At 44.0% G+C, this 288,358-nt stretch overlaps 1 protein-coding gene across 1 annotated transcript; it reads right to left on the bottom strand.

Moving 5' to 3' along the window:
• Positions 1-63,509: 63,509 nt before the first annotated feature.
• LOC115472163 (cholesterol 7-desaturase-like) lies at positions 63,510-237,135 on the bottom strand. The gene is made up of 7 exons (XM_030206313.1): positions 236,718-237,135; positions 179,138-179,326; positions 120,231-120,409; positions 119,909-120,034; positions 107,334-107,453; positions 100,659-100,835; positions 63,510-63,754 (listed from the first exon to the last, which is right to left on the bottom strand). The coding sequence occupies exons 1-7, from the start codon at positions 237,133-237,135 to the stop codon at positions 63,593-63,595; spliced, it is 1,371 nt and encodes a 456-aa protein (XP_030062173.1). The 3' UTR covers positions 63,510-63,592.
• Between the last annotated feature and the right edge of the window lie 51,223 nt (positions 237,136-288,358).

The following is a 288,358-nucleotide window of genomic DNA, read 5'->3' on the forward strand; positions in this document are numbered from 1 at the left end:
TGTTGATGTGCCCATGCAAATTATATTGGTCAAACGTCTCGCTCTCTGAAGACACGCCTCATAGAACACAGACATTGCATACAAGCCCAAAAAACACATGAACCTTTGGTGTCTTATTTTCTTGAGAAACAACATAAATTCTCAGAATTGTGATGCATTTTACTGGAGGAAATAAAAACTACAGAACGGAGAGGAGATATACAAAGATTACTCAGACATAGAGTGCAAAGATGGATATTTACACTTCAAACAGTAATGCCAGATGGATTGAATATTGCTATAGAATATTGCTTTTTGTGAATTTGCATAATTGTCACGTTAGATGTCCAGACGTAAGTTTGTGAATGTGGGGGTTTAAATCTTGGCGTCTTTGAAAAGCTAATCGCCACTTTGTTTAAGAGCCAGTAGAGATATTTGTTGACAGCTGTATTTTTCTTGTTCTTGGATGAACTATATTTAAAAAACATTTTCCACGAAAGCAGCCTGGTTAAGGTGAAACAGGAAACCCCTGTTGGGATGTCTGAGGATAACTTATTTGATAGATATGAAGAATATTGAAACATGATTTATCATCCAAGATAAGTACTGTGTGCTTGTGAACAGCATTTTCATGGTCTCCAGTCAATTTGGTATCTTGAAAAAGGCTATCTTGTTTTTGTTATATGATTATTGTTGATACTAGTGGAGTTTTTTTCAGACCAATGATTAAAAGGAGCCCTCTATGTTTATGAAAGTTTCGTTCAAACTGAGGTGTTCTCCGAGAGATACTGAGGCCTTTTTTTCTCCACTATTTTTCATTAAATGATACAAGATATACCTTGAGATACTTAAAACAGAATTGTAGAAGTAACCTTGTACACTTTGATATTAAGTTCTACAGATTCCAACAATTGTAGTGATTTCAATTACCCCAGTATTACTGGGTAAATGTTACATACATAAGAGGGCACTACGGTGAAATTCCTAGACCTAATAAATGACTGCTTCTTAGAACAACTGGTCCAATAACTGACAAGAGGGGGGGAGCTCTTTTAGATCTAGTCCTTAGTGGAATGCAGGGCATAGTATGAGAGGTAACAGTGTTGGGTCCACTGAGAAATAGTGAGCATAACATGATCAAATTTGAGCCGATATCTGGAGTAAAGTCACTAAGGAAATCTACTGCAGCAGCATTTAATTTTTGAAAGGGCAACTACAATAAAATGAGGAAAATGTGCCTGGCCATGCGGTCAAGAGCTGTGCATTAAGCACAGTTCTTGAGTGCAAACCCAGACACATTTCCTGTCAAACCTGGAGGTCTGGTGGACCCCCAGACTCTTCCCCCTATCCCCCCAAACACTAAACCCTGGTGGTCCAATGGGGCCCTAGAACTCCACCTCCTGAAGATGTGAGGGCCTGGTGGTACGGTAGACCCCAGGCTCTCCACCTACCCCGGTAAAATAAATAACACCCTGGGCAGGACCCCGACCCCCTCCACACCCAAGGGCTAGCCTGGTGGTCAAGAGGTGCCCCCCCCAACCCCGCTGTTACCTTCGAAGGAGGCGGCTGGAATAGGACTACCTCCTCTTGCTGGGTGCCTCCTCAAAATGGTGGTGCCCTGCTCAGTGCATCCTGGGATGCACTGGACCGGGCTTTACTATATAAGGGAGGAATACCTTAGGAAACTAAATGGCAGATGAAATTTAATGTGGACAAATGCAAAGTGATGCACTTTGTGAAGAATAATCCAAATCATAGTTATCTGATTTATTACTTCAATATATAGAAAACCTACTGATAAGAACAAATTCCTACATTTTGATAGCTGTCATAGTCATGCCTTAAAGTGTAATCTTCCTTACAGCCAATTCTTAAGATTAAAAAAATTTATGTTCAGAGGATCGTGATTGTAAAGGGCAAATAGGAGAAATGGCTTATAGATTTAAGCAAAGAGCCTATCCTGTAAAATATATTGAAAAAGGTATAGTAAGAGCAAAACAGGTACAAAGAAAAGACCTTTTGCAGAATAAGGAAAAGAAAAATAATGACCAAAATGTTATTTGCACTTTATATTATGACTATCTTCTGATATCATTAAAATATTAAGATCTCATTGGCCGTTGATCCAGAACATTCCATCTTTTGCAAATAAAGAATTGTTGATAGCATACAAAAGAAATAAGAATTAGAAGGATTTTTTTATCACCATCAGCATTACCAGTCCCACCTTGTAAGGATAGAGTTAAGGGGTCATTACCCATGCTTAAATTGTTCCCTTTGTCCGGTCAATCTGAAAACAAAATGTTTTGAACACCCTGTTACAGGAGAAAACTATCAGTTAAAACATTACTCAAATTGTAAGACTTCACAAGTACTATATGCAGCAATTTGTCCATGTGGGCTTATCTACATTGGTAAAACTATAAGAGCATTTAATAAGCGCATATTAGAACATAAAAGCGCAATAAAAAGAGCGATATTAGATAAACCTTTATTAGCACACATGTGTGAATTTAAACATGATTTTAACCAGTTAAGATTTTTAGTTCTTTTAAGAATATATTCAAATTGGAGAGGTGGAGATGTGAACAAATTGCTATTGCAAGCTGAACAACATTTGATTTATAGATTTAAGACTGTTAAACCTTTTGGGTTGAATCAAGAAACTGATCTCTCAGTGTTTTTATAGTACTACCAGCAGATTGTCAATATGGGCTGCTCAATTCAATGTTTGTTAAAATCAGCCCCCTGGTGGTCAGTATATGTCACTGCATGTATCCAATGCTTGTTCTACATCGTTTGCCTGGAAATGTCATATGACAGAATTCTTTTTATAAAATTATCCCTGCATTTTAAGGTTTTCACTTTTATTTTCACTCATCTGTTTTTGAGATGCACATAGAGAAAAACTGCATTGGCTCCCAATCAAAGAACGTATTACTTTCAAAATCTGCACCCTGGTCCACAAGATTATCTATGGTGATGCCTCAAGTTATATGCTGATCTCATAGACCTACCAACCAGAAACACAATTAGAACATCACGAACATACCTAAATCTTCACTACCCTAGCTGCAAGGGACTCAAGTACAAATCAGTTTTCGGATCCAGCTTCTCCTATATAAGCACGCAACTATGGAACGCATTACCGAAAGCCATAAAGACAATGCAGGGTCACCTGAATTTCCGGAAATCACTAAAGACTGATCTGTTCGAAAAGGCATATACTACTGATCCAACTTAAGTAACTGAACTCAGCAACACAACGAAGCCATAACTTGCAATGAACAATATATCACTCTTCTTCTCTTGATTCTCTAATGTTCTATAACAACATCACTCTGTATTTGTTTCATCACCGGAGGTGGCTAACACCTCACGGTACTATGTAAGCCACATTGAGCCTGCAAAGAGGTGGGAAAATGTGGGGTATAAATGCAACAAATAAATAATAAATAAATTTAATATACACTTTTGTTTGCCATAAACACAGCTCGCTCCTATCTCCAACTACATTACCCATCTTGTAGGGGTGTCAAATACAAGCTTCTTTTTGCCTCGTCTTTCCACTACTCTAGCCCGAAGAATTGGAATGCTTTACCCTTGTTCTTAAAATCGCAAGCTGATCACTATCTCTTCAAGAAGTTGCTGAAAACATTCCTTTTAGAAAAAACTTACTCCATCAATAACTCTGCTGTTTAGTCATTGTTGTTGTGGTTCGCATTACCTCAGTCTTCTTCTGTAATCATCCATGTATTATGTTCTTCTTTTATAATTCATGTAAGCCACATTGAGCCTACATTTGTGGGAAAATGTGGGGTAGAAATTAACCATAAATAAATTAGTGGGTTCCTGTTTTGGAGTTCTGTTTGACCTTTGAACTCTCAAAGGGGATATTTAAAGGACCAATCAGACCGCCTGTTATAATGCTGCCAGTCAACATAGCATTGTGCAGTCTGCTGAGTAAGCTTGGGATATTGCTTCAGACTTAAGAAGCACTTATGTAAGGTAGTTTACAAGATACTCCATATGGAATTTAGACTGTGGTGTGTACTGTTTAAACAGCTTGGCTTGCTTTAAATATATGTTTTATCAGTGCAATTTCTAAGTCAGTTACTTTTTCTAAGCCAGTTGCTCTATGCTCCATGTCTGTTTGATTGAAATTTGTGTAATCTGATCAGCCTAATGTTCTTAGCTTTAATATTTAAAGGGGGTTTAGTATGTTGCAACAGTTATGATTGAAATAGATGATTGTATATCTACCTATTCAAGTATCAGTAAAGAGCACTGGATTACATGTCAGTTGTGCTGAGTGTTTCTCAACTGGGATTGCTAAGTTCTTTCTAATGATACAATCATCAGGGTATATGTGGTTGCAACAGTAATGATTTAAATAGATGTATGTATATCCACCCATTCAAATAGCAGCATAGAGCGCTGGATTGCCTGTGAGTTTTGCTGAGTACTTCTGAATCAGCGTTGCTACATCCACCGCAAAGTTTTTTCTAATGACATAATCATCAGGGCAGTGGCGTTCCTAGGTTGGCTGCCACTCTACACCTCCCCCAGGTGCAGCGGCGTCCGTCCCCCCAGGGTGCAGCACGGCACACCTCCCTGGTGCAATGACACCCCCTCCCTGGCGCATCAAGCCCCCCCGGGTGCATTCTTGGCTGCTGGAGGGGGCAGAAAGCAGCCGCGCAACTGTCGGCTCCACTGGCTCCCTGCTCCCTCTGCCTCGGAAGTAACCTGTTCCGGGGCAGAGGGAGCAGGGAACCAGCGGAGCCGACAGGCGCGCGGCTGCTCTCTGCACCCTCCAGCAGCATGCACTCGGGGCGAACCGCCCCCACCGCCCCGCCCTTGCTACGCCACTGCATCAGGGTAAATGTGTTTGTTACAGAACAGTAAGCACGTTTGGTATGTTGCAACAGTAACAATTGCAATTGATGTTTGTATATCCACCCATTTATCACTTTGTAGTCCTTTTTAATTATATCATCATCAGGGTAAATGTGATTGTCATAGAACAGTATGATGTTTTTAGGTAGTGTTCACGCTAAAGTTCATTTCTATTAATTTCTATTGATTTGAGTTGCTATCTATCATTAGAACATGGAAACCTTCAGTAAAATTACAAGCTCACTTATATTTAATCATTACAAAAAGCCTTATAGAAGGAACAGTTCCAATGCCACTTAAGGAAGCACTGGTAAAACCTATCCTGAAAAAACCTTCTTTAGACACATCTCTTCCTGGGAATTATCGTCCGGTTTCCAATCTTCCGTTTCTGTCTAAGGTATTGGAAACAGTTGTATTTAATCAACTTCAATCTTATGTAGAATCCAAAAACATATTACACCCTAGACAATTGGGATTTCGGAAAGGACATAGTACTGAAACAGTTATAATCTCTTTTTTAAGTGAAATACAGGCTAGGCTAGAGCAGGGTTATGTTGCTCTAATTATTTCACTGGACTTATCAGCTGCATTTGATCTCATAGATCATGATCTCTTATTAAATCGGCTAAAAGAAATTGGTATTACAGGTACTATCCATGACTGGTTTGCCTCTTTTCTTGCAAATCGGTCATTCAAAGTAGTACAAAACTGTTCCTCCTCAAAAATGTATCCTATTTCTTGTGGGGTCCCGCAAGGATCGGTTCTATCACCATTGCTGTTTAACATATATGTCAGTCCTCTTGCTCTACTTATTCAATCATTGGGTATCAGTTTCTATTCATATGCCGATGACTTTCTTCTGATTCACTATGTTAAATCGCTAGATCCTGGCCTTACACAAATTCAGAATGGCCTTAAAGAAGTAGCTAGCTGGCTTAAAAGACATCTCTTAGTCTTGAACCCAGACAAGACCGTTATATCGTGGATTACAGGACGTGATACTATCCCTGTTGTTATACCTACTTTATTTAATAAACTAATACCAACAGTGCAATCCTTTAAGTCATTATTGACTCAGCACTATCCTTTAATGAACAAATATCTATGGTAGTCAGAAATTCGTTTTATCATCTTCGAAGACTACGTTCAGTTAGAAATTCAATTGATAAAGCTTCACTATGTACGCTAACACACACATATATCACAACACGTCTGGATTATTGTAACATCATCTATGCAAGGTTAACTAAGACAAACATAAAACGTTTACAGATGATACAGAATACTGCAGCGTGTGTCATCTTCAGGGCTTCAAAATACGATAGAATTATGCCGCTTTTGTTTCAACTTCACTGGCTTCCAGTCGAAGCCAGAATAAAATTTAAAATTCTCACATTGACTCATAAAGCTTTATATTTACAAATTCCATCGTATCTATCAAATCTTATTTTGCCTTATTCACCTAGGTGAACACTTTGTTCACTTACAGATAATAGATTGATTATCCCATCGCCACAGAAGGCTAGATGGGAGTCTACTAGAAATTCAGCTTTCTTTTTTTTGGCCCCCTCTCTCTGGAACTGTCTTCCAAAACACCTTAGACTGGAGGAGTCCTACATTCAATTTCGAAAATCTTTGAAAACATACTTATTTCAGGATATGTTTGAAGATAATCTGTGATAAAAGGCATTATTTGATAGGTTGTATTAAATATGCAGAACAATTATATGTCATTTATGTATTTTGTTATGACTGGCTGTTTAGTAAGAATTGTTTTTTATCTTTTAAGAATGGTTGTTTTAGCTTTGCTTTCCTATCTATTCGATGGAGTTCTTTATGTTTGTTTTATTATTCTATTTTAACATGTAAACCGTTTTTGTTTTGTAACCACAATTTAAAATGGTATAGTAAAATGAATAAACGATAAACAACAACGATAATAGGTATTTTTTACTGATTCTTACTTTTAACAAAAGTGAATATTTCAATGTTTTTAGATCATTGAATGTGCATAAGAGACGGCGATTGAGACCAAGCATTGTGATATTTTATTTATTTTTATTTCTTTTATTTTGTATTTTTTAGGTTTTTGTAGGACTATTTTTAGGGGTTCACTTTGCTTTTTACCCCTATTAGGTAGGTGATATTTAGTATGTACGGTCATTCAGTTATTTTAGTGTTGTATATCTCCACCTATCTGTCTTATGCAGTTCTGTTGATATATATTTTGTGTTGATATTAATTTTTGTTGATATCTTATGTCTTGTATTAAAATTATTATTTTATTGCATGCATATTTAATCTGAACGTTTTTAACTGATATTGATTTGATATTATATTTTATTGTATTATGCTTTTAGATATGATCTGTTTTTATCTTATATGATTTGTGTTTTTAGATATCTTTTATTATAAAATATATTATGTGATGTTTGTTTTATTCATTATGTATTTTTATTTTGTAGTTTTTTTGTACCCCTGATGCAGCCTGAGGGCGAAACATGGCCACGTTGGGTAACCTTGTAATAAACCACTTCTGTTACCCTCCTGTTCCATTTTTTTGTCTTTTTTGATCTGCTTTTTTTCTTTTGGTTTGCTACACGTTATTCCCTGCACTAAAGGGGATTCCCGGATGAGTATGGTTAAGGGCTCCATGGAAAGCGCAAATAAAAGTGGTGAAAGTGCACAGCCTTTCCATGTGTCTCGGAGCAATTCAAAAGGTGAGGTATTGATGTTATAAATTTTTAATTGAGCTAATGGCTGCCTGTATAGTGCTTGAACCCATTGCATAAAGTGCCCCACGAATCCCAGCTTCTCCATAAGTATGAAAAGATATGTGCAGAGGACTCTATCGAAGGCCTTCTCTGCATCCAGAGATAGGAAGATCGCAGGCCCACCAAGGTCCTGCACTCAATTAAATGGAGTGCTCGTCTAGTGTTGTCAAAAGTCTGTCTGTTTTGAATGAATCCTGCTTGGTCAGCGTGTATTAAGCGTGGTAGTACCCTCTGTAGTCGAGTGGCCAAGATTGTTGTGAAGATCTTGTAGTCAGTCCCCAGTAAGGAGATCGGGTGGTATGATCCACAACTTTGTGGATCCTTGTGTGGTTTAAGAAGTAAAGTAATATTTGCCAGTCTCCAAGATAGGGGAAGAATGGTATTAGTGGAAATCCAATTGAAAACTTTAAGGAATAGTGGGGCCAGTATAGACCTAGAACATTTATAGAAGCGATTACTGTATCCATCTAAACCTGGGGCTTTCCCATTCAGCAAACCCTTAATTGCCACTAAAATTTCCTCAAGCTAAATAGGGGCTGACGGTATTTCCTGCTCCACCCCAGTTAACATAGGGATATTTTCCCTCTCCAAGAATGACTGAATAGCTTCCAGTGACAAGAGGCTTTCTGGTTTGTACAGATGTTTATGTTTCAACATTTTTATTGATGACAATTCCAATGAAATACATCCAACAATATAAATACACAAAGCTTCAGAAACAAACATGTCCATCTTAGAACTCTGTAATACAGTCCTTCATCAAACTTTTAACATTTTCACCCCACCCCTCCCCTCTACTTGTACTCTAGCGGTTTTATTTCCCAACAATTTGTATTAGTGATTCAGCATGTTATACATCAACTTAACACAGTCAACTTCCCAGGTAAATTAACCATTGCCTCCCCTATCACCTAGATGACCTCTCCTCTTCTCCCAACCCCCATAACAATTGGCGTTTGCCCCATGAATCAACTAGCGTGCCATAACCACATTCTAAGCCATCTCTATTTCCTATAACAAATTACATTCTCTCCTCCACCTAGTCACATGAGGTCTGGACTCTGATGATCCCCATGTCACTGGCAAAGCATATAAGACAGCATAACACTACTGATGGCAAACAAAAACCACCATTTCAACAGAATAGGGAATACCCCAGCAGTATTATCCAGAATAAAATTTACCCAACCCATACCCTCCTCCCCTCCCCTATTCCTCCTCCCACCCCCTCCTTCTTCCCTCCTATCCCCCCTCCTACCCCTTGGTAACACTGTGTAATCTGCAAGTTGCAATTATTATGTGATGCCTCAATCAATCAAGCTTATTAAGTACAAGACTTCTACCACAAGGTGTGAGTGTAGCTATAAAGGGCCCCCAAATCTTAAGAAAACGAGCTTTCCTTTTGTAGGAGCCTTTGGCTTCCTGCACTTCCCACATCAGTAGTTGGTGTACCTGATTACACCAGTGCCAATATTCAGGGGGCTCTGAAGAAGTCCATGACTGCAATATACCTTTTTGTGCTATCAAACAAAGTTTATGACATAATAATATTTCATCTGCTTTTAGCCCCCCAAGAGGCTCATTTTCAAAGCACTTAGAGGCTCATTTTCAAAGCACTTTGGGAGGCTAAGTTCCATATGTTTCTATGGAACTTTGGGAGGCTAAGTGCTTTGAAAATAAGCCTCTTAGCCTCCCAAAGTTCCATAGAAACCTATGGAACTTAGCCTCCCAAAGTGCTTTGAAAATATGCCTCTAAATGATCTAGGACAATCCAAGACCAACTGGGTAACCATTCCTTGAAATCTACCCATCATCAGAAGGGACAAAAAAGCCTTCACTCTTCTCAAAAACCACTGTATCATTGTGCAGTCCCAAAAGGCATGATAAAATGTGTTGTTTGAGCTATTGCATTTCAAGCAAATAGGTGTATCAATTCCTCCCACTCGAAACAATTGAGCTTGTGTGAGATAGGCCCTATGTATTACTCGAAATGCGCATTCGCGATATCCCGCCCCACTAACCAGTCTAGGTATTCCTTTTATATGAGCCACAATATCGCAACTAGCAAGATTCCTCCCCAGATCTGCTTCCCATCTTTGCCAAAGTTGGGCCAGCTCTACACCAGGCAGCAAAGACCATAGTTTCCCTTGAATACTGGAAATAGAAGAAGCCTCCTCAGAGAGCGCCACAAAAAATTCCTGAATTTTCTTTCCCAAACCAGCTTTCAGCGCTTCTGTATCCAAGGTCCGAATATAATGTTTTACCTGACAGTGAGCAAACGTATCTCCCCATCGTATATCATCAGGCAGGAGTAATTGATCCAATGCTGTAATCGCTCCTCCTTGTTCCACTAATTTCCCCACATAGTCGATCCCCAAATGTTCCCATCTCATAAAAGCTGGATTCTCCATCCCGGATAGGAATCCTGGGTTCCCTTTAATAGTCAAAAGTTTGGTGGTACTGGCATCCCCTCCTAAACATTTTCCTAAAAATTTCCATGCCTTCTGCAGAGGCCCCCAGAAGCACAGAACGCTTAATGGGCAGTGGCAAATAAGTGTTATCTGCATGTAATAGAGAAATCAATGTGTATGGACTAAAGAAAGTCTGTTCTATCTCAAGAGGTGTATAATAACTAGAAGAGAAGACCCAGTCTCAAACATGTCGCAATAGACATGCCATATTATAGTATTTAAGGTGAGGTATTCCCAAACCACCCTGAGTCCAGCCTCCCCACAAGCTTGTTAGTCTAACTTTAGCCTTTTTGTGTGCCCAGCACAATCTCATAATTAAACAGTAAAAAACTCTAATGTCTTTCTGTAGTAGACATAGAGGCATATTTTCAAAGCACTTAGCCTTCCAAAGTTCCATAGGTTTCTTTGGAACTTTGGAAGGCTAAGTGCTTTGAAAATATGCATGATAGTGGTAGAGTTTGTAACATATACAACCATCTAGGGAGAATTACCATTCGGATGAGACATATACGTCCTGACAAGGATATAGCTAATTGTTTCCAAGTCTCCAATTGATGCACAGTTTTCTCCACCTCTCTCTGAACATTTATTCTGAATAATGTCTTTGCGTAGTGAGGACCCCCAAATATTGAAATGAGTCCACCTCCCATCGCAGAGGGAATTTTGTCCGGCCACAATCGCCGAGTAGTAGCCGGGATCGCCAATGCTTCTGACTTGTCAACATTTAATTTGAATCCTGAGTATGCTCCAAATTCTTGGAAAATTTCTAAGAGTGCTTCTAATGATTCCCAGGGCTCCGTGAGGATGACTAGTAGGTCATCCGCAAATGCAGCCACCCTAAATTCCTGAGGCCCGATCTGCACCCCATGAATAGCCGGACATGAGCATAGATCGCGAATCAAGGGATCCAGATACAGGGCAAAAAGCAAGAGCGACAAGGGACATCCCTGCCTGGTTCCTCGTCTAATCTCAAATTCCCCTGAACACGCCCCATTTACCATTACTCTAGCCCTCGGGTAGAAATACAATGTCCTTAGTGCCTACATAAACCATCCTTGAAATCCATAGGTATCTAAAACTGTAAACAGGAAGGGCCATTCCACGTGATCAAACGCCTTTTCAGCGTCAAAGCTAATCATAATTGAGGCCTCGCAGGTCGCTTCTAATCGCTCTAAGGAAGCTAATATCCGCCGTATGTTCGGTGCGACCGATCTGCCCTGCACAAACCCTACCTGCACCCTGTGAACAATATCGGGAAGCACTCTTCTCAGTCTATTGGCAAGTATTTTAGCTAACAATTTTACCTCCTGATTAAGAAGCGAGATGGGTCTATAAGATGTCACCAATGTAGGATCTCTTTGCGGTTTGGGCAAAACTATAATCTGAGCTAAATTTAGATGATCCGGTAGTCGGCTTTGTTCCACCCAAGCATTAAACGCATTAGTTAACAAGGGCACTATAGGGTCTCCCATCATTTTCTAAAACTCTGCTTTAAGCCCGTCCGGGCAGGGAGCTTTCCCTAGTTTACTGTTAGCAATTGCCCAGCTAACCTCGTCTTTATCTATAGGAGCATTCAATAATCTATCATCTGCTTGAGTTATAGTGGGTGTCATAATGTTTTCTAGGTACATGTCTCCTCTTAACCCTTCTTCTTCCGTATCATATAATCGTTGGAAACATTTTTTAAATACTTCTCTAATTTCTCCATCAGTGTGACGGAGCTGGCCCTCATGTCTAATTGTTAAAATTTGCTTCGGGGTCTGCTTTGGAGCTGCTAACCGTGCCAGCATCCTCCCTCCTTTACTCCCATGTTTATAAAGCTGATATTTATACTACGTCTGAGATTTGACCGCTCGCTCGTGTAGTAAAGAATTTAGGGTATTTTGGACTGCTAGAATATCCTGACGAACCCCTAATGTTGATTTTGCCCCAAAACATCTCTTCAGCTGCACTAACTGCCTCTCCAGTCACAAAATCTCTCGGTCCTTGGCCTTCTTGTGGTGGCTAACGTGTACAGATGTTTATAAAACTGTAAAAAAATTCTTTGGATATCAGCTAGCTGGTCACAGACTTGCCCTGTTTCGTCCCTTACTGTACCGATAGCATTTCAGTAGGATATTTGTTTTAGTTTATATGCCAGAAGCTTAGTAGCTTTATTATTAAATTCATAGTATTTTTGTTGTGTGCACTGTAGCTGTTCCTGTATAGTATTAAGTTCTAGGGCAGAGAGCTGTATCCTATCTTTGTGTAGCTCTTCCTGCTGAGCAGGGGTGGCCCAATGTTGTTTAGCGAGGGTGTGTAAATGGTGTATATTCTGCCTAAGATCCCGTTCCTGCTGCCTAACAGATTTATGTAAATGTGCTTGTATCAAAATCAATTTTCCCCTCATCACGACCTTCAGGCTCTCCCAGAGATTCTCTGGCATAATTTCAGATGTTTTTTTTTTTTTTTTGTTACATTTGTACCCCGCGCTTTCCCACTCATGGCAGGCTCTATGCGGCAGGCAATGGAGGGTTAAGTGACTTGCCCAGAGTCACAAGGAGCTGCCTGTGCCGGGAATCAAACTCAGTTCCTCAGTTCCCCAGGACCAAAGTCCACCACCCTAACCACTAGGCCACTCCTCCGCTCAGTATCATTATACTGAATAAATTCCCTGATTTCTCCTTCTATTTGCTTTACATACTTAGGATCATCCAGAAGAGCATCCGGGAACCTCCAGCTACCCGAGCCAGGGGGTAACCCTTGTCCTCTAAACTCAATAATAATTGAAGCATGGTCCAACCACGTTCGTGTGTGAATAGTGGTAGATTGCATACTTAGGGAGACACCTGCACTGCCCAGCCATATGTCTATCCAGGAGTGTGAGTCATGCAGGGCCGAATAACAAGTATAGTCTCGTTCTTGACCAATGCATCACCCTCCAGATATCAACCAATCCTCAGTGATTAATACATCTCAGTAATTTGTCTCTCTGTTGTAACATACATGGCTATACTAGTAAAGTTATCTAGAGTGGTTATAGCTTCTTGTTGATCTTCCACCCTATTGTCCACATCCTCCAGGCGGTGGCCCAGTTCCAAGATGTCACCTCGAAGTCCGTTGCCAGCGCCGAGAGATCCTCACGTACCCCTTTAATATTGGTTCTGATCTCTTCCAACAGGGCACGAAAATCGCAGATATTAAATTCGCCAGCCTCCATTACTCCCTCCTGCATTAGTTCGTCCGCCCCGTCCACAGCAGTGATTATAGGCCCCGCAACCGCCGCCATCTTGTTTGCAGGGGCTTGTGGTCGATAAGCAAACTCTTTTAACAATTTGGTTAACGGAATTTGTCCTTTCCCGGCCATAGAGCTGATCAATAAATCATTTACAATCAGATAGGCTAATTTAACCGGGGATGTTGCTCGTTTGGCTGGCTATAGGCAAGATTTTTCCCCGCGGGGCATGCGGAGCTACTCGATCATGCCTCCATTGCTGGACGTGACATCACCGCTCCCCCTTGGAGTTGCTATTTAAACCCATTCCAACCCATTCTGATCTGTCTTATCATATACGGGACACATACCATAGATGTCCACTCAACACTGGCTTCACTTCTCCACTGCCAGAGCTACCATCACTCTTGTACATAAATGAATATAAATGTTGATGTGTTAAGTTTTGTTTGGATACTATGCTCTTTCTATTTAGGGAGCCTATCAGGCTCATTTTCGAAAGAGAAGGATGCCCATCTTTCGACACAAATCGCAAGATGGGCATCCTTCTCCCAGGGGCAACCAAATCAGTATAATCAAAAGCCGATTTTGGATGTCCCCAACTGCTTTCCATCGCAGGGATGGCCAAAGTTCAAGGGGGCGTATCGGAGGCGTAGTGAAGGCGGGACTTGGGCATGCCTAACACATGGATGTCCTCGACCCATAATGGAAACAAAAGGGCGTCCCTGACAAGCACTTCGACAACTTTACCTGGTCATGTTTTTCTTACGACCAAGGCACAAAAAGGTGCCCGAAATGACCAGATGACCACCGAAGAGAATCGGGGATGACCTCCCCTTACTCTACTACTACTACTACTACTATTTAGCATTTCTATAGCGCTACAAGGCATACGCAGCGCTGCACAAACATAGAAGAAAGACAGTCCCTGCTCAAAGAGCTTACAATCTAATAGACAAAAAATAAATAAAGTAAGCAAATCAAATCAATTAATGTGAACGGGAAGGAAGAGAGGAGGGTAGGTGGAGGCGAGTGGTTACAAGTGGTTACGAGTCAAAAGCAATGTTAAAGAGGTGGGCTTTCAGTCTAGATTTAAAGGTGGCCAAGGATGGGGCAAGACGTAGGGGCTCAGGAAGTTTATTCCAGGCGTAGGGTGCAGCGAGACAGAAGGCGCGAAGTCTGGAGTTGGCAGTAGTGGAGAAGGGAACAGATAAGAAGGATTTATCCATGGAGCGGAGTGCATGGGAAGGGGTGTAGGGAAGGACGAGTGTGGAGAGATACTGGGGAGCAGCAGAGTGAGTACATTTATAGGTTAGTAGAAGAAGTTTGAACAGGATGCGAAAACGGATAGGGAGCCAGTGAAGGGGTCTTGAGGAGAGGGGTAGTATGAGTAAAGTGACCCTGGCGGAAGATGAGACGGGCAGCAGAGTTTTGAACCGACTGGAGAGGGGAGAGGTGACTAAATGGGAGGCCAGCAAAAAGCAGATGCAGTAGTCTAAACGAGAGGTGACAAGGGTGTGGATGAGGGTTTTGGTAGAGTGCTCGGAAAGAAAGGGGCGGATTTTACGGATGTTGTAAAGAAAGAAACGACAGGTCTTGGCAATCTGCTGGATATGAGCAGAGAAGGAGAGAGAAGAGTCAAAGATGACCCCAAGGTTTCGAGCTGAGGAGACAGGGAGAATGAGAGAGCCATCAACAGAAATAGAAAACGGGGGGAGCGGGGAGGTGGGTTTGGGGGGGAAAATGAGAAGCTTGGTTTTGGTCATATTTAATTTCAGGTGGCGTTGAGACATCCAGACAGCAATGTCAGACAAGCACGCTGAAACTTTGGTTTGGATGCAAGGTGAGATATCAGGGGTAGAAAGGTAGATTTGGGAGTCATCAGCATAGAGATGGTAGGAAAAGCCATGGGATGAGATTAATGAACCAAGGGAAGAAGTGTAGATAGAAAAGAGGAGGGGACCGAGAACAGAACCCTGAGGTACGCCGACAGGCAGAGGGATAGAAGTAGAAGAGGATCCACCAGAGTGAATACTAAAGGTGCGGAGGGAGAGGTAGGAAGAGAACCAGGAAAGGACAGAGCCCTGGAATCCAAGTGAGGACAGGGTATCGAGAAGTATGCTGTGATCGACAGTGTCAAAAGCAGCGGAAAGATCAAGAAGAATGAGTATGGAATATTGACCTCTGGATTTAGCCAGTAATAGGTCATTGGAGACTTTAGTAAGCGCAGTTTCGGTTGAGTGGAGAGGGCGAAAACCAGATTGTAGTGGGTCAAGAATAGCATGTGAGGAGAGAAAATCAAGGCAGCGGTGGTGAACAGCACGCTCAAGTAATTTGGAGAGAAAAGGAAGGAGGGAGATGGGTCGGTAATTAGAGGGACAAGTAGGGTCGAGTGAAGGCTTCTTAAGGAGAGGTGTGACCACAGCATGTTTAAAGGCAGCAGGGACAGTTGCAGTGGAAAGTGAGAGGTTGAGAATGTGACAGATAAAAGGAATAAGAGCAGGAGAGATGGCATTAAGAAGGTGGGTGGGAATGGGATCAGAGGAACAGGTGGTACATTTTGAGGAAGAAAGGAGAAGTGTAGTTTCCTCAATAGTAACTTCAGGAAAGGGGGAAAGGGAATGAGGGGAAGGAGAGAGAGGGGAATGGACTAGTGGAGGGAGAGGTGGTGAGGTAGAGAAAGCAAGGTTTATCTTTTGAACCTTGTTGTGAAAGAATTCAGCAAGGGTCTGAGGAGATAATGAAGGGGGAGTTGGGGGAGGGGGCACCTTGAGGAGAGAGTTCAATGTGGTGAAGAGAAGTCGAGGATTAGAGCCAAGAGAGCTGGTCAGTTGGATATAATAATCCTGTTTGGCACGTAAAAGAGCAGATTGGAAGGAGGTCAGCATGAACTTAAAGTGTAAGAAATCAGCAAGGGCCCGAGATTTCTGCCAGAGGCATTTGGCGGAGCGGGTACAGGAACGTAGGTAGCAGATATTAGAAGTCAGCCAAGGTTGGGGTTTTGTACGCCTTACAGGGCGGGTCATCAAAGGTGCAAGAGTGTCTAAGGCAGAGGATAGAGTATTGTTGTAAGAAGAAACAGCCTCGTTGACAGACGTGGGTGGTGCCACAGTAGAGAGAAGGTTTGAAACATGGGAGGATAGAGATGAAGGGTCAATATCGTGAAGATTCCTAGATAAATTAGATAAGATAGGACGGGACTGGGAGGGAGGAGATTTAAGTGTGAAAGTTATAAGATGGTGATCAGAGGAGGGAAGATCAGAGGCAAGGAAACTAGAGGGTGAACAGTTGGAGGAGAAGATGAGATCAAGACAGTGACCATTTTGATGAGTGGGGGAGGTGGAGCATAGTTGGAGATTAAAGGAGGACGTTAAAGCGAGTAACTTGGCAATATAAGAGTTGGAAGGATCATTAGCAGGAATATTAAAGTCACCAAGGATGAGAGAGGGGGAGGAATGATCATGGAAGAAGGCAAGCCAGGCATCAAAGTCACTGAGAAAGGATGAAAGGGACTTATCAGGGGGACGATAAATGACCGCTATTCGAAGAGGCAGAGGAGAGAAAAGGCGGATAGAGTGGACTTCAAAGGAGGAAAAACAGTGAGATTGAGGTGGAAGAAGGGGTTGAAATCTGGAGGAGGGAGAGAGAAGTAGTCCAACACTGCCCCCACGGCCAGCAGGGCGAGGAGTATGTGAAAATAGATAACCGCCATGGCACAGGGCTGCGACTGAAGCAGAGTCATCAGGGCAGAGCCAGGTTTCTGTTATGGCGAGCAGATGGAGGTGACGCGAGATAAAGAGGTCATGGATATAGGCGAGTTTGTTACAGATAGAGCGGGCATTCCATAGGGCGCAAGAGAAGGGCAGAGAAGAGGAGGGGAGTAGAGAAATAGAGATGAGGTTAGAGAGGTCGCGGTGAGATCTGTAGAGTTGGGATAATAGTTGGTGAGGGGGGCCAGGATTGGGATTGATGTCACCGGCTGAGAGTAAGAGAAGGAGTAAAAGAGAGTGGAGGAGAGTAGGAGAGGTGTGGCCACGAAGGCGTCGAAGGCGAGAGGTATTTAGGTGGAATGGGGAAGGCAAAATGGACGGAAGAAAGAGGCGGAGATTTAAAGCCAAGAGAGAGGAAGAGGGTAGGAGAGAAGGTGAGGTGATGAAGTCGATGGATGGGCAGTGAGTTCCTGTAGCGGAGAGAGGTAGGGGGTGAGGGAAAAGATTAGGAAGGGACAGGGCTAGGAAGAGAATATGAATAGGGGCCATAAATGACTGAGGTACTTTAGCAAGATTAGATGTAAAGAGAAAAATGCCCCGCGTGCCGTTAGGCGCGCAGCACCTAGAGCGGAGGCCCTGAGTGGATCGGAGTGGACCTGGGTGTCACCCCGGAGAAGGCTGTTAGGATATGCAGATGAGCTACAAGTCCTCCACAGCACCTGAAAGGCAGCCGGTGGTAGAGCTGGGCACCTCTCAGCTGAGGAAAGGCTTACCAGGGGTTAGACCAAAGCCAGCATTCCTCCCCCTGAGGGTCGCCTGATCCTAGCCAAAAAGCACCTGGAAACTCTGTGCACTTGGAGCGAAGGCCCTGGGAAGGTCGGGGTGGAACTAGAGTCACCCCGGATACAGCTGTGAGGAAATGCAGAAGGGCTGCAAGTCCTCCACAGCACCTGGTGGGAGCGCTGGGCACCTAGAGCGGAGGCCCTGAGTGGATCAGAGTGGACCTGGGTGTCACCCCGGAGAAGGCTGTAAGGATATGCAGATGAGCTACAAGTCCTCCACAGCACCTGAAAGACAGCCGGTGGTAGAGCTGGGCACCCCCAATGGTCACTAACCCCCTCCCACCCTCAAAAAATATCTTTAAAAATATTTTTTGCCAGCCTCTATGCCAGCCTCAGATGTCATACTCCAGTCCATGACAGCAGTATGCAGGTGCATGGAGCAGTTTTAGTGGGTGCAGTGCACTTCAGGCAGGCGGACCCAGGCCCATCCCCCCTAACTGTTACACTTGTGGTGGTAAATGTGAGCCCTCCAAAGCCCACCACAAACCCACTGTACCCACATCTAGGTGCCCCCCTTCACCCATAAGGGCTATGGTAGTGGTGTACAGTTGAGGGTAGTGGGTTTTGGGGGGGCTCAGCACACAAGGTAAGGGAGCTAAGTACCTGGGAGCAATTTCTGAAGTCCACTGCAGTGCCCCCTAGGGTACCCGGTTGGTGTCCTGGCATGTCAGGGTGACCAGTGCACTACGAATGTTGTCTCCTCCCACGACCAAAGAGCTTGCATTTGGTCGTTTCTGAGATGGGCGTCCTTGGTTTCCATTATCGCTGAAAATCAGAAATGACCAAGTCTAGGGACAACCATCTCTAAGGATGACCTAAATTTCAAGATTTGGGCGTCCCTGACCGTATTATTGAAACGAACGATGGACGTCCATCTTGTTTCGATAATACGGGTTTCCCCGCCCCTCCATTGGGACGTTTTGCGAGGACGTCCTCAGCAAAACTTGGGCGTCCCTTTCGATTATGCCCCTCCACGTGTCTATCCCACATATTTTTGAATTCCATCACTGTTTTTGTCTCCACCACCTCCCATCAGGGGGAGAGGCAGCCTGACACCATCTCCACAGCCATGGCATATAAGATATATTGTGACAAGGCTACATCCCCGATGTATAGAGTGAAGCAGCAAAACCATGAACTACATATCCCAGAATGCATTTCCAGTCCTAGCAGTGAGAGCCAGAGGATAGGCAAGCTGGCCATATACTGTCTCTGACCACAAGAGGGAGGGTGAATGAAGGAGCCAGTTCCCTTGGACCCGCAATCAGTACATAAGTACATAAGTACATAAGTAGTGCCATACTGGGAAAGACCAAAGGTCCATCTAGCCCAGCATCCTGTCACCGACAGTGGCCAATCCAGGTCAAGGGCACCTGGCACGCTCCCCAAACGTAAAAACATTCCAGACAAGTTATACCTAAAAATGAGGAATTTTTCCAAGTCCATTTAATAGCGGTCTATGGACTTGTCCTTTAGGAATCTATCTAACCCCTTTTTAAACTCCGTCAAGCTAACCGCCCGTACCACGTTCTCCGGCAATGAATTCCAGAGTCTAATTACACGTTGGGTGAAGAAAAATTTTCTCCGATTCGTTTAAATTTACCACACTGTAGCTTCAACTCATGCCCTCTAGTCCTAGTATTTTTGGATAGCGTGAACAGTCGCTTCACATCCACCCGATCCATTCCACTCATTATTTTATACACTTCTATCATATCTCCCCTCAGCCGTCTCTTCTCCAAGCTGAAAAGCCCTAGCCTTCTCAGCCTCTCTTCATAGGAAAGTCGTCCCATCCCCACTATCATTTTCGTCGCCCTTCGCTGTACCTTTTCCAATTCTACTATATCTTTTTGAGATACGGAGACCAGTACTGAACACAATACTCCAGGTGCGGTCGCACCATGGAGCGATACAACGGCATTATAACATCCGCACACCTGGACTCCATACCCTTCTTAATAACACCCAACATTCTATTCGCTTTCCTAGCCGCAGCAGCACACTGAGCAGAAGGTTTCAGCGTATCATCGACGACGACACCCAGATCCCTTTCTTGATCCGTAACTCCTAACGCGGAACCTTGCAAGACGTAGCTATAATTCGGGTTCCTCTTACCCACATGCATCACTTTGCACTTGTCAACATTGAACTTCATCTGCCACTTGCACGCCCATTCTCCCAGTCTCGCAAGGTCCTCCTGTAATCGTTCACATTCCTCCTGCGACTTGACGACCCTGAATAATTTTTGTGTCATCGGCGAATTTAATTACCTCACTAGTTATTCCCATCTCTAGGTCATTTATAAATACATTAAAAAGCAACGGACCCAGCACAGACCCCTGCGGGACCCCACTAACTACCCTCCTCCACTGAGAATACTGGCCACGCAATCCTACTCTCTGCTTCCTATCTTTCAACCAGTTCTTAATCCATAATAATACCCTACCTCCGATTCCATGACTCTGCAATTTCTTCAGGAGTCTTTCGTGCGGCACTTTGTCAAACGCCTTCTGAAAATCCAGATATACAATATCAACCGGCTCCCCATTGTCCACATGTTTGCTTACCCCCTCAAAAAAATGCATTAGATTGGTGAGGCAAGACTTCCCTTCACTAAATCCGTGCTGACTTTGTCTCATCAGTCCATGTTTTTGTATATGCTCTGCAATTTTATTCTTAATAATAGCCTCCACCATCTTGCCCGGCACCGACGTCAGACTCACCGGTCTATAATTTCCCGGATCTCCTCTGGAACCTTTCTTAAAAATCGGAGTAACATTGGCTACCCTCCAGTCTTCCGGTATTACACTCGATTTTAGGGACAGATTGCATATTTCTAACAGTAGCTCCGCAAGTTCATTTTTTAGTTCTATTAATACTCTGGGATGAATACCATCAGGTCCCGGTGATTTACTACTCTTCAGCTTGCTGAACTGACCCATTACATCCTCCAAGGTTACAGAGAATTTGTTTAGTTTCTCCGACTCCCCCGCTTCAAATATTCTTTCCGGCACCGGTGTCCCCCCCAAATCCTCCTCGGTGAAGACCGAAGCAAAGAATTCATTTAATTTCTCCGCTACGGCTTTGTCCTCCTTGATCGCCCCTTTAACACCATTTTCGTCCAGCGGCCCAACCGACTCTTTGGCCGGTTTCCTGCTTTTAATGTATCTAAAAAAGTTTTTACTATGTATTTTTGCTTCCAACGCTAATTTCTTCTCAAAGTCCTTTTTTGCCCTCCTTATCTCTGCTTTGCATTTGGCTTGGCATTCCTTATGATCTATCCTGTTACTTTCAGTTGGTTCTCTTCTCCACTTTCTGAAGGATTGTTTTTTGGCTCTAATGATTTCCTTTATCTTACTGTTTAGCCACGCCGGCTGACGTTTAGTCTTTTTTCCCTTTTTTCTAATACGTGGAATATATTTGTCCTGAACCTCCAGGATGGTGTTTTTAAACAGCATCCACGCCTGATGCAAGTTTTTTTACTCTGCGAGCTGCTCCTTTCAGTCTTTTTTTCACCATTTTTCTCATTTTGTCGTAATCACCTTTCTATAGTTAAACGCTAGCGTACTTGATTTCCTAGTTTCACTTCCTTCAATGCCAATATCAAAACCGATCATATTATGATCACTGTTATCAAGCGGCCCTCGTATCGTTACCCCCTGCACTAGATCATGAGCACCACTAAGGACTAAGTCTAGTATTTTTCCTTCTCTTGTCGGCTCCTGAACTAGCTGTTCCATGAAGCTGTCCTTGATTTCATCAAGAAATCTTATGTCCCTTGCGTGTACAGATGTTACATTACCCCAGTCTATATGCGGGTAATTGAAATCCCCCATTATTATTGTGTTGCCCAGTTTGTTCGCGTCCCTGATTTCCTTTAACATTTCCGCATCCGTCTGTTCGTCCTGGCCAGGCGGACGGTAGTACACTCCTATCACTATCCTTTTCCCCTTTGCACATGGAATTTCAATCCACAGTGATTCCAAGGAGTGTTTTGCTTCCTGCAGAATTTTCAATCTATTTGATTCAAGGCTCTCGTTAATATACAATGCTACCCCTCCACCAATCCGATTCACCCTATCACTACGATATAATTTGTACCCCGGTATGACAGTGTCCCACTGGTTATCCTCCTTCCACCAGGTCTCAGAGATGCCTATTATATCTAATTTTTCATTTAGTGCAATATATTCTAACTCCCCCATCTTATTTCTTAGGCTCCTGGCATTCGCATATAGACATTTCAAACTATGTTTGTTGTTCCTAAGTACATCATGCTTAGTACTTGACAGTATTAATTGGCAATCTTTTGTCTGATTTTTATTGTTATTTAAAGATACCCGATCTACTACAATCTCTTTTGCAACCTCACTATCAGGATACTCTATCTTCCCTGTTATGGTGATATCTTTGAAAGATATCATGCTGCCCACCTGTAATAGGGAGGGGTGGGCTGAGAAGCAGGAGGAGGATTGGATGGAAGAGGGAATTAATCAGCCTGAGCAGGGGAAGAAAGCAGAATGGAATGGGAGTTTGAGAGCTGAGGAAGGCAGCCCCTGAAGGTTTGGAAACCTACATGGATTTGGAATTTATTTTGGTTTAAAGCCTGTTTTTCTTTTGGGAGACTTGTTTGCTTTGGGGAAACCATGAATGGTGGGGGAATTACTAACCTGTTTTGAAACCTGATTATTTTGAGAACCTCTGAAGTTGGAAGGCTTGTTTATGAAGGAGGGCTGCCTGGGGGGAAGAGGGGTTCAGTTCAGGAGGAGAGAAGCAGTTGCAGGCTGAAAATCCTTGGGCAAGAGAGGTCCCTAAAGTACTGTTCAGTTCAGGAGGAGAGGAGCAGTGCAGGCTGAAAATCCTTGGGCAAGACAGGTCCCTAAAGTACTGAAGCAGGCTGAAATACCTTGGATGGGAGGAAGGCCCAAAAGTATTGAACCTCCTGAAAGTAAAGGCTACTGGGTGATTAAGTGTTTGTCTTGAGGGGAAATCCTGCTTGTGGGACAAGTACTATTTGTTTGCTACTGACTGGGACAAAAAAGCAGGGATTTCCAAAGGACTATTGCATTCCCCTCAGGGAAGGGGGCAAAGTCTTTGTGTAATTGGCTGATGTACTAAGCAAGGCAGAACAGCCCTGCCTGAGAAGCAAGTCTCTACTCTGGAGTGAAGTTTTGTTTATGAATCTGGAAAATAAAGGAATGTTTTGAAGTATTTCCTGGTGGCAGTTTTGTGAAGTTCTGGCTATTCATGGGAGGCAGCTTCCTCCCCCATACTGGAGCAGCGGGCCCGTTTACAATATGGGGAGGTAAGCTCCATGACAGAAGGCAGCAACTAAAGCAGATTATTTGGGGAAAAAGAACACGTCACTGTTAAGAGCAAGAAGATGCAGAGTATGAGAAATAGTTTTGAACATAGGCAAACTTGGTGATAGAGACAGAGTGGACATTCCACAGGGTACAAAGCGAGAGAAGAGGGAGGAAGGAGAGGAATAGGAATAAAATTGGAGAAGATGTGGCTTGACATGCTTAGGTGGGTGTCAGTTGATTTGGAGGACCAAGATTGGGAGTGATAGCCCCAGTGGAGAGGAGGAGGAGAATACAAACAAGAGTAGTGGAAGCATGATAGTGACAAAGATGAGATATGCTCAGACAGAATGGAGATGGCTCAATGAAAGGAAAAAGCATTGAAGCTCGAGATCTGAGAAGGTAAAAGGAAAACATCTGGTGAGGTATTACAAGCGCAGTGTAGTCTTGAGGTTTGTAGTGGTTTGAGATGAGGAATAAGATAGATATCAGGCAGAAAAAGTGTAGTGGAGCCATAGAAAACTGAAGGAAAACCTGTGGAGATAAAATATGACACACACGACATGGCAGTCAAACTGAAGCAATGAAATAAAAGTGGGAGGATGACCAAGGATTCCAAAGACTGAGGATATATAATAATAAAGATGTTTATTGAGGTATAAAGACTCGACACAACGTTGTGTTTCGGCCGATAGGCCTGCATCAGGAGTCTTAATGCCGAATGCTTTTGAGAACTTATTGCAGCATTCTATACAAGCGTTGTGTCAGAGGAGACAACGAAGCACGCTTACCTTCACAACGGTCTTTCTAAAGACCTCCCTTTGTTGAGGATTTGCCTTCATCAAATAGTTCTCAAAAGCATTCGGCATTAAGACTCCTGATGCAGGCCTAACGGCCGAAACACGACGTTGTGTCGAGTCTTTATACCTCAATAAACATCTTTATTATTATATATCCTTTCAGTCTTTGGAATCCTTGGTCGTCCTCCCACTTTTATTTCATTTCTTGTTGTTGTCCGTGGGGCGTCTAGAGTTCTCCGCCTTCTGGCGGATATTTTTTCTCTAGTCAAACTGAAGCAGCATGGGGTAGCAGGACTAGAGGCCCAAGAGGTTCAGAGTGAACCTGGGAGTCACCCCAAAGGATGCTGGGAGGAATATGCAGATGGTCTCAGGAGGATAGTTCAGAGATAAGAGTGTTGGGAAGAGACTGCTACTGGTACTAATCACACTGACCACCCTTCAACATCTTCTGTCCTTCTGTGACTGTTCTCTTGTGCTTGACTGCTTAAATATTTTAAATTTAAATGCTTTACTTTTTGTCTATTAGATTGTAAGCTCTTTGAGCAGGGACTGTCTTTCTTCTGTGTTTGTACAGCGCTGCGTACACTTTGTAGCGCTCTAGAAATGTTAAATAGTAGTAGTAGTAGTAGTACTGGTCAGTTTCCCTGTAATAAAGTACTGTTTCCATTTTTCAGGAGAGATTTTCAGGGCCACAGCTGTAGAGAGCCAAGATGATTAACTTGGGGGGTTACTTGGGAAACTTTGGCTATATTTTTGGACAGATATGTCTAATTTCTAAGCAAAATCAAACCACCTTGGAGTGATCAAAGCACAAGAGGAGGAGATATGAAGCTTCTAGAAATCACTCTTATCAAGCAGACTACAGAAAAATCATGTTTGTTTCCTAGTCTAAGAATACCCGAGTTCAAAATAAGGTTAAGGCTTTGAAGAAAGTGATCAGGCAAGGGAATAGTTCCCTTATTTTCCAAAGTTTAAATCAGGGAGTTCTCAACCCAGGCCTCAGGATATCTACAATCAATATGCATGAGAAATTTATATGCATTGCTTTCACTGTATGCCAAATCTCTTTAATGCATAGTCATTGTGGGTATCTAGAAAACCCAAGGACTGGATTGAGAATCCCTGTTCTAAAGTAATACCTCTTATTCATATACTTAAATAAAAAATTGCAATACACTTAAAAAAATACCTGAGGTCCTCCCCATTTGATAAGCAACTGTAGCTTGTGCTTCAGTCATTATTCAAGTTCAGTCATTCATGGAAGTTTCTAATCTTACTGATTTACTACAGTCTAGTGAAGAAAATTGCATTTCTGCTACTGTGTTTACTTGGTGCTCAACTGTGACCATGATATTTTGCTAATATTCTTTTGCCACACTGATAAGTTGTTCTTTGGTTTAACGTCCCTATATTTCTTAACTAAAGCAGATGACACACCTAGCCAGTCAGGTTTTCAGGATATTCACAATGAAAGTTGTGCAAGCAAATTTTTCTCATGCATATTCATTGTGGGTATCCTGAAAACTTGACTGGCTAGGTGTGTCCCAAAGACTGGGTTGAGAACCCCTCAACTAAAGGTACTCAGTCTAGGACCAGGGTTCTTAACCCAGTCCTCAGGACACGCCTAGCCAGTCAGGTTTTCAGGATACCCACAATCAATATGCATGACATCAGGGGCGTAGCCAGACCTTACGGTGGGTGGGGGCCATTTTGAGTGCCGCTCCGCCCCCCCCCCCCACCGCCACACCTCGCTTTGCTTTGCCTCACCTCCCTCCCCACCGCCTCGCGCCTCCTTGCACCACCCCTCACCTCGCAAACAAATACCTTTGCTGGCGGGAGTCCCCAACTCCTGCCAGCCAAAGCCTACTTCAGCGCCGGTCTCTGGTGAAGCCGCGTTCCTGCCCTGCGCTTCTTTCTTCTTGCTCCTCCTGTCCTGTGCACGCTGACACTCCTTCTCAGTTTCACATAAAGGAGCGTCAGCATGCACAGGAGGAGCAAGAAGAAAGAAGCGCCTGCATGACATAGATTTGCATGCCCTACCTCCATGATATGCAAATTTATCTCATACATATGCATTGTGAGTATCCTGAAAACTTGACTGGCTAGGTGTGTCCCAAAGACAGTGTTGAGAATCCAGATCTAGGAGGAAAAGATTTTCTATATACCACCGAGGGATGCTGGGTACCCTTTCATTGTTTCTCTTATAAATGTGTGAAAAAATATAATGTGAGTTTTATGAGCCTGCCTAGCTTACTCAATTGCTCTCTGACACTACTACCCTGTTACTACAGGTTTCTTTAACCCCCAATATTGCCAGATTTTGGCCTCTGTTGCAGTCCACTGGAAATTAATATGACTGTAGTCAACTGCCAACTGTTTTATGATAATTGATTGAAATTTTGTGCTTGCTCCTTCCACCTATGGATGGGCTTGATGACAGATGTGTTTTGTTTATGGTTTTCAAGAAAGATGCTTGCTTCTTGCATTACTTTAACCAGTAGCAAAAGCAATAGGAGAGAAAATGACTTGCCCATAGGCCCAAGAAGCGACAGTAGCATGATATGAACCTGCTTCCCTGAGTCTCACCCATTATTTTAGCCATTAGGTCACTTCCTCCTCCTGAATAGGTAGTACAGCAGGCTAGGTGACATTCTAAAGTAGCAGGGGTTGGTGAACAAATTATAGTATCCTATCCTGTACCCTCTTTTATCCTAGTCATATATTATCTAGCTCAACTTATCATACACTACTAAGCCCAACTTTACATTGTTTTACTACTGTTTTATTAAAATTCTATTAACTTTGTATTTCAAATTACTATGTAAGCCGCATTGAGCCTGCATTATGTGGGAAAGCGTGGGGTACAAATGTAATAATAATAATAGATAACATAGGAACAATCTGGACTAATGATCAGGTGGCACTGTGGTATACTGAAGTAACCCATGCACTAGCAGCTATTGCTCAAGCTAGGCAGCATTGCATAGGAGAATGGATGGTGTGGTATGCTAGGGCTGTGGTTCTCAACCCTGTACTTGGGACCCTTAGCCATTCTGGCTCTTCAGGATAGCCACACTGAATAGGTACTACCTCCACTGTATGACACTTTTAAAATTGTTTATGAAAAATTTTAATTACACAATCAAAAGCAAACAACTTGCTACAGAAAAAATATTTAGAATAAAGAAAGTCTCAAGAAATCCACAAATAAAGCAATATTTTCTAAAAAAATTCCAACTAGTTCACCACCTAGAGGGAATCCAGTTTACACTACACAGGGAATAAAATTTCAACATACTAATCATAGCAAAAAATAAAAATAAAAAATAAAAAAAAATCCAAATCCAACAACAAATCAAAATATCATGCCCCAACACCAATCAGGACAGAAGCAATCATCGACCATTTGTACAAATGGTGTCACTGGGGCAAGAGACCATGAATTACTGCAGAAGGTTAATAAAAGGGGTTGGGGGGGGGGGGGAGATTACCCCCCCCCCCCAGCTGGCCCTTTAGAAGATAATAGGACTCAAAGCTGGGCCTGTAATTTTTGTATTGCTGTAGCCAGAATTGGCTGTAGGTGGGTTATATCATTGCATATTAACTCTGATAGAGGGTTTTTTTTAAAAGGAAAAAGTCCAAAAATATATTACTCATATTATGCCCCATGGAGTTGGATATGATAGTAGTGGCATAGAGTATCAAGTTATGCAGCAGCTTTTCAGTTATGAAATTATATGCAAAGTCCAAATTACATGGTACCTAGGTAGGAAGTCCAAGTTGATGCCTATTGTGGAATTATTTCATAAAAACATAGGTACTTTGTGTGTCTTTATAAAACACCTCCCCAAAACCCACAATTGTGGGTTAAATGCACCAAGCGTTGTAATGTAATGCTGTTGGTGTTCTGGTACCTTAATAAAAATTATTTATAAAAAAAAAAATGCACCAGTGCTCATTTATGCCTTGTTAGAAGTTGGTGTAAAGCAACCTTTTTGATTTTTTGTATTATTTAGGTGATCAATGAAACCCTTGCACCCCCTTCCTAAACCATATGTCCACTGACTGATAGTTACATCTGTTGATGGTTAGCAGCCAACATGTCATTAAAATCATAGTAATAGTTATACCACCAATAACTGTCCTAATAATTGCCTTCTTTCCAGCTAGAAAGTGTCAGTAAATTGCCTCAGATTTCCAACGTTTCTGCATCCTATTTGTCCACTTCCTGTGCCCCTAATTTAAATGTACAAATGTATTTTTAACATTTGCAGCTCCACCCATGTTCTGCCAAGACACTTCCCTGACCAAGTCTATCCTCCAGTCACAAAAGTAGGCACTGAAATATTCATGCCCATTTCATATAAGCAAAACCTTTGAACTATTTTACAAAAACCCTTTTCTGTGGTAAAATGGCATTTACTTCACTTTTTTCTCTAATCTGTACATTTATTTATTTATTTTTTACTGCCACATAGCAAAGGCAGCAAGGCCAGCAGCAGCAAAACAACCTAAGTAAAGCCTTTGCAGGGCCGCAGTCTGCTAGTCTCATGTGCATGGCTTCTGATCCCACCCCCTGCCATCACCCTCCTGTTCTGGGGCAGAGCCCTGCAAGTGCTTTATGCTGTTTTGCCACTGCCGTCTGAAGAAGCAGCAGTGCAGTGGCATACCTAGGGTAGTTGACACCCGGGGCCGATCATTTTTTAACCCCCCCCCCCCCAAACCAGTACTAGGCATACCGAGAATATAAAACATTCAGGACCTATAGAGTGATTCTACCATAAAATAAGCAGTAATTTGTACGAGTCACACAAGGAAAAGGAAAGCATCTTAAACACTACAGTGAGCACTAGAACATCAATTCACCTATTGTAAAACGAAAACAGACAGATTAGTACAGATCGTCGATCCTGCAGTCAATGCCAACCGAAAGCCATGTCATTTTCACAAACACAGATACACCCTAATCCACTATAGAATAAGTAATCTATTTAGACAAAAATTAAACTGAACCCCCGATGCCAGACTCTGCATACAATGCAACACCACAGAAACAGAAACTGTCCCCTAGTACTGTGCAAAATATAAAGACAGCAGATGTAAATTTGAAAAAACTAAACACCAATCACCACTTTACAAATTAACAAATAGAAATAAAACAAATACAGAAAATAAAATAATACCATTTTATTGGACTAATACATTTAGCTTCCAGAGGCCAAAATCTCCTTCCTCAGGTCAATACAGTATAGTGCTGTTACATTATCCTATCCTGACCTGAGGAAGGGGGTTTTGTTCTCTGAAAGTTAAGTCAAAATGTATTAAAATTAGTCCAATAAAAAGATTACCTTATTTACATGTTCTATTTATAAATGTTTATTAACACAGCTACAATACTATATCCTAAAGCAAAATAAAATATATATTTACAGTTGTTTCTGCTTTCCTCATCTTCTTTTCACTGTCTTCCTTCCATCCAGCATCTGTCTTCGCTCTCTCTCTGCCATCCAGTGTCTGCCCTCTCTCTGCCCCTTCCATCCACTGTCTGTCCTCTCTTTCCCTTCCATCCACATCTGCCCTCTATTTCTGCCCCTTCCATCCACCATCTGCCCCAGTCTGCCCTCTTTCTCTCTCCCCCTGCCACCCACCATCTGCCCTTTCTCTCTGCCCCTTCAATCCGTCTGCCCTCCCTCTCCCATCCATCCAAGGTCTGGCCCCTCTCTCTCTGCCCCCTCTTTTCAGCCCCCTCATTCCACCTGCCCCTAGTTCCAGCCCCAGCCCACATCTCCCACCTGCCCCCCCTTTTCTCCCATCAGTCCCGAGCTTCAGCCCCAGCCAGTTCTCCCTGTCCCCTTTAAAGCCCCCAGTTTCAGCCCCTGCCCCGTTTCAGCCCCCAGTTCCAGTACTAGCCCCCTTATCCCAAATACCCTCCTTTTCAGCCCCCAGTTCCAGCCCCCTTCATCCACCACATGCCTTGCATCCCCCCTTTTCAGCCCCAGACCCATTCTCCCACCAGCCCCAGGCATGGACCCATTTTCCCTCTTGCCCCTTGTCAAACCCCAGTTCCAGCTTCAGACCCCTTCTCCCATCTGAGCGCTCCCCCACCCTCACTAATCCCCTTCTCCCCTATGACCACCCCCACCCTCCCCAATCCCCTTCTTCCCTCTGAGCACCCTCACCCTCCCCAATCCCCTTCTCCCCTCTGAGAGCCCTGAGCCCTCTTCACTCTAAAGCCACCACCCTGCTTTTTTTTTTTAATCCATGCAGCGAGGAAATAGGAAGTTACCTCAAAAGAGGGCGGGACAACAAGCGAGGGAAGGCCCGACGCCAGCGAAGCGATTTTCTCTTTTCAGTTCATGCAGGGCAGACGCAAGGCGCTGCCTGCATCGGCGATCGCTGCACGGATTTAAAAAAAAAAATAAGGAAGTGGAATAGGGGAACTTGGGCGAGGGAAAGATGGAAAGCTTTAGGCAGACAGTAAAAAAAGGAATTTTGTAGACTAGATACTAAAAATGAACAAATATGGACAGAGGTAGAAAATGTTTAAAAAACTGAAAAGAAAAGGAAGAGAGAAAAGTGACAAATGGACATGAAATCCTGGCAAGAATTAAAAGATAGATGACAGCAGAAACTAGAGACTTGGACCAACACAATTAGAAAAGTAAACAGCCAGAGAAAGGTAGAAAAAAATATTTTTAGTTTAAGATAAAATAGTGCAGTAGCCCCATTAATAAAACTAGTCCAATAAAAATCACCTTAATATATTTTTGACCAAACCAAAGCCGCTGCCTTCATATCACGACAGGATACCGTAACAGCAGCTTACTGTTCTGACCTGAGGAAGGTGGTTTTGGCCTCTGAAAGCTAATTGAAAAAAATGTATTAAGATATTTCATTAATTTATCTTACTTTTTTTGTTTTATTTGTATTTCTTAATTTGTAATGTAGTTATTGGAATGTCACTTTTTGAAATTTACATCTGCAATTTTTATTTTGTACACTACAAGTGGACATATTGCATCACTGTTTCTCTGGTGTTCACTGTATGCAGAGTCTGCCGTCTTGGGGGTTGAGTTTAATTTTTGTCTACATATTTATTCTATATTGGGCAAGGGTCTATATATATACTGTGCATAAGTGAAAGACATGGTCTAGCATTAATTGTCTGGCTTGTTTAGTTTTCCAGTAGGTTCAAATCCCACTGCTAAGTCAATGGGTGGTGGTCTCAAGTGTTAACTGGGCAGTAATGGTCTATGCACGTAGAATGATGATTACAGCCTGGTTTTGCTGCACGACAGAAAAGAAAATTATTTTCTGGTGCACGTAGTGGATGCATGTAAAAATTGAAATTACCACCCGGGCCACGCGATAGCCGGAAGGTAACGCCAAATTGACGCACACTGGGCGTGCATAGGCGCCTACGTGGCTTAATAAAAGGGCCCCTAAGTGACCTGTCCAACATCTTAAGGGGCAGCAGTGGGATTTGAACCCCAGCTTCCCTGGTTCTTAGCCTGCTTAAGCTGTAAGCCACTCCTCTGCTCTAACCCTAAGATACAGATAATAGTAAACTAAAAGCCAACAGAACTGAAACCTGGTGGCCATTTAGCAACTTATCCAACGTTGCTAGGTAAATCATTTTTTGGTTGCCAGTAACATCAGGATATCTATTACAGTGCTGTTGAATATCACTGTTCACATGGCTAGCAGGAAGATGCTGGACTGTAGAGCTAGGGCTAACTAGGAGACCTGTTAAGAGTACCTACATATGTGTGACCATCTTTGTGAATAGGTGAATGAATAAAGTAGCAAATCCAAAATGTTGAGAATGCTTATGGACCCATGGCATGGAAAAAGCAGAGAGTCTTCAGAAGTCTCAAGCCCAAGAGCCTGTCTGGAGGGCACCCACTAAGTGAAGGATGGGGCCCTCCATACCGGCAATGGCTAGATCGAGGCTAGGAGGTGAGGTAGAGGTTGGAACAATGAGGGGGGAGAGAGGGAGGGCTAGGTAGAGGCAGGATGTGGTGGGTGCCCTACCCTTGGGAGGCATCTTAATAAATATTCCCCCCTTCCCATCTGGCTGCCTCGCCAATCAGTTCTGCCTCCTGTCTGGCTTACTTTTAAAATTGCCCGATAGCAAGCCAGACCAGAGGCACATCTGCTTGATGAGGCAGCCAGATGGGGAGGGGGGAATGTTTATTAAGATACCTCCGGGTACAGGGCTTTTCCTGTTCCTTGGAGGTGGCTTTTGCATACTGGAGTGGGTATCCTACCTGACTTGCTGCTGTGTGCGATGGATCCCAAGGTGAAGATGTGGTGGGTGAGGAGGTGTCTATGTGTGGGGGACTCCTTTGATGGATTTATTCTGGAGCATGTAAGTACTGCATTCCTTCTACAAATGGGTTCTCTGGTGCCCCCGGCCATAAATCTAAAGCTGAGGTCATGACATCCAGTGGGGGGAAATGGAGCAGGAAGAGTGTGGCAGCTGGAGGAGGAGGAAAGGGAAACAGAGGTGGAGTAGGTGTGTGGCTCGGTGGGATGGAGAGCAGGCAGAGGTCGATGCCACCAGAGGATGCAGGAGCTCAGGAGGGGATGTATCATGAGGCTGGTATGGCGTCTGCAGCCCAGCCAGCAGGGGCAGGTGTTTCCACTATGCTGGTTACACTTTTAGGATGCACTGCTGTTTGGGTGAGGAGAATCTTCTGTGCACCGGCTGCGTCAGAGGGGACCAGGCACCACCAGGTGGACCTAGGGTGGCTAGTGGTGGAGCAGACAGGGAGTGGTTGCCTGGACAGGGTGTGCCTGATGACTGGATCTGGCCTCAGACTTATCTAATGGGATGGGTGCCTCAAGGGCTGTGCAGGGGCTGGGCATTCTGGTTGGCAGGCTCCGTTTATGGCCCCAGCTTTTAGACCCCACACATCTGGACAAGATGGCCCCCCTTTGCACCAGTATTAGGGTTTCCAGGTGGTAGTTTTCTGCTGCGCCTGGGGATTAAGTGCACCATGTGGTGTGGAACATTGGTGGGTGTTAGTGGGCACTCTCATTCAGGTAGCAGGGTGGGTTCTTTCCTGGCGAGCAAGCTTCTGCTAGTCCTGTTTTGTTTCCACATAACTCAAGTACGGTGCTCAAGGGTAGGAATGCTCCATCTACAGCAACAGACGGGACGCAATTGCTTCGTCAGTCTAGGGCAGACTGGAGGCAGCCAGGTTGGCTTTACTTTAGGTAGTGTCCCAGTAGGGTCTGCTGCACCCGCTTCTCAGGCCAGTCAACACAGAGCATCAGAGGAGGGCTCTGCTGCCATGTCTAGAGCATTGGAGGTGGATGCTGGACCATCTGGTATGGGTAAAAGGCCTGCTAAGGCCGGTTCTTCTCTGTTGGATTATTTGTAGTAAATAATTAGCAGATTTTAGTACACACAGCTTCAGCTTTAGAAATGTTAATTTCTTTCTTCATCTCTCTCTCATTCACCCCTGAATAATTCACTGCTGAGTCACTTTAAAGTTGAAGTAACAAAACATCTGTTTACTCACAGTTTGTAGTTAGATTATAATCAGACAGGCTTATATATACATATTACTATACATTTGTATTATCAGCTCCTTCCATGTGCTTAGATGGTAATGGATGCTCACACCATAGTAGATCCTCTCAGGTTAGGAGAGAACATGAGCTCCATGTGCTCCATGTGCTGCATGTGCTGTGTCTGCTGTGTCTAACCCCCACAGGAAGTTACATAGCTGTGTGACCTCTCTAAGTAATTCACATCAGAGGTCACAGAGTAATCACAGAGAAATAATAGGTGACAGGCAATGCATGTAAAATACAATTACATTCCAACAAACCCCTTCTCATGCATAACTGTCATGCAATTATTTATTCATACAAAGTCCAAGCTTTATACGCAGATTCACAAAATGTTCTCTGGGTAACGGTTTGGTCATGATGTCAGCTGTCATCTCACTGGTGTGACAATAGTGTAGACTGATGACCCCTTCTTTCGCCAACTCTCGCACGTTGTGGTATTTCGTTGCGATGTGCTTGGTGCGTGACTGAACCTTGTCATTCTGTGACAGTCGGATGCAGCTCTGATTATCTTCCATTATCTGGATTGGTCTCTTTTCAGCTATTCCGAAATCCAGCAAAAGTTTTTCAATCCACATCAGTTCTCTGCACGCTTCCGATACAGCCACATATTCAGCTTCTGTAGAAGACAAACTCACAATACTTTGTTTATGACTGGCCCATGAAATTTGTACATTTCCATACATAAACACATATCCACTTGTGGATTTATAATCAGAATGATCCCCTGCCCAATCTGAATCACAGTAACATATTAGTTTTGGATTACTATTGGCTGAAATCTTTAATTTACAATCAATGGTACCCTTTAAATACCTTACCATCCTTTTAACTGCAGTCCAATCTGATTTGGTAGGTGAGCTGACCCTTCTGCTCAAAATTCCTACTGCATTTGCTATATCAGCCCTGTATGTGGTAGCTAGATATAAAAGCTTACCTATGGCTGATCTATATTGGATGTTATCTGGTAAAGGTTCTCTTACTGTTTCATCCTTCAGAAAATCAGTGATCATGGGAGTGCTTACAACTTGGGCATCTTGCATACCTAAACTTTCAATAAGCTCATTTATTTTCTGCTTCTGGCTTAGAAGATAAGAACCATCATTTTGTTTCTCAATTTCTATACCAAGATAGTATGACACATTACCCAGTTCTTTTATCTCAACATTGTGGTTTAAACACTTTACAATGTCCTTGTACTCTTGCTCACTTTTGCTTGCAATGAGCAGATCATCAACAAAAGCTAAAATGTATGCATATTGTCCATTTGTGCACCTAGTGTACAAACATTTATCTGCTTCACCTTGCTTAAATCCTAAATTTGTCAATATTTCATGCAATTTTTCATTCCAACATTTTGCACTTTGCTTTAATCCATAAAGACCTTTGTTTAATTTACACACTAGCTGTCTTTGTTTTGTATTTATGAAACCTGTTGGCTGTTCCATGTACAAGTCTTCAGTTATATCTCCGTGAAGAAACGCTGTTTTCACATCAATGTGGTTGACTTGCATGCCTTTTGAGACTGCAATGCTCAGAAGTGTTCTTATTGTCGTGTGTTTCACTACAGGTGCAAACACTTCATCAAAATCTTCTCCATAATTTTGAAGATATCCCTTTGCGACTAATCTGGCTTTATACCTTTCCACTTTTCCTTGTGCATTCCTTTTTAACTTGAATACCCATTTGCATCCTATAGCTTTCTTGCCAGGAGGTAATTTTGTAAGAATCCAAGTATTATTTTTATCCAATGCATCAATTTCTTCTTGTGCAGCTTTATGCCATTCAGCAGCTTCTTCTGCTGGCATTTTCTCAATCTCATCCCATGTTAAGGGCTCTTGAGCTTCTGCTGACTTTGTTAGGTAAGACAGTCTTGGGGGTGGAACACCTTTGTTTTCCCTGGATGAGCGTCTGACAACAGGTTGGTCTGACCTTTCCGCATCCTCTAAATCTGAGAGTTCTTCTCCAATTGATTCCCCTTCTCCAACTGTACTGTCTTCTTCAATGATCCTTTCTGTGTCTGCTTCCTCTGCCTGTTCCTCGTTAGATACAGGTGAGTTGCTTTCAGACATCTGCCTTGGTATGGCATTTATATACACTGGCATGTCTATTATGGTTCTAGTTTCATATTCTGGATGATAAGGCTCATCTGGGATAATCCAGCCTTTATCAACCCTCTTGTTTTCATCAAAATATGTAACATGTCTTATGCCAACAATGCCAGTTTTCAGATTCAAAATTCTATATCCTTTGTGTCCTGGAGCATAGCCAACTAAAATGCCCCTTTCTGTTGTGGAATCCAGCTTATGCCTTCTTTGCTTTGGTACATGAGCATATGCTGTACTTCCAAATGTTCTTATGTGTGACAGGTTTGGCTTCCTACCATGCCATGTCTCATGTGGTGTGCGCTCAGCGCCTTTAGTTGGCATTCTGTTTTGTAGGTACACTGCTGTGAGAATGGCTTCCCCCCATAGTCTTTTAGGGAGATTGCTATCTGACAGCATACACCTGGTCATTTCCACAAGTGACCTAAATTTTCTCTCTGCAACAGAATTTTGCTCTGGTGTATAAGCTACTGTTGTGATATGTTGAATGCCTTCTTGTTCTAGAAATGTGCGCATGCTTTGTGAAGTGAACTCACCACCATTGTCGGTCTGAAGAACCTTTGGTTTTCTTTCAAATTTATTGCTCACCATGGCTACGTATTTCTTCAGCATGTCTGTGACTTGACTTTTCTCTTTCAGCAAATAGGCCACACAATATCTAGAGAAATCATCCAAGAATATTAGCACAAATCTGTTATTTCCCAATGATGGGATATTAAACGGTCCACATAAGTCACTGTGTATTAAGTCCAGCACTTTATTACTCCTATTTCCTGTGTATGCAGGAAATGAGGGTCTCACACCTTTTTGAGTAACACAGTCTATGCATTTCTCCATTTTACCAGCATCTGCACTTATCTGAATGCCGGTGGCCAGTTGCTTACTGTAAAGATCCTGGATCACCTTAGAATCACGATGTCCCAGGCGGCGGTGCCAGATTTCCAGACTACATTTACCATCATTCTTCCTTACTTGCGCCATATGTGAGGCTTCACCTGAAATGTTCAGCTTATAAACATCATTATGCATAAAAGCTTCAGCATACACTTCATCATTTTTAGAGATTGTGCACTTACTATTTTCAAAATGAATCACAAATCCCTTCTTATCTAATGTAGATACACTAAGCATATTGCAAACTGCTTGGGGAATATACAAGACATCACTTACAGGAATTTCTGTAACTTCATTAGACACTTTGCATTTTAAGAATCCAATACCTTTTGCTTGGATCTTAGCAGTCCCTGCGTTTGCAGTTTTAAGAATACCTTCCTCTGGACACATTTCCTGAAAGAAATCCTTACAATTGGTTAAATGGCATGTGCTCCCCGAATCCAAAATCCAAGTACTTTCATTTGAATTATTATTTACCATAGTCAAAGATTTTTCTGCCATTAGAAAGCCCTTGTGTTTATCTTTGTCCTTCATACATTTCCTGGTTTGAGAATTCTTTAGTTCCATTGGCTTAGGTGAGCTAGAGGGAGTGTTTTGTGTTTCCTTACACCATTTAGATACATGTCCCTCCTTTCCACATGAGTAGCAAATCAGCTTGCCCTTGGGTGGAGTTTTCCCATAGCTCCGCCTTCCTCTGTTCTTTGCCAAGAAATTTGTTTCATTTCTCTCTGACTGACTTTGAGAACACATCTCCTCAGAATCATTTATTATGCATTCCTGCCTTAGTTTTGATGTTGCCTGTTCAAAAGATTGCCCTTCAATGGCCTCATTTACAGACCTAAAAACATCAAACTTCTTTGATAGTGAGGTAAAAAGAAATGCTCTTTTCAATGCATCACACATGGGAATTCCAGAAAGTTCTAGCTTTTGAAATGAAGACATAAGATACATAATGTGATCATTACATTTACTTTTATCCCTTAATTTGGTTTCATTCAACTCTGCCAGCCAAATTGGTTGCTGCTTTGCATATGTAGTTGCATACATAGTTCTCAGTTTATATAAAATGTCCTTTGGTGTATCTTTTCCCTCCACTAATATGGCTTGTTTCTCTGAGAGAGCTTCCAAAAGCATGCACTTCACATAATAGTTTGCATTGTCCCATTCAGCCATATTTTCAGCTGTTCTGTCTTGGTCTAAGCATATATTTAATCCTTTTGCTCGAAGGAGACATATGAATCTTAATTCCCACTGCCGATAATTAAACTCAGTTAATTTAGGCACCTTGAGAGAATAGAACAATGGTGAATTTCTTCCCTCAGCCATTTTCCTTAGCCTTCTGTCTGCTGTGTGGGGGAGAGAGAGACAGACTGAATCTTTCCTTTAAAACTTAAGAGAAAAATGTGGCCTTTTTTTCTGCCTGGTAATATTTCTCTTCTTTTTCAATTCCTGGCCCTGGGCCCATAACCCTTTTGTTGGATTATTTGTAGTAAATAATTAGCAGATTTTAGTACACACAGCTTCAGCTTTAGAAATGTTAATTTCTTTCTTCATCTCTCTCTCATTCACCCCTGAATAATTCACTGCTGAGTCACTTTAAAGTTGAAGTAACAAAACATCTGTTTACTCACAGTTTGTAGTTAGATTATAATCAGACAGGCTTATATATACATATTACTATACATTTGTATTATCAGCTCCTTCCATGTGCTTAGATGGTAATGGATGCTCACACCATAGTAGATCCTCTCAGGTTAGGAGAGAACATGAGCTCCATGTGCTCCATGTGCTGCATGTGCTGTGTCTGCTGTGTCTAACCCCCACAGGAAGTTACATAGCTGTGTGACCTCTCTAAGTAATTCACATCAGAGGTCACAGAGTAATCACAGAGAAATAATAGGTGACAGGCAATGCATGTAAAATACAATTACATTCCAACATTCTCGACATGGGCAGAGGGACAGGAGGAAGAGGAGAAGGAGGCAGGACCGGTCTTAGCAAGTGCGGGGCCCTGTGCAGACCAATTTGGTGGGGCCCTATCCTAGCCCCGCCCCGCCCCACCCTAGCTCCACCCCATTGAAAAGATTATTCCATTTTTAGAAAATTTTAAGTGTGACTGATGAAGTGACAGGGGGAATCCCTAGTAAATTATTTATATTGGGTAACTAGGTTGTTTGTGAGACCACCTGCTGTATAATAGCCAATTTCTTTGCAAACTTCTATTTGCTCTCTAATGCTCTACCTCTACTAAGTGCTTCAAGAAGTAATTTACAGTAACATATAAAAGCAAATTGTATGCCATCAAACAGAAGACTGTGAAGCATCAAAACACAGATAAAATTGTATATAACCCTTTCTAGACTCCAAGAAATGGAGCACTTGTCACATTAAGCTAAAAAACCGTCATGCACAAGCTTTGATCTTCTGTAATAGATTCCTTACAACTGATTATATTAACCTGAAAATTAAAATGGCTTACTGGGAAAAGCACGGCAGCATAGTTCTGTTACAGAAAGGTTAATCGTTTGTTCTACCTGAGTGATGAAGTTGCCGTCACAAGCATAAATCATAAGTTGCTTTTTTAAGTCGCACTGGCACCAGGCGATGGCTCACCTCCGACCACGCTGCAGCTCCTTTTCCCTTCCCGCTCAATGACTCCTGCCTGCCCTTGCGGAAACAGGAAATACCTCATCAGAAGGAGGCGGGACATTGAGCGGGAAGGCGGAAGGGAAAAGCTGGGGTGAGCCGTCGTGCTTGCAACTGTCTGTTGGGGCCGTGCCGTCGCTGCAACAGTCGTTGTCCTGGGACTGGGAGGCGGGAGCTGACGGCGGGCTCAGACGGGGGGGTGGGGGTGGGCACCGGTGGTGGGAGCGGAGCGATCATGATGATGCGGTCCGGAGCGAGCGCGAGATCATGATGATGCGGTCCGAGCGAGCGGGGCTCAAAGAGGCAGAGTTGAGGCGCGCCGTGAGGGGCCCCCTTAAGCGCGGGGCCCTATGTGGCTGCCTTGGTCGCCTCTGCCTAAGACCGGCCCTGGAAGGAGGGGTGGCAAGCACAGCTCTTCCTAGACTTACAGTTCCTTTTCTATGTCTTCTACTTCTTCCAGTGTTGTTCCTGGTTCTCCTAACAAAACACAAGGGGAATTTGGAAGGGAGGTCAAGGATCGAGGGGTGCCTACTTTGGTTGCTCTTTGGGAGCTATAGGAGCAGGTCCCCTCGGCCTTGAGGAGGAAACTTAGGAAGAGACATTGCATAGATAGGCTTATGGAGGGCAGGGGTAAAAACATGGGCAGGATAAGGTTAAGAAAGTTTCCCACAATGTTGTTAACTGGGTGCGATCATTTTTCATTATGGCGAGTGTGTGGTGTCACAGCAATCCCCATAGTATGGTCTCTTGTTGGCATATTGGGATTTGGTCTTGGATGCTTACCAGTGTTGGTGGTTGGGCCTGCCTCAACTAAAACAAAGCATTCTGAGACAAAATGGTAGAGAATCTCCATATGGGTTGGGGGACACAAGACATTAATCTGTGGTTCACTCGCATGTTACCCAGACCAGCTGGTAGCAGCGCTACGAGTGTTGGTTGGCAGGCGGTAGTGGTCCCGAGCACGATGCAGCCTTTTCAGGCAGGTGGGCAAGGAGTGGGGACCGGAAGGTCTGGCCCTGCAATAGATGTTTTCTGGCATTTTAACAAATCAGTCTGCCCATTCCAGGATTGTAAATTCAAGCATGGCGCTATACAGATTTTTCCGAGAAGTACGTCTGCGCCTTTTTTTTGGTAGCCCAATAGATGGAGATGATATGTCCATGATTTTACCCCGTATGGGTTACAAATCTAGGTGGGTTCCCCCTGGGGTTATAGATCCTTCTATTATGGCATTTCAGAGACTGGTTCTAGCGGACCTATCCTCTATTGAGCAGCACGGAGGTAAGGTGGGTAGTAATAGTTCATATCAACAGCGTCAGGTTATTCAGAGATTGGCCAACAATAGAGACATTACTATACGTAGGGCGGATAAGGGGGGATCTACCGTGATTATGGATGCCGTTAAATATGTTAAAGAAGGTCTTGACCATTTAAATCAGGACCAATTTTATCAACCTATTGAAAGGGACCCCACTATGAATCTTAAACAGCGGATTCAGGAATATGTTGATGAGGCGGTATTAGATGGTGTGTTAACTGTAAAGGAACAAAGATTTTTATGCCATCAGCATCCCAAAATTCCGTATATCTATTTTGTTCCGAAAATCCATAAATCGCTGTGGACCCCCCCTGTCCGCCTTATCGTATCAACTAGGGATTTGGTGCTGGAACCTATATCTAAATATATGGATAAATTATTGAAGTCATGTGTGATTCGAGCTGAGTCCTATGTGAGGGACTCATAATATTTTATCCAACTATTGGAAGGGCTAAAGTTGGACACGATTTAGGAAGGGGAGTTCTTTATGACTGGGTTGGATGTTGTTGCTCTTTATACCAATCTGCCTCAGAAGGAACTGATACAGGTGGCTTGTCAGTGTTTATCTCAAAGTGGTATCTCAACGTCTAAGGTTGAGGTATTATGTCAGTTACTCACATTGGTAGTCTGTCAGAATTACTTTCGATTTCAAGATCCATTTTTATATGCAGCGGGGCGGGGTGGCGATGAGGGCTACGGTAGCCCTGTCCCTCGCTTGCCTGTACATGACGCAATTTTAAGATAAATTTGTATATACCTCTCCATGGTGGGACAAGGTCCTGCTGTGGAAGAGGTATATAGATGATGTGTTTGGGGAGGTACTAAGGAGGAGGCTTCTCAGTTTATAGCGTACCTGAATGGGGGTGGACCCTCATATTCAATTCACCTTCCGTATGAATAGTGAGCAAATTGAGTTTTTGGAGATACAGGTCAATAGAACAATGCAAAACTCCTTCTGTACTATGATTCATAGAAAGGAAACTGATCGTAATACTCTTCACTACACCAGTTTCCACCATGCTGCTCTTAGAAGGGGAGTCCCAGTGAGCCAGTTTCTGAGGCTGTGTAGGTTGTGTTCTACTTTCCCGGAATTTCGAGTCCAGGCTAGGAAAATGACCCAGAGATTTCTACAGAGGGGGTACCCTAATGCAGTAATTAAAAGGGCCTATAAGAGGGCACTGTATGTCCATAGACCGTGGTTGCTGCTGCCCACCCGCAAAGCTCATACCCATCCTTTATCCTGTGTTCTTCCATACTCTGTGTGGGCTTCGAAAATTGGTTATTCTAGTCATAAACATTGGCACGTTTTGGCAGTGCACTCTGAGCTTGCTGAGCATCCAAAGGTGGCATATTCTCGAAGGGAAAATCTGGGTGAATTGCTTCAAAGACCTACTAGAGGGAGGGGTGCACATGGTTGTCACTCTCCGTGTGGGAAGTGCGTTTATTGCAGATTTGCGCTATTCACACAATGGGTTTGGATCCCTAGAACCACCAAAAAATATTTTTTACAGAATACTACTACTACTACTTAACATTTCTAGAGCGCTACTAGGGTTACGCAGCGCTGTACAAATTAACAATTAAGGACGGTCCCTGCTCAGAAGAGCTTACAATCTAAAGGACGAAATGTCAAGTTGGGGTAGTTAAGATTTCCTGAGAAGAGGTGTAGTGATTAGGTGCCGAAGGCGACATTGAAGAGGTGGGCTTTGAGCATTGATTTGAAGATGGGTAGGGAGGGGGCACGGCGTATGGGCTCAGGGAGTTTGTTCCAGGCATGGGGTGAGGCGAGACAGAAAGAGCGGAGCCTGGAGTTGGAGGTGGTGGAGAAGGGTACTGAAAGGAGGGATTTGTCTTGAGAGCGGAGGTTACGGGTAGGGACGTAAGGGGAGATGAGGGTAGAGAGGTAAGGAGGGGCCGCAGATCGAGTGCATTTGTAGGTGAGTAAGAGAAGCTTGAACTGTATGTGGTATCTGATTGGGAGCCAGTGGAGTGACTTGAGGAGAGGGGTGATATGAGTATATAAGTACATAAGTAATGCCATACTGGGAAAAGACCAAGGGTCCATTGAGCCCAGCATCCTGTCCACGACAGCGGCCAATCCAGGCCAAGGGCACCTGGCAAGCTTCCCAAACGTACAAACATTCTATACATGTTATTCCTGGAATTTTGGAGTTTTCCAAGTCCGTTTAGTAGCGGTTTATGGACTTGACCTTTAGGAAACCGTCCAACCCCTTTTTAAACTCTGCTAAGCTAACCGCCTTCACCACTTTCTCCGGCAACGAATTCCAGAGTTTAATTACACGTTGGGTGAAGAAACATTTTCTCCGATTTGTTTTAAATTTACTACACTGTAGTTTCATCGCATGCCCCCTAGTCCTAGTATTTTTGGAAAGCGTGAACAGACGCTTCACATCCACCTGTTCCACTCCACTCATTATTTTATATACCTCTATCATGTCTCCCCTCAGCCGTCTCTTCTTCAAGCTGTATAGCCCTAGCCTCCTTAGTCTTTCTTCATAGGGAAGTCGTCCCATCCCCGCTATCATTTTAGTCGCCCTTCGCTGCACCTTTTCCAATTCTACTATATCTTTCTTGAGATGCGGCGACCAGAATTGAACACAATACTCAAGGTGCGGTCGCACCATGGAGCGATACAACGGCATTATAACATCCTCACACCTGTTTTCCATACCTTTCCTGATAATACCCAACATTCTATTCGCTTTCTTAGCCGCAGCAGCACACTGAGCAGAAGGTTTCAGTGTGTTATCGACGACGACGCCCAGATCCCTTTCTTGGTCCGTAACTCCTAACGTGGAACCTTGCATGACGTAGCTATAATTCGGGTTCTTTTTTCCCACATGCATCACTTTGCACTTGCTCACATTAAACATCATCTGCGATTTAGCCGCCCAGTCTCCCAGTCTCGTAAGGTCCTCTTGTAATTTTTCACAATCCTGTCGCGAGTTAATGACTTTGAATAACTTTGTGTCATCAGCAAATTTAATTACCTCGCTAGTTACTCCCATCTCTAAATCATTTATAAATATATTAAAAAGCAGCGGTCCTAGCACGGACCCCTGAGGAACCCCACTAACTACCCTTCTCCATTGTGAATACTGCCCATTTAACCCCACTCTCTGTTTCCTATCCTTCAACCAGTTTTTAATCCACAATAGGACATTTCCTCCTATCCCATGACCCTCCAATTTCCTCTGTAGCCTTTCATGAGGTACCTTGTCAAACGCCTTTTGAAAATCCAGATACACAATATCAACCGACTCCCCTTTGTCCACATGTTTGTTCACTCCTTCAAAGGATTGAAGTAAATTGGTCAGGCAAGATTTCCCCACACAAAAGCCATGCTGACTTGGTCTCAGTAATCCATGTCCTCGGATGTGCTCTGTAATTTTGTTTTTGATAATAGCCTCTACCATTTTCCCCGGCACCGACGTCAGACTCACCGGTCTATAATTTCCCGGATCTCCCCTGGAGCCTTTTTTAAAAATGGGCGTTACATTTGCCACCCTCCAATCTTCCGGTACCACGCTCGATTTTAAGGATAAGTTGCATATCACTAGCAGTAGCTCCACAAGCTCGTTTTTCAGTTCTATCAGTACTCTAGGATGAATACCATCCGGTCCAGGAGATTTGCTACTCTTCAGTTTGCCGAACTGCCCCATTACGTCCTCCAGGTTTACCGTGAAGTCAGTAAGTTTCTCCGACTCGTCCGCTTGAAATACCATTTCCGACACCGGTATCCCACCCAAATCTTCCTCGGTGAAGACCGAAGCAAAGAATTCATTCAGTCTCTCCGCTACGTCTTTGTCTTCCTTGATCGCCCCTTTTACCCCTCGGTCATCCAGCGGCCCAACCGATTCTTTTGCCGGCTTCCTGCTTTTAATATACCGAAAAAATTTTTTACTATTTTTTTTGCCTCTAATGCTATCTTTTTTTCATACTCCCTCTTGGCCTTCTTAATCTGCGCCTTGCATTTGCTTTGACACTCCTTATGCTGTTTCTTGTTATTTTCAGACGGTTCCTTCTTCCATTTTCTGAAGGCGTTTCTTTTAGCCCTAATAGCTTCCTTCACCTCACTTTTCAACCAGGCCGGGTGTCTTTTGGACTTCCGTCTTTCTTTTCTAATTCGCGGAATATGTATGGCCTGGGCCTCCAGGATGGTATTTTTGAACAGCGTCCACGCCTGTTGTACAGTTTTTACTCTCTCAGTTGCCCCCCTAAGTTTTTTTTTTTTTACCGTTCTCCTCATTTTATCATAGTCTCCTTTTTTAAAGTTAAACGCTAACGTATTTGACTTTCTGTGTACAGTTACTTCAAGGTTGATGTCAAAACTGATCATATTATGGTCACTGTTATCAAGCGGCCCCAGTACCATAACGTCCCTCACCAGATCATGCGCTCCACTAAGGACCAAGTCTAGAATTTTTCCTTCTCTCGTCGGCTCCTGCACCAGTTGCTCCATAAAGCTGTCCTTGATTTCATCAAGGAATTGTATCTCTGTAGCGTGTCCCGATGTTACATTTACCCAGTCTATATTTGGATAATTGAAGTCACCCATTTTTATCACATTGCCCATTTTGTTCGCGTCTCTGATTTCTTTTATCATTTCTGCGTCTACCTGCTCATCCTGGCGAGGCGGACGGTAGTAAACTCCTATCACCATTTTTTTCCCTTTTATACATGGAATTTCAACCCACAGTGATTCAAAGGTGTGATTTGTGTCCTGCTGAATTTGTAATCTGTCTGAGTCAAGGCTCTCTTTAATATACAATGCTACCCCTCCACCAGTCCGGTCTACCCTATCATTACGATATACTTTGTACCCCGGTATGACAGTGTCCCACTGGTTATCCTCCTTCCACCAGGTCTCATTTAGTGCAATATATTCCAACTGTCCCATCTTATTTCTTAGACTCCTAGCATTTGCATATAGACATTTCAGAGTATGTTTGTTGTTCTTATTTGCATGATGCTTAGTACCTGACACTATTGATTTGACATCTTTTGTCTGATCTTTAGTTGTATTTAAGGGCACCTGGCCTACCAAGGTCTGTTGTGCAACCTCACTATCCAGAAACCCTATCTTCCCTGTTTGTGAGGTATCTTTGCAAGATACCTTTTCCCGAACCATGCGCTTTTGAGCGACTGTCGGCCTTCCCCCCATTTCTAGTTTAAAAGCTGCTCTATCTCCTTTTTAAATGCCGACGCCAGCAGCCTGGTCCCACCCTGGTTAAGGTGGAGCCCATCCTTTCGGAATAGGCTCCCCCTTCCCCAGAATGTTGCCCAGTTCCTAACAAATCTAAAACCCTCCTCCCTGCACCATCGTCTCATCCACGCATTGAGACTCTGGAGCTCTGCCTGTCTCTTGGGCCCTGCACGTGGAACAGGTAGCATTTCAGAAAATGCTACCCTAGAGGATCTGGATTTGAGCTTTCTACCTAAGAGCCTAAATTTGGCTTCCAGAACCTCTCTCCCACATTTTCCTATGTCATTGGTACCCACATGTACCAAGACAGCGGACTCCTCCCCAGCACTATCTAAAATCCTATCTAGGTGACACGTGAGGTCCGCCACCTTCGTTCCAGGCAGGCAAGTCACCAGGCGATCCTCACGTCCACCAGCCATCCAGCTATCTATATGCCTAATGATCGAATCACCAACTGCAACAGCTGTCCTAACCTTTCCCTCCCGGGCAGCACTTGGAGACATATCCTCAGTGCGAGAGGATAGTACATCCCCTGGTGGGCAGGTCCTGGCTAAAGGAGTACTTCCTACTTCACCAGGTTGATGCTCTCCTTCTAGGAGACCTCCCTCCTCCAAGGTAGCACAAGGGCTACTAGACTGGAGGTGGGACCTCTCTATAACATCCCTGTAGGTCTCCTCTATGTACCTCTCTGTTTCCCTCAGCTCCACCAAGTCTGCTACTCTAGCCTCAAGAGAACGGACATGTTCTCTAAGAGCTAGGAGCTCTTTGCATCGGGCGCAAACATATGACATCTCACCAACTGGGAGATAATCATACATGTGACACTCAATGCAAAAGACTGGATAGCACCCCTCTCGCTGCTGGACTGCTGACTCCATCTTAGTGTTTTTGAGTTTTCCAATATTTTAAAACTTGCTACAGTATTAAGGATATTAGCCTAATATAAAAGTGTCTTTTACTTTATATAGTGTATTGTATGATTTTAGTATTTCCTTCTTAGATGGTAATGAAATGTATTTAAAACTCTATAAGAGCACTCCTTGCTTGTTACCCTAATTACAATAACTGACTATAAATGAGGAGTTGTCCTAGGGGTGGGTGGGTGTTGGGGAGGGTGGGTGGGAATACTAAATTAGATCCTGCAGTAGCTGTTAGATTCTATCTGTTAATGCTGTGGTACAAGGCTTTTAAAACTAAGTGGAAAAGACTATGGAGATTAGCTGTTTTCTGTTAGCTGTTGAAATTTGCTTTTTAAGTTTGCCTAACACTAACCTACAATTCCTCCTTTGTTTAAGTTCCCAAAGCACAAGCAAAGTAGTGTTCACTTACCAGAGAAATGTCCTCTTCTCCCAGAACTTCTCAGTATATCGGTTAAGGAGGAAGATAAGACATGCGGCAGAGTTCTGGATGGACTGAAGGGGGGGTAGATGGCTATGTGGGAGGCCGGTCAGGAGTAGGTTGCAGTAGTCAAGGCGAGAGGTAATGAGAGAGTGGATGAGAGTACGGGTGGTGTGCTCAGAGAGGAAAGGGCGAATTTTGCTGATGTTATAAAGAAACAACAGGTCTTGGCTGTCTGCTGGATATGCGCAGAGGAGAGGGAGGAGTCGAAGATGACTCCAAGGTTGCGGGCAGATGAGACGGGGAGGATGAGGGTGTTATCGACTGAAATAGAGAGTGGAGGGAGAGGAGAAGTGGGTTTGAGTGGAAAGACAATGAGTTCGGTTTTGGCCATGCTCAGTTTCAGGTGGCGGTTGGACATCCAGGCAATGTCGGATAAGCAGGCTGAGACTTTGACCTGGGTATCCGCAGTGATTTCTGGTGTGGAGAGATGAAGCTGGGTGTTGTCAGCATAAAGATGATAGTGGAAACCATGAGAAGAGGTCAGGGAGCCTAAGGAAGAGGTGTAGATTGAAAAAAGAAGGGGCCCAAGGACAGATCCCTGAGGAACTCCAACAGAGAGCGGGATAGGGGAGGAGGACGAACCATGAGAGTGTACTCTGAAGGTACGATGGGAGAGATAAGAGGAGAACCAGGAGAGGACAGAGCCCTGGAACCCAAGGGAGGACAGTGTGTCAAGAAGTAGGTTGTGATTGACAGTGTGAAAAGCGGCGGAGAGGTCGAGGAGGATGAGGATGGAGTAGTGACCTTTGGATTTGGCGAGGAATAGGTCATTGCAGACTTTAGATAGTGCCGTTTCTGTCGAGTGTAGGGGGCGAAAGCCAGATTGAAGTGGATCGAGGATGGCATGAGAGGAGAGAAAACCAATGCAGCGGCTGTGAATGGCGCGTTCAAGTATCTTGGAGAGGAAGGGTAGGAGGGAAATGGGGCGGTAGCTGGAGGGACAGGTAGGGTCAAGTGATGGTTTTTTGAGGAGTGGAGTGACCACAGCATGCTTGAAGGTGTCCGGGACAGTTGCAGTGGAGAGAGAGAGAGGTTGAGGATATGATGGTGGGGGTGATGGTAGGAGTGATGGTGTTAAGTAGGTTAATGGGGATGAGGTCAGAGGAACAGGTGGTGGCTTTCGAGGAGGAGAGGAGATGGGCGGTTTCCTCTTCGGTGATAGCAGGAAAGGAGGAGAAGGAGGCCTGGGTAGGTTGGATGAGAGAGTGGGATATAGGCTGAAGAGGAGGAGAAGGATTAGTGATGAATTCGAGGTTGATATTCTGGACCTTGTCACAGAAGTAGTGGGCCAGAGATTGAGGAGAGAGTGAAGGGGGGGGTGGGAGCAGAGGGCACTTTGAGGAGGGAGTTGAGGGTGGCGAAGAGACGACGAGGGTTAGAGCTGAGGGAATTAGTCAATTGGATGTAATAGTCCTGCTTAGCGAGGAATAGGACCAATTGCAAAAGCGAGGGGGTAGTATATTGTATTATGTGCCCCTGTCGCCTATATTATATTGGCCATACTAAACGCCAGCTTAAGATGAGACTGGCAGAGCATGTCAGCAATATAAGAATAGGAAAAGAGAGGCGCCCCTGGTAGAGCATTGGAGCATACATCGCCATAGCATTGAGGATTTAAAATGTGTGGTGTTACAACAAATTGCCACACATCGGGGAGGAGGTGATGTGACAGCGAAATTATTGGCCATGGAACAAAGACTTATTTTTAGTTGGGATACGGTGACTCCTAGGGGTCTAAATCTAGAGGTACAGTGGATTTGATTTAGTAGCCCCTCCCCCTTGTAGATAAAGTGGAATATTCTAAGGGGTATAAATAAAGGTGGGAGTCGCAATTTAATTACGTATATCCTGAGGTGTTGAACAGGAGGGTTTGGTGGGACCATAGGTGGTCGGTGGATCAACTGTTTGGGGAGGCTAAAGGGGGCGGGGTTAGGGGTGGGGCTATGGGTGGAGCTTAAATCCATAATTGTCTGATAACACACTGAAAAAATAAATAAATGTCACAATTAATACCTTTTATTAAATTTATATATTAGATGTGTATCTTATGCCAAAGAATAAAGTGGTTGCTCAAAGCATATACTAACCACAATCGCTCAACTGCAAAACTTATGCACAACTTTGTGCAAAACCACACTCAGAACCTTACTGTACCATAAATATTACACTGGGCAGAACCTAATACACCAATATACCACCCACACGAAAAATGCAGACCGTCAACAATATGAAACAAGGGATCATAATATCATAATTCTCATGTAGAGCCACAAAACACCCTAATTCATGTTTAATGTGGGATAAAATGCCATAAGTAAGTAAATAAATATATATAAACTTTTAATGTTGAGCACCTGATTCTCAAAGTGGACATATTCCAAACACTATAATGAAAATAAAATGATCTTTTCTACCTTTGTTGTCTGGTGACTTTGTTTTTCTGATCATGCTGGCCCAGTATCCGATTCTGCTGCTATCTGTCCTCTTAACTCCGTTTCCAGGGCTTCCTTTCCATTTATTTCTTTACTTTCCGCCTTTCTTCTTCATTTCTTGTCCTACATCTGTAAGTAAAAGCTGGGTCCTCCGCAGACTTGACTGTCCAGTGGATCCAGCTTCTGCCTATTTTCTTCATCCATGTGCAGTTTTTCTACTCTCTTCCTTTTCCTTCATCTCATCTGCTTCCTCACTCCTCCCTCCCCCTCCATCCATGCCCAGCATTTCTTCACTCTCCCTTCCCTCTCCTACATCCATGTCCAGCAACCTTCCTCTCCATCCACCCACCCACCCATGTCCAGCAACCCTTCTCTCCCCTGCCCTCCCCTCCATACTACTACTACTTAACATTTCTAAAGCGCTACTAGGGTTACGCAGCACTGTACAGTTTAACAAAGAAGGACAGTCCCTGCTCAAAGCAGCTTACAATCTAATGGACAAAATGTGCATCCATCTACCCAGCAACCCTCCCCTCCATCCAATCATGTCCAGCAACCCTCCTCTCCCCCCTGCCCTCCCCCTCCATCCACCCATGTCCAGCAACCCTCCTCTCCCCTCCATCCACCCATATCCAGCAACTCTCCTCTCCCCTCCCTCCATCCATCCCCAGCGATTCTCTCCCCTGCCCCCCTCCATCCAACCATGTCCAGCAACCCTCCTCTCCCCTGCTCTCCCCTCCATCCACCCATGTTCAGCAGCCCTCCCCTCCCCCCTGCCCTCCTATCCATCCACCCACAGCAGCCCTCCTCTCCTCCTGCCCACCAGCGACTCTCCTCTCCCCTCCCCCAGCCAGCCATCCATCCGCCTGTAGCTTTCGCTCCCCCCCTCGGGGGTCCTGTCTCTTCCGTTCCGCCCGCTCTCACCCATCCGCTCATTTTTAAAGCCTGAGGCTTCTCCCTCCGACGCCATGGATTCACATAGGCAGCCTGCCTTAATCTGCCTGCGTTGGAGCCTCTCCCTCAGATGCGTCCCACCTCTGTGTAACACAGGAAGTTGTATTAGAGGAGGTGGGACGCGTCTGAGGGAGAGGCTCCGACGCAGGCAGATTAAGGCAGGCTGCCTATGTGAATCCACGGCGCAGCGTCAGAGGGAGAAAGCAGATGGGTAAGAGCGGGGGGGGGGAGGGGGGAGGAGGCAGACACCGCCGGTCAGCATTTGGCACTTAGGCGCCATGATGCCATCTCTTTTAAAGATCTTTGGGGGAGCAACTGCTCCCACTGCGCCCCACCTGGCTGGGGAGGCTTAGCCTCCCCAAGCCTCTTATATGGGGGTGCCTACGGGTGGGACGGTTTGTTTCCCCGAAGGTAGGCTGCCATATAAATTATTTCAATAGCAGTATAAAGAACTAATTGATTGTAAATGAGAAAGGGAATGAGGTATAGCAGAATAGTATGAAAATGTTTTATTGTTATAGGTGCGGGGTATTGTTCCTCCTGAGGAAGGAGTTTCACGAAATGCGGTCTCGCATCGAGGAGCAAAAGGTTGGAGAGGAGTTATAATGTCAGCAGGATTTAGCTGAAAGGAAGCCCTCTTCACGCCGCGCGGAACCACTTAGCTAACAGCGGATAACATCAAGGACATCAAAGAAGCTCTTATTGAGTGAATGTTTGATGTCTTCAGAGTAACTTATTTGTGACGGAGTGCTGGAATAAGCAATAAGATTAGCAACGACATCTGACAGTTTGGGACAGCTTGAACTTAAACAGTCTTTATAAGTGATATAATATTAGGAGTACAGCTGGTGTTTTGGAAGCTGAGAAGTGGAGTTATGTAAAAGACTGATTTGTATTATGTTTAAAACATGGAAAAGATACTGTTGCAAATAAGAATGAATGTTTAAAACATAAAGGTGGTATGAGTGAAAAATCAAACGGCTCTGTGGCGAGGTGAAAGGTGTGAAAGAGGGAGTTCCTTAGTAGGAATTATGGGTTTAAGTGTGAATGAATGATAGGGATATGTACTATTAAATAAAAGAATTGGAAATATTGAACAAGAGTACATTACTGATGTATGATACAAGATAGTACTCTAAGATATTGTAGTTTTCCCCTTTAGTAAATAGTACAGTACATAGTGTAGAGAGAGCCATGCCACCTCCAAACGTCTCAAGAAAGGTGCAGGGTCTCCTCCCCCAAACTCCAAATGAGAGACTATTTAGGAGGGCGCCTACCCTGGTACAACTGGAGGCGATGCGCTCATGGTTACTGCTCTAGGGGGATAGGGATGCAGCATTGCGCTTGGAATCAGGCCTCACAGAGGGTTTTTGCATTGGAGGCAAAAACACATAGTAAAAATTTTTTTTAGGTATACTAAAAGCAAGAATCCGGCAAAAGAATCAGTTGGACCGTTAGATGACCAAGGGGTAAAAGGGGCAATCAGGAAAGATGAAGCCATAGCAGAGAGATTAAATGAATTCTTTGCTTCAGTCTTCACCGAGGAAGATTTGGGGAGTGGAGGAGTGGCCTAGTGGTTAGGGTGGTGGACTTTGGTCCTGAGGAACTGAGTTCAATTCCCACTTCAGGCACAGGCAGCTCCTTGTCACTCTGGGCAAGTCACTTAATCCTCCATTGCCCCAGGTACAAATAAGTACCTGTATATAATATGTAAGCCACATTGAGCCTGCCATGAGTGGGAAAGCGTGGGGTACAAATGTAACAAAAATAAAATAAAATACTGGTGCAAGAAATGGTATTCAAAGCTGACGAGTCGGAGAAACTGAATGAAATCTCTATAAACCTGGAGGATGTAATGGCACAATTTGACAAATTAAAGAGTAGCAAATATCCTGGACTAGATGGTATTCATCCCCGAGTACTGATAGAATTGAAAAATGAACTTGTGGAACTATTGTTAGTAATATGTAATTTATATTTAAAATCAAGCGTGGTTCCGGAAGATTGGAGGGTGGCCAATGTAACGTTGATTTTTTTAAAAAAGGTTCCAGAGGGGATCTGGGAAATTATAGACCGGTGAGCCTGACGTCGGTGCCATGCAAAATGGTAGACACAATTATAAAGAACAAAATTACAGAGCATATTCAAAAGCATGGATTAATGAGACAAAGCCAACATGGATTTAGTGAAGAGAAATCTTACCTCACCAATCTATTACGTTTCTTTGAAGGAGTGAACAAACATGTGAATAAAGGTGAGCCAGTCGATATTGTGTATCTGGATTTTCAAAAGGCATTTGACAAACTACCTCATGAAAGATTCCAGAGGAAATTGGGGACCCGTGGGATAGGAGGTAGTGTCCTATTGTGGATTAAAAACTGGTTAAAAGATAAAAAACAGAGTAGGGTTAAATGGTCAATATTCTCAATGGAGAACAGTAGATAGTGGGGTTTCCCAGGGGTCTGTGCTGGGAGCACTGCTTAAATTTGCTGACGACAAAGTTATTCAAAGTTGTTAAATCACAAGAGGATTGTGAAAAATTACAAGACCTTGGGAGACTGGGCATCTAAATGGCAGATGATTTTTAATGTGAACAAGCACAAAGTGATGCATGTGGGAAAGAAGAAACTGAATTATAGTTATATGATGCAAGGTTCCACATTAGGAGTCACCGACCGGGAAAGGGATCTAAGCATCATCGTTGATGATACGTTGAAACCCTCTGCTCAGTGTGCGATGGCTGCTAAGAAAGCAAATAAGTATTATTAGGAAAGGAATGTAAAACAAAAATGAGGACGTTATAATGCCTTTGTATCGCTCCATGGTACGACCGCACCTCGAATATTGTGTTAAGTTCTGGTCACCACATCTCAAAAAAAAGAGTGGAGGAGTAGCCTAGTGGTTAGGGTGGTGAACTTTGGTCCTGGGGAACTGAGGAACTGAGTTCGGTTCCCTGCACAGGCAGCTCCTTGTGACTCTGGGCAAGTCACTTAACCCTCCATTGCCCGCCGCATAGAGCCTGCCATGAGTGGGAAAGCGCGGGGTACAAATGTAACAAAAAAAAAAGATATAGTGGAATTCGAAAAGGTATAGAGAAGGGCGATGAAAATGATAAAGGGGATGGGATGACTTCCCTATGAGGAAAGGCTGAAGTGGCTAGGGCTCTTCAGCTTGGAGAAAAGAAGATTGAGCGGAAATATGATAGAGGTCTATAAAATAATGAGTGGAGTGGAACGGGTAGATGTGAATTGCTTGTTTACTCTTTCCAAAAACACTAGGACTAGGGGGCATGCAATGAAGCTACAAAGTAGTAAATTTATTTATTGCACTTGTATCCCACATTTTCCCACCTCTTTGCAGGCTCAATGTGGAGTCCAGGTGTGCGGATGTTATAATGCCGTTGTATCGCTCCATGGTGCGACCGCACCTGGAGTATTGTGTTCAGTACTGGTCTCCGTATCTCAAAAAAGATATAGTAGAATTGGAAAAGGTACAGCGAAGGGCGACGAAAATGATAGTGGGGATGGGACGACTTTCCTATGAAGAGAGGCTGAGAAGGCTAGGGCTTTTCAGCTTGGAGAAGAGACGGCTGAGGGGAGATATGATAGAAGTGTATAAAATAATGAGTGGAATGGATCGGGTGGATGTGAAGCGACTGTTCACGCTATCCAAAAATACTAGGACTAGAGGGCATGAGTTGAAGCTACAGTGTGGTAAATTTAAAACGAATCGGAGAAAATTTTTCTTCACCCAACGTGTAATTAGACTCTGGAATTCGTTGCCGGAGAATGTGGTACGGGCGGTTAGCTTGACGGAGTTTAAAAAGGGGTTAGATAGATTCCTAAAGGACAAGTCCATAGACCGCTATTAAATGGACTTGGAAAAATTCCACATTTTTAGGTATAACTTGTCTGGAATGTTTTTACGTTTGGGGAGCGTGCCAGGTGCCCTTGACCTGGATTGGCCACTGTCGGTGACAGGATGCTGGGCTAGATGGACCTTTGGTCTTTCCCAGTATGGCACTACTTATGTACTTATGTACTTACAATACATCATGAATGGTGGAAATATATAAGAAAATAGGCATTTAGTATTACAGAAGGATCTTGGGTAACATTATAATGATAAAACATGATAGTAGTATAACAAGAAGAAATTATAAGACAATTCTGGATGTATGTGGAGGAGTTCACATTTGTTGATCTTTGTTGTATACCTTGTTAAAGAGATGGGTCTTCAGTAGTTTGCGGAAGTTAGTTAATTCATAAATCATTTTTAAGTTGCATGGCAGCACGTTCCAGAATTGTGTACTCATGTATGAAAAGGTTGATGCATGTGTTAGTTTGTATTTTAGACCTTTACAGTTGGGGAAGTGAAGATTAAAACGAATTGGAGAAAATATGTCTTCATTCAATGTGTAATTAAACTATGGAATTTGTTGCCAGAGAATGTAGTAAAAGCGGTTAGCTTAGCAGGGTTTTAAAAAGGTTTGGGTGGCTTCCTAAAGAAAAAGTCCATAGACCATTATTAAAATGGACTTGGGGAAAATCCACTGCTTATTTCTAGAATAAGCAGCATAAAATGTATTGTACTGTTTTGGGATCTTGCCAGGTACTTGTGACCTGGATTGGCCACTGTTCGAAACAGGATGCTGGGCTTGATGGATCTTCGTTCTGTCCCAGTATGGCCATACTTATGTACTTCAACTCTCACAGATACAGGAAGAGCATTCCAGAGTAATACTGTAATATTGAAGATTCTTTTTCAAATGTACTCAAGCTTTTATCTGCCTGAAAATAGGGATATCAAGAAGATGCTGTTGACTAGAACAAAGAGATCGTCGTGGAGAATAAGGCCGCAACAACTGAACTAGCAAAGAGGATGAGTATGCAGGACCTTGTGGACTAGAAGCAGAATTTTTAAAGACATTCAGAACAAAAGGCGCAACCAATGTGTCTCTTGCAGCAGTGGTGTTACATGGTCATGTTTTCATGCATTCCTATTAAGTCTGATCACTGCATTTTGTATAATTTGAAAATGATGAATATTTGTAGTCTTTAAGCTGTGATAGAAAGCATTACAATAGTCCAAGTTAGTAATGACAGAAGCATGGACAAGTGTTTCCAGTACTTAATATTCCCTTATCTCTTGTTTGTCCTGTTTGTCTGTCCTAATTAGATTGCAAGCTCTGTCGAGCAGGGACTGTCTCTTCATGTTCAAGTGTACAGCGCCGCGTACGTCTAGTAGCACTATAGAAATGATAAGTAGTAGTACTGCTGGTTGAAATAAGTGTCTCACAGATCTAATCTGATGCAATCCATAGAAACAGCTATGTATAACAGATGTAATTTGCTCCAGGAAAGTAATTTGATCATCTAGGAGAACACCTAGTATTTTCAGTGTAGGAAGTGGGAAGCATAAGGTAAGATGGCCACAGCGCAAGATCATGAGAGATTTACCTTTGTGAGGATTCAGGGTCATTTTATTGGCAGTTAGCTAAAGCTGCTGAATTAGGCAAGGAGGCGATTAAGCATGTTGGCAGGTGGACCTCTGGGGCTTTCCACAGTTGTATTAGGAAAGCATTGGTAGCGGAGTGACATACTTTGTGGTGTGTATAGGCTTGTCCTGCCTGTCCCCTTGTAGTATTGGGGTGGGGTGGAATTTTCAGTTGGAGTTGCAGGACTGGTTATGGTTGGTGGCTGTCAAGGCCTTTCAGTTCATGTTCAGTTCAGTTCAAACTAACACGGAGTGGAGGAGTGGCCTAGTGGTTAGGGTGGTGGACTTTGGTCCTGGGGAACTGAGTTCAATTCCCACTTCAGGCACAGGCAGCTCCTTGTGACGCTGGGCAAGTCACCTAACCCTTCATTGCCCTAGGTACAAATAAGTACCTGTATACAATATACAATATGTAAGCCGCATTGAGCCTGCCATGAGTGGGAAAACGCGGGGTACAAATGTAACAAAAATAAAAAATAAATAAATAAATGCTGGAGCATGCATTGGTGACGGTTTGACTGTTCTTCTCCCTCCTCGAGCCTGCTGTTCATTCCCAGTTACATGGCATGCAGTTAGTTCACTGTTACAGCCAGATAGCTACGATCTGTTTATGAATAGCTTCTTTCCTTTCTAGTTTCAGTTCCTCATTCACACCTGGTGTTGATCATTGACCATTCGCTTGTGTACTGTGCAAGTCATCGAGCAGTGTACAAGGCTGGGAGGCCTTCATTTTGGATTGGTGTCTAGAGGGGTACGGATCTTCTGGTTAAGGGAAAGGAATGCATTGGTGTTAGCTTCTCCCTCTTCTTTATGGTCTGAAATCAAACCCTTGCCATCCAGATATTCTTCTTATACACCTTGGGGGCAATGATGTGGATGGCTGGGGGCCACTGTTCAGGATGATCTTAGGCTAGTCCTTACCTAATTTCTGTGCACAAGGCTTGTCTGGTCGGACATTGTGGCCAGGCCACATCGTGGTGAGGTCTGCAAGTGGTCTTGCTAAGATGAATCACCAGTTGACAGCCAGGAGTGACTCCCAGCTGTTACACTCATGGGTTGATCTTGAGCATTCGGGGCTGTATAGTAGGGATAAGGTACACTTATATGAAACTGGGCTTGACTTACTCGTTAAAAGTATGGAGGACCATGCTAACATCAAAGCCCCACCTCTGCCAAGCAAGGGCCTATGTACAGTGGTGGAAATAAGTATTTGATCCCTTGCTGATTTTGTAAGTTTGCCCACTGACAAAGACATGAGCAGCCCATAATTGAAGGGTAGGTTATTGGTAACAGTGAGAGATAGCACATCACAAATTAAATCTGGAAAATCACATTGTGGAAAGTATATGAATTTATTTGCATTCTGCAGAGGGAAATAAGTATTTAATCCCTCTGGCAAACAAGACCTAATACTTGGTGGCAAAACCCTTGTTGGCAAGCACAGCGGTCAGACGTCTTCTGTAGTTGATGATGAGGTTTGCACACATGTCAGGAGGAATTTTGGTCCACTCCTCTTTGCAGATCATCTCTAAATCATTAAGAGTTCTGGGCTGTCGCTTGGCAACTCGCAGCTTCAGCTCCCTCCATAAGTTTTCAATGGGATTAAGGTCTGGTGACTGGCTAGGCCACTCCATGACCCTAATGTGCTTCTTCCTGAGCCACTCCTTTGTTGCCTTGGCTGTATGTTTTGGGTCATTGTTGTGCTGGAAGACCCAGCCACGACCCATTTTTAAGGCCCTGGCGGAGGGAAGGAGGTTGTCACTCAGAATTGTACGGTACATGGCCCCATCCATTCTCCCATTGATGCGGTGAAGTAGTCCTGTGCCCTTAGCAGAGAAACACCCCCAAAACATAACATTTCCACCTCCATGCTTGACAGTGGGGACGGTGTTCTTTGGGTCATAGGCAGCATTTCTCTTCCTCCAAACACGGCGAGTTGAGTTCATGCCAAAGAGCTCAATTTTTGTCTCATCTGACCACAGCACCTTCTCCCAATCACTCTCGGCATCATCCAGGTGTTCACTGGCAAACTTCAGACGGGCCGTCACATGTGCCTTCCGGAGCAGGGGGACCTTGCGGGCACTGCAGGATTGCAATCCGTTATGTCGTAATGTGTTACCAATGGTTTTCGTGGTGACAGTGGTCCCAGCTGCCTTGAGATCATTGACAAGTTCCCCCCTTGTAGTTGTAGGCTGATTTCTAACCTTCCTCATGATCAAGGATACCCCACGAGGTGAGATTTTGCGTGGAGCCCCAGATCTTTGTCGATTGACAGTCATTTTGTACTTCTTCCATTTTCTTACTATGGCACCAACAGTTGTCTCCTTCTCGCCCAGCGTCTTACTGATGGTTTTGTAGCCCATTCCAGCCTTGTGCAGGTGTATGATCTTGTCCCTGACATCCTTAGACAGCTCCTTGCTCTTGGCCATTTTGTAGAGGTTAGAGTCTGACTGATTCACTGAGTCTGTGGACAGGTGTCTTTCATACAGGTGACCATTGCCGACAGCTGTCTGTCATGCAGGTAACGAGTTGATTTGGAGCATCTACCTGGTCTGTAGGGGCCAGATCTCTTACTGGTTGGTGGGGGATCAAATACTTATTTCCCTCTGCAGAATGCAAATAAATTCATATACTTTCCACAATGTGATTTTCCGGATTTAATTTGTGATGTGCTATCTCTCACTGTTACCAATAACCTACCCTTCAATTATGGGCTGCTCATGTCTTTGTCAGTGGGCAAACTTACAAAATCAGCAAGGGATCAAATACTTATTTCCACCACTGTAAATCACACCCACTTTGCTGAAGGGGCGAGCGGGTGGGGGTGTCAAATTTGCCTAGTGAATGTAGTTTATGTACCTCAGGGTTATGTGAGCTACACTTAAAGTTATTTATAAAGAAGCTGCAGCCTTTGGTTAATCCACATAATTGTCTCATTCTTTATTTGAAGGAAAAGGGTTAGGGGTAGATTTGGTGTAAATAGAAGGCGGGATCCTATTTCTGAAATTGGTTACGTTTTTTAACTTATGTAACTTTGTAATACAACAGTCCTAACCCCATCCTTATGTGAAAAACAACATTAAAAACTGTTTGCTCTTAACTGAGTTCATTAAAACCACTTTTTTCTTTCTGGTGACTTTAGTTACTTTTTCCCAGAGATAGGGTCAGATGCACAAAGCTTACCGTGCTGTTAATGTTTGCTTTAGACTGATTCTAGCCAGTCTAAAGTAAACGTTTATGTAGCTAGTAATGCACAAAGGGGGTTTCCGTGGCTCTGTGTGCTGTTAACAGCCACCAAGACCCCTATGTAAATGTATTACAATAAGCTCATTTGTATTCTAACAAGCTCATTCATAGTCTACTTTGTATTCCATGGGATGCACAGCTCCAGAGCAGCGCTAATTTAACAAGCAAATTTTACGGCTGCTTTGGAGCTGTCGGTGAGGCGAGAAGCACAAGCCCCCTCCCCCGAATTAAAAAAAATGTTTCCCTGGTGGTCCAATGGACCACAACACCCCTCTGTATCTTGTATTCTTTAGTTACCTGGTGGTCAAGTGGACCACAAGCCCCCCACCCTGTGACCCCGGAATCTTAAAAAAAATTTTTCCCTGGTGGTCCAGTGGACCAAACCCCTTCCCCTGTGCAGGTACACACCCCTCCCTCCCACACCCCACCCCGCTCTGCACCTTTACAACAAGGTGGAGGCAGGAGGGCAGCAACAACGGCTCCTCCCTCCTGCCCACCTGGAACAAAATGGCGGTACCCAAGCCTTGCCTAGTGCATTCTGGGATGCACTGGGCAGGGCTAAATACCATATAAGGGGAAAAAAATTCTTATATGGTGTTTAGCCTTGCCCAGTGCATTCCAGAATGCACAGGGTAGGGTCTGGGCACCGCCATTTTGTTCCAGGCGGGTCCAAGGCAGGAGGGAGGAGCCGTAGTTCCTGCCCTTGTGCCTCCATCTTGTTGTAAAGGTACAGGGGGGGGGGGTGGTGCACGCACAGGGGAAGAGGTTCTGTCCACTGTGACACCATGGAAAAAAAAAGTTTGTGGGGTCATGGAGGGTTGCAGGTGGAGGTTGTGGTCCACTGGAAAAAAAGATTGGTCCACTGGACCACCAGGGTAAATTTTAAAAAATGTGGGGTCGGGGAGGTCCAGTGCATCAGAGCTGTCAAATGGATTTGACACCAATGCCAAATCCATTTGACAGATCAAACTCGCAAACAGCAAGGATGCAGAAAGGGGGATCTGTGCAGCTCATTTGCATGCAATCCCCTTTATGCATCGCTGGCTGTTAGCAATTCGCTAAATTTCTAGCGAGGCAGCTGTATTTTACGGCTGTCTTTGTGCATCGGGGCCATAGTCACATATGTCCAGAATACTGTAAATACTATTCTGTTCAATGTGTTCTATTTTGGCATGTATTTCAATTTTTTGGTATGTAATTCTGTGGTGTGTATACAGTGTGCATAATGCTGTCAGTAACAGAGTTACTGAGGAAGGCAACTAGTAGACTGAGAAGGAGTCCTTCCCTGCTGTGTTTAAAAGTGCCCCACCTTTAAGTAGTTCTCAACAACTGGGAGTAATGTTCCCTCTAAGCTACTTTAAGCAGGCAGTGGCTGAGTAAAATTCAGAGTAGCTATAAATCAGGGGTGTCCAACCTCAGCAAGTCAGGATTTCCTTAATGAATATGCATAAGATCTATTTGTATACAGTGGAGACAGTGCATGCAAATAGATCTCATGCAAATTCATTGGAGAAATCCTGAAAACTCGACTGGATTGTGGCCCTCTAGGACCGAAGTTGGACAGTCCTGCTGTCCAAGTAGGGAGGAGCATGCAGAGAGCATGGCTCATTGAATTCTTTTCAGCCTCCTTGTGAGTGTTTATATATGTACGTCTTTATCTGTAGGAATTGCTCACAGGGTAACGGAACATTTTTGCTCATGTCAAGTCAATCCTTTGGGAGAACATTTATGGGTAAATCATGTTTATAAAATTACCGCTATATTCAGGCAGGCAGAATTTTCTTCATCCTATTTCCTTTGATTCAAGTTTGTAATAGCACACTTAATTGCTAGTGCATGGTATTACAAAATAAAATAGCAAAATGCATATCCATACAAATTACTCAGCTGCATGCTTTTCATTTTACAAGCTTGCCTTCCAAATTACAAGGAAACCAGTATACTCTATTAAAGTTTTATTTGTACAGTTAAAAAAAAGCAATTATATTACATTCATTAATCAAAAATATCCAGAAATCGTTATGAAACCAATATATAACCAGGAGACAAATCTCTCCCCCACATAATATAAATAATTCTTTCTTCCTTTAATTAGAATATTAATCATTTGCCTTTGCTTGTCTAGTCTGCTTCCTGCCCTAAAGCATACACTTTCAAACAAAAGCACAGTAAGAAAATATGGAATTGGGGTAATACCAGTAGGTAAGTCAATTTAACCAGTAATATATTGTAAAATATGGTTTCACAGGAAGCAAAGTGATTCCAGCAGATGTTTTGTAAGGCAAACAAGCTGTAGTGCTTTCAGTGGTGCTCAAACTGGTCATTGGGATTCCACCTAAATTGGGTTTTCCTACATTAACACCTGAGATTTGGACACAGCCTCCAGTGTATGCCAGTATGTTGTATACACATTCATTGGGGCTATTCTAAAAACCTGAATGACTTGAGGAGTGGGGGGACCCCTGTTCTACAGCATGACTGCACTTCACTGGGTTATTTTTAAATCAGTGCCACAGACCATGAATAAAGTCTAAAATTTTGAAGCAGGAAAGCATTGTACTGTATTAGGGCTAGATGCATCAACCAAACGTTAAAAAATCTAAATCGTAAAAGTGCTTAACGAATTTGAAACAACGAAGAATGCACAAAAAAAAACAGCTCAGAAATGTTCGGTGCGGTATTGAAAAGTACAATGTATCATACTTTCGTAATCCCCGTCGTTAATTTGCCCCTTAAGCATGCGCAGAGCAGCCAAGCGTTATGCTGGCTGTTCTGAGCATGCCACAAACGTATTAAACCTACGTAGGTTGCTTACGTCAGACTGGGGCGTGCGAGGGGGGGATCGAGACCTGCAAGCCTTTTAGCTCTCTGATCTAGCAGAAGAGTGCAGTTGAAGATAGCTCTAAAAAGAACGACCTTCGTAAACCCCCTTTTGTAACAAAAGACCTCTTTGCAGCTTGTTTACAGTACTGGGAAAATTGGCTTCAGGGGATAGCAGAGAGTGTTAATTTTCAAAGCTGTGGGAGAAGGAGAGAGAAACAGGATATTTAAGCTGCAGGGAGAAGCAGAGAGCCACCTGTTTGTGTTTGTATCTCACTTTTCTTTTTAAACATGCCGGCTTGGATTTTTATGGTGCAGGGGGCAGCGGGGAGATGACAGCTCAGGCCTTAACGACAGATCTGAGCTCACGTAAAATTTCTGACGGTAAATGATTCGTTGCAATCATCGGTATGGTTAGTGCATTCCGAATTGTCCACATTTCAATGGTAGTTTCTCGTTTGCATTCCGTTTTCATTAGCTGCTAGCATCGTTGGAAAATGGCCTTTGATGCATGCTACGGTTGAACATTTCTTCGTTAAGGGTCATTAAAAGGGTCATTAAGGTTTAGTGCATCTGGGCCTTAATGTATTACAAAAATTTTCTACATTGAACCAAATGCATTCACTATGTATGTATGTAAAGAATTATGTGCTGCTCTTGTAATGAACACAATTACAGCATAGAGATACAAGCCAAAAAGATGGAGACGATGGTTAAACATCGTAATTCAAAACACTGATAGCTGCAGTATTTTAACAAGCTCCTGAGTCATGTAGCAAGGATAAATAGGTATGACATCGTTAATGATGATTCCTGGAGTGAACTATCTGCCCCAAGCAAAAATAGTCACTCACACAGAGTTCTAACAACCCTAATTGCATAATTGGCAATTTCTTTAGTCATACTGCTTTCACCCAGCTTCATTGAGTATTTAAAAACAAGCCTTCTGCAGCATTTTGCCAGGCCCTCTCATATATAGGGCATTTGTCCCACAGCTTTTCCTTGGTATGCTATCCATATTTTAAGACAAGTTACAGGCATTAGCAAAGCCCTCCTATCTTGATCCAAATTATCTTGCACATTAATGAACTGCAAGGCAAATCATTCCAACTTCATACTACAGTCAGAGTACTTTCTACCATCCATAAATCCATTAAATCAAAAAAGCAGAATACAGAGTGAAGAAGAAAAAAAAGAGATCTTTATACCTACTTTTCCCAAATATGGCTATAATAATCAAAAAAGAAAAAAAAAGTTTCTACCCTCTTCAAAGGTTATCAATAGAAATCAAACAAAATAAAACATGGAAAAGAAAATAAGATGATACCTTTTTTATTGGACATAACTTAATACATTTCTTGATTAGCTTTCGAAGGTTGCCCTTCTTCCTCAGATCGGAAATAAGCAAATATGCTAGCTGACAGTGTCTGCTGAAAAGTACACAGATCAGACAAAAAAAGATTTTCCCCATTTAGATTAGTTTCACCAGTCCAGTCCTTGCTGCTGAAATACAAGTCTGGGACTATTCTCACTGTAGAACTGGGAATACCAACGGCGGTGCCTTTGAACAGCTGATTCTTCTTTTATCAGCAGTGGTTTGGAAATGTACTTCTTGTTATTCCAGATCATTACATCACGCTCAAACTGAAAAGAGAGGTAATGCACATTAATTCTCCTTGAAGCTATCATTCTTTATTTTACAAATTAAGGGTGAAAACCTTCATCCTTAAAGCACTTACATCATTGACAATTTCATACCATTAACATCCTGCTCGTTATAAGACATGGGCCCTATCAAACCCACATCCCTCCGGTACCAGTATTGTAGAGACCTATCCACACAGCACCAGAAACTAATGCCATGCTTTAATATTCAATGCACTTTGTTAATGTAGTTCAGTATTTTCTATACTACCTCATACATAAAGCAGTTTTACTATGTCTGACAAAGTTTATCAGTTAATATGGAAATAATGGCCCATCAAACCCCAATAGCTCAGTACTGCTCTTAAAATTCTCAAGGTGGCGGAATAACATATTTCTCAAATTATAAGACTGAGAATTGCTCTTATTCATTCAAATGATAAAGTGTACTGTGCTGCTAAGTCTCCACAACCTTGTAAATTTTCATATTCTGCTGTGAAATATAATTTATACTGTATTAAAGTAGGTGCTTGCTTCACTGATCTACACATACCCCACACTCTCAATATGGAAGTTATAAAGTTCTAGTAAATTCAAAGCAGCTGAACACCACTGAGGCACTCCCCTCTGTAAAATGGAGGTTGAAGACAATGTGGGACCCTGCACAACTTTGCTCAAAGGAAGAGCCATAGCACAGGGATGGGCAACCATGGCCCTCAAGGGCATATTGTAGAAGTCTTGAAAACCTGACTGGGTTGTGATATTCAAGGACCATGGTTGCCCACCCTTATCACAGCAGATGTACCCATGGAGGCTAGGGTGTTGAGAGAGAAAGGGAAGGCAAGAGAAAGCACCTGATCAAGTTAGGTTGGGAAGTGGGCACACGCCGAGGTCCTGAAAATATTTTGCAGGTGTCTGCCAAATTTTTTAAAAATTCTCGATCTGTGTTAAGCCTCCATACCCCTTTGTGGCAGCAGCCATACATAGTTTAGAATAAGTATCAATTTTGCACAACATATTGGTTCAGTTTTTGATTATCCCATCCTTCTTGGCAGAATAGCTCATGCTCTTTCAAATTTGGCTGTGGGCTGTTTATGGACTGCAGTCTTCGAGCCTTGCCAGATTTTCCATTGATTTGAGATCTAGTCTTGCCTAATTATACTCTCACCTATCCACCCTTAATTATTTGTTTGTCCTTGAGACAGTCTAAATCTCTGGTTACTTACTGCACATGTAGTAATTTGCTTCTTGAATTTATTGTTATATTCTGTACATTATTATGTTTTATTCACTTTACTGTTTTGTTTGTAAGCCACATTGAAGTTGAATGTATTTCGGGCTAATGTGGGGTATAAATGTCATAAATGAATAAATAAATAAATTTTAGTACTGACTATCAGGCTTATTTTCGAAAGGGATCGCCGGCGATCTTCCGACACAAATCGGGAGATGGCTGGCGATCTCTCAAAAGTGGCCAAATCGGTATAATCGAGACCCCCTTTTTTGACACCATCGCCGCTTTCCCGTCGCTGAGCCGGCAAAAGTTCAAGGGGGCGTGTCAGCGGCGTAGCGAAGGCGGGACATGGGCAGGCATGGGCGTGGCTAACAGACGGCCGGCTTCAGCGCATAATGGAAAAAACAAAAGCGGCGTTAATGTATTTCGCCGGTTTTACTTGGTCCTTTTATTTTCACGACCAAGCCTCAAAAAGGTGCCCCAACTGACCAGATGACCACCGGAGGGAATGGGGGATGACCTCCTCGTACTCCCCCAGTGGTCACCAACCCCCTCCCACACTAAAACAATAAAAATAAAAACCTTTTTTGCCAGCCTGTATGCCAGCCTCAAATGTCATACCCAGCTCCCTGACAGCAGTATGCAGGTCCCTGGAACAGTTTTTGTTGGTTGCAGTGGACTTCAGGCAGGCGGACCCAGGCCCACCCCCCTACCTGTTTCACTTGTGGTGGTAAGTGTTGAGCCCTTCAAACCCCCCCAAAACCCACTGTACCCACAATAGGTGCCCCCCTTCACCCATAAGGGCTATGGTAATGGTGTAGAGTTGTGGGGACTGAGTTTTGGGGGGATTTGGGGGGCTCAGCACCCAAGGTAAGGGAGCTATGCACCTGGGAGCTATTTGTATAATTTTTTTTAATTTTTAGAAGTGCCCCCTAGGGTGCCCGGTTGGTGTCCTGGCATGTCAGGGGGACCAGTGCACTACAAATGCTGGCTTCTCCCATGACCAAATGCCTTGGATTTAGCCGGGGTTGAGATAGCTGCTTTTAGTTTCCATTATCGCTGAAAAACAAAAGCGGCCATCTCAAACCCGATGAACTCTGGCATTTGGCCAGTCCAAACCGTATTATCGAAAGAAAAGATGGCTGGCCATCTTTTTCGATAATACGGTTCCGGCCAGCTGTTTGCGGTGCCGCCAAAATAGATCGCCGGCAATCTATTTCGCCAGTGCCGTTTGATTATTCCCCTCTATGTCACTCTAGGACTTACTTTTATGGGCCATTCTATAGGTTTGCTTTGTGCTTAGGACCACTGTCCTGCTGAAAGGTGAATCTTAGCCTCTAAGCCTCTGCAAAGCATCCTCACCATGCTGCTACCACCATGCTTTACAATAGGGATCACACTAGGGGTGGGAGGATGAATGGATGTACTTTGGTCAATTTATACTACACATCACTTAGTATCGAGACCAAAAATGTTTGCTTGATCTCAGAACATAAAACCTTCTCTCATGTATGCACATATGGCTTTTCCTCAGCCATGGCTTCTATCTTGCCACGCTCTCAAACAGGTCAATACCACAAAAATATGAGACAACAAGAACTTTCCTTCTCTAAAGGAAACAGTCACAGCAAAAATCCTCCAGGGTAAAAACACTTCACATTATCCTGCTTATAATCGATAGAGAAAAACACCTATATTGCGACCCAAATTGGGAGATGGGCGTCTTTCTCCCGTGGGTGCCCAAATCGGTATAATCGAAAACTGATTTTGGGCGTTTCCAACTGCAATCCGTCGCAGAAACGGGTAAAGTTGACGGGGGCGTGTCGGAGGCGTGGTGAAGGTGGAACTGGGGCGTGGTTATCGACCGAGGAGAGATGGGCGTCTTTAGCTGATAATCGAAAAAAAAGACATTTTTACCATGATTTTGGGTTACATTTTTTGGACCCTTTTTTTTCACGAACAAGTCCCAAAAAAGTGCCCCAACTGACCAGATGACCACTGGATGGAATCGGGGATGGCCTCCCCGGACTCCCCCAGTGGTCACTAACCCCCTCCCACCAAAAAAACCCCACTTTACAAACTTTTTTTCCAGCCTGCAAGCCAGCCTCAAATGCCGTACCCACCTCCATGACAGCAGAATGTGTTCTATCCTCTGACAGCCTTTCCCTGGTTCTGATGTGGCTCTCGGGTGAGTGTGACACCTTTTCTGTTAAGGGCACTGCAGAGTCACATCAGCAATGCATTGTGGTGGGTGTAGGGTATTGGGCTCCGTGATTCCACTAGCTTGTGCCACATGCTCACGATGTTGGTAGTTGGTAGGCTCTACTCCCATGGTGTTTTTCCCTCTGCTGGGTCAGAGTGTGCCCTGTTTTGTTTCCGGTAGTCCATGAGGTAGTGGCCATTTTTGTAAGCCAGTTTTAGATCCCTTTCATGTGTTAGCCACGTTAGAGAACTTAGTTCTTACCTTGAATGTGGCTGAAAGAGGGAATTGTACAGCATTCTGCCAGCTCTGACCTACTGCTAATCTCAGTACCAGGGAGACTCGTTGCCAGTGGGGCACAACCTCTGATCTGCAGTTAACTGTGAGTATGCATGCTTATTCCAATAAAGGACGTTTTCGGAGAGATTAGTCTTCAGGTGTCAACTGGTGTGCCAATGTTATATAGCAGCAACAAGTCCTAGAGGCCTGCGTGTATGCAGGTCCCTGGAGCACTTTTAGTGGGTACTGCAGTGCAACTCAGCCAGGTGGACCCAGGCCCATCCCCCCCTACCTGTAACACTTGTGCTGGTAAATGGGAGGCCTCCAAAACCCACTGTACCCACATGTAGGTGCCCCCTTCATCTCTAAGAGCTATGGTAGTGTTGTACATTTGTGGGTAGTGGGTTTTGGGGGAGGGGGTTGGGTACTCAGCACCCTGTGGTAAGGGAGCTATGCATGTGGGAGCGTTGTCTGAAGTCCACAGCACTGACCTCTAGGGTGCCCAGTTGGTGTCCTGGCATGTCAGGGGGGGCGAGTGTACTACGAATCTTGGCCCCTCTCTGACCAAATGGCTCAGATTAGGACGTTTTTGAGCTGGGCGTTTTTAGTTTCCATTATCGCTAAAAAAAAACAAACGCTCAACTGAAAAACATCCATTTTTTCGAAAATACGGTCTGTCCCGCCTCTTCATGTACCTGTTTTCGGACATAGATGCCCATGGAGATAGGCGTTCGCGTTTGATTATGCCCATCCACGTGTCTTAAATTTCTAATCAGTACACACTTCTTTCAATTTTTAATGCTAGTGTCCAAATTTTCAAATGTATATAAATCTTCAAACTTTTAGTTTATTTATCTTAAAAAAAAAAAAGTTTTCTGGGTCCTGACATGGACCATGTTTAGAATGCTAGCTGTTTCCAAGGCACATCTCCCTCTGTGTTGGTCACTGTAAGCAAAACATGATAATGTCACAAAATATCCAACACCTTTCAAATCATCATTTAATCTTCAACTCAGTTTATAAAACTTTTCTTGACAGGATTAATAAAAGTTAAGATACAGCTCCATACCTTACTTTCTTCCATTTCAATGTGTGAGAGATACAGAGACTTACCCGGAACAAAGGGCTGCCCTTTAAAAAACAATTCAAATGAAAGGGCTCGTGAATTGAAAGTTTGAAGATTTATATACATTTGAAAAATCATTGCAAACTCTTGCTATTGACCAGTCTCCAATTTATGTTATTTTTCTAAAATTTTGGAGAGCATAGTTTCTCAATTATCTCAGTTCTCAGAAAAATCAATGGCTCTTCATCTGAAACAATCTGGTTTTAGGTCTCACCACAGTACTGAGACTGCCCTCACTGTGGTGCTGAATGAAGTCTATTCTCAGTTGGATAACCACAGGATAGTTCTTGATATTTCCATAGATCTTTCTGCAGCATTTGATTTGGTTGATCACTCTTGATTAACCGTCTCTCAACCTTAGCAATTTCTGGCAGTTCTTTTGGTTCTCTTCTTCCCTTGAAAATAAATCCATTACAGCTGTCACTACTTCTTCCATGGCACCAAGTCGCTCCCTAAACTGTGGTGTTCCTCAGGGTTCTGTTCTTTCCCCTCACCTCTAATTTATTTTTGAGTCCCCTTGCCACCCTTATGCAGTCCACTGGGGTGTCTTTTCACTTCTACATGGTTGATGTTATTCTTCTTTATCCCACTAACCCTTTTAATCCTATTTTTGGTCTGTTAAATGTCTAAATCTTATTTCCAGTTGGTTGATTGATCACAGACTAGTCCTTAATATTTTTTTTTTTTATTTTATTTCCCAGCACATGATTTCTTTATTTATTTGTTGCATTTGTATCCCACATTTTCCCACCTATTTGCAGGCTCAATGTGGTTTACATTATGCCGTAATGGCTATCACCATTTCCGGAACTGAGAAATACAAAGTGGTATTGTAGTAAAATTCATGAGTGATAGAGTAGATTACAAAGTGGTACTGCATTAAAGTTCATAGAAGTTAGGGTAAAGTGTAAAGTGAGTTAGACAGTCAAATATAGAAAGTTAATTTCCGGCATGGGAAATGGAGTGGTAGTGCATAATGCGTAACGCGTGTTCGAGTAGATGAGGTAGTCAGGTGTAGGGAGTTCGGCTTCGTTTAGTTTTATTAGAGTTTCGTTGTTTAGTATTTAGGATGAATCATTGTGGTATGCCTTATTTATTTATTTATTTATAGCATTTATACCCCGCTCTTTCCCGCTCAATAGCAGGTTCAGTGCGGCTTACAAGGTATGGGTACAAAGTATCACAGAAATAACACAATGTATGGGTACAAAGTATCAAAGAGATAATGCAATGTATGGATAAAAGTATCACAAAGATAGTACAATTGTATAGAGAAGGACAAGAGGAAGAGATGTGGGGGAAGGGTTAAGGCATGTTTAATGTTAGTGGTGTTGGTTAGGATCGTAAGTTAAGTTGGGTCATTTGGATAGGCTTGTTTGAAGAGGTATGTTTTCAGCAGCTTTCGGAAGCGTAGATGCTCGTTTGTTGTTCGGATGAATCTTGGTATGGCATTCCAAAGTTGGCTGCCTATAACGGAGAAGTTGGATGCATAGTAAGTTTTGTATTTGAGACCTTTTCGAACAAGTTGGTTTTCAGTAATTTTCGGAAGGTTGTTTGGTCACATATTGTTTTTATGACCCTTGGTAGTGCGTTCCATAGTTGCGTGCTTATGTAGGAGAAGCTTGATGCATAAGTTGATTTATATTTGAGTCATTTGCACCTGGGGTAATGGAGATTCAAGAATATGCGTGCTGACCTTTTTGTGTTCCTGGTTGGTAGATCTAGGAGGTCTAACATGTAGATCGGGGCTTCACCGTGAACGATTTTGTGGACCAGGGTGCAGACTTTGAACGCAATATGTTCTTTTAGTGGGAGCCAGTGTAGTTTTTCTCTTAGGGGTTTGGCGCTTTCGTATTTTTTTTTCCAAATATGAGTCTGGCTGCTGTGTTTTGGACAGTTTGGAGTTTCTTAATGATTTGTTCTTTGCATCCGGCGAAGATGGCATTGTAATAGTCTAGGTGGATTAGAACCATTGACTGTACTAGACTGCGGAATATTTCCTGTGGGAAGAAAGGTTTTACTCTTTTGAGTTTCCACATTGAGTGGAACATTTTCTTTGTTGTATTTTTCACATGGCTTTCTAGTGTGAGATTTCGGTCAATTGTAACTCCAAGAATTTTCAGACTGTCTGAGATAGGAAGGGTGTAGTCTGGGGTGTTTATAGTGGTGGATTTGTTCATGTTATATTGTGAAGAGAGGATTAGACATTCTGTTTTTTTCTGTGTTGAGCTTTAGTTGGAATGCATCTGCCCATGAATTCATTATTTGAAGGCTGTGATTGATTTCAGTTGTGATTTCTGTTAGATTATGTTTGAACGGGATGTAGATCGTGCCATCGTCCGCATAGATATAAGGATTGAGGCCTTGATTGGATAGCGATTTGGCTAGGGGTGTCATCATTAGGTTAAAGAGGGTTTGTGAGAGCTGTGATCCTTGGGGTACTCTGCATTCAGGTTTCCATGGTGATGATGTATTCGAATTTGATATCACTTGGTATGTTCTTTCAGTTAGGAAGCCGTTGATCCATCTAAGTACATTTCCTCCAATATCGAAGTAATCTAGGATGTTCAATAGTATTTTGTGGCTGACCATGTCAAACGCGCTGGACATGTGTCACGATTGTGGTCGTGACCACTGTCAGACTCACCTTATTTCCGGCGGTCAGCTTCTGAGCTGGCTTCTGTCTGTTCTTCCTGAGTTAGTTCTGTCTCTGTCTCTGTGTGCTGGCTGCTTCCAGCATGGCTCTGATTACTCCAATATACTGCACCTGTGTGTGTTAAGCCTCTCTGTGCTTCAGTATGCTTTCTGCCTGTGTTTTGGTTTGTGTTCCTCTTGCCCTCTGGTGGCCAGACCTGGTGGTGGCATTGGATTGTCTGTGTGCTGTTTCCCGTTCCAGACTTCAGCCCAGTCCAGTCTGGATCTTCCGGCCTGCCAGACTTGCTTGTCTTGTTTGAGCCTGCACAGCACCCCTAGCTGCCTGGTGATTGCTGCAGCTGAATCTCAGCTGCTGCTGGGCTTATTAGCCATTTGGAAACTCTCTGCTTTGTCTTTGCATTGCCTAAGGCCCTGGTATGTTGGGGTGCTTGTGCACTTCTGCCTAGTCCAGTTTATAGTCTGTAATTCTTGCCTGATTCTAGTTTAGTCTTTGTGTAGCTTCTTGTACTGTATTGCTTGTTTCCCAGTCTTGTTTCTTGTTTGTATGTCTTTGTCTAGTTCTTGGTTGCTTGTGTTCCCTGTTTCAGTGGCTGCTTGCAGCTTTCAGTTCTGTCTCTTGTCTGTCTGAGAGTCCTAGTCTAGTATTCTGTCTAGCCTCCCTGTGTATTCTAGTCCCTGTGTGTATCCTGCTGGTGGGATGGATGCTACCGGGTGGTAGTTGGTAATGTCATTTGCTTTTTTCTTTGAGTCTTTAGGTATTGGGGTGAGTAATATATTTCCTTTATCCTTAGGGAGGAATCCCTGTTGTAACATGTAATTTACATGTGATGTGAGGTCTGTTATGAAGCGTTGAGGGGCAGATTTTATTAGGTTATTGGGACATATGTCCAGTTTGCAGTGGGATTTGTCGAATCTGTTGATTGCTTAGGCGATGGTTTCATCGGTTAGTAGATCGAAGTTTGTCCAGATTCTGTCTGATGGGTATTCATCGGGGATTGGGTCCAGACAGTCAATGAATTTTTCGTGGTCGGTGGTATTAAGTGGTAGTATTAGTCGTAGTTTTATGATTTTTTCATTGAAATATTTAGCAAGGTTGTCTGCTGATGTTATTGGTTGTAGTAACCGATGTGGTGTCTAATAGTTTGTTCACAAGTTGGAAACGTTTGTGTGTGTCTTTGTAGTCTGGCCCTATTTTGGTTTTGTAGTATGACCTTTTGGTTTGTCTTATTGTGTATTTGTATTTTCTTTCCATTTATTTCCATGCATTAAGTGTGTATTCATCTTTCATTTTTTACCATGCTTGTTCGAGTCTCCTAATTTGTGTTTAGAGTTTTTTCAGTTCTTCGTTAAACCATGGTATCGAGACGTGTCTTTGTGAGGTTCTTGTTTGTAATGGTGCAATTTTGTCTATTATGCTCCTGCATCTGTTGTCCCAGTTTAGGAGGTAGTGTTTGGAGTCTGTTTGAGCTGTCCATTTGTTCTTGTAGATCTGTTGCCAGAATGTTACAGGGCCAATTTGGCCTCTTGTGGTGTAAGTTGTGCATTCTTGCTTGTGGTGTGAGCCTTTTTTTCACCATTGTAGGGCTAGGTTTAATTTGTGGTGGTCTGACCATGGTATGTCTATCCATTTTGTATCTATTAGTATTAGGTTTAACTCTGAGGACAGTTTGTGTGTGATGAGGTTAAGTGTGTGTCCTTTAACATGGGTTGCTTGCATATTAGGCCAGTTGAGGTCCCATAGTTGGAGGAAGTCCTTGCATTCACGTGTATTAGTTGCGTTAGGGTCTTCTAGATGTAGGGTTATGTCCCCTATTATAAGTAGATTGGAGTTGGATACACAGGTATTCGATATGAAATCCATGGTGTGGTTGGCATTCTTGTCAGTTACCTGGTGGTCTAGAAAACAGGACAACATTTAGGTGGTCAAGCAGGGTGGTACGGTGGATTCTAACTGAGGCGATTTCAAGTTTTGGTGTTATAGACTCGGCTGTTGTTGTTACAGTGAAGTGGGATCTATAGATTATTGCTATGCCTCCTCCTCTTTTTTCTTTTCTTGTCGAGTAATTTTGTAGCCTGGGGGCAAAGTTCTAGAATTATGGGGTCCTTAGGATCGTAGATCCAGGTTTCGCTGATGAATAGTAGATCGAGGTTGTCTGTTGTGATCCAGTCTGTTATTACAGTTGTTTTGTTGACTACTGATCTAGCGTCTATATATCCCATTTAAATTGTTTGGTAGGGGTCAGTTGGGTTCGTGGTTGTGTTAATTTTCGTTAGTTGTCTATTCTCCTGTAGTGTGGGTTTGTTGTGTCCTTTATTTCCTTTGTAATGAGTTTGTCCGCGTGTGGTAATTCTTCCTTTGTTTTGGTTGTTGTTGTTCTGGTGAGGTGTATTGTATTTGGGTATTCTGTTAAGCTTCTGTATTGTGGGTATGTTGTTGATGTCTGTGAGGGGGGTAGTTAGTGTGTGGTGAATTAGGGATAGTGAGTAGATTATTAGGAGTAATTTGGTGGTGTTCATTTTGGTGTTATTTCCCTTTGGGCTGTTAGTTGATCGGGTAATCTAGTGGATCTACTTCAAGGTGTCCTGCAAGGTGTCCTCATGGTGACTATGCGGTTTACAATGTAAAAATAACTAGGGTACAGACACAGGAGGGAACAAACAGTTATGCAGAGGTACCAAAACATTCTTGAAACAGATGTGTTTTGATTAAAACCTTAAATTTGGGATAAGATGTTTCAGAACTGATGTGAAATGGTAAAGAGTTCCAGAGAGACAGTCCCAGAAAGCTGAAACTTGGTCTCACGAGATATTGAGAGACGAAAGGTAGGTAGACAGTGAAAACGGTTAGTTGCTGGTTTATTGAAGGACTGCAAATCCCCACAGCTCCTTTGAACCTCTTTGGGTCATCTATCTAACCAGTGGATTCTTTCCATTACCTAAGGATAATACTCAATTCTCATCTTACATTTACTCCTCAAACTTCCAATGTTTGTAAAATGAGGTTTTTCATTCTTCAGCAACTTCGTTTAATTCCTAGCTGTTTCACTACCAATATTTTTAATTTCCGCATTCTCACGCTACTGACCTCAAGATTGGATTACTGTAATATTGTATATCTGGGTTACACCTGTTCCAAGATAAAAAGTCCTCAAACCCTGTAAAATATGTCCACTAGATTACTCTGCGATGCTCAACTTAGGGACCATGTTTCTCCACTATTTCAGAAGTTTCACTGGCTACCTACTCATCAATGGACAATTTTCAAACTACTGACCCTTACTTTTAAAGCACACAGGGTAGGGCTTCCTCTTTACCTGAATACACTTATCATTCCTTATTCTCCTGCTCGTCTGCTCCATTCTTATTTATTTATTGCATTTGTATCCCACATTTTCTCACCTGTTTGCAGGCTCAATGTGGCTTACAAAGACCTGTCATGGCATCACCATTTCAGGGTACAGAGATACAATTGGTGTTACAGGATAACAATAATAACAAGGCTAACAGTAGGTCTAATCAAGCAATTACAGAAAGAGGCGATCATAGTAGGGAGGGTTAGTAATGTGTGTTGGTTATGGATTCTCGTGGTAGGCTTTGGTGAAGAGATAAGTTTTCAACGATTTCTCTCAATGATCACTGACTTGTTTTACCTGGCCCTAAGTTTGCTCAACTAGAATCCACCAGAAATTGCGTTTTACTGCTCCCTCTTCTTAGAAGTCACTCCCCCTTCATATCCATGCAGAATCTTCCTTTAAGGCTTTTAAGCCTGCATTAAACGCTTGGCTTTTTGCAGAAGCCTTTAAAACTAGTGTGTTCCCTTGAGAATGGACTCAGTGGCTGCTTGTTATTGCTTTTAGATATCTTTTGATTTTGTTTGCTTTTTACTTCCTCCTGTTCTATACTTAAGTAGTAAGTTTGACTTTTGCTAGGATATGTTATCTTTCCTAGCCAAATTTAGTTCTTTTCTCTTTCATTTTCTTTATTGTAAACCGGCGATACCTGCTAGTTAGCTTTAGCGGTATAGCAAATTTTAAATAAACTATAAGTTGAATTATTGTAAGCCATTGAGATCTGCTGGTGACACAGCCAATCTAATAAATTATAACTGGTTGGGGTGTCAGTGCCCTAGGGAAGTGGGGGTATGGAAAAAATAAAACAAAAAAACCACACACACAACCCTCATAGAGGGGGAGGTTGTAGTGTCAGTTCCCTGGCGAAGTGCGGGTATGAAAAATAACACACACACCACTCATGGAGGGGAGAGGGAAGGAAGGAAAATTCTGGGGATCCAAGGCACCTGTGGATTCCCCCCCCCCCCCCCCCCATTCCCACGCCTGTTTTCATCCAAAATTTAAAAACTGACAAACAGATTCTTCATCCAGGAGTATCTGAATCTGCTCAACTGTGGTTAGACTCAGGCGAGTTCCATTTAACTTATGGGCCTTAAGCAGTGGTGTGCTGGAGCCGGCTTGCATTCCTCAGGGGGAGGAATGCTGGCTTCGGCCTAACCCCTGGTAAGCCTTTCCTCAGCTGAGAGGTGCCCAGCTCTACCACCGGCTGCCTTTCAGGTGCTGTGGAGGACTTGCAGCTCATCTGCATATCCTTACAGCCTTCTCCGGGGTGACACCCAGGTCCACTCCGATCCACTCAGGGCCTCCGCTCTAGGTGCCCAGCGCTCCCACCAGGTGCTGTGGAGGACTTGCAGCCCTTCTGCATTTCCTCACAGCTGTATCTGGGGTGACTCCAGTTCCACCCCGATCTTCCCAGGGCTCTCGCTCCAAGTGCACAGAGTTTCCAGGTGCTTTTTGGCTAGGATCAGGCGACCCTCAGGGGGAGGAATGCTGGCTTCGGCCTAACCCCTGGTAAGCCTTTCCTCAGCTGAGAGGTGCCCAGCTCTACCACCGGCTGCCTTTCAGGTGCTGTGGAGGACTTGCAGCTCATCTGCATATCCTTACAGCCTTCTCCGGGGTGACACCCAGGTCCACTCCGATCCACTCAGGGCCTCTGCTCTAGGTGCCGCGTGCCGGGGCATTTTTCTCTTTACATCTAATCTTCTTCCCAGTTGCTAAAGTACCTCAGTCATTTATGGCCACTATTCACATTCTCTTCCTAGCCCTGTCCTTTCCTAATCTTTTCCCTCACCCCCTAACTCTCTCCGCTACAGGAACTCACTGCCCATCCATCGACTTCATCACCTCACCTTCTCTCCTACCCTCTTCCTCCCTCTTGGCTTTTAATCTCCGTCTCTTTCTTCCGTCCATTTTGCCTTTCCCATTCCACCTAAATACCTCTCGCCTTCGTGGCCACACCTCTCCTACTCTCCTCTGCTCTCTTTTACTCCTTCTCTTACTCTCAGCCAGTGACATCAATCCCAATCCTGGCCCCCTCACCAACTATTATCCCAACTCTACAGATCTCACCGCGACCTCTCTAACCTCATCTCTATTTCTCTACTCCTCTTCTCTGCCCTTCTCTTGCGCCCTATGGAATGCCCTCTCTATCTGTAACAAACTCGCCTATATCCAGGACCTCTTTATCTCGCATCACCTCCATCTGCTCGCCATAACAGAAACCTGGCTCTGCCCTGATGACTCTGCTTCAGTCGCAGCCCTGTGCCATGGCAGTTATCTATTTTCACATACTCCTCGCCCTGCTGGCCGTGGGGGCGGTGTTGGACTACTTCTCTCTCCCTCCTCCAGATTTCAACCCCTTCTTCCACCTCAATCTCACTGTTTTTCCTCCTTTGAAGTCCACTCTATCCGCCTTTTCTCTCCTCTGCCTCTTCGAATAGCGGTCATTTATCGTCCCCCTGATAAGTCCCTTTCATCCTTTCTCTGTGACTTAGACGCCTGGCTTGCCTTCTTCCATGATCATTCCTTCCCCTCTCTCATCCTTGGTGACTTTAATATTCCTGCTAATGATCCTTCCAACTCTTATATTTCCAAGTTACTCGCTTTAACGTCCTCCTTTAATCTCCAACTATGCTCCACCTCCCCCACTCATCAAAATGGTCACTGTCTTGATCTCATCTTCTCCTCCAACTGTTCACCCTCTAGTTTCCTTGCCTCTGATCTTCCCTCCTCTGATCACCATCTTATAACTTTCACACTTAAATCTCCTCCCTCCCAGTCCCGTCCTATCTTATCTAATTTATCTAGGAATCTTCACGATATTGACCCTTCATCTCTATCCTCCCATGTTTCAAACCTCCTCTCTACTGTGGCACCATCCACGTCTGTCAATGAGGCTGTTTCTTCTTACAACAATACTCTATCCTCTGCCTTAGACACTCTTGCACCTTTGATGACCCGCCCTGTAAGGAGTACAAAACCCTAACCTTGGCTGACTTCTAATATCCGCTACCTACGTTCCTGTACCCACTCTGCCGAACGCCTCTGGCGGAAATCTCGGGCCCTTGCTGATTTCTTACACTTTAAGTTCATGCTGACCTCCTTCCAATCTGTTCTTTTACGTGCCAAACAGGATTATTATATCCAACTGACCAACTCTCTTGGCTCTAATCCTAGACTTCTCTTCACCACATTGAACTCTCTCCTCAAGGTGCCCCCTCCCCCAAAACCCCCTTCATTATCTCCTCAGACCCTTGCTGAATTCTTTCACAACAAGGTTCAAAAGATAAACCTTGCTTTCTCTACCTCACCACCTCTCCCTCCACTAGTCCATTCCCCTCTTTCTCCTTCCCCTCATTCCCTTTCCTCCTTTCCTGAAGTTACTATTGAGGAAACTACACTTCTCCTTTCTTCCTCAAAATGTACCACCTGTTCCTCTGATCCCATTCCCACCCACCTTCTTAATGCCATCTCTCCTGCTCTTATTCCTTTTATCTGTCACATTCTCAACCTCTCACTTTCCACTGCGACTGTCCCTGCTGCCTTTAAACATGCTGTGGTCACACCTCTCCTTAAGAAGCCTTCACTCGACCCTACTTGTTCCTCTAATTACCGACCCATCTCCCTCCTTCCTTTTCTCTCCAAATTACTTGAGCGTGCTGTTCACCGCCGCTGCCTTGATTTTCTCTCCTCACATGCTATTCTTGATCCACTACAATCTGGTTTTCGCCCTCTCCACTCAACCAAAACTGCGCTTACTAAAGTCTCCAATGACCTATTACTGGCTAAATCCAGAGGTCAATATTCCATCCTCATTCTTCTTGATCTTTCCGCTGCTTTTGATACTGTCGATCACAGCATACTTCTCGATACCCTGTCCTCACTTGGATTCCAGGGCTCTGTCCTTTCCTGGTTCTCTTCCTACCTCTCCCTCCGCACCTTTAGTGTTCTCTCTGGTGGATCCTCTTCTACTTCTATCCCTCTGCCTGTCGGCGTACCTCAGGGTTCTGTTCTTGGTCCCCTCCTTTTTTCTATCTACACTTCTTCCCTTGGTTCATTAATCTCATCCCATGGCTTTTCCTACCATCTCTATGCTGATTACTCCCAAATCTACCTTTCTACCCCTGATATCTCACCTTGTATCCAAACCAAAGTTTCAGCATGCTTGTCTGACATTGCTGTCTGGATGTCTCAACGCCACCTGAAATTAATTATGACCAAAACCAAGCTTCTCATTTCCCCCCCCAAACCCACCTCCCCGCTCCCCCCCGTTTTCTATTTCTGTTGATGGCTCTCTCATTCTCCCTGTCTCCTCAGCTCGAAACCTTGGGGTCATCTTTGACTCTTCTCTCTCCTTCTCTGCTCATATCCAGCAGATTGCCAAGACCTGTCATTTCTTTCTTTACAACATCCGTAAAATCCGCCCCTTTCTACCAAAACCCTCATCCACACCCTTGTCACCTCTCGTTTAGACTACTGCAATCTGCTTCTTGCTGGCCTCCCACTTAGTCACCTCTCTCCTCTCCAGTCGGTTCAAAATTCTGCTGCCCGTCTCATCTTCCGCCAGGGTCGCCTTACTCATACTACCCCTCTCCTCAAGACCCTTCACTGGCTCCCTATCCGTTTTCGCATCCTGTTCAAACTTCTTCTACTAATCTATAAATGTACTCACTCTGCTGCTCCCCAGTATCTCTCCACACTCGTCCTTCCCTACACCCCTTCCCGTGCACTCCGCTCCATGGATAAATCCTTCTTATCTGTTCCCTTCTCCACTACTGCCAACTCCAGACTTCGCGCCTTCTGTCTCGCTGCACCCTACGCCTGGAATAAACTTCCTGAGCCCCTACGTCTTGCCCCATCCTTGGCCACCTTTAAATCTAGACTGAAAGCCCACCTCTTTAACATTGCTTTTGACTCGTAACCACTTGTAACCACTCGGCTTCACCTACCCTCCTCTCCTCCTTCCCGTTCACATTAATTGATTTGATTTGCTTACTTTATTTATTTTTTGTCTATTAGATTGTAAGCTCTTTGAGCAGGGACTGTCTTTCTTCTATGTTTGTGCAGCGCTGCGTACGCCTTGTAGCGCTATAGAAATGCTAAATAGTAGTAGTAGTAGTAGTAGTAGTAAGTGCGAGCTGGCTTGCCTCTCCTCTCCCCACCCCGCAAGCTGCAGGGTCACAGACTCCCAGCGCCGGCTCATCTGTCCACCCTCAGCTCCCTGATAGCCTTCCTTTCCTTCCTGCCGCCGCCCTGCCTTTAAATATTTTATTTTACCTCAAGTCGCGGCGGCGGCACTGAAAGCAGCAGGCTTAGCTCGCCTCCAGCCTTCCCTTCCCTCTCAGTGTCCTGCCTTCTTCTGATGTATTTCCTGTTTCCGCGAGGGCGGGACACAGAGGGATGGGAAGGCTGGAGGTGAGCCGAGCCTGCTGCTTTCAGTGGCGGTGCCATGACTTGAGGTAAAATAAAATATTTAAAGGCAGGGTGGTGGCAGGAAGGAAAGGAGAACTATCGGGGAGCTGAGGGTGGGCAGGTGAGCCAGAGCTGGGGTTGGAACTGGAACTCGGGGGGCTGAAAAGGGGGGGCAGGTGGAGGCTGGGGCGAGTCACAGCACATGGATGGGAGAGAAGGATAGGGGGCAAAGGAGAATTGCTGGATGGGAGAAGAGGGCAGGGGAAAGAGGAGAATTGCTGGACATGGATGGGAGGGGAGGATAGGGGCAGAGGAGAATCGATGGACATGGATTGGAGGGGAGGAGAGAGGAGAGTTGTTGGACATGGATGGAGGGTAGGGCAGGAGAAATGCTGGACCTGGATGGAGGAGAGGAAGACAGGAAGGAGATGCACATGGATGGAGGGGAAGGGAGAGAGAAAAAAATGTAGTAGAGGGAAGGGGAGAGGACGAAATGTTGGAGGGAAGGAAAGAGAGAGGAAGGAGATGCACACAGATGGAGGGGAAGGAAGAGAGGAGAAATGCTGGACATGAATGGAGGGGAGGGGAGAGAGTTGAAATGCTAGACATGGATGAAGGGGAGGAAAGAGAGGAAGTGAGATGAAAATGGCTGGAGGGAAGGGGAGGAGAGAGGAGAAATGCTGGACATGGATCATGGAGGGGGGGAGAGGAATAAAGCTGGACATGGATGGATGAGAGGGAAGAGAGAGGAAGGAGATGCATATGGATGGAGGGGAGGAGAGAAAGAGGAAGGAGATGTCTTGCGAGGCCGCCCTTGTAAGTCTCAGCAGCCATTTTAAAGAAGATGTAGAAGGAGGAGGGTCAGCGCCGGCAGCGGGGCAGGAAAGATGGGGGATTTTTCTTGCCCCGAAGAATCCACCAGAGCACCAGGTATGTGCTGGGAGTGGAACCCTTCGGCTTGGGGGAGCGGGGAGGAGGTCTGTAATAGGTAGGTGGGGTGTGGAGGATACTGTTAAAAAAAAAAAGTTAAATTCTTAAAAATGCCGCTGTCTTGTGCATAGGGATGTACACAGAAGTATAATAAGGGAATAACTTTTCATAGGTAGAGTAGTAATTTGTTATAAATTGTAATCAGTGTGTCATTTGGAGGGGCTGGTTATAGGGACACCTAACCCTGTTATTGGTGCAGAGATTTTTTTTCTCCTGGTAAAGGGCTTCTAAAATAGACATCATGCTATGGGAATTAGGTGCTCAATGTTCAGAGTTTTTATGTATTTATTTACTTATTTATGGCATTTTATCCCACATTAAACATAATGTGAGCATTTAAAAAATTTATTTTCCTGGAGATTATCAATAGAAATCAAACAAAATAAAACATGGAAAAGGAAGGGATCTTTCACTTGCTCATCTTCCAATGTGGTATATATCATTCAGTGTAAAAAATGTAACGAAGGATGCTATATTGGAGAAACAGGCCAGATGCTTAAGACAAGATTCAATTTACATAGACATCACATGAACAATACAGCCAGTAGGGCCCCCACCCCGGTGGGACAGCACTTCACAGAACCAGGACACTGTACCAGTGATTTCACAGTAAGAATACTGAAAGGTAACTTTAAAACCATACAAGAACGTAAGACCTTTGAAATCAGAATGATTGAATATTTTAACACCCAACAGAAAGGACTTAACAAGGATCTGGGGTTCCTAGCGCATTATAAATCATAAAGCTGTATGTCTCTGTTGATCACCCCACCCGTCACCTATCCACACCCATCCTGTTAGAATATCAATACATAGTAACATAGTAACATAGTAGATGACGGCAGAAAAAGACCTGCGCGGTCCATCCAGTCTGCCCAACAAGATAAACTCACATGTGCTACTTTTTGTGTATACCTTACCTTGATTTGTACCTGTCCTTTTCCAGGCACAGACCGTATAAGTCTGCCCAGCACTATCCCCGCCTCCAAGCCACCAGTCCCGCCTCCCACCATCGGCTCTGGCACAGACCGTATAAGTCTGCCCAGCACCATCTCCCGCCACCGGCTTTGCCACCCAATCTCGTCTAAGCTCCTTAGGATCCATTCCTTCTGAGCAGGATTCCTTTATGTTTATCCCACGCATGTTTGAATTCCGTTACCGTTTTTGTTTCCACCACCTCCCGCGGGAGGGCATTCCAAGCATCCACTACTCTATATCAAGAGGTACTTGAAATAAACATTCTGTCCACGATAATACATGCAATGCCTTCATTTTCAATAACAGGAGGCCTGCGAATAAGACAGCAAGAAAAAAGGTACAGAAAATAACAAATGCAAACGATCAACTACAACATATAGGTATACGAATGATCTTATGGACAAGTGGCGTAACCCACTTGGTTGTTGGCCCAGTTGTCCGTGTGACCGATGACAGCCTGTTAAATCACGTGCAAAAATCTGCAAAACTCATCGGTTTTTTAGCTCTGTCGACTTGTCCATAGGTAAAGCGAAGATACTTACCTGTAGCGGGTATTCTCCAAGGACAGCAGGTTTGGGGAGCGTGCCAGGTGCCCTTGACCTGGATTGGCCACTGTCGGTGACAGGATGCTGGGCTAGATGGACCTTTGGTCTTTCCCAGTATGGCACTACTTATGTACTTATGTACTTATATTCTTACAATTGGGTAACATGATCCTGCGTTCCCTGGTCTGGAGCTTTTAACAAGCTTAGCAGAGCTTTGTGGAGTGCGAGTGCCTTCCCGCCAGCCACGAGAGCAGTTATTGCAGTTAAATACTACAGTATAAAAAGAGAAAATAAAAAAATAAAAGAGAAGACAACTCCAAGGGGAGGCAGGAGGGTTTGTAAAAATATAAGGCCTGCTGTCCTCAGAGAATACCTCCTACAAGCAGGCCAGTAATTCTCACAAGTGGGGTATCCCTAGCATCCAGGGTCAACTGGGCCTTGCAACAGCGAGGACATAACTCAGATTAACCTGAACTATATACAAACTGAGTGAGCATGCAGCCTGGAACAGAATAAAATGGGCCTAGGGGGGGTAGAGTTGGATTCTAGACCACAGATTCTGCAAAACGCTGTCTGCCCAAACTGACTGTCAAGTCAGGTATCCTACTCAAGGCAGTAATGAAATGTCACAGCCTTGCAAATTTCTTCAATGGAGGCTGACCACAAGAGGGCTACAGACGCGGCCATGGCTCTGACATAGTGAGCCTTGACATGACCCTACAGGGTCCACCAAGCCCGGGCATAAGTAAAGGAAATGCAACCTGCCATCCAAATGCTTTGATGTCCCCATGCATACCTCCGACCCACCCCCATCCTCCCACCCTGTCAGACTGTCATAGTAATGCTTGAATGTTTTCACTTATATACACTGTCAGCTAGCACATTTGCTTATTTCTGATCTGACGAAGAAGGGCAACCTTCGAAAGCTAATCAAGAAATGTATTAAGTTATGTCCAATAAAAAAGGTATCATCTTATTTTCTTTTCCATGTTTTATTTTGTTTGATTTCTATTGATAACCTTAAGAGTGGACTAACACGGCTACCACACTCTCCTACACTTTTCCTGGAGAGTAATGCATTGCCCCACCTCCCCACCCCAGGCTCTCTCCCTGGGTATAGCCAGCTCTGCAATTTGGGGGTGGGGGGGGGGGGTGCAGAGGTGCACCGGGGAGAGAGACTGTTGTTAAAAAGTTACAAGCACATCACTGGCCTTAAGTCAATTTTTCTGACCAGTGAAGTATTACTACCACCGCCACTTGAATACTTATCACCAGAGATATTACAAAAGGTGTGAAGACTTATTCAAAAATTAAGAAACCAAAGTCTCAATTGCATTTCTATAATTGTTTTTTTTTTTTTTTTTTACATTTCACCAATGTAAGCAACACACCCTACACCTTCAAACTCCTACTTAAAAGCATTTGAATTGTATTTTGTAGACAGCAGAATGTGAAGAAAGCGCAAGGATGTCAAAACATTTGCAAGATACTGTTTGTACAATAGCAGTAAAAAAACAAAATTCACAAAGTAAATGCAAAATATAGTTGCTACTATGCTGGCTCATTTCAAAGGTATTATATTAGTTATTTTATAGCCTTTGGAATTCTGTTTTATCCAGCTGTCAAATCTAGGGCCATGCGACAGATCTTTTAGAACCACTAAAAGCAGACATAAGTAAAGAAACTTTAATCTGGCAAAGAACAAATGGGCAGGTGCCTGATATAACCTACCAGGGATAGTAGAAGCCAATACTGTGAGAGAATTAAATTCTGTTTGGCTATAGTTAATAGGATTATATAGCACTACTGTATTTGATAGTTTTGATTATTGTAAATTACTTGGATGTTTGCTAAAAAAAGAGATTGATAAATTGAAATAATGCTTGAGACAGACATAAGATAGTGGTAGAAACAGGATTGGGAGGTTGCAGTATCAAAATTGCACCTTTTGGTACCAAGAGCAGAGACAAGAGTCAGCAAGAAAAGGCTGTTTCCTCCATCACAAGCCAAGGGGGTTTCCGGATTGAAACAGGCTATTACCCACAAAATTCATGAGCTCAGTGCTGAGTACTTTGTGGTGACTGGATACAACCCAAGACAGCCATGAGAACTTAAAGGCCCAAATGTTCAGGTATTGTACAACTTCTTGGATAATCTCTTCATAAATGCTTCAATAGTTTTGATAATCATTTATATTACAAGGTTTTGAAGAAAGATGTGGGGGAGGAGTGCATGGCAGCAGTGCTAAATGCTAAAGTACCACCAGAACCAAGGAAGAAAAACAGATTTAATATTATACGAGTACTCATGTTTATGGCTGATATGAATCCTTGCAGTGTGGACAGGAATAATTGGATGAACAGAATTGGTTTTTGTCTGCCACCACCTATATTACGAAGTACTGTCATGCCAAATACCATTTCCAGGCTCAGTGTCTACTCTCCAGGCTAACCAGAGAAACAGAGGCAGAGTTCATAGTTCTCTGAGAAAGGTGACTACCACCACTGAACAGGGGCATCTAGCGGCTAAACTCAGGACCCACATACAAAAGGCTCTGGACTGAGTATTGGTTCACAGTCTTGGCTGAGGATTACCAATGCAATGACTAGGCTAAGGATAGGAATCAGACTGTCAGGTAATTGGTAATGAATCCTCATGGTGCTGTGGATGAAGAGGCCAGTTACAAGCTGGAAACAGCAGGAGATTGCTGGGCTAAGAAAAAGCACCCTTTCTCACCTATAAGTCTTGTTTGCTGGAGAGTTTTTATTGTTTTATTATTTCACTGGTAAAAAAGGCCCGTTTCTATTTTAAAGGAAACGGGCGCTAGCAAGGTTTTCCTCGGAGTGTGTATGTTTGAGAGAGTGTGTGTGAGAGTGAATGTACGAGTGTGTGTGTGTTTGTGACAGAGAGAGAGTGAGACTGGGTGCGAGTGTGTGTGTGAGAATGAGAGTATGTGCCAGGGTTCCCCCTCCCTCCCAGTTGCAGGGTCGTCATCCCCCCCTCCCTTTTTCCCAGTTGCGGGGTCTGTCTGCCTCCCCCCTCCTTTTGTCCTTCACGTTTTAAGGCACTGTCTATCCAGTTGAAACAGCTTTAGATGGAACAACAATTTAAAAACGACAATGTGAAGCAGCAGCTCCTAGGTTTGCTTGTTTTTGAGTGTATACCAATGACAGCTGCGTAGGGGAGTGGAAACAGAGATTAACCAATGGGCTTCCTTGCTTACCGTAGACTTGCTTTGCTCACTTCCACTTCTGTCTATTAAATGTCCTGCAGCATCTCATAGGTTTGCTTGCTTTGTTTTGAGTGAACGGGGATGACGGGTGCGCTGGAGTCGGACCCGCTGCTCTTTCCCTCCCCCCTCTTCCGAGTCGCCATTGGACCCCGACCCCCGCCCTGAGCCCTCACCCGCTTCCTCCACATTGGACACTCGCCGCAGCCACTCGCTCGCTGTCTCGCCGCCCTCCCTCTTTGTCCTCTCCGACAGTCCGAATCCGGACTTGGAGAGGAGAGGGAGGGTGGCGGCGGTTTTTTGAGGGCGGTTAGTGTGCGCGGGTGGGTTGGGAGGTTGGCAGCCAGTCTCAAGCGATTCCTAGGCAGGGGGAGGAGTAGGGAAACAAGTTTACTCCTCCCCCTGCCTGGGTCGCTGTTTGCTGCTGGCTGGGTCGCAGTTTGTTGCTGGGCGTTGGGCTGGTGACTTCACCCGAGGCGCAGCCAATCAGTGGCACGTCATTGGATTCGATGAGCTGTGTGGGATTCATGACGTCAGTTTGATCTACCGCACCTAGCAGACCACCTCCGAGGGAGCCAGGGTTCCAGGCAGCCTGAGAACGTTGGAGGTGAGAATTATTATATAGGATGTTTTCATTATAATTGTGTATGTTGGTTGAAAGCTAGGCTGATCTTTGGAAAATATGGGATATATGTCCTTTTAAATAAATAGTTTTCCAAAGTAGACAGCCAGATACAGCATTGTTTGATCAGGCACTCAAATTGGTAACATCTTGATGGCACCGCAACAGAATAGGTCTTCCATAGCTCTGTAGTGTAAAGTTCTGCACATCAGAATTTGTTATAATATAAAATTTTAAACTTAAGCACAAATTAACTAAAATTTTTATCTTTTTAATGAAACAGTGAACAAGCATAGAAATCCTGATACATACCTAATAAGCTCCTGAAGGAGAGGAAGAACAATTTCTAAGTGGTTAGGATCAATGCCCAAGTATGCCATGCTTAAACTGATCCTTGTACAAGAAAATCATATACAAAGAGAGTTGAACAGACCATTGAATTCCAAGCATAGACTATTCAATTTCATTTCAAGACCATATTTCCAACAAAAAATATGTATGAATGAAACTGAACAGGAACGCAGAGCCTCTCATTGAGGCTCCTAATAGAGTTAGTCTCCAAAAATGGCCCCTTTGAAAATAGGTTTCTAAACTTATGATCCTACAAGGTGGGGTACTTTGGGGGCACATTTAAGGTAGGGAAGAAGTTGGGTGGTTGAGTACTGAAAATGACTAGGCTAAATCAGAATCCTAAATTCAAAATGTACATTCAGCTAAGAATCAGAGGCGAGGGGAGGGGGCTCATTTTTGAAAGAGAAAAACTTCTAAAAAGAGGCATAAAGCAGCATTTGTACGTTTTTCTTACCAAAATGTCCAAATCGTTATTTTCGAAACCCACTTTCCAGATTTTTCTAAGCTGTTCGTCAGCAGTGTGTCCAAATCTCCAGGGGGTGTGATAAGGGTGGGATTTGAGCATTCCTAAGACCTGGATGTTTTTCAGTCATAATGTAACAAAATGAAAATGTCCAGGTCTAAAACTAAGACATTTAGAGCTAGACCTGTTTTAATAACAACTAAGCCACAAAAAGTGCCCTAAATGACCAGATGAACACTGGAGGAATAAAGGAATGACCTCCCCTTACTCCCCCAGTGGTCACTGACCCCACCCCACCCCACCCCACAAGATGTAAAAGAAACAGTATATACCAGTCTATATGACAGCCTCAGATGTTATAGCCTGTCCTATTAGTGCAGCAAACAGGTCCCTAGAGTAGCCTAGTGGTCAGTGCAGTGCACTGTAGAGAAGGGGACCCAGACCAATAAACCACTCTTACACTTGTGGTGGAATGTGTCAGCCCTCCAAAACCCAAAAACCTCCTGTACCTACTTTATTAGGTGACACCTGCAGCCATAAGGGCTATTGTAGTGGTGTATAGTTGGTTAGAGTGGGCTCACACTACAATATAAGGAAGCAACGGTGAGATGTGTACCTAGGAGCTTTTGTGTGAAGTCCACTGCAGTACCTCCTATGGTGCTCCACTTCTCTGCTGGGATGTTTGTGTGGCCAATCTATTAAGACTGCTGGCTCCTCCTACATCCCAATGGCTTGATTTTGTGCATCCTACATCCCAATGGCTTGATTTTGTGTATTTTTCACTTGGACATTTTTTTTTTTTCTAAAAATGGACCAAAAAGAAACGCACAGAGCACAAAACATCTAGGAAGTGGCCATTTTCTAAGAACCCCCCCCCCCCCCACACACACACACATTTTGCTGTTTCAAAAATCACTATATTTGCTATTCGGATTCTGGACATTTTGAGCAAAATGTCCAAAGTCGATCTTAAACGTCATATCGAAAATGCCCCTCCACGGCTAAAAATAGGTCACTAAATATCAGTCTCAGTGATGTTAGCTGAATAATAAATGAGATCTTCATATCTGTGAATGTTGTGTCTTACAGGAGATCAAAAGGAAAACACAGTCCAAAACAGTAGGGTGAAAAATGCTTTTATTCAAAGAAGTCCAATGCCGCCATATTTTGGCTTATGCCTGCATCAATGCCATAAATTTTCTAAACACAATAAAAAAAAAAACCCAATAACATCAATAACAGATACAAACCACATATAAAAAATACCATACTGCACCTGAACCAAATTAATGTGCTGCTTAAATATGTCAAGATGAATAAAAATACTGTATGACAGCTGCATACCCAGCAATTAGTAAAGTATATGATTATGTAAATTAAAATATAGTACATTCATAGCCTATAAGTGCAATTATATAAAAAAAATTCACATATCCTGTACCCTTATGCAATTTGTCTCCAAGTAGTGAAATATACATGTTCCAATAATAATCGTAATATTTAATTAAACATCTGACCATTTATAAAACACTAGTAAAAAAGGCCCGTTTCTGGCACAAATGAAACGGGCACTAGCAAGGTTTTCCTCGAAGTGTATGTTTAAGAAAGAGTGTGTATGTGAGAGAGAGTGTGTGTGTGAGAGAGAGAATGAGAGAGAGATGGAGTGTGTGTGTTTGTGTGAGAGAGAGAGTGTGGGAGAGACAGAGAGATAGAGACTGTGTGTATGTGACAGAGAGATAGAGTGTGTCAGAGAGAGTGTATGTGAGAGACAGTGAGTGAGTGCCCCCACCCCCCTCTCTCAGGGCCCCCCTTTATGGTCTGAGGACCCCCTTCCAACCCCACCTCTCTGGTCTCTGGAGCCCCTCCCCCCCTATCAGGTCCCTGGACCCCCTCCCATGCCCAGCGACCCTCCTCTCACCCTTTTTACAGATGGACCACGCATAGAGACAGTCCGTTATTTGTAACAACTTTTTGCTATTGTTTTGGGTGAAGGAGAATGGCTGCAACGCTGGCAAGCTCCAACTACTAGCTTCAACCCTTACAATGGGCTAGATAGGCTCACGCAAGGAGGGTTAATAAACCTGGGCTCACCCCATCCCCTGCTGTTCTCAATCTAACCCTCCTTATTGCTTACCCCAGAGTTGCAGCCCACGTCCAGTGCAAGCAGTGGCAGGGCTCGCAGACAACTTGATGTTGGTGCAGGGAAAAGGCTTCGGAGCAGCGCACGTGGAAACTAAAAATCCTGTCTTCATGATTCGGCCTCTTTTCTTGGCACAGTAGAGGCTGGTGTTGAAGGAAGAAAGCAGCGGGAGCGCGGTTGTTGTTATAATAGTATCCGCAGCTGGCTGGCTGTTTTTTCTTTACATTTCTCTTTTTCTGTTCCTCCTCCCCGCCGACGTTTTCCTGTGCATCCATTGGTTGCGTGTCATAATGGGTCCAGTGACGTCAGCGATCTACGGAGCCTAGCAGACCACCGAAGGAGCCACGGTCTGAGGCAGCAAGATTAGAACGTTGGAGGTGAGAATTATTATATAGGACAATGCAATAAAGCAAAACAACTGTGTCCAAAAGTGGACAAGCTCAAACTGAATCTCAAAATATACTGCCGATCAATTTCTTCACATCTTTCAATATCCTCTCTGAATCTCACTTATCCATTATCATTCAAGGAATGAAACTTACAACATGACTCCATTAATGGTCTCTTTGTGAGCCCAGCCTGTTCATTCTGCATATGGAGGCGTATTTTCAAAGCACTTATACTTAAAAAGTTGCATAATAACCTATGGAACTTTGTAAGTCTAAGTGCTTTGAAAATGAGCCCCAGGTTCTCTTCTACACTTTCATCTAGTTGTCCTTAACACCTGGAAACTTGGTACCAAAAGACCAAAGCTGAAAAACTCCACTATCAGGTGAATTTTCGAAAGAGGAAGCCAATCTTCCGCCACAAATCGGGAGATGGGCGTCCTTCTTGCAAGGTCGCCCAAATCAGCATAATCGAAAGCCGATTTTGGGCGCCCTCAACTGCTTTCCGTCACAGGGATGACCAAAGTTCACGGGGACGTGTCGGCAGTGTAGCGAAGGCGGGACTGGGGCGTGCTTAGGAGATGGGCGTTCTCAGCCGATAATGGAACAAAGAAGGGTGTCCCTGACGAGCACTTGGACGACTTTACTTGGTCCATTTTTTTTCACGCCCAAGCATCAAAAAGTACATAAGTAACGCCACACTGGGAAAAGACCAAGGGTCCATCGAGCCCAGCATCCTGTCCGCGACAGCGGCCAATCAAGGCCAAGGGAACCTGGCAAGCTTTCCAAACGTACAAACATTCTATACATGTTATTCCTGGAATTGTGGATTTTTCCCATTTAGTAGCGGTTTATGGACTTGTCCTTTAGGAAATCGTCCAACCCCTTTTTAAACTCTACCAAGCTAACCGCCTTCACCACGTTCTCTGGCAACGAATTCCAGAGTTTAATTATGCGTTGGGTGAAGAAAAATGTTCTCTGATTTGTTTTAAATTTACTACACTGTAGTTTCATCGCATGCCCCCTAGTCCTAGTATTTTTGGAAAGCGTGATCAGACGCTTCACATCCACCTGTTCCACTCCACTCATTATTTTACAGTATATACCTCTATCATGTCTCCCCTCAGCCGTCTCTTCTCCAAGCTGAAAAGCCCTAGCCTCCTTAGTCTATCTTCATAAGGAAGTCGTCCCATCCCCACTATCATTTTAGTCGCCCTTCGCTGCACCTTTTCCAATTCCACTATATCTTTCTTGAGATGCAGCGACCAGAATTGAACACAATACTCAAGGTGCGGTCGCACCATGGAGCAATATAATGGCATTATAACATCCTCACACCTGTTTTCCATACCTTTCCTAATAATACCGAACATTCTATTTGCTTTCCGAGCCGCAGCAGCACACTGAGCAGAAGGTTTCAGTGTATTATTGACGACGACACCCAGATCCCTTTCTTGGTCCTTAACTCCTAATGTGGAACCTTGCATGACATAGCTATAATTCGGGTTCTTTTTTCCCACATGCATCACCTTGCACTTGCTCACATTAACGTCATCTGCCATTTAGCCGCCCAGTCTCCCAGTCTCGTAAGGTCCTTCTGTAATTTTTCACAATCCTGTCGCGAGTTAACGACTTTGAATAATTTTGTGTCATTAGCAAATTTAATTACCTTGCTAGTTACTCCCATCTCTAAATAATTTATAAATATATTAAAAAGCAGTGGTCCTAGCACAGACCCCTGAGGAACCCCACTAACTACCCTTCTCCATTGTGAATACTGCCCATTTAACCCCACTCTCTGTTTCCTATCCTTCAACCAGTTTTTAATCCACAATAGGACTTTACCTCCTATCTCATGATCCTCCAATTTCCTCTGTAGCCTTTCATGAGGTACCTTGTCAAACGCCTTTTGAAAATCCAGATATACAATATCAATCGGCTCCCCTTTGTCCACATGTTTGTTTATTCCTTCAAAGAATTGAAGTAAATTGGTCAGGCAAGATTTCCCCACACAAAAGCCGTGCTGACTCGGTCTCAGTAATCCATGTCCTCGGCTGTGCTCTGTAATTTTGTTTTTAATAGCCTCTACCATTTTCCCCGGCACTGACGTCAGACTCACCGGTCTATAATTTCCCGGATCTCCCCTGGAACCTTTTTTATAAATGGGCGTTACATTGGCCACCCTCCAATCTTCCGGTACCACGCTCGATTTTAAGGATAAATTGCATATTACTAGCAGTAGCTCCGCAAGCTCATTTTTCAGTTCTTACTCTAGGATGAATACCAATCGGACCAGGAGATTTGCTACTCTTCAGTTTGCCAAACTGCCCCATTACGTCCTCCAGGTTTACCGTGAAGTCAGTAAGTTTCTCCGACTCGTCCACTTGAAATATCATTTCCGACACCGGTATCCCACCCAAATCTTCCTCGGTGAAGACCGAAGGAAAGAATTCATTCAATCTCTCCGCTACGTCTTTGTCATCCTTGATCGCCCCTTTTACCCCTCGGTCATCCAGCGGCCCAACCGATTCTTTTGCCGGCTTCCTGCTTTTAATATACTGAAAAAATTTTTTTAGTATGGTTTTTTGCCTCTAATGCTATCTTTTTTTAGTAATCCCTCTTGGCCTTCTTTATCTGCGCCTTGCATTTGCTTTGACACTCCTTATGCTGCTTCTTGTTATTTTCAGATGGTTCCTTCTTCCATTTTCTGAAGGCATTTCTTTTAGCCCTAATAGCTTTCTTCACCTCACTTTTCAACCAGTCCGGCTGTCTTTTGGACTTCCATCTTTCTTTTCTAATTAGGGGAATATGTTTGGCCTGGGCCTCCAGGATGGTATTTTTGAACAGCGTCCATGCCTGTTGTACAGTTTTTACCCTCTCAGTTGTCTCCCTAAGTTTTTTTTCCACCGTTCTTCTCATTTTATCATAGTCTCCTTTTTTAAAGTTAAACGCTAACGTATTTGACTTCCTGTGTATAGTTACTTCAAGGTTGATATCAAAACTGATCATATTATGATCACTGTTATCAAGTGGCCCCAGTACCATAACGTCCCTCACCAGATCATGCGCTCCACTAAGGACCAAGTCTATAATTTTTCCTTCTCTCGTCGGCTCCTGCACCAGCTGCTCCATAAAGCTGTCCTTGATTTCATCAAGGAATTGTACCTCTCTAGCGTGTCCCGATGTTACATTTATCCAGTCTATATTTGGATAATTGAAGTCACCCATTATTATCACATTGCCCATTTTGTTTGCGTCTCTGATTTCTTTTATCATTTCTGCGTCTACCTGCTCATCCTGGCGAGGCGGACGGTAGTACACTCCTATCACCATCCTTTTCCCTTTTCTACATGGAATTTCAACCCACAATGATTCAAAGGTGTGATTTGTGTCCTGCTGAATTTGTAATCTATCTGAGTCAAGGCTCTCGTTAATATACAATGCTACCCCTCCACCAGTCCGGTCCACCCTATCACTACGATATACTTTGTACCCCGGTATGACAGTGTCCCACTGGTTATCCTCCTTCCACCAGGTCTCAGTAATGCCTATTATATCCAATTTTTCATTTAGTGCAATATATTCCAACTCTCCCATCTTATTTCTTAGACTCCTAGCATTTACATATAGACATTTCCGAGGTGCCCAAATTGACCAGATGACCACAGATCACATTCCCTTACTCCTCCAGTGGTCACTAACCCCCTCCCACCATAAAAAACGTTTAAAAATACTTTTTGCCAGCCTCAAATGCCATACTCAGGTCCATCGAAGCTGTATGCAGGTACCTGGAGAAGTTGTAGTGGGTGCAGTGTACTTCAGGCAGGCGGACCCAGGCCCACCCCCCCCCCCCCACCTGTTACACTTGTGGTGGTAAATGTGAGCCCTCCAAAACCCACCCGAAACCCACTATACTCACATGTAGGTGCCCCCCTTTACCCCTTAGGGCTATGGTAGTGATGTACAGTTGTGGGGAGTGGGTTTTGGGGAGTGGGTTTGGGGGGGTTGGGGGGCTCAGCACCCAAGGTAAGGGAGCTATGCACCTGGGAGCAGTTTTTGAAATCCACTGCAGTGCCCCCTAGGGTGCCCGGTTGGTGTCCTGGCACGTGAGGGGGACCAGTGCACTACAAATGCTGCCTCCTCCCACTACCAAATGGCTTGGATTTGTTCGTTTTTGAGATGGGCGTTGGTTTCCATATCGCCGAAAACTGGGGACGACCATCTCAAAAACAACCTATGGACGACCATCTCTAAGGTCGACCTAAACTTCATGATTTGGGCGTCCCCGACCGTATTATCGAAACGAAAGATGGACGCCCATCTTGTTTTGATAATACGGGTTGCTCCGCCCCTTTACAGGGCCGTCCTGCGAGGTCGCCCTCATGAAAACTTAGGTGCCCCGTTCAATTATGCCCCTCCACGTCTCCTTCAGACTGCAGCAACTATCGCCCATTGCTAACCTCCCGTTTCTTATCAAGATAGTTGAGACGGTCATCAGCTCACAGCTTCAAGATTTTCTTACAAAATCACAATACACTCTAATAAAATAGGATTCTGGCCATATTATAGCAAAGAGACTGCCATCGTCATCTAGACCAAAACAGTTCAATGGTTTTACTTTCAATCTCTTTGCTGCCTTCGACTTAGTGAACCATACAATGCTGCTAAATAGACTATACCAGATAGGATTACGAGACTTAGTTCTTGCATTGTTCAAATCTTATCTTTCCAAGCATACTTATGTAGTTCACTTCCAAAACAGTATGTTGACGCTAATCTCACTTACTTCTGGAGTCCCAAAAGGTTCAATCTTGTCCCCCATGCTTTTCAACATCTTCCTTACACCCCTCCTTACCCAATCCCTAGTTTTAACAGCATTTGTTTATGTGGATGATATTCAACTGCTACACATCTTAGACCTTAAAGATGCGAATATGATCCATATTATTAATCACAATCTGGCAATTAACCAACTGGCTTCAAAACAATAAAATTAGTTCTCAATCCTTAATAAGTCAAGATGCGTGCTTTTTTCAAACACCCAACACTAACCTCTCTCTGCCCCTCTGTTCTGTCCCCATTCCTCAACACCCAAATGCAAGGATCCTAGGTGCTATCTGGGACGAAACCTTTTTGGTCACAAATCTCTACCTTTGTTAAGAAATGCTTCTTTCAGTTTAGGCAGATCTGATCAAATCAAATCTTTGATACACCTACCAGCTCTGAATATATTAGTCCACTCTTTTGTCATTAGCTAACTAGATTACTGCAACACTCTCTACAATGGTCTCAAGTAAAGTGACATCCAATGTTTACAAATTATACAGAACACAAGTTTGACCACTGTACATCTCTCTTGAAAGCAGCACACTGGCAACCGTTATCTCATCACATTGTTTATAAAACCATAATTTTGGTATATAAAAACCATATAAAACTGGTGAATTCCCATACCTCTCTCACCTACTGACTCCCTATTCTGCCCAGAGAACTTTAAGGTCATTATCCCAAAACCACTGTCATTCAGGAGAAATATTTCACGAGCACACTAGGAAAGTGATTTTCTGAATTCAAGGCCCAAAAAACCAAAGCAAATTACCTCAGTCCCTACGGCAAAAGACATCACTCTGGAATGTCAGATCTGATCCTTCCTTTTTACAGACATATATACTTAACTAGTAAAAAAGGCCTGGGCCGTTTCTGTCAGAAATGAAACGGGCACTAGCAAGGTTTTCCTCGGAGTGTATGTTTGAGAGAGAGTGTGTGTGAGAGATGTAGAGTGTGATAGACAGAGAGTGTGTCAGAGACAGTGTATGTGATAGACAGAGAGTGAGTGTGCACCCCTCCCCCTCCCTTTATGGTCTGAGGCCCCCTTCCACCCCCACCTTTCTGGTCTTAGGACCCCCCCCCCACCTTTCTGGTCTTAGGACCCCCCTCACCCCCCCCTGCAGCCACCCATGTCCAGCGACCCTCCCCTTCCCCCTGCCCCCCCCTGCAGCCACCCATGTCCAGCGACCCTCCTCTCCCCTGCCCCCCCTCCAGCCACCCATGTCCTGCGACCCTCCTCCCCCCTGCCCCCTTGCAGCCATCCATGTCCAGCGACCCTGCTCTCTCACCTGCCCCTCCTTCATCCACCCATGTCCAGCGACCCTGCTCTCTCACCTGCCCCTCCTTCATCCACTCAGGTTGTGTTTAACAAAATCTTTGGGGCAGGCAGGAAAGATCCACGTCCCTGCGTGCCTGCTGCTGGCGCTCCCCTGATGCCGGATCGCTGTTGAAAATGGCCGCCGAGACTTCCAATGGTGGTCGCGCAAGAGTTCTGTTGAAGTCTTGGAGGCCGCCCTTGTAAGTATCGGTGGCCATTTTGAACAGCGATCTGGCATCGGGGGAGCGTCAGCAGCGGGCAGGCAGGAACGTGGATCTTTCCTGCCTGCCCCGAAGATTTCGTTAACACACAACTTGGGTGGATGAAGGAGGGGCAGGTGAGAGAGCAGGGTCGCTGGACATGGGTGGCTGCAAGGGGGCAGGGGGAGAGGAGGGTCTTAGGACATGGGTGGCTGGAGGGGAGGAGGGGAGAGGAGGGTCGCTGGACATGGGTGGCTGCAGGGGGGGGCAGGGGGAGATGTGCTTCAGGTGGGGGGAGGGGGTGTTTGATGTGATGGGGGGGGGGGGCTTGGGTGATGCGCCGAGGGGGGGTTCTTTGTTTCCATGCTTGTAGTTTTTTGATGTGCCGCTCCCTGCCACTTGCTCCGAAGTGGCAGGGAGCGGCGCACTGACAGATGATTCCCAGGCAGGGGAAGGAGTAGGTACTCCTCCCCTTGCCTTGGAATCAGCTGTGAGTGTCGTCATCCTGACTACGAAGCCTTGCTCAGCAACTCTAGGAGCCACGGACACAGGCAGTCCAACATTAGAACGTTGGTGGTGAGAATTATTATATAGGATGATTTCTTCCCAGAAGTTAGCCTAGACAACTTCACCTCCTCCTTCTGTGCCTCCCTTCAATGTCCTATCACCATTCTACCCTATTACCCCTTGATTTGTGTCTTGTCTTTCTCCCTCCTTCTCTTTTTGTATTTCTACATTGTAAACTGCCTGGACGTTTTAATATGATGAGTGGGATAGCATGTCCTGATTAAACTTGAAGCAGTTACTATGAATATCACATTCCTAAAATCATGTTACAAAAAACAAAAATATGCTAATATAAATGGCTATACACAATATCATTTCTACGATCACATATACATTACAGCTTGGACTGGAAAAAATAAAGACACTGCCTTTCACTGCAAATTAATGTTGCAAATCTAAATGTAGGCAATTCCTACCTGCAAAACTGATATATTACTCTATAATATATAATATATAACTCTATAACTATGGAAACTTAAAAGAATCAAATCTTTCTTCCCAAGAGAAATATTCCGCAGCCTAGTACAATCAATGGTGCTAAGTCATCTAGACTACTGCAATGTCATTTACGCCGGATGCAAAGAACAACTCATTAAGACGCTTCAGACCACTCAAAATACAGCAGCCAGACTTATATTTGGGAAAGCGAAATACGAAAGCGCCAAACCCCTAAGAGAAAAACTACACTGGCTCCCACTAAAAGAATGAATTGTGTTCAAAGTTTGCACCCTGGTCCACAAAATCATCTATGGGGAAGCCCCGACCTACATGTCGAACCTTATAGATTGCCTACTAGGAATGCAAAAATATCATCACACACATTCCTCAATCTCCACTATCCTAACTGCAAAGGGCTAAAATACTAATCCACATACGTGACTAGCTTCTCATACATCTGCACGCAGTTATGGAACGCACTACCGAAGGCCATAAAGACAACGAAAGACCTATCCATTTTCCGAAGGCTATTGAAAACAGAACTATTCAAGAAGGCATACAATAAACATCCATCTTAAACACTAAATAACAACATTATACACGACCTGTTCAAAACCGAACTTTTTATCGCATGACTGATTAACCTCTTCGCTCTCAATGATCAAGCACTACCACTCTAAACCTTATGTTGAATAAGATCTCTTTATAGTCAATGATCTAATATATGTTACAATCCAATTTATTACTCAGGAACCTTTATACAGTACCAGAATGTATTCTTCCTCGCCATGTATGTATACACATGGTATATATATATACCATGCTCTGTTCTATATATATCATATTCCATGTATGTTATTATGTATATATCCACCTTAACGTAAGACCATTTGTAAATCTGTTACCCGGAAATGACAACCACCATTACGGCAAATGTAAGCCACATTGAGTCTGCAAATTGGTGGGAAAATGTGGGATACAAATGTTACAAATAAATAAACAAACAATTAAAATAATTGGTAACAGTGGGTTAACAGTATTAAATGAGCTATTAAAGCAAAAAAGGGTATAAACACTCCACATACAGTGCAATGATTTAAAATGCAATTCAGCAAAGCTGCCTTTCATAGCATATAAAATAAATAAATAACATTGCTAACAACTCTAAAAGTATAGATTTTTTTAAAGTTCAATTAGGGCTTCTTTTACAAAGCAGTGCTAGCGATTCCCATGCGGCAAATGAGAGGAAGCCTGTAGGAATTGGAAGGGCTTCCTCTCATTTGCTGCACCAAGAATCGGTAGCGCAGCTTTGTAAAGGAGGCCCTTAATGTGGATGGTGATATAGCAAGAAGCCACTATTGGCAATATTAGAGGGACTATAAAAACAAAAGCAATAATGACTCACTCTAGTAGCAAGTGCATTACGTTACACAGAAATGCAGCCAAGTACACCTAACTCTCCCACATATAGGAAAAGATCTCTAATTTAAAAAAAATGGTTTAACATAATATTAAGATCTAAACAAAATGAAACTAACTTAGTGCAGCTGCTTGCTAAGCTCAATATGAATCAGTGTCACACCACAAGCGTTGCAACCCAAAAGAGTGCTAAACAAAACAAAAAAAAAAAAACACTGAGGGTGTCTCATGACTTGAAAAAGCAAACTCAAGCCATAGAATATTGAAACTCCTTGCTACTGAAACCTAACACACATGGCCACTAGACTAATAACTCCATTTAAAAGCTGAATTCCTGCCCTTAGAGTGACTGACAGATGAGGTAGTTACCTGGCTTTAGACGGCTAATCTTAGAGAGAGTCGGGGGCTCATTTTCAAAGCACTTAGACTTACAAAGTTACATAGTAACTATGGAACTTTAAGTCTATGTAACTTTGTAAGCCTAAGTGTTATGAAAATACGTCTCTATACCCTATGTGCACAACAATATTAATATAAACAGAACATAAAACAAATTTAAAACATTTAAAAGTTACATAAGTATGGCCATACTGGGACAGACTGAAGGTCCATCAAGCCCAGCATCCTGTTTCCAACAGTGGCCAATTCAGGTCACAAGTATCTGACAAGATCCCAAAGCAGTACAATATATTTTATGCTGCTTATTCTAGAAATAAGCAGTGGATTTTTCCCAAGTCCAATTTAATAATGGTCTATGGACTTTTCCTGTAGGAAGCCAGCCAAACCTTTTTTAAACTCCGCTAAGCTAACCACTTTGAATTCCAGAGTTTAATTACATGTTGAGTGAAGAAATATTTTCTCCGATTAGTTTTAAATTTACTACTTTGTAGCTTCATTGAATGCCCCTTAGTCTTAGTATTTTTGGAAAGAGTAAACAAGCGATTCACGTCTACCAGTTCCACTCCACTCATTATTTTATAGACCTACATAACTAGCTAAAACAACCACCACTTGAAGAAATTTTTACTAAGGCGTGTAGGTATTTGGAACTACCGCCCAGCTACCATTTTTTGTTTTCTACCACAAGGTGCTAACCGGGCAGTAATCGGCAGTGTACGCATGCTGACAATTACTGCCCTGTTAATGTGTGAGACCTTACTGCTAAGTCAATGGGTGGCAGTAAGGTCTCAGGCCCAAAATTGATATGGGCCAATTTTTATTTTGCTATGTGTCCATTTTTGTCAAAGAAAAAAAAAGGCCTTTTTGCAGGTGCGCTGAAAAATGGACCGTCACACGTCCAATACACATCTACTCCAGCACAGGCCACTTTTAAATGCATCTTAGTAAAACGACCCATTAAACTTTAATTAAAGAGATTGTACTGCTGAGCTCCATCATATGTTAAAAAAAAAAACAGCACATACACAAATACCAAATTAATTATATCGTGCAAAAACTAACAAAAGACCATCTTGGTTACTATGTCGAATATTTACAATTTTTTATACAATAATTCAAAATATAAAATATAACTTATAAGCAAGTGAAGACAATGGAACCTTATGGTCTGAATGAGAAGATGGATTAGTGTTTTTCCATAAATGTTTATATGTCTGATATTTTGTTTATACTATTTAGCATGTGGCATCTTTTTAAAATAGGATAATGATGTATTATATTATTTTCATTTATATTCATACTTTTTTATTAATATTTTTAAGTATGCATTTGTCACACAGTATTTATTTATGTTGACATATTTATATATCAAAAGTCAGGGGTAAGGACAAAACAAAAAAGGGAAGTGATGCGAGCCAACTGTCGAAAGCTTTGGTTTCCTCTTTGTTGCATCCTCATTCCTGACTATTGGTTTTACAGGTAACTGTGAGGTTTGGAGTTTCTCCTTTGTTTCTTCTACATATTTATACATAACATTAATACAATTTGGTTGATGTGCAGTATGCTATTTTTTTATATATGGTTTGTTTGCATCATTGGGTTTGTTTGTTTTTTGTTTTAAATTGTTTATGCCCCTGATGCTGGAGTATGCTAAAACGTGGTTCATTAGAAAAAAAGTGACTGTGGACTGTGTTTTATCCAAATTTTCACACATTTGTGGTTTTTTGTCAGATCGTGCTTCTGTTTGTTTACAGGAGGTCAAGACAGGGACATTACCTGTTTGCATACTACCAACAGAATAGATTTAGGTATAACAGTTATCATGTTCTCCTGGTAATAGATGCTATGAGACACTCTCTGTAGCAGAGGTTCCACCGGTGTTACACACTGCAAAATCACACCACTCCCAAGGAAATCATGCTTGAAGGTCATGAAAACCAGGCCAGGTCCCACCTTTAAATTAAAAATATCAAAATGTATTTTCAAAACTTGACTCAGCCTATTATTTTCAAAACTTGACTCAGCCTATTACGTTGGGAAGACAGTTTTCTATACAAAAACAAAATCATGAGACATCTCTAGGATACAGTCCTATAGGGTGAAATAAAGACAAGCAACATATCACAATTAAAATGGTCAATCTGTTCTAGAAATATTCTAATTTCAAATAGAACAAAGGATGCACTATTCTAGTTTCATTTTTAATATGGTAAAACTAAAGATGAAAAAAATTAACATGTTGAAAAGTCCACACTTACAGCATGGCAAAATGCCATATTTCCCCTTTCCTCCATTTGCAGACTCAGACATGGGAGGAGGATAAAATGATGTATGGTGTGTCACTAGTGACTGATGCTGTGAAGTATACTGCCTGTATATCAGTTTGCATGATCTCTCTCCATGGGCCAGCTTACCTCTATCTAGAGCAGCACCTTACTTGAAGAGAAGGGGCGGGGGGGGGGGGGGGGGGGGGGGAGCAGCTACAATCAAAGCAAAATCACAACCTCAATGAGTCAATCTATACTTTAACTCACAGGAAAAATGGGCAATTATCAAATAGACCATTTGCTTAGATTCTAGATAATCATGATTGGGAGCTTAAAAGTTAACAGGGAAAGAGCTATGCAAAGCTAAGGTTTGCCTAAGTCAAGACATCTAATATTCTTGCACAGTCCCTGATTTTTTTTTTGGGGGGGGGGGGGGGGGGGGGACTGATGTCAGAGGATAAGGGAAGTGTGGAGTATGAGTGTGGACAAATCTGGATGTGGGCATAATACTTCCCCTCCACTTGCGCTCTTGGCCCGCCCCTCTCTCCATCCCCCTTTCCTGCCAATTTCCATGCACACCCTCCTCTTCACCCTCCCTTTTGCACTCTTCCTCTCCTTTGCACTTTACCAGCTCCCTTCACCTCCTCCCTTTCATTGTTCCCTAGCTGCTGCCCCTTCTGTACACACAGCTCTCACCAAGGGCCACTAAGAGAGAGCGGTGGTGGTGGCCCACGGGGATGGCTGTAGGGCAGGGCTGCCACAGCCACCCCCATGGGGCACCACCGTCCCCCCCTTGGGATGCTGCCAGACCACCCCTTACCTTCCTGCATCTGCTCCTTCCTTGGTCTGTCACTCTGCATTAAAGCGATAACCTGGGTCCCAACATACAGGAGCAAGACAGACAATGGAGCTGGGCCCCCCTTGGAGGCTGGGCCTAGGGAATCTTACCTCCCCCCCCCCTCTCACTGGCAGTCCTGCTCTCACCTTGGCTTTTTATTTCCAGGCTTTGCCGTCACCACAACTCTGCTGGTCTTCACACTAGTAGGAGCTATCTTCACTGGCACTCTTCAAGTTGCAGGGCTGACTTCTTCCCATCTTGGTGCTCACTTCTTTCCTGTACAGATAGTAGTGTCAGGCTGTAGCCCTATAGGAGGCCAGATCAGACCACTATGGATTCACTTTACAATACAGCATAGCCATGTTGCTAGTACATGAAAGACACTGTTCTTAGTTTTCCCGCTGGGTAAATGCAGTGAAGCAGATGTACTCAATGAAGACTTAAGCTCTGGAGCTCGTTGCCAGAGGATGTGGTAACAGCAGTTAGTGTATCTGGTTTAAAAAAAGATTTGGACAAGTTCCTGGAGGAAATGTCCATAGTCTTCAGATAGACATGGGGAAACCACCGCTTGCCCTGGGATTAGTAGCATGGAATATTGTTACTATTTAAGATTCTGACAGACACTTGTGGCCTGGATTGGTCACTGTTGGAAATAGGATACTGCCACTGGGCTGGATGGGCCATTGGTCTGACCTAGTGAGGCTATTCTCATTTCTCAGCTTTGAGAATAGCTATGAAGATCTTGAACATGCAACAGGGTGCACCAATGTTGGCACAAGATGGTGGTAACAAACATTTCTCATCTGTACTCCATCTCTCATCAATGAAGATACGGTGCATCCGACTGTCTGACTGGCTTTGCTAACATTAGTGAGCTCTGTTCCAGAGAAACTGCTTCCAATGTTCAGGCACTGAATTACAGAACTGTTAATGGAAAGTAAACTATCAACATCTACAGAGAGATATCGCTTTTTTGGGATTTTATTCCTACCGCTATCTTTATGTGGAATCCTGTCCTTGAACTTCCACCCAAAGCAACACTCAGACTAAGGCTCTGCAGAGAACAACTTTCTCACCTACCCCTGTGTGCCATCAGGGCCTCATTATATACTGCTTGCCATCCGTAGGACTGGGTTGGCTAAAGCCATCATAGGAAATAAATCCTGTATCATCTGTGTAGCAGCTATCACATCCATCCAGGTACAGGTCTAGCACAAGAATCTACTCTATCACCTACCCTTTTCAATAGTTTCCTGGCACCCCTTCTAGAACTAGCCCAATCCCTTGAATTGACAATGTTTGTCTATGCCGATGATATTCAGATACTCTACTGTCATGAAACACCTAACCACCCGCCTGGGTTCACCCTGCGGCCACTTATAGGGTCTATCCCCAGAACAACTCAGGTCTGCCTACACCTATTGCTTGTTCTCTATACTAGAAACCCTCCTCCCACCGACTGGGCCACAACTGCCTCTGGGCGAGTCTCCCGCTACCAAATTATTCCCAGTGATTTCTAGGTTAGTGTAGGCCACAATCCCAGTAAGCACTCACAGACTCAACACATAAACCACCAGGATTCTTTATCAGTCCAGACTGCAGAATCAACAAAATTGTTTATTGTCTAAAAAATTCAACAGTGGAACAAAGTGCAATCAGCAAACAATAACATGTAACTGAAATATGGATTAATTATAACACTAACTAAAAATTTGCTTACTGTCTAAACAGTACCTGGGAAGATCAGGACATATAATTCACCGAGCCTCAGCAAAGAGATGCATCTCTCTTTTCTCCTGGGCTAAGACTGGCAGCAAAACCAGCACACTCTAAAGGAAATGAGCTCCTGAACCAATCGGAGCCCAGTCAACAAGATTTCAAATATATACTGCTTCTTGCTTCCTGTTTGTGTCAAACTAAAGAAAAGAACACTCAGTTCTCTATAACAGCTTTACAGCAAAGAAGCACCACCTGCTGGCCAAATAGGAGAAATACACTTCAGGACATAATCAAGGCAGGGAAATATCCAATATATATTTTACAGGCTTAAAACACACTGTTTCTTCACATTTACACTTCACTATAGATACTTTAGGCTGATATTATGTTTAAGTCATTTTTATTGGCAAAGACAAAATTATAACAACCTTTCAATGAGAATACAAAAGCAATAATACCAACCATTGATCTAGTATCACTGAGTAGTTTTTGATTTCTTCCCCTTCACCCCCCCCACCACTGAACAGACACCCCTTATGAATACCATAATTCCCAACACTTTACAACTCTACATAGTTGTCTTTAAAATATCAGAGTATACATACCAAACATGGCAAATACATCTTACAAACTCATAGAACAAATGTTATCTGAACACAAGTATATAAAGCCACTCAAAAAACTTTGGCAGTTTATTCCCCCCCCCCCCCCCTCCACCATACCCCTTCCCTCCCCTCCTCTTCCCACTCCAATGTATGGGTCAGCAATTCAATATGTGGCTTTTCCCTTTATGTGGTAGGGTATTCCACATGGGTTCCCATCGGGCCTTGAATCATAGTCCAGGAACACTATCCCATTGTCGAACACCACATCTGTCCACCCTCATTTGTTGTATCATTTGTGTTCTCCAGGTTTGTAAGGAAGGGCACAACGGGGAGAGCCAAGCCCTCAAAATGGTATTGATGCCAAAATAGATGGCCATTCCCAGAAATCCCTTGAAACCCGCCGGAGGATCCGAGGTATACTTGAACTGGTGAAAAAGAAGCAGCGGGTCATATACCAGCAAGCAGTCCCACATACCATCCACATTCTGTAGCAGGCTCTGCCAAAAATGGCGCACCAAAGGGCAATGCCAGAACATATGCCCCAAGGAGGCGTCTCTGACTCCACATTTCGGGCAGACCCCAGTCCCACCAATGTTTGCCAGCATGGCCCGCTTTGGCGATATATGCATTCGCATTATAAAGCGGTATAATTTTTCCCGCTGGTAGACAGAGAGTCTCAACAAGTATATACCCTTTATATATAAGCGGCAGAGGTCAGTGGTAATCTCACACCCTAAATCAGTCTTCCAACTCAAGGCCAATCTCGCATAATTTATTTCGGCCATGGTATCCTTCAGTTGTCGGTGATGGTACCTCAGAGGGACTGACAACTGTGAGCCTAAAGAATAATTCTCCGTTAGGATGTCAATTACATCCTCGGTTAGATCAGTCCAAAGCAGTGAGGAAATATAATGTTGCAGTTGGAAATAGGCAAAGTAATGTCCCGGGGAGATCCCATATTGCCTCTGTAAATCACAGCAGATAACAGTAGGTCAGACGAAAGTAAAATAAGAACTGGAGGGGGCTGAAGGAGGACCTGAAAGCATGTGAACTCATTATTAGCAAAGATGTTGATACTTGGGAACTTGGAAACATGTGAAGTCATAATTATCAACTGATAATATGCAAAGACTGGCAGTGAGAAAATGAAAACCTAATAGGGATCAATGATACAAGAAATGTATTTAAACACTAGTAGCTAAGGCTGACAGCACCCGTTGTGTGTCACGGAGCTCTGCACTCCCAATATGAGAAACGAGTGTCTGATATATGCCCTGTGATGATTTTGTACTAATCTGGCTTTTGGTAAGTGAGCTAATAAACTTTGACAGCGACTGTCTCATGATTACAGAATCCCTGTGTCCTTCTGTTTGTGGAGTTCTTTAGTGCCTAGGCTGGGTAGATTAGTCTGGGACTATGCGAGGTCTGCTAGGTAATTAAACAGTCAGACAGGGGGCACATAAATCATTGGGAAAATAAATTCACTCTCCAACTGCACAAAATCGCTAATGGGTCTAAAGACGACTTCCCCCTTACTCTGGTCGCTTTTATTTCAGGTCTAACTAAGGACGCCCATGTTCCGACCCCAGAGAAACCATTTCGCAAGCCGTTAAATGCTGGGGGCACCCATCTCGTAACGCCGCCCCTAACACGCCCCTCTGTGGGGATGACCATAGATGGGCATCCTCGCGTTGAGGACTCCCTTATGGCTCGGTTTTGATTATTGGATTTGGGCGACCTTCTTTTACGGGGACGCCCATGTGCCTTTTGTGTCACTTTTTGGACACCCTTTTCTTTCGAAAATGCCCCTGACAAGCTCCCTGGTTAGGAGCTTGAAGCCTATAGATGGCCTGAACTAAGATAACAAAACAAGAAAAACTTTAAATTTAATGAAAAATGTAGAGGAAACTACCAGGGAATACATCAAGTAAACCACACAACAGCAAGAATTGCTGCAAATGGAAAAAAAAATAAATTTGAAAGGTTTGTGCACTGAGGTGTCCACAACTCTAAAAGAGTCAAATCAGCTTCACAGAAGGAAGACTGTGGAGGTTCTACATCACAGTAGCAGGTGGGAACAAATGCACATGGCCAGTGAACCTGCGTAAAAGATTCTGGAAGATGGTTGCTGGAGTAGTATTTCCCATGCCAAGTTCTGTTTGACATTACCTGTGAGTGAGATTTATTAATTTTGCTTGTCCTCAGAGAAACCTCTTTCATGCTTGTGTGCGTCACTGTTGATGCCACCATACATTGTTATGTTAACAGAATGTCTCAGCTTTATTGCTAGCAAGTGGTGAACCTGAGAATAGGTTAGGTATAAATTCCCTAGGCAAGCTATACCTGCTGCCCTACACCTCCTACAGCTTGTTTCCTCTAGTATTTCTCCCTAGCATACACCTGTTTACAAATATGCTGAGATGCAGACAGGTGCTAATGCTAACACAAAGCTAATGCTTTTACTAAACCACGTTAGGATTCCTGGCGCGGTCAATGCCGACAAAAGCTCATTCACTTTGAATGGGCTTCGTCAGCATTGCCCTGCAGGAATCGCTAGTGCAGCTCGGTAAAGAGGCCCAAAAATGAGCTTATAAAATCACCCCCCCACCACCACCACACTGAATGATCTGTTTGTTCTTTCCCTCAGTATGATTGCTTATACAAGAAAATGGAGACAACTGTGGCCTGATTTGACCTTTCAAGATGTCTTCTATTCTCCTTTGTAAATGTAGTCCGTTATGGAGTTAGTTTTTTATATCTTGTTCCAAATGTATAAAAATTTCTATAATTTAATACACATCCCACGGAGTTCCTCACACACAAGTCCAAGTCTGCAAATGGAGAAAGGGGAAATGAACCACAGTTTCACACTAAGTACACTTTCCAAACTTGTTTATACACTTGTGGCTGATCCAATTTTAGCTTGAAGACAATCTTTAATAAAATTTTAAATGTTAATTATAAATATTCTTATGGCAAGAAGATTTCTAGGTGTCCTTCCATAAGTTTTGAAGTTGCTTACCTGCCTGGCAACAACATGCAAATCCAACAGTGCAAAATGTTTCCCAAAAAGGGTTAAAGCATGTTCCAGGAACACTTGGGAACAGTGATTATTTGGTTCTGGCTCTGGCTGCCACTGAGTCTAAAAAATTGAAAACAAAAATGTAGGTTTATGTGGTGTAATCCATGCAATTAATGGTGCTGAATACTGATACTAGCTCAAAATGGTTATAATCTGTTTGAATACATCTAAGATTTATACATAGGACAGTTCACGATATCTGGGCACTTAATTTCACACTATGTGGTAAAATGTCATGGTTTCTTAGGTCTGGTTTAGCCAAGTTCTTGTAATTAGCATGCATTGCAGAATTAGTATAGCCAGTTACAGATGAAGTAATCTATGGTATTTTCCAAACAATTTCAGCTGAAAAGGATTAAAAATCACACCTTCCATACACAGAAAAAAAGATTAATAATAAATGCAAACAAAAATAGTGATATGTTTGGACTAAATATAGATCTTGACTAGCTTTTGGGAGCTAGCCCCCTCTTTTCCAGATCAGAAGATTGCAATACCACAGAATACCATCTGCAACAAATTTTCCTTTATCCATGACCTTTTTATCACTCGTAGCCTCCATCTACTCGCGATAACTGAAACTTGGCTCTGCCCTGATGACTCTGCTTCAGTCGCAGCCCTCTGCCATGGTGGTTATCTCTTCTCCCATAGTCCTCGCCCTATTGGCTGCGGTGGTGGCGTTGGTCTATTACTCTCACCCTCTTCCAAATTTCAATCTCTTCTTCCACCTCAGTCTCTCTGTTTTTCTTCCTTTGAAGTCCACTTCGTCCGCCTATTCACTCCTTTGCCTCTTCGAATAGCAGTTATTTATCGTCCCCCTGATAAATCCCCTTCATCCTTTCTCAGCGACTTTAACGCTTGGCTTTCCTTCTTTCATGATCCTTCCTCCCCCTCCCTCATCCTTGGTGACTTTAACATTCATGCTGATGATCCCTCCAACTCTTACGTCTCCCAGTTCCTCACCTTGACATCCTCCTTCAATCTTCAACTATGCTCCACTTCCCCTACTCACCAAAATGGTCACTGTCTTGATCTTATCTTCTCCTATAACTGCTCCCCATCCAATTCCTTTACCTCAGATCTTCCCCTCTCTGACTATCATCTAATAACCTTCACACTTAAACTTCCTCCCGCCCAATCCCTTCCAATCTTAACCAATTTATTTAGGAATCTCCAGGCCATTGACCCTACTACCCTACAATGACTCGAACCTCTTCTTTACCACTGCACCATCCAAATCTGCCAATGATGCCGTCTCTTCCTACAATACTATTCTATCCACTGCCTTAGACACTCTTGCACCTCTCATGCCCCGTCCTATAAGACGTACGAAACCCCAGCCCTGGCTGACCCCTAAAATCCGCTACCTACGTTCCTGTACTCGTTCCGCCGAACGCCTCTGGCTGAAATCTCGTGCCCTTGCTGACTTCACACACTTCAAGTTCATGTTGACCTCCTTCCAATCTGCTCTTGTGCTTGCCAAACAGGACTACCATATCCAGCTGACTAATTCTCTCGGCTCAAACCCTCGACTTCTCTTCGCCACACTAAACTCTCTCCTCAAGGTGCCTCCACCCCCAACTCCCCCCTCACTATCTCCCCAGACCCTAGCTGAGTTCTTCCACGACAAGGTTCAGAAGATAAACCTCGAATTCTATACCAAACCACCCCCACCTCTCCCTCCCCTTGTCCCTCCTCTTGTCCGTTCTATTTCCTCAACCCCTCCGTCCTTTTCCTCCTTTCCTGAAGTCACTGATGAAGAAACATCACATCTTCTCTCCTTCTCAAAATGAACTACCTGTTCCTCTGATCCCATTCCTACCCACCTTCTTAACACCATCTCTCCTACTCTCACCCCTTTTATCTGTCATATCCTCAATCTCTCTCTTTCCACTGCGACCGTTCCTGATGCCTTCAAACATGCTGTGGTCACACCGCTCCTGAAGACGCCTTCACTTGACCCTACTTGTCCTTCCAACTATCGACATCCCTCCTCCCCTTCCTTTCCAAATTACTTGAACGCGCCGTTCACTGCCACTGCCTTGACTTTCTCTCATCTCGAGCTGTTCTTGACCCATTCCAATCTGGCTTTTGCTCTCTTCATTCAACTGAAACTGCACTTACTAAAGTTTCCAACAACCTGTTCCTGGCCAAATCCAAAGGTCTCTATTCTATCCTCATCCTTATCAATCTATCCACCGCTTTTGACACTGTTAATCACAGCCTACTCCTTGATACGCTGTCTTCATTTGGATTCCAGGGCTCTGTTCTTTCCTGGTTCTCCTCCTACCTCTCGCTTCGCACCTTTAGTGTACACTCTGGTGGATCCTCTTCCACTTCTATCTCTCTACCAATCCGTGTGCCTCAGGGTTCTGTTCTTGGTCCTCTCCTGTTCTTCATCTACACTTCTTCCCTTGGCTCTCTGATATCATCCCATGGCTTTCAATACCATCTCTATGCTGATGACTCCCAAATCTACCTCTCTACCCCCGAAATCTCAACCAGCATCCAGACCAATGTGTCAGGTCCTCGAGGCAGAACCGGAATACGTGAGCCCTTGGACCACTGCTGAGGAGCGGCAGACAAGACCACCCTGGAACTGGATACACGGAAGGACAGGGCTGGGCCTCTGGACTGGAGTCTGGACTGAGGCAGGCAACTGGAACCGGCAGAACAGGAACAGCGTCACCTGCACTTGACCACCGTTCCCCTGGAGTTGAGTTCCAGCATGCGGGTGGCCGGCAGGACTTGCAGGACGAGGCCGGAACTGGAGATCCAGAGGACCCACCCTGGGTCAGGGAACACGAGGAAGCTAGACTCACTACTAGATTCAGACTGAAAGCTGCTGCGCTGCCACTAGCAAGGAACACAAGACAGACCAGGGAGACAAGACGAACAAAAGCGTAACAGAAGCAAGGACTAGGGCACGCAGCAAGCTAGGTGGAACGGGGTTCAGGGAATACCCACAGGGTAAACCCACTAGCTAGGTAGAGGCAGGATACAGGATAAACACCCAGGAAATGCACACTAGCTAGACAGAGACAGGATTCAGGATGTACGCTCAGGATATCCAAGCAGGGTTCAGGATATACACTCAGGATATACAAGCAGGGTTCAGGATATACACTCAGGGTAAACACCCTAGCTAGGCAGAGGCAGGGTTCAGGATAACCCTCATGGTAAACGCCCTAGCTAGGCAGAAGCATATATCGGGATTCAGGCAATAGTCAGAGACAGGCAGCAAGCAGAGAGTATCAGGGTACAGGCAATAGTCAGAGGCAGGCAGCGAGCAGAGAATATCGGGGTTCAGGCAATAGTCAGAGACAGGCAGCAGACGATAGAATACACCAGGAATTAGCAGAGTCAGGCTGAAGCTACAGACTTCCAGTACAAACTGAGGGAGAGTGGCTGAAGGCTTCAGACTCCAAACACAGAGCAAGGGAGTAGAAGGACAAGCAATCCACAGTCACAAACAAAAGGGCAGAGCCCACACAGAAGGACTAGCAGTCCACAGACACAAAGAGAAGCTGGGCCAGAACCCAGAGAAAGGCTAAGCAGTAGTGCAGCAGAACACACTAACTAACCTGACCTGGCCTAAAGGCATAACACCATGCAAAGGCCCTGAATGCTAGCACAGCACTTCCTTATGAAGGTCCTCACCGATGATGTCACCTGCGCAGGACAGGAGCAGGAAACATACTCACACCAAGGGGAGGCTAGGAACACACAGGAAGTGAACACACAGGAAAGACAAGCAGGAGCCATCTTGGAAGCTGGCACAGAGTAGGCGGCAGCCATCTTAGATGCTGGCTCCCCAGAGAGGCATAGCTCACACAGGTGAGGTCTAGTGAAGTAATCAGCACACAGAGCCAGAGACAAAACTAAGACAGAGACAGACAGAAGCCAGCACAGAGGCTAACCCCCAGAAACAAGGTAAGGCTGAGGGTGGTCACGGCCACAGACGTGACACAATGTTTCAGCCTGCCTATCTGATATTGCTGCCTGGATGTCTCAACGTCATCTGAAACTTAACATGGCCAAAACCGAGCTTATCATCTTTCCCCCTAAACCTACCTCTCCTCTCTCCCCTTTCTCTGTTTCTGTGGATGGCACTACCATTCTCCCTGTCTCATCAGCTCGTAACCTTGGGGTCATCTTTGACTCCTCTCTCTCCTTCTCTGCTCACATTCAACAGACTGCCAAAACCTGTCATTTCTTTCTCTATAATATCAGCAACATCCGTCCCTTCATCTCTGAGCACTCTACGAGAACCCTTATCCACACTCTTATCACCTCTCGTCTTGATTATTGTAACCTGCTTCTCACTGGCCTCCCTCTTAGCCATCTCTCTCCTCTTCAATCAGTCCAAAACTCTGCTGTGCGACTCATTTTCCGCCAAAGTCGCTATGCTCACATTAGCCCTCTCCTTAAATCACTTCATTGGCTCCCTATCCGTTTCCGCATTCAAGTCAAGCTTCTCTTGTTGACCTATAAGTGCATTCACTCTGCCGCTCCCCAGTACCTCTCCACTCGTCTCTCCCTACGCCCCCTCTCGGGTACTCCGTTCTGTAGATAAATCTCTCTTATCTGTCCCCTTCTCCTCTACTACTAATTCCAGACTCCGTTCCTTTTATCTTGCTGCACCTCTCGCCTGGAATAGACTACCCGAGCCTGTATGTCTAGCCCTGTCTTTGGCTGTTTTCAAGTCCAAACTTAAAGCCCACCTCTTTACCACTGCTTTTGACTCCTAACCACTACTCACTTACCCTGTCCTTGTATCCTCACCTCTTTATTCTCTTACCCTTATTGTTCTGTCTGTTTACCTGTCTTATCTAGATTGTAAGCTCTTTGAGCAGGGACTGTCTTTTTGTGTATGGTGTACAGCGCTGCATATGCCTTGTAGCGCTATAGAAATGATAAGTAGTAGTAGAATAAATTAAACCTTCCTATAAAATCTGAAGGGTAGAAGTGGTGGGAAGAGGGTAGGTTCACTCAGGGCCGGTCTTAGCAAGTGTGGGGCCCTATGCAGACCAATTTGGTGGGGCCCCATCCTAGCCCCGCCCCACTGTATCCCCGCCCCACCCTAGCTCCGCCCCATTGATAAGAGTATTCCATTTTTAGAAAAATATTTTATTTATGAAATTTCAAATAAAGACAAATGAAGCTAAACTTGTACAAAAAACTGATTGAAATAATAAGCACAATGCTATCATGAAACCTCCCCTCCCCAGAAATTATTCAGTTCAAGCCCACTACAATTAGTAGTTCCAATTCTCGTAACAAAGGAGAATAAAGGAAAAATATTAAGAAAAGATTCAGTATTTTCAAATTCCCCTATTACTCTGTAACCCATCAAACCAGAGAGGCAAGTAGCCAAAAAAGAGGTAAGTGCAAGGTTCCCATTAAAGACAAAACCACAACACATTTACAGTATATCATGTTCATTGTTGATTTAAATCTTGAATTGATAATGAATGTGACTGTTGGGCAGACTGAATTGACCAATCAGGTCTTTATCTGCCGTCACTTACAATATTACTATGTAATCATTTGCCAGCATCCAAACTGGAAACAGGGCCTCTTTCATTTCCAGATATCATTCATAACCTATGTTTGGCTACTTGGAGACCTATTTCACCAACATAATGTAAGCTTTGATGCAAAGGCCAATGACAAAACTATAATATTTCTCTAAAAATCTCTGTGGTATGGTAAATATTCATAGAAACATAGTAAATGTCGGCAGATAAAGACCTGCATGGTCCATCCAGTCTGACCATCAAGGCCAGCCCATTTCTTGATATTTTTAGATTTTGGCGAACTTAAATAGAGGAGTGTGGTAGCCGTGTTAGTCCACTCTTAAGGTTATCAATAGAAATCAAACAAAATAAAACATGGAAAAGAAAATAAGATGATACCTTTTATGTTTCAACGTTTTTATTGAAGACACAACAGAAACTTTTTTACAATCATTGAAACCACTTTTGACAAATAAAGTTTTTACAACAACTTGTGGCTATTGTCTCCAAAGATTTTCTTTTCCTCCCCCTCCCACCTCCCACCTCCCACCTCCCTCAACCCCCCCTCCCCGCCCCCCATTTGAAAATGATACATATGTGTTATTAACATCTTAGTGTGTTGAGGACCAAACTTCTTCCCTTATGAGACAGAGAGTCTATATAAGCACCCCAAATTTTCATAAATGTGTTCTTTCTTTTCAATGAACGGTTGGCTTCTTTTGCTTCCCACATCATTAACTGGTGGGTGAGGTTCCGCCAGTGCCAATAATCTGGTCCTATGTCATTCGTCCAGTTTTGCAAGATACATTTCTTTGCCAACAGTGTTGTTTTACGTAAAAATATATTATGTTCCGGTATTTGACCTCTAAATGATCCCGGTAAATTTAACAGCATCTGCACTGATGTGCCTGCCAGCTTGTGGCCTAAAAGTTGTGATATGTAATGAGTTATTTTTCCCCAAAATCTTCTAACCTTCCAGCAGCTCCAAAAACTATGGTAGTATGTGTTATCTGTTCTCCCACATCTCACACACAAGGGCGTCTGCAATCCCCCGAATTTTGCTAGTTGTGCAGGTGTCATATATGCTCGGTGTATAAAACGGAATGCACATTCCCTATACTGGGCTCCACTGACCAATTTCGGTATCCCCTTCAGTTGCCTTTCTACATCCCATCCCACTAGTGTAACTCCTAAGTCTTTCTCCCAGCGCTCTCTTAACTTTTGAAAGTTTTTGGGTTTCTCATGTGTCCACAGTGCCTTATGTATCCCTGAAATTGATGGTGCTTCTTCAGAAATCTCTAGGAAAATTTTTTTTAGCTTCAATCCCTGTTTCTGTTCCAATCGGCCTTGATCTAGTGACTGAATAAAATGCTTCAGTTGGCAGTGCGCAAATGTGTCACCCCATTGAATGATGATACCTTTTTTATTGGACATAACTTAATACATTTCTTGATTAGCTTTCGAAGGTCGTCCTTCTTCCTCAGATCGGAAATAAGCAAATGTGCTAGCTGACAGTGTATATAAGTGAAAACATTCAAGCATTACTATGACAGTCTGACAGGAACTTAAACAAATGGCAGGAAGATTCCAGAAGCAGGCATAAAGGTGTGCCAAAATGCCATAAAAGTTGTTGTGCCTTAAGTGACCTGTAAGTGTGCCAGCCATGAATTTGGCAGCATCTGCATGATTTAAAAGCTCTTGTTTTTTTATTGCTTTTTTACATACTGTGCTTTTAGAAGCATATACATGTAAAAAGTTTCTATAAAAACAAGTTTAACATGAGAGACAATAGAAATAAGATTAATAAAAGACAAAAACATGAGTTGGTGGTTACTTACTCCAAGTCTCCAACAAGCATATTAACCACTCTCTCAGCGAATAAATAATTTTCTCATGTCTCCTTTGGGACTGTTTTTTCAATATCTACACTTGTATGAATAGCAATTTCTTGTTATTAAATTAGAAAAGCGACAGACAAGTTTTATCAGTTTCAAGGGGTGCTATGTCACCTTTAGGCTTAACAGGCTGTGTTTTTCTTTCTCACAAATTCTGGCTCGTTAGGTCACAACAGAACAGATTCTCCTCCCTAAGACTGGCTTTTGAAGGTTAACACTGACTACACTACAGCATTTATTTTTACTGAATACACATATGGCTGCTCACCTCCGCTCTAGACTAGAGCAACCTGATTGTTGGCATGAGAACAATTTGGTTTTGTCAGCCGATCTCTTAGAGCCTTTGGTAGCATTCCAAATAGCTTGCAGCTCTAGGAGATTGATGTGAAGTTGAGTCTTCTGAGTAAACCAGTGACCCCAAGTGTGGACACCATCTACATGAGCTCCCCAGCCTAGTTGGATGCATTTGTTGGAGGAGTAGCCTAGTAGTTAGTGCAGTGGACTTTGATCCTGGGGAACTGAGTTCGATTCCCACTGCAGCTCCTTGTGACTCTGGGCAAGTCACTTAACCCTCCATTGCCCCTGGTACAAAATAAGTACCTGAAAATATGTAAACCGCTTTGAATGTAGTTGCAAAAACCTCAGAAAGGCGGTATATCAAGTCCCATTTCCATTTTCATTTCCAACATCTTCTGAGGAGGAGAGATTTAGAATGAAAATCCCAGGACCAAATCTGGTTGAAATGGCCCACAACAGGAGCAACTCCAGAGCTAGTCCCCTGTAATAGCTTGGGAATCTGGTTAGATTCTGCTTTGGATGGCAGGTCAACCACATTGTTTCTTCAGGTTTCTTTTTTTCAGTTGCATTTCTTGCATCAAATCTGTTCCTTTTTCTCTCATGCTGATCTTCAGACACTGGTCTCAGAACTAATTTTTTTCATGACTGGATTACTATAGTAATTGTAAACAAGATAGGAATTTCTAAGTATCACTAAGTGAAGAGAACAGAGCAGCGATATGGTAACTCCCCGATTAAGAGAGCTTCATTGGTGGCCTGTGGCTGCTAGAATAGATTTTTTTTTGTTTTGTATTTAAAATTGTGTGGTAATTGCCCTCAATACTTATCCACACTTATGATGGTTCTTTGTACTTCAGTATCCAATTGAACATTTCACATAAATAAACTTGAAATATCTCCTCCTTTGGCCAGAGATCCAAGATGGTGACTTGATGGGAGGGCATGGCAAGGAGAACTCTGATGATTTCCCCAGTTATGGGGAAAAAACATAAGGGGAAGACCAGGGAGTTCCCCTCTGAGGCCCAGGAAACTCTCTCTTATTGCCAGTCCACCATTCTGGAGCTCCTTACCACCAAGTTGGCTCTACCGCAACCAGTTCTGCTGAAACGCTAGAGGCATGCTTCTTGGAATGCTCAATACCATGCTGAGCCCTGATCTGCAGCTTCCTCCTCCTCCTACGGTGTCATCAAGCATGGTGCAGTGGTCAAAGAATGGTGTACAGACTGCAGAAGGGAGCTCTGTGGCGATGCCATCTGGAAAATCAACGGATAGAAGGACTTTGAGATGCAAATTCTATCTGTAATGGGTACATCGGTCTTGGATCCAGTAGTGGACGCTCAAAGAAGGTAGCTATTCCTCCCCTGGAGAAACCGCAGATAGTTACGTTAGAGTCGCTTTTGGATATTATAGTGGCAATGCATAATTCTATTGCTACTTTTATGTCTGTGGTCTTGATGGAACAAGATACTTTTAAAACTGTTACTGAAAATGTGAAGACTGAAAAAAGTAGAGAATCAAGTTGCTGACTTGCAAGGCTCAATCTGCTGTTGTAAAAGATAAAACATTTACTAGACACTTGGAGATTTTGGAAAATTCTTTTCGTTATTTGAATTTACATTTTTTTAAACTTTCCAAAACACCTATATTGTCACCTGGAAAAGTTTTTTAAAAATACCTGGAAGAAATATTGCATATTCCCAAGGAAAGGTTGCCCCTATGGCTAAAATTTATTTTATTTCCTCTAAAACTTTACCTCAGAAGAAAAAGGATGTGTCCATGGATGCGGCTAACTTAACTCAAGATAGTTTGGACCTAACAGGATTTTTGGAACATTCTGATTCCTCAAGATCATGATCATGTTTTTGAGATTGTTCTTTAAGTTTTGAAAGTGATAACTTTATGGGACATAAATAAGGTCTGGGTTTTTCCAGATCTTACTAAATTAACTCGAAAGACGTAAGAAGCTTTTGGCACTTAGACAATGAGCTCTGTCCATTGGGGGGGGGGGGGGGGGGGGCACTTTTTGGCTTCGATATCCATGTAAATTTAAAGGTGTGGTTGTTTTGGCAACTACTAGCTATTTGTTTTTCGATCCAGACCATTTGAGGTTTTTGGTATAGGGTAAATAATTGAAGCATTTGCTTATGTAGATATGTATTTTCTTTGGGTGGAGGAAAACAACTCCTGTGGAAGATACGCAGTATGGTCCAGCTTAACCTCTCATATTTACCTCAATATTTTTTAGTTCCTGTTGCTTCAAAGGTGTTTTTCTTATCTTGGATCTCCCAGTTGTGGATTAAGTAGCACAAGTTTCAGGTGGTTTAAAATGAATTCAATTCTTTTCCTATATTGTATTGCTTTTTGTGCTTTGCTGTAAAGTGTTTTGCTTGTATACTAATTTATAAATGCAGATTTTTAAAAAATGAAATATCTCCTCCTTCTAGGCTTTCCACTAAAAGAAAATCTTTTCAATGCAGCTGCTCCTTAAAAATGGAACGCTTCCTTTTATTATTAAAATTGAATCACATTATCTGAGGTTTTGTAAAATGTTAAAGACCTGGTTTTTTGTTAAATATCCAAAGCAACTATTTTTAATTATTGTTCACTTTAAATGGTTTTAACTTCTATTATAAATTTTTATTTTGTAAACCGTTCTTGAGCTCACTGGGTAGAGACAGTATATAAAAATCTTGTTTATTAAGAATGAGACTGTGCCACATCCAGGAACTGCTGGAGAGGACATCTTGACTTTAAAGATCTTCAGTTGGAGGACCCGGAGTTTAAAGTTGAGACAAGTGCAGCAGAAATTTTGAGTCTGGGGATTAACAAGGGAGATTGCAAATCCATAAGTTATGCCAACAGCAAGTTCATGGACTTAATAAATTTCTAGAAGGAACCATGGGAAATTGCTTTATAAGGATATTAGTATTAAGGAGCAAATGGAGTGGAGGAGTGGCCTAATGGTCAGTGCAGCGGGCTTTGATCCTGCCAACCTGGGCTCGATTCCCACTGCAGCTCCTTGTGACCTTGGCCAAGTCACTTAACCATCCATTACATAAGTACATAAGTAATGCCACACTGGGAAAAGACCAAGGGTCCATCGAGCCCAGCATCCTGTCCATGACAGCGGCCAATCCAGGCCAAGGGCATCTGGCAAGCTTCCCAAATGTACAAACATTCTATACATGTTATTCCTGGAATTGTGGATGTTTCCCAAGTCCATTTAGTAGTGGTTTATGGACTTGTCCTTTAGGAAACTGTTTAACCCCTTTTAAAACTCTGTCAAGCTAACCGCCTTCACCACATTCTCCGGCAACGAATTCCAGAGTTTAATTATGCGTTGGGTGAAGAAAAATGTTCTCTGATTTGTTTTAAATTTACTACACTGTAGTTTCATCACATGCCCCCTAGTCCTAGTATTTTTGGAAAGCGTGAACAGACGCTTCACATCCACCTGTTCCACTCCACTCATTATTTTATATACCTCTATCATGTCTCCCCTCAGCCGTCTCTTCTCCAAGCTGAAAAGCCCTAGCCTCCTTAGTCTTTCTTCATAGGAAAGTCGTCCCATCCCCGCTATCATTTTAGTCGCCCTTCGCTGCACCTTTTCCAATTCTGCTATATCTTTCTTGAGATGCGGCGACCAGAATTGAACACAATACTCAAGTTGCGGTCGCACCATGGAGCGATATAACAGCACTATGACATCCTCACACCTGTTTTCCATACCTTTCCTAATAATACCCAATATTCTATTCGCTTTCCTAGCCGCAGCAGCACACTGAGCAGAAGGTTTCAGTGTATTATCAACTACGACACCCAGATCCCTTTCTTGGTCCGTAATTCCTAACGTGGAACCTTGCATGACGTAGCTATAATTCGGGTTCTTTTTCCCCACATGCATCACCTTGCACTTGCTCACATTAAACGTCATCTGCCATTTAGCCGCCCAGTCTCGTAAGGTCCTTCTGTAATTTTTCACAATCCTGTTGCGAGTTAACGACTTTGAATAACTTTGTGTCATCAGCAAATTTAATTACCTCGCTAGTTACTCCCATCTCTAAATCATTTATAAATATATTAAAAAGCAGCGGTCCTAGCACAGACCCCTGAGGAACCCCACTAACTACCCTTCTCCATTGTGAATACTGCCAATTTAACCCCACTCTCTGTTTCCTATCCTTCAACCAGTTTTTAATCCACAATAGGACATTTCCTCCTATCCCATTACCCTCCAATTTCCTCTGTAGCCTTTCATGAGGTACCTTGTCAAGGAATCCTGTTCCGAGGGAATGGATCCTCAGAAGCTTAGCTGAGATTGGGTGGCAGAGCCGGTGGTGGGAGGTGGGGCTGGTGGTTGGGAAGTGGGGATAGTGCTGGGCAGACTTATACGGTCTGTGCCAGAGCCGGTGGTTGGGAGGCAGGGATAGTGCTGGGCAGACTTATACGGTCTGTGCCCTGAAAAGGACAGATACAAATCAAGGTAAGGTATACACAAAAAGTAACACATATGAGTTTATCTTGTTGGGCAGACTGGATGGACCGTGCAGGTCTTTTTCTGCCGTCATCTACTATGTTACTATGTTTGTACCACATGAGAAAGACTACTAGATGTAGCTAGGATAAGTCATGTTCTCGCTGAAACATAGCATCCAAAATTTATTCATGACATTTTAACAAATTTCAAGTCCAAATGCTTAGTTTCAAGTATGGATAAGGAGTCAGGTTTTCATCTCTTTTGGATTTTTTTTAGTCCTGAATATAGTTGCCATGGATTCAGGGTGAGACCAAAAGGTACACTGACCTTCCAGGTGTGCTTAGCAAACTTCCAGAGCTTGGAGTTTGTGTACGTCAGGTCTGTTCCACTTATAGTACATGGGCCATGGACCGGAGAGAAATGAGCAGTATCTGCACCATTCTCTGGAATTTCCTAAAAAGAACATAAATATGGAATTAAGACAGGCAATCTGATATCCTAAACAATTCTAAACTATTATATTTGAGTTTCAGGTGTTTTACTCATCATCTAAACAGAAGTCAAAATTTACAAGAACACAGTTTAAGACCACTGCATTTAAAAACTGAGAAACTGAAGATGCTGTATGAGCAGGTGTTGTCATCTTTACCTCAATGTGTGAATTGACAAAGTGTTCTGTGCGCCCACGGTACACCCATTCTCCGGCTTTAATCTCTTCTTGTTCTGGGATACTCCAGGTTGGTGCCAAACCATCGCAATGATACCAAATACATATCATTCCATTTACTTCACAAGATGGCCATGTTTTAATCTTTGCAAACTCTGGAACTGCAAGATAGATACATCTCAGTGTGAAATCCACCTTCCTCCCCATTCAAAAAGGCAATTGGATGTGAATTCTGTTTACATACATAGTAGTGTAACAGTTTTCCTCAATGAGCTCTATCTGGCCCAGTTCTGACTGAAATTTAAAATAAATGATCTCATAATATAGGTTATCTCCAACTTGTAAGTTGGGTAATTATACATTGTCAATGCCAAAATATTGATTAATCTTGCTTTCTCTATCTTATTTCTGGTGTACTGGTGACTTATATGGAAATCTGTGGAGTTTTATGACCCCCCCCCCCCCCTTTCCTGCTAAAAGAACTCCCTAGATATACAAATTTGAAGATTCAGAGACATTACTGTTGAGGACTAGGCTAAAGTTGGAAAAATGTGTTTAAATGCTATGGGTGCTCTTACTTGCATGCCATAAGGTACAAAACTCTGTACCATTTTGCGTAGAAAATTTTGTTTACAGTTAATTTCACTTGGGTATATGGAAATAAGGGTCAACACAGTCATATCTTTATTGGACTGCTGTTGACAAGTCATTGAGAGTTATCTTCTCCATCAGGTCAGTGAAGAAAAAGTACTCACTTGTAGCAGGTCAATATCAGGGTAACTGAAATCGCCCACTATTATTGTGTTCCCCAGTTTGTTAGCCTCCCTAACTTCAGATAACATTTCTGCATCTGTCTTTTCCACCTGGCCAGGATGGACAGATACAGAATGCCATCAGAAATTAGGGAGGCTAACAAACTTGGGAACACAATAATAATGGGTGATTTCAATTACCATGCTATTGACTGGGTAAATGTAACATCAGGGCATGCTAAGGAAGTATAAATTCCTTGATGAAAATCAAGGACTGCTTTATGGAGCAGCTGGTCCAGGAACCAAGAGGGGAAACAATTCTAGATCTAGCCCTTAGTGGAGCACATGATCTGGTGCAGGAGTAACAGTGCTGAGACCACCTGATAATCATGATCAGACTTGATATAATCTCTGAAGTACACACAGGAAATCTAATACGATAGGCATTTAATTTTCAAGAAGGAGACTATGATAAATGAGAATGTAAAAGAACAAAAACAGAGGAGCAGCTGCAAAGGTCAAAAATTTACATCAGGCATGAATGCTATTCAAAAAATACCATCCTGGAAGCCCAGAAGAGATATTCCATGTATAGAAAAGGGGGAAGACAGCCAAACAAAAGCCAGCATGGTTAAAAAGTGAAGTGAAGGTAGCTGTGAGAGGTCAAAGCAAAATCCTTCAGTAAATGGAAGAAGGATCTGATTGAAAATAAGAAACAACATTAAGAATGGCAAAGTCAAATGCAAAGCACTGATAAGGAAGGCAAAGAGTGACTTAAAAAGAAGATTGTTTTGGAGACAAACACGTGGAGGGGCATTTTCAAAAGATCATCCAAGTATGAATTAGGATGTCCTTGTGAAGTCGGCCAAAATCAGGTAGGTATAATCGAAAAATAGTATGGACGTCCTTAGATATTCTATTATCGCAGTGCGAAACGCCCAAATCATGGAAGCCCAAAATATAGTAAAAAAGGACGCCCATCTTCCAGAACTACCAAAGGACGCCCCCAACATTCACTCTTGCCAAAATTTGTCATATGGTCCTTTGGCGGTTTTACGAGAAAGACGTCCTTATTACTATGGACTTCTCTGATGTATCTGGTTGTTCCGCAAGTACAGTGCATGTAGTTGTGGACATCCAGGTACGGGAAATATAAAGAATATTAATGTGCAAAATACAATAACAAAGACATGTTTCTTGCAGCACTGCCGAAGGACGTCCATCTTACTAGAGGGACGTCCTTCGGCAGTGCTGCAAGAAACATGTCTTTGTTACTGTATTTTGCACATCAATATTCTTTATATTTCCCGTACCTGGAAGTCCGCAATTACATGCGCTGTACTTGCGGAACATGCAGCTATGGGAAATATAAGGAACGTACATACTTTATTGTGTATATATGAAGAGGTTCGCACACTTGATAATGATTCAGATAAGAAAGACTCCGAACGTGTGAACACGTACTCATACAGTGGGGGAAATAAGTATTTGATCCCTTGCTGATTTTGTAAGTTTGCCCACTGACAAAGACATGAGCAGCCCATAATAGAAGGGTAGGTTATTGGTAACAGTGAGAGATAGCACATCACAAATTAAATCCAGAAAATCACATTGTGGAAAGTATATGAATTTATTTGCATTCTGCAGAGGGAAATAAGTATTTAATCCCTCTGGCAAACAAGACCTAATACTTGGTGGCAAAACCCTTGTTGGCAAGCACAGTGGTCAGACGTCTTCTGTAGTTGATGATGAGGTTTGCACACATGTCAGGAGGAATTTTGGTCCACTCCTCTTTGCAGATCATCTCTAAATCATTAAGAGTTCTGGGCTGTCGCTTGGCAACTCGCAGCTTCAGCTCCCTCCATAAGTTTTCAATGGGATTAAGGTCTGGTGACTGGCTAGGCCACTCCATGACCCTAATGTGCTTCTTCCTGAGCCACTCCTTTGTTGCCTTGGCTGTATGTTTTGGGTCATTGTCGTGCTGGAAGACCCAGCCACGACCCATTTTTAAGGCCCTGGCGGAGGGAAGGAGGTTGTCACTCAGAATTGTACGGTACATGGCCCCATCCATTCTCCCATTGATGCGGTGAAGTAGTCCTGTGCCCTTAGCAGAGAAACACCCCCAAAACATAACATTTCCACCTCCATGCTTGACAGTGGGGACGGTGTTCTTTGGGTCATAGGCAGCATTTCTCTTCCTCCAAAACACGGCGAGTTGAGTTCATGCCAAAGAGCTCAATTTTTGTCTCATCTGACCCCAGCACCTTCTCCCAATCACTCTCGGCATCATCCAGGTGTTCACTGGCAAACTTCAGACGGGCCGTCACATGTGCCTTCCGGAGCAGGGGGACCTTGCGGGCACTGCAGGATTGCAATCCGTTATGTCGTAATGTGTTACCAATGGTTTTCGTGGTGACAGTGGTCCCAGCTGCCTTGAGATCATTGACAAGTTCCCCCCTTGTAGTTGTAGGCTGATTTCTAACCTTCCTCATGATCAAGGATACCCCACGAGGTGAGATTTTGCGTGGAGCCCCAGATCTTGTCGATTGACAGTCATTTTGTACTTCTTCCATTTCTTACTATGGCACCAACAGTTTGTCTCCTTCTCGCCCAGCGTCTTACTGATGGTTTTGTAGCCCATTCCAGCCTTGTGCAGGTGTATGATCTTGTCCCTGACATCCTTAGACAGCTCCTTGCTCTTGGCCATTTTGTAGAGGTTAGAGTCTGACTGATTCACTGAGTCTGTGGACAGGTGTCTTTCATACAGGTGACCATTGCCGACAGCTGTCTGTCATGCAGGTAACGAGTGTGATTTGGAGCATCTACCTGGTCTGTAGGGCCAGATCTCTTACTGGTTGGTGGGGGATCAAATACTTATTTCCCTCTGCAGAATGCAAATAAATTCATATACTTTCCACAATGTGATTTTCCGGATTTAATTTGTGATGTGCTATCTCTCACTGTTACCAATAACCTACCCTTCAATTATGGGCTGCTCATGTCTTTGTCAGTGGGCAAACTTACAAAATCAGCAAGGGATCAAATACTTATTTCCCCCACTGTATAAATAAGGCCCAGCAAGACGTCCATACGTCATGGCTGTCCATGTGCTGACCCGTCCATATATGGGATGGTCATCCATATATGGAACTGTGCATGTAAGGACGTCCATCACGCATGGTCGTCTATATAAGGCAATGCACATTTTCCCATGGTTATTCACTGAGAAACATGGCTCTGAGGCGCAAGCCAAATATCAGCGATGCTGAAATTTTGTGCCTAGTGCACCTTTGCATGAAGCACTGGCGCATTCTTTTTAGGCACCACCACCACCTGCCCCCCCAGGACTGTCTCGATTCAAGCCTGGTGTCAAATAAGAGACAAATTGGAAAGGTGTTTGCTTCCCCTCCTGTAGCTACACATATAAGAGCTCCCTCAGCAATGTAAGCACTAACTGTAGTCTGCATTCAAGGGTAATCAGTGATATGTGCACATGCACATTCATTAATAGAATCTATGTACTACAAAGGAAAATGTATAAAAATGCTACAGCTATGAGCCTTGGTCCCCTGCCTAGACTTTGGTTCAGGCTCTAATATGAGGGAAAAGCTTACAGGCCTGTGTGACTCTTGCTTGAACTCCCAGTGTTGGAGCTCTAAAGAGAACAACAGGAAACACAAAGGTGGGAGTCCAAAGGACAGAGTGACATTGTGGTCAGCCATGGTGTGAGAAAGGAAAGGTGTAGCTGGATGCAGGGTCTTGCTTAAGATTTGTGGTCAAGCGAGCTAAAGACAAAACCATGTTAGCAAGATAAAAGCTACTCATTAGCATGAGCCAATCAGTGGTAACCATGACATTAGCATAGATCCAATCAGGTATATCTACTGTCATATTATCCATATCCTGAGGGCACCTATAAAAATCAGAGTATTTCCTGGTTTAAGCTAGAGAGAAGGGTTGCCACTCTCTCTCTCCAAGGGAAACCAATGTGACCAGCAGAATTGACAATTACCTAATTGCTTTCCCTTGTAAAACCTTTAATTGGTAAAGAAATTATAAAAGATTAGGAACTAATTAACACCTGTTTGCAGCTGGATTATTATATTCCTATAATTAATTGATTGTACGTGCCTATTGTCAATCACAGATTTGACTTGTATCATGGCAAATAAACTCCTCATCCCAAATGATGATCTGTGGGCTTCACTTAATGATGAAAGGCTGTAAGTATAAATGCTTTTGCTGTATCAGGCTATCTTCGCTGCATTGTATAACTTGTAATCTAAATCCAGTTTGTCATAAGGCTGGTATCTTTTCCTTAGACCTAAAGTCTCTCTTAGTGGCAATTCCTTTTAGAACTTCAACAACTTCTTGATTACCCTCAGTACTAGTGCTATTTAGAGATGGAGTCAGATTTGAGGTCTCTGAACCCTATATTAAAACAAAACCATTCCCACATCCCTACAATACTGCACAACGAACGGTACTCGCTGTCCTCATGTCCACCTCATGACATCACCTGTACCAATGTAATGCCCCCCCCCCCCCCAATCAGTGTTGTGTGTCTCTCCTATTTGATTTCCAAATGAATTTGTGGTGCTTGAAGGCAAGAGGGGCCATCACCCTGACTCCTGGTGTACAAACATATCTTGCAGAAGATTTGGCATTCGGAGGGACCTCGAAACCCTCTGGCGGAGGTTTCACTGAATCAAGCGGGAGAGCCCTGACATGATAAGGGCAGTGAGATGGTGCCTCAGGGCTCGACGTAAGTATTATAAACAAGGCACCTGTACTCATTGTTAATGTATTTATTTAATAATGCAAATGTTGTGTACAATATCAGTTTCCATGTGGCTAATATGCAACTAGTAAGTCATAACACCTCTGTCCCAGATCAAGGTCTGAGGTTGCAGCTATCCTCCCATAAGTGTGGCTGCAACTTTTCAACTACCTCCTCTGAGATGAATGAGATGACATGCCTCACTCTGTATCCCCCCTTTCTGGGTGGATACTGTTTCATGGTATTCCTGCCTGAGGTCCTACTCATAGTGGATGTCATTGCCTCATATTAAAGTTATGTGCTCCCCCCCCCCCAAAAAAAAAAAACCCAAACAAAACTGGTCAGCCAACCATAGTTGCAAATCATAATGCAAACATGCTGCTGACCAATGAGTGTGGTCTGCCAACATATCCTGTGTACTCTGTGTCAGACCAGCTTCCAGGGTTCCCTGTCATGTCATCTCATGCATCTCATATCCCATGGGTATAGCCCAGGGCTCACCACACCTTTTCCCATCCCCCGCCTCAGGCCAGCCAGCTCCGGCACTATGCAAGCCATGTTGGATGTGCTGATCTCAAAGACAATCCTTTTACATACACAGGGCGGCAGCATCAGGAGGAGGAGGCGAACGAGGAGGCCACAGCACTAGTGGCACAGGAGGAGGAGGAGGCAGAGGCAGACCAATGGGTAGGTATGCCTCCTCTGGAGGGGGAGGGGCACCCACCAGCCCCACCAGCTCTAGACAACAGTGCCGCAGTACTGCAAAACTCCTGCAGCACTGGTTGCTGTAGTCAACCTGTTGCTGCAGGACTTGGCAGCACTGCGGCACTCTATCGAGGACCGCCAGCAGACTCATAACTGGCTCATGCTGCTGGTGATAGAGATGCTGCGACGGCAATTGGAGGGGCAGGAGAGGGGAGAATGATTTGGGGGGGGGGGGGGGAATTGTAAATAGCTTGTTTTGTATATAGTTTAAATACAATTTTACACTTTTGGCACTGACCAGGGTCTGTGTGTGTACTTTGTACACTACATATGTGGTATTATCAAATGCTGGGGTTGATGTGAGAGGAGTCAGCAATCTGAGTTGCATGACAGGTGAACTGTGACAGGGAAACTTTGGTGCATATGTGTCATAAGGAGGGGAGGCTGGGTGGGCATTTCTGTTGAGGAACAGAAATGTCCAGCCTCTCCCCCCTTACCATAGAGCACCACAGCACAGAGTTGTGTAAATAATAGGTATATTGTCTAGCATTAGTGATCTGCCAAGTAGAAACTTGCAGATTACCATAGGTAGGCCATAGACGATGTTTGCTCTCTGTTCACCAGACACCCTTACTCACAAATAAACAACACTGGTGAGGGCCAGGAAGGAGCTACAAACAGCTGGGTCGTCTTTTCACATTTAATATATCAGCAATGGTATATAGTGCTGAGGAGAAAAGGGAAAACAACGGTAAAAGCATTAGATGGATATTTACTTCATCACAATTGCAATATAATACATCAGGTACAGAAGGGCACAGCCTAGGGGAATTATATAGGCATCGGGCTGTAGCCACCTGCAGGTCATTTAGAATAGGAACTGTAACCAGAACCGCTCTCCCTTACCATTACTTAAGGGCTCAAGGCCGTGGTAGGCACGCACTTTTGGCCACCTTGAAAATAGTTTGCAGGATAGAATTTAGAAATGTTGTTGTTTCATAAGTATGGAGGATTGTAGGACTGTGTTGAATAATGTGGAAAAGACATTCAGTGCATATATGCTTCCCCCCCTCCCCACCCCCCAGCAACCTTGAGAATGGGTGGGCACTTTATAAAAGGGGACTGGGGTTCACCACATAAAGAAGGATGGAACCTAGTGGGGAGACACATGAGGTGCAAAGTGGGAGAAAAACTACCAGCTAAAATACTCGTGAACCTGGTGAAAATAGAGGTAAGATTTGAATGCAGAGAACATACAGAGAATGGGGAGCCCTTGACCATGATGGATGCACACATCCATTCTCATGGCCTCTTCTCCTCCCCTCCCCCACCCCACAGGCAGCCACAACTGAGTGTGTCCAATAGAGAACAAGACATCTTTACAATGAATTGGGTAGAAACAATCATGGCTCTCAGAGTGCAGTGTATTACAGTCAAACCCTCGACTTCTCTTTGCCACACTAAACTCTCTCCTCAAGGTGCCTCCACCCCCAACTCCCCCCTCACTATCTCCCCAGACCCTAGCTGAGTTCTTCCACGACAAGGTTCAGAAGATAAACCTCGAATTCTATACCAAACCAACCCCATCTCTCCCTTCCCTTGTCCCTCCCCTTGTCCATTCTCCTATTTCCTCAACCCCTCCGTCCTTTTCCTCCTTTCCTGAAGTTACTGATGAAGAAACATCACATCTTATCTCCTCCTCAAAACGAACCACCTGCTCCTCTGATCCCATTCCTACCCACCTTCTTAACACAATCTCTCCTACTCTCACCCCTTTTATCTGTCATATCCTCAATCTCTCTCTTTCCACTGCAAACATTCCCGATGCCTTCAAACATGCTGTGGTCACACTGCTCCTGAGGAAGATTTCACTTGACCCTACCTGCCCTTCCAACTATCGACGCATCTCTCTCCTCCCCTTCCTTTCCAAATTACTTGAACGTGCCGTGCCGTTCACCACCGCTGCCTTGACTTTCTCTCATCTCAAGCTGTTCTTGACCCATTCCAATCTGGCTTTCACCCTCTTCATTCAACTGAAACTGCACTTACTAAAGATTCCAACGACCTATTCCTGGCCAAATCCAAAGTTCTCTATTCTTTCCTCATCCTTCTCGGTCTATCTGCCGCTTTTGACACTGTTGATCACAGCCTACTCCTTGATACGCTGTCTTCATTTGGATTCCAGGGCTCTGTTCTTTCCTGGTTCTCCTCCTACCTCTCGCTTCGCACCTTTAGAGTACACTCTGGTGGATCCTCTTCCACTTCTATCTCTCTACCAATCGGTGTGCCTCAGGGTTCTGTTCTCGGTCCTCTCCTGTTCTCCATCTACACTTCTTCCCTTGGCTCTCTGATATCATCCGATGGCTTTCAATACCATCTCTATGCTGATGACTCCCAAATCTACCTCTCTACCCTCGAAATCTCAACCAGCATCCAGACCAATGTATCAGCCTGCCTATCTGATATCACTGCCTGGATGTCTCAACGCCATTTGAAACTTAACATGGCCAAAACTGAGCTTCTCATCTTTCCCCCTAAACCTACCTCTCCTCTCCCCCTTTATTTCTGTGGATGTCACTACCATTCTCCCTGTCTCATCAGATAACAGCCTTGGGATCATCTTCAACAGATTGCCAAAACTTGTCGTTTCTTTCTCTATAACATCAGCAAAATCCGTCCCTTCATCTCTGAGCACTCTACCAGAACCCTTATCCACACTCTTATCACCTCTCATCTTGATTATTGTAATCTGCTTCTCACTGGCCTCCCTCTTAGCCATCTCTCTCCTCTTCAATCAGTCCAAAACTCTGCTGCACGACTCATTTTCCGCCAGTCGCTATGCTACTACTACTACTTATCATTTCTATAGCGCTACTAGACGTACACAGCGCTGTACACTTGAACATGAAGAGACAGTCCCTGCTCGACAGAGCTTACAATCTAATTAGGACAGACAAACAGGACAAACAAGAGATAAGGGAATATTAAAGTGAGGATGATAAAATAAGGGTTCTGAAAAAGAGTTAGGAGTTAAAAGCAGCATCAAAAAGGTGGGCTTTTAGCTTAGATTTGAAGATGGCCAGAGATGGAGCTTGATGCACCGGCTCAGGAAGTCTATTCCAGGCATAAGTTGCAGCAAGATAAAAGGAACGGAGTCTGGATTTAGCAGTGGAGGAGAAGGGTGCAGATAAAAGAGATTTACCCAGTGAACAGAGTTCCAGGGGAGGAATGCAGGGAGAGATGAGAGTGGAGAGGTACTGAGGAGGTGCAGAGTGAATGCACTTATAGGTCAATAAGAGGAGTTTGAACTGTATGCGGAAACGGATAGGAAGCCAGTGAAGTGACTTGAGGAGAGGGCTAATATGAGCATAACGACACTGGCGGAATATTAGTCGTGCAGCAGAATTTGAACAGATTGAAGAGGAGAGAGATGGCTAAGTGGGAGACCTGTGAGAAACAAGTTGCAATAGTCTAAGCGAGAGGTGATAAGAGTGAGGATTAGGGTTCTGGTAATGTGCTCAGAAAGGAAAGGGCGAATTTTGCTGATATTATAGAGAAAGAAATGACAGGTTTTAGCAGTCTGTATGATATGTGCAGAGAAGGAGAGGGAGGAGTCGAAGATGACCCCAAGGTTACGAGCTGATGAGACAGGAAGGATGGGAGTGTTATCCACAGAAAGAGAGAATGGGGGAGGAGGAGAGGTTGGTTTAGGGGGAAAGATAAGAAGCTCAGTCTTGGTCATGTTTAGTTTCAGATGGCGCTGAGACATCCAGGCAGCAATGTCAGACAGGCAGGCTGATACTTTGGCCTGGATTTCGGCTGAGATTTCTGGTGTGGAGAGGTAGATCTGGGAGTCACCAGCGTACAGATGATACTGAAATCCATGGGATGAGATCAGAGTACCAAGGGAAGAAGTATAGATGGAGAAAAGAAGAGGTCCCAGGACAGATCCCTGAGGTACACCAACTGACAGTGGAATAGAAGTAGAAGAGGATCCACTAGAGTATACTGAAGGTACGTTGGGAGAGATAAGAAGAAAACCAGGAAAGAACAGAGCCCTGAAATCCAAGTGAGGACAGCGTATCATGGAGTAGGCTGTGATCAACAGTGTCAAAAGCAGCAGATAGATCGAGAAGGATGAGGAAAGAAGAGAGACCTTTGGATCTGGCCAGGAACAGATTATTGGAGACTTTAGCAAGCGCTGTTTCAGTTGAATGAAGGGGGCGAAAGCCAGATTGAAGTGGATCAAGAATAGCTTGAAATGAAAGAAAGTCAAGGCAATGGCGGTGAACAGCACGTTCAAGTATCTTGGATAGGAAAGGGAGGAGGGAGATGGGGTGATAGTTGGAAGGACAGGTAGGGTCCAATGAAGGTTTTTTAAAGAAGTGATGTGACTACGGCATGTTTGAAGGCATCAGGAACAGTCGCAGTGGACAGTGAAAGATTGAGGATATGACAGATAAACGGGATGACAGTAGGAGAGATAGTGTTAAGTAGATGGGTGGGAATAGGATCAGAGGAACAGGTAGTTAGTTTTGAGGAGGAAAGAAGATGTGTAGTTTCCTCTTTAGTGATTTCAGAAAAGGAAGAAAAGGAGGCAGGGGTTGGAGGGTTGAGAGAATGGACTAAGGGAAGGAGAGGTGGAGGTGACCTGGTTGAGAATTCAAGTTTAATCTTGTGAACCTTATCATGAAAGAACTCAGCCAGAGTCTGGGGGCAAAGTGAAGGGGGGTTGGAGGTGAAGGCACTTTGAGGAGAGAGTTCAGTGTGGCAATGAGACAACGAGGGTTTGAGCCAAGAGAATTTGTCAACTGGATGTAATAGTCCTGTTTGGCAAGTATGCTCACATTAGCCCTCTCCTTAAGTCACTTTACTGGCTCCCTATCCGTTTTCACATTCAATTCAAACTTCTCTTATTGACCTATAAGTGGATTCACTCTGACGCTCCTCAGTACCTCTCCACTCTTGTCTCTCCCTACGCCCCCTCTCGGGTACTCTGTGGATAAATCTCTCTAATCTGACCCCTTCTCCTCTACTGCTAATTCAAGACTCTGTTCCTTTTATCTTGCTGCATCTCTTGCCTGGAATAGACTACCCGAGCCTGTACGTCTAGCCCCGTCTTTGGCTGTTTTCAAGTCCAAACTCAAAGTCCACCTCTTTTCCACTGCTTTTGACTCCTAACCACTACTCACTTACCCTGTCCTTTTATCCTCACCTCTTTATTCCCTTACCCTTATTGTTCTGTCTGTTTACCTGTCTTATCTAGATTGTAAGCTCTTTGAGCAGGGACTGTCTTTTTGTGAATGGTGTACAGTGCTGCGTATGCCTTGTAGGGCTATAGAAATAAGTAGTAGTAGTACAGTCCACTGCTGTCTCTTGCAATCCTCTTGACCAGCTGTCCTGCAAGATGCAAGAAGTGTTTGTTTAGCACCTACATAGCCGAAAGGGAAGAGACGGCTGAGAGGTATGAGCTTACCTTGAACTTGTGGTGCAAGAATCTGTTGGCTCCAAGGGACCAGAGGCTGCCTGCTTCAACAAAGGAAAGAGAGAATGAGGGGCAGTGAGGGAGTATATCACACACAACAAGCAGCTCCTGGAGGGTAGAGAATGGAGAGTATATGCTAAGCTACCAGCTAACACCCAGTCTGAAACTTTTAGAAAGGAAAGGTACAAAGCCCACACACCAGCTATCTTTCAAGAATTGGCAAAAAAGTTCCCCCACCCCCCCACCCCAAAAAACAAACAAACAGGTGTACAAAAGCATACAGTGGCAAAAACAAGGTTTACTATAACTGAAGCTAAAACGCTTTGAAATACCACCCCATAATCTAAAGAAAAACTTCTAAAGTGCAAGCACAGAGAAAGCCGTTTTAAAGAGGTACCAATAAAGGGAATGCAAACTTCCAAACGAGAATAGGAGCTGGGGACATTTATCATTATCAGCCATAATCGAAATAAGGACACCCAAAACACAAGAGCAGCTGGGGACGCCCATAGTTCCCCAGCCATAATCGAAATGAGGATGCCCAAATGGCCAGAGCAGCTGGGGACTTTTAGGGATGTTGTAAATAATCGAAATTAGGACGCCCATCTCAGGGACGCCCATCGTGTTTTTACATGGGCGTACCTAGGAGAGTATTTAAGCACCCTTCTCTGTATTTTCGATTCTTTGCATCGCATTGGTACAATGGCATCAAAGCAACCACCCACCCGCAAGGGTAATTTCAACGACCCTGAAATTGAGCTGCTGGTTCAGGAAATCCAGAGGAGGCACACACATCTCTTTGCTCCCATGGGTCAGAGACTGGCTGCTACAATGAAGCAGAGAGAATGGGAGGCAGTAAGGGACCGGCTCAACGCGGTCTTCCACTGTGGCAGGGATGTGGAAGACTGCAAACGGAAGTGGCGCTGGCTGAGGCGTGATGTCAGGAGGAAGGCTGGTGCCAACCCCCAAGCAGATGACACTGCTAACTTGACCCCCATCAAGTGCATCATTCATGGGCTCCTGCCCCAGGAAGGGATCCATGGCATTGGGTCGCTTGACACATCAGCATAGCCTGAGGGCTCAGGTAGGTTCACCATTAGGAAGCAGGGGGTATCTGTTGTGCTGCACTACACTCTGTTTAACACAAGTGGGGGACAGTGTGGTGCTCCTCAGTAGGAGAAGGGGTAAAAGAAATTATAAAAAAAAAAATTATAAAAAAAAAAAAGCAATACAAATCACTATTCATTACAGACCATGACACAGGGAGTAGCAGGGGGGAGGGGGAGAGTGGAGGAGGAAGGGTTTCCAGCAATGTATATGTCAATAATATATGTCAATAATATATTTAAAATATAAATAAATAAACTGTGTGTAGGTTAGCACTGTTTCACAGCTTTGGGGGCCTTCCCCATCACCAGACTCTGCATATCTCCTTCCCACACCTCTGTGCTGTAGCCACTGTGTCCTCTGCACTCCTTCCACAGTTCTATGTCTACCCACCTGCCTGTGTGGCTCTCTTGTACATAAGTCTCTGTAGTACACTGTGCTCCTTGTCTCCAGCTCTGTATCATATACAATGACATCTGTGGCTTGCCTACCAATCCCATTCCTCCCCATCTCTTTGCTGGGTCTTTGCCTGTGGGGCTATGTATATCAATGCTGAAAAACAAAAGAGGGTTATTTTGACCAACACACTTCCTCCCCTTTTGCTATGCAGGTGATGACAGCCAATCGGAGGAAGAAGCTGGTCCTAGTGGCCACCAGCCCCAGCACACAGAGCAGCAAACCAGTGGGCCTGCACAAGAAACCACACAGGACTGTGGGGTGGAACCACAGCACCCAGCAGCAGCAGCGCCGGTTCTCCCTCCACCACCCGCAGCAGAGGCTCTTCCTCCATCACCCACAGCAGAGGCTCTCCCTCCTCCACCCTCAGCCTTTGCTGATGGTGGCACTGAAGAAGAAGCTGAAGATGCAGAAGGGGGGGGGGGCACCTCCTCAGCAGAGGCCATCCAGCCAGAGGAGGCAGCTACTGCACCTCGCCACACAATTGTAGGGCCAGAATGTGCAGATGGAAGACTACCGTTGCCAGAAATTGGAGCTGAACCGGGAAGCGCTCCAGGTGCACAGGGAAGCGGTATAGGCCTATCGTGATGTGATACAGCAGCTCCAACGGCTGGAGCACAGCATCGAGGGCCTACGCCATGACCTGAAAGCACCTAGTACAGCCCTGATGCAGCAATAACAACTGGTGTCTACTTCCACCACTGCACAGCAACCACCCGCAAAGAAGAGGAGCTTGAGATCTTGAGCCTCCCCAGCCACTGGTCCAGCAGCCACCACACCAGCTCCCCTTTTGGGTCCTGTGCCCAAGTTGCAGGGCAAGCCACAGAGCGCAAGGTGGCCGCACTTCCACAGGGCAGCCGAGGCAGCAGGCTGCCTTGTGGACACAGAGGAGGAGAGTGGGAACTCATCAGAGGACTCTCAATAGAGTTCCCCTGCAGCACCAGCTGCAAAGGAACATGGTGGGAGGGGTAGGAGGGGACGGGGACAGGGGAGGGGGCAGGGAAAGTGATGGGACATGCTGGGGGGGGGGGTGAGAGTTGGAGGGAGGGTAATATGCACAGAGCGAGTGATGGTGGCGGAAGGGGGGGTGGTGTTGGTGTGTAAATACTGTGTGTGATATAAATAAATGTCAACTTACTCTCACAGAAAACTTGTCTCGATCAGTCTTTGCCTGGCTCTGACCCCCAGCTGGTGTGCACTCTGCTCTGCTCTATGGGCGGGAGGTGGAGGGGGCTCCTCATCCTGTTCATCTTGGGCCTGCTGCTGTGGTGGCTGTGGCTCTTCTGGGAGGGCCTGTCCTCTGCGCATTGCCAAATTATGTAGCATGCAGCTGGCCAGGAATATCTTTGCCACCTTTTGGGGGTTGTACAGGAGCTTCCCTCCAGAACGGCCCAGACATTGGAACCTGTTCTTAAGTTGTCCGAAGGTGCGCTCAGTGATGCCACTGGTGGTCCGATGTCTACTGTTCTAGTTCTCCTCTGACCCTGTTTGTGGGTGCACTATGGGGGTCATGAGCCAACTTTGCTGTCACCTTTGGGGAGAAGCAGGATGAGAAAGATGAGTGTGTATTGTTTGGAGCGGGTACGTTGTGGAAGTGGGGGGGGGGGGGGGGGGGGAGGAATTGTGGAAAGCTGGAGGGAGACAGTGCTGAGAGCTGCGTGGAGGGCAGATCTATGCTGCACTTACCAGTGATCTCCACTCGGTCAAACCTGCAGAAGATTCCTGAGTGCTGCAAAATATATAGGCATCATGGGTGGAACCTGGGTATTGGGCACACATGTCTAGAATCTCCCCCTGGGCGTCACACACAACTTGCATATTCATGGAGTGGAATGCTTTCCTGTTCCTATAAGTGGCCTCTCGTGCCCGGGGGGGGGGGGGGGGGGGGTCAGAGTGCGACATGTGTGCAGTCAATGGCGCCTATGACCGAGGGGAAGCGAGCTACAGCGTAGAAGTCAGCCATGTTGTTCTTCAGGGCCTGGGGGAGGGGGGGTGGGGGGGGGAAGGTGATGTACTCGGAGGTGTGGGTAAGTACATAAGCATCGCTATGTTGGGACAGACCAAGGGTCCATCGAGCCCAGCACCCTGTCACCGACAGCGGCCAAAAGAACAAGCAATTTGTCCTGCCCATCCTAGAAATACTGTATTATTCCGTCATCCTTTCAATAACATTCTATGCCCTTTTCCTCCAGCAAGCCGTTCAACCTTTTTTTGAAGTCTCCTAAGTTAACCGCCTTAACCAATTTTCCGGCAGCGAATTCCAGAGTTTAACTACGCGTTGAGTGAAGAAACATTTCCTCCGATTCGTTTTAAATTTACCACACTGCAGCTTCATCGCATGCCCCCTTGTCCTAGTATTTTTGGAAAGCGTAAACAGACGCTCCACATTGACCCGTTCCATTCCACTCCACTCATTATCTTATGACCTCTATCATATCTCCCCTCAGCCGCCTCTTCTCCAAGCTGAAGAGCCCCATCCCCTGTATTATCTTTGTCGCCCTTCTCTGCACCTCTTCCAATTCCACTATATCTTTTTTGAGGTGCGGCGACCAGAATTGAACACAATACTCGAGGTACGGTTGCACCATGGAGCGATACAATGGCAGAATAATATCCTTATTTTTGTTTTCAATCCCTTTCCTAATGATACCTAACATTCTATTTGCTTTCCTAGCCACAGCAGCACATTGAGCAGAAGTTTTCAACGTATCATCAATGATGACACCTAGATCCCGTTCTTGGTCTGTGACTCCCAATGCTGAACCTTGCATGACATAGTTATAGTTTCGGTTCCTCTTTCCCACATGCATCACTTTGCACTTGTTCACACTAAAAATCATCTGCTATTTAGACGCCCAGTCGCTCAGTCTCGTAAGCAGGGGCGTAGCCAGACCTCGGCGGGAGGGCTAGAGCCCGAGGAGGCGGGGGCACTGTTTAGCCGCTGACCCCCCCGTCACTTTGGACCCCCCCCCCCCCCGCCGCCATGCATGTAGCCCCGTGCAGGACGTAAGGCGTCAGAAACAGATGATCACACCACGAAGGCGCCAGAGTCGACCGGCGCTGAAGAAGACTCTTCGGCTGGCAGGGATTGGGGACCCCCGCCAGCAAACAAGGTACCTGATGCACGGTGGGGGGAGGGGTCAAATGTAGAGAGGGCCAGGGCGTAATCTGTGGGGGCCCGTGTCCCTGTGGCCCCACGTAGCTACGCCCCTGCTCGTAAGGTCCTCTTGTAGTTTTTCACAATCTTCCTGCGATTTGACGACTTTGTATAACTTTGTGTCATTGGCAAATTTGATTACCTCACTAGTTACCCCCATCTCAAGGTCATTTATGAATATGTTAAAAAGCAGAGGTCTAAGCACAGATCCCTGAGGGACCCCACTAACCACCCTTCTCCATTGCGAATATTGACCTTTTAATCCTACTCTCTGTTTCCTATCTTTCAACCAGTTTTTAATCCACAGTAAGACACTACCTCTGATCCCATGTCCCTCTAATTTCCTCTGTAGTCTTTCATAAGGGACTTTATCAAATGCCTTCTTAAAATCTAGATACACAATATCAACTGGCTCACCTTTGTCCACATGTTTGTTCACCTTTTCAAAGCAATGCAGTAGATTGGTGAGGCATGATTTCTCTTCACTAAATCCATGTTGGCTTTGTCTCATTAATCCATGCTTTTGAATATGCTCTGTAATTTGGTTCTTGATAATAGTCTCTACCATTTTGCCCGGCACCGACGTCAGACTCACCGGTCTATAATTTCCCGGGTCTCCTCTGGAACCTTTTTAAAATATCGGCGTTACATTGGCCACCCTCCAATCTTCCGGTACCACGCCCAATTTTAAGGATAAATTACAAATCAATAACAGTAGCTCTGCCATCTCATTTTTTAGTTCTGTCAGTACCCTGGGGTGAATACCATCCGGCCCAGGAGATTTGCTACTCTTCAGTTTGCAGAACTGCTCCATTACGTCTTCCAGGTTTACAGATATTTCATTAAGTTTTTCCGATTCTTCAGCTTTGAATACTCTGTCCGGCACCGGTATCCCACCCAAATCTTCCTTGGTGAAGACCGAAGCAAAGAACTCATTTAGTTTTTCTGCTATTTCTTTGTCTTTCTTGATCACCCCTTTTACACCCTGGTCATCCAGCGGGCCAACCGATTCTTTTGCTGGTTTCCTGCTTTTAATGTATCTAAAAAAATTTTTACTATCAGTTTTTGCATCTAACGCTATCTTTCTTTCAAAATCCCTCTTTGCCTTTCTTATCAGCGTTTTGCATCTGACATGACATTCCTTATGCCACTTCTTATTTTCTTCATTCGGTTCCTTCTTCCATTTTCTGAAGGATTTCTTTTTAGCTCCAATAGCCTCCTTTACCTCACTTTTTAACCATACTGGCTGTCGTTTGGTTTTCCATCCTCCTTTTCTGATATGTGGAATATGTTTGGCCTGGGCCTCCAGGACGGTGTTTTTGATCAGCATCCATGCCTGTTGTAGGTTTCTTACCCTCTCAGTCGCTCCTCTAAGTTTTTTTTTCTACCGTTCTTCTCATTTTATCATAGCTTCCTTTTTTAACGTTAAACGCTAACATATTTGACTTTCTATGTTTACCTTTTTGAAAGCAAATTTCAAAGTCGATCATGTTATGATCACTGTTGTCAAGCGGCCCCTGGACCATTACCTCCCGTACCAGATCATGCGCTCCACAAATGACTAAGTATAGAATTTTTCCTTCTCTCGTCGGCTCCTGTACCAGCTTCTCCATAAAGCTGTCCTTTATTTCATTAAGGAATTTACCTCCCTAGCGTGCCCCGATGTTACATTAACCCCGTCTATATGGGGGTAATTAAAATCACCCATTATTATTGCGTTGCCTATTTTATTTGCCTCACTAATTTCCTTTAACGTGACTGCGTCCGTCTGCTCATCCTGGTCGGGCGTTCGGTGGTACACCCCTATAACTGTCTTTTTCCCTTTAACACTTGGAATCTCGATCCACGATTCCAAGAGATCTTTCGTTTCCCACAGAATTTCCAATCCATTTGACCCAAGGCTCTCATTAACATACAGTGCTACTCCTCCCCCAATCCGGTCCACCCTATCACTATGATATAATTTGTACCCCGGTATGACAGTGTCCCACTGGTTATCCTCCTTCCACCAGGTCTCATAGATGCCTATTATGTCTAATTCTTCATTCAGTGCAATATATTCCAATTCTCCCATCTTAAGTCTAAGGCTCCTAGCATTTGCATATAGGCACTTCAAGCTAGGCTTGTTATTCCTTATTGCAGCATGCTGTTCACTTGTCAGTACTAATCTGCTGTTTTTTGCCTGGTTTTTATTATTTTTATTTATGGACATTGAATCTACTACAGTTTTGTTTTCATACTCACTATCAATAAACCCTGTCTGGACGATATCTTTGCAAGATACCTTATTCAGAACCATACGCTCCTGTGCGACTGTCGGCTTCCCCCCCCCGTTCCTAGTTTAGAAGCTGCTCTCTCTCTTTTTTAAATGTTGATGTCAGCAGCCCGGTCCCATCCTAGTTAAGGTGGAGGCTGTCCTTTCTGAATAGGTTTCCTTTTCCCCAGAATGTCACCCAGTTCCTAACAAATCTAAAACCCTCGTCCTTGCACCATTGTCTCATCTATGCATTAAGACTCCGGAGCTCTGCCTGTCTCTTAGGCCCTGCGCGTGGAACGGGAAGTATTTCAGAAAATGCCACCCTAGAGGATCTGGATTTGAGCTTTCTTCCTAAAAGCCTAAATATGGCTTCCAGAACCTCTCTCCCACATTTTCCTATGTCATTGGTAACCACATGTACCAAGACAGCCTGCTCCTCACCAGCACTATCTAAAATCCCATCTAGGTGACGAGTGAGGTCTGCCACCTTCGCACCAGGCAAGCAAGTCACCAGGCGATCCTCCCGTCCTCCAGCCACCCAGCTATCTATATGCCTAATGATTGAATCACCAACCACAACAGCTCTCGTATGCTTTCCTTCCCGGGCAGTACCTGGTGACATATCCCTGGTGCGGGAGGATAGTCCATTCCCAGGTATGCAGGTCCTGTCTACAGGAGTACTTACTACTTCACCTTCTGTGATACCTCCATCCTCCAAGGCAACACAGAGGCTACCTGACTGGATGTGGGACCTCTCCACAACATCCCTGTAGGTCTGGTCTATGAATTTCTCTATCTCCCTCATTTCTACCAAGTCTGCGACTCTAGCCTCGAGAGTACGAACATGCTCTCTGAGGTCTAGCAGCTGTTTGCATTAGGCACACACGTATGACATCTCACCAACCGGGAAATACTCATACATGTGGCACTCCATGCAAAAGACTGGGTAGCACTCTACTCACTGCTGGTCTGCTGACTCCATTTTTTTGCTCTCAAGTTTTTCAAACTTGAAAGAGTTGCTGCAGAATTAATAATATTTGTCTTCTATATAAGGAGTCTTTTAGTTTATATATAGTATTGTATGATCCTTGTAGTGATTCCTCCTTAAATAGTAATGAATGGTAATGTAAGAGCACTCCTAGCTTATTACCCTAATTACGCTACTTGCTATAAATGTAGAGTTGTCCTAGGGGTGGGCAGGTGGGAAGACTAAACTAGATCCTGCAGTGCCGGCTAGACCCTATCTGCTAATGTACATTAATCAGATTACTTCACTCATAAGTACATAAGTACATAAGTATTGCCATACTGGGAAAGATCAAAGGTCCATCAAGCCCAGCATCCTGTTCCAAACAGTGGCCAATCCAGGTCACAAATACCTGGCAAGATCCCAAAAATGTACAAAACATTTTATACTGCTTACCCCAGAAATAGTGGATTTTCCCCAAGTCCATTTAATAATGGTATATGGACTTTTACTTTAGGAAGCTGTCCAAACCTTTTTTAAACTCCGCTAAGCTAACTGCCTTTACCACATTCTCTGGCAACGAATTCCAGAGTTTAATTACACATTGAGTGAAGAAAACGTTTCTCCGATTCGTTTTAAATTTACTACATTGTAGCTTCATCACATGCCCCCTAGTCCTAGTATTTTTGAAAAGCGTAAACACATGCTTCACATCTACCCATTCAACTCTACTCATTATTTTATAGACCTCTATCATATCTCCCCTCAGCCGCCTTTTCTCCAAGCTGAAGAGCCCTAGCCGCTTTAGCCTTTCCTCATAGGGAAGTTGTCTCATCCCCTTTATCATTTCCGTCGCCCTTTTCTGCACCTTTTCTAATTCCATTATATCTTATTTGAGATGCGGTGACCAGAATTGAACACAATATTCGAGGTGCAGTCGCACCATGGAGCAATACAAAGGCATTATAACATCCTCATTTTTGTTTTCCATTCCTTTCCTACTAATAATAACTAACATTCTGTTTGCTTTCTTAGCTGCAGCAGCACACTGAGCAGAAGGTTTCAACTTATCATGAACGACAACACCTAGATCCCTTTCTGTGACTCCTAACGTGGAACCTTGCATGATGTAGCTATAATTCGGGTTCCTCTTTCCCACATGGATCACTTTGCACTTGCTCACATTAAACGTCATCTGCCATTTAGACGCCCAGTCTCCCAGTCTTGTAAGGTCCTCTTGTAATTTTTCACAATCCTCCCGCGATTTAATGACTTTGAATAACTTTTGTGTCATCAGCAAATTTAATTACCTCACTAGTTACTCCCATCTCTAGGTCATTTATAAATATGTTAAAAAGCAGCGGTCCAAGCACAGACCCCTGGGGAACCCCACTAACTACCCTTCTCCATTGAGAATACTGACCATTTAACCCTACTCTCTGTTTTCTAACTTTTAACCAGTTTTTAATCTACAATAGAATACTACCTCCTATCCCATGACTCTCCAATGTCCTCTGGAGTCTTTCATGAGGTACTTTATGAAACGCCTTCTGAAAATCCAGATACACAATATCAACCGGCTCACCTTTATCCACATATTTGTTCACCTCTTCAAAGAAATGCAGTAGATTGGTAAGGCAAGATTTCCCTTCACTAAATCCATGTTGACTTTGAGGCTTATTTTCAAAGCACTTAGCCTCCCAAAGTTCCATAGAAACCTATGGAACTTAGCCTCCCAAAGTGCTTTGAAAATATGCCTCTTTGTCTCATTAATCCATACTTTTAAATATGCTCTGTAATTTTGTTCTTAATAATACCATTTTGCCCGGCACCGATGTCAGACTCACCGGTCTATAATTTCCCTGATCTCCTCTGGATCCTTTTTTAAAAACCGGAGTTATATTGGCCACCCTCCAATCTTCCGGTACCACGCTCAATTTTAAGGATAAATTACATATTTCTAACAGTAGCTCCGCAAGCTCATTTTTCAGTTCTATCAGTACTCTGGGATGAATACCATCCAGTCCAGGAGATTTGCTACTCCTCAGTTTGTAGAACTGCCCCATTACATCCTTCAGGTATACAGAGAATTCATTAAGTTTCTCCGACTCGTCAACATTGAATACCATTTCCGGCACCGGTATCCCACCCAAATCTTCCTCGGTGAAGACCGAAGCAAAGAATTCATTTAATCTCTCCACTACGGCTTTGTCTTCCCTGATCGCCCCTTTTACTTAGCTTTCTACCTAAGAGCCTAAATTTGGCTTCCAGAACCTCTCTCCCACATTTTCCTATGTCATTGGTACCCACATGTACCAAGACAGCCGGCTCCTCCCCAGCAGTTTCAAGGAGCACTTTTAAGACACTTCAGCACACAGAATGGGAAACACATCAAGGAACTGGGTGAGGCAGTTAGAAATGAAAGCCTGGGTGAGACCCGTGTTCACAGCTAGGACAGACTGGAAACTCCCAGTGACCAGAAAAGATAGAGAAGCAGTGATCTTTAGGTGCACAGGGATAGGGTTGTTCCTACGGGTCCTGGGCTGCAGGAGGGGTTGGAGCTGGTCACAAAGGTGCTGAATGGCAGCCCTATCAAAGCGGTACCTAGTGAGACACTGCAGGTCAGTGAGGTCTAGGAAACTGCTACGGGGCCTGAAAACTCTGGGGCATGAGTACCTCCTGCGGTGCCTCCCTTCTTCCTCCAACATGTAAGCCACCTGTGCATTTTGTGCCTCCATTTCCCCACACTACAGGTGCAATGCAGTGCCACCAGTGCTCACCTCTCCCTACCAACTTGGTGAAACACAGCAGCAACAAACAGAAGCTCTCTAGCCACTCACTCACTCTCCAAACAGCAAATGACAGTCTTCACAAACACGCTGCTGCAGTACACAGGACAAAGAGACAAACAGAGACTACAAACAGGTAAGGGAATGAAATATGAACTTGGGGACAGTAAATGGAGAGGGAGAGGGGATGGGGGAGATAGAGGAAGGAGTAGTGGTGTCTGGGTTTGGGGGCTAGAAGGGGTAGGGAAAGCTGAAAAGGTAAAACACAAATGAGGTAGGTGAGGGTGAACACGTTCCGACTACAGCACACAGACAAAGGTAACAGGTACTTAACAAACTCTCAGCTTTCTCTGTAAACAACGATTCAGCTTTCTCTCCCAACAACGTTCTTGCCACTCTCCAACTGCACAAAATCGCTAATGGGTCTAAAGACAACGTCCCCCTTACTCTGGTCGCTTTTATTTCAAGTTTAATTAAGAACGCCCATGTTCTGGACCCATGCAAAACCATTTAGCAAGCCGTTATATGCTGGGGGCGCACATCACGTAACGCCACCCATAACATGCCCCTAACCATAGGCGTGCTCACGCTGAGGACGCCCTTATGGCCCGGTTTTGATTATTGGATTTGGGTGACCTTCTGTCACGGGGATGCCCATGTGCCTTTTGTGTCGCTTTTTGGACGCCCTTTTCTTTCGAAAATGAGCCAGATAGTAGGTCTGAAAAGCGTGGTAGGCTAAACTTCTTACCAGTTTATGGATCTATGAACTCTAATATCCATAGAGTGCCTACAGACTGAGCAATGTCCATGTGTCCAGTAAGGTCAGTCCAAGTTGATATAATGTTGGGCAGTGTTGATGGTACCAAAATCTCTCTGAGATTCTTATTGCGAGTTTGTGTGAAAACAATATTCTTGTCTTTGAAATATTGGTGATTTTCAAGGATCAGCCAAAAGTTTGTTTATGGTCCTTTTGATCTGATTGAACAAATGTGAAAATTTCAATGTACATACAAGATCAGGTGTATTTTTTTCTTCTTGTGATGGAAGCAGAGTTTCATCAGCCATCAGAGCTTTGTGATATTGTTCTTTTGTCAGGTTCTCAGGTTCAGAGCCCGCGGGGCCGGGCTCTGGAGCAAACGTGAGCCCTTGGGCTGCTGACGAGGAGCGACAGCAGCAGGCAAAACCCACCAACCAACACTGGGTAAGCACACCGGCAGGGACTGCAGGCACTGCCCAGCGAACCGGAACACATGGACTGGAATCCCCCGGACTGGAGGACACAGGACTGGAACACACACCGGACCGGAACACACTGGACTGGAGCACACCAGACTGGAACACCCTGGACTGGTCCCCCGGACTGGAGGACACAGGACTGGAACACGGGACTGGAGCACACTGGACTGGTCCAACAGCTTCACCTGTACTTAGCTACTAAGCCCCCCAAGAGTTGAGTTCCTGGGTTCGAGTAGCCGACAGGACTTACTGGATACCGGATGACATAGGGACCAGGACTGGAAACAGAAGTGCTCCTAACCCTAAACTGATCTACGTGCTCCCAAGCCCTAAACCAGCAGGAGTGTTCCTAACAGTAAACTGACAAAAGGACTTCCTAAGCCCTATACTAAACAGGAGCTCCTAAGCCCTGCTCAAGAAAGGGACTTCCTAAGCCCTAAACTAACAGAGCAGGGAACTAAACACAAAGCTAACACAGGTGCTACTAAGCACCAAGCTACAAGCAGAGCTTTACACTAATAAGCTAAACACAGAACTAACCAGCTACCTAAGCACTGCTCTAGCAAGCTAGATACAACTAACAAGGTGCTTCCTAAGCACTACTCTGGCAAGCAACCAGAAGAGCTCCTAGCACTAAAAGGGAAGACAGGGGAGCCACAAGGAAAAAGCAGTGAAGCTAACACATAAGCCAAAAGTGCTTCTAAATCACCAAACACCAACAGCAAAGACTGCAATGCTCCCAATAGCACAAACACCAGAAGTACTTCTAACAGCAAACTCTGCAGTGTTCCTAACAACACCAAACCCTGAAGTACTTCTATCAGCAACAGAGCTTCCAAAGCCCTACACATAGCAATGCTTCCAAAACCAAGAGGGAAAAGCAGGGGAACCATAAGGGAAAAGCAGGAAAGCTAAACACACAGTCACCAGTGCACACTGCACTAACACTAACCTGGACCTTAGCAAAAGCAAGCAGGGAAACTAGACACAATGTCAGAAGTGCACACTGCACCACCCTACCTAAAGCAAACACAACTGTTGCCAAGGCCCTGAAGGAAACAACACCACTTCCTTATCAAGGCCCTCCCTGATGATGTCACACTCCCTAGACCTAGGCAAAAGCACACTGACCCAGAGAGGCCCAACCCACACCAATGCAAAACCGTGAAACACTTGAAGCCAGTACACCCAAAGAGAGTTAGAGCAACTCAGACTACCCACACAGGTGCAGTATAGTGAAACAATTAGAGCCCTGCTGCTGGAAGCTGCCAGCACAGAGAGGCAGAGCCAGCTCAGAAAGGACAGAGAAAGAAACAGAAGCCAGCTAAGAAGCTGACTCCCAGGAAAGAGGTAAGTTTGAGAGGGGTTCAGACCCCAATCATAACATCTTTAATAGTTCTTTTGGGATATCCTCTATCGAGGAATCTCTTGCATAATCTTCTTTTTTCTTTTTTACACTTTTATTTATTAATTTCACATTTATATCTTAAAGAAAAACATAAATGTATGGCAATATCAGAAATAAACATACTTCGGTATTACATAATACCTAGATTACAATAAAGAAAATAAATTTTTAATTTTGTCCACAAATGTATGAATCAAGAACTAAGAAATAACATACAGGAATAATACATACTTAATTAACAAGCGGACGGGGAAAAAACATCCACATCCGATTTATCAGCATTCTCCAATATTATGGGACTACCTCTACAGGCGGTATAGCTTTTTATTTTGATTCAATGAATTCTAATAATTTCTTAGGATTAAAGAAAAGGTAATTCACCAATTCAAGAGAAATACAACATCGACAAGGAAATTTCAAAGAAAAAGATCTACCTAGTTTTAGAACTCTAGATTTATAAGTAAAGAATTCCTTTCTTTTCTTTTGAGTGGTACGTGCCAAATCCGGAAAAACTTGTATCTTTTGTCCCAAGAAAAGGTCATTAATATGTCTAAAGTAAGACCGTAAGATATTGTTACGATCATATTCAAGTGCGAATGTTACCAATAATGTCGTTCGTTCGGAAATCAGTTCAAGAGAAGTCTCTAGGAATTCAGTTAGGTTCAAATCTTTCGATGTAGCTGCTTGAATTTTGTCTTTGGGTAGACCTGGTATTCCCGTTATATATTGAGTTCTTGTTATAGGGGGATAAGCCTCTTCCGGGATCCCCAACACCTTTTTGAAATATTTCTTAAGCATATCTAGAGCATTTATCAAGGGAGATTTTAGAAAATTAAAAAATCTTAAATTGTTTCTTCGTCCATTATTTTCTAAGAATTCTAACTTTCTTTCCTGGATTTCTCTTTCTTTAAAGCTTCTGTTATATTTTGTAGTTTTACAATTTCTCCTTCTGTTTTCACATTTTTAACACTCTGTTCTTGCAATTGATCATTCAATATCTGATTAGATTTTTTTTTAATCTGTTATTTCACTCTTAAAAGAAGCATTCATCAAAAGTAAAGTACTGTTCACGTCCTGGATGGCGTTCCATAATGAATTCATAGTCACCACTATCGGTCTTGTTAGTCCTCCGGTACTCACGGTTCCGATCTCCGGGGCAATGGGAGCAGTTCCCTGGGGGGGTTCCTGCACCGATGTCTCTTTGCCCGGGGTAGAGGTAATCATGGGCCCTCCTTCTGCCAGCGTCAAGGCTCTAGGAAGCTCCAAGGCCTCTAAACGCCGTTCTCCCATGATTAACGAATCGCTTCCGGGTCGAAGAGGTGTGGTGAGAGATGGGGGACTAAGCGTCACTCCCTCAATGCTGCGTTCGGCCCTTGATGGGACCGAACCGATCAAAGTGCATGTCTGCTCTCCAGGGGTCCCAGTCCGAAAGGCCTGCAAGGTCGTCTGGCGAAGGACAGGGGTTGGCAGCAGTATCACGGAGGTAGAAGCCACCGTTTTCCCTTTTTTTCCCCCATCACAGATCGGGAAAATTAGTCCTCCGTCAAGGCGCTTGTTGAGAGCTCAGGAGCTAGAGGTCCCGACATCCACTCCTGACGCCATCTTGATTTGCACAATCTTCTTAATCTCAGAAATTGTGAAAAAGGAAGATGATGTTTCAGTGCCCGCTGATGGAAGTTTTCGAAGTGATGTGTTCTTGTCCATGGGTTTCCTGTATATTCTTGTAGTGAATGAATATGGAGTTTTGTGTATTAAAATGTCCAAAAAAGAGATGGTGTCATGGTGATATTGCATCTGAAATCTTAAATTCTGGTCCTGGAGTTGAGCCAAGACAGAAATACTTCAAGAAGTGGAATAAAGCCCTTCCATATGATGAAAATATCATCTATGTATCGTTTGTAGAAACAGACCTCGTAAACGAATGGATGGTCACTGAGAAAGGTGTCTTCAAAATGTGCATGTAAAGATTGACCAGGTCTGGTGCCATGGATGCTCCCATGGCTGTGCCCTTGATTTGGTGGAAAAATTTGCCTTGGAATGCAAAAAAATTCTTGGTCAAAGTGATCGTGGCCAGTGCCAAGATAAAGCTGTTGGGGATACAAAAAGTAGTTGTTCTTCCTTTGAGTGTGTCATCAATGATTTATTTATTTATTTTGCACATTTATACCCCACGTTTCCCCCCCCCCCCCCCCCCAGTTTTGCAGGCTCAAAGTGGCTTACAATGTACTGATAGGCTATTGCCAGATCAGTAGTGATACAGTTACAATTAAGATAGAATAGAAGAAACAGGGAAAGAAGTAAAAAAAAAATAGGGAAAAGATAAGAGAGTCTAAAATGGTCCGTAGATATGTTGTTAGGAAGGACTTCAGGTTATATATTTAATCCTTGGAGTAGGCTGAACCTCTTTAGGTTGGAAGAGATGTAAATGGACCAGACACACCAAGATGACCTTGCATGATGGAATTGGAGTTGAAATCTGCTTCTTTATCTGTCCACTCCTGCTCCCATGGCATCTGGCATAACGACCCGCTCACTCCCTGACATCTTCCATGATAAACAGCTGAATGAAAAGAGGAAGCCAACAGACTGTCAAATCAGGCCGTTTTTGCAGTTGGAATCGGCAGGACAGCACTTTCCAAGAAGATCAAACGGTGCCGCCGCAATGTCCAATGGCCAGGAACCGACCGAGCGGCAGGCCAACGCCGGGGGGAGACCCGCAGTGCTGAAGAAGCCAGCGGCCCGGAGGAACAGACAGATGCCCGCAGTCAGTGGGCCAAACGAGCCACCCGCAACATACTGGATCACACTGGATGATCCAGAGCCGGTCCGCACCCACCCGCAGACGCCACCATGCCAAACTTCCAACAGACGCCAGTGGAGAGAAAGGAAACGCCCGAAGACGGGAACTGGCGACAATCAAAGCTCCGCGGTATCCAACGATGGCACAAACGAAAAGATCGGGCCAGACCACAGCCAGACAAAGGGCCGCAGTGGCAACAGCAGCAGCAGCCAATGGCTCCTGAGTCCGCTATCCAGCAGCCATTTTAGAACAATGCCTCTAGTTGTGGAATGTTCGTATATAAGGATTGTATGTGAAGGGTTACTAAGATGTTGTCCTTAAGATCGCTGTCAAAAGAGTCCAATAAATTGATCATGTGTGTTGAGTCATAGACATAGGATGCAATACAAGGTACAAATGGTCTCAAAATATAGTCTACAAAATTGGAGAGAGGTTAGAGTATGGAGCCATTGGCAGATATGATAGGTCTGCCTGGAGGATAATCTAGGGTCTTGTGAACTTTAGGTAAGATATAAATAGTAGGTATGGTAGGGTGTTTGACCAATAAAAAAATCTTTCTTTTTAGGAGTAATAATGTAGCCAGCATAATAGGCAAAAAACACAATCTCCATGGTGTCTTTTTTCAGTTCTTCTGTACGGTCAAGTCCTAATGGGAGGTAAAACTCTGGATCGCATTTTTGTTTATCAATCTCAGCAATGTAATCATTATGATCAAGTGCAACAATTCCTCCACCCTTGTCCGCAGGTTTGATAACTATTTCGGAATTTTCCTGGTTTGAAAAGAATCATATCAAACTATAACGTTATATATTGAACACCTATTTGCACTTCCATTTTAAGTATTTTTTGTTCGCAGCAACAGCCATATTTCTGATATTTGCCGTAATCAGCAATGTCACACAACCCACTCATTTTTATCTTTTGTATGATGCTTCACCTCTTTATAGTGTGCTCTTGGGCTTTGATATCACTATCTAGTATCTTTTTTTACTGCACAATTTAGTATCCTTTTCACTACACAGCAGTCTGCTTTGCTGTACTCCATCATTTACATGATATTCAATATTGAACTCAACATGCAATAGCCATAAGTACCGTCACGTTTTTTATTATCCACTCATTTTAGTGCACTGTTTATATTTGCGTACATATATGCCTCCACTTTCTTAATTTTTTCTTCAACTTTTTATCACACTTGTTCTGTCTATATAGATAGTAGCTAAGTGTAATTTTATTTACATTGTTTTAAGATGCCTTCCTTGTCCATTTTAGTTGTATTTTAAGCAGTCATTTTTATGCTTTTATTTAGATTATACAGAGGCTCAACAGTCAGGATCTTGACTTTACTTTTAAGTTAGTGTTTTTTCGCTACAACAGAAGAGGTATATAACGCTTCATTCATACTGAAATTGTATGTGTATTTGTTTATTTATTTATTATTTTATTACTTTAAATTCCATATGCTTTCTTTTAATTTGAATCCATATATACTTTCTTTATTTCCATACACTAAAATGTATGGTTCCACAATATATGTACATCTGACTAGTTTGAACTTTAACGTCTAATGTATTTTTAGTTTTGAACTCTATTTGTATTGCTTTTTTCATTATGTCTGCTTACAGATTGTCATTCATTTTATGTTTTATTCAAGTGTAACTCATTTAATTTGTTATTCAACAATTTATTTATTGTATGATGCTTATTTTTATCTAGAGCCACTTGATGCCTGAGGCAGGCCTTTGTGCCGAAACACGGCTGAGTTGGGTCGTTTTTATGCTGTTTAGAATTAAAGACTTCATGATATCCTCCTTGAGTCTACCTCACTTTTCCATTTGCTGGACGGTATACATTGAAAGAACTCAAACATGAAATTGCTGATCTGCTGTTATTGATATGTAACCTGTCATTAAAATCGTTCATAGTACCTGAATATTGGAGAGTGGCCAGTGTAATGCAGATTTTTAAAAAGGGTTCCAGGGGTGATCTGGGAAATTACAGACCAGCAGTCCTCCTTGAGTCTACTTCACGTTTCTGTTTGTCGTTCACATTCACATGAGGGATTTTTCCTCCTCTTTTCCTGCATGTATATCATCCGGTCCAGGTAGTACGTGTAAACTTATCTCTTACATATTTATTGTGGTTCTTTTACTATTTGTAGACCACAATGTATATGTTGAAACCTACAGTATTTCAAGTAAGGTAGATACTGAAGTTTAAAACATTTTTATTTTTTTTATTCATTCATTAGGATTTATCACTTTTTTAAAGAAATTCACTCAAGGCAGTATACAGCAAGAGTTAGTCAAACATGAGCAATAGACATTACATCAGTAAATATATTCATACAATACAACGTATGGTATGGTATGTTACATTACAATATCAACATAATATGCAATAAAACAGTTTAATAGACAGCATAGGGTGTAAGCAAATTTAGAAGTTATAAAGACAATAACGGACGTTAGAAAAAGGGAACCAATTTAAATAAAATTGCACATGAATTCAGAAAGGTGATTGAATATATCATGTAGGACAGGAGTGAATATTCTGCGACAATATATGCAGCATGTGTGTGTGGTGGTTCTTAAAGTAGTCTATTCAAGTGATCAATTTGGTATTGTAACTTTGCCAACTTTTTTTTTTTTTAATAGAAGAACTTAGATTAATATGGCATCAATTTCATGTTTTTTTTGGTGTGTGTGTGTGTGTGTGGGGGGGGGGGGGGGGGTATTAGGAATCAGAACTACACTAAGGGCCTCATACCATAACACTTTAGTTATTCCTGGTGTGCGCAGTTTGATAAAAGAGGCCCTAACCTGTGGGTTTAGAAAAATGTACTCGAAGCACCTTTTACAACGTCATGTAAAGACCATATTAAGATTTCACCCCCCCTCCCTTGTTTACTAAGCTGCACTAGTGGCTACCGCACAGCAATGCAGACACAGCATTGGCGTGGCTTAGTAAACAGGGGGGTTAATGTCAGCTATCACAGAATATGACACTGCTTCTAATGCTTTTATAAAAATAAAAAAGGTGTTTGTGGCAATATTTATTCTCTTTCTGGATTGTTTTATAATTAATATTTTTTGTTTTTCTGCCACCTATTAGGCATTACTTATTACATTCATACCATGTGTCTACAATTGACATTACCATATCTGGTAATGGTATTTTTAATTTGCTGTTTATATATGCTCTTTTTATACTTATAGTGTTATTTATATTATTTACTAAGTTGTGATTTATGTTTTATTTATAATTGTCCATTTTTTCCATAATTTTTTAAATATTGTATTGCTCGAGTGGCTCAAGGCAATCTGCTGCCCGAGGCAAGAGATGAGATGGCACCCCACCCCCAGCCCCAGAAACGGGAGACGGATGGTGAGCACTCCTCCTCAGTTCTACAAATCAGAGAATATGGGGGTTGGGAGTCTTAGAAAAAAAACAGCAACTGACAGGAATCAAGACAACATGGGGTACTTTTACTAAGGTGCACTGAAAATGGCTTGCGTAGTGTAGGCACAGGGTTTTTTTGCCGAAAATGGATGTGCGTCAAAAGGAAAATTGCCACGTGTCCATTTTGCTTCTGAGACCTTACTGTCAGCCATTGACCTGGCAGTAAAGACTCACTCGGTAACCGGGCGCAGGGCCGGTGCTAGGGTTTCTGGCACCCTCTTGCAGCCTATTAGTCAGCGCCCCTACCCATCGAGGGGAAGGATCACTATGGCTCTGCCCCTACAGTAGCCACACCCCATTTACCAGCCATTGCACATATAAACAGGCATCATTGAAAATATTACACCGGTATAGGAGAAGAAAAGTAACTTGTAGTTTTTTTTTGTTTGATTTCATTATAAATAATTTCTGTAAGCTGTTACAGCTCTAGTATACCCAAAATGTCATGAACCAAATTAGCATGGAGAACAGTCTTGCCAAACCTGAAACAATATGTTATCAAAATCTCAGAACCTAAAAACAGATCCCTATTCAGACACTTGGCCTTGCAGTCACACATGCAGAACAGAGATAGCCCCTCTTCAAATTCTTCAAAACTTGCAATTCTAAGAAGTTAGACTCTGCATAAGTACATAAGTATTGCCATACTGGGACAGACTAAAGGTCCATCAGCATCCTGTTTCCAACAGTGGCAAATCCAGGTCACAAATACCTGGCAAGATCCCAAAAAAGTACAAAACATTTTATGCTGTTTATCCCAGAAATAGTGGATTTTCCCCAAGTCCAATTTAATAATGGTCTATGGACTTTTCCTTTAGGAAGCCATCCAAACCTTTTTTAAACTCTGCTACGCTAACCACCTTTACCACATTATCTGGCAACAAATTCCAGAGTTTAATTACACTTTGAGTGAAGAAAAGTTTTCTGATTAGTTTTAAATTTACTACATTGTAGCTTCATTGCATGCCCCCTAGTCCTAGTATTTTTGGAAAGCATAAACAGACACTTCACATCTACCCGTTCAACTCCACTCATTTTGAATCTCGCCGAGACCGTCAGGCAGCATACAGAAGGACGGAGGAGGACGGAGAGCAGCGCGCTGGGCAGGAAAGAGGGGGCTCTTTCCTGCCCCGACGTCACTAGACCACCAGGGAACATCGCTGACGTGAGTAGGGGAGGGCGATCCCGAACTCGGACAAGACGCACCGGAGCACCTAGGTTTTAGAGGAGGGAAAAAGGAAAAATTTTTTTTTTCCTATTTCCCTCCTCTAAAACCTAGGTGCGTCTTATGGTCTGGTGTGTCTTATAGTCCAAAAAATACGGTAAATCTGCAAAAACAACCCATATAAGTATTTACAATATGTCAAGAAAACTCTTGATATGCAAAAATGGTAAGAAATAAGCAACTCAATTTCACAATAAACAAAATAAAGCAATTATACATATGTATATATTATTTCTTTTCTCCATTTCAAGTCCACAAGGAGAACAAGGTAAAATTCCTTGAAATTATTTTCAACTAATTAAAGTAAGAAATTTGAAGAGAAACATAAGGTGCCAAATCAAATAATAATTATGGAGTAGATGTAGATAATGTTGCAAGTTGTTGCTTGGAGGTGATAGCAACCTTAGAATCTAGGAAAGAACTCAAATGAGTTGGATCATAAAAAATATATCTAACTGAATTGACTTTCAATACAAATTTACACGGAAAATTTAACCAAAATAAACCACCTAACTGTAAAACCCTGGGACGAAATTTTAGAAATTATTGATGTCTCTTTTGGGTAACTCTTGCAATATCAGGAAATATTCTTTTCTTATTGTTCATAAAGAGTTCATCTCTATGACGAAAAAATTGTTTCAGAATCCAATCTCGATCAGATTCCAATACAAATATCACTATTAATGTTGTTGGTGTTCCCATCTCATCTTCTTGAATTATCTGAGTTAGATTGAGTATATCAAAGGAAACTTCTGCTCCTTCAGTTTGATTATTAAGTTCTTTTTTCCCCTTCTTGTATGGTGGTAAATAATATATTTTTGAAACAGGCGGGTAAGCTTGTTCTGGAATCTTCAGAATTTCAGATAAATATTTCTTAAATGTTATTAAAGGAGCCACTGATGTAACTTATGGAAAATTAATCAGCCTAAGAGTTTTAGCTCTTAGCTGGTTTTTCAAATTTTCAGTTTTAAAGTGTAAAAATGTAGTTTCCTTAATCAGGTTAGATTGTATTTGCTGACAAGATTTTATACTATCATTATTCAACTGTATTGTTTTCTTAATATTAAGTGTTCTTGTTTCCAAGTTTGCAATCTTCTCCACAGGTAATTTTGAGGCTTGAGTCACTAGTAACAATTTCTGAGAAAAGGCATTTTCTAAACCCATAAGAGCCTCCCATATTGAATCTAGGGTTATTACAGCTGGTTTTGTAGGCATAAAAGACTTACTGATTGAAGTTAATTCAGCCATGGTTTCAAATGGTTGCCTTACTCCTTCTGCACTAGAGTCTGCCAGAACGCTGGCTCTCTCCACTATCTTTTCTCCGGCAGCTGTATCCAGCGAATCCAAGCTGGTAACTGTCCCTGCTGCAGGAAACTCCTCTCGGTCGATGCCGCTAGGGGTTTCCTGCCCCTGCTGCAGCTGTAATGCCGGCATTGTCGGAGGCCTCCGCTCATTGGGGCTGAACGTGATCTCAGCCTGACGCTGGGGGAGCAGGACACCTGCCACCGCTCCTTCCAGCAGTGAGGTACTTGGCCCCGAGAAACTTCCTGGCACCGTAAAGCGGTCCATCGGACCCGACGATCTAGCAGGTGTAGCGGGGCTCACATGCTGCTTGCCCCTCTGTTTTGGCATGGGAACAGGTAAGAAATTTTAGGAATGGAGGAAATCGGGTGAGGAGCTACCTTTTAGCGTTCTCTTCGCGATGCCATCTTGTTCTCGAGTCAATATAAAAGTTTCAGACCGCTGATGTACAGATGGCATCCCTTCCCTCATGGAGGGGCATTTTCGAATGGGGACGACCATCTCTAAGGGCGCCCAACTATAAGGCAACTATAAGGACGGAGCCGCGAAGGGGCGGGGCAACGCATATTATTGAAACAAGATGGATGTCCATCTTTCGTTTCCATAATACGGTCGGGACGCCCAAATCTTGACATTTAGGTCGACCTTAGAGATGGTCGTCCTCGGTTTTCGGCGATAATGGAAACCAAAGACGTCTATCTCAAAAATGTCCAAATCCAAGTCCTTTGGTCATGGGAGGAGCCAGCATTTGCAGTGCACTGGTCCCTCTCACATGCCAGGACACCAACCGGGCACCCTAGGGGGCACTGCAGTGGACTTCAGAAATTGCATAGCTCCCTTACCTTGGGTGCTGAGCCCCCACCCCCAGGTCCGCCTGCCTGTACCCACTGTACCCTGTACCCACTACAACTGCTCCAGTGACCTGTATACTGCTGCAATGGACCTAAGTATGGCATTTGAGGCTGGCATAGAGGCTGGCAAAAAAGTATTTTTAAACTTGTTTTTTTATGGTGGGAGGAGGTTAGTGACCACTGGGGGAGTAAGGGGAGGTCATCCCCTATTCCCTCCGGTGGTCATCTGGGCAGTTCGGGCACCTTTTTGAGGCTTGGTCATGAAAAAAAATGGACCAAGTAAAGTCAGCCAAGTGCTCGTCAGGGACGCCCTTCTTTTTTCTATTATCGGCCGAGAACGACCATCTCCTAATCACGCCCCAGTTCCGCCTTCACTACCCTGCTGACATGCCCCCGTGAACTTTGGTCATCCCCGCGACAGAAAGCAGTTGAGGGTGTCAAAAAATCAGCTTTCGATTATGCCAATTTGGACGACTTTGCGAGAAGGACGCCCATCTCCCGATTTGTGTCGAAAGATGGGCGTCCTTCTCAGGGCCGGTCTTAGCAAGTGCGGGGCCCTATGCAGACCAATTTGGTGGGGCCCCATCCTAGCCCTGCCCCACCATAGCCCCGCCCCCACCCTAGCTCTGCCCCCACCCTAGCTCCACCCCATTGATAAGATTATTCCATTTTTAGAAAATTTTTTTATTTATGAAATTTCAACTAAAGACAAATGAAGCTAAACTTGTACAAAAAATTGATTGAAATAATAAGCACAATGCTATCATGGGCTGTGGGCACCAGTGGCGGGAGGCAGCAGAGCGAATCGTCGTGAGCGGGATCATGATTGTTATACAGACCTTCAAAACAAGGTCCATAGCTGACATCTGAAATCTCTGATGTTTACCAATGTGAAAATCACATTCACCTAGCGTAGCTAGAGTTTGGTGGATTAAAGGCATCTCAATTTTAATAACATTAGTTTTCCGACAGAACTCCAAGTGATGGTTTTATAAGCCCCACACAACAAACAGTCCACAATTTTTCACCACAGTTTAATAAGGGGAAGGACGCACATCTCCTGATTTGTGTCGAAAGATGGGCACCCTTCTCTTTCAAAAATGAGTCCAATAGTATACTACATTATAATGCCAACACAATACAGAATAAAACATTTTAATAAACAGCATAGGGTGTAAGCAAAGATGGAATATATAGATAGAAAAGATACAGTATTTATTAGTCAAAGTTTAAGAAGAGACAGCATGGTTATAAGCTATGTTTAGATGTCTAGGAGGCGATGAAGTATTTATGAGAGTGAGAGACGTTTTGAATGAAGAGTGTTTATGATTAATAGATGTTAGGAAAGTTATGAAAATTAGTTGGTTATTTTTATAAAATTATGAATAAAGTGATTTCATTATTAAAATGATTATAGTAATTACTTGAAATGGGAAATAGATAATTTGTAACTAGGTTGAAATAGTGATTCTCAATGAGATCTACAGTGGTGGAAATAAGTATTTGATCCCTTGCTGATTTTGTAAGTTTGCCCACTGACAAAGACATGAGCAGCCCATAATTGAAGGGTAGGTTATTGGTAACAGTGAGAGATAGCACATCACAAATTAAATCCGGAAAATCACATTGTGGAAAGTATATGAATTTATTTGCATTCTGCAGAGGGAAATAAGTATTTGATCCCCCACCAACCAGTAAGAGATCTGGCCCCTACAGACCAGGTAGATGCTCCAAATCAACTCGTTACCTGCATGACAGACAGCTGTCGGCAATGGTCACCTGTATGAAAGACACCTGTCCACAGACTCAGTGAATCAGTCAGACTCTAACCTCTACAAAATGGCCAAGAGCAAGGAGCTGTCTAAGGATGTCAGGGACAAGATCATACACCTGCACAAGGCTGGAATGGGCTACAAAACCATCAGTAAGACGCTGGGCGAGAAGGAGACAACTGTTGGTGCCATAGTAAGAAAATGGAAGAAGTACAAAATGACTGTCAATCGACAAAGATCTGGGGCTCCACGCAAAATCTCACCTCGTGGGGTATCCTTGATCATGAGGAAGGTTAGAAATCAGCCTACAACTACAAGGGGGGAACTTGTCAATGATCTCAAGGCAGCTGGGACCACTGTCACCACGAAAACCATTGGTAACACATTACGACATAACGGATTGCAATCCTGCAGTGCCCGCAAGGTCCCCCTGCTCCGGAAGGCACATGTGACGGCCCGTCTGAAGTTTGCCAGTGAACACCTGGATGATGCCGAGAGTGATTGGGAGAAGGTGCTGTGGTCAGATGAGACAAAAATTGAGCTCTTTGGCATGAACTCAACTCGCCGTGTTTGGAGGAAGAGAAATGCTGCCTATGACCCAAAGAACACCGTCCCCACTGTCAAGCATGGAGGTGGAAATGTTATGTTTTGGGGGTGTTTCTCTGCTAAGGGCACAGGACTACTTCACCGCATCAATGGGAGAATGGATGGGGCCATGTACCGTACAATTCTGAGTGACAACCTCCTTCCCTCCGCCAGGGCCTTAAAAATGGGTCGTGGCTGGGTCTTCCAGCACGACAATGACCCAAAACATACAGCCAAGGCAACAAAGGAGTGGCTCAGGAAGAAGCACATTAGGGTCATGGAGTGGCCTAGCCAGTCACCAGACCTTAATCCCATTGAAAACTTATGGAGGGAGCTGAAGCTGCGAGTTGCCAAGCGACAGCCCAGAACTCTTAATGATTTAGAGATGATCTGCAAAGAGGAGTGGACCAAAATTCCTCCTGACATGTGTGCAAACCTCATCATCAACTACAGAAGACGTCTGACCGCTGTGCTTGCCAACAAGGGTTTTGCCACCAAGTATTAGGTCTTGTTTGCCAGAGGGATTAAATACTTATTTCCCTCTGCAGAATGCAAATAAATTCATATACTTTCCACAATGTGATTTTCCGGATTTAATTTGTGATGTGCTATCTCTCACTGTTACCAATAACCTACCCTTCAATTATGGGCTGCTCATGTCTTTGTCAGTGGGCAAACTTACAAAATCAGCAAGGGATCAAATACTTATTTCCACCACTGTATGTATAGTCAGAGGAGGTTTCCTGCTGCAACCACAATTATTTTAGACCCTCCTATGTTCTACAACTTTCTGGCAGCTTCTGTCCCTTTCTGGAAAAGGCCATAAGATGCACTTGTCCAGTCACAGTCTGCCTGCCTACAGATGAAGTCAGCCAGATGGTTTTACCATATTGGTGGGCTTAAAGTAGGAACACTGTGAGTCTGATCAAGAATTCCAAATGCTAGATTCCCAGGGGTCCTATACTCAGATCAAACTTACCTCCTGTCTTGCAAATCTTGATCTGCAGAAAAAATGTGGGGTTTTTCTTGTCAGCTGCAATGACTTTGGTGACACTCTGACCTGCACATAGCACACCCCATTCAGTTCCAGTGATACTATTTTGATTTTGGCACCAAAACTAGTAAGAAGATTGCTTGATTGGTGGGATGGGGGTGGGTCAGTGGGGGTAGGGGGAGGGTTGCACTTGCACCAGCACTTCGGTACTTACTTGACTCTCCAGCGAATCGACGATGGCTCACCGAGGCTCCGAGTCAAGCTCCAGCTCCTTTTCCCTTCCCGCTCAATGACTCCTGCCCGCCCTCGCGGAAACAGGAAATACCATCAGAAGGAGGCGGGACATTGAGCAGGAAGGCAGAAGGGAAAAGCTGGGGTGAGCCGTTCGTCGTGCCTGCTGCTGCTGTGCTGCAACTGGCTGTCTCCTGTCTGTCTGTGTCAGGGCAGGGCCGGGCCTTCGAGTTCTGCACTTCTGTCGTTGTGCTGCTGGGAGGGACTGGTCTGGGAGGCGGGAGCTGACGGCGGCCTGAGCGGGAGGGGGGGGGGGTGTGGGCTGTGTGGGCACCGGTGGTGGCAGGACTCAGGCAGCGGAGCGAATCGGCGCGAGCGGGAGGATCACGATGATTGACGATGTGAATGATGATGCTGCATGCATGCAGTCCGAGGCTAGTGAGTGGGGGTCGGAGGGAGAGGCAGAGGCGCGGGGCCCTCTTAAGCGCAGGGCCCTATGCAGCTGCCTCGGTTGCTTCTGCCTAAGACCGGCCCTGGTCCTTCTCTTTCGAAAATAAGCGTGTTAGTATTGCATCTCCCTCATCCCCTTATCAGTTTCTATCTCTCTATACCTTCCAACCCTTCCCCTCACTTATGGTCCAGAATTTCTCATTCTCCCCTCCCCCCATGGTCTCTCATCTTTCCATCCTCCCTTGTGTACCTTCACAGAGATTCTTATAAGCTGCTTGGCTGTCAGCTCTGGAATGTTCTCTGTACAGCATCCCCCTCTCTGTCATTTTCTGTTTCCTCAGGGGCAGGACACTGTACAAAGACGCTGGAGCCAGTGGCCAGGCTGTGTATGGGAATCACTGCTTCTAGCAACCTCTAGAGGGCAAGTGAAAGTAGACCAGGTTTGGTGGGGTGGGGGGGGGGATGCCCTGAACTTGCAGAGAAGATACTCACAGGGGAGCAGTAGTGACAAGAAGACAGAGCTATGGAGCAGAAACCACAGTGAAGCACTGTACATACAGCTCTACTCCTCAGGGGCAAGACACCGTACAAAGATGCTGGAGCCGGTGGCCAGGCTGTGTATGGGAATCATTGCTGCTAGTGACCTCTAGAGGGCAAGTGAAGGTAGACCAAGTGTGTGTGTGTGTGTGTGTGGGGGGGGGGGGGGGGATGTCCTGAACTTGCAAAGGAGATACTCACAGGGGAGCAGTGGCGGCAAGAAGACAGAGCTATGGAGCACTAACCGCAATGAACCACTGCATGTACAGCTCTGCTCTTTGCTTGCTGCTCATCTATAAGGCTCTTTGCTGCATGTGAGAAATTTCCCATTTTTCTTTTTGATTGGCTGACTGCTTGTGATGCTGCTCCTTGAAAACTGCCACCTGAAGCCACTGTCTTAGTTGGCCCAGCTATAGAGCTGCCCCTGTTGTACTAATTTTTATACATTGAGAACCCTGATGCATGCACAGGCCAAAATATGATCTTGTTGGGCCAATAAATATTTCCGTGATTCATCAACATGTTTCCCATGGCAAAACAATGTGAAAAGATGGTGGCCAAAGCCAGAAGGATGCTATGCTGTACAGAGGCATAGCCAGTGGAAGAGAGGCATTAATGCTCCTATACAAGTCATTGACCCCACATGGAGTATTGTGTTCTGTTTTGGAAGCCATATTTGGCTATGGACAAATACTTGAAGCTGTTCAGAGAATGGAATAGGGTTTGTGCCAAAAGATATATAAAACAGAGATTTGAAGACCTGAATATTATACCCTAGAGAAAAGGAAGGACAGGGGAGATCAGATGGAAAAATGAGTCCTTACCTAATTATTTTCTTTCCTTTAGTGCAACAGATCAAGCCAGGCCAAGTGGGTTATGCCCATCTACACTAGTAGGTGGAGACAGGACACAGTTGCTCTGTGTCACCTCTCAGTATTCTGATAAAGCAGTGGAAAAGGAACAATGCCAGAAAATAGCTCTACCAGAATAGGTCTCCTCCCTCTGAATCCAGAACCACATAGATTGTCTAAACAAGGAACCATGAACAGCAATAACCACATCTAAACAGAGAAGTCTGCAGAACCAAGAAACAACGAATTAGAAATATTCCAAGGGAGGGTTCCTGTATTGATCTGTTGAACTAAAGAAAGAAAATAATGCAAGAACTTATTTTTCCTTCCTTAGCATAGCGACAGATCAATCCAGGACCAGTGGAATGAACAACAGCAGTCTTCTTTTAGGGTGGGAACTGGACCCCCAAAGAAGACATCCTGCCAAGCCGCAACATTAAGGTGGTAGTATTTAGCATAGGCATGAGGTGAAGACCAGGTAGCCGATCTGCAAATTTCAATCAGAGGGACTGCACAACACACAGTAAAAGTAGCTAAGCTCCCCGCCCCCCCCCCCCCCCCCCCACCCACCACTCTGAACACTCTCAGAGACTGTGTCCCTCCAGAAATATAGGCTGAGGAAAATTGCCTCCTTAATCCAGTGAGAAACTCTGGCTTTAGAAGTGGAGGAGTAGCCTAGTGGTTAGTGCAGTGGACTTTGATCTTGGGGAGCTGGGTTTGATTCCCAATACAGCTCCTTGTGACTCTGGGCATGTCAATTAACCCTCATTGCTCCAGGTACAAATAAGTACCTGTAAATACTATGTAAACTGCTTTGAATGTAGTTGCAAAAACCACAGAAAGGCAGTATATCAAGTCCCATTCCCTTTCCCTTTTTTAGGTCTAGAAAAGGAAAACGAAGATCTAAAGTTATTAGTAACCTCCAGGTGGTGCAGCAGAACTCATCTAACATCCAAGAGCATAAAGTGGGAAAATCAACTCAATCCTCCCTACTAAAGGAAGAGAAGCACTGTCTAATTAAGGTGAAAAGGAGAAGTCATGTTTGTGAGAAAAGAAGGAACAGTAAGGATGAATACTACTACTACTACTACTATTTAACATTTCTAGAGCGCTACAAAGTGTACGCAGCGCTGTACAAACACAGAAGAAAGACAGTCCCTGCTCAAAGAGCTTACAATCTAATAGACAAAAAGTAAAGCATTTAAATTTAAAATATTTAAGCAGTCAAGCACAAGAGAACAGTCACAGAAGGACAGAAGATGTTGAAGGGTGGTCAGTGTGATTAGGTGTAACTCTGGTTGGAGTAGTGGGAGAAGGTGATAGAAGAATAGAAATGGGTGAGGTAAAGTAATGAGTGGGTTGATAGGGAGGTTATATAAGACATGTCACTCTAGGGGTGGGTGGGTAGAGGGGTAGGGTGGGTAGGATTAAGTCTAAAGCAGGAGAAGGTATTCTCTGCAGCCTATCTGTGAGATGGAAAATGCTCTCTGAAGCTGCTGCTATAAGTTGTTAGTTTTCTCTCCCTGAAAGAGATCCAAGCCACACCCACGAAGTTCAAACTGTCAGTGGGGAGGGTGAGGGGAGGAAATGGCAGTGCTTGATGAAAAAGAGAGCTCAGTTTGATAGGAGATATACTATAGGATGTCATTCTGAGGCCAGGCTAAGTCTAAAGCAGGAGAAGGTATTCTCTGCAGCCTATCTGTGAGATGGAAAATGCTCTCTGAAGCTGCTGCTATAAGTTGTTAGTTTTCTCTCCCTGAAAGAGATCCAAGCCACACCCACGAAGTTCAAACTGTCAGTGGGGAGGGTGAGGGGAGGAAATGGCAGTGCTTGATGAAAAAGAGAGCTCAGTTTGATAGGAGATATACTATAGGATGTCATTCTGAGGCCAGGCTAAGTCTAAAGCAGGAGAAGGTATTCTCTGCAGCCTATCTGTGAGATGGAAAATGCTCTCTGAAGCTGCTGCTATAAGTTGTTAGTTTTCTCTCCCTGAAAGAGATCCAAGCCACACCCACGAAGTTCAAACTGTCAGTGGGGAGGGTGAGGGGAGGAAATGGCAGTGCTTGATGAAAAAGAGAGCTCAGTTTGATAGGAGATATACTATAGGATGTCATTCTGAGGCCAGGCTAAGTCTAAAGCAGGAGAAGGTATTCTCTGCAGCCTATCTGTGAGATAAAAACCAGGAAAGGGCTCTACAAGAGAGCCTAAAGCTTCAAAACCCATCTGGCCAACATAATGGCTACCAGAAACAGCATCTTGAGACAGCCTAAGAGTAGAATTGTGAAGAGGGTCAAACAAAACCCCTCTGAAGATGTCACAGGACCAAATTAAGATCCCACTGAGGACAGATGGACCGGAGTGGCAGCTGCAAACGATCAACTCCTCTCAAGAACTGGACCACAGTTACAGGGGGCAAGATAACAGTCACCACCTAAACATTCAATGAATTCAAGGCTAGGCCCTTCTTGAAGCAGTCCTGAAGAAAGGTTAAAATCTGAGCAACAGAAGCTCGAAAGGGAGACAATGTCTGTTCACTGCACCAGGATTAAAACAGTCTCTAAATTCCAGCATAGGCAGAAGAGATAAAATGCTTCCTTGCCTATAAAAGCAAAGTGATAACCTCTTCTGAATAACCCCTCCTCCTCCTCAAATGTGACTGCTCAATATCCAGAGCATATGCAAAGCAAGATGAATCATCCATCAGAATGGTCCCTGATCAAGAAGACCTTCCTCCAAGGCAAGAGGAAGTGTTGATGGTCTGGAAAATTTGTCTGAGAATAGAGACCCCTGGGTCCAGGTTGAGTATGATTATGAGGAGCTGCCCGGTAATTTAATATAACAGTTAAATCAGGGGAGACAAAAGCTTGCAGCTAGAAGAAGCTTACAGCAACTAAAATAATAATTTCTGGAAATTAAACTAATGTTGCAGTAACTGGAAATAGAAGCTAGAAATAATACATATTTCTAAATCAACAGCTGAGGCTAGCAGAATGATAAAGAACATGGAACTAGGCAGTGTCCATGATCAGTAAATTTAATTATAGCTTGCTTTTAACAAATCATAGCTTTGTCAGCATTAAGTGACCAAATTATCTGCTGCCTGACCAGATATTTCACACATGAATTGGAAAAAGAAATATGGGTGGTGGTCAGACTTGTTACTAATATGCTGGATGGACAACTGCTGACATATCCTGATATCAGAACAATTTTACATGATTCTGCTGAACTTTTATAAGAAAGATAATGATTAATGAGTAATTCTTTCCACGTGATGCTCATAACATGTGATTGGTTTCTAAATGATGTGGCATTGGTTGCTATAGGTTACAGGATGATGTATGGAGGGGGGGGGGGGCAAGCAACTCAAAAATGAGCCCTGCTTTGCTGCCTCAAACAACTGGCTATAAGGAGCGACTGACCCTCCACTGTCACAGGGACTCCTAGCAGCGCTCTCTCTCTCTCTCACACACACACATACACACACATATATACACACTCTCACTCTCTCTCTCTCTCTCTCTCTCTCTGTCTCTCTCTGAACTCACACTCTCTCTCTCTTTCAAACAGACGCGCACACACTTTCTCTCTCTCTCACACTCACTCTCTCTCTCTCTCACACACACACACACAATATTAGAACAATAAGGGACATGGGAAATCAAATAAGTCAAACAATAACAAGGTTCAAATTCTGTTTACACAAAGAACGTAATATATAAAAGTGTACTGTAGACATCAACTCTCATTTCTTGCTTTGGCTATTTCATTACATTTTTCACAACAAAAATGTAGCCCGTTTTAACGGGCTTTACGGCTTGTATATATATATATATTTTGTGTGTGTGTTTTATTTCTCTTGACCTCTCTGGGGACAAGCATAAAGAACCAGTGGGTCCCCTATTTGGTGGGGGAGGACGTAAGAAAGATCCACAAGACGACTAAAAAGATCCACATACTAAGGCCTCCTGGGTCAGTCTGGAGCTATGAGGTCTACCTGCCTTAGCACCATGGAGGAGACACGTAAAAAGGAGAGAGTCAGTCAGTCACTGCTCGAGAAGGACATCCACCCCTGACAGCCAGGTTCTCTCCAGTGGCTGAAGAAACATAGGAGCTTGGTGTTATTTCTCCTCACCATAGAGAGCAATGAAAAGGCCCCATATACAGTTTGAGAGCAAAGATGTGAAGAGTTCCCATTCCACCGATCTAGCATGTTTCTCCTTAGATAATCCACCTACATGTTCAGAGTTCCCGTAATGTATGCTGCAGTGATCTCCTGTAGGTTCTTTTCCACCCACAAGAACAGGTGAGCCTCCAAGGCTAGGGAAGCACTTGGGAGTTTCCCCCTGCCTGTTGACATATCTGCATCACTGCAAAGGTCTCCAGAACCTTCAGGATTGCCCTGAGTTCCAGGCTGTTGATGGGCCAAGTCACCTCCACCACAGACCACTAGCCTTGGGCTGTAAGATGCAGACAATGATCTCCCCAGCATTCCATCTATCTTGTTATATGGGACAAGCACTGCAGCACCTAAATGCACCAGCCCTTCCACAATGTCATGGACTGCTCTTTTGGGCAGAGCTCCGCAAAGAGACTCCAGGAAAAAAAGTGGCGAGAGGGTAGGAGAATTCTAATTTGTAGCTGTCATTTAAGATCTCCAGTACCCATTGGTCTACTGTGATGTGGGTCCACTCCTTAAGAAAGCCAAAAAGTCAGCCTTCTATAGCAATGACTAAGGAGGGAGCCTGCACACCTTCACTGTGAAGGAAGGGTGGCAACAGAAGCCTGAGAGGACTGTTTACCTGCTCTTTTATCTCCACGAAAGGAACATTGCTTAGACTGATAATTAGACCTGGAGAAGCTGATCTGTACTGCCTAGAGTCCCAAAAACAAGAGCACAACTCAAGAATGATTGGAAGATTTTGGCTTGTCCTCTGGCTTAGATTCCCCTAAGTCCCTGACCAGCTTCTCCAAGCTAAAACAGATGCTTTCCCCTAAAGGGGATCTAATTAAAAGTGGACTTTGAAGTCACATCTGCCACCCAGTTCTTGAGCCATAAGGATTGCCTGGCCAAGACAACCACTGCCATCTGCTTCACTGATGCCTGAAGAATGTCAGAGACCATCTGCCAAAAATGCCAGACTTGCCTCCAGAATAGGAAAAACCCAGGGAACCAGAGTCAGTCCCCAGCAGAATCTGCCACCTACTGGACAATAATTAGGCAAGCTCTAGCAGCAAAAGAACCTGCCAAGTGCCTGAGGATCCAAGGCTGTCACTCTAAGGACATTTTCAGAGTGGTCTCAATTTTACAATCTTGCATATCCTTGAGAGCCATATCCCCTTAAACAGGAACCGTGGTCATTTTAGTCACCACCATTACCAAAGGATCTACTGTCAGGAACTTAAGCAACTTCCAGCCCCTCAGGCATTGGCAGGTAAAAGCAATACATGGCCTGCACCCTCTTAAAGCTTGTGTCAGGAGTGTTTCACTGGGCCTCGATCAGCTCATGCATCGCCTCATGATTATGGAAGGTTTTTTGAGATGTTAGTGCTCGATATAATGGGATTCATGGTAGAAGACGGAGGTGCTATATGGAGAACCTCCAGGGCTCTGGTGATTAAAGTAGGAAGTTGTTCTTTGTGGAACATCTCCTTCCTCAAAAGGAAGCTCTCCTTCTAAAAGGACTCACCACAGGCAGAATGCTCTGAAAGACAAGAGGGAGAGCTCAAGGAGGGGCCATCTGACACCACAGATCTGTCTACCACTCAGCCTAGGGCTGCACACACACTCTTTTGGAGGACTATGGAACAGCATCCTGAAGGAGAGGGGTGGCACAGCACTTTGAGGAAGATCCTGAGAAGGCTGAAATTGTTTTAAAAAGAAAAGCTATGTGCATGAGCAATACAAATTTGAGGGAGAAAGGAACTTCCCCCCTACTGCAGCTCTCCCAAAGTGTCCATTTGCTCAGGTGGTGGTGCAGGGCCAGAAACAGGCTGTGTTTGTGCAGCAGACCACTTGTGAGCCTCTAAAAATGGCATGTGGGAAACCAATGTGGATGCTGTTCCAGTCCTGGCTGTGGCAGGAAGGGAGGCAGCAAAGATTGTTGTCTGGGCTGCCAAACCCACCAGAGAGCTGAGGGACACAAGTGAAGCCGGTGCAAAAACTCTACCCTCTGAAGACTGAGCATGCGGGACAAACCCTCAACAGACTTTTACACCCTGTGGTGAGGAAAGCGTTTAGCTGTTCCTGAAAGAGCCATAAGGAATATGGAAGGAAGACAGAGTTACTCACTGCCAAAGAAAGGCCTCCATCCCAGACCTGGAGGCATCACTGCACAAATGCTGTACTGGCACACAGCTCTCTGCTGACAAAAGTCACTGCCCATTTTTTTCGTTAAGAGGAAGGAGACGTGAGGCAGGCAAATGAAGAGGAGAGGGACCTAGGTTCACTAGGTGTTCCCTAAATTAGCTTTACCTAACCAGTACACCAACTCCACTGAACCCAGAACCAGGGCCCCAAAAAGTCCAAGAATTGTTAGACACATCTACCACCTGCTTGAGAAAGAAGTATACGGAGAGGTGACAATGAGCACCGGATCTTAAGGCACAGTGCAACTTTGTCCTCTCTTCATCTGCTGGTAGACAGGCATAACACACTTGTCTGGACTGATCTGTTGCTATGTTAAGGAAAGATATGTTTAAAATACTTGAAAGAACATACACATCTTTCAAAGACAGGGAAATGGTAGAACTAGAGGACATGAATTAAGGTTGCAGACTGGCAGACAAGTATCACAAAATACTTTTGTCACTGAGAGGGTTACCCTCCTGGTGGGGGAAATGGGGAAAAAACTGGTAGAATTCAAAGACACAACACATGGGATAAACACAGAAGATGTTTATATAGAAAATGCATGGAATCAAAGCACTACTTAAATGACCTTCACGCTTCGTACAAACCATATAAGAGTATAACCTGAATGTAGCAGCAGGTACAACTCAAGCCACCTTATAGGGTAGACTAGATTGACCACACACTTATACGATTTACAAATATTTAGCATGGTTTAAATGAAGAGGAGCAGATCCTGCCCGTTTAAGCCATACTCAGTATCCTTGCTGTGATATACAGTGGCAATTAACTGGACAGTGCCAGTGAATATTGGTTCTGACTGCCACAGCACTGCCTGGTTAGTACTGATGTGGTCTGATGAAAGGATCAGGGAGAAGTGGCAATCATGTGGTTATCGACCATATTCTAGAACCACATAAAAGGAGTTTTATCTGCCTGATTAGCTATGCAGATAGTAGCACCGAATATCAGCAAGCACCTGCATACTTCTGAGTTGGCAGCTGACCCCAGATATTCAATGCTGGTGCACAGACATGGCCTAGAATTGAATATTTGGGAATAATTCTGCCCATAGCTGTCAGCAGCCTTAAAAACTGCCGAGGCAGAATATCGAGCTGTAAATTACTCTTAACCATCTTTATAATTTTGTCCACAGCAGAATAAGCCCCAAATTAAGCATAATTAATAAATGAAGTCAATTTGAGACAGGCACATTTAATCCAAAATAAGAAAGATATTGTAGTATCAGAAACATGCATTAAAACAGTAGATTAATCACAACAATATGACAATGTCAGTAGGGTATAAATGATTCATCATAATAGGCAGCATGGAGGAACGGTCATAACAAGTGTGATACCAGATAAGCACAATGCAACCAAAATTCCTTAATAGGCAATATATTATAACATTCATATTACAGATATGATTATACTGGGTCAGACCAAAGGTCCATCAAGCCTAGCATCCTGTTTCCAATAGTGGCCAATCCAGGTCACAAATACCTGGCAAGATCCCAAAAAAGTACTAAACATTTTATACTGCTTATCCCAGAAATAAGCAGTGGATTTTCCAAATTAATAATGGTCTATGGACTTTTCCTTTAGGAAGCTGTACAAACCTTTTTTAAACCCCACTAAGCTAACCGCCTTTACCACATTCTCTGGCAATGAATTTCAGAGTTTAATTACACATTGAGTGCTGAAAAATTTTCTCTGATTTGTATTAAATGTACTACTTTGTAGCTTCATCGCATGCCCCCTAGTCCTAGTATTTTTGGAAAGCGTACACAGGCACCTCACATCTACCCGTTCAACTCCACTCATTATTTTATAGACCTCTATCATATCTCCCCTCAGCCACCTTTTCTCCAAGCTGAAGAGCCCTAGCCGCTTTAGCCTTTTCTCATAGGGAAGTCATCCCATCCCCTTTATAATTTTCGTTGCCCTTCTCTGCACCTTTTCTAATTCTACTATATCATTTTTGAGATGCGGCGACTAAAATTTAACACAATATTCAAGGTATGGTCGCACCATGGACCGATACAAAGGCATTATAATGTCCTCATTTTTGTTTTCCATTTCTTTCCTAATAATACCTAACATTCTATTTGCTTTCTTAGCCGCAGCAGCACACTGAGTGGAAGGTTTCAACGTATCATCCATGACGACACCTAGATCCAGTGGTGTGCTAGAGCCGGCTCGCACCGGCTCGCACGAGCCCCTTGATAAATTTTAATGATTTTTACGAGCCGGTTGTTGGAGTCAGGCAGCAAGCACACAAGCATCTGTTTTTTTTCTCCTCCTCTCTCCCTCCTCCCCAAGCCCCCACCCTCCCATAGGTTCCCAGCATACCTGGTCATGTCGTCCTTTAGGATCATCATCCCCTCCTCACCACTGCCTGACCAACCCGGAGCCTTTTCTCTGCTAGATCCCACCCACAGCAAGTTGCATCAGCGGGGCTGTACATTCACTGGGCAGAGACAGGCTGGGGGTGGATCAGGCAGCGTCTCGTGTTACAGCTGCTGGAACAAGTAATGTTTGAACAATGGCCAGAGGGAATGGAAGCTGAGAGAGAGGTAGGCAGAGGAGGAGCAGGAGGGAGATGATGCTGGGTTTGAATGAGGACAGCATGAAGTTAAAAAAAAAAGTTGAAGCTATTTAAGTTAGTCTGTTTCCCCTTCCTGCACCGTTAAACTGAAAACAAAATCAAGCAAACTTATGAGCTGCTGCATCTAGGTTGTCATTCTTTATTGTTGGTAGCATTTTAATTCAATCTCTCTTATATATTCAAACATGCCAGCTTTGGCAGCATACAGATGTATACAGAGGTCAGAGGAAGTATAGTAATGGAATAACTTTTCATAGGTAGAGTAGTAATTTGTTATCAATCATATTGAGTGTGTCATTTAGAGGGGCTGGTTATAGGGACACCGTAGCATGTATTATATTTGTGCAGAGATCTTTTTTCTCCTGGTAAAGGGCCATTAAAACAGATGTCATTATAAGGATCAGGTGCTCAGCATTCAGAGTATCTATCTATCTATCTATCTATCTATCTATCTATCTATCTATCTATTTAGTTAGTTATGACATTTAACCCTGCAGAGATTTTTTTTCTCCTGGTAATGAGCTTCTAAAACAGACATCATGTTATAGGAATCAGGTTCTCAATGTTCAGAGTTTCTATTTATTTACTTATTTATGGCATTTTATCCCACATTAAATTTGAATTAGATTGGAACCTGGAAGCATTTAAAAATAAAACAAAATTCCCAGAGAGAGTAATGCATGACCCCTCCACCCGGCTCTCTCCCTGGGTATAGTCAGCTCTGCAATTTGGGGGGGGGGGGGGGGGGGGGGGCGCAGAGGTAGACGGGGGGGGGGGGGGGGGGGCGCAGAGGTGGACCGGGGAGAGAGCCTGTTGTAAAAAATTTACCAGCACACCACTGCCTAGATCCCTTTCTTAGTCAGTGACTCCTAACATGGAACCTTGCATGACGTAGCTATAATTCGGGTTCCTCTTTCCCACATGCATCACTTTGTACTTGCTCACATTAAACATCATCTGCCATTCAGATGCCCAGTCTCCCACTCTCGTAAGTTCCTCTTGTAATTTTTCACAATCTTCCCGCGATTTAACAACTTTGAATAACTTTGTGTCATCAGCAAATTTAATTACCTCACTAGTTACTCCCATCTCTAGGTCATTTATAAATATGTTAAAAAGCAGCGGTCCCAGTACAGACCCCTGGGGAACCCCACTAACCACCCTTCTCCATTGAGAATACTGAACATTTAACCCTACTCTCTGTTTTCTATCTTTTAGCCAGTTTTTAATCCACAATAGGACAGTACATCCTGTTCCATGACTCTTCAATTTCCTCTGGAGTCTTTCATGAGGTACTTCGTCAAATGCCTTTTGACTCACCTTTATCCATGTTTGTTCACCTCTTCAAAGAAATTTAATGGGAAAGGGGGAAATGGGACTTGATATACCACCTTTCTGAGTTTTTTGTAACTACATTCAAAGCGGTTTACATATTTTCAGGTACTTATTTTGTACAAGGGGCAATGGAGGGTTAAGTGACTTGCCCAGAGTCACAAGGAGCTGCAGTGGGAATCGAACTCAGTTCCCCAGGATCAAAGTCCACTGCACTAACCACTAGGCCACTTGGTGAGGCACGATTTCCCTTCACTAAATCCATGTTGGCTTTGTCTCATTAATCCATGCTTTTGAATATGCTCTGTAATTTTGTTCTATATAATAGTCTCTACCATTTTGCCCTGCACCAACGTCAGGCTCACCGGTCTATAATTTCCCGAATCTCCTCTGGAACCTTTTTTAAAAATCAGCGTTACATTGGCCACCCTCCAATCTTCCGGTACTACGCTTGATTTTAAGGATAAATTACATAATACTAACAATAGCTCCGCAAGTTCATTTTTCAGTTCTATCAGTACTTTGGAATGGATACCATCCGGTCCAGGAGATTTGCTACTCTTTAATTTGTAGAACTGCCCCATTACATCCTCCAGGTTTATAGAGATTTCATTCAGTTTCTCTGTCTCGTCAGCTTCGAATACCATTTCTGGCACCGGTATCTCTCCTAAATTTTCCTCAGTGAAGAACGAAGCAAAGAATTCATTTAATCTCTCCGCTATGGCTTTGTCTTCCCTGATCGTCCCTTTTACTTCTCGGTCATCTAGCAGTCCAACCGATTATTTTGCTGGCTTCCTGCTTTTAATATACAGTACCTAAAACAAAATGTTACTATGTGTTTTTGCCTCCAACGCAATCTTTTTTTCAAAGTCCCCCTTTGCCTTCCTTATCAGCGCTTTTAATTAGACTTGACATTAATTATGCTGTTTCTTATTATTTTTAGTCGGTTCCTTCTTACATTTTCTGAAAGATTTTCTTTTAGCTGTAATAGCTTCCTTCACCTCACTTTTTAACCATGCCGGCTGTCGTTTGGTCTTCCATCCTCCTTTTTTATACGCAGAATATATTTGGCCTGGGCTTCAAGGTTGGTGTTTTCGAACAGCATCCACGCCCGTGCAGCTGCTCCTCTAAGTTTTTTTTCACCGTTTTTCTCATTTTATCATACTCTCCTTTTTGAAAGTTAAACGCTAACGTATTTGATTTCCTATGTATACTTACTTCAAAGCTAATATCAAATCCGATCATATTATGATGACTGTTATCAAGCGGCACCAGCACCTGCATCAAATCATGCGCTCCAATAAGGACTAGGTCTAGAATTTTTCCTTCTCTCATCGGCTCCTATATTAGCTGCTCCATAAAGCAGTCCTTGATTTTGTCAAGGAATTTTATCTCCCTAGAATGCCCTGATGTTACATTTAACCAGTCATTATTATTGTGTTGCCTGGTTTGTTTGCGTCCCTAATTTCCATTTCTGTATCCGTCTGTTCTTCCTGGTCAGGTGGACAGTAGTGCACTCCTAAAACTATCCTTTTCCCCTTTACACATGGAATTTCAATCCATAGGGATTCCAAGATGTGTTTTGTTTCCTGCAGAATTTTCAAACTATTTGAGTCAAGGCTCACCTTAATATAAAATGCTACCCCTCCACCAATTTGATCCACCCTAACACTATGATATAATTTGTACCTTGGTATGACAGTGTCCCACTCAGGGGCGTATCTGGAGACCGGCGGTAGGGGGGGCCAGAGCCAGAGGGAGGGGGCACATTTTAGCCCCCCCACCCGCCATTGCCAGACGCCCCCGCTGCCACCGCACCCCCCCGCCATTGCCAGACCCCCTCCTGCCACCAACGACTCTCTCCACCACCCCCCGCTGCCAACCCTACCCCGCTGCTTACCTTTACTGGCGACGGACCCCAAACCCCGCCAGCCGAGGTTCGCTTCCAACTGCCAGTGCCGCTGCCTTTAAAAATATGTCTTCAGCTGGCGGGGGACCCCAACCCCTGCCAGCCGACCCGAGGTCTGTAAAGTTCTTTGTCCTCCGTGGCCGGCCCGTGCTGTATAGCTGTTGAATCCAGTTCGGAGTCTGACGTCCTTTCGGAATAGGCTCCCCCTTCCCCAGAATGTTGCCCAGTTCCTAACAAATCTAAAACCCTCCTCCCTGCACCATCGTCTCATCCACGCATTGAGACTCCGGAGCTCTGCTTGTCTCTTGGGCCCTGCATGTGGAACGGGTAGCGTTTCACCCTAGAGGTTCTGGATTTGAACTTTCTACCTAAGAATCTAAATTTGGCTTCCAGAACCTCTCTCCCACATTTTCCTATGTCATTGGTACCCAAATGTACCAAGACAGCCGGCTCCTCCCCAGCACTATCTAAAATCCTATCTAGGTGACGCCACCTTCGCACCAGGCAGGAAAGTCTTGGAGACACATACTCGGTGCGAGAGGATATTGCATTCCCTGGTGTGCTGGTCCTGGCTTCAGGAGTACTTTTTGTATCACCAGGGTAATGCTCTCCTTCTAGGAGACCTCCTTCCTCCAAGGTAGCACAAGGGCTACCAGACTGGAGGTGGGACATCTCTACAACATCCCTGTAGGTCTCCCTCAGCTCCACCAAGTCTGCTACTCTAGCCTCAAGAGAACAGACACGTTCTCTTAGAGCTAGGAGCTCTTTGCATTGGGCACACACATATAACCGCTCACCAACTGGGAGATAATCATACAAATGACTCTCAATGCAAAAGACTGGATAGCACCCGTCTCGCTGCTGGACTGCTGACTCCATCTTAGTATTTTTGAGTTTTTCAATCATTTAAAACTTGCTAAAGTATTAAGGATATTAGCCTAATGAAATGTATTTAAAACTCTGTAAGAGCACTCCCTGCTTGTTGTCCTAATTACAATAACTGATGATAAATGAAGAGTTGTCCTTTGGGTGGGCGGGTGTTAGGGAGGGTGGGTGGGAAGACTAAACTAGATCCTGCAGTACAAAGTTCAAGTTTTAAAACTAAGGGGAAAAGACTATGGAGATTAGTTGATAAAATTTGCTTTTTTATATTTTTATTCTGCCTATCACTAACCTACAATTCCTCCTTTAAACCCCAATCTTTAAGTTCCCAAAGCACAAAGCATAATAGTGTTCACTTACCAGAGAATGTCCTCTTCTCTCAGAACTTCTCAGAAAGAGAATTCAGTGGGACCTTTCCTCCTTATATAGTTTTGAATCTAAGGGGCCTTTTTTAAACTGGCTCTTTCAAGCTAACTCAGCAACCTATGCAAATATTCTACTTCCCCACACCTGTATTAACACCTAATAGAGGTCACTGTACGTGCTACCTCTCCAGCAACCAAAGAACAGAAAATAACTGTCTTTTAGAACAAGAGTTTTTGACTGTTAAGTTTCTACCTCTAGAAAAGGTTTCAGTTTAAAACTATGGGGGAAATGCTGTCATGTCCTCGGGCTGCGCAGGGTCCCGTCGACACGCACACTTGACTGGCACAGCCCTGAGCCATGTGTGTGTAGTTCTTCTCTGGCTGCAGGCTCCTTGATTGCTTTGCTCCCATGCACCTGGCTCTGCTATCTCTCTCTGCCTGGCTTCCAGGCTCCTTGACTGCTTTGCTTCTACCCACCTGGGTCTGCGCTTCCTCTGCCTGGCTTCCCTTACTTCTCTCCTATTGGTCTTCCGGTTCCTCCTTCCCCTGCTCTTGTCCTATGGCTGTGCCCCTTCTCCCTGCTGATGTCAGACAGCAGCACTTTATCAACTGAGTTCTCCCTAGACTCCTTGCTTTGGCTTCTACTTTGGTAGGTGTTACTTGCTCAGTAGTGTGCTTCTCCTCTACTTTGTTCTTCGTTGCTGACTCTGCCTGTACCTGGATTACTCTCGTGTCTGCTGCCTGCCTACTGACTCTGCCTGGCCTGTACCTGGATTACTCTTGTGTCTGCTGCCTGCCTCCTGACCTTGCCTGTACCTGGATTACTCTCGTGTCTGCTGCCTGCCTACTGACTCTGCCTGTACCTGGATTACTCTTGTGTCTGCTGCCTGCCTACTGACTCTGCCTGTACCTGGATTACTCTTTTGACCTGCTGCCTGCCTACTGACTCTGCCTGTACCTGGATCACTCTCTTGCCTGTTGCCTGTCTGACCGTCACATTCATCATCCCGCTTCCTGCTCCATCTTGTAAGCCCTGCAGGCCGCCCGCACCTAGGGGCTCAACCTCTGGGGAACGGTGGTCAGCGCAGGTGAAACCCGGGGTTGTCCAGCCACCAAGCAGAACTTTGTCCGAGTACCGGGCTCGGCAGCACTCTACTTGGTACAAGAACTCACAGGTCTGACAAATGCCTATTTCTAGAGAAAATTTCAGTTTAAAACTATGGGGAAAGGGTTGCATACTATGGCAACCAGTTAACAATGCTTGCTTTTCTCTCTATCGTTCTCTCTTTTTATTCCCCCTTAATACTAAACTAGATCCTGCAGTGCCTGCTAGGGGCTATCTGTTAATGCTGTGGTACAAAGTTCAAGTTTTAAAACTAAGAGGAAAAGACTATGGAGATTAGTTGATAAAGTTTTCTTTTTTATATTTTCCCTATCACTAACCTACAATTCCTCCTTTAAACCCCAATCTTTAAGTTCCCAAAGCACAACATTCCAACACAATATAAAATATATAATAAAGCTCAACGCTGTAGAAAATACTTACAATTCAAAACATACCTAACTCAATGACCTCAATGGTGACTCATTGCACGTGAGTACCTCAGCTCATTCACTTTAATCTTCATCAATCCAAAATTAACTTTTTTCCTTTTTAACAGAGATGGAATGCCAAAGAATGCCATTATCACAGTGATGGACCAGCCCTAGAAGCAGTGTATGCGAAACATGGCCCACATCAGCTGTGTGATCCATGGGATGTTGAACGACATATTTTAGCAGATTTAACAGCATACTTCTCTTGCATAATGGATGAAAAATGTTAAAAGGGAAAGGGAATGGGACTTGATATATTGCCTTTATTTGGTTACAATCAAAGCGGATTACAGGTACTTATTTTGTACTTGGGGCGATGGTGACTGGCCCAGAGCTGCAGTAGGGGGATGATCCTTTCTCCCCCAAAGACAAAAGGACATTAATAAAACAAGTCTAAAGTGTTGTAAAAAAAAATTAAGCAAAAAAGTAAATTTCAGACCAATGAAGATTAAGGTGAATCATGAGCTGAGGCACTCATGTGCAACAAGTCACCTTCGAGGTCATCAAGTAGGTGTATTTTGAATTCAAAGTATTTTCTACAGCATTGTTTTATTATATATGTGCCTTCCTTATCAGCACTTTGCATTTGACTTGACATTCCTTATACTGTTTCTTATTATTTTCAGTCGGTTCCTTCTTCCATTTTTCTGAAGAATTTTCTTTTAGCTCTAATAGCTTCCTTCACCTCACTTTTTAACCATGCTGGCTGTCGTTTGGTCTTCCTTCCTCCTTTTTTAATATGCGGAGTATATTTGGCCTGGGCTTCCAGTATGGTATTTTTGAACAGCATCCTGATGTAAATTTTTGACCCTCGCAGCTGTTCCTCCAAGTTTCTTTTCACTGTTCTTCTCATTTTATCATAGTCTCCTTTTTTAAAGTTAAATGCTAATGTATTGGATTTCCTGATTATACTTACTCCAAAGCTAATATCAAATCTGATCATATTATGATCACTGTTATCAAGCGGCCCCATCACCATTACCTCCCGCACCAGATCATCCGCTCCAATAAGGACTAGGTCTAGAATTTTCCCTTCTCTTGTTGGCTCCTGTGCCAGCTGCTCCATAAAGCAATCCTTGATTTCGTCATGGAATTTTACCTCCCTAGAATGCCCTGTTACATGTACCCAGTCAATATCAGGGTAATTGAAATCACCCATTATTATCATGTTGCCCAGTTTGTTAGCCTCCCTAATTTCTGAAAACATTTCTACATCTGTCTCTTCATCCTGGACAGGCAGACGGTAGTACACTCCTATCACTATCCTTTTCCCCTTTACACATGGAATTTTAATCCACAGGAATTCCAAGATGTGTTTTGTTTCCTGCAGAATTTTCAATCTATTTGATTCAAGGACCTCCTTAACATACAATGCTACCCCTCCACCAATTCGATCCACCCTATCACTACGATATAATTTGTACCCGGTATGACAGTGTCCCAATGGTTATCCTGCTTCTATCAGGTCTCAGAGATGCCTATTATATCTAATTTTTCATTTAGTGCAATATATTCTAACTCTCCCATCTTATTTCTTAGGCTTCTGGCATTCACATATAGACATTTCAAACTATGTTTGTTCCTATTTACATAATGCGCAGTACTTGACAGTATTAATTTGTAATCTTTTGTCTGATTTGTCTGTTACTGGTCTCTGTGGAATGCTCTTCCTGTTCAATTACGCCTGAAACCTCTCTTCCAAAGTTTAAGACAGGCCTGAGAACTTCTTTTTCAATATATTTTTTCTCTAGATTTCTTTCTGCTTAAGAATTTGTCTCACCTTTCCATTTGGCACGCGGGATCCACCGGGATAACTGTGGGTCTGTGATGGACAACCAGTGCATTTTTTCTTTTGCCTATCCTATCATAAAATTGAGTTTCTGCCCTCTGCTGTACCCTTTTCCTTAAATTCTAACAAACTAAATGATTGTACACACCACTCAGATGGTCTCCAATGGGCGGTATAACAAATATTGATTAAACTTGATAAAGCAACTAAAGTGCAATTGTGACAGTCACTGACAAGATAAATAAAACAAATTTGTTAGAATATATAGATGTGTACTAAATAGAAAGCAAATTATATGTAAAGTTGAATAAGGTATATGAAACTAGTCTTAGTCCAGATGCTGAGTGAGTGGTATTAGGCTTCTCTAAAAAAAATATATATATATATGTACCCATCTAGAAGTTAGTACTTCTTTATCCATTCCTCAGGGTTAAATCTGTAAACTACTGTTTAGTCATTAAAAGGTAATCCCCCATAAAACAACAAAAAAAAATCCTTCACTCTAAAATAACTTAATTTTAGGAGGAAAAGCCTCAGAAAACTCAGCTATAAACATGTCTTTGGTACTTACCATTCATAGACATAAAAACCTCTAAAGACCTATATATTTATTTCATCAGCGTCCATAATTGTAAGCACTTCTCAATTAGCAGAAGGCTCCAACCCTCAAAGTCCAACATGGACTAGCACGTTGCCAATCTACACGTTTTGGCTGTTACATATGGCCTGAGTTAAGCTTAACTGAGACAGCTGCTCATAAGTACTTAAAATGAAGCAAACTAATCCAGAGACGATTCAAATTCCTTTCAACAAAATACTATAGAATATAAATTATTAATTACTCAAGATCTTCCTAGAAGTGATGAGCAAAAATGAAGACAAAAATCAAAATAAGCATAGCAATAACACATGGAGGCAAAAACCTTAAATAACCCCGGTGTTACAGTGAACTTATTACTGACATCTTCATAACACTCGACAGGTTATTGTGTCATCATTGGCCAAAAACCTCCACAAAATGTGTATTGTTGCGTTTTATATTTTTATTTCTTTTTTCTTTTTATCTTCTTTAGTGCAAAAACTCATTGTACTACAATCCAAATTACTCAAACGCCAACAAGAGTAAATCTATCTACATATAACACTTAGCTTCTTATTTGATCCGGCTGCCCAACTCCCAGTCCCGTAACTCCAGACAGGGACCCATTTCGCCCTCCAGGCTTTTTCAAGGGAGATCCAGGAAATCAAGGCGTTTTGTCTTCTTTGTCAGAACATTTTATGCTGCTAAAATGTTCTGACAAAGAAGACATAATGCCTTGATGATTTCCCAGATCTCCCTTGAAAAAGCCTGAAGGGCGAAACGGGTCCCCATCGGGAATTACGGGATCGGGAGTTGAGCAGCCGGATCAAATAAGAAGCTAAGTGCTATATGTACACAGATTTACTCTTGTTGGCGTTTGTGTAATTTGGATTGTAATGTGATGAGTTTTTGCACTAAAGAAGATAAAACGTAAAAAGAAAAAAAGAGAAAAGAAATAAGAAACCTATAAAATGCAGCAATAAACATTTTGTGGAGGTTTTTGACCAATGATGACAACAACCTGTTGAGTGCTATGAAGATGTCAGTGATAAGCTCACTGTAGCACTGGGGTTAGTTTAGGTCTTTTCCTCCATGTGTTATTGTTATTGTTATGTTTATTTTGATTTTTATCTTCATGTTTGCTCATCACTTCTAGGAAGATTTTTGAGTAATTAATAATTCATACGTAACAGCCAAAAATCTTGTATCCTTGTACAAATCCCATAATACATCCATCACCATTGTTTATTTATAAACGTAACACACTTTTGAAGGACAGAGTAGACATTTACACAAATTAAAAGGCAAAGTTTACCTTTTTCAGCATATGGGATTTTAGTACATTTTCCATCCTCTCCACTGAACTGCCAACCATGAAATGGGCACTCAATGCAGTTACCTACCACCTGGCCACCAACAGTAAGACTGGCACCAAGATGAGGACAATATGCATCAACAACATATACTTGACCATCCTGAGTTCGATAGAGGGCTACTTGTTCACCTGTAAACAAGGAAATAGAAAAATGTAAACTGAAAGTTTTAAAATCATAAAAATGTAAACTGAAAGTTTTAAAATCATAAAGAGCATCATTGCTCTTGACAGAATCTAGATCAATGTTTGACAATTCTCCTGAAGGGACATCACACCAGCTAGGTTTTCAAGACTGCCACAACCAATCTGAGAGATTTAGAAATACAGTCTTGTCTTTGTACATTGGTCTAGCTCTGATCATTCTTACCCTCATCGCTTCCCACTGTACAAAAGCATCTCTCTGAACTATCACAAAGACTTATCACAAAGATCCTTCATAATTGACCTGACACTAAAACTTTTTACCTGAACAAGTTATCTGTGATCTCTTACTAATTGTTCACTATAATCAAAATTTTCTTTTTTGAATGTTGCATATTACCTTACTTCTCTTACACCTGAAATGATTTATATATCTTTTTATTTCTAATTGATTTCATATCTCGCTAATTTAAATGCAATAATATCCTGTACCTCTCCTTTCGGTAATGGTGCTTGCCATTACGGCATAATGTAAGCCACATTGAGCCTGCAAAAAGGTGGGAAAATGTGGGATACAAATGCAATAAATAAATAAATAAATAAATAAATAAATCAGATGTTAACTTGACTGCCTGCAGAATGTCACTCATCTATTTGTTCTCATTTTTGATCCTCTACATTTTGCGTAGATAATAAATGCTTTTATATATAAACAAAAGCAAAAAGCACCCTTCCTCCATTTTTCTACTCAAGTCTTTTTACCCATGTTCTGTTAGTTATGGTTTTACCAGCTAACACTGTCTGGTTCCCCAAGGATTGAGCCATTCCTCTGAAGTTTTAATTACTTTGAGTATTTGTTTTCAAATATGAACATTTTTCTGGTTGCTCCCTTTTCCAAGTTAAACCCCTGGTCCCAGTACAAATTCCTGAGGCACTGTAAAATGTACTTATTTCCTTTGGAAAAGCTGACAAATTTAATACAGCACTAATTTCAGCTTTCAAACATAATATTAGAATTTAAATGTAAAAATAAAGTTCAATCACAACAATGTATGCCTCTCCACAATCACCATATCCTCCTGCATACATTTAAGAACTACAATTACATAAATTTAAGAACAACAATTACATAAAACGTTCACAGTTCTATCACACCCAATTAGTAGTCAATTCATAACAAACATACCTCAGGTAGCCATGCAGCCTATCCAAGCTGCCGATCCATACCAACTACTAAGCTCTATAAACCCTCTCTCTCTCCCTCAGATGTTCTGTGATTGTCTCATGCATTCTTGAATGCAGATATACAGTGGTGGAAATAAGTATTTGATCCCTTGCTGATTTTGTAAGTTTGCCCACTGACAAAGACATGAGCAGCCCATAATTGAAGGGTAGGTTATTGGTAACAGTGAGAGATAGCACATCACAAATTAAATCCGGAAAATCACATTGTGGAAAGTATATGAATTTATTTGCATTCTGCAGAGGGAAATAAGTATTTAATCCCTCTGGCAAACAAGACCTAATACTTGGTGGCAAAACCCTTGTTGGCAAGCACAGCGGTCAGACGTCTTCTGTAGTTGATGATGAGGTTTGCACACATGTCAGGAGGAATTTTGGTCCACTCCTCTTTGCAGATCATCTCTAAATCATTAAGAGTTCTGGGCTGTCGCTTGGCAACTCGCAGCTTCAGCTCCCTCCATAAGTTTTCAATGGGATTAAGGTCTGGTGACTGGCTAGGCCACTCCATGACCCTAATGTGCTTCTTCCTGAGCCACTCCTTTGTTGCCTTGGCTGTATGTTTTGGGTCATTGTCGTGCTGGAAGACCCAGCCACGACCCATTTTTAAGGCCCTGGCGGAGGGAAGGAGGTTGTCACTCAGAATTGTACGGTACATGGCCCCATCCATTCTCCCATTGATGCGGTGAAGTAGTCCTGTGCCCTTAGCAGAGAAACACCCCCAAAACATAACATTTCCACCTCCATGCTTGACAGTGGGGACGGTGTTCTTTGGGTCATAGGCAGCATTTCTCTTCCTCCAAACACGGCGAGTTGAGTTCATTCCAAAGAGCTCAATTTTTGTCTCATCTGACCACAGCACCTTCTCCCAATCACTCTCGGCATCATCCAGGTGTTCACTGGCAAACTTCAGACGGGCCGTCACATGTGCCTTCCGGAGCAGGGGGACCTTGCGGGCACTGCAGGATTGCAATCCGTTATGTCGTAATGTGTTACCAATGGTTTTCGTGGTGACAGTGGTCCCAGCTGCCTTGAGATCATTGACAAGTTCCCCCCTTGTAGTTGTAGGCTGATTTCTAACCTTCCTCATGATCAAGGATACCCCACGAGGTGAGATTTTGCGTGGAGCCCCAGATCTTTGTCGATTGACAGTCATTTTGTACTTCTTCCATTTTCTTACTATGGCACCAACAGTTGTCTCCTTCTCGCCCAGCGTCTTACTGATGGTTTTGTAGCCCATTCCAGCCTTGTGCAGGTGTATGATCTTGTCCCTGACATCCTTAGACAGCTCCTTGCTCTTGGCCATTTTGTAGAGGTTAGAGTCTGACTGATTCACTGAGTCTGTGGACAGGTGTCTTTCATACAGGTGACCATTGCCGACAGCTGTCTGTCATGCAGGTAACGAGTTGATTTGGAGCATCTACCTGGTCTGTAGGGGCCAGATCTCTTACTGGTTGGTGGGGGATCAAATACTTATTTCCCTCTGCAGAATGCAAATAAATTCATATACTTTCCACAATGTGATTTTCCGGATTTAATTTGTGATGTGCTATCTCTCACTGTTACCAATAACCTACCCTTCAATTATGGGCTGCTCATGTCTTTGTCAGTGGGCAAACTTACAAAATCAGCAAGGGATCAAATACTTATTTCCACCACTGTAGTTCCACTATGTCTGATGAGAGGCCCTCCCTAACATCTATCATCCTATCAGAGAAGAAATATTTCCTTAGATTATTCCCGTCTAAACTTTTTCATCTTCATCCTATGACCACACATTTAAGATTTTCCTTTTACTTAAGAGGCCAGCCTCCTGTGCATTAATACCACACAGGTATTTCAATGTATCTCATCTTCCATACCTAGATTAAGTCTGTCCTTAATTTGTCCTTATATGTTTTATGATGAAGACCACAGACCCTATATCATTTTAGTAGCTGCCCTCTAGATTGAATTCATCATGTTTATGTCCTTTTGAAGGAATGGTCTCTCCAGAACTGAACACTATGACAAATGAAGTCTCACCAGAGCCTTAAATAGAGGCACAGTCACCATTTTCTACTGGACAGTCATCTCCCTATGCATCCAAAGTATTCTTCTGGCTTTTGCCATTGCATTAAAGTAGCCAAACAGGTAGAAAAGGCTATCTGTTTTAATCAGCCCCAGTCCTTCATACACAAAAGCACTTCACCCACTCCCTTAGGGTTATGCAGCCCAAATGCACGGCCCTGCATTTAGCATTTAGACCTTGGCTGCCACATGAAAGCATTCTACAAGCTTCACTAGATCCTTACCCCTTTGTTGCAGATTTTGACATCCAGCAAGAAACAAACATTTCATCAACAGCCCTTCGGAAATGGAGTAGAAGAATAGCATTGTGGTTAGAGCACCACGCCGACAACCAGCAAAGCCCAGTTCAAATAGCTGTTTGTGATACTGGGCAAATCACTTAACCCTCAGGTACAAACTTAAGATTGTAAGCCCTCTAGGATAGGGAAATACCTATTGTTTCTGAAGGTAATTCACCTTGAACTATTACCGAAAATGGTATGAACTAAATCCAAATATATCACTCCAAAAACTTTAAAAATAACCAGATTATGAATTGATCCCTGTAGCATACCACTGGTAACAACCCTATGTTCAGCGTGAACTATTACCATTGCCCTTTATTGCCTTCCACTCCTTTTAACCCAGACTATTTAGGGCCCATACCAACAGCATTCAGTTTTAAGTTGTCTAATTGGAAATGTAACAGACCCTTCCATGACATAACATTCTTCCCTGACCCAACTCAGAACATGTTCAGGTTTGTCTGAAGAGACCTACTCTAGTAACACCATACTGCCTTGGATCCTGTGATCCACTGGATTCAACTTCCTGTTTTAGCAGGGCGGGATGAATCTGAGTGCTCTGGAGCAGGCCACCTAGGAGGATTGCTGCACTGCCGCAGCGCTACAGAACATACTTTTAAAGGTATACTGCAAGAGGGGTGATGATTGAGATGCTGAATATGCAGGCTAGCAGAGGAAGGGGAGGGAGCAATTCTGGACCCTGGAGGTGGAAGAGAGGAAGAAAGAGGTGCTGGCCCAGGTGTGGGGGGAGGAAGGGCTGGTTGGAGGGTAGCCTTGACTTATATTTGGGTCACAGCATTTGTCTATTTTTATTTCTAAAACTGCCTTAACTTGTAGTTGAGCATATATGGCACTGCTAAATCCTTAGAGGGGAAGGGAAGAGATTTAGGATTTAGCTCATGCCTTGAAGCTGTTCCCAACACAGCTGTTTTCATCCTTAACATATACCAGTGCTCATAATTAGAGCCGCAAAGCAGCATTTAATCCATTCTAGCCATTATCTTCAAGAGAAGGCTTCCCCGATGTTATCTCCTGCTGCAACACATTCATGGACCCACTGCAGCAGGAGATAACAATCAACAAGTTCCTTATCACTTCCTGATGTGCATTTTGTCATGCAGAGACTCCTGGAACCATTTTAGTGGATTTCTTTTTGTCTTGAACTTAGCAGCCTTCACGTTCCATTATGTTCTCTGCTTTCCTGATATTCAAACAACTTAAACTGTGAAACCTTGAACAAGATGGCCACATAGCAGGAAGCTCCGAAATGAGCACCTCTCTATCCTGGTCTCCCTGACCAGCCTGGACACCCAGCAGCGGACAACTGCTCTGACCAAAGTCACAAAACGGGTAGAGATCTGCTGGTGGCACCACCGCTCCACTGGGTCAGACTCACGTGGCGGGTCAGACTCACATAGAGGCGGGCTACCTCACTCCCCATTGGACCAGAAGGTCGCCGACTAGGACAAAGGCTAATCTTGGAAAGCAGACTCACCGACTAGGAGGAACGGAGGCAGGGTGAAGGCTAATCTTGGAAACCAGACTCAGAGACACCCAAGGACGAGTCAGATGGCGAGCGATATTGTGACCAGACCGAAGGAACTCAGGAGCGAACACACTCACACAATATCTGTTCCCACGCTCACATAATGTCTGTCCCAACACCGAGAAAAATAGACGCCAACCAATTCTGGCACAACAAACCAAAGCCATGTGCTAAACCAGCACAACACAACTACCTTCAGGCTTCAGACCACAACACAGCACAGAGACGGTCTGTCATGGATTCAGGAATAGTGAGCCCTGGGCCTGCAGCCAGAGCTGAGGCAGAACAAGACAGGACTAGGGAAGGCAGGATTAGAATAAACCAGGAGACTAGACAAAACAAGGCAGAGGTAAAGTACAATAGACAAGACAAGGACCGGATCCAGATGAGGCAAAGAAAGCAAGGCAAAGGGGCTAGAACTGGAACCCAGACAGGACAAGGCAAGACCCAGAACTAGATTAAAACTGGGTCCAGAAAAGGGCAAGACAAGGCAAGGAATGGATCCGGACAGGACAAGACAAGATGAGGCTAGGCACAACTGGACAAAACAGAGAGGCAAGACTATACACAAGGCAGGAACACGATATGGCTTGGCAGAATCAGGAACAGACTTGGCTTGGCAACAGGAACAGGATTCAGAAACAGACTTGGCTTGGCAACAGGAAAGGCTTAGCAAAAGGAACAGGCTTAGTTAGGCAAGAACAGGATTTAGAGACAGCCTTGGCTTGGCAACAGAAACAGACGGCTAGGCGGGAACAGACTTGGCTAGGCAGGAACAGGATTCAGGAACACACTTGACTTGGCAGGAACAGACTTGGTTTAGCAGGAACAGAGCTTGGATTTACTAGAAAGCAGAAACAGGGTTTTGGTTTTAGCAGAAAGGAGGAACAGAGCTTTGGCAATAGCAGAAAGCAGGAACAGGGTTTAACTGTAGCAAGAATCTAGAGAAGAGCTAGGGCTAGACTAAAAGCAGGAGCTAGAGGTAGAGTCAAACTGTAACAGACACCAAGATCAGGGAGTGGCTATACAGTCAGGCTTTCAGGAACAAGGTTCAGAAACAAGACACACAGAAACAAGGCTTTCAGGAACAAGACTCACAGAAACACAGTAAGCAGCAACAAGACTGCACAGGAGTACAGCTTCAAGGTTTACAAAAGCAAGGCTTTCAGGAACATGGTTCAGAAACAAGACATTCAGGGACAAGACTCTCAGGAACAAAGCCAGGCAGGAATCAAGGCATAGGAATAAAGCCAAACAGGACTTGGATCCAAACAGGGAACACAAAGACAAGGTTAACAGACCTGTTGCAAAGGCAAAGGAATGAGAGTTCCAAGGTGCTTTATAAAGGACTTTGCTGATGATGTCACAACTTGGAATGAGGCTTGGATAGCAGGAACACCAGACAGCAGATGCATCAATGCAGGGACAAGGCAGTCTGGAGGAGCCACAGAGCCAGATCACTGGAAAAAAGGTGAGTCTGGATGCAGGGGCATGACCACAGCTGTGACACGGTCATAACCACCCTGATAAAGAAGTCCAGAAACCTAATACGCCAAGAACAGAACATACTACGATTCAATATGTCAAGTGCGAGTGTGTTCGATTTAGATGACCACACAACACTTATGACCCTACTTGACAACATGAGAATATGTGGGGCAGTGGTTGCATGGTTCAATGGCTTCCTAAGAACCAGATCTTACATTGTAAAGATGTACAATCAGTTATCAGCTTCCTGGATCCCAGAATGTGGAGTACCACAGGGATCTCCAATATCACCAATACTGTTCAACGTAAAATGGCACCACTTGGAAAAAAATTGGAACCTATGGGCTTTAACCCATTCATATATGCAGATGATTTCACAATCTACATACCTTAACAACAGCATCACTGAAATAATGGACAAAGTCAAAACCGGCCTGGACCTCATGGAAAATTGGGCAATATTCAAACTCAAATTAAACAGAGACAAAACTAAATTCCTGGTGTAAACCAACCTACATAACCTCACAACTCACCAAAAATTTACAATCAATAATCACACATACCAAATAGAAACACAACTAAAAATATTGGGAATCATCCTAGATAAATATCTAACACTGGACAATCAAATATCAGTGGTAACATCAAAATGTTTCAGAACACTATAGAAACTAAGAAGGATAAGAGACTACTTTCCCAGACAATCAGTTAGGATAATGATACAAGCGACAATACTATCCCACTTAGACTACTGCAATGCAGCATACGCAGGGTGCAAGGAAAGCACACTAAAATCACTACAAAACAGAGAAGCGAAACTAATATTCAAAAAGTCAAAATATGAAAAAGCAACTCCACTACTCGAGAAACTACACTGCCTTCCAATCAAGGCAAGACTAATCTTCAAAGCCAGTACACTCAAGATAATATTTGGAATGGCATCAGAATACATGTAACACATCGAATTATCTCTAAGAAACGCAAACCGAGACACCAGAAGTTAGTTACTTCTCCACCTATCTAACTGCAGAAACAAAACTTACCAAACCATATACACAGCAGGATTTAGCTACCTGGGTTCCAAATGGTGCAACTCAATACTAAAAGCCATAAGAAGTATCACAGACTGTGATACTGTTCAGAAAAGCTATGAAAACCTACCTATTCAAACTATTCTACAACTAACCACATAAATTATCGACAACCTCCCTATGTCACAAATGTAAAACACTAAAGTAACTCCACCCAAATGTAAACTGTAAGCCACTTTGAACTGAAACTTGTTTTTGGATAACAGTGGGATACATGAATGCATAAATACCTTCCTGAATCAATTGGACGAGGAGAGTTGTACAACACTGGACAAAATAGCACTGGAGAAGAGGAAAACTACCCTAGGAGAACAGCTCACTCATGGTTCAACCAGGAACTATCACAAATGAAAAAAAACATGCATAAGAACTCTCGTCCACTCTCTCATTACCTCTCGCCTTGACTACTGCAACCTACTCCTCACTGGCCTCCCACTTAGCCATCTATCCCCCCTTCAATCCATTCAGAACTCTGCTGCACGTCTTATCTTCTGCCTGGAACAATATGCTCATATCACCCCTCTCCTCAAGTCACTTCACTGGCTTCCGATCAGGTACCGCATACAGTTCAAGCTTCTCCTACTAACCTACAAATGCACTCAATCTGCAGCCCCTCATTACCTCTCTACCCTTATCTCCCCTTACTGTAACTGTGACCTCACCTCTGGGGATGATTGTTTACCCTACCATACCCTGTAAGATACCTCAGGTAAACCCTCGTATAACGGACAGAGATGAAGTACAGACATTAAACTAGCCTCTCTCATCTATTTCTAAAATAGATGGGGAAAATGTAATCTAACCAAAGGAAATAAGCAATTTAAGAAACAAATGACTAAAATGAGTTTAAAATCAAATAAATTTTGCTATTTTTATTTCCAGATGCACATATATATATATATATATTTGCACAACTAAATTAATTAACTCATGGTTTTTTTTACAGGTTTTAAACTCTCTAAGAATTGATGCTCCCAACAGTTGTAATCAGATACGTATTTGTGTTCATAAGACAAATAATTTTTAATATAACATACTGCAAAATGTGCACATTGCTGTCTCAAATTATATTCAGGCTTAAAGAATTTGATGCTCTGTGGTTTTTTTAATTTTACAGGTGTTTCAGTACTGAACAGGTAAGTATGATACTGGTGTTTGTTTTGTTATTTAATTTATTTTATTTATTTACTCGGCAGATTTCTCTCAGTCTTTTTCTTTTCCCCTTTCTGTCTGAACCTAGCTGGTCTTAACTTCGCTGGCCTTCAAGCTTTCTTGTTTAAATCTTCATCTTTCTTGTATCGTTGGGTACCATTCCACAAACAATCTCGGGAAACAGGAACAGGTCCGGAATACCTACTACTCTAGCCTTTTAAAAAACCAATAAGAAAAACCCTAGGTCCTATCTAGTTAGGTCCCTCAGATAAATGGATCTAAAAATAACTTATGCACTTCTCTAGCTAGCTTTTCCAAGTAAAATAACATATAATTATGGATCCCTATGCTTCCCTCCCACCAAATTATTATTTTGTTTATAAAGATATTTTTTCCACTAGTTCCGGCACCCGGGTTATTAAACCCAGTGTTTAATGCAGGCACTAGAATTATTTAATACAGAGGTTTAAAATTTCCCTGAAGGAAATAGTTCCCTGCTACTACAGTAACCAATGTGGCTCGGTAAGTTTTTTTTTCCTATAAAACAGCAGGGCTCAAGATACACTATTGAATCCCATCCACTGGAGTACTGTTTCAAAAGTTCACAGCAGCCTTTCTAAAATTCAATGTCATCGAGATGGCAAATGTCTGGTACTTTAAGCAATATCAGACGCCCAAACTAAATGTACTTTAACATGTTAAATTATTTTAAATTCCAAACTAAAACTGTCTCATGCAGCTGTCAAACACACTTATAAAGCCTTTTAAAAACGTGAGTGGCTTTTCAATAAATTACTATGCTGCAATCATACTTCAAATCTCATCAATTAACTCAGCAAACCTCATAAATTTCTTTTTAAATGGTTTTCTTTTAGTCTGAACGGACCCAAACCATACGTCTGTTCAGTTTTCAACACACCTCCCAACTGCCAACAGACCCCGTTTAGAACCTAATGACACTCTGCCCAGAGCTCGAGCTCTCAGCACGAGCCCCAGTAACTCTACACCTTCCCAAAATGTAAATAAAGCCTTTAAACCTTATATTAAGCACTTTTTAAGCATGTAAAAATACACAGCTATTTAAAAGAATATAAATATTAGTACCTTTTTTTTTCCCTCTGAAACCCGAAAATCTCCACTTTTACTTCTGGCACGAGCCTCCTGCTGCTCCGGCACGAGTCAGCAACCGGCTCGTGGCATCAGCTGTTTTCGTCCGTCCTCGTGGCTTCTTCCATGCACGTGCCACCCAGTCACTCGCCCACCAACTCAACTAATAAAAAAAAATAAAAACGTCAGGGAAGTGCACCGGAGCACTTCTCCAAACTTCCCCTCCACTCTGTCCCGCGCTGTTCCTCCTCTCTTCAGAACCGGCTCTGAAAATTAAAAGAGCCGGTTCCCTTTAAGAACAGAGGCCCTGCGTCTCAAAACGTGTGTCTGACATCATGACGCGACGTCAGACGCTCACGAATGGCCAATCGGGTCTTTCCCAGTTTCCCTCCATCCTGACTCCTCGCTATAGCGCCAACGCGCCGACGCGCCAAAAACAACCCGGGCAGACACAGCCCCAACATTCCACTCCAACCCCATCAACACCAGAAGCCCAGGTACACTAATTTTATTAACCCCTTATGGGTTACATTACGCTCCTACCCGAAACCTCCGCTCACAGGACAAATCCCTCCTCTCAGTACCCTTTTCCACCACCGCCAACTCCAGGCTCCGCCCTTTCTGCCTCACCTCTCCCTATGCTTGGAATAAACTTCCTGAGCCCCCTCCCTGCCCATCTTCAAATCCTTACTCAAAGCCCACCTCGTCAATGTCGCCTTCAGCACCTAACCATTATACCTCTATTCAGGAAATCTAGATTGCCCCAATTTGATTGACTGCACACTTTGTCCTTTAGATCAGTAATGGCAAACCTTTCAGAGACCGAGTGCCCAAACAGCAACCCAAAATCTAATTATTTATCGCAAAGTGCCAACAGGGCAATTTAACTCATTATGGGCAGGGTCACCACTATGATGGCCACACCCCTTACACCAGCCATAGCGCATATAAACAGACATAATTGAAAATATTATACTAGTATAGGAGAAAAAAATAACATGATTTTTTCATTATAAATCATTTCTGTAAGCTGTTATAGCTCCAGTATACCCAGTGCAAAATAAGACAGCAGATGTAAATTGGACGTATTCCAAATACTAAAATAAAAATAAAATGATTTTTTCTACCTTTGTTATCTGGTGATTTTGTTTTTCTATCCATATTGGTCCTCTTAACTCCATTTCTAGGCTTCCTTTCCATTTATTTCTTTACTTTCCTCCTTTCTTCTTCATTTCTTGCCCTCCATCCATGTGCAGTTTTTCTCCTCCCTGCCCTCCCCTCCATCCACCTATGTCCATCTACCCTCCTCTCCCCCCTGCCCACCCTCCCTCCCAGCGGCAGGCCTCCCACCCAGCACCAGGCCTCCCTCCCTCCCACCACCAGGCCTCCCACCCACCCAGCACTCCCACCCAGCACCAGGCCAGCCTCCCACCCACCCAGCACCAGGCCGGCCTGCCTCCCTCCCACCCAGCAGCAGGCCTGCCACCCACCCGGCACCAGGCCACCCAGCAGCAGGCACCAGGCCGGCCTCCCACCCACCCGGTACCAGGCCTCCCACCCAGCACCAGGCACCAGGCCTCCCACCCAGCACCAGGCCTGCCTGCCTCCCTCCCTCCCACCCACCCACCCGGCACCAGGCCTTCCTCCCTCCCTCCCACCCGGCACCAGCCCGCCTGGCCTCCATCCCTCCCTCCGAGCACGAAATTAAAAAGTCTTCCCTTGTCGGAGTTAAGGCGGCGTCAGCAGTAGCAGTGAAAAGTGTGCTGCTGGCTCGGCGCGCCTCCTTCCGCCTTCCGTCTCTCAAGCTCTGGTCCCGCCCTAACAAGAAATGAGGGCGGGACCAGAGCTTGAGAGACGGAAGGCGGAAGGAGGCGCGCCGAGCCAGCAGCACGCTTTTCGCTGCTACTGCTGACGCCGCCTGAACTCGGACAATTGAAGACTTTTAAATTTCGTGCTTGGAGGGAGGGATGGAGGCCGGGCGGGCTGGTGCCGGGTGGGAGGGAGGAAGGCCTGGTGCCGGGTGGGTGGGAGGGACGACGGAGGGCTGGAACTAGCTGAGGCGACGACCGGCGTGCGTGCCAACAGAGAGGGCTCTGCATGCCCTCTCCGGCACGCGTGCCATAGGTTCGCCATCACTGCTTTAGATTGTATGCGCCTTTGAGCAGGGACTGTTCTTCCTTTTTAAACTGTACAGCGCTGCGTAACCCTAGTAGCGCTTTAGAAGTGTTAAGTAGTAGTTGTAGTAAAGAAATGAATTTGCAACAAATCCAATGAAAACGAAGCACAATGAAGCAACATGATCCAAAAATACAAATTTGAAATCAAGAAAACCAAAGTTAAGTATTATGAATACAAAATAGGGGGTAACCAACTAAATATTAAAAAATTTGTTGGGCTAGTAAATGGTCTGCTGAAAACATAGGATCTGACAGCAGACACAGACAACATCTCTCAGCCCACGAACTGGCCAACTACTTCGAACAGAAAATCTCTAACATCAAAAGAAGTCTCTCCACCCCCCAAGAACAACATTACTTGGACATAAACAAAACGGATAACCTCACACCTGCAGACTGAACATGGACAATCTTCACACCTACCTCCACCGACTTAGTCAAAAATCTTGTGAAAAAATACGTCAAATCACAATGCCCACTCGACACCTGCCCAAATTTCCTGCTAAAGAATGCTCCCGATACATTCATACACTGCCTAATGAAACACATCACTTCCATGCTTAACAAGGGCGAATTCCCAAAGGATAAAAGGAGGAATCATCCTAACCCCATCCCAAAAAATAACAAAATTGCATGGAATGTCATAACCAACTACAGACCTGTAGCTTTCATCCCCCTACTCACCAAGGTAATAGAAGGCATAGCCGCTAACAACTCATGAAATATATGACACACTTTTCCATACTGCACAGCCCTCAGTCAGGATTCTTCCCAAACTACAAAACAAAAACCGTACTATTACTAGTGTCAGACCTAAGAAAAGTGATTAGCATGTGTCACAGGGCCATGATCCTCAGCTTTTGACCTGGTAGACCATTGGCTGCTACTAAAGATGTTAGACAACATAGGAATAGGTGACAAGGCCCTATCATGGTTTGAGGGATTCCTGGCAGCAGATTCCTTTTCAGATGACACCATGGTCACTAAAAGAGAAATCAAACGCGCATGTGACCTGATGGAAACCTGGGCCACAACATTCAAATTGAAACTCAATAGATAGAAAACAAAAGTTCATGGCAATAACCAACCCGTCTAAACCAGTAACAACAAAATTCAAATAGGCCCAACCAACTATGCACTAGAAACAAATGTCAAAATACTAGGAACACTGATAGACCAACACCTGACACTAGAACCACATGCATCTGCTGTCACATCAAAAGTATTCAAATCCCTCTGGAAACTATGCAGATTAAGAGCATATTTCTCACAAACAGCCTTCCGAATTCTAGTCTTTAGCCTTGTCCTGTCCCAGATAGACTACTGCAATGCAATCTACGCAGAAAGCAGAGAATACATACTCAAAAATATACAAGACAGAACAAAATACTTCAGCACACCTGATCTGCAGCGCATTCAAATATGACCACACTACGCCACTGCTGCAATACTTATAGTGGCTACCGATTAGAGCAAGAGCGATCTTCAAAATTTGCACCTTCGTGTACCAGATCATATATGGCACCACCTAGTGGTTAGGGTGGTGGACTTTGGTCCTGGGGAACTGAGGAACTGAGTTCGATTCCCAGCACAGGCAGCTCCTTGTGACTCTGGGCAAGTCACTTAACCCTCCATTGCCTACCGCATTGAGCCTGCCATGAGTGGGAAAGCGCGGGGTACAAATGTAACAAAAACAAAAAACAAAAACAACAAAAAAAAAAATTACATGACATCACTAGCTGAACTACCACAACCTACCCTCAAAGAAAAAGTGAGCCGCTTCTAATTGCGATTAGATCTCATGCATGTGTACATGGAATTGTCTATAAAGATCTAGAACTTAAGTACTCTGCCTATGCAGATGATGTCTTACTTTATATTTCTGATCCGAACCAGTCTATCCCAGAGCTCCTGGACCTAATCGCTCACTTTTCCAAATTTTCGGGCTACAAAATCAATCAGCAGAAGACGGAATTATTTCCTCTCAACGCATTAGCGCTTCCGAATATAGCTCAGTCTTTTAACTTGGTGTGGGCCACCCCAAAAATTAAATACTTAGGAATAGAATTGCACGCCAACTCCATAGATTCTATTCATCATAACTCCGACTTAATCTTGAAAACCCTTAAAGCTTTGCTGCATTCCTGGCATCCTCTACACTTGTCCTGGTGGGGCCGGCTTGAAACTATTAAAATGATGATATCTCCAAAAATTAATTATATCCTCAGTATGCTTCCGATCGTCTTCCCCCTTCCATTCTACTCACAAGTTGACAAATTATTATCTTCCTTTCTATGGTCAAATAAGCCTCCAAAGATTGCTTTGAGGAAACTTAAATGCACCAGGGAAAAAGGCGGAGTTTTATTTCCCGACTTCCTCACTTATCATAAATCTTACATTTCACAGCAGGGGTGCAGATGGTTCTTCCGCGCTTCTGAATACAAGCCCATGTGGCTGCAATTGGAGGAGGCCATGGTAGCTCCTCTTACTTTACCGCTTCTTCTTACTGCTTCTTCATTTCCATCACATAGAGTTAATCAGATTATAGTCTCCACGGTCAAATGTTTATTGGACCTCGACAAATTTCAAGCAATACCTCTCAGTAAGTCATCACATCAGTCACTTTGGTATAATCCGCATATCTTAATAAATAAGGCTCCATTCTTTTGGAAAGAGTGGATAGATAAGGGAGTCTTCTATCTGTCTGATATTGTTAATGCTGATAATAGTTTTTGGTCCTTTTCTGAGGTGGTATCCAAATTTTCTCTACCTCCTACTATGTTCTTTCAATGGATGCAACTTACTCATAGTGTGAAGGCATCTGTTGAGCTGGCATCATTGTCATCTCAGCTGCCTTCTTTATTTGCCAACGCCCAGACACTAGTATTAGCTGGGCACACAGCTTCATCTATTTATAAAATTTTTATTAACGCAACACACAACTTCAATACTGCCCTTCAACATAATTGGCAGCTTGATACAGAGTCTGTGGTAGATGAAAATATGTGGTTCTGTTTCTGGTCTAAAGTTATGAAACCTCTTTCCTCTGCAGCGGTTTTGCAGTCTATGTTTTTTTTATATCATAAAACCAATTGGACTCCTCGAAAACTTGCTACTGCTGGCCTGAGCTCATCAGACAAATGTTGGCATTGTTTGCTGCAAGTGGGTACTTTCTCTCATATGCTATATGAGTGTCCTCCGATCTTTCAATTCTGGAAGGCTGTTTGGATTATTATACAAAAACTTTTGCCCATAACTGATGACCTGACTTATTCAATTGTAATTTTTAAGTCCGTTCATGCAACTTTTGATTTGACCTCCCCGCAATCAAAACTATTGGACATTCTCCTCACTATTGCTCAACGGCATATTTTGCAAAACTGGAAAAACGCACAGTTGCTGAATATTCATTTCTGGTGGAATACAGTCCTGCAGCATCAGAAGTTTGAGCTCGCCATGGCTGCGAAAAGTCGGATGATAGTATCTAAGAAAAAAATTTGGTCTATTTTGGACAACTACCTCCAAACTATTCAGGCCACACCTTAAACCAGTACAAAGGACTTATTTGTTAAACACCTGGATGCTTTCCCCTCATTTTTTCTCTTCTTTCCTTTCCCACCTGTTGTGTTTCTTGCTTCCTAGGTTTTTCCATCATTGTTTTCCTGTTATTTGTATTCTTTGAAAATTAATAAAATATTTGGAAAAAAAAAAAAAAAGAAAAAGTGAGAGACTACTTCATTATACATCAACCCAGCTGTAAAGGAGTGACATACAAAGTAGCCCCGCAAACTTCCCATACAATGCCGCTAAATGGTGGAACACATCGAAAAACGATATCACGAAACAACATTTACAAAAAAGTTTTCACAGAAAACTAAAAACATTTCTGTACAAAAAATTCCTGATGATCAATGCAACCTAACAAATGACAAACACTACACTACCTCCCATCTCTCTCTCTTCTCCCTCTCATGCACCCCTGACCTGCTATTGGTACATCTGAATTGTTTATCTGAGTATTTGTACATCTGATTTAGATCTGACTGAACTTAGTAAGCCATATAATGAAGATACATACCTGTAGCAGGTATTCTCCGAAGACAGCAGGCTGATTGTTCTCACGACTGGTGATGTCCACAGCAGCCTAGAGGAACCAAAATCTTCCTAGCATCAAAAGTTTGCTAGAGCCTTCGAGCGCGCGGGTGCACACATCGCGCATATGAAGCCATCTTCCCACCCGTCGCTTGAGAGTCCCGATCAATTTGATAACAAAGCAAAGAGGAAAAGGACAACTCCAAAGGGGAGGCGGGTGGGTATGTGAGAACAATCAGCCTGCTGTCCTCGGAGAATACCTGCCACAAGTATGTATCCTCGTTTTCTCCGAGGACAAGCAGGCTGCTTGTTCTCACGACTTGGGTATCCCTAGCCCCAGGCTCACTCAAAACAAGAAAGAAAGATCAATTGGGCCTCGCAACGGCGAGGACATAACAAGGATTGACCTACGAAGAAACATCTAACTGAGAGTGCAGCCTGGAACAGAACAAAATCGGCCTGGGGGGGGAGGGGGGGGGGGGGAGTTGGATTCTAAACCCCGAACAGATTCTGCAGCACCGACTGCCCAAACTGACTGTCGTGTCGGGTATCCTGCTGAAGGCAGTAATGAGATGTGAATGTGTGGATTGATGACCACGTCACAGCCTTGCAAATCTCTTCTATAGTGGCTGACTTCACATGGGCCACTGACGCTGCCATGGCTCGAACACTATGAGCCGTAACATGACCCTCAAGAGTCAGCCCAGCCTGGGCATAAGTGAAGGAAATGCAATCTGCTAGCCAATTGGAAATGGTGCGTTTCCCGACAGCAACTCCCCTTCTGTTGGGATCGAAAGAAACAAACAAACATTTGAGCCGACTGTCTGAAGGGGCTTGTCTGCTCCACATAGAAGGCCAATGCTCTCTTGCAGTCCAATGTGTGCAACTGACGTTCAGCAGGGCGGGTATGAGGATGGGGAAAAAATGTTGGCAAGACAGTTGACTGGTTCAGATGGAACTCCGACACCACCTTCGGCAAGAACTTAGGATGCTTGCGGAGGACTACTCTATTATGATGAAACTTAGTATAGGGAGCAGGGGCTACCAAGGCTTAAAGCTCACTGACTCTACGAGCTGAAGTAACTGCCACCAAGAAAATGACCTTCCAGGTCAAGTACTTCAGATGGCAGGAATTCAGTGGCTCAAAAGGAGGTTTCATCAGCTGGGTGAGAACGACGTTGAGATCCCATGACACTGGTGGAGATTTGACAGGGGGCTTTGACAAAAGCAAACCTCTCATGAAGCGAACAACTAAAGGCTGTCCAGAGATAGGCCTACCCTCTACACAATAATGAAAAGCACTAATTGCACTAAGATGAACTCTTACGGAGTTGGTCTTAAGACCAGACTCTGACAAGTGTAGAAGGTATTCAAGCAGTGTCTGTGTAGGACAAAAAAAAGGATCCAGGGCCTTGCTGTCACACCAGACGACAAACCTCCTCCATTTAAAAGAGTAACACCTCTTCGGGGAATCTTTCCTGGAAGCAAGCAAGACTCGGGAGACACCCTCAGAAAGACCCAAGGAGGCAAAATCTATGCCCTCAACATCCAGGCCATGAGAGCCAGAAACTGGAGGTTGGGATGCAGAAGTGCACCCTCGTTCTAAGTGATGAGGGTTGGAAAACACTCCAATCTCCACGGTTCTTCGGAGGACAACTCCAGAAGAAGAGGGAACCAAATCTGACATGGCCAAAAGAGCACAATCAGAATCAAGGTCCTGCAGTCTTGCTTGAGTTTCAGCAAAGTCTTCCCCACCAGAGGTATGGGAGGATACGCATACAGAAGGCCCTTCCCCCAATGCAGGAGAAAGGCATCTGACACTAGCCTGTCGTGGGCCTGAAGTCTGGAACAGAACTGAGGGACCTTGTGATTGAGCTGAGTGGCAAAAAGATCCACTGAGGCGGTGCCCCACGCTCAGAAGATCTTGCGGACTATGCCCGCGTTGAGCGACCACTCATGAGGTTGCATTATCCTGCTCAATCTTTCGGCCAGACTGTTGTTTACGCCTGCCAGATACATGGCTTGGAGAAGCATGCTGTGCTGGCATGCCCAAAGCCACATCTGGACAGCTTCCCGACACAGGGGGCGAGAACCGGTGCCCCCCTCCTTGTTGATGTAGTACATGGCAACCTGATTGTCTGTCCGAATTTGAATAATTTGATTGGACAGCCGATCTCTGAAAGCCTTTAGAGCGTTCCAGACTGCTCGCAACTCCAGGAGATTGATCTGAAGACCCGATTCCTGGAGGGACCAAACTCCCTGGGTGTGAAGCCCATCTACATTTGCTCCCCACCCTAGGAGGGATGCATCCATTGTCGGCACTTTTTGCGGCTAAGAAATTTCAAATGGACGTCCCAAGGTCAAATTGGATCGAATCGTCCACCACCGAAGCGAATTGTGAAAGTGGGTGGACAGCTGGATCACATCCTCTAGATTCCCTGCAGCTTGATACCACTGGGAAGCTAGGGTTTCATATGAAGATGAGCCATGGGAGTCACATGAACTGTGGAGGCCATATGGCCTAGAAGCCTCAACATCTGCCGAGCTGTGATCTGCTGAGACACTCTGGCCATGGAAACAAGAGACAGAAGGTTGTCTGCCCTCGCCTCGGGGAGATAGGCATGAGCCACCTGTGAGTCCAGCAGAGCTCCTATGAATTCTAGTTTTTGAACTGGAAGAAGATGAGATTTTGGATAATTTAGAACAAACCCTAGTAGCTCCAGGAGTTGAATAGTCATCTGCATGGACTGTAGAGCTCCTGTCTCGGAGGTGTTCTTTACCAGCCAATCATCAAGGTAAAGGAACACGTGCACCCCCAGTCTGCGTAGCGACACTGCAACCACCACGAGGCATTTTGTAAACACCCTGGGCGCAGACACGAGACCAAAGGGCAGCACACAGTACTGGAAGTGCTGTGTCCCCAGACAGAATCAAAGATACTTCCTGTGAGCGGGAAGTATCGGGATGTGTATATAAGCATCCTTTAAGTCCAGAGAGCATAGCCAATCATTTTCCTGAATCATGGGAAGAAGGGTGCCCAGGGAAAGCATCCTGAACTTTTCTCGAACCAGGAATTTGTTCAGGGCCCTTAGGACTAGGATGGGACGCATCCCCCTTGTTTGCTTTTGCACAAGGAAGTACCTGGAATAGAATCCCAGTCCTTCTTGCCCGGGTGGAATGGGTTCAACCGCATTGGCGCTGAGAAGGGCGGAGAGTTACTCTGCAAGTACCTGCCTGTGCTTGAAGCTGAAGGATTGAGCTCCCGGTGGGCAATTTGGAGGTCTGGAAACCAAATTGAGGGAGTACCCTAACCGGACTATTTGAAGAACCCACCGATCGGAGGTTATAAGAGGCCACCTTTGGTGAAAAAATCTTAGCCTCCCCCCGACCGGTAGATCGTCCAGCACAGGTACTTTTAGAGCGGCTATGCTCATCTGGAGCCAGTCAAAAGCCCGTCCCTTGCTTTTGCTGGGGAGCTGCAGGGGCCTGTCTGGGCACACGCTGTTGACGCGAACGAGCGCGCTGGGGCTGAACCTGAGAAGGCTGATGGGAAGGTGGATTGTACCTACGCTTATTGTAAGGATAGGGAGCAGTCCTCCTTCCCCAGAAAAACCGTCTACCTGTTGAGGTAGATACTGAAGGCGCCTGGTGGGAGAGCTTGTTGAGGGCGGTTTCCCGCTGGTGGAGCTGCTCTACCACCTGCTCGACTTTCTCGCCAAAAATATTATCCCCCCAGCAAGGAACATCCGCACGCTGCTGCTGGGCTCGATTGTCCAGGTCAGAGGCACTCAGCCATGAGAGTCTGCGCATCACTATACCTTGAGCAGTGGATCTGGATGCAACATCAAAAGTGTCATAAGCACCCCTGGACAGGAATTTGCGACATACCTTCAGCTGCCTGACCACCTTCTGCAAAGGCCTGGTGTGCTCCACAGGGAGCTTGCCCACCAAGTCTGCCAGTTGCTTCACATTGTTCCGCATGTGGATGCTCGTGTAGAGCTGGTAAGACTGAATTTTGGACACGAGCATAGAGGACTGATAGGCCTTCCTCCCAAAAGAGTCCAGGGTTCTAGATTCTCGTCCCGGGGTGCCGAGGCAAAATCTCTAGAACTCCTTGCTCTCTTGAGAGCGGAATCCACAACCATAGAATCGTGAGGTAACTGCGTCCTCATCAACTCAGGTTCTCCATGAATCTGATATTGGGGCTCAGCTGTTTTGGGAATGGTGGGATTAGTTAGTGGTTTCATCCAGTTCCTAAGCAATGTCTCCTTAAGGATATTATCCTGCTTATAATCGAAAGAGAAAAATGCCTATATTGCGACCCAAAACGGGAGATGGGCGTCTTTCTCCCATGGGTGCCCAAATCGGTATAATCGAAAGCCGATTTTGGGGCGTTTCCAACTGCAATCCGTCGCAGAAACGGGTAAAGTTGATGGGGGCGTGTCGGAGGCGTGGTGAAGGCGGAACTGGGGCGTGGTTATCGGCCGAGGAGAGATGGGCGTCTTTAGCTGATAATCGAAAAAAAAGGCGTTTTACCGTGATTTTGGGTCACTTTTTGTGGACCCCTTTTTTTCATGAACAAGTCCCCCAAAAGTGCCCCAACTGACCAGATGACCACTGGAGGGAATCGGGGATGACCTCCCCAGACTCCCCAGTGGTCACTAACCCCCTCCCACCAAAAAAAACCCACTTTACAAACTTTTTTTCCAGCCTGCAAGCCAGCCTCAAATGCCGTACCCACCTCCATGACAGCAGAATGTGTTCTATCCTCTGACAGCCTTTCCCTGGTTCTGATGTGGCTCTCGGGTGAGTGTGACACCTTTTCTGTTATGCGCATTGCAGAGTCACATCAGCAATGCATTGTGGTGGGTGTAGGGTATTGGGCTCCGTGACTCCACTAGCTTGTGGCACATGCTCACGATGTTGGTAGTTGGTAGGCTCTACTCCCATGGTGCTTTTCCCTCTGCTGGGTCAGAGTGTGCCCTGTTTTGTTTCCGGTAGTCCATGAGATAGTGGCCATTTTTGTAAGCCAGTTTTAGATCCCTTTCACGTGTTACCCACGTTACAGAACTTAGTTCTTACCTTGAATGTGGCTGAAAGAGGGCACTGTACACCATTCTGCCAGCTCTGACCTACTGCTAATCTCAGTACCAGGGAGACTCGTTGCCAGTGGGGCACAACCTCTGATCTGCAGTTAACTGTGAGTAAGCGTGCTTATTCCAATAAAGGACATTTTCGGAGAGATTAGTCTTCAGGTGTCAACTGGTGTGCCAATGTTATATAGCAGCAATAAGTCCTAGAGGCCTGCGTGTATGCAGGTCCCTGGAGCACTTTTAGTGGGTACCGCAGTGCACTTCAGCCAGGTGGACCCAGGCCCATCCCCCCTACCTGTAACACTTGTGCTGGTAAATGGGAGGACTCCAAAACCCACTGTACCCACATGTAGGTGCCCCCTTCACCCCTAAGAGCTATGGTAGTGTTGTACATTTGTGGGTAGTGGGTTTTGGGGGAGGGGGGTTGGGTGCTCAGCACCCGTGGTAAGGGAGCTATGCATGTGGGAGCGTTGTCTGAAGTCCACTGCACTGACCTCTAGGGTACCCAGTTGGTGTCCTGGCATGTCAGGGGGGGCGAGTGTACTACGAATCGTGGCCTCTCCCACGACCAAATGGCTCGGATTAGGACGTTTTTGAGCTGGGCTTTTTTAGTTTCCATTATCGCTAAAAAAAACAAATGCCCAGCTGAAAAAGTCCATTTTTTTGAAAATACGGTCTGTCCCGCCTCTTCACGTACCTGTTTTCGGACATAGATGCCCATGGAGATAGGCGTTCGCGTTCGATTATGCCCCTCCATGCCTCCTTAGGTGGCGAAGGATAGTCAAGGACCTCGAGCATCTCAGTCCTGGGCTCATCAATAGACACCGCAGGGAAGGGAATGCCCACATACATTTCCTAGACGAAAGAAAGACTCTCCGGGGGAGAAAGCTTTCTTTCTGGTGAAGATTAGGATCAGAGGGAAGACCACAAGACTCCTCAGAAGAGAAATATCTGGGATCCTCCTCTTCCTCCCACGAGGCATCCTCCTCGGTGTCGGACAAGAGTTCTCTGACTGCAGTCCGAAACCGGGCCCGTCTCAACGCCGAGGAGCCCCGTCCTCGATGGCAATGCCGAGAAGTCGACTCCCCTGCCAGCGGCGATGAAGCTCCCTCCAGCGATGTCGACGAGGAGTCGACCTGGGTGGCAGCTGAGGCCTATGCCGCAAGCGGTACCGGCGTCGGGGACCGCACCACTGGCACAGAGCCAGCTGCCGCTTCCATCAACGGTACCGAGGGCGCAAGCACCCCCGGTACCGTAACAGACTGACACAGCAGCCCTTCCAGAAGACCTGGAAGAATGGCTCGGACGCGCTCGTCCAGAGTGTCTGCCGGGAAAGGCTGTGGGGCCGATGCAGGAGTCGGAGGCAGAATCTGCAAAGGACGAGGAGGCGGTACCGGGCTGTCCGAGGACCGACGCACCAACACCTCTTGAATGGAGGGTGAGCGGTCCTCCCGGCATCGACGCTTCACGGGTGCCGAATCCTTCGACGTCCTGGAGCTCCCGGTACCATGTCTAGAAGGAGACCGATGGCGATGCTTCTTAGCCATTGCTCGAGGCACATCATCAGTACTTCTCAGTACCGACGAGGAGGACATGGAATCCACACGCCTCCTCGGGGTCGGGTCCAAAAGGGGTAGGTCCTGGTGGGCCTGCACAACAGGAGTCTTCGAGGCAGGTGGAGACCCACTCGATGGCTCACTGCTCCCAGCGTGTGGTGGTCTCCGGACAGCCATTACCTGCGCTCCCGATGTCGATGCCATCTCCGGTGCCGACATCGATGCCGCCGACCTCGGTACCGCTGTCGATGTCGACGCCGAAGTCCCGGGCAAAGCTCCAAACAGATGGTCCCGCTGAGCTTGTCTCGACGCCTGTGTCCCTTTTTTAACGCTAAGACAGAACTTACACACCTCTGGGCGATGGTCGGGCCCAAGGCACTGAATACACCACGAGTGGGGATCGGTACCTGAGATTGCCCGTTTGCATCGAGCGCACTTCATGAAGCCGCTGGGAATCCTCGATGTCATGGACGGAAAAATAGCGGCGGCGAAGTCAAAGTTCTTGATGGTGCCAAAAAGAGGGCATAAAAATGAGAAAGAGGGCCGCAACAGAAACAAAAAGAAACTTTAGAAGGGACAAAACCTAAGAAATAAAGATAATTGTTTTTTTTTTAAAGAGAAACAGCTCACCAGAGCGAAAATGAAAGAAAAAAGTGGGAAAACCAGCGAAACACGAAGGCTCTTTTCAGGGGCACACGGAGAGAGACCGCAAGCAGTCACTCCCTCACCGCGGAAAGAAAAGAACTGATCGGGACTCTTGCGTGATGGGCGGGAAGATGGCCGCGCCTGCGCGCGCTCGAAGGCTCTAGCAAACTTTTGTTGCTAGGGAGATTTCCGTTCCTCAGGGCTACCGTGGACGTCACCAGTCATAAGAACAAGCAGCCTGCTTGTCCTCGGAAGTCCCCAACTCGGACGAATGTGGGGTCTAAATCCAATAAAGTAAAGATAAAGATAAAAAAGGAGAGATAATTTACTGCTATTACACTATAAGCCCTATTTGATTACACAGGGCACACAAAGCTCATCAAGAAGCTTTGGCACAATGTAAGTGAGAGTTAGCAGTAAATTGAGAGAGACCGAGATCATACTCCACATGCCCTGTTTTAGGAGTGAGGTTTATTCCTATCATGGTAAATTGCCCATGAAACACCAGAGGCAACTGCAAAGATGGGTCTCGGTCTTACCCTTTCCACCATATAGACTTGACTTAGAATCATGAAATTTCCATCTTTTTCCAAAATTAAAGGAAAACCTTTGGGGGGCATCTATTTGCCTTGAATGAAGAGGTCATAAGGACAGAGTTGAAGAAACAGGATGTGCACATCTTTTGTGACGGCTTTCAAAAACATGTCCATTGTTGCAGAAGTGTGGGTGAATAGGAAAGGGACTTGATATATGCTTTTCTGTGATTACAATCAATGCAGTTTACATACTATATACAGATACTTATTTTGTACCTTAGGCAATGGAGAGTTAAGTGACTTGCCCAGAGTCACAAGGAACTGAAGGGAATCGAATTCCGCTCCCCAGGATCAAAGTCCACAGCACTAACCACTAGGCAATTTTTCTCAATCCATATGAAACTTTTCATTAAACTAGTCAATCTTAATACTAATAATAATACATGACACTTATATGCCACACTTACCACAAAAGTGTGGCTCACAAAAGAGTAAACTGGACCAACTCCAGGAATATTACACATGATGGTTAACTAACAGTCATATTAAACATTTGTTAAACAAGATTTTCAACAGTTTTTGAAAAATATATAATCAGATTGCCTTATTAGATCAATAGATAATTCACTTCAGTGGCTAGTTGCCAAATAAGCAAATGTGCCAGAGAAAACCTGTTTCTAAACTACCTGTTCTGGATACTGTAAAAATAGAAAACATCTAAATCCAGGTGTAATATTTCGAAATAAATCGTATTAGACTTACCGTATACTCCAGTACTTGACTGTGCACAATTTGAAAAATAAGGCAACAAAGACAACTCATGCTTGCATTGGCAACCAATGCAACTATCAATAATAGGGAAACAAATCTAGAAACCCTAAATATTCATTACACAGTGGTATTTAATAAAGTTTCAAGTTTTTAAAATTTTTTTTAACACTACATCTTTACAACCTAGGTAAATAATGCTACAATAATAGATGTGTGACAACACAACAGCATGCACAATTGATCTAAACACTTCTGACGTAAAATTTGATCTTATAAGACATAGCTTCCACAGGGCAATAAACAATTTATGGGCCTCTGCCTTCACCCGCTCTTCAAACAAGAGATTTAAGAACATAAGAACATAAGCTTTCTCATATTGGGGCTGACCGAAGGTCCAACAGTGGCCAATCCAGGCCACAAGTAGCTGGCAAGATCCCAAAACAGTACAACATATTTTATGCTGCTTATCCTAGAAAGACTCCAATGATTCCAGTGCTGTACATTCTGCCAAAAGTTCACAAAGACTTGACCAATCCCCCTGGTAGACCGATAATGTCTTCTAGAGACTCCCTGTTGGAAACTCTTTCAATTTATATAGATTCATTCCTTAAGGAGTTTGTGATGCAGAGTCCAGCATTTATCAAAGACACCACATACTCTTTGAATATACTACAGGAAACGCAGTTACCGGATGCTCCAATTCTAATGGCCACATTTGACATTAAATCGCTGTATACCGTGATCCCGCTAGATGAGCTGCTAGATACGATTACTGTTACACTTGATGTACGTCCAAGACCACATGATGTTCCAACGGAATTTTTGATGGAATTGACAACATTAGCATTATGCAACAACTTTTTCTAATTCCAAGACAAAATCTATCTGCAAAAGTCTGGTGTAGCCACAGGGCCGTGCCTAGGGTCTCTGGCGCCCCCCTGCAGACTATCAGTTGGCGCCCCCCCCCCCCCCGGTGAAAATGATCACCCCCCCCCCCCCCCCGGTGAAAATGATTGCTCACCACTTGCTACACTGACAGGAATTGTCAGCAATATTCTTAGAAACAAATTGCTATACATTGCAAAATAAGATAGCAGATGTAAATTCTCAAAGTAGACATATTCCAAACGCTAAAATGAAAATAAAATGATTTTTTTCTACCTTTGTTGTCTGGTGACTTTTTCTGATCATGCTGGCCCAGTATCCGACTCTTATACCGGGCGCCTATGAACAGCATTTAGATTAGATCTATTGAGATTTCACATTCTCTGTGAACTCTATTTCATAAAAGTTTAAAACAGACTTGCCTTATTTGTAATCTTATTGATTCTCTTCATTTAAAAAACAATTTTAGATTTCTTCCTTCTTACCTCTGGGGAAACCACAGATATATGTTAATTACTGCACTGAAAGGAAGCTAAATATGGTTAGTTTTTTTTTTTTCCCCACAAACCCCTGCCCTGAGTTAAAGAGTCTATCCAGGGGCACAGCTATGTTTGACAAGCCCAGCAAAAATCCTGTGGCCACCAGCTAGTAGAGCTACCTGATGCTGGACCCACAGTTCAAAATTTTTGTCAAAATATCTGAGGCAACAGTGGTAGTATTGGGAGCTGGTAAGTTCGACACACATGGCACTCACCTCCAGCAGTGCAGCCACGTTGCCTCCTGATTCTAGTTTTTAACCCTCCCCAAAGCAGCCAGAAAGTAACTACATGTGTTTAAGTGCTTAAGCTTGTGCTGTTGGTCATGGGGCTGAAGTCTCACGGTGCCCCAACATACACAAGCCCCTACTCCCACATCTCACCAACAGGTAGACACCCCCTACACCGCTACTGTCTTAGGTGCTCCCAACACGTGCCACCTGCATCCTCCCTGTCCAACACACCAAAACTTTTGCCCTGCACATGCTCCTATAGGTGCCCCGTATAAGAGCCTTACCATGACCTTTAAAACCGGCTCCGGTCCCCACCTGGCAGTGTCGACGACGTCCCCTGTGCCTTTGGGCAGCTTACCGGCACACGCAGCACTGCTCTTGTTTCTTCTCTTTGTTGCCGTCGTCCCACCCCCCCTTCACGCGATTCGCGAACCGCTTAGCACTGCTTAAAAAAAAAAATTACACGTCAGCAGGAACAGGCTGCTTCAGCCAATCCCAGGGGCCTTCCTTCAGCGTGTTCCGCCCCTGAGGGCTGAAGGAAGGTTCCTGGGATTGGCTGAAGCAGCCTGTTCCTGCTGACGTATACATTTTTTTTTAAGCAGTGCTAAGCGGTTCGCGAATCGCGTGAAGGAGGGGTTGGGACGACGGCAACGAAGAGGAGAAACAAGAGAAGTGCTGCGTGTGCCGGTAAGCTGCCCAAAGGCACAGGGGACGTCGTCGACACTGCCAGGTGGGGACCGGAGCCGGTTTTAAAGGTCATGGTTGGGCTGGGGAGGCTTAGCCTCCCCAAGCCTCTTATACGGGGCGCCTATGCCTCTCTGCTCTTTCCTCCGCGCCCTGGGGCTTTTAAATCTTTTACTTCCGGTCGCAGCAGCATCAGTGAAAGCGGAGCGCTGCCGACGTCTCTCTTCCCTTCGCGCTCTTGGTTCCCTCAGTGTCCGCCTTCTTCTGACATCAGAAGAAGGCGGGACACTGAGGGAACCAATGAGTGCAAGGGAAGGGAGACGTCGGCAGCGCTTTCACTGACGCTGCTGCGACCAGGTAAAAGATTTAAAGGCCTCGGCGGCGCGGGGCGAGAGTAAGCACCGGGGGGGGCGCCCTCCAGAGGTGGGCGCCCCCCTGCGGCGCTTACCCCGCTTACCGCATCGGCACGGCCCTGTGTAGCCATGGGGGCAACATTTGCCCCCACATTAGCCAATCTTTTTATGGCAATGTTTGAGAGTAAATGGTTAACCCCTTCACCGTTTAAGGACAAGATTCTGATCTGGCAACACTTTATAGATGATGTTTTTGTTTTGTGGCTTGGAGACTCGCAAGAGTTAACAGAATTCCATGGTTGGCTAAATCAATGTCACCCACGAATACAATTTACTGTATCCTAGTCAAACAAAATTATACATTTCTTGGATGCTGAAATCCATCTGATGGGGAAACAGTTCGTCACGAGAGATCACACCAAACCTACTGATAGAAATACGTTTCTGGACTATGGTAGCTGTCACCCGAGAGCACTACGACAAAGTCTCCCATTTTCTCAATTCCTTTGGTTCAAAAGGATCTGTACATCGGATGATGACTTTAAGATGCATGCCAAAACTTTTGGTACAAAGCTATTGCAAAGGCATTATCCAAACAAGGTCTTGAAGCGCGCATATAAACGTGCAAAATATAGCAATAGAGATCTTCTGCTACAAGGGAAGCAACAAATTGAACAGGATGATCAGATGATGACGTTTGTTATGCACTATGTTCCAGGGTCTGAAGCAGTTGCTGGTATTATTAGGCATCACTGGGACATAATGCGGTCGGCATCCTTTGTTTACTGATCACACTTAAAGAACAGCTTTTTCACGCTCACATAACTTGAAGGAAATATTAAGTCCTGCACAGTTACCAGATGTCTCAAGAGGCATTATATATTTATTCACTTGAAAAATAAAAAGTTAAAAAATAACAATGTACATAAAAATGACCCATTATGCCATCAGTATCAACAGAGCTTGAACATTATAAATGCAGTAAAAAGCATTGTAGGACATGTGGAATGACAGAAGAAGGAGCAGTTTTCGTGCACTCTGGGAGAACATGTGGAGGGGCATAATTGAATGCAAACGCCCATCTCCATGGGCGTCTGTGCCCGAGAACGGGTACGTGAAGGGGTGGGACAGACCGTATTTTCGACAACATTCAAGGGAAGAACTAGGTTCTGTAACGTGGCTAACCCATGAAAGGGATCTAAAACTGTGTTACAAAAATGGCCACTACCTCATGGACTACTGGAAACAAAACAGGGCACACTCTGACCCAGTAAGCAGGGGGAAAGCACCATGGGAGTAGAGCCTACCAACTACCAACATCGTGAGCATTTAACACAAGCTACTGGAATCACAGAGCCCAATACCCTACACCCACCACAATGCATTGCTGATGTGACTCTGAAGTGCACATAACAGAAAAGGTGTCACACTCACCCGAGAGCCACATCAGAACCATGGAAAGGCTGTTACAGGATAGAACACATTCTGCTGTCATGGAGGTGGGTATGGCATTTGAGGCTGGCATAGAGGCGACGGAGTGCAGTTGAAGACGACCAAATTCGGCTTTCGATTATACCGATTTGGTCGCACACGGGAGAAAGACGCCCATCTCCCGATTTGGGTCGAAATATGGGCGTCTTTCTATTTCGAAAATAAGCTGGATAAGTTGAAAGGTCAGACTACCTGTCGGACATTGGGAATCATTTATTACATCATCAAGTGCCCATGTAATAAGTTATATATTGGGAAATCAACAAGATCTTTACACGTGAGGATGATAGAGCATCGCTCACGGATAGTAGTGCGGAATTTGGGGGCCCCCCTAGTTCACCACTGTGTAACGGAGAACCATTCAATAGATGATTTGAAATGTATGGTAATTGCAAGGGGAGGTGATTTCAATAGAAAGCTACTTCAGCATGAAACTTTCTGGATATATCAACTTGATAATGTGGAACCAAGAGGGCTGAACACCTATATGCACTGGGGTTGTTTTATTTAACACAAACTGAGCTACGGAAGCAATGAACAGCTGTTTCTGGTTGATTAGATAGTTATAAAAGACTGTTGCCGCCATATTTAGTTGTTAGTGCAAGGCAGTGAAGAGGCACTTTAGACAGTAAGTCCGTGAACCTGGTCTATGTAGACAAGGGAGTACTTAAAAAGTGGTATGAATGCTTATCAAATGATTTTTTTCTGTTTGACAGATTTGGTGTTAACATCCCCCCTGATGAAGCAGAGATTGCGAAACAGGCACCTGTCGGGGCTTATGGGCACGCCAGTCTGATAAGTGTCACGCAACCACAATGTTACCTATGCGTTGTTATGTTTAAATAAGTAACTGTATGAGTGATTGAAGCATAGGTAGGTTGGGGGAAGAGTCTATGATTAAAAAAACATACACAAGCACAGATTCACCGCGGGAGTGAAGTGACAGTAGCCGTGTTGTGCTATATGAGACTCTACCTCATTTGACCTAAGAAGATTTTGGTGTTACTCTAAGTACACTCTCTACTATATTTTTTGTTTTGTACTATCCTAGAAATAAGCAGTGTATTTTCCCCAAGTCCATTTTAATAATGGCTTATGGACTTTTTTTTAGGAAGGTATCCAAACCTTTTTGAAATCCCGCTACGCTAACTGCTTTAACCACATTCTCTGGCAACGAATTCCAGAGTTTAATTACACATTGAGTGAAGAAATATTTCTCCAATTTCTTTTAAATTTACTACTTTGTAGCTTCTTTGCATGCGGTCGCACCATGGAGCGATGCAAAGGCATTATAATGTCCTCATTTTTGTTTTCCATTCCTTTCCTAATAATACCTAACATTCTATTTGCTTTCTTAGCTGCCACTGCACACTGAGTAGAGGGTTTCAACGTATCAACGATGACACCTAGATCCCTTTCCTGGTAGATGACTCCTAATGTGGAACCTTGCATCACCTAGCTATAGTTCAGATTCCTCTTTCCCACATGCATCACTTTGCACTTTCTCATTAAACGTCATCTGCCAATTGGATGTCTACTCTCCCAGTCTCTTAGGTCCTCTTGTAATTTTTCACAATCCTCTTGTGATTTAACAACTTTGAATAACTTTGTGTCGTAGGCAAATATAGTTACCTCACTAGTAACTCCCTTCTCTAGATCATTCATAAATATGTTAAAAAGCAGCAATCCCAGCACAGACCCCTGCAGAACCCCACTATCTACCCTTCTCTGTTGAGAACACTGACCATTTAACCCTGTTTTCTATCTTTTAACCAGTTTTTAATCTACAATAGAACACTACGTCCTATCCCAATGTCTCTCCAATTTCCTCTAGAGTCTTTCATGAGGTACTTTGTCAAATGCCTTTTGAAAATTCAGATACACAATATCAACTGGCTCACCTTTAGCCACATTTGTTCACCTCTTCAAAGAAATGTAGTGATTTGTGAGGTAAGATTTCCCTTCACTAAATCCATGTTGGTTTAGTCTCATTAATCCATGTTGGTTTAGTCTCATTAATCCATGCTTTTGAATAAACTCTGTAATTTTGTTCTTTATAATAGTCTTTACCATTTAGCCCAGCACGGATGTCAGGCTCACCAGTCTATAATTTCCTGGATCACCTTTGGAACCTTTTTTAAAAATCGGCATTACATTGGCCACCCTCCAATCTTCCAGTACCATGCTTGATTTTAACGATAAATTACATATTACTAAACAATAGTCCTGCAAGTTCATATTGAATACCATCTGGTCTGGGCAATTTGCTACTCTTAAATTTGTCAAATTGCCCTATTACATCTTCCAGGTTTACAGAGATTTGATTCAGTTTCTCTGACTCATCAGCTTTTGAATACCATTTTTGGCACTGGTATCTCTCAAATGTTTCTCAGTGAAGAACAAAGCAAAAAAAATCATTTAATCTCTCTGCTATGGCTTTGTCTTCCTTGAGTGCCGCTTTTACCTCTCAGTCATCTAGCGGTCCAACTGATTCTTTTGCCGGCTTCTTGCTCCTAATATACCTAAAAAAGTTTTTACTATGTGTTTTTGCCTCCAACGCAATCTTTTTTCAAAGTCTCCCTTTGCCTTCCTTATCAGCACTTTGCATTTGACTTGACATTCCATCTTGGGCAGACTGGATGGACCGTGCAGGTCTTTTTCTGCTGTCATCTACTATGTTACTATGCTGTTTCTTATTATTTTCCGTTGGATTATTCTTACATTTTCTGAAGAATTTTCTTTTAGCTCTAATAGTTTCCTACTCCTTACTTTAACCATACTGGCTGTCATTTGGCCTTTCTTCCTCCTTTTAAAATACATGAATATAACTGGCCTGGGCTTCCGGAATGGTACTTTTGAACAACAACCATACCTGATATAAATTTTTGATCTTTGTAGCTGCTCCACAGTGTTTTTTTTCAACATGCTTCTCATTTTGTCATGGTCTCCTTATTGAAAGTTAAATGCTAATGTATTGGATTTCCTGTGTACTTACTCCAGAGCTGATATCAAATCTGATCATATTATGCTCACTTATCAAGTGGCCCCAGCACCATTACCTCCTGTACCTGATCATGAGCTCCACCAAGTACTAGGTCTAGAATTTTTCCTTCTTTTGTTGGCTCCTGTACCAGCTACTCCATAAAGCAGTCCTGGATTTCATCAAGGAATTTTAGCATGTCCTGATGTTACAGAAATTACTCCTAAAATTTTAAAGGAAGACTCCAGTGGAAAAATCAGTATTATCAATACATAGGTTTTTCTCACTTCTCACATTGAATTTGCTACCAAACACTATAAACTTTGTTTTATCCTTATTCATTAGTCTAAAGGTAGTTGCATATCCTTCTATCACTTTAGATGCAGGGACTACATGTGACAGGTGGCCTTCAAAAGGAATTAAAAGTTATATCATCTCTGTACATTAAAATTCTAAAACCAACCCATCAAGCTTTTTATCTAAAAGATACCATGATTAAATTAAAAATAATGGGGGACAAAGGAGAAACCCGAGGGAATCCACAGCTCAGAATCCATTCAGAGGAGTAAGATCTATTCAGTGGTGTGCTGGTAAATGTTTAACAACAGGCTCTCTCCCCGGTCCCCCTCTGAGCCCCCCCGTCCCCCTCTGCGCCCCCCCAAATTGCAGAGCTGGCTATAGCAGGGGAGAGAGCCTGGGGGGGGGGGGGGGGGCAATGCATTACTCTCTCAAGGAAAAAAAAAGATTTTGAATGCTCCCAGGTTCCAATGTAATTTATGTTTAATGTGGGATAAAATGCTATAAGTAAATAGATAGCTAGAAACTGAATGTTGAGCACCTGATTCTCATAACATGACATCTGTTTTAGTGGTCCTTTACCAGGAGAAAAAAAATCTCTGCATGTATATAACACGTGCTAGAGTGTCCCTATAACCAGCCCCTCCAAATGACACACAGATTACGATTTATAACAAATTACTAGTCTACTTATAAAAATTATACTTTCTCTAATACATCCGTATGCTGCACAAGATGGTTGGCATGTTTGAAAATATAAATGACATTAAATAAAAATGCTACCAACAATTAAGCACAACAATGTACTTGCAGCAGCTCATATGATATCCGATTTGATCCACTCCGTCTCCCTCCACGCTCCATCCATCTCCCATCCCAGACTCATGCTTTCTGCAGCTCCTTTGGCTCCATCCTCTCTGCTGGCGCCACGGCTCCCTCTCTCCTGAAGATCTGCTCTCTCTGACTCTGGATCGGGAGGGGACCTGCCACACCGTCCATCTGGCGTCTGTCTCCGCGCTGGGGCACAGGCCAGGCTGTTTGAAGGGGGGCCGGGGGGCATGGAGACCGCTGCTGATGGCAATGAGTGGAGAGCCAGTCACTCAGAAAAGGCTGTGGCGTGATTAGTTTTTTTAAAGCAGTGTTGGTATACGTTGACAGTGAACAGACTGCTTCGGCCAATCCCAGGGGCTTTCCTTCAGCCTGCCCCACCCACGAGGGCTTAGGAGGGGCCCCGGGATTGGCTGAAACAGTCTGTTCCTATTTCCTGCCGATGTGTACCAGCACTGCTTTTAAGAGATGAAGCGCCCCGCGGCCAGCAAAAGGCAAGGAGGTGCGGGGGGCAAAACCTGAGCGCAGAAAGGGGGGGAGGGCGCAAAAGATGCCTAAAAGCCAAAGACATAGGGGAGGAGGATGCTGATACCAGGAGGGTATCCGAGCCCAAATTTTGGGAGCCGGTTGTTAAAGTAGCTACTTTAACAACCGGCTCCCAAAATTCTTAAAAATTTAACAAATGGCTCTTGCGAGCCGGTGCGAGCTGTCTCCAGCACACCACTGGATCCATTCATCCTTATTTTATAACTTCTGTTAGTCAAAACAACAAACCACACCTCCCACCCTATAAAAATCCAAAATAGTTAACAGTACCATATGATCCACTAGATCAAATGCACAAGAGATCTTGTGTCAAAAAGAACACATTCTTACTAAAACCTCTCCTGAGATTCATGTAAAATATCATGACAAGATAAGTATGTCAATTGCTCCACTACAAGTCCTTCCATTACCTTAACTAAAAGTGGTATGGAAGCCACTGGTCTATAGTTTAAAAATACATTAGATTGCGCAGACTGATTTTTAGGGATAGAGGTAGGGATAATTAAACCTGTCTCCTTTGGACATTGACCATTATCCAACATTCCCAATAAACCTTGATACAAGAACCATATGAATTGAGCGGGTGTTTTAGACATCAAATTTGCTGGACAAACATCAAATAAAGAATAAGATTTTGAGTATCTACACAAGCAATGTTGAACTTAAGGACCAGCAGAAATGGAAAAATTATTCCAAACTATCAGAATGAATGATGTTAGTTAAATCTAGATTCCATATAAAATCTAGTGGGGTAATTAATTGTGGAGAAATCTCCTTTCTGGCCTTTTCAGTTTTAGTTCTAAAAAAGCTCATCTGCTGATGGCACCTAAACTCCTAATTTTGTTGTTTGTAACAGAACTGAATTCAGATACTAGATATTTTTGCCCAAACTTGCTTGGCTACTGCAATGCAAAACCTTAAGACAGGGGCATAGCCAGACACCCAATTACGGGTGGGTCTGAGCCTAAACTGGATGGATACAACCCCATCCCTGCTCAGGATCTCTCCCTTCCCCCCTAAGGTGATGGGGGGGGGGGGGGGGAGGTCACTTATTGAGCCTTGCTATACCACCTTTGCTAACAAGCAGTTCAAACCAGTGTACAATAAACTTAACAGTAAATAAAGCAAAGAACCACAATGGTGGATAGGAAAGTACAAGAGAAACCATATAAACGAACAACAAAAGAGGAACGTTGCAAGAGTAAAGGTAGGTGTCAGGTTTTCAAGGCAGAAACTAGGCTCGTGAGCCCTTGGGCCACTGCCGTGGAGCAGCAGTGGCACGCAAAACCACCCCACACCAGAGACAAAGCAGAACTATGACAGGAACAGCTAAACTTCACCTGCACTTGACTGCCGTTCCTCAGGAGTTGAGCCCCTGGGTGCAGGCGGCTGGCAGGACTTACCAGACAGGGCAGGAACTGGATACCAACTAGGCTGAACAGGGACTGAGGGTCAGAGGGGAAAGGAATATACATGGGCAGCAAGGCAGGAAACTGGGCTAGGACTCACAGATAGACAATACTACACAAGACAGAAAATGGACAAGCTAGAGGACAAAAACTGAAAGCTGCAAAGCAGCCACTGAAAAACACAGACAGACAAGAGTCAGGACTGAAAGTTGCAGAGCAGCCACTAAGAGAGAGACACAGACAAACAGAAACTAAACCAGGAATACAGACCAAAAACAAGACTAGGGAAATAAGAAGTAACCTAAGCTAAACTACACACAGACTAACTAGAACCGGACAAGAAACTCAAACAAGAAACCAGACTAGGCAGAAGTGCAACAAAGCACCAACAAACCAGGGGCCTTAGATGATGCAAAGGCAAATACAGAAGTTTCCAGGTGATTAATAAAGCCCATCAGCTGCTGAAGTTCAGCTGCAGGAATCACAAGGCAGCTATGGGTGCTGTTCAGGCACAAACAAGAGAAGCAAGTCTGGCAGCCCGGAAGATCCGTACCGGACTGGGCTGAAGTCTGGAACGGGTGACAGTTCATAGCAGCCACCGGTTATGGCCACCAGAGGGCAAGGCGAGCACAGACAAGGAAACAGTCACCATCGTGACAGTACCTCCCCCTCAAGGCCCCCCCCCCCAACTCCATGGGGAATTCAGGTCTCCATGGGTAACAATGATGAAATCTATGGAGGAGCTTCAAAACATGACCCAGGGTAGCTGGGCTGGAGCTTGAACAGGGGTCAAGATTGGAACCCAGACTGGCATCAGGACTGGAACTTGCCTCTTGGCTGGAGCTAGAATTGAGAGTGAACTCAACATCTTGACTGGATTCGGAACTCGGCATGGACTCAGCAGCTCGGCTGGAACTGGAACTCGGCGTGGACTCAGCATCTCGGCTGGAACTAGAACTCGGCATGGACTCAGCATCTCGGCTGGAACTGGAACTCGGTGTGGGCTCAGCATCTTGGCTGAAACTGGAACTCAGCATGGGCTCAGCATCTAAGCTGGAACTGGGACTCGGTCTGGACTCAAGTTTCTTGGCTGGATCTGGAACTCGGCTTGGACTCCACTTTTGGGCCAGAACTGGTCCAGACTCAGCATCTTGGCCGGAACTGCAACTCGATCCGGACTCAGCATCTTGGCTGGAACTGAAACTCGGAGCAGACTCAGCATCTTGGCCGGAACTGCAACTCGATCCAAACTCAGCATCTTGGCTGGAACTGCAACTCAATCCGAACTCAGCATCTTGGCCGGAACTGCAACTCGATCCAGACTCCAGCATCTTGGCTGGAACTAGAACTCAGAGCAGACTCAGCATCTTCGCCGGAATTGCAACTCGATCCGAACTCAGCATCTTGGCTGGAACTGCAACTCGATCCGGACTCAGCATCTTGGCTGGAACTGCAACTCAGCCTGGACTCAGCATCTGGGCTGGAACTGGAACTCGGCATGGACTCGACATCTTGGCTAGAACTGGAACTCGGCATGGACTCAGCATCTTGGCTGGAACTGGAACTCAGCTTGGACTCAGCATCCACTCGGCTGGAACGGGAATGGTAAAAAGCCTGCTGGATAGCCAAAAACTCGGGTCTTCTAAGACGCTTTCTTTCAGCGTCGGCTTCAGGAGTATCCCGTAGGGCTGGATCCCAGAGAAGTCTGCAGCGGTAGTCGAGGAGTGTGATAGAAGGATCAATAGCAGAAACTGGGTTTACAACAAGCCCAAGCTGCCAGATACGCTTTCTCTCTGCTGAAGCTTCAGGAGTATTCTTCAAGGCAGGATCAGAAAAATGTTTATCCCGGTAATTCTGGAGCGTCATAAAACTACTAAGAGCAGTCACTGTGGTGGGACCGGAATTCAAACTGAAACTAGGAGCTAAACCCAGGCGTCAATTCGTATTGCCAACCGGGGAAGAAATCATAGGCTGGAACCCCAGCTGGAAGGATGATCTTGCCGAGCTCATGGCCTTTGCATTCTGTCAGGTTTTCAGGGCAGAAACTAGGTTCATGAGCCCTTGGGCCACTGCCGTGGAGCAGCAGTGGCAGGCAAAACCACCCCACACCAGAGACAAGGCAGAACTCTGACAGGAACAGCTAAACTTCACCTGCACTTGACCGCCGTTCCTCAGGAGTTGAGCTCCTGGGTGCAGGCGGCCGGCAGGACTTACCGGACAGGGCAGGAACTGGATACCAACTAGCCTGAACAGGGACAGAGGGTCAGAGGGGAAAGGAATATGCACGGGCAGCAATTCAGGAAACTGGGCTAGGACTCACAGACAGACAATACTACACAAGACAGAAAATGGACAAGCTAGAGGACAAAAACTGAAAGCTGCAAAGCAGCCACTGAAAAACACAGACAGACAAGAGTCAGGACTGAAAGCTGCAGAGCAGCCACTAAGAGAGAGACACAGACAAACAGAAACTAAACCAGGAATACAGACCAGAAACAAGACTAGGGAAATAAGAAGTAACCTAAGCTAAACTACACACAGACTAACTAGAACTGGACAAGAAACTCAAACAAGAAACCAGACTAGGCAGAAGTGCAACAAAGCACCAACAAACCAGGGACCTTAGATGATGCAAAGGCAAATACAGAAGTTTCCAGGTGATTAATAAAGCCCATCAGCTGCTGAAGTTCACTGCAGGAATCACAAGGCAGCTATGGGTGCTGTTCAGGCACAAACAAGAGAAGCAAGTCTGGCAGCCCGGAAGATCCGTACCGGACTGAGCCGAAGTCTGGAACGGGTGACAGTTCATAGCAGCCACCGGTTCTGGCCACCAGAGGGCGAGGCGAGCACAGACAAGGAAATAGTCACCATCGTGACAGTAGGGAAGGTAAGGGAAGAAAGATACAGTAAGGATATGGTTATTCAAATAGCGAAAGACCAAAAAACCACACCTAATCTGATAGGAAAAAGCGTGTTGGAAGAGCCACTTTTTAGCTGTAGACTTAAATTTTTTCAAGAACAGTTCAGAATGAATAGTGAGGGGCAAAGAGTTCCACAGAGCTGGGGCTGCGAAAGAAAATGCTCAGTGTCTGGTAGATTCAAGAGACGCATGTTTCGGACTGGGGAGAATGGTCATTTCGGGAACGAAAGGTACAGAAATATGAATAGGGAATGGTGAAGGAGGATGGATAAAAAGTGGGAGGCTGGTCCTGAAAGCCATAAAAGCAAGAATGAGCAATTTAAAACTATGCTGCTCCACTGGGTGCCAGTGATATAACCAGAATAAAGGGGAAATGTGATCATATCAACAAGCGTGACAGAGTAGCCCTCAAAGCAGTATTTTGAAAGGTCTGTAATTTTATTTAATTTTTTAAGTAAACAGTTGCAAACAAGGTAAATGATACTACAATAGTCGAGTAGAGACAGAATAAGAGTGTGGAAGGAGTCATGATCAAACTATCACTAGATTGATCGAAGCTGTCTGAGCACAAAGAACCCTGTTTTGCAAAGTTGAGAAATATGGACGAAAAAAGGCAAATCGAGAATCTAAAATTACTCCAAGATATCGGAACGCTGCAACAGATTAACAGAACTGTCAAAAAGATTTAAAAGAGAATTAGGAGTGGTGTGACCTCTCGTGAGACAGAAGCCACTGTCTTGCCTGTTGAATGGTCTGTAATGTAGGGAACTTGGGGAGGTTCGGAACCCCTAATGTTTGTATGTTCAGATCACCCCTCTGGATAATGAAACAAGGGCTACCTGTAAGATTTATTTCATCCCCACCTTAATTATTCTGTGTACTGTTTTCAATCCTTGCTAACTAGATCAGGCTGTAGGATGGCCTTTTGAAATTGTGCAAGGACAGACATGCGACCCCCCACACTCCTACTAACTAGACTGGACCCAAAAACATGTTTACACATTTAGTTTGATTTGTTGGGCAAGCAATGGGAGAGGGGGAAGTGGACCTTTTTACCAAGACAGATGTGTGTGTGGGTGAGAGATGGTTATACAAGATCCTGGGGAGAGAGATGTGTCACGAGAATGATAAAAAACCCTGTTATTTTCTGTATTTTTCCTGACCAGTGTTAAGGTAATGTCTAGGGCAAGATATTGTACAAGACAGCTTAAGAATTTATTGATTGTGAACTTTGTTACAAGCGTACATGCATATAGAATGGTCCAATGTAATTAACCAGCTAATTTTTGAAAGTGATCGCCAGCCATTTTCCGACATAAATCGGGAGATGGCTGGCGATCTCGGAAAAGCGGTCAAATCGGTATAATCGAAAGCCGCTTTTTTGGCAACATCGCCGCTTTCCCGTCGTGTTGCCGGCCAAAGTTCAAAGGGGTGTGTCGGTGGCAAAGTGACGGCGGGACATGGGCGGGCATGGGTGTGGCTACCAGATGGCCAGCTTTCGGTGATAATGGAAAAAAAACGGCGATAAGCAGTATATCGCCGGATTTACTTGGTCCTTGTATTTTCACGACCAAGCCTCAAGAAGGTGCACCAAATGACCAGATGACCACTGGAGGGAATGGGGGATGACCTCCCTATACTCCCCCAGTGGTCACCAACCCCCTCCCATACTAAAAAAATAAAACTAAAAACCTTTTTTGCCAGCCTGTAGGCCAGCTTCAAATGCCGTACCCACCTCCATGACAGCAGAATGTGTTGTATCCTCCGACAGCCTGGTTGCGATGTGGCTCTCGGGTGAGTGTGACACCTTTTCTGTTAGGTGCCCTGCAGAGTCACATTAGCAATGCATTGTGGTGGGTGTAGGGTACTGGGCACTACTCCCATGATGCTTTTCCCCCCTGCTAACTGGGTCAGAGTGTGCCCTGTTTTGTTTCCTGTTGTAGTCCATGAGGTAGTGGCCATTTTTGTAAGCCAGTTTTAGATCCCTTTCATGTGTTACCCACGTTAGAGAACGTTATTACCTTGAATGTTGCTGAAAGAGGGCATTGTACAACATTCTGCCAGCTCTGACCTACTGCTAATCTCAGTACCAGGGAGACTCTTTGCCAGTGGGGCACAACCTCTGATCTGCGTTAACTGTGAGTAAATGTGCTTATTCAAATAAAGGACTTTTTCAAAGAGATTAGTCTTCAGGTATCAACTGGTGTGCCAAGATTATACAGCAGCAACAAGTCCTAGAGGCCTGCATGTATGCAGGTCCCTGGAGCATGTTTAGTGGGTACCGCAGTGCACTTAAGGCAGACGGACCCAGGCCCATCCCCCCCTACCTGTAACACTTGTGCTGGTAATGGAAGCCCTCCAAAACCCACTGTATCCACATGTAGTTGCCCCCTTCACCCCTAAGAGCTTTGGTAGTGTTGTACATTTGTGGGTAGTGGGTTTTGGGGGGGGGGGGGTTGGGGGGCTCAGCACCCGTGGTAAGGGAGCTATGCATGTGAGAGGTTTTTATGAAGTCCACCGCACTGACCCCTAGGGTGCCCAGCTGGTGTCCTGGCATGTCAGGGGGACCAGTGCACTACAAATGCTGGTTCCTCCCACGACCAAATGCTTTGGATTTTGCCGGGTTGGAGATGGCCGGCATTTTTTCCCATTATCGCTGAAAAACAAACCCAGCCATCTCAAACCCGGCGAACTCCAAGGCATTTGGCCGGGCTAAACCGTATTATCGAAAAAAAAGATGGCCGGCCATCTTTTTCGATAATACGGTTCTGGCCAGCTGTAGCGCTGCCGCCAACATAGATTGCCAGCGATGTTCGATTATGCCCCTTTAAGATAACTTTAATAGATATTTAGATTTGTATTAATTCTTGTCAAGATTTCCTGTGTTTCGTGCAGTTTGAAACCACATCGCATGTGGATGGTGAAAAAGGGAAGTTGGGAACAGTCTGCTAGCTTAACCACAAGGTCAGCTGGTACATATAGTTTGGATATTAGCATGAAGAGGTGGGCTTGGAATTTGTGACAGAAGGTATGGTGGGTGAAGATAGCACGACTGTGACTCAGAGCCATGGTGGAGTGACGTAACTGCTATTCTAGGAATTAGGGTATGGACTGATAGGATAGAAGTCAGATGTGTTGGATTAGTAAAGTAGATGACTGGTTGGTGGAATGTGCTAAGATGGTAATTAGTTTCCCGATTATTGTATAACATATACTAAATAAATTGTAAAAAAACGAGAGAAATCTATGTTTGGGGGGCTTCCTTGTTCCCAGGGCAGTGAACTAGCATGGAGATGAGGAAGTCTCTCTAATCATTTCTTTTCTGTATTTCAGACTTGCCATAATCCTCTGCTTGAGCAACTATTTACTTGGTTCCAGAATAAACTTTTCTTTTTATTGCATTATCTAGATGAGTGGATTTCACTAAGGAGAGCTGTAAGAACTGTGGTGCTGAAGTGTGGTTGGAAGCTGGATTGTCACAGAGGAAGGGTAAGGGACTTTTCAACAAAAGATGTAGTCTGAACAAAAACAAAATTTTTCTAAGATTTTTGATAGGAAGCAAAGGTTGGACACCGGTCCGTAATGTGCTTGAGTCTGAGGGTCTAAGGAGGATTTCTTGAGGAGTGGACAGGCTATGACAGTTTTCCAGAAAGTTGGAAATTGGCCAGATGATAAACAATGGTTTAAAAAGGTGTAGAAGTTGGGGGAGGGAACCCAAGGCAGGAGGATTTTAACCAAGCAGATGGAAAAGGATCTAGTAAACAAGAGAATTTCATCCATGCTAGAATCTTTGAAAGAGAGGAAGCAGTCTGAGATTGAAAAGGTGACCAGCTGGAAGCACTAAGAGAAGAGAAAGGACAATAGAATAACAATTGGGTATCCACAGATGCCAAAAGGGCCGTATGCTGAGGGGAGAAGAGTAGAGCATACTCAAGTGGGAGAGGAACTGGTCAGGTAAGGGGAGGGAAGGAAGGCTACAAAATCTGAAATTTTCATGGTGAAGAAACACGAGAGGGACTCGGCCAAGTGGATTAGAGGATGAAATCTTGATTGAGTATAGTGAGTCTATGGAAAATTGAATAAAACTCCTTAGTGGGATTAGGAGCCTTGGTGATAACGATCAGTGAAGAAGCAAAGCTTAGCAACTTTTAGCTGAAAGTTATAGTCTCCGAGTTTGGATTTTATCTTTACCAAACGTGCTCAGCTCTCCACAGCTGATGGTTAAGAAGGAGCTCAGAATGGAACCAGGGATTTTTCTGACAAGAAGAGATGACTGTCAAAGAGGAGCCAGACTGTCTAGAGTGTTGGAAAGTGAAAAAGTGAACAGCAGTTTGCTCATCAAGGCTTTAGGAGTGAAAATCAGAAGGAAAAGAGACCAAAGATGTGGATAGACTGTCGGGGATCAACATGTGCTAGGTGCCTAGACCAACCACAACTTGGGGGATTCAACAGATTAATGGTGTTTGAGATAGAGAAACGGACGACAAAATGATTGGACCAAGGAACAGGAAAAGAAGAAGAGGAGGATAGGGAAAGAGTGGACCCTAGTGAGGTCATGACTAGATCTAAAGTGACCCACTTGATGAGTGGAAAAGGGGCCCCCATTGGAAAAGATCAAGATCAGCAAGAAATGAGAGGAGATATTTGACCGGCAGCTTGTCGGGCTCATCAATATGCATATTGAAGTCTTCCAACATTAGAAGCTTGGGATAACTAATGGCATCTGCCAAAGCCCGGTAGCAGGAATCTCATTGGGTTAGGGGAAGGGAAGGGGGACATGAATGGTGAGGTTGCTAAAATTTGGATCGTAAGAGCCTCTGCATAAAGGAGGGACAAAGTTTTTCAACTTTGTTGGAAAAGAAACTAGCTAGATCTTCACCTACCTTTGAAGGCCTGGCTAAGGAGATCATAGCTGTCTGGAAAGGATTCATAAAGGTAGCTTTATTTGCTGTTTATCCATGTTTCAGTACAGCAGAATGTCCAGACATGCTGAGTGTTTGAGTTCATAGATTAAGGTAGTTTCTGAATGGAGGGAGTGGCAATTTAAAAGCTCAATGGAAAGTTTGGGAGGAGAGGAAAGGGCCTAAATGGGAGGAGGGCCTAAATGGGAATAACCTGGAGAACAGTGTGATACTTGGGAGGAATCAACTGGCTGGAGTTTATAAGTACCAGGACTGGATAATATTGAAGACTACCACCTGGGTCCAGAACTTCGGAGCAGCATTTTGGAAAGGCTTGTGTAAGCAGGAGAAGAGACAACGGCCAAGAAGCCATAGTACCTGAAAAACAAAAGCAAAAAATGAAGAGGTTAAAGAAAAAAATATCAGTGCATGTCTCCCCACAGAGCACTGCAGGAGGTGTTAGATATAGTGAGAGGTGGGAGGCAGATTCTAGGACAAGAAGCTTACGTCAGGCAGACAACTGTAAATTGAGAGAGAACTTGGTAAGGTGCAGTCAGAAAATCACCAAGAATAGCATCTCCAATCCCCTCTCCCTGTACTTTTAAATCCATTAGGTCTTCGCCAATAGTGAGCATCAACGTATTCCCCTTGTTTGTGCTGGCTCTGAGCCTTCCCTTGGACACAACTTCCTGGTCCTAGAAGTAGGAAGCTGCAAGAGGGAAGGCACGAGCAGGGGGAATGTGTTGCTGCTTGCTGACAGCAAAGAACTAAAGGCTATAAAGGTACCTGGGGGGGGGAGTGTTTGGAGGAGTAGAGTTAAGTGACCCCCAATCTCCTGGAGGGAGAGACACCAGGAGTCTCCAGCTGGTGGGGCTCAAGGATCCCCACCAGCCACATCACTGCTGTGTTGTTGCTGGGAGGACCTGGGCCCACCCGTGGCTGCATTACTGTGTTAGGGTCAAAGGAGACCCAATATTGCAGACACTGAGATTCAGTTCTTTTGAAGTAGTAAATAAGAGCCAAATACAACGGTGGTTATTACCATAGGTAAGAACTTGGATTGAACATGACAAGCTTTGATTTTTTTGGAATTGGAATTTTAGGCACATGAGGAGCGGTGATAATTTGTTTCAGAAGGAAATGTTAGAGACATCTTGTCTGAGGTGTATTAAAGGCATGGCGTTCAGTACAATAAGAACAATGTCCCCAATAGACAATATTTTGACTTTCAGCCCAGCTGAGAAATAACACTGAGACATAAGGCAGCAAGTTTTACAGCTTAATAAGTTTTTGCAGTATTTGGGAAGCCTCACATTAATATATTTTTTTATTTTAGGATAAATGAGCACAATTTTGAAAGCATGCATTGGCACCATCCCCAAAGAAGCTGGAACATGAAACTGTGGCCTCCCCTGGGACTGTAATTTTCACATAGATAAGTGCTCTCTGAAATGATTTTGATATGAAGTGTTGCACATAAATGTAATTAAAAAAAACTGGGAGGTTTGGATACAAAAGGAGGCTTTTCATACCCAAGACATTGAAGTCTTAAATGCAATATACACAGTAAGTCACAATTGATATATAATGATAATAGTAAAGACTGCCGCTGACTGCTAAAGTCTTTTCCTCCTGTTTGTCAGGCTTTGTAAGGGTCCTTTTTTGTGGTTTATACAATTCATAAACCTTTTGGCATTTTCTTCTTTTCACAAGGAACACCTTAGCTTAAGAGATGAATATTGTTTGGCATCTAAGCATTTCCCCTATCAGTGCTGGGTTGCTAATTCCCAAACCCATAGGGAAGGAGGAGAGGGGGTTGAGTGTTAATTTCTGCCCGACATAAGGTGGAAATACATTGGGGAAAAAGAGGTGACAAAGGAAGGTTTATATGTAGAGTGCAAATAGGTGGGGTGCAAATGGTCCTGGTATGAATATATGCTTCAAATACGGGACAAGGAATTTGAGCAGGGTGGAAACTTGTCAAAGAAAGAGGAGATGGGATATTAATTATGGGTGGTGACTAGTTGTGGATCCCAAATTGGATAGCGCTGGAAACACTGGGGGGGGGGGGGGGGGGTGCAGAGAAGACAGAGCAAAGTGAAGACTTACAGAAGGCCTACAGGTGTAGATACCTAGAGACACTTGGCACATGCTTTCTACTCTCCTGTTCATAAAATCTTTACAAGGATGCACATGCAGTTCTTAGTGAAGGCTTCACTAACAAGTTCAAAGGGGGAGGGTTGGAGTCTATCCTCTAATCATACTGCTTTTTGGGCAACTACAGAAATGGAGGATTGGAGCCCAAAAGTTAAGGCAACTCAACGAGTCCCTCCTGGAAGGAAAAAATTATCATAAGATAAAATATTGCCCAACAGCAGAGGTTTAATTTGAATGATAACGGAATGATTGGGAGTGTAGAAAGGCATAAATGAGGGATTTTAATCTCATTAGGATGTATGTGAAATTGAGGAAAAGGAAAAACCTGTGGGCAGAGGTGTAGCCAGACTTACCATTTTGAAGGGGCACAGAGTTGACATGGGGAGGCGCTAGGCATATGGGTGTGACTAGTGTTTAGGAGTATACCAAATAATGCCTTAGAGTGAACTTTATGATGGATTTCTAAGTAAACAGTATGTCTGCGTCAATATAAATCACATTCATGGAAACTTTGGAAAAACTGACATCTTTAAATCTCTTACTTCAGTTACTCACAGAATTCAGTTACTCACAGAACACAGGCCAATCTTCACCAATTACAGAATAAAGGACCAAAAAGGAAACACTATGAAAATCACATTCTCTATAAGCAGTACAGCACAGGAGAAATAAAAATAAAAATGCATTATCTATTGTAGGAAACAAAATGCAAGATCACTTTCTATGTTACCCCAAAATAAAACCCACAAAGAAATTATCTGGATATCCATGAAACGTTAAAAAAAAGTTTGTGGGACATAGTGGCTGACATTCAGACTGCAGAAGGCAGCCCGTATAAGTGCCATGATCAACACTGACCCTGGATATTCAATCAAAGCGAACAGTGGATCCAAAAAATTCCTCTCTCAGATGGTGTTTCTTGAACAAAGTCTTTATTCAAATTCAATCAAATGTGACCCGACACGAATCGTGTTTCGGCCTTGAAGGCCTGCGTTAGGGGTCTATAGATAAATATAACATGAAAACATATACATATAAAATATTTTAAATTTTAAAAAAGTGAATAACATTATAAAAATAAAAACAAAACATTATGTAAATCAACATGAATGCAATGAACATGTTGCATACCTATTGATTTCTGATACAATAATAATCTGACAAACCAAATTTCTCTCAGTCATTTCTCAACTATATAAGATATCTATAATAAAAAAAATATACATATAAATATTTATATTAATAATTAATTTAGAAACATATTATAAAACATATATGTATAAAATAATCATAAAGTAAATCTAAACACATATATTTTAAAAACATAAAAATAAAAATAATGAATTTAAAATAGAAGGATATCACATATAAAATTTAAAATATACATAAATAACATGAGCATAACCATAGCCAACTACTCACTCAGACAAGGAGTACCAGAAAAAATTTTTTATATCATGTATTTTACTTGTGTATATATATTTGGACTGTTTTTAGCACAATCACTCATGGAAATAAAGTAATTTCGATACATGTTTTAAAAGACAGAAAAAAAAGTCAGAAAAAAGTAGGAAAAAAAGTATATGGATATCTAAAAAATGAAAAATAAACTTAAAATAAATTAACGAAGCTGAAATATTTATATATATAAAAGTTGCCAAGAAAGGCAGTATATCCAAAGAACCAAGATAATAAAAACATCAAAAAAGAATAATATCGAAAAAATGTATATATAAAAAAACTTGGACACCAATGCCCATTGGGTAAAGAATATATCAATAACTTACAATTATCAATGATGACGTTTTAAACATATACCAACTGGTAACGTTCTACTCCAGTAATGCAACAGCACATGGTCGTAATGTTTAAATAAGTTAAAACCAAAAACGTTAAACCAAAAAAAAAATACAATGTGAGTCATTAAGACGGTGATTATATCACGTAATATCATCTAATTTAAAAATTTGAAGAACTAAATCATAACTGTACAGATATATATATATCAATTTTGTCTAAAATATTTTCTTTTAAAAAGGCACTGGTTTATGTAAAAAATGTATGAAAAAACAAAAATAGAAATCAAATTATACCCATCTGATATGCTGCTTTATAAAAAGTAACACCAAGTCTGCTACTCTAGCCTCAAGAGAATGGACATGTTCTCTGAGAGCTAGGTGCTCTGTGCATCGAGCACACACATATGACATCTCACCAAATGGGAGATCCGCAAAAAGGCAAACTTTACCTTCTAACCCTTCGGCAATGTCATTCACAAATATATTGAACAGAATCGGCCCCAGCACCGATCCCTGAGGCACTCCACTACTCACCTTTCCTTCATCCGAGTGAATTCCATTAACCACCACCCTCTGGCGTCTGCCCATCAACCAGTTCCTAATCCAGTTCACCACTTCGGGTCCTATCTTCAGCCTGTCAAGTTTATTCAAGAGCCTCCTGTGGGGAACCGTGTCAAAACCATGTTGTCTCAGATCTTGCAACTTATTGGCTTCCAGGAAATTCACTATCCTTTCCTTCAGCATTGCTTCCATTATTTTTCCAGCAACCGAAGTGAGGCTTTCCGGCCTATAGTTTCCAGCTTCTTCCCTATCACCACTTTTGTGAAGAGGGACCACATCCACTGTTCTCCAATCCCACGGAACCTCTCCCGTCTCCAAAGATTTATTAAACAAATCTTTAAGAGGACCCGCCAGAACCTCTCTGAGCTCCCTCAATATCATGGGGTGGATCCCATCTGGTCCCACGGCTTTGTCCACCTTTAGATTTTCAAGTTGTTCATACACACTCTCTTCTGTGAACAGTGCTATATCCACTCCATTCTCACATATACTTTTGCAAGTCAATCGTGGTCCTTTCTCCAAGATTTTCTTCTGTGAAAACAGAACAAAAGTATCTATTTAGCAAATTTGCTTTTTCTTCATCATTATCTACATAGAGGTTCGCAGCATCTTTCAGTCTCACAATTCCCTTTTTAGTCTTCCTCCTTTCACTAATATACCTGAAGAAATTTTTGTCACCCCTCCTTACATTTCTAGCCATTTGCTCTTCCGCTTTCGCCAAACGTATCTCTCTCATGGCTTCTTTCATTTTCATCCGGTATTCCTCTCTGTGTTCCTCTTCTTGAGTTTTTCTGTATTTCAGGAACGCTAACTCTTTAGCTTTTATTTTCTCAGCCACTTGCTTGGAGAACCATATCGGTTTCCTTTTTCTCTTGCTTTTATTTACTCTCCTTACATAAAGGTTTCTGGCCATATTTATAGCTTCTTTCAGCCTGGACCACTGTCCTTCCACTTCTCGTTCGTCCTCCCAGCCCATCATCTCCTTCCTCAGGTATTCACCCATTTTACTAAAGTCAGCATGCTTGGAAATCCAGGACGTTGAGTTTTGAGTGGCCGCCCTCCACTTCAGCTGTCATATCAAACCAAACTGTTTGATGGTCACTGTTGCCCAGGTGGGCACCCACTCGGACATTTGACACACTATCCCCATTTGTGAGCACCAGATCTAGCGTCGCTCCCTCCCTCGTGGGTTCCGTCACCATTTGTCTGAGCAGAGCACTTTGGAAAGCATCCACGATCTCTCTACTTCTTTCCGATTCCGCAGATGGAACTTTCCAATCTACATCCGGCAGATTGAAATCTCCCAGCAATAGCACCTCTCTCTTCTTTCCCAACTTTTGAATATCTGCGATCAGATCTTTATCTAGTTCCTCCAATTGTGTCGGAGGTCTGTAGACAACACCCACGTGGACAGAGGATCTATCATCTCTTTTTAAGGTGATCCATATCACTTCTTCCTTTCCCCAGGTCCTTGTCATTTCAGTTGCTGCGATATCATTTCTCACATACAGAGCTACTCCTCCACCTTTACGACCATCTCTATCCTTCCTAAATAGATTATAGCCTGGTATGCTTGCATCCCATTCATGGGAACCAATGAGTCATGTCTTCGTGATTGCAACAACGTCTAAGTCTGCCTCCAACATCAGGGCTTGAAGGTCATGAACTTTATTGCTTAGACTGCGAGCATTTGTGGTCAACTTTCCATCTACATTTCCGTGGAATTTTTATCTTCTGTTTAGTTTCTTGTTTAGTCTCACTTTCTGCTGTGTTGGTAAGAAGTGATTTGCTAAGATTGTTGTTTCATTGCTTTCTTTTCTACTGACACATCTTGTCTTTAGCTTTAGCTGGGGGTGAGCACTTGAAGTGACCTGCCTCCATTTGCCACCCCCGCCTTCTAGTTTAAATGCCTAGAATAATATTGTCTAAATTTCTCCCCAAGGATTTTTTTTCCTGCCATAGTGAGATGCAGCCCATCGTTACAGTATAGTCTTTTGTTTTTCCATGTATTGCCTCATCCTCCTATGTACCTAAATCCTTCTTGGTGACACCAGGCTTTGAGCCAGCTATTGAAATTCTCAGTACTTTGCAATCCTTTCTCTCCCTTTCCAAAGGTAGGTACCGGTAGTACTTCAGAGAAAGCTATTGTTTATATCAAAGGTTTTAACCCCTCTCCCAGGTCCTGAAAAGCTCTCTGCGTGGGGTATTACTGGACAAGTCATTTGTTCCCAGGTGGATAACAACATCAGTGTTTGTCTCCTTAGTTTCTTCTCTGATTATAGAGATTATTTGCTTGGTACTCCTGGTAGCTGAAGAGCCTAGAAGGCATTTCACTTTGCATGGCCCCTTGAACTGTGTTTCAAAGTTAATGCCTCTGATAATGGAATCCCCTAGTAGCAACAGTTTCCTGGTATGAGTTTCAACATTAGTGATTTGGAGGTGTCTTTTCTCTTTGGGTACCTTCATATCTTTTTGTTCCACCTTCACTGCTTTTTCTTCTGCCTCAGTTCTATTTTCAGGAACATCACAGTGCTGTAATGGAGCACAAGAATTCTGTAGGGGCAACACTTGAGAGGGTGGATGCTTCTGTGTCACATAACGAAGTTTGCCTGAGCCTACTGTGAACCATCTTTTCTTAGGTGGTTTTATCCTTTGAGATAATTTGGTATGATTCTGTGCAGTATGATTTTATGCAGTCCTAGAAGCTGCTTTAAGTGCATCCAATTCCTGTTTTACTTTACTGAGCTCCTGTTTTAAACTAGCGAGCTGAAGACAGATAGGACAAGCCTTAAGTCTCCAGATGATTGGCCTTGAAACTAAAGCACCACAATTATTATAGAGAATAAAAGTAATCCTGATTGGTTGAAATGGGTATGAACAGGTGTACTATGATGGGGTTAACAGTCTGCAAGATTGCCTGTGTGTGACTGAGGAATAAAGTTAATGAGTTTTGGCTTGTCTATATATGACTGGAAAATCCTGGGGTGGGTGGGACTATAAGTCCCAGTGAGTCAGCCAAGTGCTGTATCAAAAATGTTCTCTAGGTATGACCAGAACTGATACAGTCTGATCAAAGAATTTTCAGTTAATTTAACTTTCAATTTCCACTAGAATATAACTGGGAACAAGTATCTTCATTACACTAAATTGGTCAATCCTACTCCTTGTTATTCCCTATAATAGTTCACCTTTTCACACTTGTGAATCATATCAATATGACCTTCATTCTGTGCAATACATGTTCTGCTTTAATCCTAAGGCAAACTATCTGGAACCTTAGAGCTTGTCCTATCTGTCTCCAAATGTCAACCTTGAAAGAAGAGATCAACATAGTCAAGAAGGAATTAGCTACAATTAAAGAAGCGTCGAGGATTACTTATTTTCCAGCTAATTTACCACCACCATTGCCTAAGAGAATGAAACATCAGAGGAATAGATGGGTCACAGTAGGCTCTGGTAGACTACGATCTGTGACACAGAAACACTTGCCCTCCCAAGCTTTGCCATTGTCAAATTCATTTGCAGAGTTACATCATTATGATGGTGAAAAAAGAAGTACTGTGGAGGAACCAGAGGCAATGGAAGTAGCACAACCCAAGAAACATCCCCCAAATAATGACAGAATGGTGAAAAGCACAAAACTCATTCTCCTCGGAGACTCCATTATCAGGGGCATTAACTTAGGAATACAGTTCAGGGGTTCCAACCTAGTGAAATGTCTTCCAGGCTCTTCAGCTACAAGATGGACAGACCAAATACTGAACGTGACCCGAGAAGAGAGCGAGGCTTCAAATGCTGATGTTGTAATTCGCTTGGGGACCAAAGACCTGGCCAACAAAATAGCAAGTTTACAGCACAGAGAGTGTTCCAGAAGCTTGGGAAGGGACTGAAATCTTTGGTTCGGACTGTGGCTTTTTCTGTAGTAATTCCTACATGGGGGAGGGGAGAGGAAAAACTACGCAAAACAGAGGAATTCAATAAGTGACTTGAGTCTTGGTATAAAGAAGAAGGTTTTAGATACATAGGAGCATGGGGTAATACATGGAAAAATAACAGGCTATACTGTAATGATGGGCTACATCTTTCTGTGATAGGAAATAATGATCCTTGGGGAGAAATTCAGACAATATGTTTATAGACATTTAAACTAGAGGGTGGGGGTGACAAAAGGAAACAAGGGATTTCGGAAAGTCACCCCCCAGAATAAACATGATGGCAGAGGGATGTAAATATAGTAAACCCACCTAAACTCACTAAGCACATGGACAGCTATTTGCACAAATGCTCATAGTCTAAGTAAAAAGGTTCAAGACTTGCAAGCCCTGATGTTTGAAGAAAACTTGGATATTGTTGCTATTACAGAGACGTGGTTCAATGATTCCCATGAATGGGATGTGACCGTACCGGGCTATAAGCTTTTTAAGAAGGATAGAGAGGGCCGAAGAGATGGAGGAGTGGCTCTGTATGTGAGAGACAATATCAGAGTGGCTGAAATGTGGGGAACCTGGGGAAAGGAAGAAGCTTTATGGATTTTCCTGGAAAGAGAAGATGGAACCTGTATCCACACGGGGGTTGTCTACAGACCTCCTGCGCAAACGGAGAAATCAGACAAGGATCTGATAAAAGATTGATACGAAAGGGGAGGTGCTACTGTTGGGAGATTTCAATTTGTCTGACGTGGATTGGAACATCCCGTCTGCGGAATCGGAAAGAAGTAGGGAGACTGTGGATGCCTGTCAAAGTGCCTTGCTCAGACAAATGGTGACGGAACCCACGAGGGAAGAGCAAAGGAGGCTTTGTTAAGGAAATACAAAAGAACGCAACGAGAGGATCACAGAAAAGATTATCAGATTAAACTCAAAGAAGCGAAGAGGGAAATACGGCTAGCGAAAGCGCGAGCAGAAGAAAAAATGGCTAAAGATGTAAAGAGAGGTGACAAGACCTTTTTCAGATATATTGGAGAAAGGAGAAGAGATAGGAATGGAATTGTGAGACTGAAAGATAATGAGAATGGCTATGTGGAGAGTGATGAAGATAAAGCAAACGTGCTAAACAATTATTTCTCTTCGGTGTTCACGGAGGAAAATCCTGGAGAAGGACCATGGTCGGCTGCCAAGGGAACATTAGGGAATGGAGTGGATACTGCGCCGTTTGTGGAAGAAAGAGTTTATAAACAGCTTGAGAATCTGAAGATGGACAAAGCTATGGGGCCAGATGGAATACATCCCAGGATACTGAAGGAGCTCAGAGAGGCCCTGGCGGGACCTCTTAAAGATTTATTTAATAGATATTTACCGATGGGAGAGGTTCCGCGGAATTGGAGATGAGTGGATGTGGTCCCTCTTCACAAAAGTGGAGACAGGGAAGAAGTTGGAAACTACAGACCGGTAAGTCTCACGTCGGTGGTAGGAAAAATAACGGAGTCGCTGCTCAAAGAAAGGATAGTTAACTTTCTAGAAGCCGACGGGTTACAGGACCCGAGGCAACACGGCATTACCAAAGGAAAATCCTGCCAAACAAATCTTATTGACTTCTTTGACTGGGTGACCAAAGAACTGGATGAAGGACATGTGCTACATGTAATCTACTTGGACTTCAGCAAAGCCTTTGATATGGTGCCCCACAGAAGACTTGTGAATAAGCTGAAAGGGCTGAACTTAGGACCGAAAGTGGTGAACTGGATAAGAAACTGGTTGACCAACAGGTGGCAGAGGGTGGTGGTAAATGGAATCCGTTTGGAGGAAAAGAAGGTGAGCAGTAGAGTTCCTCAGGGGTTGGTGCTAGGGCCTATTCTGTGGAACGCATTACCAAAAGCCTTGAAAATGACGTACGACCACCTAAACTTCCGGAATTCACTAAAAACCAACCTGTTTAAAAAGGCATACCCTAACGATCCAATTTAAATGCCTAATCTCTGCAACACAACCAAACTAAAGCACGTAACAGACATAACACAATTCTTTCGTTCTCCAATTGCCTAATGTGGCTGTGCCACATGAACTTGATCTTACCACAACATCACCCTGTATTTGTTCACACCAGAGCCCGCAAAGGCCTCTCCGGTACTATGTAAGCCACATTGAACCTACAAATAGGTGGGAAAATGTGGGATACAAATGTAACGAATAAAAATATATTTGTGGGAGATATTGCTGAAGGGTTGGAAGGAAAGGTGTGCCTTTTTGCGGATGACACGAAAATAGCCAATAGAGTGGATACCCTGGAGGGAGTAGAAACGATGAGAAGGGATCTCCAAACCTTAGAATAGTTGAGGGCTGCCAGTTAAAATGTAATATACTAATTAAGTCACTGGGTATTCTGCAAAATCAGTTTCCTTGTATGTCAATAGATACAAATTATCAGAAACCAAGGCAATTTTTGTCCATATAAATCAAAAATTAAAAAATTATTTAAATAATAACAATGTGTGCTCAGTTTTTTTGGTGTATATACAAAGACTCAAGGAATTGAGATGTAAATCAACACCTTTTTAGCATCATTGCACGCCCTGTCTCCTCCTGATGATAACACTGTTCAATTAATTTTCTTAACAAAATGAAGGAGTAAAATGTAACTGCTACTTAGCTTGAGCGGTGTGGAGTGCTGTCCATCTGCTTGACGTGCATATATAAGTCGTAGTGGATTCCTGGTCAGTGTAATACTTTTTCAGTGCAAAATCAGTGAATATCTAAGTTCAAATATCAAACGAAAATCAATGTCCAAAGTTCCCTACATGGGCCATGTTTCGCCTGCATAGCGGCGTCTACATGGGCCATGTTTTGCCTGCATAGCGGCGTCTTCAGGGGAACTAAAAGTACAGCAACCCAGGGAGGAACACACTTCAATCCGGTCTGAATCCTGCAGGCGAAACATGGCCCATGTAGGGAACTTTGGAGATTGATTTTCGTTTGATATTTGACTTTACTTGGTCCATTTTTTTCTTACGACCAAACCTCAAAAAGGTGCCCGAACTGACCTCCCCTGATTCCCCCAGTGGTCACTAACCCCCTCCCACCCTGAAAAAAACAACTTTAAAAACTTTTTTTGCCAGCCTGAAATGTCATACTCAGGTGCATCGCAGCAGTATGCAGGTCCCGGGGGGGGGGGGGGGGGGGATGTATGTGTGTGTCAGCGGAGGTATAGCGAAGGCATGGACGTCCTTCTTTCAAACATTTTGGACATCCTGAACTGCCCCCCCCCCCCCCAAATTTCAAGGGAGTGGAGTGGCGTGGAGGAGTGGCCTAGTAGTTATATAAGTATTGCCATACTGGGAAAGACCAAAGGTCCATCAAGCCCAGCAACCTTTTTCCAACAGTGGCCAATCCGGATCACAAATACCTGGCAAGATCCCAAAAAGTACAAAACATTTTATACTGCTTATCCCAGAAATAGTGGATTTTCCTCAAGTCCATTTAATAACGGTCTATGGACTTTTCCTTCAGGAAGCCGTCCAAACCTTTTTTAAACACCGCTAAGCTAACTGCCTTTACCACATTCTCTGGCAATGAATTCCAGAGTTTAATTAGATGTTGCGTGAAGAAAACTTTTCTCCAATTCATTTTAAATTTACTAAATTGTAGCTTCATCACATGCCCCCTAGTCCTAGTATTTTTGGAAAGCGTGAACAGACGCTTCACATCTACCGGTTCAACTCCACTCATTATTTTATAGACCTCTATCATATCTCCCCTCAGCCGCCTTTTCTCCAAACTGAAGAGCCCTAGCCGCTTCAGCATTTCCTCATAGGGAAGTCGTCCCATCCCCGTTATCATTTTTGTCGCCCTTCTCTGCACCTTTTCTAATTCCACTATATCTTTTTTGAGATATGGCGACCAGAATTGAACACAATATTTGAGATGCGGTCGCACCATGGAGCGATACAAAGGCATTATAATATCCTCATTTTTGTTTTCCATTCCTTTCCTAATAATACCTAACATTCTATTTGCTTTCTTAGCCGCAGCAGCACAATGAGCAGAAGGTTTCAACCTATCATCAACTACGACAACTAGATCCCTTTCTTGGCCCATGACTCCTAACGTGGAACCTTGCATGCCGTAGCTATAATTCGGGTTCCTCTTTCCCACATGCATCACTTTGCACTTGCTCACATTAAACGTCATCAGCCATTTAGACGCCCAGTCTCCCAGTCTCGTAAGGTCCTCTTGTAATTTTTCACAATCCTCCCGCGATTCAACGACTTTGAATAACTTTGTGTCATCAGCAAATTTAATTACCTCACTAGTTACTCCCATCTCTAGGTCATTTATAAATATGTTAAAAAGCAGCGGTCCCAGTACAGACCCCTGGGGAACCCCACTAACTACCCTTCTCCATTGACAATACTGACCATTTAACCCTACTCTCTGTTTTCTATCTTTTAACCAGTTTTTAATCTACAATAGAACACTACCTCCTATCCCATGACTCTCCAATTTCCTCTGGAGTCTTTCATGAGGTACTTTGTCAAACGCCTTCTGAAAATCCAGATACACAATATCAACCGGCTCACCTTTACCACATGTTTGTTCACCCCTTCAAAGAAATGTAGTAGATTAGAGCACTGGTCTTGCAATCCAGAGGTGGCCAGTTGAAATCCCACTGCTGCTACTTGTGATACAAAATTCCAAATAAATAAAGGGGATTTTGGAGGCATAGCAAAGGCATGGACGTCCTTCTCACAGAACCATCCACATTTTGGACATCCTCAATTGCCGTCCATGGACCATTATTAAATTGGACTTGGGAAAATACACTATTTCTGGGATAAGCAGTATAAAATATTTTGTACTTTTTGGGGATCTTGCCAGGTATTTGTGACCTGGATTGGCCAGTGTTGGAAACAGGATGCTAGGCTTGATGGACCTTTGGTCTTTCCCAGTATGGCAATACTTATGTACTTGTCTGGTCTTTTTATTTTTCAAGTCATGTTGGCCTCAGCCTCTGGTTTCTGCTTCGCTCTGTCTTTTCTTAACTCACTCACCAAGGTCTCCATAGTCTATTATCCATCTTCTTCCATCTCTGTGTCCCTATATTTCCCTGTCCAGCTTCTCCCCTCTCTTCCTTCCCCATGCCAATATACCTCTCTCCTCTCCAACCCTAACCCATTCAGCTCCTTCCCCTCTTGCCCCCCTTTCCAGCATCTGGTTTCCTTGCTTGATTGCCTGTCCACCCTCTCTCCCAATATGAGGTCTAGCATCTGTTTCCCTTCCCCTTGTGCTGTTCCAGGAGCTCTCTCCCTTCCCTCCAGTCCCCCTCCCTCCCACATCCAGCACCTCTCTCCTTTCCTCCAGCCTCCCTCCTTCTCTTCCTCCCCCTCCTCCTCTTCCTCCCACATCCAGCAGTTCTCTCCCTTCCCTCCAGCCGCCTCCTCCTCCTCTTCTTCCCATGTTCGGCAGCTCTCTCCCTTCAATCCAGCCCCCTCCCTCTCTTCTTCCCAGGTCCAGTAGTGCCCTCCCTTCCCTCCTGCTCTTCCTCCCAGTACAGCAGTTCTCACCCTTTCTCCCACCCCCTTCCCTCCAGGCTTCTCCTCTTCTTCCTCCCACATCCAGCAGTTCTCCCCCTTCCCTCCAGCTGTCTCCTCCTTTTCCAAGTCCAGCACCTCTCTCTTCCTTCAATCAAGCCCCCTCTTTCTCTTCCTCCCTGAAGTCCAGCAGCACCCTCCTTTCCCTCCAGCCACCTCCTCCTCCCAGCTCATGTAGGTGAGGGCGGGGATGAAGAGCAGGGGGTAGGCAGGGCAAAATGTGCTGACCACCGTGCACCCATCCACCTACACCTCCACAAATTTTGGGCTCATGAACTCTCCCAATCCCAAATTGAGGTCTGGCTAGGTCTCTGCTGCCAGGGATCTAGTGAGTGTGTGGGCCTGTGAGGAGGGGGTTGGAGGATCACGAGTGTACCAACGCGAAAAAGGACACACAGTATTTTCTTTTTCACTGAGTAACACACTTACCTAAAACGCTGAAGTTTTTCAGCTGGCCCCGCTGCAGCAAGTGCGAATCCAGCAGCTGGTACCATCCGTTTGGGTATACAGGCGGCAAGTCTCCCTTCTTACGACGTAACCGCACTAGGTTAGCTGTCTGCAGGCGGCTACAGCCCGGCTCTGGGATGTAGCCCACCTCTTCCAGGCGCCGTAGCAGCACCATGGGGCCGCTATAGCGGCGATAGGACCAAAGAAGGAGCAGTGAGATCAGGGCAGCGGCAACAGCCGGCATTGGCACGGATCTCGAGGAGTCGCCAGGCAGCAGCGGTGGTGGGACCTCGGGCAGCAATTGCACATTAAACAAGAAACTGGCAGCTGTACACAGGAGCAGGACCCCCACCACGCAAAGAGTAGCAAGGCGGAGGAAGTTGCAGTGAACCGACTCCATGGATATAAGGAAGGCGCCGTCCACTAACTTTGACTAACTTTGTGCCACAGTGCGGCACCGGCGTCTTATCACTGCAGCATTTATAGGTGCTCGAGTGGGTCTGTCTGTCTCACCCTCCCGTTGCTAGGCAGCATCCAGAGCCAAACTTTACTCTCTGCAGAAGGGAGAGAGGGGGGCTTATGTACTACCGGAGCAGTGAGTGAATCTTTTCTCTCAGGTGTCACTGCGAGTAATACGTGTTTGATTAGTCACTACAAAAAGTTTTAAAGACATGGGGTGAGGGGGAATTAGCTCTCCGCCGGTGCACTCCCATAAGCCAAAACTTGTTATATCGGTGATGTTACCAGAATATTCACATTTCTCTGCCTTCTATCTGCTGGTGCAGCAGCATTGGTCTGGACTGGTCTAACTGCTGTGTTGGCTCAAATAGGTGAAGAATTAGATTCATCATTCAGTACTATACATAGTAACATAACATAGTAGATGACGGCAGAAAAAGACCTGCATGGTCCATCCAGTCTGCCCAAGAAGATAAATTCATGTGGGTATACCTTACCTTGATTTGTACCTGTCTTTTTCAGGGCACAGACCGTATAAGTCTGCCCAGCAGGATTCCCCGCCTTCCAACCACCAGGCCCGCCTCCCATCACCGGCTCTGGCACAGACCGTATAAGTCTGCCCTCCACTATCCTCGCCTCCCAACCACCAACCCCTCTTCCCCCCACCTGCTCCACCACCCCAATTTCGGCTAAGCTTCTGAGGATCCATTCCTTCTGCACAGGATTCCTTTACGTATATCCCACGCATGTTTGAATTCCGTTACCGTTTTCATCTCCACCACCTCCCGCGGGAGGACATTCCAAGCATCCACCACCCTCTCTGTGAAAAAATACTTCCTGACATCTTTCCTGAGTCTGCCCCCCTTCAATCTCATTTCATGTCCTCTCGTTCTACCGCCTTCCCATCTCCGGAAAAGGTTTGTTTGCGGATTAATACCTTTCAAATATTTGAACGTCTGTATCATATCACCCCTGTTCCTCCTTTCCTCCAGGGTATACATGTTCAGGTCAGCAAGTCTCTCTTCATACGTCTTGGAACGCAAATGCCATACCATTCTCGTAGCTTTTCTTTGCACCGCTTCCATTTTTTTAACATCCTTCGCAAGGTATGGCCTCCAAAACTGAACACAATACTCCAGGTGGGGCCTCACCAATGACTTGTACAGGGGCATCAACACATCTTTTCTTCTGCTGATCACACCTCTCTCTGTACAGCCTAGTAACCTTCTCTCTACGGCCACCGCCTTGTCACACTGTTTCATCGCCTATACATTTGGCATCTTTTTAGAGTTATTAGGCTAACCTGGTATCCCAAGAATCTATGGCATCATTAGCTACTCCACATTTAACACCCTTCTCCTCTTAGTGTCTTCAAGATCTTCTTAGATTGCTTGAACTTCAACCCCCACTACCCACTGGTGCATGGCCAAACAAGTACCAGGTGTTTTAAAGACTGGAGAGACTGCTTATTGTGGGGTGAGGGATTGGGAGAATGCCCACTGGGGCCCAGGGAGGGATGGGGAAAAAGCTTGCTGAGGAGGAAACTACATGCTGAGAGTGTTTTTAAAACTTTCATATTTAAGGGGCATAATTAGATGAATGAACTAACATACTGGTGTTCTTATATTTGTGGGGGTTCAATGCTTGTTTACCTAGGGCTCACAAAAAAGTAAATTGTCCGGTTTTCCTAGTCACCTTTCACCTAAGCCTCTCTAGCTCTCTAAAGCTCTTCAAGAACCCAGTTGGACACTTTCTAAGCCTGTCTTGCTTGCTTTGATCATCGGCCTGCCAAAATTGCAGAACACAACCTCTTGCACAGACAAGTTGAAGTGTGTGGAAAAGCTGCAAGAAACTTTTGTAACTATTAATTACAGTACTTTTTCCAAGTACCTTGTATCATGCTGTCACATCAAGTTCACATCATCACACCCTAATAACACCAACCAATAACCTAATTAGGAAAAATTTCCAGATTCAGCAGCGCAACTCAAAAGTATCCAATTGAGAAGGATCAAGAAACACAAAAATTTTAAATCTCATTGGTTAACTGCCACAGGCAGAATAGGCAAAAGAAAGTTGTTAGAGTGTACACTGGAGTCGTCGTCGTCATTGAGCAAATGTAAGACTTTAACACTGGCTGAACGAATAGAAGTTCTTAAAAATTAGAAAACAAACAAAGTCAAGCATCTATTGCTAAAGAATATGGTGTCATTCCCAGTCAAATTTCACGTATCTTCAAGCAGAAAGATCAGCTTCTGGAAGACTGGCAAAACAATACAAATCCACAACGGAAACGAAAACGGGCGGGAAATGCTGAGGATGTAGAAGATGCTCTTCTTCGGTGGTTTTCTCAAATCAGGAGCAGACATTTTCCTGTCAGTGGTCCACTGCTTATGGAGAAAGCTAATCAGCTAGCTGAAAGTCTTGGACTAACTGAATTCAAAGCCACTGTTGGATGGTTGGAAAGATGGAAGGAGAGGAACAACATAAAATTCAAGAAACAGCATGGTGAAAAACAAGACGCTGATGACGTTGGTGCTGAAAATTGGGTTGTTTCAGTTCTTCCTACCATCTTGAACGAGTTTGCACATCGTGACATTTTCAATGCTGATGAAAACGGTCTCTACTGGTGAGCGATTCCTGATGGAACACTTGCATTCAAACAAGCCGAAACTACAGGAAGTAAAATGTTGAAGGACCGACTGACGATCCTCCTTTGCTGCAATATGGATGGGAGTGAGAAGCTGGAACCTCTTGTCATTGGAAAGAGCAAACAGCCCTGTTGTTTCAAGAATGTTAAGCGACTTCCTGTGTCATACGAGGCTAACGCAAATTCATGGATGACTGGGGAAATTTGGAAACAGTGGCTAAAGAAGTTAGACACTAGAATGCGGGCACAAAATATGTCCAACACAGATATTTGGTTACAGCTGAGTGTCTGAACACAAGACACAGGAGGTGTCATGCCACAGACAAATCCAGCATATAGAAACATCACAAAGGAATGTTTGTCTCCTATGTACACCAGATGTAGAGACTGTCAGTCATGTCTGTGCATCTCAGGGATACAACTGAAGGAGAACAGATTACATAGCAACAGTGAAAATATCTTTTTCACACAGCCATGTGCCAAAAGCCACCCAGAACAGGTCTGGGTAATGGAGGTGTCACAGGACTTGCAAGAGCACACATATATGCCAAAGGTCTTCTAGGTCAGTTCAGTTCCAATACCAGAATAGTCTGGTCAGAGGAGTGGGTACCACTTGGGTTCAATGTGAAAGGACCAAACAGCTGAAAAACCTCAGCTGGTGTTAACCATAAATCTGCCCATCCCTTGTATCTCCTTTCTGTCCAATGTGTATGTTCAACGGTCCCAGGTTGAGTGACCTCAGCTGCCATGGATGGACGGATGGACACACACACACAACTTTTGTCTCACCTAGAATGTAAACCGCACTGAACCCTGGAAAGGGGATATTAGCGGTATACAAGAGCTGATTTGAATTGAATTGAATTGAACAACTATTAGCCTGCCTCGCAAGCTCTAAGTATCTGTGGCATGTGGACCTGTAGTATCTTTGCAATGTGTTTGTATGTTGACCACATCATAAACTGTCTCTAGGATCTCCCTAGCCTGGCCATCTGACAATTATTACTGCTTGATTGTTGCTCAGGAGGCCCTAGCTAAATGGATTAATGCTATTAGGCAGATGTGGTGAGATGTGTGATTTTCACATATAGGATAGATGAGCCTTGAGTAGAGGCCTTCCTCGTGCACAAAAGTTAACATGGATTTAGTGAAGTGAAACCTTGCCTCACCAATCTACTACATTTATTTGAAGGGGTGAACAAACATGTGGATAAAGGTGAGCCGGTTGATATTATGTATCTGGATTTTCAGAAGGTGGTTGACAAAGTACCTCATGAAAGACTCCAGAGGAAATTGGAGAGTCATGGGATAGGAGGTAGTGTTCAATTGTGGATTAAAACTGGTTAAAAGATAGAAAACAGAGAGTAGGGTTAAATGGTCAGTATTCTCAATGGAGAAGGGTAGTTAGTGGGGTTCCCCAGGGGTCTGTGCTGGGACCGCTGCTTTTTTAAAAATGTATTCATTTATTTCAATATATCATCACAATACGTGAATATGCAATCGGCATTTATACAAAAGGCAAAAAAGAAATAAAAGGAAATATCATTAAGAGCCTTTCTGTCCACAAGTTTAGGAAATTTGGAATCCAAGAATTAGAATTTAAAAATAAAACATATAGCAATAATTACGAACTAATGGTTGCAACCTCTGGATCAGACCCCAGCCTGCATTTAGGGAGGGCACACAACATTCAATTCCACTCTAGCATCTAGAAATTATTTTAACTGTTTTGGGTCTACAAATTGAAACTGTTTACCCTCAAGCATTACATTACAATAACAAGGAAAACGTAATATGAAAGTTGCTCCCAGAGCCACCACCCTAGGGCGGAGTTCCAGAAAGGCCCTCCATCTCATCTGTGTAGGCCTTGAGAGATCAAGAAAAATACGAATTTTTGAGCCCAAAAACAGATTTTCTAAGTGTCTCAAGGAAAGCCTTAATACGGCATTCCTATCAGGCTCCAGCACAAAAGTAACAAGCAGAGTCAACCTCTGAGTAATTATCTCCAATGAACTTTCAAGGAAAGAAGATCCATTCCTTCCCCTGCTATCGGGGGATTTTCTTCCACCACTCCTGATGTAATAAGCCCGAGTAAGGGGAGGCAGTGAGTCCTTTTCCATTCCAAAAATATCATCTATTTTTTAACCATATCCAAAGGGGAAATTAAAGGCGATTTGGGAAAGTTAAGAAACCTGAGGTTAAGTCTTCTAGCCTGGTTTTCCAGGTACTCCAATCTTTTATGTAGGAAATTGTTATCCTTAACCAAAGCCATTTCTACAGATCCCATTTCTTGAATTTTAGTATTCACAGTCTCCAAATCTAAGTGTGCTGTGCAGTCTTTTGCGCCTGAAGCAAGGCAGCCTCAGAAAGAGTCTTTATGTCAGAAGTATTCATTTTTAAAGTAGTTTGCATAGAAGTGTGAATACTGTAAACCATGTCCCATAGTGACTCTAATGTCACAGTTGCTGGTCTATTCACACCACTAATGGCTTGAGAAGAGTGAGGTTGATCTTCAACACGAGCAAGTTTCGAAACTATATCCTGGGGCAATACCTTTGAAGCTGATTGTAACAATAGTTCTCCGAGGACAAGCAGGCTGCTTGTTCTCACTGATGGGTGACGTCCACGGCAGCCCCTCCAATCGGAAACTTCTCTAGCAAAGTCCTTTGCTAGTCCTCGCGCGCCCGCGCGCACCGCGCATGCGCGGCCGTCTTCCCGCCCGAAACCGGCTCGAGCCGGCCAGTCTTCTTTTGTCCGCACTCGGTACGGTCGTGTTTTCGCCGTGTCGAGCCCCGGAAAGTCGACCTCGCGCGTCCAAATTTATTTTGACGTGTTTTTCAAGTGTCCTGAAGTGCTCCGGAAACCCCCCCCCCGGGTTTCGTGTTAATCCTCCCCGTACTTCCAGCTTTTTGCCCCGATAAGTTTTCTTTCGTCGTCGGGGTAGGCCTCTTTTCGGCCTCGGTCGAGATTTTCTCCCTTACAAAATTTTTGGTGCTCTTTTTCCGTCATTTCGGACTTTGATTTCGCCGGCGCGATTTTTCCGCCCATGACATCGAAGCCTTCCAGCGGCTTCAAGAAGTGCACCCAGTGCGCCCGGGTTATCTCGCTCACTGATCGACACTCTTCGTGTCTTCAGTGTCTGGGGGCCGAGCACCGCCCTCAGAACTGCAGTCTGTGTTCCCTGCTTCAAAGGCGGACTCAGGTAGCGAGACTAGCCCAGTGGAACGTGTTGTTCTCGGGCTCTTCGTCGGCATCGGCACCGGGATCTTCGAGTGCATCGACGTCGTCAGCGTCCAGACCATCTTCCTCGGCCGCCCCTGCATCGAGTGCATCGAGGCATCGGGCCTCTGCATCGGCGCCGAGACATCGGATAGCTGCATCGACGTCGGTGGTACCGGGACCTCGTCGTCGGACGGTGGTGCATCGTCAGGAGTGCAGGTGAGGGCTGTCCATTCCCCTGCTGGTGGCGGTGAGCCTTCGGGTGGGTCTCCTCCTACCCTGAGGGCTCCTGCGGTACAGCCCCCCCGAGACCGACCTCCTTCGGCCTCGGCCCCGAGGAAGCGACGGCTGGATTCTACGTCCTCCTCGTCGGTGCCGGGGAGCTCCGGTGACATGCTTCGGAAGAAATCGAAGAAGCATCGACACCGGTCGCCTCCCCGCGTCGGCACCGAGAGCTCTGGGTCGCCGAGGGAGTCGGCACCCAGCAGGCATCGGCACCGAGAGGACCGCTCACCCTCTGTTCAAGAGGTGTCGATGCGCTCCACTCTGGACAGCCCGGAACAGCCTCCTCGCCCGGAACAGGTTCTGACGTCGACGCCTGCATCGACCTCTTTGCCTTTCTCTGCAGCCGCTCTGAACGAGAGCCTCCGGGCCGTTCTCCCAGAGATTCTGGGAGAGCTGTTGCGCCCTACCCCTCCGGTACCGGCGGTGCTTGCGCCTCCGGTACCGTCGAGCGTGGCGCCGGCTGGCCCATCGCCAGGGGTGAGGTCCCCGACGTCGGTACTGCGTGCGGTACCGACTGCGGCCACCTCCCAGGAGGGCTCCCCGACTACGTCGGCGGAGGGAGCTTCGCCGATGCGGGCCAGGGAGTCTACCTCTCGACGCCCCCATCGTGGACGTGGCTCCACTGAGTCGAGCCGGGCGAGGTTGCAGACACAGGTTCGTGAACTTGTGTCTGACACCGAGGGTGAGGCCTCGTGGGAGGAAGAAGAAGACCCCAGATATTTCTCTGACGAGGAGTCTGAGGGTCTTCCTTCTGATCCCACTCCCTCTCCTGAAAGACAGCTTTCTCCTCCTGAGAGTCTGTCTTTCGCTTCCTTTGTCCGGGAGATGTCTACGGCCATCCCCTTCCCGGTGGTTGTGGAGGACGAGCCCAGGGCTGAAATGTTGAGCTCCTGGACTATCCTTCTCCACCTAAGGAAGCGTCCACTGTTCCCTTGCACCATGTCCTAAAAAAGACATTGCTTGCGAACTGGACAAAACCTCTAACTAATCCCCACATCCCCAAGAAGATCGAGTCCCAGTACCGGATCCATGGGGACCCAGATCTGATGCGCACCCAGTTGCCTCATGATTCTGGAGTTGTGGATCTGGCCCTAAAGAAGGCTAAGAGTTCTAGGGAGCATGCTTCGGCGCCCCCGGGCAAGGACTCTAGAACCTTAGACTCCTTTGGGAGGAAGGCCTACCATTCCTCTATGCTCGTGGCCAAAATCCAGTCTTACCAGCTCTACACGAGCATACACATGCGGAACAATGTGCGGCAGTTGGCGGGCTTGGTTGATGCTCTCCCCCCCGAGCAGGCCAAGCCTTTTCAGGAGGTGGTCAGGCAGCTGAAGGCGTGCAGAAAATTCCTGGCCAGAGGGGTGTATGACACCTTTGATGTTGCGTCCAGGGCCGCTGCTCAAGGTGTGGTGATGCGCAGGCTCTCATGGCTGCGTGCCGCCGACCTGGAGAATAGACTCCAGCAGCGGATTGCGGACTCGCCTTGCCGTGCGGACAACATTTTTGGAGAGAAAGTCGAACAGGTGGTAGAGTCTCTCCACCAGCGGGACACCGCATTCGACAAGTTCTCCCGCCGGCAGCCTTCAGCATCTACCTCTACAGGTAGAAGATTTTTCGGGGGAAGGAAGACTGTTCCCTACTCTTCTGGTAAGCGTAGGTACAATCCTCCTTCTCGACAGCCTGCGGCCCAGGCTAAGCCCCAGCGCGCTCGCTCTCGTCAGCAGCGTGCGCCTCAGCCAGGCCCCTCGGCTCCCCAGCAAAAGCAAGGGGCGAGCTTTTGACTGGCTCCAGCAGAGCATAGCCGACATCCAAGTGTCAGTGCCGGGCGACCTACCAGTCGGGGGGAGGTTGAAAGCTTTTCACCAAAGGTGGCCTCTAATAACCTCCGATCAGTGGGTTCTCCAAATAGTCCGGCAAGGATACACCCTCAATTTGGCCTCAAAACCTCCAAATTGTCCACCGGGAGCTCAGTCTTACAGCTTCCAGCACAAGCAGGTACTTGCAGAGGAACTCTCCGCCCTTCTCAGCGCCAATGCGGTCGAGCCCGTGCCATCCGGGCAAGAAGGGCTGGGATTCTATTCCAGGTACTTCCTTGTGGAAAAGAAAACAGGGGGGATGCGTCCCATCCTAGACCTAAGGGCCCTGAACACATATCTAAGTTCAGGATGCTTTCCCTGGGCACCCTTCTCCCCATGATTCAGCAAAACGATTGGCTATGCTCTCTGGACTTGAAGGATGCCTACACACACATCCCGATACTGCCAGCTCACAGACAGTATCTGCGATTTCAGTTGGGCACACGCCACTTCCAGTACTGTGTGCTACCCTTTGGGCTCGCCTCTGCGCCCAGGGTGTTCACAAAGTGCCTAGCTGTGGTAGCAGCGGCACTTCGCAGGCTGGGGGTGCACGTGTTCCCATATCTCGACGATTGGCTGGTGAAGAACACATCCGAGGCAGGAGCCCTGCAGTCCATGCAGATGACTATTCGCCTCCTGGAGCTACTGGGGTTTGTGATAAATTATCCAAAGTCCCATCTTCTCCCAGTGCAGAAACTCGAATTCATAGGAGCTCTGCTGGATTCTCGGACGGCTCGCGCCTATCTCCCAGAGACGAGGGCCAACAACTTGTTGTCCCTCGTCTCGCGGGTGCGAGCGTCCCAGCAGATCACAGCTCGGCAGATGTTGAGATTGCTGGGCCACATGGCCTCCACAGTTCATGTGACTCCCATGGCCCGTCTTCACATGAGATCTGCTCAATGGACCCTAGCCTCCCAGTGGTATCAGGCTGCTGGGGGTCTAGAAGACGTGATCCACCTGTCCACGAGTTTTCTCGAATCCCTGTATTGGTGGACAATCTGGTCCAATTTGACTCTGGGACGTCCTTTCCAAATTCCTCAGCCACAAAAAGTGCTGACAACGGATGCGTCTCTCCTGGGATGGGGAGCTCATGTCGATGGGCTTCACACCCAAGGAAGCTGGTCCCTCCAGGAACGCGGTCTACAGATCAATCTCCTGGAGTTGCGAGCGATCTGGAACGCTCTGAAGGCTTTCAGAGATCGGCTGTCCCATCAAATTATCCAAATTCAGACAGACAACCAGGTTGCCATGTACTATGTCAACAAGCAGGGGGGCACCGGATCTCGCCCCCTGTGTCAGGAAGCCGTCAGCATGTGGCTCTGGGCTCGCCGTCTCGGCATGGTGCTCCAAGCCACATATCTGGCAGGCGTAAACAACAGTCTGGCCGACAGACTGAGCAGGATTATGCAACCTCACGAGTGGTCGCTCAACTCCAGAGTGGTGCGCCAGATCTTCCAAGCGTGGGGCACCCCCTTGGTGGATCTGTTCGCATCTCGAGTGAACCACAAAGTCCCTCAGTTCTGTTCCAGGCTTCAGGCCCCCGGCAGACTGGCATCGGATGCCTTCCTCCTGGATTGGGGGGAGGGCCTGCTGTATGCTTATCCTCCTATTCCTCTGGTGGGGAAGACTTTGTTGAAACTCAAACAAGACCGAGGCACCATGATTCTGATTGCTCCTTTTTGGCCGCGTCAGATCTGGTTCCCCTTCTTCTGGAGTTATCCTCCGAAGAACCGTGGAGATTGGAGTGTTTTCCGACCCTCATCACGCAGGACGAAGGGGCTCTTCTGCATCCCAGCCTCCGATCCCTAGCTCTCACGGCCTGGATGTTGAGAGCGTAGACTTTGCCTCTTTGGGTCTGTCAGAGGGTGTCTCCTGCGTCTTGCTTGCTTCCAGGAAAGATTCCACTAAGAGGAGTTACTTCTTTCTGTGGAGGAGGTTTGCCGTCTGGTGTGACAGCAAGGCCCTAGCTCCTCGCTCTTGTCCTACACAGACCCTGCTTGAATACCTTCTGCACTTGTCTGAGTCTGGTCTCAAGACCAACTCTGTAAGAGTTCACCTTAGCGCAATCAGTGCATACCATTACCATGTGGAAGGTAAGCCGATCTCAGGACAGCCTTTAGTTGTTCGCTTCATGAGAGGTTTGCTTTTGTCAAAGCCCCCTGTCAAGCCTCCTACAGTGTCATGGGATCTCAATGTCGTTCTCACCCAGCTGATGAAACCTCCTTTTGAGCCACTGAATTCCTGCCATCTGAAGTACTTGACCTGGAAGGTCATTTTCTTGGTGGCAGTTACTTCAGCTCGTAGAGTCAGTGAGCTTCAGGCCCTGGTAGCCCAGGCCCCTTACACCAAATTTCATCATAACAGAGTAGTCCTCCGCACTCACCCTAAGTTCCTGCCAAAGGTCGTGTCGGAGTTCCATCTGAACCAGTCAATTGTCTTGCCAACATTCTTTCCCCGTCCTCATTCCTGCCCTGCTGAACGTCAGCTGCACACATTGGACTGCAAGAGAGCATTGGCCTTCTACCTGGAGCGGACACAGCCCCACAGACAGTCCGCCCAATTGTTTGTTTCTTTTGATCCCAATAGGAGGGGAGTGGCTGTAGGGAAACGCACCATATCCAATTGGCTAGCAGATTGCATTTCCTTCACTTACGCCCAGGCGGGGCTGGCTCTTGAGGGTCATGTCACGGCTCATAATGTTAGAGCCATGGCTGCGTCGGTAGCCCACTTGAAGTCAGCCTCCATTGAAGAAATTTGCAAAGCTGCGACGTGGTCATCTGTCCACACATTCACATCTCATTACTGCCTGCAGCAGGATACCCGACGCGACAGTCGGTTCGGGCAGTCAGTTCTTCAGAACCTGTTTGGGCTTTAGGATCCAACTCCACCCCCCGAGGGCCCTGTTTGTTCTGTTCCAGGCTGCACTCTCAGTTAGTTGGTAAATTTTTTAGGTCAATCTCAGTTATGACCTCGCCGTTGCGAGGCCCAATTGACCATGGTTGTTTTGAGTGAGCCTGGGGGCTAGGGATACCCCATCAGTGAGAACAAGCAGCCTGCTTGTCCTCGGAGAAAGCGAATGCTACATACCTGTAGAAGGTATTCTCCGAGGACAGCAGGCTGATTGTTCTCACAAACCCGCCCGCCTCCCCGTTGGAGTTGTGTCTTCCCTTGAAGTGTATTGTCTTGCTACATACTGGACTGGCCGGCTCGAGCCGGTTTCGGGCGGGAAGACGGCCGCGCATGCGCGGTGCGCGCGGGGGCGCGAGGACTAGCAAAGGACTTTGCTAGAGAAGTTTCCGATTGGAGGGGCTGCCGTGGACGTCACCCATCAGTGAGAACAATCAGCCTGCTGTCCTCGGAGAATACCTTCTACAGGTATGTAGCATTCGCTCTCTCGGCGTTGAAATTCAGCCTCCGTTACTGCAGACACTCCCTCAAACAGATCGAGCTGAGCCCCTTCGGCTTCCTTCTCTGTTAGAGCTGCCAGCAACTCCCCTCCAGGCTGGGGTGGAGCAACTCGTTCCACGGGGCTCAGGGAAGCCCCGTTTCCATTCTCAATCGACGCCGCAGCGCCGAGAGTTGCAGAGGGGGTCGAAAAACCCTGAGGGCCCGGTTGCTGTCTGAAAAATTGCAAAGTTGTCTGCCTCGTCGCCGAAGAAGTCACAGGAGCTGAGGGATGTTCCTTCACTTTTCCCCTCCGTTTCCCCATGTTTGATGAGGCGACGGAGGCACCGGAGAGGACCTACAAACAGAGCAACTTCCAGGAGCTAACACAGGTGCGTCCATTCACAGCGCCATCCGGGACCACTGCTTTTTAACATATTTATTAATGACCTAGAGGTGGGAGTAACTGGTGAGGTAATTAAATTTGCTGATGACACAAAGTTATTCAAAGTCGTTAAATCGCAGGAGGATTGTGAAAAATTACAAGAGGACCTTACGAGACTGGGAGACTGGGCGTCTAAACGGCAGATGATGTTTAATGTGAGCAAGTGCAAAATGATGCATGTGGGAAAGAGGAACCCGAATTATAGCTACGTCATGCAAGGTTCCACATTAGATTGAAGTCACAGACCAAGAAAGGGATCTAGGTGTCGTCATTGATGATACGTTGAAACCTTCTGCTCAGTGTGCTGCTGCGGCTAAGAAAGCAAATAGAATGTTAGGTATTATTAGGAAAGGAATGGAAAACAAAAATGAGGATGTTATAATGCCTTTGTATTGCACCATGGTGTGACCTCACCTCGAATACTGTGTTCAATTCTGGTCGCCGTATCACAAAAAAGATATAGTGGAATTAGAAAAAGTGCAGAGAAGGGTGATGAAAATGATAAAGGGGATGGGACGACTTCCCTATGAGGAAAGGCTAAAGCGTCTAGGGTTCTTCAGCTTGGAGAAAAGGCGGCTGAGAGGAGATATGAGAGAGGTCTATAAAATAATGATTGGAATGGAACGGGTAGATGTGAAGCATCTGTTTATGCTTTCCAAAAACACTAGGACTAGGGGGCATGCAATGAAACTACAATGTAGTAAATTTAAAACGAATCGGAGAAAATGTTTCTGCACTCAACGTTTAATTAAACTCTGGAATTCATTGAAAAGAGAATGTGGTAAAGGCAATTAGTTTAGCGGAGTTTAAAAAAGGTTTGGATGACTTCCTAAAGAAAAAGTCCATAGACCATTATTAAATGGACTGAGGGAAAATCCACTATTTCTGGGATAAGCAGTATAGAATGTTTTGTACTTTTTGGGGATCTTGCCAGGTATTTGTGACCTGGATTGGCCACTGTTGGAAACAGGATGCTGGGCTTGATGGACCTTTGGTCTTTCCCAGTATGGCAATACTTATGTACTTGAGGGAAGTTTGTGAGATGAGATCTCTGTTGGGGGGGGGGGGGGGGGGGGGATGTGAGAGACAGGATAGACTGCTGGTGGGCAGGAGAGGGATAGACTGGATCATCTGTGGGATGGGGTCATTCTGGCCACTCAACTTGGTCCCAGGGTATGCCCCCTAAAATTCTTGCCCCCCAGAAACTACATTCAAAGTAGTTTACATTGTATGTACTGGTACTTATTTGTACCTGGGGCAATGGAGGTTTAAGTCAGTGGCGTTCCTAGGGAGGCTGACACCCGGGGCAGATCGCCGATGCGCCCCACCCCCCGGGTACGCCCCCCCCGGCGAAACGACACCCCCCCGTGAAAGAACCCCGTTGGGGTGGGGGTGCCGCACGCGCCTGTCCTTCGTTTGTTCCATGCTCCCTCTGCCCCGGAACAGGAAGTAACCTGTTCCGGGGCAGAAGGAGCATGGAACGAACGAAGGACAGGCGCATGCGGCACCCCCCCCCAGCGGCGCGCACCCGGGGTGGACCGCACCCACCGCCCCCCCCCTAGGAACGCCACTGGGTTAAGTGACACAAGTAGCTGCAGTGGGAATTGAACCCAGTTCCCCAGGATCAAAGTCCACTTCACTAAATACTAGGCTACTCCACTCCACTGAGGGTAGGTCTGACATGCCCTAGGCAGTGAAATGAAACACTCACTGACCTCTGGATAGGGGCCCATGACTTCTCTTTGTAGGTATACATATTATTCCAAGACCACAGGGGTGTGTTGGTGGTTTCTTCAACTTGCAACAGTTTTGGCATTATAGCATTGTTTCCACATAAAATCCAGTATATTTTAATGTATACAAAATATCTTTATTGAAAAAATGTGCCGTATTCATGAGCACTACCTAAAATGCATGCTACAATCATTCATTCACCATTCACACATAGTCCCTGACTACAATCCTCCAATCCCCTTTTACTTAAAAATACATACAACGTTGTTATTTAACAAATATACATTCACCATCAGGTTTTGAATCGCTATTCATTTTCAAATCGCTATTAATGTCCAGTTAGACTTCTCATCCCGGCTTACCACCCGGATATTTTATACAGACTGAACTTTAATCAGGCCAAGTCTGTCTTCAGTTCATTTTGTAGAAATCTCTAATGCAATCCACCTTTACAACGTGTAGTTTAATATCTTTAAATCCTCCACAGGTACTCGGTGAAGGGTAACCACTCCTATTTTCACATCAACTGTTCCTCATGCAAATGCCGGTTCCCCAATGCTGGACCACATTTCGCTCACTTCGTCAGGAGGAACCACCACAAATCTACAATAACACAAACCCATTACCACCCCTCTTTAACTTAATGCTTATATCCTACTCAATCACACTATAAATTTAATAACCACATTTACTTTCTCTGATTAAACTAGCTGCATGCCAGAGTGGAACATCTAAGCGCGTGGGTCAACACCCGCTAAGCTGACGCTATCTGGAGAGGGTAGAACGCCAACTATAAAGGAACGTATGACTTACGTCACCCTTCCTATTTTTCTTAAAGAGACACTACCTCAAACCCACTCTACCTCCTGATTAAGACCTGCAGGAGCCACTGTTCCCCATGTGTATATATATCGTTGCTCAATGGATAACAAACGAAAACTAATGTTACCCCCCCCCCCATGGTGACTGAGTGGAATCTGTGTCAAAATAGCGCACCTAAGTTGTTCTATAGTATGATTAAATGCATCCCAGTGAGCAACGAGAGGATTAATCATCTTTTTGAGTTGTAGATTACTCATGTGCTCCGCCTACCTATTTTTTAGCTGACGTTTAGTATGCCCTATGTAGTACAACCCACAAGGGCATATAATACAGTATACTACCTGTGCACTAGTGCAACAGGTCTTTTGTCGCAAGATGTATACCTTATCACTATGGGGTATAGGAATGGTCCCAGTATCCAACGAATATTGGCAGTACACACACTTCCCACAAGGGGAGTGTCTGCCTTCCTCTATATTCCTACTAGGTCTCTTCAACAATTCACCCACATTCGCTTGCCGCCTATACGCCACCTTAGGGCGTTCCCTGAACTCAGGGTGAACTGAGAGCACATGCCAGTATCTATGTATAATCTCACCAATGGTCGACGCCTTCTGTGAAAATGGAATGACACATGCCAAGGCTTTTCGAGGAGATCTTGGTTTTGGCAAAAACAACCACGATCGATGAACGTAAAGGGCCCTTTTATACGCTTTCTTGAGGACCCCCAAGGGATACCCACGGGCTCTAAGGGTATTCAGGACAAATCATTGTTTGAGAACTTCGCTATTTTAAGAGCTCTTTGTTCCTTTGTGTATTCCTCTATTTTCAAATTATGCTCACTGCCAGAGGCCTAATTACAACGAGTCACACTGTGAATTAGCCTTGGGCCATGACTCGACCTCTCAAGCAGGTAAAAGCTTGGTTCTTCAACCAGGCCTTTAATGGAAGAAGTAACTAACTTGTTAGTCTCACTCACACACACACAAGGAGTGACATGGGCTGCACATACTGCAGCAGGATACGTTTATCTACTCCTACCCTAGCTGAGAACTCTTCTTACCAGTGTGTTTTTTCTAGCAAAAATGGTACCGGTATTCAAATACTAGGCCACTCTTCAGGAGTGGGGTGATCACTGAGGGATCCACTCCATAATAGCCAATCTCCCTGCAACCAGTCACAGAATCTATGACAAGACAGAATTGGTGTGTAGAGCTTCAGCTCTATCATTAAAACTTGGGGTCCATGGGTCAATTTTAGCAGACAATGGAAAAGGTGCCAGTACTCAGTACCCCCACACAACCCCCTCAAAAAAAGCCCTGCTTCTTACTCTCTTACCTATCTATATGTTTCATCTTTGCTTTACCCTTCAGTTTCAATTAAAATGTTCTATTACATATTGTGTTGACATTGTAAGTAGTATACTATGCCATACTTTGTATTGTTATTTGAATATTTTTACTGCTGTAATTGCCTATTGATCATGTTTGATCTATTCTTACTGTACACCGCCTTGCGTGAATTCCTTCAAAAAGGAGGTAAATAAATCCTAATAACTAAAATAAATAAACATACTGTAGGGCCCACCTCAGTAGGACACAGCAAAGTCTAGAAACGAGCTGACAACAGCCACAAAATACACCCTCCCGCATATGAGAACATGTGACCAAGCAGATAAAAGTATAGGGCACCACTACTGATGTGCCAAAGCCTACAGGGAAAGCACTAAGCCCAGTACTTCTAATGGAGGTCCCAACATAACCCACAGGCAGATATTCTAATCCCAAGCCTGCGGGCACCTCATGGAGGTCTGGTTGTAATGGTCACCTACAATAAATATGGCTAAGCTAATTGCATACTGCTACTACTACTTATCATACCTACTATACCCTCCTGGCCAACTAATACCTGTGACCCCTCCCTATTCAGTGGGAGTCTCCCAAGGGCTCCCTCACTATATATTCCAGCCCACAGTAAGGCTCCCCTCTCCCAGTGTTGCCCAAGAGTACTCTATGTGTACATGGCTTCTGCGGGTCCCTAGACTGGCCATAGGTGCATTTCCAGACAGGAAGGCATAGAAGACAGATGGTCCCAGGTACATATGACTCATTTTGTTGTAACAAGTATGGCTCATGATCACAAAGACTACAGAGATCATTAGCTATGGGCTGCAAAGTGCTCCTGACCATCCTGAACAAAGGGGAACTATTATCCACTGTGGAGTTCTCCAATTCCTCTCTCATTGAATGGGTACAGCTGCTGTGAAAGTATGGGTTAATCATCAACACACAATCATAAATACTGCATCAGCTAGACCTGTATGGATGTAGGTGCTGAAGTACCCCCCAATCTTTGCCGAGGACAATACATATACTTTCCCAGCTCCAGTGGACATGTGCTAGGCTGTGCTAAGAAGGGGTTCCATACAAAATGCTAGTTGGGACGCATGCCTGTTGAGCAGTTGGGCCTGGTGCTCATTAGCCTTGAGGCAGACTCAAGCAGAGAACAAGGTCACACAGAGAGCAAAGACCATGCAACCTCCAGAGTGTGTGCCAGAACAACTGCTCATATACACCAGGAGGTTACAATTTCCCTACGCATGCTTACCACCCATCAAGCAACAAACTGGACCTAACATGCTAATCAGGAGGATCAGCCTTGTGTAATTTCTGGGTGACCTGTTTAGAATAACAATGTCTGTTAGTGTAGGCTCTCTCTTCTTGTTCTCCCAGGATTCTCACCCTGGACACTCATTAATGGGCTCCTGACATGTCTGACTACAGTCAGGTAGGAAATGATAAAAGCAGATCAGTAATAGATAAACACAGATTTTTATTCGTGCAAATAGCAATCTCCTTGCATTGCCCGACACTGGCCATGTTTCGCCCAAAAAGGGCTGCCTCAAGGGCTACAAAACAATGAATTAAATTAAAAACAACAAATTAAATTGAATTGAAAATTATTGAAAAATAAAAACAGACATAATAGAAAATCAATAAACAAAACAAACTTAATATAGAATAAATAATAGTAATAATAAAAACAATAATAAATATACAAATAACCATAACATGACATGTCAAAGTTTCTATTAAATATTGCATTAAAACCCAACTAAAACTAAAAATAATAATAACCATGGCAAATACTGGCACATAAAAAGCATATAGATAGATAGATAGATAGATAGATAGATAGATAGATAGATAGATAGATAGATAGATAGATAAGTAGACAGACAAATTATAGGTAATGTCTCAGCAATTAAAACTTACGTGGATAACAAAAAGAGAACAGCACATCAAGGGAGTATGAATAAGACACATACCTATACTGTGGATTATACTGGATGCTACAAAAAAAAATCAATACATGAGCAGCGTGAGAGATTCTTTAAAAAAAGATGATAAATGTGTGATAGACTCACTCAGCAAGTAGTTGCTAACGTCCACATTGAGAAAAAAACTAGCAAATGTGTGATAGACTCACACATACATTCCAGCCAACATTGTGAGGAATAACATCATGCACCCAACTGTATGTGACATTTCAAACAGCAAACCACAACACCACATTTTGATGTGAGATACCAACAATCATTACTTGCACTTCTACATTCTGAGCTGTGCTCATATGAGAGGATGGGTGTCCTAACACAGTGCCTGTTGCTATTCAATACAGACAAAATCCAATATGAGCAGAACATGCTCCCCAACCCTTAGCTGCATGGTGGAAATAACTCGATAAAACAATAGTGTACCTCTACATCACAGCTAAACACACAGTACTGCGCACCTGACACACCTCACTTTTGGCTTATCACCTTAGTCACACACCTCTGCAAACATCATAAGTACATAAGTATTGCCACACTGGGACAGACCAAAGGTCCATCAGGCCCAGCATCCTGTTTCCAACAGTGGCCAATCCGAGTCACAAATACCTGGCAAGATCCCCAAAAAGCTCAATAAATTTTATGCTGCTTAATCCAGAAATAAGCAGTGGATTTTCCCCAAGTCAATTTAATAATGGTCTATGGACTTTTTCTTTAGGACCATATATCTATTATATATGATAATGGAGAGTTCTCAGAGTATAAACTCACCCAAGCAAGACTACACCGAAATGATTTATGTCTCTAAGGGTGGACAAGCTTCTCAATCATAGAACTTCTCCGTGATTTATATTTAATTATGTGAGCAAATCAACACACCCGTGCTCTTTTCACCAACTGGTTAATAACCTGATATGAAAATGGTACAAAAGTGTCTGAATCAAACAATTCTATCTCTTGCTCCATCCTACCTCATACATTTAAAAGCCTCAATGAGGTCTCCAACACTTATCGTTATATAGCTGATTTCTTCCCTCCGGGATATAAGGTGTATCATTCAGGTAAAATATACCCCTTCTGAATGTTCAATGCTGCTTTCCAGTTGGGTAGCAGAGGCACCTTTCTTTGCTTCATTTCATTTCGTTTATATCATATTGGAATTCCTGAGGAAGTTTACACGAAACCCTGCAGAGTTGGACTCTTTATGATCTATTGAGGGCACAGTAGCGCTTTTGTATAGGGACAAAAAGAACATTTGATTTGCCCCCAGATAGAAGAAAAAAAACTTTGGAAAAGATAAAGACTAAGCGATTGAGAAATTTTTCCCGACTAGGTAGTATTATTGCTACCTAGTATTACGTATTAAGGGCATTTGCTTTAAACTTTATTTTAATTTGTTTTTCCAGTCCTTACATGCACATGGTTTTGCTTTTTAAATTCAAAGTGAATCCTAAGGGTGGTTGAACAATTAGGTATAAACTGTGTTGTTTCTGACTTTACTTGATTTGGACTGCTTTGGGTCCTACTGATCTGTACATCTGCAGTCTAGGATTTTGGAAGATGGGAATGAGAAAATAAGATTACGTTTTGGATATACTCTGTAGAAATTGTTGTTTACTTTTGCAATGTGTAAATGGAAACCTGTTCTGGTTGTGTGCATGTCTATACATATGGCTATGTTTTCTGAACATGCAGCATCTTTAAAGGACAGACTTTTAAATGCCCAGTTGGGTATATATGCTAATGTCAACTTTGTTAAATGCTTTAGACTTATCCATCTGCTTGTTCCAGTGATATAATTGAGTTCTATTATTCTGTTTCACTGTATTTTCAAATGTAAACCACATGAAGACTAACTCAAAATAACCTGTTCCTTAGTTGGGCTCTAGTATTACCATATTGAAAATGCAACCATACCGTGCCTCTGTGGTTATGTTCCCCTAATCCTTGAAAGGATTATATAATCTTTGAATGCATGACTAGAAACATAAACACATACTTATTTATTCAATATCACAAATCCTCATGTAAGGGAGAAGGGGGTAGAAGGAACACTGTCAGAAACTCCAGGGGGAGAAAGCAGTAGAACCAGAAAAAGTGACAAGAAGACTTATTTTATTAATAGAGCTTAATAAGGTATTTTATATTTTTTATAAAGCAAAGTTGAGGGATATGTGTCACTGCAGTAATTGTTTTCCAGGATACTGTGTTGTGTGTTGAGAGGTTGACCAGACTCAAGTCTACTATAATGGTAAAGTTTAAGTTATGGAATAATGCAACTTAATTTTAAAATGTCAGTATTTCCAAGGTTTCTGTAAGTGTGCATGTAGTTTTTGTTGATGTAGGAGTGCCTGTTTACTTAGAAATCCATTATCAAGTGCACTCTAAGGCATTATTTAGGAGTATACCAAGCATTACTCACACCTATATGCCTAGTGCCCCCCCCCATGTTAACTCTGGGCCCCCCCAAAAATGTCAGGTCTGACCGCACCTGTTACATATGCCAATGCACTATAGTGCCTAGCAGCCTAACCATTTATCTATCACATCAATTGAGCAATGCAGTACTGTGACAGCCAGACCCTGTGATATACAGGATGTTTGTGGGGGAAAAGTACCTGCTCCAAGGTACCTGCAACAGCAGACCAGCAGAAATTCCTGGCAGCCACATGTTGGGCCACTCTGTCAAAGAATACAGTGAGCATGGTGGCGTCTTAAATGCCGTTTGCTGGGTGCACATAACGACGCATGCCTTCCATCAGGATGCCCTGTTTATAGCATCTTGGGACAGTGGTTGCTTTACAAACAGACACACAGAACAGTGTCTGAGATGTTACAATACAAGAAATGAACACACACACACACACACACCTGTGCTTAGCTGACTGTGTTTGACATCAATAGGTGTGAGTCACAAGGTGCTTTGTACATATCCCTCAGGCCTATTTACCACCATTTTCTTTATGGGTGGAGTAGAGAGGCGAGTAGTGGTTGTGGTGGGAGTTTCATGTTCTGGAATTTGAAGAGGAGTAGGAGTATGAGTGAGAGGAGCGTGATAGTGCTGAGAGGTGTATGAGTGAGAGGAGTGTGAAGAGGGAGAGACTGGGAAAAGTGTGAGTGGGAAGAGTGTGAGTAGTGTTGGTGGTGGGTGTGGTGTTGGTGGTGGATATCATATTATGGAAGGCGAGGAGGGGCCAAGTGCAGGCCCAGGGCGTGAGGTACTACCTGGTGCTGCTGGCCAGAACAGTCATGAGGAAAGCCTGAGACCTGAAGAAGCTAGGGAGGGTGCTCTACATGGCTCCACAGGCCCCAACTCCTGCATCTCTACCTTGTTGGGCCAAGGGGGTGAAGAAAAAGGCCAGCAGCAAGACATCAGATCAGGGACCAGAGCGGGTGTGGGCCCTGCATTTTTCTGAGGCTGAGAATCAACTGATTCTGGAAATGATGCTGGAGAACTATGATGCCCTATTTGGGGAAGCCAGTATCAGAATGTCAAAGGCATTAAAGAACTGCATATGGGCATCCATACTGGGAGTGGACACACACATATAACGGAGTAGATCAAGCACCAGTTCAGGAACATAAAGTCTGATGCGAAGCAGAGGAGAGCTGTGATAGCGAACCATGCAAGGGGCTTGCTTCCCTTGTTTCAGATAACATAACTATACTTCACATCTGGCACGCTTGTTTTAATGAAATTGAGCATGTGTGCATGCTCAGTTTCACTAAAAGGAGTGTGCTGGACTGTGAGGAGAAGAGAGAGCAGGGCAGGCAATGTGGTGGTGCCAGAGACCAGTGCTGGATGAAGGCTTCAACTGGCAGGGGTTGGGGACCCCTGCCAACCAAACCAGGGGCCAAGAGCAAATTTAGGGGTGAGGGGGGGGCAGGCCCCCATGGCCCCATGTAGCTATGCCAATGGACCTTACTGACTCAGTAGTCCCTGCTTTGGATGCACAATTCAATCTGCTCTCGGAACAGCTATCCGGTCTTTCCAAACTTACCTCTAAACTAACCCGCCGTATGGGAGAGCTGGAGGCACGGGTTTCAGAGGTCGAAGACCTGCAACAGGCCCATGTTACAGAGCTGACCTGGTTGGACCAACTAACACAGGAATATCAGCAGAAACTGGATGACCTGGAGAATCACTCCAGACGTGACAATCTCTGGTTTGTGGGCTTGCTGGAGTCTATCCCGGATAAAAGATTGCAAACACTTGGCTCGTGACACTATTTTCCGAGGCAGCAGAGAATGGCACTATTCACCTTGAAGGAGCTTACCGCGTGGGACAGTGACGCTCACGAGACCTGCAGCCCCGAGTTGTGCTTACAAAATTCCACCGCCACTCACAGAAGCAAATAATACTCCAAATGACACAGAGGAAACAAAATTTGACAGTGTGCAAATCAAGCATTTCTGGATTACTCAGCGGCACTTGTTTTGAGAGTTTTGAGAGTGCTTGTGGAAGGCCAATGGGTCTCCTACTCATCTCCAGAAGCTATTCAGGATTGGCTCAATCGGGCCCTGTCAAACAGGAGAACTAGGCCCTAATCATTAGTTCAGCTGAGTGTCTTGACTGACTTAAAGAGTGGATGCAGAGTCTCCTGCGGCTTGCCCAAGAACATTGGCTAATATGCAACTCTGTGCACATAAAAGTAAATAACTATGATGTCTAAGCCTTGTTAGTGTTGATTGACCTTATGATTTAGGGACTGGAGTTCTGCACAGGAATACACAGGACTGGAACACACCGGACGGGTGCGCACTGGACTGGAACCCACTGGACTGGTACACACTGGAGTGGAGCCCACTGGACTGGAACACACTGGACTAGAACCCACGGGACCGGAACCCGCTGGACAGGAACACACTGGACCTAGGCTTCACCTATGCTTAGCCACCGTTCCCCGAGGGTTGAGCCCTCAGGTTCGGGCAGCCGGCAGGGTTTACAGGAAAACCGGAACTGGAACTAGCAAGCAGGAACAACTGGAATCAGGATACAGAAGTGCCCCCAGGCACCTAGGCGAAAGAAAGGCAGACAGAGAATGTCCGGGTTCCGGCAATAGTCAGGTCTGGCCACAGGCAGAGAATATTCGGGTTCGGGCAGCAGTCGAGTCAGGCAACAAGCAGCAAGTATCAGGGTTCAGGCAGTAGTCGGGTCAGGCAGCAGGCAACAAGTATCGGGGTTCAGGCAATGGTCAGGTCAAGCAGCAAGCAGAGAATATCGGGGTACAGGCAGTAGTCAGGTCAGACAGCGGGCAGAGAGAAGTCAGATTCGGGCAATGGTCAGGTCAAGTAGCAAGACTATGGATGGAGCTCCAGTAGCAAGGAGTACTGGCAGCGGACAGGACTAGGGCTGAAGCTCCAGAAGCAAAGGAAAACACACACGGGAAAACCAGAAAGCTAAACACAAGAAAACTAGTAAAGCTGTACACAAGCTAACAAGAAAGCTATGCCCAAGCTAACTAGTCACACACTAGGAACTCACACAACACAACACAACACAACACACAGGAGAACTAGTAAAGCTGTACACAAGCCAACAAGAAAAGCTATGCCCAAGCTACTAGTAACAAGCTAGAAACTCACACTGAACTGGACAAGGTAGCAGTGCACAGAGCACTCTAACATACCAGGGACCTTAGACGATGCAAAGGCTGCAGTCTCTAAGTGATTAATAAAGCCCGTCAACACCTGAGGAGCAGCTGCAGCCATCAGTAAGCAACTACGGAGGCTGTCCAGGCAGCCTGGAAGCACCGGACTAGACTGGGCTAAAGTCTGGAACGGGTAGGAACAGCAAGACAAACTATGGCAGCCACTGGCTCTGGCCACCGGCGGGTGAGAGGAGCACAAACCAAGGAGCAGGCAGAGCGCACACAGAACATAGAGAGACTTAGAATACCTAGGTGCAGCACAGAGGAGCAAACAGAGCCAGGCTGGAGACAGAGGTAGAGGTGTAGAGCTAACTCAGGCAGCACCCCCAGGTGCAGTAGAGTGGAATAATTAGAGCCATGCTGGAAGCAGCCAGCACACATAAAGAAAACTACTCCAGAAAGGATAGGCAAAAGCCAGCTTAGAAGCTGACCCCCAGAGATAAGGTAAGTCTGAGGGTGGTCACGGCCACAGACGTGACATTTAATAAGGATCCTCAAGCTCTGTCAGCTGAAGAATTTATCTGAAGGTGGTCAGAATTCCCTTTTTCCAAGTTTGGCAGGCAGCCTATTCATGCTTAGCTGTCGGTGACTCAAGGATGCTGTCGTCGACTGCAGAGCTTGGTAGAAGGAAATTCTGGTTGACTTTGGAGGAGGTCCTCAGCTGGGGAAGCTTGGGATCCCTACCAGCTATACAGCAAAGGTCAGAACTGGTATTACACATGTTAGCCCCCCCCCCCCCGATCCCCTGCCTTCCCTCCGATTTCCCCACCTGCCATTACTGTCACACCGACAGACGCTCACCAAATACAGAACAAGGGATCACAAATTAGAAATAAAATTATTTAGACAAAAATTGAACTGGGAACCCCAAAAAGTTAAACTTATCATGTACTGCAACACTGGAGAAATAAAAACAGAAATGCATTTCCTTTCTAATGAAGGCAATACAAACACATTTGCTATACAGATTTCCCAAAGCCAACATATTCCATTTAAAACATTCAAAATAAATTGCTTTTTTCTACCTTTGTGGTCTGGACATTGTATTTTTCCATCATGTTGGTTGCAGTTTCTCTTCTGGTTTCCTGTCTGTCATCTTCTAATTCTCTTTTAAGTGGCTGCTGTCCATTTGTCTTTATTACCCTCACTACATCTGCTTCTGACATATTGATTGTTCTTTTTTTTTTTTTTTTTTTTAGCTCTTTCCTCTCTTTTTTTTTTTCTTTCTGCCTCCCTGTCAATTCAAATTTTACTCTCTCACTGTTCGCCTCCTTTTTAGTTTACGGCTATCTATCAGATTTCCATCTTCTCTCACCCAGTAACTTTTCCATTCCCCATCCCACTCCTTCCCCAACCCTCCATTCCCTTTCATTACCATATTTCTATCCTCTGTAATCACTATCCTTTCATTCATTTCATTGCCACCCCCTTCCTCCCCTTCATGGCCTCTCCCACATGGTTCCACCATTCCTAGCATCTTCCTCTCTCTGCCCTTCTAGCCCAGCATCTGCTCCTTCTTTCTCCGCTCCCCACTCCTTACATCTCTCTGTCCCTTCTCTCTTCCCTCCTGCCCTCTCCCCCATGTTCCAACATTTCTCTCTCTCTCTTCCCTCACTCCCACTGTCTGGCATCTCTCCATCACTCCCTTCTGCTCCTGGATCCAACACCTCCTCCTTTTCCCCCTCTCCATCTCCTCTATATCTCTCTCTCCCTCTCATCCACCCCCAGGTCCAACATCTCTCCCTCTCTTGTTTCATGGGTCCGACACTTCTCTCTCCCCTCCCTCATGTAGCATTCTCTCCCTTCCTCCCTTCCACTGCTATGTCCAGCATTTCTGCCTCTCTCCCATTGTCCACCATGCCTCTCTCTCCCTCCCAGTATTTATTTATTTATCCAAATTTATTAATCTCTACCCTGACATTAAAAAAAAAAAAAATATATAAAATAACCTATTTCTCCCACCCAACCCAATACAAAATCACAAAAAGTAAGCACATTCTAACATTGCACTCCTAGCTAGCCTTTAGACAATGATTCAAATTCAAAAGCTCACAACTCCCTCCTTTCACCTAATGTACAGTATTCATGACAGAGTTTGAGTATGAATCCAGTTGATACTAAGTCAAATAATAGGTGACCAAACAAGAACAAATGCAATCCCAATCACAGTCACAATGGCACAAAAGTACTTATCTCAGTGAAGGAAACAGTTTCCCAGTCCAACGAGTTCAACAGAGCTCCGTTTTGGAGACACTCCTTCTTCAGGAATCCCACTGGTGGACATCAAAAACAGCATTCGCATGATTAGGATTGCATTTGTTCTTGTATGGTCACCAATCACAAAGAAGGGCTGAAAAGAATTCCACGAGCCTTGCTCTTCATGCTTTCTCCACTTGTTTCTCATTTCTAAACAAGTGGCTAATATTTTACTTACCTAAAGATTTTGTTCATCCAATCCCATCAATCTTATTTTAAAGCAATTCTCAGTAAGTTAACTGTTCTGCTCTGGAAGGTATTTTGCCCCTTCTGTGATAGGTGGACACCATCTCTGCCCAGTAGCCCTTGGAATATCATCCATTGTTCTGGAAGCTGAAATGTTCTCATTGACACCATTCACACAGTCATGTATTCATCTCTGGAATGTGAATTTCTCTGCGTTGGCCATTATTCTTGATCAGGACTGAGGAGAATACCATCTGTGTACCTATCTGCTTCACTCTGTCTCTCATAGCCATAAAGTTACTTTTAAGACATTCAGAGGAATACCTAGTAGTATCATTCATGCCAACATGGATGAGCCACATCAGATAATAGTAAGTATGCTTAATGAATCTGGGTAATCTTTTCATAATGTTTTGCATTTTGTAAACCAGCAGAAAGATACCTCCTGGGGCATCATGTCTGGTCAACAGATGGATGCCTTTGTGCTCCTCAGAAGGGAGTCACCAACCACCACTACTCTTTATTTTCTAGGCAAAATGGTTTTTGATCCTGCAGTATTAGGGTTTATGAGCTCAAGTTTCTTCTCTAGGGCCACTTATGATTCTTCAGCTCAAGCGAACGCAGAGTCAATAGGGGTCGATAGTCAAAGCAATTTAACCAGCCAGAAAAGTACCCTGGCGGTTAAATTGCTAATATTCAGAGGCAGTTAACTGGTTAGTGTCCCATGGGCTGCTAAACTGAAAGCTGGCTATTTTGTGGGCAGTTCTGGAATGGAGTCAGCACTTATGTGGTTATGTGCCAATATTCAGCTAAGTGGGGTATACATTTGTAAAATAAAAAAAAATCAATTAATAACCACCTAAGTTATGTGGCCATATTGGACCACATAAAAGTCAATCCTATCTTTATGCGGTGTTATGTAGGCAGTTAAGTGCTGAATATCAAACTTAACCGCATATGGAGATAGCCAGCCACATAAACCCAGATATTTAATACAAGTGCCTGGACATGGCCTGACATTGAATATCTGGGAATAATGCTGGTGGCGGCTAAAAAAAAATGCTCACCACCACCAGTTGAATATCTACTCCAAAAGAGGCTACTGGTTTTGGTAATCTGTTTCCAGCTGTCATTTCACAATCCAGATTCATTTGATTTATTTATCTATTTACACATATTTGATTAGAGAGGTGTGGTAGCCGTGTTAGTCCACATTTAAAGGTAATCAATAGAAATAAAACAAAATAAAACATGAAAAAGAAAATAAGATGATACCTTTTTTATTAGATATAATTTAATACATTACTTGATTAGCTTTCGAAGGTTGCCCTTCTTTGTCAGTATATATAAGTGAAACATCAAAGCATTTCAGTGAGTCTAACAGGATTTGGGGTGGATAGGTGAGAGACAGGGAGATATGCATGGCGACAGGAGGGTGACAAAAAAAGCAGTACAATTTTATGGTTTATAATGGGCTAGAAAACCCAGATCTTTGTTAAGTCCTGTCTGGTGGGTGTCAAAATATTTAATCATTCTGACTTCAAAGGTCTTATGTTCCTGTACTGTTTTAAAGTTACCTTTCAGGATTCTTGCTATGAAATCACTGGTACAGTGTTCTGGTTTTGTAAAGTGCCGCCCCACATGTATGAGGAGAGACTTGCTGAACTAAACATGTATACTCTGGAGGAAAGGAGAAACAGGGGTGATATGATACAGACGTTCAAATATTTGAAAGGTATTAATCCGCAAACGAACCTTTTCCGGAGATGGGAAGGTGGTAGAACGAGAGGACATGAAATGAGATTGAAGGGGGGCAGACTCAAGAAAAATGTCAGGAAGTATTTTTTCACGGAGAGAGTAGTGGATGCTTGGAATGCCCTCTCGCGGGAGGTGGTGGAAATGAAAATGGTAACGGAATTCAAACATGCGTGGGATAAGCATAAAGGAATCCTGTGCCGAAGGAATGGATCCTCAGAAGCTTAGTCAAGATCGGGAGGCGAGGCTGGTGGTTGGGAGGCGGGGATAGTGCTGGACAGACTTGTACGGTCTGTGCCAGAGCCGGTGGTGGGCAGCGGGACTGGTGGTTGGGAGGCGGGGATAGTGCTGGACAGACTTGTACGGTCTGTGCCAGAGCTGGTGGTTGGCAGGCAGGGCTGGTGGTTGGGAGGTGAGGATAATGCTGGGCAGACTTATACGGTCTGTGCCAGAGCCGGTGGTTGGGAGGCGGGGATAGTGATGGGCAGACTTATACGGTCTGTGCCCTGAAGAGCACAGATACAAATCAAAGTAGGGTATACACAAAAAGCAGCAATTTTGAGTTATCTTGTTGGGCAGACTGGATGGACCATGCAGGTCTTTTTCTGCCGTCATCTACTATGTTACTATGACATCCTGGCTGGCACTGGCATTTTTCATATGATGTCTATGTAAATTAAATCTTGTCTTTAGCATCTGGCTTGTTTCTCCAATATAGCACCCTCCGTCACATTTTTTACACTGAATGATGTATACCACATTGGAAGATGAGCATGTAAAGGATTCCTTTATGTTGAATATTTTTCCTTTGTGAATGACTGTGGTGTCCTGTGAAATGTTTTGGCATAGTTTGCAGCTGGATATATTGCAAGGATGTGTGCCATTCTCTTCTTTTTGAGTCTGTGTTGAGAGCTTACTTCTAATTAGCTTGTGTTTTAAGTTGGGTGGCTGTCGGAAGGCCAGCACTGGTGGGGTTTGGAATATCTCTTTCAGTAATTCATCCTCCTGGAGTAGAGGCTGCAGATCTTTTATGATTTTTCTTAATTTTTCCAGCTCTATGTTGTATGTCACTATAAGGGGGATTCTGTCTGTGGCTTTTTTTTCTTTGTACTGTAGCAAATTTTCCCTGGGTGTTTTGAGGGAGGAGGCAATATTCTTGGAGATTATTTTGGGGTTGTAGCCTTTCTGTTCGAAGGATGCAGTCAGGATTTCAAGGTGTTTGTCTCTGTCCCCTGGGTCAGAGCAGATACGGTGGTATCTCGTGGCTTGGCTGTAAATAATGGATCTTTTGTATGTGAAGGGTGGAAGCTGGAGTTGTGGAGGTAGCTGCATCTGTCTGTGGGTTTATTGTATATATATTCAACATAAAGGAATCCTTTACATGCTCATCTTCCAATGTGGTATACATCATTCAGTGTAAAAAATGTGACGAAGGGTGCTATATTGGAGAAACAAGCCAGATGCTAAAGACAAGATTTAATTTACATAGACACAGTGCATTTTGTCTAGCAAAAAAGGTGCCGGTACTCATATGCCAGGCCACCCTTCAGGGGTGGAGTGATCATTGAGGGACCCACCCTACAATAGCCAGGACCCCTCCAACCAGTCATAGAATCTATGGCAAGGCAGAATTTGTATGTAGAACCTGAGCTCTTTCATTAAAATAAGAGAACCATGGGTCAAGTTTAGCAGACAGTGGAAAAGGTGCCAGTACTCAGTACCCCCAAGTACCCCCTCAAAAAAAGCCCTGCATAGACATCATATGAAAAATGCCAGTGCCAGCCAGGATGTCACGCCTGTGGGGCAGCACTTTACAAAACCAGAACACTGTACCAGTGATTTCATAGTAAGAATCCTGAAAGGTAACTTTAAAACAATACAGGAACGTGAGACCTTTGAAGTCAGAATGATTAAATATTTTGACACCCACCAGACAGGACTTAACAAAGATCTGGGTTTTCTAGCCCATTATAAACCATAAAATTGTACTGCTTTGATTGTCACCCTCCTGTCTCCATGCATATCTCCCTGATTCTCACCTATCCACTTCCATCCTGTTAGACTGCCACTGAAATGCTTTGATGTTTCACTTATATATACTGTCATCTAACAACACTTGCTTATTTCTGATCTGAAGAAGAAGGGCAACCCTTGAAAGCTAATCAAGAAATGTATTAAGTTATGTCCAATAAAAAAGGTATCATCTTATTTTCTTTTCCATGTTTTATTTTGTTTTATTTCTATCGATTACCACATATTTGATTAAATGGCTTACTAACAAACTCAAGACATAGTACCATTAAAATAATAGCAAAAACATGCAATCACTAAATAACTCTTCCCCCCTCAATTTCTTAAAAGAAAAAGTCCTATCATTAACAATAACAATTCAATCCTGTTACTAATAAAAGACATCTAAACTCTAATCGCTGCTGTGGATTTTAGATGCCTCAGCTAGCATTTCATCAATGTACTATTTCTCAGGTTCACTACCAGTTTCTTAACGGAGTGGATATGCAGGCATTGTTCTTCATTATGAATCAGGAAGTAATACCAGTGGTGACAGCTTTGGTGACACAATGTTTTCCAGCCACCCTTCTACTGAAAGAAATATGAAAGACCTACCAAAGTCCTACTGTTTTCGCAGCTGGCCTACAAATAAAATTAGCAAGCTTCATTTCTGTGAAATCTAATACCTTCACACTCTGATTTCCTGTGTATTATGTATTGTTATGTGATGTGTAAATGTTTATCTTATCCTTTCAAACTATAAAAGGTGCTTATATATCTAAGAAGTGTGCAATCTAATATGGCTCCCTTTGTAGAATATTGTTGCCTAGGGTACAACAAAAGCAAGACCAACGAAAAATCATTTATCTCTAACATCTAATAAGATATTATTTATCAAGCTCCCTCTGCTATTTATTTAAGTGTTCTGTTTTCACAGATAACCAACTCTTGACATAAATTACTTCCTTGTTCTTACCTACCAATCCCATCCCTTTATTGGTGAATTATTCAATGCAGTACAGTTGGAAAGCAGGGGTGGAATGGATGGATGGACCTATCATTATTGTACTTCTACCCTCATTGTGTTCTGTCACTTTTAGTCATGCTTTGTCTCATTTAAACTCTTGAACCTATCACTTTTGTATTAGATTGTAACCTACCCTGAAAAATAAACTTTAAAACTATGCCGTACTACTAGTACATAAGTATTGCCACACTGGGACAGACCAAAGGTCCATCAAGCCCAGCATCCTGCTTCCAACAGTGGCCAATCCAGGTCACAAATACCTGGCAAGATTCCGAAAAGTTCAATAGATTTTATGCTGCTTATCCCAGACATAAGCAGTGGATTTTTCCCAAGTCTTTCCCCTTTTAAACATAACAATCTGTTCTCTACTATGAACCACACCATACAGTGATCACTGCATCTCATGTGATTACCCACTACAACATTAGAAACATTCCCCATTTAAATGCACCAGATCCTGTATCAGCCCCTTCTGTGTAAATTCTGTTAGCAGTTGCCAGAACAGTTCTTTCCTGCAAAGTGTTCAAGATCTCTCTACTTCTAGAAGACTATGGCAAGGATATCCCTGTGAACATTCAGCAGATTGAAATCACCTTGAAATGGCAACCCATTTTTTGAAAGTCTCCAGCTAAATCTTTACTCATTGTTTTCTGCCTGCAAAGGAGATCTATATGTGACACCAATATAAATAGATTAGCTGGCATCTGGCTCTGGTGAAATTCATCAAAGGAGCATGTTCAGTCTCCTTGTCTCACCTCGCCTCAATTTGCCTGTATCACCTTTGTTCTGAACAATTGCTCCCCCTTTCAGCTCCCACCCAAGCAGGAGCCGAGTACACTTTCAATCCTCCTCTCTCCCTGTCCTCTCCCCAGAAGTCTCTCTCTCTCTCTCCAATGTCCCTCTCAGTTTCTCTCTCATACAATCCCTCTTCCTCCCTGTTCTAGCATTCATTCCTCTCTCTCAGCCTCTTCTTCCTTGTCCCCAACAGACTCTCTCTTCCTTTCTCTCAACCCCTTTTCTCAACCACGGCATCTAGAACTCTTTTCAAATCTTCTAATTTTTACCCCAACTCGGATCCAGGTTTTGCTTTACAAAGATGGTATCTGATGGCTTTACGCCTTTAGGAGCCTGTTCAGATTGTTAGCTTGTACCCCCTGATGAAGCTTTCTAGCACCAGATGAAGAGTTCTAGCACCGGATTTATCAACGCAGAACTGTTCCACTAGGCGACACAGTGGATTCCATCATTTTTGAATCTGTTCTTCTTCTTTAAGACCGTGGTCTTAAATGAATGAGGAAGTGCAATGATAAAAAATGGTGACTCTATCTGTGAATTTCACTTGAGTCATGTGGAGGGGCATTTTCAAAAGGTCGTCCAAGTCTGAATGAGGACGCCCTCATGAAGTCAGCCAAAATCAGGTAGGTATAATGGAAAACTAGTATGGACGTCCTTAGACATTCCATTATCACAGTTGAAAATGCCCAAATCAGGGATGCTCACAAAGTATACGAAAAATACTGCAAAGAAGTCCTTAGTACAGTAACAAGGACTCGTTTCTCACAGAACTGCTGAAGGACGTCCATCTTACTAGGCCGACCTAAGGACGGCGGCCCTGTAATAGGGACGTCCTTTGGCAGTTCTGTGAGAAACACGTCCTTGTTACTGTACTTCATACTTCTAAATGTTCCCTATATTTTCCCTGTACCTGTATATCCGCAACTACATGCAATGTACTTCCGGAACATGCAGCTATGGGAAATGTAATGAATGTACATATTTTATTGTGTATATATGAAGTTCGCACACTTGATAATGATCCATATAAGGAAGGCTCCACACATGTTAATACTTACTCATCCAGATAAGGTCCCGCGCGCGTGACGACGGTCCATGGACGTCCATGCATGACGGCTGTCCATGTGTGGAGCCATTATGTATGCCAGGACGTGCACGTACTGATCCGTCCATATATGGACCTGTGCATGTAAGGACATCCATCCTTACATGCACATATATGCACGCTTTCCAATGGTTATTCACTGAGAAACATGTCTCTGAGAAGAGAGCCAATCTTCAGCGAAACTGAAACTGTGTACTTGGTGCAGCTGTGCATCAAGCACAGACAAATCCTGTTCAGGCACCACCACCACCTGCCCCCCAGGACTCTCTCCATCGAAGCCTGGGCTATCAGAGCCCCCTCCTGTAGCTACACATATAAGAGCTCCCTCAGCAGTGTAAGCACAAACTGTAGTCTGCATTCAAGGGTAATCAGTGATATAGGATCTAAGATGGCCGCAACATAAGGGTCAAGGGAGCAGTTAGCTCCGACGACCCTTGGCTGAAAAACAAACTAAAACTAACTAAAAACAGGCTGTACAACCCTCAAGCGGACCCCCAGCAACCGGACTGATAGCAGCCGGAACCAATCGATCCATGACCTTGTCGAAAAGGATGGACAATCACGTAATCGCCTCCTTGACCGGACCACTGAGAAAGACAGAGGGTAGGCCTCGGCCTTGGCCTCCAGTGCGACCCCTAAGTAAACCAAAGGCCCACAAACCGGCAGCGGCTACTACCCACCACAGTCTCACCAGAAGGATGGATACTGAGGCCGTCTGCCCGACCGAGTTATCGCGACTCCCTCCCAGATCAGGAAGCACGCCAAGACCGAACAATGGACTCACCAGAGGGCTGGACCCACCAGAGAGTAAGTCGTGAGGCCGCCCGCATTGGCGCAAGCCATTGGGGTGCTGCACCTCCCTCCCTGTACCTGTGCCACGACTTCCTCCTTACTCCATTGGCACGGCGCTGACTAACCGGACCCATCAGAGGACTGTACCCACCAGAGGGTTGATTGTGAAACTGTCCAGGTCAGTACAAGCCACTGAATTGCCGCAATTTCCTTCCACTCCCGAAGCCACAGCTTCCTTCTGTGAACTGCCAGCATGGTGCAGACTAGAGGGAACCCAGGATCCACCGACATCCCAGCGCTGCCGAGGTGAACGCGAATTTCTGTAAATCGCGAGACTCTCGCAGAAACAAAGCGGCAACATTGAAGGGCTGAACCACCCCGCCGTCAATCTCACTAGTGGACAACTGGTAACTGCTCTTCCCTGCCTCGAGGGGAAAACTACTTTACGGACATACAGTACCGATAGCCTGCTAAGTGGGAAATAAAGAAAGAAAAAAAAAAAGAAAAGCGAAGGACCCCCACGCACATAGGCCATCATTTCACAGGACAAAGACCACAAGAGGCCGACTGGATGTTCATGATCTTGATAAAGCCTTGATGAAACATGGTCCATGTCGGGACCAAGATCTGAGCAAACTAAAAAGTCTCTCATAAGGACGTAGGAGCGCCGAACAACTGACCACCTGCCGGGAAAGAACGGAGCGGCGGAAAGAGAATCACTGCGCATTTTACAGCAGCAACCACGAGGAGCAAGAGTAAGTGGGGTTCACTTCTGCCCCAGTGATCCACATCTCAAAACGAACATCCCAAAATGAACTAGCACCAAAATGAACACTGCCAAACTGCTCCTAATAATTTACTCCTTATCCCTAATTCACCACACACTAACCAGCCCTCCCACAGACACCAACACCATACCCACAATACACAAGCTCAACAGACTACCCAGATACAATACATCTCACCATAATAACAACAACCAAAACAATGGAAGAACTACTATACGCGGACAAATCAATACAAAGGAAAGAAAGGACACAATAAACCCTCATCACAAGAGAATAGACAACTAACAAAAATCAACACAACTTCAAACCTAACTGACCAATACCAAACAATTCAAGTGGGATACATAAACACCAGATTGGTAGTCAATAATACAACAATAACAACAGACTGGATCACAGCAGACAACCTCGGCCTACTATTCATCAGCGAAACCTGGATTCACGATCATAAAGACCCCATAATCCTAGATCTATGCCCCTCAGGCTACAAAATCACTCAATGGACAAGAAAAGAAAAAAGAGGAGGAGGCATAGCACTAATCCATTGATCCCACTTCACCGTAACAACAACAGCCGAGTCCATAACACCCCAGCTTGAAATCGCCTCAGTTAGAATCCACCATACAACCTTGCTCAACCACCTGGACATTGTCTTGTTTTATAGACCACCAGGTAACTGGCATAAATGCCAACCACACTTCATGGACTTCATATCGAATACCTGTGTATCTAACGCCAATCTACTTATAATAGGAGACATAAACCTTCATCTAGAAGACCATAACTCAACCAATGCACGTGAATGCAAGAATTTCCTCCAATTATGGGACCTCAGCTGGCCAAATATGCAAGCAACCCATGTCAAAGGACACACGCTCGACCTCATCACACACAGACACAAAATGGACAGATATACCATGGTCAGACCACCATAAATTAAACCTATCCTTACAATGGTGAAAAAAAGGCTCACACCACAAACAAGAATGCACAACCTACACCACGAGAGCCCGAATTGACCCTGTAGCATTCTGGCAACAGATCTACAAGAATGAAGGGACAGCACAAACAGACTCGAAACACTACCTCATAGAATGGGACAACAAATGCAGAAACATACTAGATAACATAGCACCACTACAAACAAGAACTTCAAGAAGACACAACTCGATACCATGGTTTAACGAAGAACTGAAAAACCTAAAAGCACAAGCTAGGAGGCTTGAACGAGCATGGAATAAAAGATGAATACACACAACGCATGGAAACAAATGCAAAGAAAATACAAATACGTAATAAGACAAACCAAAAGGTCATACTACAAAGCCAAAATAGGGCCAGACTACAAAGACACACATAAACGTTTCCAACTCGTGAACTAAATACTAGATACCACACCAGTCACCACAACCAACATAGACACCCCATCTGCAGACAGCCTGGCTAAATACTTCAACGAGAAAATTATAAAACTGTGAACCACGTTAATACGTAACAACACCGACCATGTAAAATTCATTGAATGTCTGGACCCAATACCCGATGAATATCCAGCAGACCCAATCTGGACAAACTTCGCTCCACTCACTGAGGAAACCGTCATCCAAGCGATCAACAGGTTTGCCAAATCCCACTGCAAACTGGACGTATGCCCCAACAACCTAATAAAATCCGCCCCTCAACGTTTCATAACAGACCTAAACTACATGCTACAACATGGACTCTTCCCTAAGGATAAAGGAAACATACTACTCACCCCAATACCCAAACTAATAACACAGAAGCATCCGCCCGCACAAGTGTTACCACTACAAAATTCTTTTGCTCCATTACAGCACTGTGATGTTCCTGAAAATAAAACTGAAGCTGAAAAAAAAGAAAAAGCAAGGAAGGGGGATCAAAAATATGAGAAGGTACCCAAAGAGAAAACACCCTCACAAATCACTAAAACCAAAACACATACTAGGAAATGTACATGGAAAGCAATGACCACAAATGCTCGCAGTCTAAGCAATAAAATTCATGACATTCAAGCCCTGATTTTGGAGGCTGACTTGGACATAGTTGCAGTCACAGAGACATGGCTCAATGGTTCCCATGAATGGGATGTAAACATACCAGGCTATAATATTTTTAGGAAGGATAGAGAGGGACGTATAGGTGGAGGAGTAGCTCTGTATGTGAGAAATGATATCCCAGCGACTGAAATGACAGGGAACTGGGGAAAGGAAGAAGCGATATGGATCACCTTAAAAAGAGATGATAGAACCTTGGACCACGTGGGTGTTGTCTATAGACCCCCAACACAATTGGAAGAACTAGATAAAGATCTGATCGCTGATATTCAAAAGTTGGGGAAGAAAAGAGAGGTGCTGTTGTTGGGAGATTTTAATCTGCCGGATGTAGATTGGAAGGTTCCGTCTGCAAAATCGGAAAGAAGTAGAGAGATTGTGGATGCTTTCCAAAGTGCTCTGCTCAGACAAATGGTGAACGAACCCACGAGGGAGGGAGCTACGTTGGATCTGGTGCTCACGAATGGGGATAGTGTGTCAAATGTCCCAGTGGCTGCGCACCAGGGAAACAGTGACCATCAAACGGTTTGTTTTGATGTAACGGCTCATGTGGATGGCGGCCACTCTAAACTCAAAGTCCTGGATTTCAAGTGAGCTGACTTTAACAAAATGGGAGAATACCTGAGGAAGGAGCTGATGGGCTGGGAGGACATACGAGAAGTGGAAGGACAGTGGTCCAGGCTAAAAGAAGTAATAAACTGGGCCACAGACCTTTATGTAAGGAGAGTAAATAAAAGCAAGAGAAAAAGGAAACCGATATGGTTCTCAAAGCAAGTGGCTGAGAAAATAAAGATTAAAGAGTTAGCTTTCCAGAAATATAGAAAATCTCAAGAGGAGGAACACGGGGAGGAATACCGGATGAAACTGAAAGAAGCCAAGAGAGAGGTACGTCTGGCGAAGGCGCAAGCGGAAGAACAAATGGCTAGAAATGTAAGGAGAGGAGACAAAAACTTCTTCAGGTATATTAGTGAAAGGAGAAAGACTATAAAGGGAATTGTGAGACTAAAAGATACAACGAAACGCTATGTAGAAAATGATGAAGAAAAAGCCAATTTGCTAAATAGATACTTTTGTTCTGTTTTCACTGAAGAAAACCCTGGGGAAGGACCGAGAGGGACTGGCAAAAGTACACCTGAAAATGAGGTGGATAGAGCGCCGTTCACGGAAGAGAGTGTGTATCAACAACTTGGAAAGCTAAAGGTGGACAAAGCCATGGGGCCGGACGGGATCCACCCCAGAATACTGAGGGAGCTCAGAAAAGTTCTGGCGGGTCCTCTTAAAGACTTGTTTAATAAATCCTTGGAGACGGGAGAGGTTCCGAGGGATTGGAGAACGGCGGAGGTGGTTCCTCTTCACAAAAGTGGGGATAGGGAAGAAGCTGGAAACTACAGGCCGGTAAGCCTCACTTCGGTTATTGGAAAAGTAATGGAAGCCATGCTGAAGGAAAGGATAGTGAATTTCCTGGAAGCCAATAAGTTGCAAGATCCGAGACAACATGGTTTCACCAAAGGGAAATCGTGCCAAACGAATCTCATTGAATTCTTTGACTGGGTGTCGTGAGAATTAAATCAAGGACGTGCTATGGACGTCATCTACTTAGATTTCAGCAAGACTTTCGACACGGTTCCCCACAGGAGGCTCTTAAATAAACTAGACGGCCTGAAGATAGGACCCGAAGTGGTGAACTGGATTAGAAACTGGTTGACGGACAGACGCCAGAGGGTGGTGGTGAATGGAGTTCGCTCGGAGGAAGGAAAGGTGAGTAGTGGAGTGCCTCAGGGATCGGTGCTGGGGCCAATTCTGTTCAATATATTTGTGAGTGACATTGCCGAAGGGTTACAAGGTAAAGTTTGCCTTTTTGCGGATGACACCAAGATTTCCAACAGAGTGGACACCCCGGAGGGTGTGGAAAACATGAAAAAAAGATCTGAAGAAGCTAGAAGAATGGTCTAACGTTTGGCAATTAAAATTCAATGCGAAGAAATGCAAAGTGATGCACTTAGGGAGTAGAAATCCAAGGGAGACGTATGTGTTAGGCGGGGAGAGTCTGATAGGCACGGACGGGGAGAGGGATCTTGGGGTGATAGTATCTGAGGACCTGAAGGCGACAAAACAGTGCGACAAGGCGGTGGCAGTAGCTAGAAGATTGCTAGGCTGTATAGAGAGAGGAGTGACCAGCAGAAGAAAGGAGGTTTTAATGCCCCTGTATAAGACATTGGTGAGGCCCCACCTGGAGTATTGTGTTCAGTTTTGGAGGCCGTATCTTGCGAAGGATGTTAAAAAAATGGAAGCGGTGCAAAGAAAAGCTACGAGGATGGTATGGGATTTACGTTCCAAGACGTATGAAGAGAGGCTTGCTGACCTGAACATGTACACCTTGGAGGAAAGGAGGAACAGGGGTGATATGATACAGACGTTCAAATATTTGAAAGGTATTAATCCGCAAACGAATCTTTTCCGGAGATGGGAAGGCGGTAGAACGAGAGGACATGAAATGAGATTGAAGGGGGGCAGACTCAGGAAAGATGTCAGGAAGTATTTTTTCACGGAGAGGGTGGTGGACGCTTGTAATGCCCTCCCGCGGGAGGTGGTGGAGATGAAAACGGTAACGGAGTTCAAACATGCGTGGGATATGCATAGAGAAATCCTGTGCAGAAGGAATGGATCCTCAGAAGCTTAGCTGAAATTGGGTGGCGGAGCAGTTGGGGGGAAGAGGGGGTGGTGGTTGGGAGGCGAGGATAGGGGAGGGCAGACTTATACGGTCTGTACCAGAGCCGGTGATGGGAGGCGGGACTGGTGGTTGGGAGGCGGGAAATACTGCTGGGCAGACTTATATGGTCTGTGCCCTGAAAAGGACAGGTACAAATTCAAGGTAAGGTATACACATATGAGTTTGTCTTGGGCAGACTGGATGGACCATGCAGGTCTTTTTCTGCCGTCATCTACTATGTTACTATGTAAAGTATGGTAACCAAACAGCTTATCGACTATTTAAACAAATTCTCAATATTACACGAATCACAATCAAGATTTCGATCCAACCACAGTACCGAAATACTACTAACCACTCTCTTAACCAAATTCAAACAAGCAATTCCAACTGGCAACAGCATACTTCTACAATGCGACATGTCCAGCGCATTCGACATGGTAAGCCATAAAATATTAAACATCCTAGAATACTTTGGGATTGGAAGAAGCGTACTCAGCTGGATCAAAGGCTTCCTAACCATAAGAACATACCAAGTGATATAAAATTCGAACACATCAACACCATGGAAACCAGAATACGGAGTACCCCAAGGGTCGCAGCTTTCACCGACCCTTTTCAACCTCATGATGACACCTCTAGCCAAATCACTATCCAACCAAGGCCTTAACCCATACATCTACGCAGATGATGTCACGATTTATATCCCGTTCAAACATGATATAACAGAAATCACAAATGAACTCAAAATCTCATGGGAAGATGGCCGACTGAGAAGACGCACTGCAAGGAGCGCTATAGGGCACTATCGAAAATCGGCTGCCTCAGCACTCCCAGCGCCACCAACGTCCCACTACCGTCGGCTTGGACCTTCAGACGGTCCATGGATAAAGAATCCCTTGAGCAGAGAGTCCAATCAAGCTACACTTTGAGCACCTAGCTGTACCCGAGGACCTGCATACCACCAACACACTTCCAAGCTGGAACGGCCCAGGAAGGAACCGGAGCGGAGAGGGAAAGCACCCAACAGAGACCACCTGAGCAGAAGCCAACCCATAAGGTTGCCCAAACCACCAGCACACTGAACGAAATCGCCACGCCACTCGATCAGAGGCCAGCCTGAAAATGACCGAATCGCCAACTCATCGACCGACCAAAGCGTAGTAGATGGCCGCCCTAGGCCAGAATTGAACAACTCCTGTCTGGACCGCGGTGGAAGTGCCCTACCGCCGAACAGGTCAAAGCGGAGGTCGGGCGGAAACACCAAATCAGAACGCCGCTACCTCAGTAAAGAAATGAACAATCGTAGTCTCAGCATCCAACCAATGGTGACCAGCGCGATACCCGTCGGAGCTACGTGATTCGGAGAAGCTCGTGACCGGGCCTCAGAGAAACTAGTACACAACGCGTGGTGAAGACAAAGAGCTACAGAGCGGGAATTGTGTGAGAGGCTGTTACCCCTGAACTGTTGCTGTATGATAAATCTGCTGCATAAACCGACTCCACAGTCTTGCTGCATGGTACATGCTGCAGGTTAACAGACACCCCGAGGTAAACGACGAGACCAGATGAAGAACCAGACTCCCTGAGCGTCACCCTGATGGGCCCCAACACTCTCCAGCCTCCAAGCCTGAGAGATGACTAACTGTTGGACTATTCCCTCACCTCTACAACATAGTAGCCTTTTCCCAGACTCCTATCTTCAACCACCAACACAACTCTAAACACCACCGAAACTGTACACCTTGGGACAACACATTTGATTATCTAACCATGAGTAAATGATCTATACTTATTAATAACTGAACTACCAGAAAAAAAAGAGACCACTACATAAATCCCTGAGCCAAATGGATACCTTTAAACTGATCCTAATAACTTACTCCTTAACATTGACTTACACTACTCTAACCACTCCACTCACAGAAACTAACATGATACCCATATTACACACACACCAAAGACTGATAGGACATAAAACACCTTATCAATCTGACAAGAATTCAAATAACACTACCACGCAACCTGAAAATGATCTATGAACTAACCGACTTCCGTAAACGATTGAAGACCTATCTCTTTGAAAAAACTTACTGCAAGGATCAAAACACATGAATTCCATGCACACCAACAAAATGTATCAAGACATTCTCTTCTAAACTCTTTTTCCCCATATTCTCTCCCACTCAAAAATCTACCCACTGATAAAATTGCAATACCCTAACGCTCTCTTGCTATTATTCGATCACCCTATCATCCCCCCTATGTCACATCCCATAGTTTCTACGCCCCAAAGATGATTGACTTAACTTTGTCTTCCATAACTCTTCACAATGTAACCCATAATCGCAATGTAACAAACTGTATTTCCATATTCATAATGTATTGTAAGCCACACTGAGCCCGCAAATAGGTGGGAAAATGTGGGATACAAATGTAATAAATAAATAAATAAATAATGAAAAAACAGCAACACGCGGACAACCACAACAGAAGGGAAATATAGGTACCACCAAAATAAAGGAACGACAACTAATAAAAATCCACACATCACCAAACACGGACCCATACAAAAAAATTCAAGTGGGATACACAAACACCAGATCAGTAGTCAATAAAACAATAACCATAACAGATTGGATCACAACAGACAATCTTGACCTACCAATTATCAGCGAAACCTGGATCCACGACCAAAAGGACCCCATAATTTTGGAACTTTGCCCCCCAGGCTACAAAATTACCCACTGGACAAGGAAAGAAAAAAAAAAGAGGAGAAGGCTTAGCACTAATCTACAGATCACACTTTATTATAACAACAACTGCCAAATCCATAACACCGAAACTTGAAATCACTTCAGTTAGAATTAACCATACTGACCTGATTCACAACTTAAATGTGGTCTTGTTCTACAGACCACCAGGCAATTGGCAAGAATGCCAATCACACTTTATGTATCTAACTCCAACCTAATCATAATTGGGGATATAAATATACATCTAGAAGAAGACCCTAATGCAACCAGTGTACGTGAATGCAAAGACTTCCTCCAGCTATGGGACCTTAGCTGGCCTAGCATGCAAGCCACCCATGTCAAAGGACACACAATTGACCTCATCACACACAAATTATCCTCAGACCTAAACCTTACACTAACAGATACAAAATGGACAGAGATACCATGGTCAGACCACTATAAACTAAACTTTACCCTACAGTGGCGGAAAAACGCACCTCAAACAAGAACCCACAACCTACACGACGAGAGGCCAAATTGACCCTGTAACATTCTGGCAAGAGATCTACAATAATGAATGGACAGCACAAACAGATTCCAAACACTTTCTACTAAACTGGGACGACAGATGGAGCAACACACTAGACAAAACTGCACCATTACAAAAAAAGGACTACATGAAGAAAAAACTCAATACCTTGGTTCAACGAAGAACTGAAACTACTAAAAACACATGTTAGGAGACTTGAGCGAGCATGGAAGAAAATGAAAAATGAACAGACACTTAATGCATGGAAACAACTACAAAGAAAATACAAATACTCAATAAGACAAACTAAAAGAGCATACTACAAAACCAAAATAGGGCCTGATTACAAAGACGCACATAAACTCTACCAACTTGTGAATAAACTAATAGACACCACACCAGTTACCACAACCAGCACAGACACCCCATCAGCAGACAATCTTGCCAAATACTTCAATGAGAAAATTATAAAACTACGAGCCACACTACCACTCAATACTACTGATCACGAACAATTTATGGATTGCCTGGATCCAACTCCCGATGAACACCCAGCAGATCGAATCTGGATTAAATTCGATCTACTAACCGAAGAAACCGTCACTCAAGCAATCAACAAATTCTCCAAAACCCACTCCAAACTGGATATTTGCCCCAGCAACCTAATAAGGTCCGCCCCCAAAAGCTTCATAACAGATCTCACGTCACACCTGAACTACATGCTACAACACATTTTCCCCGAGGACAAAAGAAACATACTACTCACACCTATACCCAAAGACTTAAAGAAACAATTAAATGACACAACCAACTATCGACCAGTAGCATCCATCCCCCTGATCATCAAACTAATGGAAAGTATGGTAACCAAACAACTTACCAACTACTTAAACAAATTCACAATATTACATGAATCAGTCAGGATTCCGATCCAACCATAGCACTGAAACAGTGCTAACCACTCTCATAACCAAATTCAAACAACTAATTGCAACCGGAAACAATGTGATGCTCCTACAATTTGATATGTCCAGCGCGTTCGACATGTTCAGCCACCAAATACTCTCGAACATCCTAGACTACTTTGGGATTGGAGGAAACATACTAAGATGGTTTAAAGGCTTCTTAACAGCAAGAACTTATCAACTGATTTCAAAATCAAAAACGTCTACACCATGGAAACCCGAATGTGGAGTACCACAAGGATCACCGCTCTCACCAACCCTTTTTAACTTTAGCCAAATCGCTATCCAACCAAGGACTCAACCTGTACATCTATGCAGACGATGTCACGATATACATCCCGTTCAAACACGATCTAACCAAAATCACAAATGAAATCGAACACAGCCTCCAAATAATGAATTCATGGGTGGACACATTCCAACTAAAGCTAAACGCAGAAAAGACATGGAGGGGCATAATCGAACGGAAACGCCTATCTCCATGGGCGTTTATCTCTGAGAACGGGTCTGTGAAGGGGCGGGCCGAACTGTATTTTCGAAAAAATGGATGTTTTTGAGCTGGGCATTTGTTTTTTATAGCGATAATGGAAACTAAAAACGCCCAGCTCAAAAACTTCCTAATCCGAGCCATTTGGTTGTGGGAGGGGCCACGATTCGTAGTACACTGGCCCCCCTGATATGCCAGGACACCAACTGGGCACTCTAGAGGTCAGTGCGGTGGACTTCAGACAACGCTTCCACATGCATAGCTCCCTTACCACGGGTGCTGAGCACCCAACCCCCCTCCCCCAAAACCCACTACCCACAAATGTACAACACTACCATAGCTCTTAGGGGTGAAGGGGGCACCTACATGTGGGTACAGTGGGTTTTGGAGGCCTCCCATTTACCAGCACAAGTGTTACAGGTGGGGGGGGGGGGGGGGTGGGCCTGGGGCCACCTGGCTGAAGTGCACTCCGGTACCCAATAAAAGTGCTCCAGGGACCTGCATACATGCAGGCCTCTAGGACTGGTTGCTGCTATATAACATTGGCACACCAGTTGACACCTGAAGACTAATCTCTCTGAAAACATCCTTTATTGGAATAACCGCGTTTACTCACAGTTAACTGCAGATCAGAGGTTGTGCCCCACTGGCAACGAGTCTCCCTGGTACTGATATGAGCAGTAGGTCAGAGCTGGCAGAATGCTGTACAATGCCCTCTTTCAGCCACATTCAAGGTAAGAACTAAGTTCCGTAACGTGGTTAACACAGGAAAGGGAACTAAAACTGGCTTACAAAAATGGCCACTACCGCATGGACTACAACAGGAAACACAACAGGGCACACTCTGACCCAGTAGGCAGGGGGAAAAGCACCATGGGAGAAGAGCCTACCAAATACCAACATCGTGAGACTGTAACACAAGCTAATGAAATCACGGAGCCCAATACCATACACCCACCACAATGCAATGCTGATGTGACCCTGTACTGCACCTGAGAGCCACATCTGACCCAGGGAAAGGCTGTGACAGGATCAAACACATTCTGCTGTCATGGAGGCGGGTACAGCATTTGAGGCTGGCATAGAGGCTGGAAAAAAAGTTTGTAAAGTGAGGTCTTTTTGGTGGGAGGGGGTTAGTGACCACTGGGGGAGTCCGGGGAGGTCATCCCCGATTCCCTTCAGTGGTCATCTGGGCAGTTGGGGCACTTTTTTGGGACTTGTTAGTGAAAAAAAAGGGTCCAAAAGAAGTGACCCCAAATCACTGTAAAACGCCTTTTTTTTTTTTTCGATTATCAGCTAAAGACGCCCATCTCTGCTCAGCCGATAACCACGCCCCAGTTCCCCCTCTACCACGCCTCTGACACGCCCCCCATCAACTTTATTCGTTTCCGCGACGGAGTGCAGTTGGAAACACCCAAAATCGGCTTTCGATTATACTGATTTGGGCGCCTTTGCGAGATAAACGTCTATCTCCCGATTTAGGTCGCACTATAGGCGTTTTTCTCTTTCGAAAATAAGCAGGACAGTGTCTCATCTTATCGTCACAATATAACACAAATAAACACAATACCATAAACACCCCAGATTACACCCTTCTGGTCTCTGACAGTCTGAAAATTTTGGGAGTCACAATTGACCGAAATCTCACACTCGAAGACCATGCGAAAAATAGGGCAAAGAAAATGTTCCACTCAATGTGGAAACTTAAAAGGATCAAGCCTTTCTTCCCAAGGGAAATATTCCGCAGCCTGGTACAATCAATGGTGCTAAGCCACTTAGACTACTGTAATGCCATTTATGCCGGATGCAAAGAACAAATCATTAAGAAGCTTCAAACAGCTCACAACACAGCAGCCAGACTCATATTTGGGAAAGCAAAATAGGAAAGCGCCTAACCCCTAAGAGAAAAACTACATTGGCTTCCATTAAAAGAACGAATTGCGTTCAAAGTTTGTACCATGGTCCACAAAATTATACACGGGGAAGCCCCGACCTATATGTCAGACCTTATAGACCTACCTACCAGGAACGCAAAAAGATCAGCACGCACATTCCTCAATCTCCACTACCCCAACTGTAAAGGACTAAAATACAAGTCCACATATGCAACCAGTTTCTCCTACATTTGCACGCAACTATGGAACGCACTACCAAAGGCCATAAAAACAATGCAAGACCTAGCTATCTTCCGAAGGCTACTGAAAGCTGACCTGTTCAAGAATGCATACCATAAACAACCATCCTAATTACTAAATAATAAGACTGATCAGGAGTGGAGGAGTGGCCTAGTGGTTAGGGTGGTGGACTTTGGTCCTGGGGAACTGAGGAACTGAGTTCAATTCCCACTTCAGGCACAGGTAGCTCCTTGTGACTCTGGGCAAGTCACTTAACCCTCCATTGCCTCATGTAAGCCGCATTGAGCCTGCCATGAGTGGGAAAGCGCGGGGTACAAATATAACAAAAAAAAAAAAAAACTAGACAGAACCGAACTCTTACCACTTGACTGACTAACCTCATTGCTATTAATAAACAAGCACTACCACTTTAATCCTAATGTTGAAAATGATTTCTCTATAATTGATGACCTAACATAGGTTACAATCCAACCTATTACTGAGGAACTTATATGCAATACCATAATGTATTCTTCTTTACCTAGTATATACGCACCTTAATGCAATACCACTTTAATCCTTATGTCAAAAACGATCTCTTTATAACTGATGTCCTAACATATGTTACAATCCAATCTATCACTCAGGAACCTATATGCAACACCATAATGTATTATTCTTTACCATGTATGTACGCATCTTAATGCAATACCATTTGTAATTCTATTAACCGGAAATGGCAATCGCCACTACGGCAAATGTAAGCCACATTGAGCCTGCAAATTGGTGGGAAAATGTGGGATACAAATAAATAAATAAATAAATAAACAAACAAACAAACATAGCCTCCAAATCATGAATTCATGGGCGGATGCATTTCAATTAAATCTCAACGCAGAAAAAACACAATGTCTCAACCTATCATCACAAAATAACACGAATAAACCCACTACTATAAACACCCCAAGCTACACCCTTCCTGTTTCAGATAGCCTGAAAATTCTCGGAGTCACAATCGACTGAAATCTCACACTAGAAAGCCATGAGAAAAATACAACAAAGAAAATGTTCCATTCAATGTGGAAACTCAAAAGAATAAAACCCTTTTTCCCAAAGGAAATATTCCGCAGCCTGGTACAATCAATGGTGCTAATTCACCTAGATTACTGCAATTCAATCTTTGCCGGATGCAAAGAACAAATCATTAAGAAACTCCAAATGGCCCAAAACACAGCAGCCAGACTCATTTTTTGAAAAACGAAATACGAAAGCGCCAAACCCCTAAGAGAAAAACTACACTGGATCCCACTTAAAGAATGTATTACGTTCAAAATCTGTACTTTGGTTCATAAAATCATTCACGGCGAAGCCCCGGCCTACATGTCAAGCCTCATAGACTTACCAACCAGGAACAAAAAAAGGTCAGCACACACATTCCTGAACCTTTATTACCCCAGCTGTAAAGGACTAAAATATAAAGCAACATATGCATCAAGCTTCTCCTACATAAGACTGCCCAATTTGACGGCCCCTATCGGACTGACTGTTCATTTGTCCTTTAGATTGTAAGCTCTTTGAGCAGGGATTGTCTTTCTATGTTAAATTGTACAGCGCTGCGTAACCCTAGCAGCGCTTTAGAAATGTCAAGTAGTAGTAGTAGTAATAGTAACTATGGAATGCACTACCAAACGCCATAAGAACAATGAACGACCTAACTAACTTCCGAAAATCACTCATCTGTTTTTGAGATGACCATAATATTTAATATACACTTTTGTTTGGATTAGTGGGTTCCTGTTTTGGAGTTCTGTTTGACCTTTGAACTCTCAAAGGGGATATTTAAAGGACCAATCAGAGTGTCTGCTATAATGCTGCTAGTCAACATAGCATTGCTAAGACTGCTGAGTAAGCTTGGGAAGCACTTATGTAAGGTAGGAGATAATATGCTCCATATGGAATTTAGATTGTGGTGTGTACTGTTTAAACAGCTTGGCTTGCTTTATATATGTTTTATCAGTGCAATTTCTTAGTCAGTTACTTTTTCTAAGCTTGTTTGATTGAAATTGGTGTAATCTGATCAGCCTAATTTTGTTAGCTTTAATATTTAAAGGGGGTTTGGTATGTTGCAACAGTTATGATCAAAATAGATAATTGTATATCTACCTACACAAGTATCAGTAAAGAGCACTGCATTACATGCCAGTTGTGCTGAGTGGGATTGCTAAATGATACAATCATCAGGGTATATGTGGTTGCAACAGTAATGATTTAAATAGATGTATGTATATCCACCCATTCATATAGCAGCATAGAGCACTGGACTGCCTGTGAGTTTTGCTGAGTGCTTCTGAATCAGTATTGCTTCATCCACTGCAAAGTTTTTTCTAATGACACAATCATCATAAGCACGTTTGGTACGTTGCAACAGTAACAATTTTAACTGATGTTTTAATATCCACCCATTCAGACAACAGTAATGAGTGCTGGATTGCCTGATTAGTGCTTCTGAATCAGTTTTTTTTCATGGTCACTGTGTAGTTCTTTTTAATCATTTATTTTTAATGATATCATCATCAGGGTATATGTGATTGTCACAGAACAGTATGATGTTTTTAGGTAGTGTTTACACTAAAGTTAATTTTTATTTATTTCTATTGATTTGAACTGCTATCTATTAGAACATGGAAACCCACTGATTCTTATTTTTTAACAAAAAATTACTAAATATTAGGTGAATATTAATTTCAATATTTTTAGATCACTGAATTTGCATAAGAGACAGCGATTGAGGCTAAGCATTGTGAGATTTTATTTTATTTATTTATTTTATTTTGCATTTTTTTAGGTGGTTGTATGACTACTTTTAGGGGTTCACTTTGCTTTTTACCCCTTCTAGGTAGGTGATATTTAGTATGTACGGTCATTCAGTTATTTTAGTGTTGTATATCTCCACTTATTTGTCTTATGCAGTTCTGTTGATATATATTTTGTGTTGATATTATTATTTGTTGTTTATATCTTATGTCTTATATTAAAATTATTATTTTATTGCATGCATATTTAATCTGAATGCTTTTAACTGATATTGATGTGATATTACATTTTATTATATTATGTTTTTAGATTTGATCTGTTTTTATCTTATATGATTTGATTGTGGTTTTAGATATGTTCTATTATAAAATATACAATGTGATGTTTATGTTTTATTCATTATGTATTTTTATTTTGTAGTTTTTTGTACCCCTGATGCAGCCTGAGGGCGAAACGTGGCCACGCCGGGTAACTTGTAATAAACCACTTCTTCTGTTACCCTCCTGTACCATTTTTTTGTCTTTTTTGATCTGCTTGGTTTAGTAAATTTAAACAGCCTGGTAGATAAATTGCTGTAAAAGTTGATTCCAAGTTTAGAACCAGATGCCAGAGCTGAATCACTTCTTGAAACAAGAGTTGAGATCCCACTCGTCCTTGCTTGCTGACATAATACATAGTTTAAATAACCGAAGGAAAATTGCTTATTAACAACCGTTATACATGAAATGAAGCAATTAACCCTCTCGATTTATGTAATGCTGGATTGTTGAGGAGGAAGAGACTTCAGATGCTTAGCCTTCTTTGTTAATTGTTAAATTAACATTGTGCGGTTGATGCCTACAATCTCCATAATTTCAGGAAATACCCTGTTTTTTTTTAATGAATATTGGACCGGCTCCTCATCAGTCAAAAACCTCCTAAGAACTCTTACAGTCTGGTAGATATATAGTTATTGGCTGCACTTATCTGAGTTTGTAGCATAGATCTGGCTGGAGACGCTCTACAGCAAGCTTCTGTTTCACTATATGCTTCTTTAGGAGCGAAGTCCGCTGCCTTTCTAGATGCTCTGAAATGGCATGTAGATCTGTAAGTATTGAGAGGCATTGGGAAGTAGTTACAGAGTAGGTATTTACATATATGAAGTTGACTACCTTATAGTGTTCAGCCTGAGTCTTGATCAGAATCAGACTGTAAAATGGCCGCCGGTATTTAAACCTGCCGGTTTTTAGCCCCTCCTACTACAGGGGTGGAATTAACTTTTTTAAAGACATAGGAACTTGCCTTAAGTTTAAAGGGAAGCGATCCATTCAATTCTATTATTCAAGCCTATGGGAGTTAAAGAGTTTAATTTATGTATCCAACGCTGCTCTACTTGAAGTTTTCTGTCACGGTCTCCTCCACGTATGAATGTAGTTACGTGGTCTATTGCTACACATCTGAAATCTTCAAATATGTGTAATATTGCTGTGCTGTGTGCTACCAGGGGCGCCTCGAGTCTTTGGTGTACTAAATTAAATTTGTGGTCACTTAACCATTGCTTGAGCTGTCTGGTGGTTTTACCAACATATATTTTGTTGCATGGGCAACTCAATGCATAGACTACATGTGTAGTTTCACAATTTGTATGATATCTGAGCTGATATTTCTGCTGGTCGTGTGGACTGCAGAAGACACTTGTCTGTGTCATGTTAGGGCAAAAAAATACATTTCCCACAAGCTTCATGACCTGGGATGGCATCAGATTCTTGTTGTTGTGATTGTAATATATCCCTTAAATTTGGTCCGTGTGAATAAGCTATTCTTAGATGATTGTCTCAAAATGTGGGGTGAGTTTGTAAAATCCTCCAATGTTGTCTGAGGATATTGGCCACTTTGTTGGAGCAACAACGAGAATCTGGGATGTCTCACTTTTTCAGGACTGCTGCCAGCACAACATGGCCACCAGTGGTAGTCCTGTCCCGAGTGTGCGCCATTTCCGGGAGAAAAAGAAAACCCCGGAAATGACTTGCACTGGGGTAACCCAGCCATAATCGGCATAGCTGCGCGCTGTCTGGTTACTGCTGGGTTAGCACAGGAGCCCTTATCACCACATCAATTGGTGGCGGTAAGGACTCCCCATCGCATGGCCATGTGGTAAGAGTTCTCTTACCACATGGCCATGTGTGCTGGGGGCTTTTTTACCTGCGGCGGTAAAAAGGTCCCTGGCACATGGGAAAAACGGCCCCCGCCAGCAGCACAGGGTCCTTTTTCAAACAGCTTGGTAAAAGGGCCACACTGTTTCTTCACAGTTATGCACTAAGGTCACTGGGTTGTTCTGCTTGTAATATTATATATATATATTTTTAGAATCTCAGTAGATTTCCATTATTCGTGCAACATCTAAGACTTCTAGGGGGATATGCGATGAAGCTACAAAGTAGTAAAATTAAAACGAATCAGAGAAAAGGTTTCTTCACTCAACATGTAATTAAATTTTGGAATTCGTTGCCAGAAAATGTGGTAAAGGCAGTTAGCTTAGCAGAGTTTTAAAAAGGTTTGGATGGCTTCTTAAAGGAAAAGTTCATAGACCATTATTAAATTGGACTTGGGGAAAATCCACTATTTCTGGAATAAGCAGCATAAAATGTTTTATACTTTTTTGGGG

This window comes from Microcaecilia unicolor, chromosome 6 (assembly GCF_901765095.1).
Source record: "Microcaecilia unicolor chromosome 6, aMicUni1.1, whole genome shotgun sequence".
Taxonomy (NCBI): Eukaryota; Metazoa; Chordata; class Amphibia; order Gymnophiona; family Siphonopidae; genus Microcaecilia; species Microcaecilia unicolor.

Excerpts from the sequence above, each read along its gene's own strand:
- LOC115472163 (XM_030206313.1), bottom strand. The coding sequence starts at position 237,135 with ATGGAGTCGGTTCACTGCAACTTCCTCCGCCTTGCTACTCTTTGCGTG. Across the intron at positions 179,327-236,717 it reads GAAAAACTTCAGCGTTTTAG|GTGAACAAGTAGCCCTCTAT; the intron begins GTAAGTGTGTTA and ends CCTTGTTTACAG. Across the intron at positions 107,454-119,908 it reads TTGCTAAGCACACCTGGAAG|ACTCAGTGGCAGCCAGAGCC; the intron begins GTCAGTGTACCT and ends TCAATTTTTTAG.